Genomic DNA, 288358 nt, shown 5'->3' with positions numbered 1-288358 from the left:
CCAGCAGTCTGGTTCTAACCTGGTTAAGGTGGAGCCCAACCCTTTGGAAGAGACTTCCCCTTCCCCAAAAGGTTTCTCCAGTTTCTTACAAAACTGAATCCCTCTTCCTTGCACCATTGTCTCATCCACGCATTGAGACTCCAGAGCTCTGCCTGTCCAAGGGGAACTGCGCGTGGAACATGGAGCGTTTCGCAGAATGCTACCCCGGAGGTTCTGGATTTAAGCTTTCTATCTAAGAGCCTAAATTTGGCTTCCAGAACTTCCCTCCCACATTTTCCTATGTTGTTGGTGCCTACATGTACCATGACAGCCGGCTCCTCCCCAGCACTGTCTAAAATCCTATCTAGGTGATGCGTGAGGTCCGCCACCTTCGCATCAGGTGGGCATGTTACCGGATGATCCTCACGCCCACCAGCCACCCAGCTGTCTAGATTCCTAATAATCAAATCTCCAACTATAATGGCCGACCTAACCCTTCCCTCCTGGGCAGTAGGCCTTGGAGACACAAACAGTCTAACTTCAGTTAGTCAGCCAGAGTGACTCACTGCTCTCTTGATTAACAAATGTTGGTACCTAATCAAACCAAATCACACTACCTTAACACCTTTCTGAGGTGAGTGCTGAGGATAAGCGGCACTCTGGGGCTGAGCGTAGTCTGTATGTCCGGCATCCGGTCCATCCGCTCCTCGTGGGCCGCCGCCAAGGACGCCTCCGGAGTTGTAGTATCTGCGACCGGGAGCAGGAACCCCTAGATAGTAGGTTGCAATGAATCTGGAGCAAGGGTTGATAGCCTTGATTCTCGGATCTTTGCTTTCCTCTTAGTGTGTGGCATTGCAGCAAACCTTTCTGCAGGTAATGAGGATCTCTGTCATCCTGTGCCTCTCAGCTAGCAGCCATCTTGAATTTCACGCTATGATTTTATTGCAGAGGTGTTTAATTCCTTTTGGGAAATGGGCCAAGTCCGGATGTGTCAACAGGTGGGCTCCGTTCACCTCGCCTCTGAAACAGGAGAGAGCTGCCACTTGGCCTTCAAGGAGATGAGGGACATTCCTTTGTTCAGGCATCCTGTAAGAATTTCAGAATCATGGAGATCTTGGTCATCCGAGGGGGGCACCCCGTGTTCCTCACACCAGGCCTCAAATATTCACCAGATCTGCACGTATGCCAGGGATGTCAAGAACTTCTGCGCGTGGAGCAAGGTGGTGATTACAGCCACTGAATATCCACGCTTCATCAGGCGAGCCCTTTCAAGGGCCAGACTAAGACAAAACCGAGTTGGGTCCTTGTGAAGGATCAGACCTTGTTGGAGAAGGTCCCTTTGTGGGTGGAGGCATAGGGTGCTCTCCACAAAAGCCTCGGCATGTCTGCATACCATGGACATCTGGGCCAATCTGGGGCCACCCGAAGGACTAATCCTCTGTGGCATTTGATTTTGCGAATGACCTTGCCCAGCAGAGGCCACAGAGGGAAGGCATACAGTAAGTCCTCCTCTGGCCAGGTCTGAACAAGGGTGTCGACCCCTTGGGAGCGCTGATCTCTTCTGTGACTGACGAATCCGGGGATCTTCACATTGTGAGATGTAGCCAGTAGGTCGATGGATGGGAGGCCCCAGTGATCTACTAGGGGCTAAAAGGCTCTGGTCAACAATGCCCATTCCCCTGGATCCAGACTCTTTGATGTTGTCTTTTCCCTTGATGTAGGAGGCCAAGATCCCTTGTAGATTTAACTCTGTCCATTCCATAAGGGGGTCTATCTCCAGAAACACTTGGTGGCTTTTGGTTCCTCCCTGGTGATTGATGAAGGCTACCATTGTTGCGTTGTCTGACATCACACAGAATGCTTGTCCCTGGAGCCTGTGGCTGAATTGCAGACATGCTAATCTGACAGCTTGCGCTTCCAGGTGATTTTGTTCCAGTGCGCCTCTTCCTTGGTCCATCGCCCTTGGGTTGTTAATTCCTGACAGTGGGCTCCCCATCCTCGGAGTCTCGCATCCGTCATGAGGACTAGCCACTTTGGTGGGGATAGGCTTACACCCTTGCTTAGATGCACTTCCTGTAGCCACCACTGGAGCTGAGAGCTTACGTCCATCGGTAGATAGAGGTGAATCGAGTAGTTTTGAGACAGTGGGCTCCCACGTGACAGCAGTGAGCACTGGAATGGCCACATGTGTTCCCTTGCCCATGGAACTACCTCCAGGGTTGATGCTATCAGGCCAAGGACCTGGAGATAGCTCCACACTCTGGAGCGCATTGTGTTCATCATCCTATGCACTTGGTGCATCAGATTCCTTATCTTCGAGGGAGGGAGGAAGACCTTGACCTGCTTAGTGTCGAACCAGACTCCCAGGTACTTTAAGGACTGGGAGGGCTTGAGACTGCTCTTGTCCATGTTTCTGACCCAACCGAGTTCCTAAAGCAGGAACCTGACCCTGCTGGTCACCTGAAGGCTCTCTTCCAATGACTTCACCTGGATCAGCCAGTTGTCTAAGTAAGGGTGCACCAGGATCCCTTCTTTCCTCAGTGCCACCGCTATGACCACCATAATTTTGGAGAATGTTCTGAGGGTGGTTGCCAGGCTGAAGGGCAACACTCTGTACCACAAAGCGTAGAAAACACTGGTGGTCTTGACAGATTGGAATATGAAGATAGGCCTCTGAGAGGTCCAGGGATGTTACGAACTCTCTGGGCTGTTCGGTCATTAAGACGGAGCAAAGAGTTTCCATGCGGAAGTGAATTACCTGCAGATAACGATTGACGCTCTTAAGAACCAGGACAGGGCAAAATGAACCCTCCTTCTTAGGAATGATGAAATAGATGGAATAACACCCCTTATTTTCTTGGGGTGTAGATACTGGGTTATAACCCTCAAACTGAGGATCCTTATCAATATGGATTCCACTGCCAGTTTTTTTTTGTGCTGGGAGTGGCAAGGTGATATCACGAACATATCTCGAGGGATGCTGCGAAATTCTAGAGCATATCCTTCCAGAATGCCCTTCCGGAGGAAGTGGTGAAGACCAGAACTGTGAAGGACTTCAAAGGGGTGTGGGATAAACACTGTGGATCCATAAAGTCTAGAGGATATGAATGAAGAGTGGGTGGCTCGTGGGAATGAAGGCTACTACCTGGAGATAATACCCTTATTCAATAAACATACACATGATTAATGTGACTCCAACATTGCTCTATGCTTCAACGGCAAGAGGAAATGTGGAAAAAAGGATTTGCATTAAAAAAAAAAAAAAGCAGGGAGTAGCTTGCTTGTTATGGCGATTACTACCCCAAGCCAAATAAGCCTGATACTTCACTTTCAATGCATATCAAGCATAGCTCTCTGCTTCAACGGCAGGGTAGAAAGTCTGATACTTCACGCATATCCAGCATAGCTCTGCTTCAACGGCAGGGGAGAAAGACTGATACTTCACTTTCAATGCATATCCAGCATAGCTCTATGCTTCAATGGCAGGGGGAATGAAGAAAAGTGGATCTATATATAGACAACAACCAACAAAGACTGAATTACATAGTCTGGGTAAACAAAGAAGCATGGGTGTAGCTTGCTTATTGCGGCGGTTACTACCCGTAACTAATTAAGCTAGATATTTCACTTAGATGCAGTTCCAACACTGCTCTCTACATTAATGGCGGGGGTGGAAGGGAAATAGAACCAAAAGGTTACTAAAGGCCAAGAGTAACAGATAAGTATGAGAAAAAAGAAAATGGAAAAAAAAGTGTGAAAGCTTGCTGGACAGACTGGATGGGCCATTCGGTCTTCTTCTGCCGTCATTTCTATGTTTCTATGTTTCTTGTATGATGACCAGTATGTTGCGGTCCCGGTCATGACCGGGACCTTACCTCCTTCCTCCCGCTCCCGCCGGCGCACAGGCTGGCCTGTTCGTCGGTGAACTCGCAGGGGCAACACCATCGGAGGCTCTCCGGGGGATGCCCAGGCCCTAGGCGCGCGCGCGCGCAAGAAGGGCTCAGATATAGTCCTGTTCCCGCCACGAGACACTCCGCCTCCTCCGCTGATGTCAGACGCCGGGGGGTATATAACCCCGGCGCCTGCTCTCAGTCGGGGCCTTGCAACAGGGTTCCCTAGTGCTCCCACATTGCACCGGGCCCCCGACGCGTCTCGTCAGCCCCTGTGCTTGCTCCGTCTCCTGTCCGATTCCTGCTTGTCTTCCTTGGCCTCCCAGCCTGGTTCCTGCTTGACTCCGGCTATCTTCAGCTTCAGCACCAGTCTGGTTCCAGTACTCATTATCAGCTTCGGCTCCAGCCTGGTTCCAGTACTCGTCTTCAGCTTCAGCACCAGCCTGGTTCCAGTACTCGTCTTCAGTTTCAGCTCCAGCCTGGTTCCAGTACTCGTCTCTAGCTTCAGCTCCAGTTTGGCTCCAGTACCTGTCTTGCTTCAGTTCACTCTTGCTTGCAGTAACCTGTCTTGTTTCAGTTCCAGCTCGTTTCCAGTCCTGCTTCAGTCCCTGCTTGCTTCAGTCCCAGCCTGCTTCAGTCCCTGCCTGACTCCTGATCCCTGCCTGCTCCAGCTCCAGCTTCCGTGATCTTCTAAGTCCCAGCGGCCGGGCTCCTACGGGCTCCTACCGGGGGAGTACCGGCTTCCAGGGTGAATCACCTAAGTCCCAGCGGCTGGGCTCCTACAGGCTCCTCCCGGGGGAGTACCGGCTTCCAGGGTGAAGCTCACGTCCAGCTCCTGCCTGGTATCCGCCTCCCGACCTGTCAATCACTAGAGACTATAGTACACCTCTCCCCAGTCTCTCACAGGTTGGCCCAAGAGTCCACTAAACAGTTCACTCGCAACACAGTACCCATTTGTCCAACGCGATCTCGACCCACCTCTGATAGAAGAGGGATAGTCGACCCTCTATCTCCTTGTCCCGTGGATGGGTTGGCCAAACTTCAATGGGAAATTTGGGTCAAACCTCAGCCCGAACCAGTTCCTCTTTTTAGTTGTCGTGGCTAACTCATCCTGGGCTTCCTCACAGTGCTGATGCAGGAAGGATTCTAGGTCAGACTGTGCAACCCTAATATGGCAGGCAGCATAAAGGGAGTGTCACTTGTGCTTCTTTGTTGCCAGAGCCACAGTTAACTGTAGCTTGTGCATTCAGCCGGTTAGCACCTGAGCTCGAGCGTGCACCAATTTGCCCTGACGTGCGTAAGAATAAACGTCTGGTTTGCACGAATGTATGGGTGTACTTATGTGTGCAGGTATGCGCACTTATGCGTGCATTAGGTGAACAACAGGGCCTGCCCGCACCGCATATACCGACATTCAATGGGGGAAAATAGTGCAGCATCAAACCGCGCATAAGATGGTGCTGCTGCGGCCTGCCATGTGGAGTGCCCACTGAGTCTGAAGGGGGGCCTAGCCCATCAGGGGGCTGCTCAACACGCTCGGAATCCCTCTTCCCTTGCCCTAATGGGTTCGGGAATGTCGTTGGTATGGCACGCCGAGCAAGGAGACCAGAGGAAAGACTTACAGAAGCCCTTCCACGTCTCTGAATCAGAGGAGTTCTTCTTTACTTACCTGGACTCAGCGCTTACAGGCTGAGTACAGAGACGGTCTTTGGCTACGGAGGGAGAGGGCTTAGGTTCGGCTTCCTGCACCCGCTGCCTTTCAGCTGCTTCAGCAGCAAAGTCCACGCTGGGAGTCAGCTCCCAGATCAAGGCTTCCCTCTGAGGGATTTTGGAAATTGCTTCATGAATTCTCAACTGGGGGAAGGACCATTAGGTATCACCACAGGAGATCGGGGCTCGATCTTTCTCCAATTTAAAGGCAAAATTTAAAGGCAAAATTTCCTCTTCTAACGAGTACTGTGTCTCGATAGGGAAGGCACAATCCACATCTGCTAGGAGACAGAGAGATACTGAATGGATGAGGTCACTGCAGGTTATATCTAGGGTGATGTCAGTTTTGAAACCTGACTCCATCTCCATCTGTTAGTAGGGGAGCACATAACCCAGTGGTCCTGAGTCCACCTGGCTACACGCTAGGAAAAAGAAGCTTCCTCTGATCTTAAGAAATTCACATTGGTTGAAGTTTTTTTGGTCCAAAATGCATTATTTTACATTGCTGCATGAGATATTCTTTCTATTTTCTCTTTCTTTTTGCCTTCTTCCCTTCCTTCTCTTTTCTCTCAATTCCACTCTGATTCAGATTTGAGAACTTCATACTCCCTCACTATTTCTCTTTCACCCTTTTTATCCACCCTCCCTCTACCAGCATTTTGGAAGCTCTCCAATTCTGCTGCTCCCTGATAGGAGTGGTTGGGTCTCCACCTACACCTGCTTTATATCTGCTGTCCTCATACTGACAACCCCTGCAGAGTTCTTTCTTCACCCCACTGGTTTTCCCAGGCAAGGGACTGGATAACCACTTCTTGTGACAACACTGTAGACTTTTTGCACAGGACAACCTGCTTCTGAGGACCTCCAGAAGGTAACTTAATTTCATAATGGAGAATTCCTCCATTGTAGTTGCTCAATAATTGATACAGCCTTAGACATTTGGACAGGGAAGGACAGAGAGGGAGGAAGTACACAATGAGTTCCATATTCAAAAGCCATTTAGACGGATAACATAATAGTTATAGGCAGCTAACCTAACTGGGCAGTAGGGCTGTCCTAAAATTAGCCGGTTAAACATAACTGGTTAACTTTAAGATAGCTGGGCATATTCAGTGGCGCGACTGCCCCACTGAATACACCCTGCTAGTTAGACAGATATATTTATCCAGCTAAATAGCTGAGCCGCACAGCAGCTGAAAACGGACCCCAATGTTTTTCTTCAGTGAATAACTGCTGTTAACCTTAATTTTACTTCCTAAAGCAAGAGGGAAGTTGTTATTAACTGGCATGGAAAAATGAAAGGTCTTATTGTAAGTATTCATATGTAAAGATTCCTCAGAATGACCTAGTTATCTGAATGAATGGAATTATTTTTAATTTTCTGCTAATAGTTTTTATATCTTTATGAAATTTTTACCGATAAATCACAAATAACATACTTGCATGAATTAAAGAAAAACATGCAGAAAATATAATATCCAAGGAAAACTGTTGAAAGAATTACCAAAGAAGAAAACTGGTAAATAGCTTTTAACTAGTCTGTTGGTAATGAATTTCTGAGTAGAGCCAGGCTGATATGTGTCTGGTGACTTTACCTTCTTTGAAACAGAGGTTAACTTGTTAATAAGCTAAATGTGCCTTGTGTATATCTGGTTTGCAACTGGCCCTCTGCTGTCATTACTTGCACATGACATGTGAAAGCCACTTTCCCACTGAGTAAAAAGCAAATTTTCCTAGTTGAAGCGTAGAGGAATGGGTTTGAAGAGGAGAAATCAATTATCTATTAGAGTGAATGAAATGTGTCACACCTGCTGTAATTATTTTTCACACTCTCAGCCCTTCCCCTTCAGTTCTCTGCACCACTCTCTGACATTTTGTTGCTTTTCTATGTCTCATTGTGAATGCGTGGAAATAAAGGCCAACAAGTATAAGGTGTAGGGATGTGCATTTGTTAAAGAAAAATGCACAAAATGCAACAAATGAGGCCATTTTTGATTTGTCCCCAATGTATGGCTGTACAACATAATTGGCGCTGGCCGGAGATAGGCTGATGTCAATTTGGTGCCGTGCTCCAGGCAGCTGGCACCATGATTTTAAATGTAGTTGCTGGGGCCGAAGTGGGTGGGCTTTGCTCTGGCTCCTACGATTGTTTTTTTTTTTTTTTTAATTTTTTGTTTCTCAAATTTTCACATATAATACATGAAATACAACATAATAAGATTACGGTACAATATCTGGAAACAAGGTTAAGACACCTTTCCTTATTTAGAACTAATTAACAGAAAATTTTTATTTATTTATTTATTTATTTAACACTTTTCTATACCGACCTTCATGGTAGAGACCATATCAGGTCGGTTCACATCGAATAGGGGAACTGAACCAAGAACAGTAACCAAAACAAAAGGTTGAACGTGAAAAAGCAAAGTTACATTTAACAGGGAAATTAAACTTGGAGGCATAGACTGCTGGAAGGAAGGAAAGGCTAGAGATAGCGGAGAAATTATTAGTATAAACAGAGCAGTCAGGAGGCTCTTATTCTGGGCTTAGGGGTAATATAGAAATCCATTGCTCCTAAAGGAAGTTCTGTCGACTATTGTGTGTCATGGGTATCTGAGAAGGCTTGGCGGAAAAGCCAGGTCTTAAGTTTTTTCTTGAATGTTGGTAGGCAGGGTTCCATTCTGAGGTCAGCTGGGATGTTGTTCCAGATAGTTGGGCCTGCTGTTGAAAAGGATCGGTCTTTAGTTGAGATGAGGCGTGTGGCTTTTGTAGGTGGGGTCTGTAGGGTTCCTTTATATATTTCTCTAGTCGGTCTGTTGGTGAGGTGGAGATTGAGGGGGAATTCGAGGTCCAGATGCAAGTGATTGTAGATGACTTTGTGGATTAAGGTGAGTGATTTGTGGAGGATTCTGTACTTCACTGGGAGCCAGTGTAGGTTATGTAGGATGGGAGATATGTGTTCTCCCCGGTTGGTGTTAGTCAAGATTCTTGCAGCAGCGTTCTGTATCAACTGTAGCGGCTTGGTGGTAGAGCTGGGGAGTCCCAAGAGGAGTGCACTGCAGTAGTCGATTTTAGCAAATATCAAGGCTTGCAGGACTGGCTTGCAGGACAAGGCTTGCAGGACTTACACATATTTTATACCTTAATATAGGAAACTTGGGGGCAAGTGAAACAAAAGGAGCGAATAACTTACAATTTACTAAGGAAATAGATAGGAGAGTACCCTATTCTTTATTGTCGATTACGCTTCTGGAGTAATATTAGGATATCCCACCAAGAAATCTCACAGTTGTTTGGGGTCAAAGAAGACATAATTATTACTTTGATATCTAACACATCCTTTACAGGGAAACTTTAATACAAATCGGGCCCCCATACTTGTAACCCTTTCTCTTAAGGCAAGAAATTCCTTCCTGCGAAGCTGTGTTGATCTAGTAAGATCAGGATATAACCAAATCTTTGCCCCGTAAAACAATGCTTGCCTATTTCTCAATATGTAATTACGTTCAGATAAGAATGCAAAAGATATTAGCATTGATTTCCTTTCCCTTATTTCAGTTTCTATCGAGAGTTCTAAAACTTGAGATATATCCAGCTAAGGTAAATCTTCTTTCTCTGCCTGAGGTGTTGCTTCTGGGAGGTAGTAGGCTTTTGTACAAACTGGGAGAGCCGCCTCTGGAATCTTAAGTATTTCTTTCATATATATTTTGAATAATTCTATAGGTGATATCATTCTAACCACCGGGAAGTTTAAAACACGGAGGTTTTACCCATACAGGGTAACCCGGATTTTCCACCTGGCTCGTCCACGGCGGTTTTTCGGAAATGGGCAGCCCTTGGTATAACCTTATTGGGTCATGTTTTGGATGATGCGGGGCGCCAGCTAAGTTATCAACAAATGTCGACCCTATATGGGGGACGACAACTGTCCGTATTTGCCGATTACCCATTATATACAATCCTTACCGCCTGAGAGCCGGGAACCTGGGGAGTGTCGGTTACTTATAGATTACTTTTTGCTGGAAGGGACTCAGGTGCCCTCTCTTTCATATTACTACAATAAGTTGCGGGGCTTGGTCTCCCCGGTCCCCCAAATAGTTATAGCAGACCGCTGGAATGCGGAGGGAGTGTTTAACGTTACCTCTGTCCAAGTGGGTACTAGTTTTCGCCGCATTGCAAAAATTTCTTTTAATTCCTACTATCGAGAAATGCAATTTAAATTTCTTTGGCGGGCTTATGTGTCTACACAATTGGCATTACGTTCCAACTTAACGCCAGATGATAGATGTGGGAAATGCCACAAGGACAGAGGTACTTTGTCTCATCTATTTTGGGGATGTCCTATAGTTCAGAAATTTTGGAGGCAAATTGTAACCTATTTGGCTGGGCTGTTGGAGACCCCTATCTCGGCCTCTCCTTTAATGATACTATTTGAATGCATCCCCCCACTGCGTATTCATTCAGCTGGGAATCGCATGTTATTCATGAAGGCATGTTTTGTTGGGAAGAAGTTGCTTCTTGTGCAGTGGAAGGAGGCGGTGGCGCCCTCTTTCTGGGCCTGGAGGAATCATTGGCACCGTCTGATGCAAATGGAGTGGCTGACAGCTCGAACTTCCTCCTGTCATCGGCGCAGATTCCTACAGATCTGGGAGCCCTACATCCAGGCCCTGCCACACAGGACGAGGAGTTTGATCCTAAATGACTAACTGTTTGGTACTTTACACTGTTTGGTACTTTACACTGTTGAATATGGACTTCAGGTCGTGAAGAGACTGGCCATGCCTGGCGGGATACTCAGCCCACACGGGTAGGGAAGGGGCGGGGGGAGAGGGGTAGGGGGGGGGGGGAAGGGGGGGAAGGGGGATAGTTACTGTTGTCTTTCTATATTGAAATACCAGTGGATAGCATTTTTTTTTTTGCTTGTAACATGTTGGACACTGAAGAGTACCTGTGTTTAACATGTGAAATGTGTCTAGTTGTTGTGTGCTAAATGCAAATAAAAATTGTTAAACATAAAAAAGAATATTTGGCACAAATGAAGTAACAAAAGTTGCAACAAATGAACTTTGTAAAGTTACATTAAAAATGATTGATATTGATATTGAAAAAAAAAAAAAAAAAAACACGGAGGTTTAATAATTTTAAATTGTTCTCAGGTTTTTCTATTTTCCTTTCCATGGCTATTTCAGATGTTATAAAATTTTTCTGTAAAGTCTCCATTTTCTGCAAACGTTCCTCGTGGCTCTGCAGTTTCACTTCAAAACCTTTAACAGTTTCTTTATTTTCCTTAATCTGATTTTTAACTTCAAACGTAGATTGTGCAATAGACTTCAATGCTGAATCAATAGCTTTTAAAGCGTACCATACCTTCCCAAGTGTTATATCCTCAGGCTGTCCCAGATTAACATTAACCTCTGTGGCTTCTTGTCGTGGTTCTTCCTGCTCTCCAGAAGCTGCCGTTTGTTGTTTTCCTGGACTCCTTTTAAGGATTGAATCTTGCTCTCCAGGTTTCCTTTCCAGCACACTGCAGGGTCCTACATCTCTCGGGACAGCAGACTCCGCTTCTACAGTCCCGGCACATGCCTGTATCTCCCCCGAAGTCTCAAGTTGCAAACCGCTTCGGGTTGAGTCAGAGAAAGAGAGGGCACTCTGCGCTGGGGGTATCGGCCGCATCGGCTCGCCAGGGCTCAGCGTGACGTCCAGGGTCAGGGGTGAATGCATTCGCTCATCCAGCATTCCCCCAGCGACCAGCCCACATGGCGTCGTTGATACTCCCGTCAAGAAGCCCTCAATCCGCGGCTGGGTAGGACTTAGCATCGGGGAACTAGTAAGTGCTCCCCGAACTTTTCCTTTTCTTTTAGTATGCGGCATTTCAATAGGTATTTTTTAAAAAGGTAAATCGCCGTGGAGGAGCTCGCTTCCTGCACGTCCTATCAGGCAGCCATCTTGCCCCCTTGGCTCCTACGATTGCTTTACCAGCAACCATGGGAAAGTGGGGGTCACAGAGGATGTCCCTGGTCATTGGCAAATGTTTACAAGGGGGGGGGGGAGGGGGCAGGAGATGGCCGGGAGGCTCTGGCTCAGGGCTAGATTCACTTCAGGCATGGGAATGGGGGGTTGAAGAGGCCCAGAGAGGTCCATCTGGTCAGCACCTAAAAAATGATGCGCTAGTGGGATTCCCACCAGCAAAAAGAAGACTTGCAGGCCACTCCAGATGGTAACCTGGCAGGAGGAAGAAAACGAAGGCCTGGGTTGGGGGTGAGTTAAAAGGAAAGGAAAGGCAGGGTCTGTGAGTGAGAAGTCTTAGATGTTTCTACAATAAAAATTGCTAGACTTGATATAAAAGGAAGAGGACGGGTTCTGTTGAGGGCCCCCACTTTCTGGAATGCCTTGCTCAATACCTTAAATAACTGCACAGATTTAAAGGACTTCAAACATAATTTTAAAATGCATCTGTTTAAGAAGGCATTCGATACTGAAGTAATATAGAACAAGGCCCTATAACTCAGGTTAGAATAGCAACTAAGAACAACATCCTACTATTATCAGATTGTATAGATGGAAGAATCAGTTCTATACCGTATTAATATTTATTTTAATGTAATGTTTTAATCTGTTATTTCATATTGTGTATGTAAGTGTAAATCGCTACGAACAGTCCTCTGGAGATAGGAGTATATAAAACGTTTAAATAAATAAATAATAAGTAAGGGAAAGGGGATGTGAGTGAATGAGAAGGTGGGAGGGAAGGGAGGTGAATGAGAGGAGAGGGTAGAGGTGAGAGAGAGTGTGTGTAAGCATGTTTGAGAGAGTGTGTGTGTGTTTGTGTGATTGAGCACAGGTTAGAAAGAAAGATAGTATGCTTGTGTGTGATTAAGCATGTGAGAGACAGAGAGCGCGAAGGTATGTGTGTGTCACACAGAGAGTGTGTGTAGATGAGAGAAAGGAAAGTTTATGCATCCCCTCCTCCCTCCACTATTCCATAAAAATCTCAGGGTGACTGGAAATAAATAATTCACAGGTATGGAGAGTGGGAATTTTTTTTTATCCCTATTAGTTTCATTATTGGGTGTTACTTGATGTGTCTGCTGTTTTGATGTATTTTACTGTTTGTTGGGAAATTTCTAAACATTTTTATTTTATTTATTTATTTAACATTTTTCTATACCGAACTTCATGACAAGATTCATATCAGACCGGTTTACATGGAACTTAGGGACTAACTAAACATAACCAAATAACAGGAAGGCCGAGGCGCAGTTACATATAACAGGGAGATAGAACTTGGGGGCTAGAGTAGCCAGGGAATAAAAGGATAGCAAAAAATAGAGGCTGAGAACTAATGTCTAAACTGTGGCTGGAGCGGGAGTCTTGCCACTTGAGAAGCGTCTGGTTGAGTTAAGTTGAAATGTTCGAGCTTAGAGGAAGGCTTGGAGGAAAAGCCAGGTTTTGATTTTTTTTCGGAAGGTTAGCAGGCAGGGTGGATTACAAACTGGTTAAAAGACAGGAAACAGAGAGTGGGACTAAATGGTCAATTTTCTCAGTGGAGAAGGGTGAACAGTGGAGTGCCTCAGGGATCTGTACTTGGACCGGTGCTTTTCAATATATATATCAATGATCTGGAAAGGAATACGATGAGTGACGTTATCAAATTTGCAGATGATACAAAATTATTCAGAGTAGTTAAATCACAAGCAGACTGTGATACATTACAGGAGGACCTTGCAAGACTGGAAGATTGGGCATCCAAATGGCAGATGAAATTTAATGTGGACAAGTGCAAGGTGTTGCATATAGGGAAAAATAACCCTAGCTGTAGTTACACGATGTTAGGTTCCATATTAGGAGCTACCACCCAAGAAAGAGATCTAGGCGTCATAGTAGATAATACATTGAAATCGTCAGCTCAGTGTGCTGCAGCAGTCAAAAAAGCAAATAAAATGTTAGGAATTATTAGGAAGGGAATGGTTAATAAAACGGAAAATGTCATAATGCCTCTATATCGCTCCATGGTGAGACCACACCTTGAATACTGTGTACAATTCTGGTTGCCGTATCTCAAAAAAGATATAGTTACAATGGAGAAGGTACAGAGAAGGGCAACCAAAATGATAAAGGGGATGGAACAGCTCCCCTATGAGGAAAGGCTGAAGAGGTTAGGGCTGTTCAGCTTGGAGAAGAGACGGCTGAGGGGGGATATCATAGAGGTCTTTAAGATCATGAGAGGTCTTGAATGAGTAGATGTGACTCGGTTATTTACACTTTCGAATAATAGAAGGACTAGGGGGCATTCCATGAAGTTAGCAAGTAGCACATTTAAGACTAATCGGAGAAAATTCTTTTTCACTCAACGCACAATAAATCTCTGGAATTTGTTGCCAGAGGATGTGGTTAGTGCAGTTAGTGTAGCTGGGTTCAAAAAAGGTTTGGATAAGTTCTTGGAAGAGAAGTCCATTAACTGCTATTAATCAAGTTTACTTAGGGCCAGATTTTCAAAAGCATTTACTCAAGCAAAACTGGTTTTTGCTCGAGTAAATACACTTTACTCAAGTATGTGGGCTTTTCAAAATTGCTACAATATATGCCATTGAATTGTCCATAGGATTTACTCAAGTAAGTGCACTTTACTCGAGTAAATAGCTTTTGAAAATTGCTACGATAGTATGTCACATTTACATGCGTAACTCCTTTGAAAATGACCCCCTTAGGGAATAGTCACTGCTATTAATTGCATCAGTAGCATGGGATCTTCTAGGTGTTTGGGTAATTGCCAGGTTCTTGTGGCCTGGTTTGGCCTCTGTTGGAAACAGGATGCTGGGCTTGATGGACCCTTGGTCTGACCCAGCATGGCAATTTCTTATGTTCTTATGTTCTTAGGGTTCCAATCTTAGGTCTGTTGGCAGGTTGTTCCAGATGATGGGGCCCGCTGTGGAGAATGCCCGTTCTTTGGTGGAGGTTAGGCGTGTGGATTTAGTTGGGGGGACTTGAAGGGTTCCTTTATATGCTTCTCTAGTTGGTCTTGCAGATGAGTATAGTTTTAACGGGAACTGAAGGTCTAGTGGTAGTTGGTTGTGGATGGGTTTGTGGATTATGGTGAGTGCTTTGTGTAGGATTCTGTATTTTATTGGTAGCCAGTGCAGGTTTTTAAGTATAGGGGTGATATAAGCTCCCCGATTGGCTGGCTGCTGCTGAGTTCTGGAGCATCTGTAGTGGTTTGGTGGCGGAGATCGGGAGTCCTAAAAGGAGAGTGTTACAATAGTCAGTTTTAGAGAACAGTGTTGACTGGAGGACAGTTCTGAAATCCTGGAAATGAGAGAAGGGGTTTAAGTCTTTTAAGAACTTGAAGCTTGTAAAAACAATCCTTAGTGATATTGTTGATTGATTTCTTTTAGTTCAGATGGTTATCTAGCTTGAGTGGTTTGTGGGTTAGAGACTGTCTGTTCTGAGCTGTCTGAACGGTCGGGGGAGATAAGAAGGATTTCTGTTTTGGCTGCATTGACGACCAGGTTTAGGCTGGAGAGTAAGTTGTTGATGGACTTAAGGCAGTTCTCCCAGTATGAAAGCGTTTTTGGAAGGGATTTTTTTATAGGGATCAAGATCTGAACGTCATCTGCGTATAGGTAGTGAATTAGGTTTAGATTTGTGAGTAGCTGGCAAAGGGGTAGAAGGTAGATATTGAAGAGGGTGGGGGATAGAGAAGAGCCTTGGGGAACCCCAAGAGTAGATTTGAAATTAGGGGATTCTTTATTATTAATTGTGACCTTAAAGCTTCTGTTATTGAGGAAGGAGTTGAACCATCTGAGGGCATATCCAGATAATTCGATGTCTGAGAGGCGTTTTAGGAGGATGTTATGGTTCACGGTGTCGAAAGCCGCGGAGATGTCTAAGAGGACAAATAGAAATGAATGTCCTTTATCTAGTCCCAAGAGGATGTGGTCTGATAGGGAGAGGAGGAGGGTTTCTGTACTGGATGATTTATGGAAGCCATACTGGGAAGGGTATAGGATTTTGTGTTCCTCAAGGAAGTCCGAGAACTGTGTGTTCACCACTTTCTCTGTGAGTTTCACAAGAAAAGGGAGATTGGATATGGGTCGGAAGTTGGAAAGCTCTTTTGTGTCCAAGTTGGGTTTACTATATTGTAAACTTGGTATGTGAGGTTTACTATATTGTAAACCTCACATACCAAGGACTAAGCACAAAATAAGAGAGATGCTTACAAAATATAAACATATAACATAATAATGTAGAATATGTTTTATTACAAAAACAGTTTAAATGGTACATAAACATACATAATTCAAAAGATATCATACGATTATATCACATTATCTATATAACAAATCACAATTATATAATATATATCATACACTCACAACCGACCCAAATTGACAAAGTGTCTTGAATTAAAAAAAATAAAATATATCAATGTTCCAAAGATGTATTCACGTTGGATCTATTATTATATAATTTACTTGCTTGTACTACTCAAGACATCTTCTTGATCTTCATTTCCGAAATGGAAATATTCTCAATCATCAAACAGATCAACACATCCGAACACAAATATCTGTTGCCAACACAGCTATCTAAAAGCGCCAAACACATGAGAATATCCATCACACAACCCAACAAGGGGCCCTTGTTTCGCCTGAACCGGGCTTCTTCAGGGAAAAGAAAATTGTGAAAAAACATAAATGGCATGTCACAAACTAATAAAGCACTATTGAAGACCAAATGAAACTCATTCTCTTATATCTCTATTACCTATGTAATCATTGTTTATGTAGCCAACAAGTACCGATATCAATGAAACATGTTCACAGGCATCGACTGAGACAATGGTTTAAATGTACCAATATATAAAGTCAGAAACCGTCAACCATGCACCTAAAAAATACAATTCAAAGCAGTCAAACAAACATGTAAATCCCAAAATACACAAATAAAACAAAAATCAAATATCTGACCCAAGCTTACCGGTGAGAAAAACTTCCTAAATACACTCCTGACAAGGAAAATAAATGGTGCCGACGTGAAAGACACCCTTACCCAAGGATTTTAAAGACACCTCGGACCAATAAGAAAGCTAATTAATGGATGACGATTATTTAAAGCAACAACTAACCCATCCAGATACCATCTATTCTGCTACATAAAAGCTGACCATTCAATGTCATCTTGAAGATCATATGGTATCATGGTTCGCCAAGTGAAAAATCGTTCACATCGGCGGAGTTTACGTGAAACATTGCCCCCTCTTGAAAACTGCAGTTGTTTAATGACAAAGTTTTATGTCATCAATTGTATGCGAAGTAGATATCCAATGAGATACTAGGGGAGGGGGGTTCTTGTAAATTGTGAACACTGCTTTTGTGTTCGATTATGCGATGTTTAACTGGATGTTTTGTTTGTCCAATATAAATGTAAGAACAGGGACATACAATCGCATAAACATTATTAGAAGCACAAGTAAACAATTCTGGAATGTCATGAGGTAAGGCAGGCAATGTCATGTTCACATACTGAACAAGCTAAGCCCCATACCTGGGAACATTGAAATAGCAGCAGCAGTCCACTTCTTCCTCACAGCCAACAGGACTGAGGTAAGGCAGGCAATGTCATGTTCACATACTGAACAAGCTAAGCCCCATACCTGGGAACATTGAAATAGCACTGTTTTTGTGTTCGATTATGCGATGTTTAACTGGATGTTTTGTTTGTCCAATATAAATGTAAGAACAGGGACATACAATCGCATAAACATTATTAGAAGCACAAGTAAACAATTCTGGAATGTCATGAGGTAAGGCAGGCAATGTCATGTTCACATACTGAACAAGCTAAGCCCCATACCTGGGAACATTGAAATAGCAGCAGCAGTCCACTTCTTCCTCACAGCCAACAGGACTTCTTTTTGGGGTTGACCCAGCTCTGTCCTAGAGCTCTAGGTTGCACCAATTCTCCTCCTCCTAAGGCCCTGCTGGCAATTCCGGCACGGCTGTGGCATTGCTCCTACCCGTCAGGCCCTGCCGGTGATTCTGGTAGGGCCGCAGCATTACTCCTCCACCCTGAGATTGCTGTTGATTAGCTAGGTGGAGGGGGGGGGGGGAGGAATAATGCATATCAGCTTTCACCCCTCCACCCAACTAATTCACACTTTCTCTTTCTTCCCACTAACGTCTACCACTCCCCCCTGCATTATTCCCCTTCCTTTCTCCCTGATCCAGCACTCTCTTTACTTCCACCCCTTATAAGTCACTGCTGCTTGACTTGTGCACCGTCACAATAGACCACCCTTTTTTTTAAATGCGTATATGAGTGTGTGTGAAAGTGAAAATACAGGCATATTTTGGACTTTTATAAAATATGGAATATGTGAGAAGAGGCTATTTATGCGCATATAAAATACTTTTTAATGCATAATCTTTTTCAAATTCACTTTTCAGGTTATATATCTCACTAAAATTATGTGCATACATATGTAAGGAACCACAAGGATTCCTTACTAAAAAGAGTGAACCAATTTCCTGGTGAGGTGCAGAGAGATTAGTTAACTAGTGGTTTGGGTTTTGCTCCCCCCATGTGGGAGAAGTAGGTGAGTGATATGCTCTGACTGTATATAAACCCTTGCCACCATCTCACAGGGTGGATTTTTGAGGTGGATTTCCTGAGTTAACCTTCCAAAGGGCAGCATGTCCTATACTGTTCTAAGTTTATTTATTTTTCCTGGGTTAGGATGCTAGAGTCTCTCTAAATAGAGGCTGGGACAAGTAATAAGACACAGTGCCTTATTCCTGCCTTTTGTCCATGGTTTGTTGCAAACCTTGTGGTTAAGTGTGGAGGAAGTTTTCATTTCACCTTCCTGCCTCTAGTTTGGTTTTCCCTTTGAGTGAACATTTTGCATTTTTGTTTCCAAGAACCCAAGGCCCTGGGGACTCAGAGCTGGGGAGTCCGAGGAAGGAAATGCCTTTTTATCTAAAAGGATATGGGAAAAATAGGTGTCATTTAAAAATGGATTCCTGAGTATGGTTGGGGGTCACATGATGCCGTGCACCGAGTGAGACGACTCTGGCTCGGCTCTAAGGTTGCCTCGGCTGCATCCTTTAAATATCTTGCTTCTACAATTTTTTATTTTTTATTACCTTGCTTGTACCATCTGCTATACCATCTGAGTGCTTTAAAGCGGCATGTCGACCTGGCTGACACGGAAAGACCGTGAGAAAGATCAGCCTAAGCCCAGGAGAAGCCCAGTCAAGATGGCGGACGCAACGGACGGGGCGCCCTCCTCAACCACAGCAACCCCGATGGTTGAAGAATTAAAATTAGTGGTAGTGGTAGTGGCAGCCCTGGAGCCCGAATTTCGCAGAATCTGTGATAAATTAGAGGAAGTAACAACGCATATGGCACAGCAGGAGGTCTGTATGAGTGAACTTGAGTCGAGAGTCTCCGCAAACCAGGACTCTCTGACAGCAGTGGAAATGGAGGTGGGTGACCTTAAAACTTCTCTGACATGCCAGGAGGAACGGTTAGAGGAATTAGAAAACCAGTCATGGCGCAACAATCTCTGGTTTGTGAGTTTGCCTGAAACCCTCCCTGATGCAGCCATGCCTTCATTTTTGGAGTCCTGGCTGGTAAAGGAACTGGAGCTCGATCAGACGAGAGGCCTGTTTCGGATATTCAATAAAGATTAAATTAAAATAAAGTCGCAAACTCTGTAAACATTAAATCAGCATCAAAATCCACAGCTTCCAATATATTAACATACAGAGTATACCTGCTTAAATAAGTCTTTAACTGCTTCCAGAACTGATTAATTGTAACTGCTCTGGGAGTGAATTCCAGAAGATGGGTCCAGCAATAGAAAAGGCCCAATCCCGGATCTCCCCCAAATGCGCCACACAATGATGGTACTGCTCTACGTTTTAGATACTGGATGAATGTAAAATTCAGACGCTCCTTATGTATATTGTTGGCTTTTATTTACCAATAAACAAATTATACATAAAAATGGATTCCTATCCATTTTCAGAGCAGAGAAACTGGAGAAGTATGATTTGAGATCTTGTGCTACACATGCAGGTGACAGTCATCCGTGAAGAGTGGGAATTCTGGTACCCCATTGTTACCGCAGAGTGAGACGTGAAGAATAGTGAAGACTACAGGAAAGTTATGAGAATTGGGATTTTTCAGACCTGGAAGTAAATTGGGATGACATTTTCTTCCCATTCCCATGGGGAGGACCTAGACATTAAATTGCAAAGTGAGGCAAAGTGAGAAGCCAAAACACTCAAGGAATTGGCTGGAATAATTGAGGACATTTGTTGGAAGAGAACATAAGAACATCAGAAATTGCCATGCTGGGTCAGACCAAGGGTCCATCAAGCCCAGCATCCTGTTTCCAACAGAGGCCAAGCCAGGCCACAAGAACCTGCCAATTACCCAAACACCAAGAAGATCCCATGCTACTGATGCCAGTAATAGCAGTGGCTATTCCCTAAGTAAACTTGAGGGTCACAAATATATTAAACTTCATTTTGTAACAATCAATTGGATATTTTTTCAATTTGACCTGTAAAGAATCATCAGTTCCCCTTTAAAACTATCAGACAATTTGAATTAGAACCCAGACTGTTTCCAGCATGATTATTGCTGCGGTTGTGGTTGGAAGATATTCAGTGCTGTTTACAGAGGACTAAAAGGGTGTTTTGTGTTAAACAACGTAAAAGAACCTTGTAGCTGAGCTTCCCCCCACAGGGGATTCTGAACTCTCAGAGTAGTGTATTAAGGGTGTGAGAACCACAGCCGTAGCATGCCTATGGCCAATATAGCCTCAGCTATAGGCCCCGCTATCTGAAGGGCGCCACAGTGCTGTCAGTGATGTCGCCCTGAGGAGGAGCAATACCATGGCCCTGCCAGAATCACTGGTGGGGCCTGGAAAGGGGGAGCAACACTGCAGCCCTGCCAGAATCACTGGCAGGACCTGAGGAGAAGGAGGAACAATGTCGCGGCCCTTCTGGGATCGCCGGCAGGGTCTAGGGAGGAGGAGTAATTCTGCGGCCCTACCAGAATCACCGGCAGGGCCTGACGGGTAGGAGCAATGCCACAGCCCTGCCGGAATTGCCAGCAGGGCCTTAGGAGGAGGAGAATTGGTGCAACCTAGAGCTCTAGGACAGAGCTGGGTCAACCCCAAAAAGAAGTCCTGTTGGCTGTGAGGAAGAAGTGGACTGCTGCTGCTATTTCAATGGGGGGGGGAAGGAGAGTCAGAGTATGTATGTATGTGTGTGTGTGTGAGAGAGAGAGAGAGCATGTATGTATAACTGAGAATGGGCATGAGAGAGAGCATGTATATATGTGTGAGAGTGCATGTGTGAGAGAATGAGAGAGCACGTTTGTGCATGCGTGCGTATGTGTGACAGTGTGGGCCTGTGTGAGAGAGGGAGAGAGAGCATGTGTGTGTGAGAGTGAGAGAGAGCATACGTGCATGTGCCTGCGTTTCTGAGAGCATGTGTGAGAGAGTGAGGAAGAGGAATATGTGTGTGTGAGAATGAGAGAAAGCATATGCATTTGTGTGCACATGTGTGTATGAGAGAGAGAAAGCATATGTGTATGAGAAGCAGAATATTTGTGTGCAGTCAACCTCCATCCTCTCTTCCTGCTAATCCATGACAATCTCAGGGCATCTGGAAATCAAAGCAGGGGATTTATAAAAATCCTTATGTGTTTTAATTATTGGGTGTTATTTGATATGTCTGTTTTGAAACATTTTATTGATGTCAGTTCAGAAAATATTTATATGAGTTTTTAATTATTGGTTGTTATTTTATTTGTTAGCTGTTTTGAATTATACTCTTTATTCATGTGCCTTTACTACTATTGATGAACTTTATATTTTTTGATCTTATTGTTTTATGAGGCATGGTAATTTTTATTTCTTTTTTCCATTGTTGCACTACGTACAGAATCCTACTTCTTGAGAGTTCCAGTTCAGTTTTGTCTGTACTTTTCCATTTTTATTTTATGGTCTTTTTATTCTGTATTTGGTGAGAGTATGTCTGGGTCTTTCATGTGTGACAGAGGTGAGGTATTCTGATAGTGTATAGTTTCTGTGTAGAGATCTATTGCAGCTTGGCTTGTTATGTTTTCCTAATAGGAGGTGTATTGGTGTTTTAGGGCCTGTTATAATGTTTGCACTGTTACCTTTTCATAGGTAGGGTTGTTGCTGCTTGAATGCTGGCAGTTAGTGTTATTGTATTGTAATTCTGTTTATTGTATTGTAATTCTCTTTTCTTGTGACTTTCAGAGGGCCAAGCCAATGCTCATGGTGTGTTACAGTAGGCCTAATATTATATGAGTTCCAAGTATCTGTTTTGCTTTTTTGCAGTATTTTATGGTTGACATCACAGCATTGCATGTAAATATAACATACATATTATAAGTGATATAAATCAGAAGACTATACTTTAAATATCCTTTTTCATGTAAAATCTATTCTTATAAATGTATAATTTCAAATTGTGTGTAGGGAGGATAGGATGGAGGTGCCAGGCTGTAAGGTTTGCCTAGGATGCCTAACACCCTTGTACCGACTTTGGGCATTGTTGTACAAACATTTGAGAGTCTCCTAACTCATAGCGTCATGTTTTGTGTAATGTGTGAGGGAGCAGCTTTGCACCTATTTATTTATTTAAATACCTGTATACCGCAAATCAAAATTCCTAAGCGGTTTACAAAAAACATTCAGAAAAAAATATATAGTAAAACATAAACAAGACACATTAAAAAAAACTGCATACGCCAAACTAACTGCCTTCAAAGTCATAATTGATCCATATTCAGTGCTGGCCTTTGGTTCTGCACATGAGTCCTCATCATAAAAAAATCCACTCATTACTGGCTAAACGTTAAGCGGAAAAGCCTGAGGAAACAGATAAAGCTTTAGAAGTTTCCTAAATTTTAACAGAGAGGATTCTTCTTTTAACTTTTGCGGGAGAGAATTCCACAAAACGGGGCCCTGAACATAGAAAAGTCTCTCCCGAGACTCATTGAGGCAAACGATCCTAGATGAAGGAACATTCAGAAGCATTTGGCTAGAGGAGCTTAAGGTTCGTGATGGACGATTCAGTTTTAGAACCGCATTAATACTAGGAGGAACAGCACCATTTAAACCTTTAAAAACTAACATCAATATCTTAAAAGAAATCCTCCATTTGATAGGGAGCCAGTGTAATCTCTTTAAGACAGGTGAAATGTGCTCACGTATTGGCGTCCCGGTAATTATCCTGGCAGTTGAATTTTGAGCAACCGGTAATGCCTTCAAGGATTTTTGCGGGAGACAGAGGTACAAGGCATTACAATAATCTAAAGAGGAAAGAGCAAGGGAATGAGTAACAGTTCTTAGATCTGAATCGCTTAAAAAGGTTGTAATCTGCGAAGCATATGAAGTTTAAAAAAACACTCCTTTTACGACTCTAAATTTGAGGCTTTAGTGACAAGGTAGAATCCATAATGAAACCAAGATTCCTTGCCTCGCCCACTATTGGGATTTCAATCCCATCCAGGGCCAAAGATTACAGGACCCTCATGTCAGGGTATCTTCTTGCCAAATATAACATTTCAGTTCTAGACATGTTTAAAAGGAGTTTATTTTTTGACAACCAGTCCCTTAAGAGAATTTAAACAATAAGAAATCTTTTTGAGAGAATAGTCAATTGATTCAGAAATGGACACGAAAAACTGGATGTCATGAGCAAAAAGACAATAACCAACATCAAGTTGTGATAAAACTTAACAAATTAGAGCTATGTATACATTAAACAATACTGCTGCAAGGGTGACTCTTGGGGAATCCCAGTGTCCAAATCAAATGCATCAGACTAATGACCGGAGACATATACTGATTGAGAAGGATCGCTCAGAAAAGAAGAGAACCATTTTAACAGAGGGTTTCCTTTCTCTATGCTTGATAGACTGTTAATAAGAACAGAATGATCAATAGTATGAAACACTGCAGTCAGATCTAAGAGAACAAGAAAGAACCCTGTCCCACAGTCAAATTCACTTCTAAAAATGTCAAAAAGGGACAACAAGAGTGTTTCAGTATTGAGATTGGGTCGAAAGCCATACTGGTGATGATCTAGCACATGATGAACATCCAAAAATTCCTGAAATTGACTCAACACCATTTTCTCTATCAATTTAGCAAGGAAAAACAGATTACTTATTGGGTGATAACTATTATTGTTTGGGTCAGAAGCAAGCTTTTTTAATATAGGTTTAACCACTGCTGATTTTAGAATTTTTGGCAAAGTTCCTTCCTGTAGCAAACAGTTGATCATGTCTCAAGAAACAGGATAATTCTTTACTGAGGCACTTAAACGAAACATTAGAACACTTAGACAAAGGGCAAAAGTTTGGTTTTAATCTACTTATTATCTCAGAAACTTCAACTGATCCTACAGTAGAGGAGGCATCCCAGAGAGTATCTGATGTCTAAAATAGTAGTTTCGGGAAAGGAGGACGTTATTTTCTCAATCTTTTCACTAACAAAATGACTAAATTCTGGTGCACCTAAATCAATCTGGTTATCAGAGAAAGGAGACCTGATGTTAAGGTTTTAACAATGTGAAAACGTTCACATGGTTGGTTTGGGGCAGATTAGATTTGCATTGAAAAAAATTGGTATTTCAACTGATTAGACTTCATTAATCATCTAATTTGGCCAGATAAGCTAATAGATCAGTATCAGACTTAGATTTTCTCCAGCAGTGTTCTATAGTTCTAAGCTGCCTTTTATTAGTAATCATTTCTTTTCTGAACCATGGGGCTCTATAGGACCTCTGGGAAGCAAATTTTGTCAATGGGGCAACCTGTTCTAAGGCATCATTAAGCTAGTTGACCCATAAAGATGTCGCCTCATCGATATTATCAAACGGTTTCTCCATCAGCTTAGGCATCCAGATCTCCTTTAAAGTATCTACTTGAAATCTCTTTCTTTTACAAATGCCTTGATTCAACCTTTTCTTGGCTGTAGACCATTTAGTAATTCTAGCCTGGCTACGGCTCTGGTGAGAGCTGTGCAATTAGGGTCTAAAACTGAGATGTGAGCCTTTGGGTCTTTTATCAGGGGTTTTTTTCCACCCAGGGTTTACATATATATTGGGCTGAGAGAAAGGCTGAGAATGCAGGACAGAAAGCTAGCTGGCAAATGGAAACAGAGGTAAAAGGAAGGTGTGTGAGAGGAACTGAAAGAAGGAATTCTGGCTAGGGGAGGAGGAGAGAAACTGAGGGGAAGGTACACTGAAGGTGAAGGGGTGTGAGAGGAGTAGACAGACTGTGTTCATGAGATGGATTGGGAAAGCGGACATGGGCTGCGGGAACGGAAACATCCGTAGAAACAGAGGGAGGATGTGGCCTGCGACAAGATAAGGAGCTGGCTTAGGTGTGAGTATATGATGTGTCACCCAGTATTTGCTTCAATTGAGTGGGGGATTGTGGGGTACCATGCCCCCTTGTGGAGGAGTAGCCTACTGGTTAGAGCAGTGGGCTATAAACCAAGAGACCAGGGACTGAGTCACACTGTCGCTCCTTGTGACCCTAGGCAAGTCACTTTACCCTCCATTGCCTCAGGTACAAACTTAGATTGTAAGCCCTCTGGGGATAGGGAATTTCCTATAGTACCTGAATGTAATCCACTTTGAAGTGCTTAAAAAAGTGCAAAAAGCAGAATATAAATCTAAATAAATAAATAAATATTTCTCTTTAGTAATGGAATGGAGTTTGGAGAGCGAGGACTATGCAGTGACTGGTTTTTGTGCCTTCTCCAACAGGGACAGACAAACCGCTCCAATGTGCCTCTGGCTGCTGGCCCTCCTGGGGCTCTACTTTCTGTACCGCTGGTATCGGGACAGACAGATACTCCCCAACCTCCCAGATAAATATGTGCTCATCACTGGCTGTGATTCGGGCTTCGGAAACCTGCTGGCCCAGCAGCTGGACAAGCGGGGCCTGCGAGTGCTGGCAGCTTGTCTGACACAACAAGGAGCGGAACAGCTGAAGGAAGCCACCTCCCAGAGACTGCAAACGATAATCCTGGATGTTGCCGACAGCCAAAGTGTCGCTGCTGCTGCCGATTGGGTAAAACAACAAGTAGGGGAGAAAGGTACTGGACACTACTCCGATAGTGGTAGAGATATCGTTTGATAGTTAGGGTCTGAATTTCAAAGCCATTTACGTGCATAAAAATCCAGCTGTATGTGCACTGCATACATGGTGTTATATAATCGCTTGGGGCTCAGAATTCCTGAAGTATGCGAGAGAGCCGATTTCACACGTACCTTTACATGCACTGGGGTTGGGCTTTCTGTGGAGTGGAACTGGGGCAGTGCTGGCACATTCGCGCACCCTTTTGTATTTAAAAAAAAGGTATGTACATACATTCACCCAAGCAAGTTACATCCTTGATAGAGCAAGTATAACTTTGTGTGTTCGAGTTTATGCGCATTCCAGGCCACCTATGCGCAAATGTTCAAAGCAAACTCCTGCACGTAAGTTTGCTTTCAAAATGCGGGGTAAATGCTACACAAAAAGGGTACATGCAGACTTTACCACAGCATGCACAGTTCCAAAATTACCCTCAAATGGACTTTTACCATATGCATAAAACTGTGGTTTTTTTTTCAATTTTTTTCAATTACCTTCTCAATATGAGGGTAACTTTATGTACCTATGTACTCTGGACTGATTGGAGGCATTCCTGGGGATGGTGTTGGGGGAGGGGCTTGCACTTAGGTGCATACTTTTTAAAATGCAACCATATGCGTGTACATTTTCAGGGAAATTTTGCATACACCAAATAGCAGGTGTAACTTGTGCAGGGTGGCTGCAGTGGGATAATTTTCAAAGCCGACTGAATGTGCATAAATTCGCTTTGTAAACTGGTGTAAGTTATTTGCAGCATAAATTATGCAAGGTGTTGGAAAATGACCCTCCCTGGGGAAAATTATTACTAAGGCTCTCACTGCAAAGTTGCTTGTGTACTTGAAAGAAGACAGAGCAAGGAGTATTTTCAAGTATAAGGTATCCACCTAGGTTGAATTTGAAAGCCAGATTGTTATGCTGGTAAATGTACGTACATGCATTGAGGAGAAGTAGAACAGAAACATAAAATCTGTGGAAAATGCAGAGGAAAAGACCTTGATAAATGCTTGTTTGTTCTTCTCAAATATGTTTACCTTTTCAATTTGACTATTTTTCCTAACTACACTCATTTAGGGTGTGCCATGTGCTATCCTATAACTGAAAAATACTTAAGACACCGCTACATAAAAGCCCTGCTAGGTGAAAAGTGATACCAAGTATGTGCAATGGATTCATTCATGTGACATGGACTGAAGAATAGCACCAGAGGAAATTAAACACTCACAGCTGTCTCCTCTCTCCTCAGGTCTTTGGGGCCTGGTGAACAATGCCGGGATTATACACCCAGTTTCCCCCAACGAGTGGCTGACCAAGGATGATTTCGTAAAGGTGCTAAATGTGAACCTGGTGGGGGTGATTGATGTGACACTCAGCCTGCTTCCCCTCATCCGAAAAGCCAAGGGCCGGATCGTCAATGTCTCCAGCATAGCTGGCAGGATAGTCCTCTGTGGAGGGGGCTACTGCATCTCCAAATATGGGGTGGAAGCTTTTTCCGACAGCCTCAGGTACATTACAGAGAAACAGATGCTGGGGAGGAAATGGACAAAGCAAATTAAGGAGAAAATAGGGGATGGAGGAAGACTATACAACAGGATAGAGGAGAAGAGCAGGAAATGAAATCTGGTCATTAGATATTATTGCATGATGACTACGACTCCTTCCCTTTCAGGGGCTGTGAATGCTGCCTCTGCAGCATCCCCAGCCCGGTCAACCTGGGGAGTTAAAAACCAGGCCCAGGAATTGAACCTAGGTCCTTCTACATGGCATCATACAGTTCTCAGGTAAGAAGAAAAGGAGAAGTGAGATCCTGCAGGCAGTCTAGCTTGTACAGTTGACAGCTGGGTGATCTCCTCAGCACGGCCCATGTAAGGAATTTTGCCACCGTAAGTGATATCAAATTTTGGAATTTATCTCTTCCATTGAACCTTCAGTCTACAAAGGTGAATAATGTGAGGAAGCGTTATTTAAGAAGGTGATACTATTGAAGACTATGGAGGCAAGCGAAACAGGGAAGAGATAATTAATGAGTCTGATGTTACGGCAGTCCATAATATTGAGTGACATGAGGAAGAGATTTGTAAGATAACATTGAAAGCTATAGAGGTGAATGACTTGGAAAAGGGATATTTAGGTGTATGGAGGTGAAAGATGTGAGGGTGATGCAATTGAATTCTTTGAAGGTGATTTATGTAGGGAAGTAAGTTATATTTTATATTTTAAAGGGAAATTTACGGGGTCACGTGATGCGGTGACGCCGAGCAGACGCTTCTGCCCTGAGCTCTGTGCCTCGCCCTCCCTGTATCCTTCAAAATCTCCGCCTTCACGCTAATGATCGCTCTCTTCACTAGAAGATACATACGAACTAATGTCTATTGACCACTTTATGCTGAAAGGGACGTCCACCATGCCTCTGAAAGGGGGGAAGAAGGATAAACCTAATCTCGTGGGTTCCAAGATGGCGGACGGGCCCACCCGGCCGGCAACGCCGGGCTCCCTGGCGTCTACCACCCCGGTAAATGACCTCACTACCACGGTTACCAATGCGGTGGTCGCAGCCTTGGACGGTAGATTTAATGAACTGCCACGCAATTTAAAGAATTAAAAGATTCTTTTTCCGAAGTCATACCGCGGATTATAGCGGTGGAAGAGAGGGTCTCCGCAGCGGAGGATGACCAGCTCATCGCTCAGAACAAACTAAAAGAACTGGAACAAGTCGTCCTCAGCCAAGCTGATAAAATTGACGACCTTGAGAATAGGGCTCGCCGCAACAACATACGTCTGGCGGGTTTCCCGGAAGAGGCAGGGGAACAGAACCTGGAGGGGACGCTCGAAAGCTGGCTGCCCGAGGCCTTGGGACTAACGGACTTAGGGCCCTCCTTCCACATTGAAAGGGCGCACAGACTGGGGCGACGGAGAGACGGAGATCAGCGTCCTCGGCTCATTATTGCTAAAATACTTAACTAGGCTCAAAAACAAAAAATCTTGCAGGCCTACAGAAACCAATCAGTCCTGAAATATAAAGGAGTGGAGATACGTCTCTTCTCGGCGGCTCTGGCTCAGAAAAGGAAGTTGTTCAGCCCCATATGTACCGATTTATATAATAAGAATATTCGGGTTCAGCTTGTTTACCCGGCGACTCTACGTTTCAAACATGGCGGCCAGGACCACGTTTTCACAGAAGTGGCTCAAGCTAAGACCTATGTTGCTACCATCGGCCCCTGAGGTTCCGGGACCTCACTAAGTTTGTTTCTCTACTGGTCCACTGATAGCCGCCCTATAACTGTGCCCCTGGACTTAAAAGGCTGCCTGTTACCAACCGTTTTAAGGGACCACGTCATCCAGCCATTCCCCAGAGACCGGCTTTCCGGATACGATTTGAAGCACGAGGTGGGCAAGCGTCCTCTTTGTTTGGTGGGACCACCGACAGACAGCTCCGGGGACGACTCTTATCGGGGATTTTCCCTTGTTGCCTTTCTGTGCGCACCGCTTTTGGACCGGACTGGCTGTCCCTTACCTACGGACATTCTCGCGCAGGAAGGACTTCAGAGCTAGCCTACAGGTTTGCTGGTTCGTGGACTTGCGCATTTAATGCGGTGGTGGCCTAAGTGGAACTGATTGAGAACTAACGTTCAATTTTACAGTTTGTTTCATTGTTTATTAGTGGCGGTTTAAACTTTTAAATTTTCTGAGTATAGCTCTTATGGCTCTATGGGGAGGGCGGGGCGCGTCGCATCCTTAGCGTACCCCCCCACACATTTACGGCCCGGGTGAGCCCGGGGGGTGAATGTGGCGTTTTGGTAAGCGAAGGGATGGGAAAAGGGAGGGATGGGGGGGTTATGGGGACTGAGTTCATTTTCACAGCATAGTAATTTTTTCTGTATATGGAGTCATTGTGCACAACACCCCATTTCCATGGCAGGGGGAGGTCTCTGAGGACGACTATGGATCCCACTTGGTTTTCTGCTTCCGATGGAGGGCTCAGGCTGGGGAGCCCTTCATTCCTCTCTGGATATTCACATTACATATTTTCTCTTGTAAATACCAATGGCTAGACCAGGGGTAAAGCTAGCGAGTCTTAATGTTAATGGGCTAGGTCACCCCATCAAACGTACCAAAGTTATACAATACCTTAAGAAGTCGAAGGTCCATATTGCCTGTTTACAAGAAACGCATTTAACTGCCATTGAGAGTGTGAAACTGAAGAGAGATTGGATAGGCCAATGCTTCTATTCACCCGCTGTTGGGAAAAAAGCCGGTGTGGCCATCCTTTTACACAAGAACCTTTCCTTTCAATTAAAACATGAAATTGTAGACCCTGAAGGCAGATTCATTGTTATAATAGGCAAGCTAAGTGGGAAAGACATAACGATAGCTAATATTTATGGCCCGAACTCCCCCTCCACCTTATTTTTCACTAATATAATCAACCTTCTCACTACTCATCGGGAGGGAGAGTTACTTTTAGTGGGAGACTTTAATACCGTCCACGACCCCTCTCGGGATCGCTCTAGTCCTAAGCTTACATCACGCTGTGCCTTTTCAAAGACTAGTATCTCTCGGGTGTGCAACTCTTAAGCTTGTTGGATTATTGGAGGGTACTTCACCTTGAGGAAAGGGACTACACCCATGTGTCTAAAGCCCACCGTACACTGTCCCGAATTGACTACATACTGGGTCCTGAGCGTCTGTTTCCCTTTATTGTCTCTGCCGAGATAGGCACCCCGGGAGTGTCAGACCATGCCTTAATTTGGGTAGATATTAACTGGGATACCACGGTTCCTACGTCCACGTGGTGGAAATTCCCCTCCTACATGAAAGATGATAAATCTTTTCAGGAATATCTCAAGGTTAAATGGGCGCAATTCCAGGAGTTTAATTCACAACACAGGGACAATCCAGCATTATTCTGGCAAACAGGCAAGACTGTTATGAGAGGGGAAATTATCTCCTTTCTTCGTCACAGGAATAAGGTTTTGAATGCAGACATATTACTCTTAGATAAACAACTCAAACGAGAAAAAATACTTCTATCCCGCACTCCTACTCAAGCACAATGGGTACAATATCATGATACTCTGGGAAAGTTGCAAGCTCTGATTCACCAAAGAGCTGTTAAGTTTCTGCATTATAAAGAACACTCCTTTTTCCGCTTTGGAAATAAGGCAGGGAAGACACTGGCAAACCTGGTCCGAGTTAGGCAATCCAAAACTTTCATTGAAAAATTGAAATCACCAGAAGATGCTTGGGTACAGGGTGGTGAAAAGATAGTGGATGTATTGCAGCAGTTTTACAAACACCTTTACACTGAGGATCGAATGGGTGGCCCTGAGGAGGAAATGGTTTTTTTCGATCTCTCCACCTCCCCACGCTCACCGACCCTCAACGTGAGCGGTTAAATGCCCCTATTACTCCCTCGGAAATTTTATCTGTCATAACAAAAAGTAAGTCCGGAAAGGCACCTGGCCCGGACGGATTTGCATATGATTTTTTCAAAATGCTGGGACCGGAGATAGTTGCTGCCTTGCAATCCTTTTATTGCAATGCCTTATCTCTTGATTCCTTCCCTGCTGATTTCAATAAAGCCTATATTACGGTGCTCCCCAAACCAGGAAAAGACCCAGGTTTTCCAGCATCTTATAGTCCCATCTCTCTCCTGAATTGTGACCTCAAGTTGCTGGCCAACTTATTGGCGTGCAGGCTGAGTAGGGTTATGCCGGACCTTATTTCTTTACCTCAGGTTGGTTTTGTTAAGGGCCGCTCCTCCAGCACCCATATTGCTAAACTGCTCACAGCTATCCAATATTGTCAGATGCACTCCATCCCTGCAATGGCTGTGAGTTTCGACTCAGAAAAGGCTTTTGACAGGGTCTCTTGGGAATATTTATTTTCGGTTTTACACAGATATGGCTTTACAGGACCTATACTATCTTATATTTCACTCCTATATAAACAACCTACCTCGCACATTCTAGCGAATGGGCATATCTCCCAAGCGTTTACACCACAAAGGGGGGTACGGCAAGGCTGCCCTCTCTCGCCTCTTCTGTATCTACTAGCGATTGACCCCCTGTTGAGAAAGATTAATGCAGACCCGCTGATTCCCGGTCTCGAGTGCAGAGGCAATGTCTTCAAAACTGCTGCTTTTGCTGACGATATCCTGATCTTTCTCACGAAGCCCCAGCAAGGTCTGCCAAGGGTGCTGTCCCACCAACTCTCCTATGGTAGCTTCTCAGGCCTTAAAATTAACAAAGATAAGTCCGAAGCCTTGGCCGTTTACGGAAATCTTCAGCAGTCTTGGGGCCCACTTTTTCCGCTTAAATGGGCCTCGGGTCCCATCAAATACCTGGGGGTCCTGATCTCTCACAGGTTGGATCTCATATATAGCTTAAATGTACTACCCATGCTTAAAAAGTCTAAGCAACGATTACAACAGTGGCAAGGTCTCCCCCTCTCACTAACAGGCCGGGTCCAACTGCTGAAGATGATGGAACTCCCGAAATGGGTATACTTACTCCAAATGCTGCCCATTTGGCTCACACGTCATGATTTATCACAAATACACAGGGCGATTCAATTGTTCTTATGGAAAGGCAAAAGATCCAGACTAGCACTCACTCATCTGACTTCTCCTCTTGGAGAGGGAGGTCTGGCGTGCCCGGATTTCCGTAGGTATAATTTAGTCTGTATGTTACGCCATATCAGGGACTGGTTACTGGGCACGGAATATTTCTCACCGACAGCTTTTTTGCAAGCTTGCCTACCAAGCGTTTCACTGGCTGCGATGTTACAGATTGACGCGAATATCCTCTCCATGGAGTATAAAAAATATCTCCTGGTACAATCTGGCAGGAAAGCATGGGTGCACTTTTGTAAGCTGCTGGGGTTGCCACAATCGGATACTTTGCTGGTACCCATTAGCGATTACCCTCATTTCCCCCCAGGGCAAGGCCACTCTGTCTTCATAAATTGGGCGGCTCGGGGTCTTCGACTGTTCTCTCAGGTAATGATGCCTGAATCTGATCAACTCTATAGTTTTTCAGACCTACAAGATATTTATCATATACCGAGACACGATTTCTATGCCTACTTACAGTTACGGCACTATATTGGCTCCCTGGGCACAAAAAGGGTATCAGCGGTACACAGGCATAGGGCCGGGACGCTGTTGGGCATTGCGTATTCTGGCAGGGTTTCCAGTTCTACTTTTTCCAGGTTGCTAAGAGGTCATTTGCCCCCCAACACTAGACAGGCTATTAGTGACCGTTGGAAAACTGACCGAAGTATGCACATAACCCCAGAAACCGTTAAAACCTATTTGCTTCACATTAAGACTTTATCTGAGAATGTGACACTCAGAGAAATGCAACTCAAATTTATTTGGAAACTGTATTGCACGACTGAGCAGGCCTTTCGTATAGGGATCAGTCCGTCCCCACTGTGTCTCAAATGTGGTCTGGAAAATGGAACCTACTTTCACAGTTTTTGGTCCTGTGCACAGATACAAACTTTCTGGTCTACTATTCAAACCCACTGTTCTAAGTTACTACAGGTTGACTTACCATTGCAGCCCACACTGTGGCTTCTAGGAAGCGAATTGTTTGCACCCATTACTCTCTCACCCACTTCTGCTCAAATGGTTGATAAAGCAGGCTTGCTAGCTAAGCAGGTTATTCTGGCGGCTTGGACGTCGACTACCCCTCCACATTACAACCATTGGGTGCAAAAAATGATTAAACTAGCTACCTTTGAGCAGATGACGGCTTCCCAACACAGTGAGAGTCGAAAAAGGTCTGCCTGGGCTTTCTGGCAACCTTTCCTGACCTATCACGCTCAAGGGTCCTTCATGACTACCGGTATACTGCCATAGAATTTCCTTTGCTTAGATGATTAATACCTGCTTTCTCTTTTGTGAAACGGAGTGCCGGTCCCTTGGTGCGGGTCCTTCCCTATGCGTGGGTTCTGGGTCCCTACTGCCTAGCTTATTTCTGATGCTATGCTTTGTCCTCTTGGAGATTTCCCTAGCACACTGCCATTACCTTAATCTTAACTCCACGTTTTTATATTATTTCAACACTTGCTGTGAATTTGAGGGGGGATGGGAGGGGGGATTAGGGTGGGTTTCTGTTATGATTGTTATGTTTACAGATACCTGATGTGTTACTTACCACTTTGTTCGATAAACTGGTACCTTGTGGGCCCCTCTGGTTGGGGTGCGATCTGTTAATCAAGCCGTGCTGGACGATAATTTTCCCATTTTCAGTTGTGGGTCTGTTTTTGTTTACTGTCAATTAGCCAAATGGCATCTGTGGATACCATTTCACACTTCGCAATCTAATGTCGTATTTCTTTGCGTGTTCATGTGTGTTTCTGAAGCATGTTCCTTAGAACTAAGGTGCTTTGGCTACCCCCCTCAATGTTCTTATGTACCGTTTAGGCCACAGGGTTCCAAGTTGTTTCTGTATCATTTTACTGTTTTATGGTGGTACTATGTAATTGTATGAAACTCAATAAAAAGATATAACATAAAGGGAAATTTACTGATTGTTTTTATATACCACCACATCAAACTTGTGCTATGTGCAGTGTACAACATAAATCAATACGAATGACAGCGGTACAGATGATATCATCAATACGTTTAAGCACAGCATAATTCAATACAGATAATATCGCTACCTATGTTATGGTTATCAGCTAAGTTATTTAGGTTTGGGGCAGGCAGAGGATTTATTTATTATTTATTTAAAGTTTCTTTTATACCGATAACCGTTTACACATCGCATCGGTTTACAGTTAAACAGGAACAATTGGGCAGAACCCTTACATATAACATTGAAAAACAGGTTAACTTTTGGGCAGTGCCCTTACATGTAACTGAGAACAAGGAGGCTAAAACAGGGATGGGGTATAGGGCTGACTATGCCGGGCAACGTCCGTGAAATCAATAAATAGATACAGCAAAATCAAAACTATATACACTATCTAAGGACATAAGTAGCCGAGTCAAAGTACAAAATCGGTGGGCATAAGACATATTCCGAGAAAAAGATTCCTAGTCATGTATCAAATTCGTTATTTAATCAATTCTTAGTTAATCAGTGAGGGTTTATGTAATGGAGGGTGATATGTAGTAAGCTTGCTGGAAGAGCCATGTTTTCAGTTTTTTTTTGAAAGTGGGTGTGTATGTTTCCAGGCGTATATCGGGAGGCAGGGAGTTCCATATGGAGGGGCCAGCAAGAGAGAAAGCTCTGCTTATGGTAGAAGATAATTTGAAAGATTTGATGGGTTGGGCACGTAGGGTGCCTTGAAGGGCTGTACGTGTGGGTCTATTCGAGGTACGGGGGAGGAGTGGGGGGTTAATCCAATTGAGGTTAGAGTTCAACAGACTTTTGTGGATGATGGAAAGGGCTTTATAAAGAATTCGAGAGTGTATAGGGAGCCAATGAAGTTTGATAAGAGTGGGGGTGATGTGATCTCTTTTTTTTGAATTTGATAGTATCCTTGCGGCAGCGTTTTGTAGTAGTTGTAAGGGTTTGGTATGGGTGGCAGGAATGCCTAGAAAGAGTGCATTACAATAGTCTATCTTAGATAAAATGATAGACTGGAGTACAGTGCGGAAATCAGAAAAGTGTAGCAGTGGTCTGAGTTTTTTTATGGTTTGGAGCTTAAAATAGCATTCCTTGATGATAGATTTAATGAAGGGTTTGAAAGTAAGATGGTTATCAATAAGAACACCAAGGTTGCGAACGTGTGATGGGAAAGATGTGGAAGAGTATGCAGGTGGGATGTCTGGGAGCGGTGGCCTATTAGATATGATTAAGAGTTCAGTCTTGCTGGGATTTAGAGCTAGTTGCATGTCATTTAGTAATTTGTTGATAGAGGAAAGACAGGCTTCCCATTTAAGAAGAGCAGTATGTAGAGAGTCAGAGAATGGGAAAATGAGTTGCACATTGTCGGCATAAATGAAATGCTTGATGTGGAGGTTAGTGAGGAGGGTAGTGAGGGGAAGCATGTATATATTAAAGAGGGTGGAGGAGAGGGAGGAACCTTGGGGAACACCTTGGGGAAGATTGATGGGGTCAGATTCATTGTTATCTGCTAATACAGTGAAAAGGCGATCCTGGAGATACGATCGTATCCAGGATAGGGCATTGCCAGTGATCCCGATATTACTGAGGATGTTGAGGAGGACATCGTGATTGACTGTGTCAAATGCCGCTGAGATGTCGAGCATGGCAATAAGATAAGAGGTACCTGAGTCGGTTCCTCTAATGAGGGTATCGTGTAGGGAGAGCAGCAGGGTTTCAGTACTTAAGTGCTTTCTGAAACCGTGTTGTGTAGATGGGAGAATGTTGTTTTGTTCCAGGTGATCGGAGAGAGACGTGAAGTTGACAATTTTTTCAAGAACTTTAGCTAGGAGGGGAAGGTTAGAGACAGGTCTGTAATTAGATAAAGTGTCGGGGTCAAGATTGGGTTTTTTGAGTAGCGGTTTTACTACTGCTTGTTTGAGAACATTAGGGACTGTGCCATGCTCTAGGGAACAGTTAAGGATATTTGAGAGAGGTTTGGCAATCACCTCGGGGATAGCTAGCAGGAGTTTAGTGGGGATGGTTTCGGAGGGATGGGATGAAGGTTTTAATTTTTTAAGGATGTTTTGTACTTCAAGAGAGGATGAAGAGTCAAAAGATGAGAGGGAGACTGGAGAGTTGATGGTGGGCAGACAGATATTGATGTTATTATGTGAAAATTGTGCAGTGATGGATGAGACCTTGTTTTTGAAAAATTGTGCTAATTCATTGCAGCGATTTTTAGAGGGATTAGCAGGTCGTTGTGTGAGGGCAGGAGAAGTGAGGTCCGCAACAATGGTGAATAGGGCCTTAGGGTTATATTGCATACCATGTATTTTTTTAGCATAGTAATTACGTTTAGTCTGGAGGATGGAATTTCTATATTCATGCATTCGTTGGTAGTATAATGTTTTAGTTGCGGGGGATTGGTATTTGCGCCATGACCTCTCAGCTGTTCTGAGTTGGATTTTAAGATTCCTAAGTTCAGGCGTATACCAGGGTTTTTTGTTTCTACGGTTTGGGTTGATAGTTTTCGTTGTAAGAGGGCAGTGTTTGTCAGCAATGCTGAGGATGAGGTTGAGCCAGGTAGAGATGGCATTGTCTGGGGATGAGACGTCAATTTGGCTGTCTATGTCAGCGCATGCTTGTGAGATGGTATCTATAGCGCATGGTTTACGAAATTTAAAAGAAATGGGCTGATGGGGCGTGTTGGGGGACATTTGCGGGAGTGAGAGTTTGGTCTGAATCAGGGAGTGGTCAGACCAGGGTACTGTAATGCATGAAGGGGGATTGCTTATGTTGATGGGGGAATTGACAAAGATGAAGGGGTACTTGGAAGTGTAGAATTAGTGTGGGTGGGGGCACTTTTAAATGTTTTCCGTTTAAAAGTTTCACTTTTTGTAAATTAAAAAAAAAATAGTTTCAGAGTGTAGTAGTTAAAATCTGTTCGGGAACAGTTCTAGACAGGGGGGTCAGTGTAGTGTTGAAGGCTCGCTGTTTTTTGAGACAATATCTGAACAGGCAGATGCAAAGAGCCATGCCTTGCAGTGTTTCCAGAAACCTAAGTGATTCTTGATGGCTCTAATTTCCTTTGAGATGGCACTCCACAGTTTGGAGTAAGGGCAGGATAAAGCTCATTTATTAGTTTCGATTTGGCCTGAGTCGTGGGTGTGACGTGCAGGCGGATCTCTTGTGCAGAGTAATTTGTTTGAAGTGTTTAAGTTCAGCCGGTCTCTAAAATACATTGGGTTCGTATTGTTAAGTGCCTTGAAGACCAGGGAGAGAACTATGAACTCAACTTTATTGACAACCGGCAGCCAATGTGGACTGTGTAGTCTAGGGTTGATGGGATCGGAGAGTTTCAGACTCAGCAGTAGGCATGCTGCTATGCTTAGGATAAGCTGAAGGCGATGAACTTTTGTTTCTTGCAGGTCTGAATATAGTGAGTTACAATAGCCAAGTCTTGTGAAGATATGAGCGAACATCACTGTTGCCAGATCTTCCCTTGGTAGATACTGTCTGAGATTTCAGATGTTACGTAGCTGTAGGAAGGATGATTTGACCTCTGTGGATTTTTCTGTTTGCATGGTCAGAGAGAATCTACAGTTACACCTAGGCTTTTAGCCTTTTTGTGGATAGGTAGAGATTTGCCTTTAACAGTGAGTTCAGGGGGGCGGGGGGCGGGGGGGGGGGGAGGTTTGATGGTTAGTTGGGTAATCCAAAGCAGTTCTGTTTTGGCTGGGTTGAGACAGAGCATGTTCTTTGTCATCCAGCTATGGCCGTCCTGTAGGCAGGTATTCAGTTTGTACAGGGCCTTCTGTATGAGATTGACCTAGTCTACGGTGGATATGTTATGTATGTCTTCCACATAGAAATGGCATGCAAGACCTGTCTGATGTGGTTTAAGGGTTGGATGTAGATGTTGAATAGTGGGAGTGAAAGAACAAAGCCCCGTGGTGCTTCATATTTTAGTTCCATGGAAAACAAAAGGACATCACCCGCCTTTGCTTTCAGTGATTTGCCTTTCAGAAAAGACTGGAACCATCCATGTACCTATAGACTGTATATAATGCGCTTGGCTTCACTGAATGTTGTCTGTCACAGGGGAGCGGAGGGATGCGCGTGTGTGTGTGTGCTAATGCATATGAGCACCTCTGCAGTCCCAGCTATGGCAGAAGGTGTTTGGAAGGAGAAGAAAGCAGATGGCTGGTGGCGTGCACCTGACTGGCCCCCGACAGCGCCAGCTAAAGGGGAAGCTGGAGGGCACAATAGAGTGGGTGGCTGGTGGAGGAACCATGTGTGTGCCAGCGCACATGGCACACTCCACCAGTTCCTGAGGCCCAGAGACAGTGGGACATAAGGGGCAGTAGAAGGCATATATGTATGCCCCACTCCAGCTGCTCGAGCCCCCCTAAAAATATTGCATGCAACAGAGTGGGGTCTGTCAAGTTGCAATGCTGACAATACTGTGGCGCACACCACCTGCACTTCCAAATGAAACAGGTGCACTGCAAGCAACAATGGGTGACATAAGAGGAGTCAGTCTGAAAAACTGGCTAGCTGCAGTATGCCATTAGATCACAGTGTGATCTCCCTTCCTACAAACATGTACACTCTCCCCACAGGTCCTCCAGCTATCCAGCCATCCAAACCCCACCTCACTTACTCATGCATATCCACTTAAACACCCACAGCCACTCACACATGCTCGCACGTACACACGCTCACACGCACATATCCTCCGTGCCCCCCTCACCCCCCCACATTTACACTCCCCATGCATACATACACCCTCCACACTCCTACCCCAGCTCTCTACCCATATCCAACACCCCCCTTTCCATACACTGATATAACTAGAGATGTGCAGACCAAAAGTTTATGTTCATAAGTCCATAAGTCGAAAGGGGGGGGGGTCAATTTCGGTCACTATGGACATATGGAGAATTCCATAAGTTGAGTCTATGTCCATACGTGCAAATAAAAATTTAAACCCCTCACCCCTCCTTAATCCCCCCCCCAAGACTTACCAAAACTCCCTGGTGGTACAGCAGGGAGTCAGGACGCCATTTCTGAACTCCTTTGCGAGGAGCACGTGACGTCGGTGTCACGTCGGAGTGACGCGGCGTCACGTGATTCCCCGCGCGTTCGCTCCGGGACCCTCATTGCACCCAAAAGGAACTTTTGGCCAGCTTGGGGGGGTCAGGAGGCCCCCCCAAGCTGGCCAAAGGAGTTCAGAAATGGCGTCCTGACTCCCTGCTGTACCACCAGGGAGTTTTGGTAAGTCTTGGGGGGGGGGGGGATTAAGGAGGGTGAGGGGTTTAAATTTTTATTTAGGATCAACAATCGCGATTTCCAATGTATTCAACATAGCTATGTTGAATAAGTTGGAAATCCGATCGTTTTCGCCTCATCACTTTTTTAAGTTAAAAAAAAAAAAAGTTGCGTTTTACATTTAAGTTCAAAACGAATGCACACCCCTAGATATAACCTCCATACAGCGCCACTCATCCACATCAAGGAGGACAGTAAGTAAATCCATGGCTCTAGCACTAAACTTTCAAAAGGGAAACTTTGATAAAATGAGAAAAATAGTTAAAAAAAAATTGAAAGGTGCAGCTACAAAGGTAAAATGTGTGCATCAGGCATGGACACTGTTAAAAAATACCACCCAAGAAGCATAGTCCAAATGTATTCCACGCATTAAGAAAAGTGGAAGGAAGGTCAAACGATTGCCAGCACGGCTAAAAGGGGAGGTGAAAGAGGCTATTTTAGCCAAAAGATCTTCATTCAAAAATTGGAAGAAGGATCCATCAGAAGAAAATAGGATAAAGCTTAAGCATTGGCACGTTAACGTAAGACATTGATAAGACAGGCTAAGAGAGATTTTGAAAGAAGTTGGCCGTTAGAGGCAAAAACTCACAATAAAAACTAACATAAGACATTGATAAGGACCGGGCTAAGAGAGATTTTGAAAAGAAGTTGGCCGTTAGAGGCAAAAACTCACAATAAAAACTAACGTAAGACATTGATAAGACAGGGCTAAGAGAGATTTTGAAAAGAAGTGGCCGTAGAGGCAAAAACTCACCAATAAAACTTTAAACAATATATCTGAAGCAGAAAGCCTGCAAGGGAGTTGAGGAGTTTAAAGAAGCACTTAGGGAAGATAAGCCCATTGCAGAAAGATTAAATGGCTTCAGTGTCTACTGAAGAGCATGTTGGGGAGATACCCATTCAAGGGTGATGATTCAGATGAACTGAATCAAATCATGAACCTGGAAGATGTGGTAAGCCAGATTGACAAACTGAAGAGTAGTAAATCACCTGGACTGGAAGGTATAGTGTCCAGATTTCTGAAAGAACTAAAAAATTAAATTTCAGACCTATTTTCAATTAATTTATAAACTTATCATTAAAATCATCCATTATACCTGAAGACTGGAAGATGGTCAATGTAACCCCAATATTTATAAAAGGCTCCAGGGGTGATCCGGGAAACTATAGACCTGTAAGCCTGACTTCAGTGCTGGGAAGAATCGTGGAAACTGTTATAAAGAATAAAGTCACAAAACATTTAGATAGACATGGTTTAATGGGACACAGCCAGCATGGATTTACTCAAGTTAAGTCTTGCCTCACAAATCTCCTACATTTTTTTGAAGGGGTGAATAAACATGTGGACAAAGGTGAACTGGTAGATGTGTGGTGTGTTTGGATTTTCAGAAGGCATTCAACAAAGTCCCGCATGAGAGGCTTCTAAGAAAACCAAAATGTCATGGGATAGAAGGAGATGTCCTTTTGTGGATTGCAAGCTGGTTAAAAGACAGGAAACAGAGAATAGGATTAAAGGTCTGTTTTCACATTGGAAAAGGTAAACAGTGGAGTGCCTCAGGGATCTTTACTCTGGACTGGTGATTTTTAATACATTTATAAATGATCTGGAAAGGAGTACGGCGAGTGAGGTTATCAAATTTGTGGATGATGCAACATTTTCACAGAATAAGTAAATCTCAGCGGATTGTGATGAATTGCAGGAGGACCTTGCAAGACTGGAAAATTGGGCTTCCAATGGCAGATTGAAAATTTAAACATCGACAACTGCAAAGTGATGCATTCAGGGGAAAAATAACCCCTTGCTTGTAGTTACACAATGTTAGGTTCTATCTTAGGAGTTACCACCCGGAAAAAGATCTAGGCATCATAGTGGATAATACATTGAAATTGTTGGTTCAGTGTGCTTGGCGATCAAAAAGGCAAAACAGAATGTTAGGAATTATTTAGAAGGGAATGGCAAATAAAACGATGGATGTCGTAATGCCTCTGTATCACTCCATGGTGAGGACCGCATCTTGAATACTCTGTGCAATTCTGGTCACCGCACCTCAAAAAAAATATAGCTGCACTGGAGAAAGTGCAGCGCAGGGCAACCAAAATGATAAGTTGCATGGAACTGCTTGCCCTATGAGGAAAGGCTAAGGAAGTTAGGGCTGTTTCAGTTTGGAAAAGAGACGACTAAGGAAGTCTACAAAAATCATGAAAGGACTGAACAAGTTAATGTAAATTGGGGTTATTTACTCTTTCAGATAATAGAATGGCTAGGAGGCACACCCATGAAGTTAGGCAAGTAGCTCATTTAAAACAAATCAAAGACAAGTTCTTTTTCTCGCAGCACATAGTTAAGTTCTGGAATTCATTGCCAGAGGATATGGTTACAGTAGTTAGTGTATCTCTGTTTAAAAAAGATTTGGATAAGTTCCTAGAGGAAAAATCCATAAACTGTTATTAATTAATAAGCAATAGTAGTTTGAGATTTATTTAATGTTTGGGTACTTGCCAGGTATTTTTCACTTGGATTGGCCACTGTTGGAAAGAGGATGCTGGGCTTGATGGACCCTTGGTCTGACCCAGTATGGCATATCTTATATTCTTATGAGAAGGGAATGAAGTGCTAGGGTAGGCCTGAATAGTGCTGGGGACAGACTGGGGAGGAGGACAATAAATCAGGGCCTCCGGGGAATTTTAGCAGGTTTCAGCTAGGTTTTAACATAGCTATTAGCTAGCCGGGAGATTAGGTTGTCATTATTAATAGAATGAAGCTACTGAAGACTGTAAAACTGAATGGCATTGAAGTTTATGGAAGTGAACAATGTAGGGATGAATTATTTAGGAGCAATGCATGTCTGCAGGGCTGAGACATTTAAGAAAGTGAGACCACTGAAATTCATGCAGGTGTAACCCCCCTCCCCCTCCCCATTTCTTATTTGCAATATCCCACGGGGAGAGACCCCTGAACCAGCAAATAAGCAGCATTGAAGCAGGTCAGCACCAGCAAGGGAAGCACCTGGAGCAGTCTGCGCCTTTGCTTCGGCCCTTCAGGATAGGGAAGCTCTATAGCACGAGCCGGAAAAAACTAGCAGAGCCTGCGTGCTGCGGTGACATGGGACGCTGCACGGCTTTGTTGTTTTTAAATGTGTGGCACGTGCACTCACCTAATTGGTTCACCAGAGGCAGACGCTGCAGGGGAATTGGGGGGGGGGGGGGCCATTTTTTTTGCCGCCTCAAATTTCTGCCACATGAGCGGCCGCCTCACCCTGCCTCATTATAGAATCGCCTCTGAGAATAAGGCCGATCAAAACCAGAAAGTCAGCAGGTGTCCTGTCCATGTTGCACTCCTTTCTCCTCCTATGTGGTACTTCTGGATCAGTGTCCGTAATTCCCTCTCCTCTGAGGGTCTGAAAATTCTAGTAGGGACCCCCTTCTCAAAAAAACAGACCCACTTTGATCTTTATTGTCTTTTGCCAAAATTCACAAAAACAGGCCCAAACCCTCCCCACTTCAAATGTTCGTGGGGCAGACCAGCACCTGGATCCAGTCCTGTCAGCAAGGGAGATTCTTACCCTCCTTCCTGGTTTCTGGTCCAAAACTAATCTCAGAAACTGCTAATCCCTCCAAAACTGCTTGTCTGCCACTGTGAAGCAAGAAACACTCCCACACTTCCTGGTCTGTCTACTGTGGATCAGGCAAGCCTTTGTGTTCATGCTCAGAGGGACAATATATATATCCACTGAACTAGCCCATCCCCAGAGAGGGATGGGTAAAGCTAGGGGGAGGACCCCAATCTGTGAAAATCCCTCATATGCTGGGAACTAGGTAAATTTGTAGCAGGCGCTACACAGGCAAATGGCCACGTTGTGACTTATTTACTGGTTCTTACTGAAAAAAAGGTTCCATATAAATTAATTTATACAACATGAAATTTAAAAAAAAAAAAAATCTCACCTGAAGAAAGGACCCATGTTGTTTGGAAAGGACTGAGTGCATCATTTTAGATAGGTCTTATATATCTCCAGTTTCATTCAGAGGACCAGAGTTCAATTTCCCAGGTCAGGTCTTTACTCCTGGATAGCCAGGGTTTTTGCTGCAGAGGAAGTGTTCACAACCCCCCCCCCCCCCCCCATTGCTTAAGGGTTGACACTTAGGGGCAGGATTCAGGGTCCATGATTGCAGGATTCCAGAAGGAGCCTTGGTACATAGTCCTCAGCCCAGGACCGTTGCTACAATGAACAGAATAGGGACATTTTTTTTTTGGGGGGGGGGGGGGGTGGAGAGTCTGAAGGAGTTGTATATTAGGGAAAAAATCCCTGGGTAGTTGCAAATGAAGACTCATTGCAGGATCCTAGCTCTGCTTCTGATCTGACCTGGAAGCAGGGCTGGCGCAACCATTAGGTAGGACTAGGCGGTCGCCTAGGGCGGCATCACCAGGGTATGCAAGGGGTTCCATTTTCAAAATGTGAAGGTTGGCAGGAGAAAGAGAGAGGAAGCACTGTAAGAGAGTGATCATAACTCTATATTTCCCACTGTCAGAGGGGGGGCAGTGTTATATTGGTTTGCCTAGGGCACAACAGACCCTTGCACCGGCCCTTGCTGGAAGGAGCAAGAGGAAACTGCCAGATCAAAAATAGTAATAAAAAAAGATTCACACTGAATGGTTCGTAGTTATTCAAGCCAGGCTTGTTTTGTCTCCTGTCCAGGCATGATCTTCATTCCTTTGGCGTGAAAGTCTCCATCATTGAGCCGGGATTCTTCAAGACCCCCATTCTCAGCATCCAGGTCTTTTGGGATAAGTGCCAGCAGGTGTGGAACCGGGTGGGTGCCGACGGAGATCAGGGAAAACTACGGCCAAGGATTTTTTGAAAACCCCGTGAGAACTCTGTTTGTTCTAGAATTTATATTTATGAAAGGACCCTTGACAGACTTGTCAGCTTCTGCTTTGCAGGGTACCCATTTATTAACTACCATATTATAAATAAGTCAGCGATGCCACTCGGTGTTCTTTTCACTGGGTCGGTAAATTATTTCCAGCTTACTAGCTCCTCTTGGTAGTGCAGAAACATAGAAGGTATTGGCAGAAGGAAAGCCTGCAAGGCAAATCTGCTCAGTTCTGAGGCAAGAATGCAGAGCCATCTTCCTGTCAAAGAATCCATGAGGTCAATATTCAAAAGCACATTCAGACAGATAACCTAACAGTTATCATCTGAATGGCATAGCTGGGCTATATTCAGCCCTTATCCAGCTAAATTCTAGCCAGGAGCAAGGGGCCTCAGGGTCCTGGCAAACAAAAAATAAGGGTACTGGGGGGGGGGGGGGTTGGGGGTATCTATGACTATTGTTAGTGCGAGGATGAGATGGAAGGGAAGGGGCAGGCGGCACATAAAAACTGAAAACAAAAACCGGCACAGGGAGCCTGTGCCTCCCAAAAGCGTTTCTGGGGGTGTCAAGAGAATGGCCCGCGGGACTTCTTAAGTTATTGTGGGGCAGAGAGGGAGAAGATTGCCCTATATTTGAAACTTTTCCCTTTTTCCTTGTTATGACAGTGGCTGCTTGTTATTATTTGTGATAGTTGTGGGTGGATCCTTGGGCCGTGTGGCAGATGACCACGCCCCGGAGGGAAGATCCCGAGAGGGGACCACCGGTCAGGCTCAGAGTTGGGAGACAGACACACACTAGTTCTTTTATTAGACAGTTCTTGAGAACCACCAGAGGTGGCAGTAGTGAGCTGGAATGCCCGGCTGGGCTGTAGTCCCTCAGGCACTGGAACAGCGATCATGGATAACTGAGCTGTAGAGAAACTGAGATAGTGAGTAGGCAGAGTACGCAGAGTTCAGGAAAAGAACCTGATGGTACACTCACACTGTTAGTCTCTTAGAACAGCCCAGGAGCTGGAATGAAGTAGGCCCTCGAGGAGCGAGTACCTGGTTCCAGGGAAAGCTCTGAGAGAGAGAGATGGTAAACTCACTGGTTGTTGTAGGCAGCGGGTGACTTCCTGGCAGAAGTGGTATTCAGGAGCAGGTCCGGGAACGTGGGCCAGGGCCGCCATCAGGGCAGTATTCTTGGGCCTGCAGTATGGGGCCCCAGGATCTACTGCCACTATGGGGCCCGCCGCAGCCGCCAGGTCGGCAGGTGCGCTTGGGGATGTATTAGTTCATGGCAAAGAGGCCCACTGAGGCTCTCTCCGACAGTCTGTCGCCCAGGGCCTACTGAAACCTGGAGCCGGCCCTGGGTGCGGGCCCCAGAGAAGGGAGAGAATCAATTGATATGGCGTGTCTTTTAGACAACACATCGCATTGATTTACAGAGCAACGCAGACAGAGACTCGTCCGCAGCGCCTCTGTCCTGCCAGCAGTTCCTGTCTGACGCGGCTGTGACGTCACCGCCTCCAGCGTCATGACAGTATGCGGCCGGCAAAGCGCGAGCTGTTGCCGGTCTGCTGTCTGCTTGCTGTATGGGGCCCTAAAAATTCCTGATAGGCGAGCCCTTGACGTGGGCCCTGCGGGAGCGAGTAACCGGTTCCAGACTGTGACCTGAAAAGGCAAGAGAGAGAGCGAGGCCCCCGAGGCAGCGGTGTACCACTTGGTAAAGTCCCGAGAGTGCAGAGTAGCAAGGTATGCGGAGAGCTTGCGTGCCATCGGAATCTGTTCCTGTCCTGCTCGCTGCCATTTTTGTGGAGAGGTACACAGCCCCGGTGAAAGGCGGTGCCTAGTGTGGCCCTCTATCCACCAATGCTGCACGATGCACAGGAGTTGCTGTTCGGTGGTATCTGCCTGAAACTATTGTTGGTCTTGCCAGGAACGTCACTGAGCTTCCTCAAATAAGGGGGGTGAAATGTGCCAAAATTTGCTCTGACTGGTATTTTCTAAGAGATTGGCGATGGCTGGTGGCTTGCTTTGGGTGTGTCTGCCCACGGATTGCACCAACGATGATGCATGAGTGCTTGGATGCACTTATCCATGCAGGAGCCTGGGGGAGAGTCACCATAACAGAATTCATGCATTTCACCCAAACTCAGTCTCAGTGACCAATCAGAAGACAGCAGGGGGCCTGAGCAGCTGTTCTTTTGAGCATGGTTACCATACAAAATACACTTGCTTGCTTTCATAATAGATTATCTGAGATCTGGAAGTGGGAGTGGATAAGGTGCTTCCAAGAGCCCATTGTCAAATTATTTTAAAGAGGGAAAGCAGACCTTTTGCCGAGGGAAGCAGAGCTGGTAAGAACCCCCTTGATAAGAAATTGATTGCGCATCAAAAATGGCAGGAGTCAGGTGGCACCTTATAGACTAACCAATTTATTGAAGCAAGAGCTTTCCAGGACAGTGTCCACTTCATCAGATGCATGAAGTGATTGTTATGGGAGTCTCTGTTTAGTGGACCCTTGGGCCGACCTGCTGGAGACTGGGAAAGGTGGTCAATGTCTCTATTGAATAGCAGGCCAGGAGGCAGTATGTTCAGCAGGATGTGTAGATGCTCTTTCCCTGGAAGCTGGACTCCCCCGGCGGAGCCCGTAGGAGCCCAAACCGCTGGGACTTAGGTGGCTTCACCCTTGGAAGCCAAAGCCCCCCCGAGAGGAGCCCGTAGGGGCCCGGGCCGCTGGACTTCAGGCGGGTTGTTGATCAGGACGGGGAACTGGAACCAGACTAGGACAGTAGATACGTACTTGTAACGGGGCTCGGGTTCTGACCCAGGCAGAAAGTGTAGCAGGGCTCGGGCTACTGGAACCAGGCAGGAACTGTAGCAGGACTCGGGTACTGGAACCAGGCAGGAACTGTAGCAGGCAGGCAGGAACCAGGCAGGAACTGTAGCAAGCAAGCAGGAACCAAGCAGGTACTGTAGCAGGCAGGCAGGGAACCAGGCAGGTATTGTAGCAGGAAGGGAGCGACGAAGCAAAGTGAGTCATCCGGGGCACAGCGCAACAGGAAATTGGGAGGGCTAACCCGTTGCAAGGCAAGGACTGGATGGCCGCGGCCGGCTTATCAAGGCCGCGGCGTCTGACGTTCAGGAGTGGGCGGAGTCACCACTGGTGGGAAACGGCCTAGAAAGCACCCAAGTAGCGCGCGCGCGCCTAAGAGCCGGGCATCCATGGGAGACCTCGCAGCGGCGCAGCCCCAGTGGGGACGCCGCCAAACAGGCCGCAAACCAGGCCTCTGGAAGCGGGAGCAGGTCCAGGAGCCCGGAGGTAAGGGCCTGGCCGCGGTGTGCTCGCGGCCAGAACCGCAACAGTGATGTTCAGGAGATGGGTAAAATATATTCAGAACAGAGAGAAGGTGTTGGATTAGGCAGGTCATGGTATGGAGAGAGCGTTAATAGCATTATAGTACAGCATACTGACAACTGAGATAAGTGTGAAAAGACAGAATGATCTGAAGGTGCATCACTGGCTTCATTTCTCACATCATTTCCCCCCTTCCTTGGATTTTTGCAGACTGCAATAATTTAGTTGAGCTCATAAAGGGGAGCAACTCAAAGACCTCCCTGGTGACGGACTGCATGGAGCACGCTCTGACTGCGGTGCACCCCCGCACCCGCTACTCCCCCGGCTGGGACGCCAAACTCTTCTACATCCCCCTCTCCTACCTGCCAACGGCGGTGACAGACTTCCTGATAAACCTGTCAGCACCAGTAGCAGAACGCCGCTCCTAACGCTGTGGCCGAACAGGATGAATGAACAGAATGCACGTCGACGCATTTCTTTGGCATGTGGGACTCTTGCGACTCTCTCTGGGAGCTGTTCATGGAATACGTTTCTATCATACTTAGGTTTTTTGCTCATTCCTTCCGTGTGCTGATGTCTTTTCATTGCGCCGATAACTGTGCAGGAAACTTGATTCATATGTACACCCCGCCCCCAACTCCTCTTCAGTCACGGGGGTTCACATGGGAGGTCATGGGCCATTTGCAGCTCCCATGCTCCCGGTTTCTTCCCATACATGGGGAAAGGATTAAGTTTTTTCAAGGCCCCTAAGGGTTTGCTGGAGATCTTCTGTAACAATCTAGTTGAAAAAAGACACACACACCATCACTGTAATTATATTATATTATAATCACTGTAATTATTGTTGAAAATAAAATCCTTTACTGGTAAAACTTGATTACAGGTAGAGCTCATGGAAGACTACACTGTGGTTTAGTGAACAGTCAGTACAGAAAATAAAATTGCAAGAAATCACAGTCTCGGTTAATAGCAATTCTGCATACCCTGGTATGGAAAACAGTCTCCGGGCACTTCTCCTGGTAGTACCTGCAAATCTGGATGAAGATCCTGGGAGGTCAATTTATTAAAAAAATAATAATAATAATATTTAGTAGGATAAATGTCCTGCTGAAGATCTTCTAATTACCTTCCCAGATAACATGGATAAGTTTGAATATTGCCGGTTAGGTTTCCAAGTTATCTGGGGATGGTTATAAATATGTAATCCCTGTACCAAGGGGGTCCACCTTCCCAGCCTTGGGGAGCTTTAGTCTGGCTCTCCCAGGGTGAGGTATACTCAGTCTTACAGGTTTCCCTGTAAGGCCAAACTGGCTGAAGACACTCCCAAACGCAGTCCATAAACTCCAATGTTCACACGTCAACCTTCTGCTCCAAAAAATACATTATTTATTGTAACACTTCAAAGGTAAATGTAGAAAAACAGTTTCTTGAAATCACAGTCCAGCTCCTTATTCACTTCAGTCGTCATCTTGGTAAGATCATCGAAATCACATTTCCCACTTCTTTCACTTGTAATCCAGAACCTCTTTGGCTCCAGCTCATCCTCCAGCACTGCACTTCTGGGCAGCCTCTCTCACTTGTCACAGCACGTAGCCTCTCTCAAACAGTCTCTTCTTTATAGGACATTAAAGGGATCCTGATGGTATTTCTCCTCTGTTATAGAAGTCACCATTCTACGCAGGCTTCAGAAGCAGCTCACATCCAGGCATCACACTTTAGGAACGGCATCAGGGCCTGTACATCCCCCGGTCCTTTGGGGCACAGTGTCAGTCCCCAGCCCTTGTGCTGAAATAACCAGTTGTAAACTACCCCCGCCCCGTCCCTAGGTCCAGCCAGCACCCCCCCCCCTCCCCCAACACAGTATAAGTCCAAATCCATACTTCTTCCCTTTCTTCTCAAGCATTCAGGTCTCACTTTTCAGAGTCAGTTCACAATCCAGTCTCTACACACAGAGGCAGCTCCTGGGCCTGTCCCCCTCCGGTCTGTTGGGCACAGTGTCGTTTTGAGCCCTGCACTGAAATAACCAGCTGCAAACTTCCTTTCAGATCCAGCCAGCCCCCCCCCCCCCCCCCAGCACAGTCTCTGCATCCAAATTCCAAACTTTGTGTTAGTCAGCAAGAACTTGCAATCCACCCTCTTGCACTTCTGTCCACCTCTAGGCCACTGGAAACCCCCTGGCACTCCTCTGGTCACTTTCTTGTTCCCCATACTGGTCTCCCTTTCAAATACCATCCACTACTGAGGTCCTTGATAGCACTTCTGGGTGAAGTACTAGGCTGTTTATTCTCTACTTCCCTTGGCATGGTCCCTGCAGAATCTCCATTCTGACTCCTTCCTCAGACGGACAGCCTCTGACACATGTGCACCTGCTCGTTTTATACCGCTCACAACTTTCACAGCCATTCGACAACAGTCAGACTTGCCACTCACCAGACAAGCACATTCCTACCAGTGCCCTCCTTGAATCATACTCCAGTCCAGAATTTCCCCCATTATGAGAAATAGAATAAACTTTTAATCCTTTAGGAAAATAACCACACAATACCTAACCCTTATACGAAGGGCTCCCCACATGCAGTATCTACTCCTACTAGCCATCCTAATAACCTTAGGACAGGGGCGTAGGGTGACTGCTGAAGCTGGCAGTGCACCAGAAACTTTGCTGCTGTCAGGTGCCCTAGAACACAGTGCACCCTCCTACATTACCCTGTGAGCACTACCTTCTTTGATGCAAAAAAGACCTGTCAAATTTATTCTCACAGCAACCCAAACCTTAGAGGGAAAATTAGCTAGTCCCTTAAAATAAACACCTTATCTACAAATAGCAGTTACAATAAAATACGTGAATGAAAAATAATTTCTGCAAGAACAATCAAAACCGCTTTCTGTATGCAAGTGAAATTAATAAAGAGCAAACTTCTGTTCAAAATAGAAATGAGGAAGAGATAACCATAATGCTGTAAAAGCCAGTGATATTAAGTGCCATAATTTTCACAGCAAGAATTAAAGTTACACAAGAACTGGACCTTTAAAACACAAACAGATCCGCACCTAATAAAGAATAGAAATGTTCCAACAAAAAACTGAATTGGAAACCACAAGCCCAACTGTGTTATGCAGTGCAACAATGGAAAACCTGAAACATCATCATTCCTCTCAAAACATCAAGCAATAAAAGTGGAGATATAAAACATCATTCATATTAAAACCATGCTAATAAAAAGATAAATGCCAAAACAGCTGATGAACATCTAATTAAAAAAATACTTGCATACATTCGTTCTAATATTTCCCAAACACCAATAAAATATTTCAAAACCTCTGAGGAATAAAAATTCAATAATTAAAAAATGTTATAAATTTCCCAAAACACCAAAAAAATTTCAAAACATCTGATGAGTAAAACATCCAATAATTAAATAATGTTCTAAAATTTTTTTTTTAATGTAAAAACAATAGAAACATCAGATTACACCCAATAATTAAAACTAATGAGGATTTTAAAATTCTCCTGCTTTCCATACCTGGGATCTTTTGATTTTCGATCATCCTGAGATTATTGTGCATTAGGGGAGGTAGTGCCGCACAAACTTTTCTCTCTCCCTCACACACACATACTAACACATTCATTCTTTCAGACACTCCCGTTCTCAGATACAAGACAATGCTACCACTACCCTTCATCTCCTAGGTTCAGTGGTAGTTGAGCTCACAGCTTTGGAGTTTGCATGTTTTGGTTCCTCCTCATCTCTAGGATAATGTCTTCTCCTCCTCTTCCAGGGCTGCACGCCATTTTTCAGCTCAAGGGAAATCAGAGTTGGAATGTAGAGTCTAGCAGAGATGTGCTTCGGATAAAAATTTCATGTCAGGCTTCGTTTTGGCCCCCCCCCCCCCCCCCCCGCGGGAATTTCGTTTTTCCCGTGGTTCGGGGTTTTTTTTTCAGGGGCTCCAATAGTACGCACTAACCTGGCAGAGTTAGCGCACACTATCGGGAGTTAGTGCGCACTAACTCAAAAATGAATTTTTTCTGAAATTTCTGAAAAAATCAATTTTTTTTCGGTTCTCCTGAACCATTCCAAATTAGGCAATTTCGTTGACATTGCCTAATTTGGGAAAAATGATTGCACATCCTTAGTCTAGTGGCTGTAGTAATCTGGGCCCAGCTGTCATTTTGTGGTCCAGTTTCAACTTCCCCTTTGCTTGTATTTTCAATCATTTATGCCTCAATAAACATTTCATCAATGTAGTCCTATCTCACACAGACACACACGCATGAACACAGGGTCTCACAGACATATAAACATACCCACAAGCTGTCACACAGACTTACACACACAAACACACATTGCCTCCTCTTCGGGCCACGCCCCACCAGCCTCCATTCATGACTCCACCAGTCTCTTCTTCACTTCAAGTAGTGGAAGGATGGGATCCACTATGGCCTCAGCAGCCTCCTCTTCACTTTGGAACATGGCAGGATGGGGTCCGTCATGGCCCCGGATGGCGTGACGTCACTCGAGGGGGAGGCCCCCGGGGTTCCCACCATGAGATGGATAAAGACGTGGGTGGCTGCGCGCGCGCACCCTAGGAGGCCCTCAGGAGAAACATGGCGGATAGCCTTGCCATTGCCGTTCCGGGGACGCCGGAGAGAGCGGCATGCAGATGCGGCGGTAGCCATCTTTCCAGGGCAGGGTTCGGGGACCTGCACCTTTATTTTTCTTTGTTCTTGTTTCTTGGAATGGGGTGGGTATGGATAGGTGGGGCTGGGAGTCAATCTTTTACTTGTGGAGGGGTGAAGTGTGGGGGGTGGTAGCCGACATTTTATTTTTTGGGGCTGCCAGGAGCAGCAACTTTATTTAATAGACTGGGGGGGGGGATGGGTCATCACCATGCATTTACAGTTTAATCTTTTTTTTCACTTTGGGAATGGCTGCCTTGACTGGCAGCCCTGCATTGAGACGATGTTTAGTACTGAGCCCTGCTCAACCTCCCCTCTTTCCCACGACTCTTTTTAAAAAATTTTTTACTGGCTTTTTAAATGTGAGGCAGGATCCTTGGGACCCACGATAGGATCCCAGGGCTTCCGTCTCACATTTACTGCTTTTTAAAAGGTGTAGGCATTTTATTGTGACTGACCACCTTCTCAGTTTGCCGCGATAAAATATTTGATTATGATTGCCTATGTATGACATTTTTGCATGCATTTGCATTATTCATGCATGCAAATTGCATGCAAAGAAAGTTATTGTAATAGGAGAGGACACCTGGGTGGGGAAATGCAAAATATTGCGTATATCGCCCAATATTATTGGGCCGGATTTTAAAAGGGTTACGCGCATAAGTTATGCACGTAACCCTTAAAAAAGCCCCTTGCGCGCGCCGAGCCTATTTTGCATAGGCTTGGCAACACGAGCAAGCCCTGGGACACGCGTAAGTCCCGGGGCTTTGCAAAGGGGGCGTGTCGGATGGGCGGTGCAAATTTCGGGGAGGGAGGCGTGTCGGGGGCGTGGTCGAGGCTTCCGGACAAGCCCCCGGGTCAGGTGATGGTGCGCCAGCAGCCCGCTGGCGCGCTCAGATTTACGCCTGCCTCTGGCAGGCGTAAATCTGCCAACAAAGGCGGGGGGAGGTTTAGATAGGGCCGGGGGGGTGGGTTTAGTAGGGGAAGGGAGGGGAAGGTGAGGGGAGGTGGAAGGAAAGTTCCCTCTGAGGCCGCTTGATTTTGGAGCGGCCTCAGAGGGAACAGGCAGCGCGCGCCGGGCTCAGCACGCGCAGGTTCCACAAATGTGCACCCCCTTGCACGCACCGACCTCGGATTTTATAAGATACGTGCGGCTACGCGCATATCTTGTAAAATCCAGCATACTTTTGTTCGCGCGTGGTGCGCGAAGAAAAGTACGTGCGCGCGCTGTTTTTGAAAATGTACCCCATTGTGTATATAGTGCATGTTATAACCCTACCATGGCTTGATGCATCTCCCTGTGAGTACCTGAGGGAGACAATTTGCAGACATCTTTCCAACTGAAATAGCTCCTCCCTGTGGATCAGGACATCTGTCTGCACAGCAGTAGCAGTAGTAACAGTGATGACAGCTTTGGTAATACCATATGTCCTGCTAACCTACAGCAGTTGGGAGCTTCTGGTACCAGTTGAAAGAGAATGAGAAAGACTCAACAAAGTTCATACCTATTTCTCAATTGTTATGCAAATAAAAATTATCTAGCCTGTGGAATCTTACTTTCATCTCCATAATCAGAATCCCTGTGTAATGTTTGGCCAGCCATGGGATGTTTCACGACTGGCTGTACTCATCCCAAATGCCACCAACACAGGCGCTACTCCATCATTTTCCCCCCTTGGTCCTTTTCTAGGCACATGCGTGCATGATGTGCTGATTCCTGGCTCTGGTATTTAAACCCTGGCCACGCTCCATACCTTGCCTCAGCAACAGGTCCTCCTGTCATGGCGCTTCTCTTTGTACCTTGTCTCGCTGTCCCCGTGCCTTGTCTTGCTGTCCTTGACCCTGCCTCATAATCCTGTTGTCTTGCCTTGCCTTATCCATGCCCTTGCCCTGCCTCTGTTGCCTTGCCCTGTCTGCTTTACCTTGTCTATCTTGCCCTGTCTTGTCCCTCAGTGTCTAGTCTCTGTCTGTTTTGGCCTGATTCTCCGGTTCTGATCTCTGCCTTGGATTCTGACTTTATCTGCACACTGCCTGCCCTGACCTTTGGCCTTGATCCGGATATCGTCTGCTCGCTGCCTGCCCTGACCGCTGCCTGTACCTGGACTCTTTCTGACCACTCCTTAAGGGACACTAGCCTAAGCCTTGCCGGCCCCTGGAACCCAAAGGCTCAACCTGCAGGGAACAAGACTGGTACAGGTGAAGCTCCAGCTCCAGTCCCAGTAGGGGCATGTCTGCCACCTGTTGATGTGGGCCAAATAGGTTCACTTACTAGGCTGCAACAACCACACTACTGCCCAAGGGCTCACAAGTGTGACACCCTGCTTGTATTCCTGTTTGCTTGCTTACTTGCTGCTTGGAAGTATGAGGTATCTTATCTTATTCTTTCAAAGTACGATATGTATTTTTAAATCTATGAGGTGTGTAGTTTAGTATAGCCCCCTTTGTAGACTTTTGTTGCTTATGGTATAAAAGTAAACCAAAGCAAAAGAAATAAATTACCACAAAGATCTAATTTAGTAATATATGTAACCCTTAGTGGGGGTGTTATTCACAAGGAAACACAAACACATTTTTCTTCGGGTTACTCCGGCTAGCAAAATTACTCCATGCCTGACTCTTAATCCTGGGGGGATTCTTTTTATGGGCGTAAGATCTCGCTTGTGGCCTGGAGCATGATGTCTTGCTACAAAGAGAGGTAGATCTTTAAAAAGTACGCGCGCGTGTACTTTTGTTCGCGCAACCGGCGCAAACAAAAGTACCACTCGGCTACGCGTGTATCTTGTAAAATCCGGGGTTGGCGCACGCAAGGCTGTGCAAAATCGGCAGCCTGCACGCGCTGAGCCGCACAGCCTGCCTCCGTTCCCTCCGAGGCCGCTCCGAAATCGGAGCGGCCTCGGAGGGAACTTTCCTTCCGCGTCCTTCCACCTTCCCCTCCCTTCCCCTATCTAACCCACCCCCCAGCTCTACCTAAATCCCCCCCTACCTTTGTTGTGCAAGTTATGCCTGCTTGAGGCAGGCGTAACTTGTGCGTGCCGCCTCGGCATCCCCTGGCACAGGCCGCAGTGCCGGGGGACTCGGGACCGCCCTCCCGGCCTGCCTCCGAACTGTCACCATGCCCCCGGACCCACCCCGGACTGCCCCTGACCCCGGACATGCCCCCGGACATGCCCCCTCCTGCCCCTTTTACGAAGCCCTGTGTCTTATGCTCGTCCCGGGGCTTTGCGCACGCCGGCAGCCTATGCAAAATAGGTGCACCAGTGAGGGCTTTTAAGATCTACCCCAGAGTGTTTAATTTAGATACTTCCCATGAGCTGAGAGGCTGAGATAAATCAGACAGGACTAGGATCTGGGTGTTAAAATAAATGTTTACTGATTGGTAATCATAAATTAAAGTCCATTGATCAATAATATTGAAGTTACATCTGACTGTAATATGAGTGATTTTCCTCTGTAGGTAGGTATCCTTTTATTCAGGCATCTGGGTAGAGCTCACATGGTGATATATACTATGCAAAGTTCACCGAGCAGCTAACGAAGAATCCTATTGGAGGGTTCACCAACTACCTTAGGTCATCTTCTTCCTGCATACCCAGCCCCTCCTGGTTCCATAGAACGGAGATCCAATTGGGGTCTCCCGCTCTTATTCTTTCATCCTTAGGTGATATTTCTGGGGGACATCTTTTGGTGAAAAGTCAAGTTCTTTTTCACTCAACGCACAATTAAACTCTGGAATTTGTTGCCAGAGGATGTGGTTAGTGCAGTTAGTATAGCTGTGTTTAAAAAAGGATTGGATAAGTTCTTGGAGAAAAAGTCCATTACCCACTATTAATTGAGTTGACTTAGAAAATAGCCACTGCTATTACTAACAACAGTAACATGGAATAGACTTAGTTTTTGGGTACTTGCTAGGTTCTTATGGCCTGGATTGGCCACTGTTGGAAACAGGATGCTGGGCTTGATGGACCCTTGGTCTGACCCATTATGGCATGTTCTTATGTTCTTAAGTGGGATCAAGCTACCTCAGCACTGCAATCCCAGTGGGGAGGGGGGATCCAAAAATTTCCTCACACTGTTCACGTCCAAACACTTCTAAAGTTTAAACTGGATACAACTTCTTCCTTCACTGTCTCTCGCAGCAGGATCCATCACTGGTGCTTGCCCACCTAGGTTTTAGAGTTGGCTCACAAGTATTTGGTCCTCTGATGAGAGCCCTTTTGCCTCAAAAGAGTATCAAGCATAAAAATCTATCAATTCTGTAAATTAGTAGGCTGAGGCCTGCTTAGTAGCCTGGTATTAGGCTTAAGCAAGATAAGCTCCAGTGCTGGCTCATCCCGATTAAGAAAGAGGAAATGTAGGGAGCTATCCCATGTTTTACCAGTGAAAGCACAAATATGAATCATAATAGCCAAGAAATATGCAGACCAAATACTGACAGGCCAAGATTCTGCCTCAGTGGAAAAAGAAGAGATCTTCCCAGATGAGAATTTACACTGAAGTATACTTTATCTAGATCTACCTGTTTGAAAGTGCTTGTGTAAATAAAAACCAATGCAGAGAGACAATGCAGCAACTTAAGCTCCTAAACAGAAGTCATGAACCAGCCAAGAAAGTCCAGGGGTCTGAAGGATTCCCCCACCCTTGTAGGAAAGGGGGGGGGGGGAGTCTGAAACAGAGAAAAACACACTCTGGCATACGGGTTGGCATACAGACATGTTAAGTACCCCCTCACCCCAAAGAAATGTGGAGGGGGAAAGAGACCTGCAATGTGGCAGGACCCCCCCCCCCCCCCAAAGTAATGAAGAGGGGGAAAAAACCTGCAATGCTGCAAGGACCCTCCACGCACCATGTGATTATGCATGAGCTATGCATATTTATCAGCTGGAAAGTATAAGACAAGGGGGAAAATAAGAAGAAAGGGAGAGCAAACCCTGAGAGCGAAACCAGAAAAGCAACTTTGAAAGAGACCCTAAAAGAAAAGGAACCAGAGGAGTGAAAGGGGAGCCCTAAGCAGACCAGCACCCCCTGATATCGAGGAAGGAGAAGACTAGGGGTGGCCAAGAGACCGGAGAGAGGAAAAACCCTGCTCAGGTGCAGAGAGTGACACGGAGTCTGAGATGGAAAGGGGCGACAGCAAGCGTAGACAACCCGGGAAGTACCAGAGCCAGAAGCAAGTCTCCTTCCCAGATCACCGCCAGCTCTGCCAGTTCCAAATCCAGGAAGCAAATCCTTCCCAGCCCACATTCTCCAGTCCTCCAGCCAGCATCTGCTTCAGAGGTGAACAGAGGGATATCGCCTGAAGTTGGGACCAGTAAGTAAGTAATTTAGCCATAAGTATTAATATATTAAGCTGGCTAAGGTTTATGGCATGTTGGTAACCACCCATGGTTTAAAACTTTCCTCCCCAACCCCTAAACCCACCCTAACTACCCTAGATTTTTGGGTTTATTACTTATGTGCTCTAAAGAGCAGATGTAAGTTGTGCATACTGACCCCCTTCCCCACCTCTGGCCCATCCAGACCCCGCCCCCGACCTGCCCCTTTTTCATGGCCCGACCCTTCTGCGCATACCAGGAGATATGCACGTGGCCGAGCTGTTTTTAAAATGTGCTCGGCGTGCGTGCGTGGCCTTTTGAAAAGCGCACTTTCACCACGCCAGACCTGGGCACATAACTGATATGTGTGCGATTGCGTGCACAGGCCACACACCCAAAAAAACTGGGCGCACAATATGGATGCACAGCCAGATGCACTTCTGCGCACCGACAATCCTATAGAGAGCAAATGAACGCGTAGAAAACAGCACACCAAAATGCCGTCTCGGCCTACCACGTAGTGCACCAAAAGAAGTCTAACAGTGGGGCCTAGTCCATCCGGGCTGCTCAACCCTCCAGGCTGCCCAGTTCCCCTAACCCCCATGGGAGCGGGAGCTAACGTCAACGTGGTGCGCCGAGCACGGAGACCAGAGGAAGTCCTCCACTAACTCCTCCACTCTGTCTCTGACTGATTCTCTCTCTCTTTTTTTTTTTTTTAAGTTACTGGAGCTCAGTCTTCCTGGCTGAGTACAGAGACGGTCAACTGCTGTGAGAGGAGAGAGCATATACTATCACCTCTGTGCTCAGCTTCCTGCACCCACTGCCTTTCAGCTGCTTAAGTCAGCTAATTCCACCTCAGTCTAATAACCAGCCACTGGACCAAGGCACTTATCTGACGGACCACGGAAATCACCTCAGGAATTCTCAACTGGGGGAGGGACCATTTGTTATCACCACAGGAAAGCGGGGCAATGTTATTTTCCTTATTTCTTTTTTTCAAAATAAAGCACTCCCCAGTAGGGAAATGCATGTCCACCATCTGCTGGAGATGGAGAATACTGGCAGGCTATCACTGCAGGAGTATATATATACTGTGACATCAGTTTGCTCCATCTCCATCTTCTGGTAGAGGTGCATAACCCACTCATCCTGAATCCATCTATCCACATTCTTTTTTTTTATAACTCTTTATTTTTCAAATTTTTGAAAATATACTCAAGACATCAAACTTGTACAGAAAAGAAGTTGTTGTCATTACAAGTAATATAATTCAAGAAAAATAGAAACAAGAATTGAATACATAATGACCAACAACAAAATTATAAGAATTTTAGAGGGGACGGAGGAAAGTAATAAAGAGCATCGTATAAGCAAATTCTGTGTTACAAATCAGGTCGCTACACACTAGTACACAACCTTTATTCTATATGGCTGAAGCAGTAGTAGGATTATCCGGGGATAATGACCGTATAAAGGTTCTGAGCTGGTCTGGTTCTAGATATACATATTGTACATTCCTATATCTTATACAACATTTTGCTGGATATTTTAACACAAAGCTCGCTCCAAGTTGTAATACCTCTGATCTCATTTGTAAGAATTCCTTACGTCTCACCTGAGTTACTTTTATAACATCCGGGTAAATCCAAATAGGACGACCAAAAAAGGATACCTGCCTATTTCTTAGAAATAATTTTAAAGAGCTTTCCAAGATGGCGCCGTGAGCGGACGCAGCGGTAGGAGCTCCTGAGAATTTCTGTTGGAACATTGCAAGCATGCCGCATACCAAACGTAAAGCCCGGGTAAAGACCGGAGAAAATACCTCTACACCGCTGGAGCCATCACAGCCGACTATCGGGAGTTTCTTTGCTGCAGCTCCTCCGTTAACGCCGGGTGTGAAGGTCGCTGGGGAAAGTGCTCAGGAGCGTGAGCCAACGTCCCCGACCGAAATATCTCTCAGCCCCGGTTCACCGGAGAGACCAGCGCATCCAGGCCACGAGGAAGAAAACGGCCAGCGGAGTGAAGGGAGCCCAATGGAGGTGATCCGAGGAGAGGCTGCACTACCTCGGCAGGCTGGGGAAAGAAAAGGTCTTAATATGCAGGAGCACGGAGACAAGGTAAAACCCGGAGGAGGGGAGGAAGGCACGGGTCTTGGTCTCGAAGCCAGGTTAAGAACAGTGGAGCCTGGTAATGGCGTTGGCCTAGCAGCCTGCGGGGGTGAAGTTGGGGCTCAGGATAATGTATTACAAATAAATACAACAGCAGAACCTGAGATATCATTAAACATTATGTGGAAAGCTCTCCAATCTCTGGAAAACTCTCCAATCTCTGGAAAAAGCAATTTTGGGACTTACTAAAGAAGTAATTGAGACCAAACAGCAAGTTAAGGACAATGCAATAGAAATAAAAACGCAGAAAGATAAAATTGTAAAGTTGGAAGAAAAAATTGTGTCAGTGGAGCAAGTGAATTCAGTGATAATTCAAAAGGAACTGGAATTTGATAAAAGAATAGAAAAAGTTGAGAACGTTTTGAGAGCTCATAACTTAAGATTTCTAAATTTCCCTGTTTTGAAAAATATTTCTCCAATAGATCTTTTTAAGCTCTATGTCTCTCAAATATTGAAAATCCCAGATGAACTGAAGCCTATGATATCTAAAGCTTACTATCTTTATTCAAATAAAAAAGAAGAAAATGAACAACAAGACATACCAGAATTGTCAAATCTTTTGAATTCATCCCAAGAAATGATTGTTTCGTGTAGAAGACCATTATTAGTCACGTTTACTTTTCTAATGGACAAAAATAATGTCTTTAAAAATTACTTTAGAAACAGCCAGACGTTATTTTTTGGCCAAAAAGTTTGGTGTTACCAAGATCTGGTAAAACAAACCCAAATGAGGAGGAAAACTTTCCTCGAGAGGAGAGGAGAGGCTCTACAGAAGGGAATATCTTTCAGACTCCAATTCCCATGTAAATGTTGTTTGGTTTTTCAGGGAAAGCGATATGTATTTCAAGATCCTATACATTTGAGGACTTTTCTTGATTCTCATCCTAACCCGACTTAGACAGGTTGTTTTGGTGTATGTATAAAATATAACGGAGAAACCTCTCACGTCACCCTCTTTAATTATATATAATTATGTTTCTGGTTAAATAACGCTCAATTGTTAAGCTCTCCCGTTTTACTTTTATTATCCTACAGATACAATATATTTAATTTCTCTTGATTATATTTTTGTGAGATATTTACCTATATACTGTATGTAGGACATTCTTGTACAAGTGGATTCTTGTAATAATTATATAAATCAATAAATAAAGAATTAAAAAAAAAAAGAAATAATTTTAAAACATAATTTCTTTCAGACAGGAAAGCAAATGAAATAAGGAGAGGCTTCCTTATTTTGATCTCAGAGTCCAATGAAGTTTCCAAAAAGTTTGTTAAGTCCAGATTTTCCATTAAAGGCCCAACTACGGCTTGCTCTGTAGTTTCCCTTTGCTGTAGGTAGTAAGCCTTGATGATAACAGGAGTTGCTGCATCTGGAATCTTTAATATACGGTTCATATAGATCTTGAACATATCTAGAGGGGATGTTAAATGTTGAACAGGAAAGTTAAGAACTCTCAAATTGTGAGCTCTTAAGGAATTCTCTATTCCCTCTAATCTTTTATTAGCAATTTTCTCAGAAGTTATCAACTTCTGTTGGATTTTCTCTATGGAATCCACTCTCTTTTCCACACCGTCCATTTTTTCATTAAATGATCTTATCAATTTATTATTAGTTATCGTTTGCTCTCTTGTATCCAAGGTTATTTGGGAGAGAGATTTAATAGATGTTTCTATAGATTTCAAAGCAGCCCATATCCCTTCCTGTGTAATATTTGTTGATGTAGATATCCCAAAACCAGCAGTCATTGCCCTTAAACGGTTTTCTCCCTCCTCCATATTACCTTGCTCGCTCCTGGCAGATCCTTGCAGTAAGGAGATTTGTTCTCCCAGATGTTGACCTTCCATCGGGTGGGGAGCGGCCGCCTCTGTAGTTTTTCCTGGGCTGGCCTTCTCCTCTCTCGCTCCGATGTTCTCACCGCCTCGAGTTGCCTTATTCGCTCCACCCAGATTCACCGCCTGGGGAGGCTCTGTTGCGACCGGACTGCTTGGTTCTGCACCGTTGTTAGTTGAAGGTGCAAGCCGCTTCGGCTCGCCGGGATTCAACGAGATGTCCAGGGTCAAGGGTGAGTCCGCTCGCTCCAGCGTCTCCGTTCCAGCGACCAATCTCACCGGCATTCATCTATCCACATTCTAGTAAATCGTATGTTTAGAAGAGGAATGATCTTGCAGAGACATTGTGCTGGTGTTATCAGGTTGAGGAGGAAGTCACTGATTGGATGTTGGTCTCCACGTGACTTGGCCTATTTCTCCTCAGAGGTCTTGCTGGAGAACCTGCCAACTGCTTGGAAAGAGCAGTAACTCATGAGTCTGCTGACAAACGCAGCACAGTGGCTGCCATCTACTCTCCACATAGTATGAAAACAAGAAATAGAGGCAGCATCACACAGAAAGAGAGCAAGTGCTGGATTTCATCGATTGCTTTATTTAAAGATGCCATAGAGAGAGAAAAAGGAAAATGTAAATTCTTCAACTTATCCAGACTTGGACAATGAAATGTGCCAGTTAATATGTTCCTAGTGCCAGTCATACCCCCATCTCAGGGAGTAAAGGGGCAGACTCCCCAGCCCTACCCAGGATGTCATTCAAATCAGAAATGCACTCCTTGCTTGTGTCGTCATATAAAACAAAACGATATCTCTAAGAATCTGTTCTGCAGTACCATTCCTGGGAGCTCTCAGGATATCACCTGGAAACTTGGGGAATTTGCATCAATTACTAGGTACTGGGGAGAGGGAGGTACACTAGAAAGCTCTCTATTTACAGCTCCAGCCCTCCCCTTCTCCAGCAAACTTGCAGGGAACAGGAGAGAAGGGGCGAGTCTAGAGCAGACACTGCAGGCAGCATGATGAGAAGGGCTGCCACACAACTCAGTCTGAAGCCTTAATTCCAGGATGTGGGGCTCACCCAGCTGAGGGTAGAGAGAGGGTGAACAGGTCAGGGAGCTGTGACTTATAGGGGATGTGAGCAAAGAATGAAGAGGGAGAGAGGAAGGGAAAGAATGTTGGGATCAACTCTGAAGTGGTGGTGGTGATGATGAGGGAGGGAGAGGAGAATAAATATGGATTAATGAGGGATGGTGGTGAGAGAGAAAGCTTAGGCACTTTATTCCTCCCCCCCCCCCCCCCTCCTGCATCAATAGCAATCTCAGGGCGATCACAAGTCAAAGGTTCCCAGGTATGTGTAGCACAGAAGCAAGTGGTGAACAGTGACACTTCCCACAGCTGGACATCATTTTAGTGGGTGTTGGACAGAGACCAACAGCTCATTTCACCATGGGTACAGATGACAAGATGTGAACTTGCAGAGAGGAAGGCACAGAAGAAGAAATACTTCTTTACTGAAAAGAGTGAAAGATACCTGGAATATTCTAACAGCAGATATACCAAGACAGAATTTAAATCTGCTTAGAAAGGGCAGTTCAAAGCACTGAGTTGAGAGGATAAGTTTAGATTTGGGGAGGTAGAAGAAGTTGGTTCTGGGTATAGTATGGGAACTTGTATGCTTATCTACCTAGAATGGTAGAGAACCAAAGAGGAAACAATAAGAAAAGTGATTTGGATAAAGCCTGCAGGCAGTCAGACTTGTATGGTGACAGCTAAGAGATATCATTACCTGCAGCAGTGTAGAGGTTTGGGCAGATTAGGTGGGCCAATTGGTCCTTATCTGCTGTTGTCTACAGTTTTCACAGCACTAGACCCAGAATGTATCAGTAGGATTTTGGCTACATTAAATCTTACACACAATATTCAATGGGTCTTTTTGAAAAAGGATTTCCCCATTTGGTGTTTTCAGTAAAAATCTTTTATGAAATAAGGCCCAATATCTTCTCTTTGGCTGATGATCAAACTGACAATGATGATAAGGTCCTTTCTGCTAACAATGAAAACCTCTAGTATTATATTCCCAGCAGAGTCTTGGAGGCATTTCTTTTGTGTGCACATCGCTAGTTCATTGCATCAGCCTCATCAGGAAGTCTGCCAGGGCCGTTGGTAAGTAGGAAAGCGGGAGGTAGAAGAGTTTCGCGTCCCAGCCAGCAGAGTAACGTGTGTGGGGGTGCACCGCTGTCAGAGCATGCTCCATGCAGTCCGTCACCAGGGTCAGCTTGGAATTACAGACCAGGTCCAAATCTTGCACCCTCTTGGAATCTGTATAAGCAGGCCAAAGCAGGATAACATCAACAGCTGCAAGCAAACCTTCCAACCAAAAATAGTTTTACAGACTCATCAAATTCATGGGACTATAATTAGAAAGTTTCACAGTTCTTCTTTGGTCCAACAGCCCCACAAATGAGATTCTGTTCTCTGATATATCATGCTCAAACCTTCCTCTATCCTGTATAAAGAGAGAGCAGAAGACTTACTCTTGTTGTAGAAGTCTTGTCCGTAGCTTTCCTTGATCTCAGCCGGCAGGCAGTTCCAGATCTGTTGGATGTTCTTCTTTATGTATTGAGAGTCTGAGACGAACGTTTTGAAAAAACCAGGCTCGATGATGCAGACTTTCACACCGAAGGAACACAGCTCTCGTCTGTAATACAAGAATTCAGTTTCCTTTCCACTTCTGGTTTTTGGACTCATCTTAATCTATTCTATCATGCCTCCAGCTTCTACCACAGCCCCCTTCAATTTCATTGTCTTGTAGACTGTACAAAGACTGGCATAACACCTAACACATATTTACAATGTCATTACATGGAGACATGAGCACTCTATACACTGTAGAAGCAGCCACAACACTCTCTTACAGGCTCATACCATGTTGATGGAACATTTTCAACTTCCAAGCTAATGATTCCTCTAGGAGAGAGAAGCTCTCTGCTTCTGGGATGCATGGACATACTGCACTGGGCTCAGATATTGGAAGTGATGTCTCCTTCTCAGTGCACTGGGCTCTGATACAGCCTGTTGGAGTTTATTAAATATAGGGATGTGCACTGATTTTTTTTTTTTGTGTCATGGTTATCTGCTTAATTTAGTTTTTTAAATGGTTTTGGGGCGGGTATTTCGTGTTTTCCTAATTTCGGACTTAATGTACACTAACTGGATATTAGCACGCACTGCCTATAGATAGTGCATGCTAACATTCACTCAGTGCGCACTAAGTCCCATTAGTGCACACTAACGTCTTTTTGTTTAGTGGCACTCCCAAAACAAAACGAAATAGACAATTTCGTTGCCTTTGAGTATTTCATCTAAAATGAATGCACATCCCTATTAAATAGACCAAACACATACAGTGGAGCCATTATAATCAGTCATATACTAGACAAAGCGGGCCTGATATTGAGCTATGCTGCTGAATATCTGCATAAGTCTCACTACTTAGCCAGATAAGTTATATCCTATTAATTTAACCATATAAGACCGGTGACTTAGGGCCTCATTTTCAAAGCACTTTACCGTGTGCGATAAATTCGCAAATCATGTTAACAGCTGTTAACGTGATTCATGAATGCAAATTAGTCATTTGGTATTCAGGGGTGGAGCATATGTAAAGTGGGAACCTGTGTGGCAAAACAACAGCAGTGTTAGGGAGAGGAGAGAGAGAGAGAGAGAGAGAGAGAGAGAGAGAGAGAGAGAGAGAGAGAGAGAGAGAGAGAGAGAGAGAGAGAGAGAGAGAGAGAGAGAGAGAGAGAGAGAGAGAGACTTACTATAGTGCCTATGCCCTACATAGGTATTTGAATCCCTATGGGAGGGCTACCTACTAACTCAGGGTGGGGATTAGGTATGAGCATCGGGGGTTGGGGGCCACTTTTGCATTCCACATGAGACCTACGGACAGAACAGTGGTCTCTAGTGCAGATTTGCTGGCTGTCGGAGTGAGGACGCTCACACCAAGAAGTGGTTTGGGCAACGTTCTCTCTACCTAGCTTGATGGACACTCTACCTGGGCAACAACATGCTAGGTGGAGAGAACGTTGACCAAATCTCCGCTTGGAGTGAGCGTCCTCACTCCGACGGCCAGCAAATCTGCACTAGAGACCACTGTTCTGTCCGTAGGTCTCATGTGGAATGCAAAAGTGGCCCCCAACCCCCGACGCTCATACCTAATCCCCACCCCGAGTTAGTAGGTAGCCCTCCCATAGGGATTCAAATACCTATGTAGGGCATAGGCACGCCGCACACGATCTTTCCCCACTGCACGAAAGATTAAGGGCGGCTATCTTGCAGTGGACAATTAGATAGCCAGATATTGAGCGCTGAACATGCTTTCAATATTGGAAACAGTGAGGAAAACAAACGCTTATACAGGCTGTCACTAACACATTTAGGTTAATAATAGTGCTTAGCACAGAATTTAATCAGGTACCCCTTTTATTAATGATACCTTCTACTAGTTATAATGTTTATCCTCCTCACTTTGTCTTCACTCTGCAGCTCCTCAGTCATTACTTCTCCTCTCTCATTTCTCCCTACACTCCTGCTCCTGAACTCCATTCCTCAGGTAAGTTGCTATTATCTGTGCTCCTTTCTTCCATCGCCAAATCTAAGCTTTGTAACTTCCATCTTAATCACCAAATGCCTGGAACAACCTTCCTGGTGTGTCCTGCTCCCTCCCTGGCCACATTCAAATCCTATCTAAAAAACAAAAACACAACCTTCAATTCCTGACCTCCCTGGGATCTGTGGTGAGCTGGAGAATGCCTCCTGTGTGTGCCTGTGCTATGGTGATATTTAGCTACAGTAATAGTAATAGTGGCTGCAGACATTGCCCTCCCTGATTGCAGCTGTTTTGCTCTATTTTCCCCAATAAAAAGTTCCTTTTACAGACTCTGCTCCAGTGTCCTTTACAGTGACCAAGCCACCTGTTAATGGGTGTAAGGGAAAAAGAAGAGAGGAAATATTGGCCTAACATCCAGACTAGACAGCAGGAGTCATGTTTACATGCAACTCACCTCCCCTAGCAGAAGCAAATGGTCCTACCTTTATTCCCTCCCCCCCCCCCCCCCCCTCACCCCTCTGACTGTGCACTCCCTGAGACTTTAAAAAGCAAAGATCCCTGACCCACAAAATTGACCCTGTGCTCAGTGTCCAATGTAAGCTTCGCAGAGCTGGGACTCTCTATGTCAGAGCTTCTCAACCACTGTGCCGCAGTAAGATCCCTACTGTGCCACGGTGGTCTCTCCCCCTTCCTTCTCAATCCATCAGCCAAAGTTTTTTTTTGCCAATGCAGCAGCCTGTCTTTCAATAGCTGGCATGTGCAACCCAGCCTGATTGGTGACAAATGCTGTTTCGCTGCTCCACTGCACTGCCACTACTTTCTCTGTGACTACTTGCCTGCCCAGTGCCTCCTCAGTAAGTTTAAATATTCTTGGTGGTATCACATCTTGTCTCTCTCAATACAGAAAAGCCAGTGCGGCCATGGTGGAGCCCACCGCGGCCTGAAGAGAAAAAGAGATTAGTGGGCAAGGTGGGGGCCTCGGTGGACCACATTTCACTGAAGCCTGCAGAGTGAAGCTGGCTGGTGGGGGCCACAATGGAGTCCATCTCACCACAGCAGACCAGTCAAAATAGCCGACAGGGGCTGTAGTGGAGTCCATCTCACCGCAGCCTGAAGAGAAGAGGGGGCCATGTGTGTGCATATGCATGTGTGTGAGTCTATATGTGTATGTGTTGGTGTGTGAGCTTCCAGTTTCTTGCCTCTAATCAGTTATTAGAGAATTTATGGCATAAGCGAGACCAATGTCCGCTGTCTTAAAGTGAACACCTTCCTGAGTAGACTGGATGGAGCATTTTGGTCTTTATCTGCTGTCATTTACTATGTTGCTATGATCCTGTGTGCATGTGTATGTATACGTGTGTCTGAGAACCTGTGTGAGTATGTGCCTGCCTGTATTACTGGTGTACATGAGAATCTGTGTGCATGTGTATTTATATGTGTGTGAGCCTGTATGCATGTGTATGTGCCTGTGAGAGCTTATGTATCATACATAGGCTCTCACAGGCACACACGTACATAATATATATGTGAGAGAAAGGGAGTGTGCGTGAGAGCATGGGCATGCATATGAGAGCGGTAGTATGTGAGAGAATTAATGTATTGAAGCATAGAGAAGATAATTTGTGTGGCCTTAACTCCCCAATCCATGACAGTCTCAGGTGACTGGAAATCAAAAGATCCCAGGTATGGAGAGCAGGGTTTGTTTGTTTTTTAAATCTTTATATTTTGAATTATTTGGTAGTATTTGATGATTCTGCTGTTTTGAAATATTGTATTTGTGTTTGGGAAATAGAACAAATTTATGTAAGTTTTAAAAAAATTAATGGATGTTTATCAGCTGTTTTGACATTTATTCTTTTTATTAGTATGGTTTTAATATTATGAATGTTTTAAGTCTTTTGATTTTATTGCTTAATGTTTTGTGAGGTATGATGATGTTTCTGTTTTTCCATTCATAATACAACTGGACTTTTGGTTTCCAGTTCTGTTTTTGTTGGAACGTACCTATTTATACTTTATGGTCTTTCTAGTTTGTTTCAGTGAGAGTCTGTCTTGTGTAACTTTAATTCTTGCTGTGAAAAATGATGGTACTTATCATTGGCTTTTATGGCATTATAGTCTTCCCTTCTTCATTTCTTTTTTAACAAAAGTTTGCTCTTTATTCATTTCATTTGCATGCAGAAAGCGGTTTTGAATGTTATTGCTGAAGACATGTTTTCATACAAATATTTTCACTGCTGTTAGCAGATATTAGGCAATTATTTTATGCAAGGGATGGACTTAACACATGTTCCCTTTAAGGGAAGCGCTGACTGGTCTCAAAAGTAGGGGAATGGCCAAAATTGCAAAACCTACCATCAGATGGAAAAGAGAAAATGTTGGTAAGGGACGAAGTCTCCACTATACCTGAAAGTTTGGACCTTCAGTTTCTCAATTTGAGTTCTTACATAAGGGACATAAGATATGCCAGCATAGTTGGTCAGACCAAAGATCCATCAAACCCATCATCCTGACTCAGACAGTGGCCAATTCAGCTCACTAGTACTGGCTGGATCGCAAAAAAGAGATCCAGTTCTTCTTGATCATTACCAGGGATAAGCAATGGCTTTCCCAAGTTTGCATGGCTAATAATGGTTTATGGACTTTTCCTCCAGGAGCTTGATTAACCCCTTTTATAAACTCAGCTACGCTAACTGCTTTCACCATATCCTCTGTAAACAAATGTTACAGTGAGAGTTGTGTGTTGAGTGAAAAATGTTTTCTCCAATTTGATTTAAAAGTGCTTCCTGTTAGCTTCATGGATTGTCTGCGATTGTTAGTACTGTTTGAAAGGGGAAATAACCATTTTCTATTTCCCTTTCTCCCCACTTAAGATTTTAAGAACATGCCATACTGCATCAGACCAAGGGTCCATCAAGCCCAGCATCCTGTTTCCAACAGTGGCCAATCCAGGCCATAAGAACCTGGCAAGTACCCAAAAACTAAGTCTATTCCATGTTACTGTTGCTAGTAATAGCAGTGGCTATTCTCTAAGTCAACTTAATTAATAGCAGGTAATGGACTTCTCCTACAAGAACTTATCCAATCCTTTTTTAAACACAGCTACACTAACTGCACTAACCACATCCTCTGGCAACAAATTCCAGAGTTTAATTGTGTGTTGAGTGAAAAAGAACTTTCTCCGATTAGTTTTAAATGTACCACATGCTAACTTCATGGAGTGCCCCCTAGTTTTTCTATTATCTGAAATAGTAAATAACCGATTCACATCTACCCGTTCTAGACCTCTCATGATCCCCCCCTCAGCCGTCTCTTCTCCAAGCTGAAAAGTCCTAACCTCTTTAGTCTTTCCTCATAGGGGAGCTGTCCATTCCCCTTATTTTGGTAGCTCTTCTCTGTACCTTCTCCATCGCAATTATATCTTTGAGATGCGGCGACCAGAATTGTACACAGTATTCAAGGTGCGGTCTCACCATGAAGCGATACAGAGGCATTATGACATTTTCCGTTTTATTCACCACTCCCTTTCTAATCATTTCTAACATTCTGTTTGCTTTTTTGACTGCCGCAGCACACTGAGCTCACGATTTCAATGTGTTATTCACTATGATGCCTAGATCTCTTTCTTGGGTAGTAGCACCTAATATGGAACCTAACATTGTGTAACTATGGCATGGGTTATTTTTCCCTATATGCATCACCTTGCACTTATCCACATTAAATTTCATCCGCCATTTGGAGGCCCAATTTTCCAGTCTCACAAGGTCTTCCTGCAATTTATCACAATCTGCTTGTGATTTAACTACTCTGAACAATTTTGTATCAACTGCAAATTTGATTACCTCACTCGTCATATTTCTTTCCAAATCATTTATAAATATATTGAAAAGTAAGTGTCCCAATACAGATCCCTGAGGCACTCCACTGCCCACGCCCTTCCACTGAGAAAATTGTCTTTTTGCCAGTTTGTAATCCACGAAAGGACATTGCCACCTATCCCATGATTTTTTAATTTTCCTAGAAGCCTCTCATGAGGAACTTTGTCAAACGCCTTCTGAAAATCCAAGTACACTACATCTACTTGTATCATCTCTCAGCATTCCCTGCTCTGAGAACAGTTTTAAATAAATTATTTGATTGCCCTGTGATGTTTGACACATGACATTTGTTTTGGAAAAAAGATTTATAATCTCCTTTACAAATCAGATGTAATGAGTGTTATGTTTTCATAATAAAACTTAAAATATCGGCATTTGTTTGAAATATTTGTTAAACCAGTTTAAATGGGTAAATGATTTTAAAAGCACTACATATAAATTAATTATACTTTTTTTATGCATATGAGAAAATGTGGATTTTAGTTTTTCATTCATTAGAAAGTCAGCGAATGGACAACCAAAGGGGTTGAATTAGCACAAATTTGAAGCTTGTGTGCAGTAGCTCCAGTCATCAGGGCTACAACTCTGGCTACCGTCCATTCACACATGTTTCATAAATACTCATAATTCAGTTACCTTTCATACTTAACTGGAACTAAATCTTACATTCATTCTCCTCACTCATTATGGGCCGGATTTTAAGACCTATGCGTGGGCGTAGATTTGTGCGTGCAATCCGGTGTGCAGAAATCTACACCCGATTTTTTAACATGCGCGTGCAGCCGCGTGCATGTTATAAAATCTGGGGTCGGCGCGCGCAAGGGGTGCACACTTGTGCACCTTGCGCGCGCCGAGCCCTAGGGGAGCCCCGATGGCTTTCCCTGTTCCCTACCTAACCCGCCCCCCAGCCCTACCTAAACCCCCCCTAACCTTTAAGTTGCGCCTGCCTCCGGGCAGGTGTAGGTTGCGCACGCCAGCCGAGTGCCGGCACGTGATCCCCCGGCCTAGCGGGCCTTCGAAGGCCTCTGGCCATGCCCCCGCTCCGTGCCCGCACCGCCCCCACCCCGCCCCTTTTTCCAAGCCCCGGGACATATGCGCGTCCCGAGACTTGCGCACGTTGCCTGGCCTGTGCAAAATAGGCTCGGCATGCGTAACCCCCCTGTGCGCGTAAATCCAGCTGGATTTATGTGCACAGGGCTTTTAAAATCTGCCCCTATGTTTGGATCAAAAATACTGGGTGTACTGGCTTGGAATTTCTAAAGACTGCTATTAAGAAATTCAAACATCAATGGAGAATGGAAGCCTGCAGGGGAATGTGGAAGCACATTTTACTAAATTTAAAAAATGCGAAGCTGGCTTTGGGAAAAAAGTTAAAATCACAGAAATATTGTAAGGGTCATACATCGCCACTGATTCTGCTGTGAACCCCATCCTATATTTTGAAACTTGTCTAATTATATTTTAGGTTTCTTAGACTGTTCATTTTAGTTAAAAGTACATTTCCTGGCACTTTCAGAGTCACATGACCAGTGGCCAGCGGGTATAAATATATGTGACATTGTAAAATTTGGTTTGAGGCACCACGAGGATGCAGCAAACTTGAAAGTGTGTCCTGATATAAAAAAGGTTGAGAAGCGCTGCTCTATGTGTCTGCACAGCACTCGGTACACTGTGTAGCACTATATAAATGTTTCGTGGTGTGTAAGTGATGGCTCCACTCCATGTGTTTGGTTGATTTAGTGAGGTCTCTTTTCTTTAGCTTCGTTTTATTGATACAAGTTTATTAAACAGAACCAGTAGTGGTACTAAAGGAACAAGAAAGTATCACTTCGACCTGCTCCTCTCAATATCCATGTAAAAATAAAGCCACTTCCTGTTTTGTTCACCTGAGACTGTCCGAGAAAGCCTCCACTCCGAATTTGGAGATGCAGTAGCCACCTCCTATAAAACTTATCCTGCCTGCAACACTGGCAACGTTGACGATCCTCCCCTTGGCTTTTCTGATCAAGGGGAGCAGGCTGAGCGTCACATCGATCACCCCCACCAGGTTCACATTCAGTATCTTCAGGAAGTCGTCTTTCGTCAGCCACTCGTTGGGGGCTGAAGGGACAGATATCCCAGCATTGTTCACGAGACCCCAGAGCCCTGAAAAGAGAAGCCAGCGAATGTTACATATACACCCACAGAAGCCAGGCCTCATGAACAAAGCAGCTCTCTACAGCTGCTAGCAGCCAGCCAACCGGAACCTTTGCCTGATGCTCCAGATCTGTCCAGGCCTGGATTTACACACAGACCTATTAGGCCTATGCCTGTCGGCGGCAGAAGGGGAAGGGAGGGAGAAATAGCCAATTATCTTCCTCACCACCTATCAATCCTGCCCCAGACCTCCAAAACCTACCCTCTGTCCTGCCAAACACCCCCTACCCCCTACCCCCTACCCCCACCCAACTCCACTCAAATGGCACAATCCCCATAGGTTAATGTAATAAGGTGCATTCAGCTTTGCATACATGTTCATGCACAGTTGTGCACACATTTTTGTGTATACTTTACTTCAATTTAACAAGGACTTCAGTCACAAAGGACTTCCATGCAAATCCCAGCTTAGACAAGGTATTAATGCAGAAGATGCACAATCTTACCCAGTATTTTCCTAATGCTGCAAATGTAACTCCTGGTCAGAGGTGGAGTAATCTTTCTGGTGCTAGTGTAGTCGATGGGGCTGAAGCTGCTGTTTGTGGTGCGGGGGTTCTGTTCTTGAGGATTTATGAGCATAAAACATGTTTTATGCATACCAAACATGCCTTTCTGCTCACATTTTGGGTTAGCGTGTATCTAGGAATTTTTGAGCTGTCATCACCTGAGATTGCTGTTAATTACCAGGGAGGGGAAGGAATAAATATGTATCTTTCTCTGTTCTACCCCTCCCTGCTAACCCATTCTTGCTCTCTGCCACCACTACCATATTTCCCCTCTCTAGGAATGATCCCAGCATTTTTCTCCTCCTTCCCTCCCTGTCTCCAGCACGCTACTCCCAGCCCCCTATAAGTTCTGACCCAAGCAATTATAGGCCCATTTTATTTTTACCATTTCTCTCCAAAGTTCTTGAATCTGCCGTGTTATCACAATTATTGGAATACCTAGAAAAACATGAATTTCTTGAGCCACATCAGTTTTAAGATAGATTTTCAAACTTGCGCAAGCGTGTCCACGTGCACGCGATTCCTGGCACGCGCACATGGACGTGCTGATTTATAACAAGTGTGTGCTAGCGAGCACATGTTATAAAATATGATATCCACGCACACATGTGCGCCGTATTTTAACATTCATGCACTGCCTGTGCGGGCGGGCCATGACTTGCACGCGCGAGGGGGGGGGTTTATAAAGCCCACATGGTGACACGATTGGGCCTTTGCCCAGTTCCCTCCCAGGCCACTCCAATCATGGTGCAAACTGGGAGGGAACTTTCCTATACCCCTCCCTACCCTGCCTCCCTTTTCCTCTCTCCTTCCTGACCCCTAAACTAACCCTAACTATCCGCTATTTTTGTGTTTTGATACTTACTGCTCCTCCAGAGCAAAAGTAACTTCTGCGTGCCACCTGGCTGCCGGTGCGCGTTTCCTGGGGACAGGACCTAATGGCCGCGCTCCCAGCTGGTCCCCGCCCCTCCAAGACCACGCTCCCTGGCCCGCCCCTTTTTGCGGGCCCAGCACTTCTGCGCCTATTGGGGGTTACTTGCATGGCTGGGCCTGTTCTAAAATGCGCGCAGCGTGTGCAAGGCCCAGCCATGCGCGTAACTTCTGGTATTTGCGCGCACACTCGCGTTTTAAAATTTGGGCCTTTGATTTTAGGCGTGCCATGAACACAGAACTATCTTTACTCTCATTAACTGATATGTTAAGAAGAGGGATTGATAATGGTCATCGGTATATTCTTATTTCTCTTGATATTTCCTCGTAGTTCGACACAGTTGATCATGAAATCCTCATTTTTTGCTTACATTTATTTATTTATTTTATTTAAGAGCTTTTATATACCGGTATTTGTGGGAACATTATATCAGTTTACAAGGAACATTAACGCAATACATGGAACATTGGGTGTGGGAACTTGGAGGAAGTCAACAAAACATGATAACAGGTAATATACATTATAATACAATTAGACAAGAGTGATAATGGGGAAGATATGATGTAGAATAATTGTTAAATAAGATATGAAGGAAGATATAATATAGAAAGACTAGGGTAATTAACATGAGGCAGAAAAATATGTATTATACAAAACAAGGATCAAAAATGTTAATGCAGGTATTGAAAAGAAAGTTGAGGTGGGGTCTAGGGAGGTTTTGATACCGGGGTAGATTTTAAATAGCGGGGAGCCGGGGTTGGTTCTAGGTAGGGGGAAGAAGGGGAAAGTTATAAGAAAGGTTAGGAGGAGTTGGAAAGGGGTGTAAAGAAGGAATAGAGCACTATTCAGGGAATGCCTGTTTAAAGAGCCAGGTCTTTAGTTTTTTCATGAATTTCTGGGTGCATAGCTCTAGACGGAGGTCAGGAGGCATGGAGTTCCAGAGGGCGGGTCCTGCGATCGATAGGGCTCGATCTTTCATGGAGTTGAGATGGGTGGTTTTAGGGAAGGGTGTGGGTAGGGTTCCTTTGTAAGCTGATCTGGTGGGTCGGTTGGAGGCAGAAGGAATTGTCAAGCCAGTGTATGTTACAGTTGTGTAGGGTTTTGTGTATGATTGAGAGATTTTTGTAGAGAATTCAGAAAGATATTGGAAACCAGTGGAGTTCTTTAAGTACGGGGGTAATATGGTCTGTTTTGTGGGTGTTAGAATTCTGGCAGAGGCATTTTGCAGCATTTGGAGAGTTTGATGGTTGAGGTGGGAAGGCCTAGGAGAAGAGAAATACAATAGTCAATTTTAGAGAAGACTGAAGGACTGTGTGGAAGTCGTTGAAATGGAGGAGAGGTTTCAGTTTTTTGAGGACATGGAGTTTGAAGTAACATTCTTTTATGGTTGAGTTGAATATTTTTAGGTTCAGTTGGTTGTCAATGGTGACGCCAAGAACTCGTACATTTGGGGGGAAGGAGATAGAGGAAGGGAGGTGGTTATTGTCGGGGGAGGGTACTATGTTGTGGGGGGCAGAAATGGTGAGGAGTTCGGTTTTTGATGTGTTTAGGGCAAGGTGTAGGTTTGTGAGGAGGAGGTTTATTTTGGTGAGGCAATTTTCCCAGGTCTGAAGGGATTTGGATAGTGATTCTTGAATGGGGCCTGGTGTAATGTTTGCCTTGCTGCCTTTTCATAGATTATGTTGCTGCTGTTTGAGTCCTGAGAGTTACTGCTTGTATGGTATGGCAATGCTTATAGATGTTTTTTTATTTTATTTTTGTAGAGGTTTATGTTACTTCACAAAGTATTTGGTAGTGGAGGGAGTTTGTTTTGTTATTACTGAAGTGACACAAGATTTTTTTTTTTTTTGCATGTTGGATTGTAGTATGAACTGTCCTAGTTGCAAATCTTAAGTTCATATGATTACTATGATTATTGCTGTTTTATAGTAGTTATGATATAATCTGTGTTTTGGAAAGAGGATTCATAAAAGAATATATTGATATTTGTTTAATTACGTGATTGGATCTGATGTTTCTGTAAGTGTCTAAGCACATGTGTAAGCGCATTATTGAAAATATATAGACCGCAGAGGGCTTTAAGAGCTGCAGGATGTAACATCACTTCTGCAAGTACAGATAGATGAAACTTTTTATGTGGCAGGAGAGAGTTTATTAAACAACTTTCCCGATGAAATTAGGGCAAGAAACTGTTATGCTACATTTAAGGATAGATTTTAAAAGCTCAGAGCACACATCAATTGGGGGTGCACACACAAGTCAGGCTTATGTGTTCCAACCAAATTTGAAAGCCGCCCAGATACATGCATATCTCCCGCTGTGCGCATATCTCAAAATTTTTTTTAAAAGGGGTGGAGACGAGAGTGGATGGGGAATGGGCATTTTGGGGCAAGGCCAAGAGATGTGCATGTAAATACTCTCGGGCCGGGGCACACACCCAGATCCACTGCCACGTAAGTTTACTTTGCTAGGGATGAGGTGTATGTTTAAAAAAATAAAAAAATAGCCATACCTGAGGGGTTTTAAGGGTCTGGGGAGCTGGGGCCACCAGACCCTGGCAAAGCAATTTCCCAAGGAGGTCAAGTAGAAAACATACATGATTTCTGCTCAAAGTTCCTGGACCTGGTTCTCCAACCTCAGGATGTCCTGTTCCAGAAAATTCAATTGGCCAAAGGTTGTATTGAATCGAATGACGTGATACACCAGGTTCCGTGAGAGTTGCAGATTGTTCTTGGCAAGGTTGACCACCTTCCTAACTCCTGCAATACCTGAACCACTCTCCAGATGATTACCTGGCTCTCTTAGAAGGACTTTGTGCGAATCAGCCAATCATTCAGATATGGGTGTACCAGGATAACCTCTCTTCGCACAGTCAACGCCATTACAAAAATCACCTTGCAAAACAGCTCTTGGAGTTATGGCCAGCCCTAATGGCAGTGCCTGAAACTGAAAATGGCACCCCCAGCACCATGAAATGAAGGAACGTCTGGTGCTCCCTTCAAATCTGAGTGTAAATATACAACTCCGTGATTACTGACCGCATGGTCTCCATCCTTAAGTAAGTAACCTTCAAAAAGTTGTTTACCCACTGCAAAGCCAGGATAGGGTGAAAGCAACTCTTCTTCTTTGGCACAACAAACTTGTATTATTTCCAAAGCAATGATGTGAGATATAGTTTTGTAGCTTATTTGTTAGTTTTTACTATTATGAATGTTTTTTATTGTATGCCGCCTCGAGCAAAATTGTAGAGTGGGGGTTATACATTTTTTAAAATAATAAAAAATATAAAAATAAATGAAGGAATGACCTTGGCAAGCTGCATTTAACATGAGAAGCCGATCAGAGTGGACTGTACTGCCACTTGCTGTTTGTGGAATGATAAGGAGAAACCATATAAGCATCTGAAACCAGATGTTGAAATTCTAGGGCATAGCTATAATGCATTATCTCCCATAGCTATTTCTCAATTGCATGGACCTAGAGGAATTGGCTCCCGAAGGACCACTCTTCCCAAACTTCTTGGACTGAAAGGATTGATAGCAGAGAAAGGATCAAGGTCTCTGGTTTGTAGATCCTGCCCTGATAAAAATCTTCTAGTTCCCAGAGGCAGCCCTTTGAAGAAAAGTACCACTTGGCCATCTTTTAACTCATCTCCCCACAAGAGCCACCTCTTAAAACTAAAATAAGTGAAGACTAACATTCTGTCAGGGGAAGAGAGGAATGAATCTGAAGCTATGCATGATTAAGGCCAGCGGATCTTGCAATGGAGTCACGGGGACTCTGAAACTTCGTCAAATTAAACTTTGACAGGCCGTTTCAATATCACTGGATCATCTGCTGGTCTGCTTCTTCGCGTCTGGATGCCACCTCCACATGCTGAACACATTCGCAGACAGGCCTGTCCTCAGCCGTCACCAGGCCTAACTCAGAATGTGTGTGTGGCTGAGAGCTTGTGTGTAAGTGAGAGAGAGAAAACACATGTATGTGATTGAGAGAGAGACTGGTCAGAGAGGTGACTGGTGTGCAAATGAGAGAGAGTCTGGCCAGGGAGGTATGTGTGTGTGAGTGTGAGAGTGGTTAGGGAGGAGACGGATGTGTAAGAGACAGAGAGGCTAGTCAGGGAGGTGAATGTTGGGTGTGTGAGAGTGAGAGACTGGTCATGGAGGTGACTGTGTTTGAGAGAGACTGGTCAGGGAGGTGACTGTGTTTGAGAGTGAGAGACTGGTTAGGGAGGTGACTGGTATGTGTGTGTGAGACAGAGACTGGTTAGGGAGACGTGTGTGTGTGTGTGTGCAAGAGTGAGAGACTGGTTGGGGAAATGCATGGTATGTGAGAGACAGAAACTGGTGCAATGAAGCTGCTGAGAGAACTCCCAGGATCTACCCTCTCACAGATACTGCAAACTCTAAGGACATTAGGATGGTGCAGATTACATTAGCATACTATTAGCTGTAACACCCCTCATCTCGCATCTGAAGTGCATCACACTGCATCCAAAGAACATGGCTGATTTCCTTAGCCCTGGAATTTCTTTACAGGTCCTCCAGCTGGGACTTTCTGTAGTGCTGGCTGATGACATCACATCCAGCATGAATATATAAGGAAGTTCCTTGCAACTAACTAATGCCTCTGCAACAGGTCCTCCTGCTCTGCAGTGCATGCTACACCATTGTTTCTGATCTTCTGTGTGATTCCTGTGTTCCTGCTTCTTTTTGTATCTCCTGCTCCTGCCCTTGCCTTGATCTTGCCTGCCTCTTCTCCTTGCTTTGACCCTTGACCCTCCTTGGACTGATCTCTCATTCTTTGACCCTATCCTGCACCTTGACCATGCCTGTCTACCGCCTGCCCAGATCCACACTGCTGTTTGCCACCTGCCTTGATGGCGGGCCTTCTCCTTGGCTTCAATTTGTTCTCTTTGGGACTTTGGCCTAAGTCCTGCCTGCCCCCGAACCCAAGACATCAACTTACAGGGAAAGGGCTGGTATAGGTGAAGTCCAGACCTCTTCCCAGTTTGAATGTGTCCACCTACTGTTTGCTTGGGCCTAGCAGGTTCGCCTTCCAGGTTGTAACAACTACACCACAGCCAAGGGCTCACACTTCATGACATTAGCTTTTTGTGTAAGATATTAAATCTTTTTTTTTTTTAGGTTGTGAGTAAAGAAAATATGCACTGAAGTTCAGTGCACATTTTGTACTTACAGAATATAGAGGGGGTGGAGTCTATGAGTGCAGTGCTCACCGCATTCTGTGAATCACCTGCTGGAGTGGAGGTCCCAGGGTGGGAGGGCAGTGGAGGTGGTGATAGCAATGGCATGGACAGTACCTTGGGTGATGTCAGCCAGAATCTGTCACTGGATTTGTTCAAAGGTGAAGGCTTCCCAGGGGATATGCACTGTGCTCTAAGAACTCAGCAAGAGATAAGGTGGCTAAGAATTCAAGCAATGCTTTCACCTTTCTACCAAGCAGAAAGCAGAATGAACCAACTTTACCACTTTCTGCAAAGATATCAATGCATTCAAATAAAACCCTTTTACATTTTTATAATGCACATAAAACACTACTTATCTGTGCTAATAAATGCTCAATAATGTCATCCAAGAAGTCTTTATTAGCACAGATAAGTTGTTTTATGTGCATTATAAAAATTAAGAGAAAACCAGACAGTGGAAAAGCAAGTGACGGATGATTATTCATAACGCATGGAAGGAAGGAAGTCATGCAGGTAGTGCCTAGTATGACGGGTCACTACAGTACCTATTAGAGGTTTATACTTTGTATTTGATACATTTATTTCCTTCTTATACTGTCTCAAGTGTTTTATTTGGAATATTCAGCTTTTTATTTAAAATGTTATTCAAGAAGGAATGTGTAGTTAAAATATAGCACTGGAGTGACTGTGTAGAAGGAGTGAGTGATCTTACTTTGAAATAATAAGGATTTTGTAGAAGGACTGAGTGGTCTATTACAATTGATGTTATATCACAAACTTTGATATTTACTGAACATATTAAACTAAAAATATAAATTTAGTGAAGACAGTACCTCTTTCTCCCACTTGCTGTTTTACCCAATCGGCAGCAGCAGCGACACTTTGGCTATTGGCGACATCCAGGATTAGCGTTTGCAGTCTCTGGGAGGTGGCTTCCTTCAGCTGCTCCGCCCCTCGCTGTGTCAGACAAGCCGCCAGCACCCGCATGCCCTTCCGGTCCAGCTGCCGGGCCAGCAGGTTTCCAAAGCCTGAGTCACAGCCAGTGATGAGCACATATTTATCTGGGAGATTCATGAGTATCTGTCTGTCCCGATACCAGCGGTACAGAAGGTAGAGCCCCAGGAGGGCCAGCAGCCAGAGCCACATTGGAACGTTCTTCTCACTGCCGGGATCTAAGGGACAAAGGATAATTGGATGGAGTAAATTTCTCTCACCAGGTCTTGCTGAGTACTTTCACATGGTGATCCCCCTGCATAACATCTGGACTCAGCCAGGTGACTACTACTACTGAAGTATGAAAGAAAGTTAAAAGGAAAATGCATACTGGCCACATGTCTCCCTGTATATTCAGGTGAAGATAAGAACCCTGGTGCAGCTTTAGGCCAGGATGAATCTGTTTATGGCCCCAGCAATAAACACTGACAAACTAATGTAATAGAAGGAGGTCTAAACTGTTTCCAGTGAGCAGTCAGTCACATCCTAGCTGCAGTGATAGTTTGTTTAATTAAGATTTGGTGGGTGATGGGCATGTTAGGTACTTGAATACAGAGAAAACAATATTTAGGATCCTTTCGGATCAAAATCCCTGCTTTTTCCTGAACCAAATGGATGATTGGGTAAGATCAAAAGAGACTTTGTAACATTTTCTGGGGGAACAGCAAAAAAAACAGTGGGAGAAGGAGCAAAGTACTAATCCTCGAAGAGACTTATAGGGGTAGATACTCAAAGATGAACATTTAAGTAAGTTAGCCAGATAAGAATTATCTGGTTAATTTACAAGGGATATTCAGTGGCATAGCTATGCTATTGAATATCCCCAGTGAAATCGCTAGTTAGCTGGATAAGTCTTTGCTATTGGGCTGGTCTAACTTATCTGGCTAACATGACCAGGTAAGTTTGAATATTGCTACTTATCCAGCTATATTAGCCAAATAAATACAGGGCTGGATCTAGGGTAAATGCAGGGCCAGTGTAAGGGGATTAGGTGCCCTCAGCACCTTCTGCTCCACATTGCTCGTGAGCGGTGGCAGAGGCAGAGGAGTGACGATTCAAATCTCCACACCTCTTTGCTGCCACCACTCACACCCCCTAATGGTCGGCGCCCTAAGCCCAGGCCTAGCTTGTGTACTGCTTCCGCTGGCTCTGGGCAAATGGCACCCTGGGTGAAAGTGCTTTGCCACACATCACTTGATGGCACACTGTCAGTATCAGCCTCTGCCGCCAGGCCTCACACACAAAAAAGGCATTCTATTGTAGTCTAATGGCCCCTTCTCATCCCCTGGACCTCCCCCTTCCCTAAAAGAAGACTCCTTGGTAGTCTAGTGGTGGCCCAGAGATCCCCCTAGCTTTGGGTTGGTCGACACCATTTTCCACAATCATTATCAGTTCCTCAATGGAAAATGTTTGAGATATTGTGCCTTGCTTTTAAAGTTATTATGGGGACTATCCCATTGTTTCTCAAACTTGATTTTACCTTATGTTCCCTCTCGTGGACTGCGCTCTTTTGCAAGGTAGTTGCTCTGTTCCTTCAGTTAAGCAGGCTCATTTAAAGAAGACTCCTAATCCAGCTGCAGTAGGACCTGTATGTTGTGAGCGCAGCCTTCAAAGGCCGATGGAGCGGGCTTGGCACTTGTCACTTAGCTCATAGGAGAGCGGAGCCCTTGAGCCATAGGGCGGCTCAGGTAGGGACATGAATTGCACCCATGGTGAGGTGTGTGTGCAGGATGGGCAACACTGGAGCAGAGCTGGACAGAGCTTGGAACATGGGGCTACAACGTAAGTCGCTGGTTAAGACTAGGAGCTTGGAATATAGGAGAGTTCAAGGAAATCTTAGAGCACAAAGAGTCAGAGAAGAGCTTGGAGCTTGGGACTCAGGAGTCATCGTGGAACTCGGGACTCTTGAGGAGGCTGATGTGGAGCTTAGGACTCGTGACGTAGACTTGGAGACGTAAAGACTTGGATGTAGACTTGGAGACTTGGACGTAGACTTGGAGACATGGAGACTTGTACGTAGACTTGGAGACGTGGAGACTTGGATGAGGAAGGCAAGTCCCTCAGGTGCCTTACACAGCACGTGGGGCTGGTCGCAGACCACACTGTAGACTCAGATGAACAACATAAAACAAGGACACAGGCGGGAATGAGCAACACCCTCAGGCACCCTACACAGCACGTGGGGCTGGTCGCGGACTACACTGTCCCCTACGTGCCCTACACAGCCCAGAGGCTGGTCGTGGACCACGAGGGGAATGGGGCGAGTTTGGGAAGTCTCTTAGCACAGGAGCGAAGCCACCCCTCGGGGCCTCTGGAGTCGGAACTTGAGGACCAGAACCTCGGACTTAGAAAGAAGGACTCTCCGGAAAAATGGGTACTTCAGGACCTGGAGCATTAGGACCGGGTCAACATCAGGAAGGAACATCACTGGACTTGAACTCACAGACATCTTGGAACTAGGAATGTCTTGGAACTAGGAGCATCTTGGGCCCAGAGGCAGACGACGTCGGCGGCGTCCATGCTGCTGAGGAGTAGGCCCCCAGGCCTGCCGAAGATGGTGTGGGCGATGGCCACACCATCTTCGGATGGTGTGGCCATAGAGGATTGCTCTATTGGGCCTTTGGCATTTCCCAGTGAGCCGGACAGGCCAGTCTCATGGTTGGTGTTAGACACAGCGGCCCCAGGCCTGAGGAGCCTCTGCGACCAACACCGGACCCCACAGCAGCTCTTATTCTACAGCAGGAGCCTCACCTGAAGCTCTCTGCTCACTCTTGCCTGCTTATTTTCACTGTGGCAGGGGCTCCCTGGGCCTTTGCCCCTCAAAACCTCACCATCAACATCACTGCAGCAGCAGGAAAAACTCCTGCCACCTCTGCTCACACCTGCCCTGCCTCTCCTGGCAGGAGGCAAACAGCAGACCTCCTGCCACTGCCTCAACGCCCCCTGCTGCTCTCTGCAAACAGTCCCCTTACTTTTGTTGCCCTGTGCAAACAGTCACTGTGCTCCACCCACCCCCCATTCGTTTTTTTTTAAAGACAGAATTTTTGTTGTTTTACAAATAATCAACATACAACAGAAACTACTGGTCTCGTGCTCTGTCCTGGACCCTCTTTCCCCACCCAAAAAAGTCCTGTGATCCAAATGTTCAAAACTGACACAGACCCAGAACATTTCTTACCTCATATGCAAGTCCAAAATCCCTACATTTTGCAGGTGTGATCCCCAGATGCTTTTGCCCTACCTGCTGGCACGTAAAATTGGTACCAGCAGGGCACTGTAGCTGGTACCATTTTGTTATACAGAAAAGCATGCACTGCTGTGGTGCCACCCAGAAACCGCGCAAAAAAAGACACTTGGAACCTTTATTGTTTTAGGTCTATTGTAATGCACGTTAGATGTGGGTTTGGCCCTTCGTCAGCGTTGAGTAAACTGAATGACAACAATTTAGTAAACTTCCCATACTTTTTTGACTGCCGCAGCACACTGAGCCGATGATTTTAAAGTATTATCCACTATGATGCCTAGATTTTTTTCCTGGGTGGTAGCTCCTAATATGGAACCTAACATTGTGAAACTACAGCAAGGGTTATTTTTCCCTATATGCATCACCTTGCACTTGTCCACATTAAATGTCATCTGCCATTTGGATGCCCAATTTTCCAGTCTCACAAGGTCTTCCTGCAAATTGCAATTTATTACAATTTGCTTGTGATTTAAGTACTCTGAATAATTTTGTATGATCTGCAAATATGATTACCTCACTCATCGTATTCCTTTCCAGATAATTTATAAATATATATTGAAAAGCATGGGTCCTGGTACAGATCCTTGAGGCACTCCACTGTTTACCCTTTTCCATTGAGAAAATTGTCCATTTAATCCTACTCTCTGTTTCCTGTATTTAACCAGTTTGTAATCCATGAAAAGACATTGTCATCTATTCCATGACTTTTTATTTTTCTTAGAAGCCTCTCTTGAGGGACTTTGTCAAATGCCCTCTAAAAATCCAAATACACTACATCTACCGGTTCTCCTTTATCTACATGTTTATTAACCCCTTAAAAAAGTGAAGCAGATTTGTGAGGCAAGACTTGCCTTGGGTAAAGCCATGCTGACTTTCTGCCATTAAACCATATCTTTATATATATTCTGTGATTTTGATCTTTAGAGCACTTTCCACTATTTTTCCTACCACTGAAGTCAAGCTAACGGGTCTGTAGTATCCTGGATCGCCCCTGGAGCTCTTTTTAAATATTGGGGGTTACATTAGCCACCCTCCAGTCTTCAGGTACAATGGATGATTTTAATGATAAGTTAAACATTTTAATTAATAGATCTGAAATTTCATTTTTTAGATACTTCAGAACCCTGTGGTGTATACCATCCAGTCCAGGTGATTTACTACTCTTCACGTTGTCAATCAGGCCTATCATATATTCTAGGTTCACCGTGATTTGGTTCAGTTCATCTGAATCATTACCCATGAAAACCTTCTCTGGAAGGAGTATCTCCCCAACATCCTCTTCAGTAAACACTGAAGCAAAAACATCATTTAATCTTTCCATGATGGCCTTATCTTATAAAAACATAAGAAATTGCCATGCTGGGTCAGACCAAGGGTTCATCAAGCCCAGCATCCTGTTTCCAACAGAGGCCAAACTAGGCCACAAGAACCTGACAATTACCCAAACACCAAAAAGAGCCCATGCTACTGTTGCAATTAATAGCAGTGGCTATTCCCTTAGTAAACTTGATTAATAGCAGTTAATGGACTTCTCCAAGAAATTATCCAAACCTTTTTTGAACCTAGCTACACTAACTGAACTAACCACATTCTCTGGCAACAAATTTCAGAGCTTAATTGTGCGTTGAGTGAAAAAGAATTTTCTCCGATTAGTCTTAAATGTGCTACTTGCTAACTTCATGGAATGCCCCCTAGTCCTTCTATTATCTGAAAGTGTAAATAACCGATTCACATCTACTTGTTCAAGACCTCTCATGATCTTAAAGACCTCTATCATATGCCCTCTCAGCCGTCTCTTCTCCAAGCTGAACAGCCCTAACCTCTTCAGCCTTTCCGCATAGGGGAGCTGTTTCATCCCCTTTATCATTTTGGTTGCCCTTCTCTGTACCTTCTCTATTGCAACTATATCTTTTTTGAGATGCGGCGAACAGAATTGTAAACAGTATTCAAGGTGCGGTCTCACCATGGAGCAATACAGAGGCATTATGACATTTTCCGTTTTATTAATCATTCCCTTCCTAATAATTCCTAACATTCTGTTTGCTTTTCGACTGCTTCATCACACTCAGCCGACGATTTTAAAGTATTATCCACTTTGATGCCTAGATCTTTCTCCTGGGTGGTAGTTCCTAATGTGGAATCTAACATCGTGTAACTACAGCAAGGGTTATTTTTCCCTATGTGCAACACCTTGCACTTGTCCACATTAACTTTCATCTGCCATTTAGATGCCCAATCTTCCAGTCTTGCAAGGTCCTCCTGTAATGTATCACAATCTAAGTGTCCCTTTAAGCCCTTGATCATTTAACGGTCCAACTGACTCCCATGCAGGCTTTCTGCTTCGGATATATTTTAAAAAGTTTTTACTGAGAGTTTTTGCCTCTATGGCCAACTTCTTTTCAAATTCTCTCTTAGCCTGTCTTATAAATGTCTTAAACTTGCCCACGCTTATGCTTTATTCTATTCTGTTGGATCCTTCTTCCAATTTTTGAAAGAAGATCTTTTGGCTAAAATAGCCTCTTGCATCTCACCTTTTAACCCTGCTGGTAATCATTTTGCCTTCCTTCCACCTTTCTTAATGTGTGCAAGACATCTAGACTGTGTTTCTAGGATGGTATTTTTTAAATTTTTTTTATTTATGCAATTTTAGATATATTACATCATATATCAACAAGGCAATAAGGATCCAAGGCATTAACAACAAAACAAATCATTTTTCGTAAAATTTCCAGTGGATCTCAAATTACTCAGGCAATATGGGACCAGGATAGGAATTTTATAGAGCTCTTGTTAATCATATTATACTAAGGAAGAATTAAACCAATCAGCATAGGACGATCCCTAATTATTACTGTACTCAAGCCTTTCCATCTAAGAAGTCCCTTAGTTGCTCTGGTTCAAGAAATATATATTTAGCCTCCTGATATTTCAGGAGACATTTACAGGGGTACCTTAATGTCATACTAGCTCCTCTATAATCACTTCGTCTCTCATTAGAATAAATTTTTTCCTTCTCTCTTGAGTACTACGAACCATGTCCGGATATATCCAGACATTTTGTCCATAGTATTGAACAGATCTATTTCGAAAGAAAAATTTTAAAACCATATTTCTATCCTGTTCAAAAGCGAAGGATACCAGCAAAGTTCCTCTAGATTTGATTTCAGAGTTTATAGATAATTCAAGCATTTCAGACAAGTCCATAGAAGGTTGCTCAGGTATTTCCGTTGGTTCAGGTTGCAATACTTTTCTTGAAACAAAGAACGCTTTGGTAATTACTGGGGTAATTTCCTTAGGAATTTTTAAACATGCCTCCATATATTCTTTAAACATGTCCAAGGGCAACATTTTCTTCAGAATAGGAAAATTGACTATCCGAAGATTTAAAAATCGTAAAGAATTCTCAATATTTTCAAATCTCTTTTCTGAAATGTTGTCCATTTTTACCAAATTACTCTGGACCTTTTCCATAGTTATAATTTTTTCCTCCAGTTTTCCTATTTTCTCCTGGTTTTCATTTGCAACTTTTTCTACCTGCAACCCTCTTTTATTTAAGTCCAGGAATGCTTGAGTTAAAGTTGTAACTGCAGATTCAATAGAAGACATAGCATTCCATAATGAGTCCAGGGTAACTAAGGGTGGTTTCTGCAGGGAAAATGCCATTTTGGGTTGTAACTTTACCAGGTCTTGAAGTACAGTGGTTCCTTCGATGTTCTTTGCCAGACTGGCCTTTTGGGGGTTCGGTGTGGAGGTAGCCGCGATTCCCGCTGCTGCTCCTCCAACTTCTCCGGGCGACAACACCTCGTCCTGTCCGTCCGCTTCAGCATGCAGAGACTCTCTCCTCTCCATTGAGTCTCGCGATGTTTCGCTCTGCTCCTCCTCCGGACGGGCTTTCGGTTGCGTCGGCGTCTCGGGAGCCCCTGGACTCAGCGAGATCTCATCGGCCATGGACAGAGTGCCGAGCTCCTGCACCACCGTCCCCGCGGCCCTCGCCTCAGGCGTCTTCGGGGTAAGATCGAGGAATCTGTCGATCTTTGGTTGTAGCATTCCTTCTTCCTTGACAGATATATTTTCTTTAAGTCGAGCCTTACGCTTCGTATGAGGCATGCTAAACAAGGTTTTAAGGATTAGGTAATAAGTAAAAGGTATATATCTGAACCAGAGAGCGGAGCAACCCCTCGACACGTCCTATGCGTCGGCCATCTTGGTCCCCCAAGGTATTTTTTAAGAATATCCATGTTTCTTGCACACTTTTTACCTTTGTAGCTGCTCTTTTCAGATTTTTTCTAACTATTTTTCTCATTTTCTCAAAGTTTCCCTTTTGAAATTTTAGCACTCGAGCCATGGATTTACTTACTGTCCCCCTTCCAGTCATCAATTCAAATGTGATCATATTATGATCATTATTGCAAGCGGCCCTATCACCGTTACCTCTCTCAACAAATCCTGTGCCCCACTGAGAATTAGATCTAAAATTGCTCCCTCTCTCGTTGGTTCATGAACCAATTGCTCCATAAAACTGTCATTTATTCCATTCAGGAACTTTATCTCTCTAGCATGTCCTGATGTTACATTTACCCAGTCAATATTGGGGCAATTGAAATCTCCCATTATTACTGTACCGCCAATTTGGTTAGCTTCCTTATTTTCTCTTAGCATTTCACTGTCCGACTCACCATCTTGGCCAGATGGATGGTATAATACTCCTATCCTTATACTATTCCCCAACACACAAGGGATTTCTACCCATAAAGATTCGATTGTGCATTAGTCTCATGAATGATCTTTATCCTGGTCGACTCTATACCATCCTGGACATAAAGTGTCACCCACCTCCCAGAGGCTCCTTTCTGTCATTGGATATAATTTGTACCCCGATATAGCACTATCCCATTGGTTAACCTCCTTCCAACATGTCTCTGAGATGCCAATTAAGTCTATGTCATCATTCACTGCTATACATTCTAATTCTCCCATCTTACTTCTTAGACTTCTGGCATTAGCATACAAACATTTCAAAGTGACTTTTTGTTTATATTTTCAATCAACTTTTTAATTGATAGGGATAAATTGGAATCTTTTAGCTCAGGTGAGTTTTTAATTACAGGCACTTGGACTATTGTCTTATTATTGGAACCTCACTGTTGGGATACCCTAATTTTAATGTGCCATTATTATCCTTTGAAGATACCTCCCTCCGAAGCATGCGCTGCTAAGCGACTGTCGGCTTTCCCCTTTGTTCTAGCTTAAAAGCTGCTCTATCTCCTTTTTAAAGGTTAGCACAGGCAGCCTGGTTCCACCCTGTTTAAGGTGGAGCCCATCACTTCAGAAAAGACTCCCCCTTCCCCAAAAGGTTCCCCAATTCCTTACAAAACTGAATCCCTCTTCCTTGCACTATCGTCTCATCCACACATTGAGATTCCGGAGCTCTGCCTGAATGTGGAACAGGGAGCATTTCAGAGAACAGTTCTCTGAAGGGTCTGGATTTCAGCTTTCTACCTAAGAGCCTACATTTGGCTTTCAGAACCTCTCTCCCACATTTTCCTATGACTTTGGTGCCCACATGTACCACGACTGTTGGCTCCAACTCAGCACTGTCTAAAATCCTATCTAGGTGACGCGTGAGGTCCGCCACCTTCACACCAGGTAGGCATGTTACCAGGTGATCCTCACGCCCACCAGCCATCCAGCTGTCTACATTCCTAATAATCAAATCACCAACTATGGTGGTCAACCTAACCCTTCCCTCCTGGGCAGTAGTCCTGGGAGAAACATCCTCAGTGCAAGAGGACAATTCACCATCTGGAGAGCAGGTCCTTGCTACAGGATCCTTTCCTGCTGCACCAGGTTGATGTTCTCCGATCATGAGACCTTCTTCCTCCAAGGAAGTACCAGGGCTGCCAGTCAGAAGTTGGGACTTGCTACTATGTCCCTGAAGGTCTCATATATATGTCTCTCTGTCTGCCTCAGCTCCTCCAGGTCTGCCATTCTAGCCTCCAGAGATTGGACTCGTTCTCTGAGACAGGAGCTCTTTGCATCGGATGCATACGTACAACTACCCACCGTGGGTAAAAAATCATACATGTGACACTTGATGGAAAAGACTGGGAGACCCCCCTCTTTCTGCTAGAGTGCTGCCTTCATCTCAAATTTGTTCAGTTCCTAGTTAGGGTTTAGGTTGCTATGGGAGTAGGAATGTCTAATTAGGGTCCTTTAAATGTATTGGTGTATTCACTATGGGACAGATTTTCAAAGCCTACGCATGCCAAGCCTATTTTGCATAGGCCAGGCGACACGCACAAGCCCCGGGATGCATGTAAGTCCCGGGGCTTAAAAATGGATGGGGCGGTCCGGGGGCGTGGCCAGAGGCATCTCCACTGATGCTGGGCCCAGGGATTGTGCGCTGGCACTTGGCCGGCACGCGCAACCTACGTATTGCGTCCGTCAGTCGCAGACGGCTGCGACCGCTCTGCCTTACCTCTTTTCTTCCCTTTTCCTCCTCCTTGGGCAAGATGGCTGCTTCCGGTGCTGAGTGCCGAGGGCCTCGGCGTCTCTAGCTCAGCATGGGCGTCCCAGTCCACCATGCTCATGCCCGTGGCCTCCTAGAGTGCGCGCACATCTCCTACGCTCAGATACACGTCATGGCGTGAACCTCGGGGGACTTCCCCACCGCATGACGTCAATACCTCTGGGTATTTAAAGCCTTCGCTACGCTTCCACCTTTGAGTTAGCAAAGACTCCGGTTTAGCTACTCTGCTGCTCTACATTCCAGGGCCTCACTCCATTAAGAAGCTCTAGGCACCCGCTCCTTGGGGGTCTCTTGCTTCCATCCATCTTTTGGGGCCTCTACTAATTAGACAACCACTCCTCGGGGGTCTCTCTCTCTTTATTCATTTCAGGATCGCCAGACTATGAGGTACTTGCTCCTCGAGGGCCTACCAGTCTATGTATCCTGCACCACGGACCTTTGGTCCCACCATTTTCATTGCCAGGAAGACGCACTACACTCCAGTGAGTACCTCTATGATCCGGTTCTCCAACTCCACCCACCAAGCTCGGCTTATCCCACACTGCGGGTTCCTATCTGCCTTGAACATCTGTGTGAGACTTCTACATCTGAGACTGTCAGAACATATTGGCACCTTCCCGGACTCCAGTGCCTTTCCTTCCTGCCTCATACCATCTATCTACAGCAGTACAATACAGCTCTCCACCTATAAGTGTCCGCTCCCTGCGTTTAGCCTATTGCTGTGGTTCCCCACTGGGCCCCTCCCCATGGGAGGAGTCATCTCCACTGTGACTAAGGGTCAACACAATGCCACAAACACAACAGATTGCGAACTCCATGGACTCGGCTCAGCTCGCGGCCTTGAAGGCCATTCCTGGCCTAGCCCAGCAGATCACGGAACAACAAAGGTCTTTGGAGAGCCTAGCTACTGCCTTCAGTCAATTGCATGCTCAACTGAATTCTTCAGCAACTACTGTGAAAGAATTGCTGTCTCCAGTGGTGACCCTCAAGACCACTGTACCCTTATCCACACTTACCCGCTTTACGGGCGAAGCCAAGATGTGTAGAGGTTTTGTTAATCAATGCAGCATGCATTTTGCATTACAGCCTACCCTCTTTCCCACAGAAGCTTCCAAGACCACCTACATCTTATCTTTTCTAGAGGGATGAGCCTTGGCTTGGGCTTCACCATTATGGGAACGTGAAGATCCTATCCTGAATGAGCTAACAGGATTTCTAAAACTTTTCAAGTCTGTCTTTGATGACCCGGCTCGCCAGACTGTTGCTGGATTTGCTTTGCTCAATCTGCAGCAAGGTTACAAGCCGCTCACAGACTTTGCGATCGAATTCAAGACTTTAGTATCCGAACTCCTTTGGGACACTGGATGTCTACGTGCCATATTCATGGGGGGCCTCAACTCTCGCTTAAAGGACGAATTAGTGGCTTGTGATTTGCCTGATACCCTTGAGTCCCTGATGGAACTGACTGGGAGAATTGACCACCATATCCGAGACCGAACACAGGAGGCTAAGAGTCCACGAAAGTCCACTGTGGGGGCTAACCGTCCTAAACCTGTGCCTATTGCCTCCAGCCTGCCATCTGCTCCCTTAGAAGAGGAAGAGCCTATGCAACTAGGCTGAAGCCATTTAACTTCCAAGGAGAGACGTTTTTGCAAACGCATGGGGTTATGCCTGTACTGTGACCAATCAGGCCATGCCGTCCAAACCTGTCCCATCTGTCTGGGAAACTGATGGGCCTAGGATCTGCAGGAGGACTTCTCCTGGGCCTCACATCTCCTACTTCTCCATTATCCTTACCAGTACCTCTGCTCTGTGGAGGACTTGAATTTCAGACTCTCCCTCTCATTGACTCCGGAGCTGGAGGTAATTTTATCTTGAAGTGCTGAGTTGAACATCTACGGATTCCTACCACACCAATAGCTAAGCCATTGCTATTGCCCTCTATCCATGGAGAACCACATCCTGGAGAAATTTCATTGACTACCCAGGCCATTGGCCTGCGCACCGGAGCTTTACACTCAAGTCTAGAGGGCGTGAATAAAGTGGAGACATTCAAACACTGCACGGAGCGGCAGTAGCCACAGCAGCATTCAAACACTGCACGGAGCGGCAGTAGCCACAGAGGCGTTCACGGAGCGGGATGCCAGTGGCCAGTAGTTGGTGTTCCACCTTCACGGAGCGGAAGGATGGAGGGCTGCTATTTCCAAAAAAAAAACAAAACAAAAAAATAAAAACAGGGGTGGGTAAGAGTATGGGGCAAGGGGGTGGCCTGCTTGTTGCAGCGGTTGCTACCCCCAATTGAGCTGGATGTCACTTGGATGCAGATTCAAAGCTGCTCTCTAAATTGGGTGGAGGGGAATTAGGGCTGGAGGGTACTGGAAGCCAATAGTAACAGGTGGGAGAGAGAAAAAGGGAAAAAAAATGGATAAGTGCGTAGCTTGCTGGGCAGACTTGATGGGCCATTTGGTCTTCTTCTGCCGTCATTTCTATGTTTCTATGTTTCTATGTTAAATCCTTCTCATTTCTCGTATTGGAAAAGGCCATGCATCCGGTGGTACTTGGACTGCCTTGGCTTCAAGATCATATGCCATAATTTAATTGGGCCATTTTGGAACTGTCCCGGTGGGGACCTGACTGTCATGGCCGGTGCCTCGCGGAAGTTTCACCGCTCATTTGCATGCCCACTATACCATCGTTACCTGGTTTACCTCCACAATACGCCTCCTTCCAGGATGTTTTCTCAAAACAAGCAGCAGATGTACTTCCACCACACAGAGTATTCGACTGCGCCATAAATCTGAAGCCTAATTCAGAACCTCCCAGAGGAAGAGTTTTCCCTCTTTCAGTTGCTGAGACTCAAGCCATGTCCACCTACATACAAGAGAACTTGCAGAAGGGATTCATTAGACCTCCGAATCTCCTGCTGGTGCAGACTTCTTTTTCGTATGGAAGAAAGATGGCACCTTATGCCCCCGCATCGATTTCAGGGGTCTGAATGAGATTACCATCAAGGACAGGTACCCCCTGCCCTTAATTTCTGAACTGTTCGACAGGCTCCAAGGAGCCAAGATATTCTCCAAATTAGATCTTAAAGGAGCTTACAACTTGGTGAGTATTCGTGAAGGAGATGAATGGAAGATTGCTTTTAACACCCGCAATGGACACTTCAAATATCTCGTCATGCCCTTCGGTTTGAGTAACGCACCCGCAGTCTTTCAAAATATGATGAACAACATCTTACGGGACTTACTTTATCAATGCATAGTAGTATATCTCGATGATATATTGATCTTCTCCCAAGATCTGCAAACTCATCAGGAGGATGTCAAGAAAGTTTTAAGATGCCTGCGTGAGTACCACCTATACGCAAAGCTTGAAAAGTGTGTCTGTACCCTTCCTGGGATACATTGTTTCTAAGAACGGGTTTCAGATGGACCCCAAGAAATTAGAAAGTATCCGGGACTGGCCCCAACCTACAGCCCTGAAAGCACTGTGCCGCTTCTTGGGCTTCACCAATTACTATCGTTCCTTTATTAAAAACTACTCTTCATTGACCGTCCCTCTAACTGCTATGACCAAGAAGGGGGCCAACCCTGCCAATTGGTCTCCTGAAGCCATATCAGCCTTTCTGACGCTCAAAGAGGCTTTTCAAAAGAAGCCGTGCCTCTGCCATCCTGACCCACATCGTCCGTTCATCGAGGTCGATATATCAGATGTTGGTGTGGGAGTGGTTTTAAGCCAGTATAGCGAATCTAATGTGCTCCATCCTTGCTCCTTCTTCTCAAGGCGGTTTTCGTCTGCCGAAAGAAATTATGGAATCGGAGACAAAGAGTTACTAGCAATCAAGCTGGCTTTTGAAGAATGGCATCCTTGGCTGGAAGGCGCACACCAAATAGTAGTGTACACCGATCACAAAAATTTGGAGTACCTCAGACATGCTCAGCAACTCAATCACTGTCAAGCAAGATGGTCCCTGTTCTTTACAGATTTGACTTCCTTCTGAAGTATCGTCTGGGAGAGAAGAACACTCGGGCGGATGCCTTGTTACGATCCTTCTCCCCGCAGGATGTGCCAGACGAATCTAGTCACATCATTGACCCCGGAAGAGTGGTTCTTGCAGCCACTCATGCGGTACCCGCCGGGAAGACGGTGGTGGTCAGAAATCTAAGGAAGAAGCTGTTGAAGTGGGCGCATGATTCCCATCTGGCCGGCCATCTGGGTCAGAGTCGCACCCTAGCTATGTTACAGTGGTACTACTGGTGGTCAACCATGAAAAAGGACGTACACGCTTATGTGGGTTCCTGCGCTGTCTGTGCCAAGCAAAAACCACCAGCCGAATGTCCTTGGGGTCTGTTACAGCCTCTACCATTGCCGAATGAACCATGGACACATATAGCAACCGATTTTGTGGTAGACCTGCCATCATCCAACGGAAATAACACCATTTGGGTTACTGTTGCTGCTTCGCCAAAATGGCACATTTTGTAGCGTTACCAGGATTACCCTATGCTAAAGAGTTAGCAAAACTCTTTATTAAACACATCTTCCGCCTTCATGGGATGCCTAAGCATGTCCTATCCGACAGGGGAGTGCAATTTACTGCAAAGATTTGGAGAGCAATATCTCAAAAATTTAACATTGCCTTGGACTTAACCTCTGCCTACCATCCTCAGTCTAACGGTCAGACTGAGAGGATGAATAGAACGCTGAAACAATTTCTGCGATCCTATGTCAATTCCAGACAGAACAACTGGGCTGAATTACTGCCTTGGGCAGAATTTGCCATCAACTCGCACCCTGCTACCTCAACAAGGTCTTCTCCTTTCCAGCTCTTCTACAGAAAACAACCGCTGCCTCCTCTGCCAATTCCATTGTCAGTGGCCTCTCCTGCTGCCCAGTCCACCGCAGCAGAATTATTTCAACTGTGGAAACAAACATAGGAGCTTCTCCTCAAAGCAGGACAAAAGGCAAAAAAACACCTATGATGCTCATCATCAAAAGGCACCACAGTTTCAGCCTGGCGACAAAGTCTGGTTAAGTACCAAGTACCTTTGACTTAAACTTCCTTCAGCAAGATTTTCACCTTGCTATGTGGGACCCTTTGCCATCCTTCGGCGATTAGGGAATCTGACGTACAGTCTAAAACTGCCTCCATCTATGAAGATATACAACGCATTTTATGTATCTCTATTAAAGCCAGTGATACTCTCCGAATTCTCCAGAAAAACCCCCAGAATCTACTAGTCTGGATACTGAAGATGACATCGAATATTCCGTGGACGACATCCTTGATGTGTGTATAAGAGGCAAGACATGGGAATATCTCATCTCATGAGAGAACTATGGCCCCTAAGAGAACTCCTGGGAACCACTGGCCAACATTACAGATAAGGAGATGGTACGTCAATTCCACCTGGCATACCCACGAAAACCCAGACCACCTGGAAGAAGTCTTGGAGGGGGCCCTTTGAAAGGGGGTACTGTTGCGTCCATCAGTCGCAGACGGCTGTGACCACTCTGCCTTACCCCTTTTCTTCCCTTTTCCTTCTCCTTGGGCAAGGTGACTGCTTCCAGTGCCGAGTGCTGAGAGCCTCGACGTCTCCAGCTCAGCATGGGCGTCCCAGTCCGCCATGCTCATTCCCATGGCCTCCTAGAGTGCATGCACGCACATCTCCTATGCTCAAATACATGTCATGGCGGGCACCTTGGGAGCGTCCCCACCGCATGACGTCAATACCTCCGAGTATTTAAAGCTTCCCCTACGCTTCCACCTTTGAGTTAGCAAAGACTCCGGTTTAGCTACTCTGACCGCTCTAAGCTGCACGGTTACATGCTGCTCTACATTCCAGGGCCTCGCTCCATTAAGAAGCTCTAGGCACCCGCTCCTTGGGGTTATCTCGCTTCCATCCACCCTTCGGGGCCTCTACTAATTAGACAACCGCTCCTTGGGGGTCTCTCTCTCTTTATTCATTTCAGGATCTCCGGACTATCGGGTACTTGCTCCTCGAGGACCTACCAGTCTATGTATCCTGCACCACGGACCTTTGGTCCCATCATCTTCATTGCCAGGAAGACGCTTGAACTATGCTCCAGTGAGTACCTCTATGATCCGGTTCTCCAACTCCACCCACCAGGCTTGGCATATCCCACACCGCAGGGTCCTATCTACCTTGAATATCTGGGTGAGATTTCTACATCTGAGACTGTCAGAACATATTGGCACCTTCCCGGACTCCAGTGCCTTTCCTTCCTGCCTCATACCATCTATCTACAGCAGTTCAATAAAGCTTTCCACCAAGTGTCCGCTCTCTGCATTTAGCTTATTGCTGTGGTTCCCCATGAGGCCCCTCTCCGTGGGAGGAGCCATCTCCACTGCGACTAAGGGTCCACACAATGCCACAAACAGAACACTATGCCTGGCCGATTTTGGAGCAGCCTCGGGGGGAACGGGGAAAGCCATCGGGGCTCCCCTAGGGCTCGGCGCTTGCAAGGTGCACAAGTGTGCACCCCCTTGCATGTGCCAACCCTGGATTTTATAACATGCGCGCGCCTGCATGCCCATGTTATAAAATCGGGCATAGATATTAAAATCCAGCCCTATATATCTGGTAGTGGCCTACAAGGGAATGATCAAACTTTCAATAAGGTGTGGGGAATTCGTGAAGTGAAGTTAAAAGGCTGTTTTGGGTTTTTTTTTTTAGTGTGAAAGTGGCACCTGCCTATAAATTAAAGGATGAGCTAGGGGTGGGTGGGAGGGTTGGGAAATACAAAAACACTAACTTCTGTTTATTAGCTGCCTTACTGACTATTTAACACACAAACACACTAAATAATATACCCCAATAGTTTACTTCTCCCCAGTACTTTTAAAAATTTCCAAAGCAGAACTTACTGATTCCTTTCAGCCACCAGCAAGGCGATCGTCTCCTTTCAGTGCTCCCAAGAAAGATTGCTTAATGTTTTCTTAGTTAATGCTTAACTAACCTGGATGTGTCAACTGTTCAGAAAATTAAGTTATTTGCCTACACTGCAAAACTGAAAACTGGTTACTGGGACCTGATAAAAAGAAACGTTTAACAACTACGTTGAAAAGGCTTGTCAAAAATGACTAAAAAAGCACTTCTGGCCAAGACTTCATGGTCTACAGATACTCACTGTCCCACACTCCCTCACTGTCTCTCACACAGGCTCACTGTCTCTGGACACTCACCCTCTGTCTCTAATTCAGATTCGCTAACCCTGGACACTCACTCTCCCATACTTCCTCATTGTCTCTTACATGGACTCACTCACTCTCCCATAGTCCCTCTCTGTATCTCATGCAGTTTAACTGTCGCACATACTCTCTCTCGCACCCCTGTCTTTTTTGCGACATCAGTGGCACTGTGGAAGGTGTCACAGTCTTTCTCAGTACATCTTGTCACTTTTGAGAGTGCTCTCAGCCTTTAGTGCATGTTAGATTATATCAGTGGCTGCTATTGCCTGATAATGCACGCTCCTTGCTACCCCAACCCATGTGAAACATGTATATCAGCAAAAATTTTAAACATGAACATCTCACGGAGATCTATTTTCCCCTGCTTCTATTGTTGGTGCCAAATCGTGAGAGCACTGGAAGGGCTCCAACTCCATCCAAAGGTGAACCCCCCTCAAGGTCATGGCAAAGAGGTGCATTCCAGCCTGACAGTGACCAACACACAAGCGTTAGGTAATTAATCCATAGTGGGGTCCATTTTCTGATGCAGGGACTGTAAAATTGGGGAACACGTTGTATATTTTGCTTTTATTCAGTGCTTATAAGTATATTGTGAATGTGAAGAGAAGAATCAGAATAACAATAATAAGGATATCAACATGCTAATGTACAGGGAGATGTTGCCAGGGGAACTGCAAAGGCCAAACTAATTTAATTGGTTGGAATATATTGACACATCCATGACATCAATGTATTAATGCATGTCATGTGCAGAATCAACTTTCTCTGACCAATTCCTAGCTTAGTTGATTATTTATATTTAATTTATTGGCTGCTCATATGTATTCCATCGATCTTGGAACATTGCACATAAATATATATATAAGCTATAAATAAATAAAAATAAATAAATAAAAGCAATAAAAGGCCCAGCCACAGAATTCTGGAGAGTGGCCTGCAGGACTGAACTGAGGAGGGTGCGAGGCCCAGAATAAATCAGTCACAATGAGGCTCTGAAACACCCATGATTGGCTCCACCTCTAAAATGACAGTAAATTATACTGACACAATGAAGCTACTTTGTTGTTGCAAGGTCACTTAAAATGTGAGTCCTGGGGCTGTCACCCCTATTAATCCCCCATCCCCCGAAGGTAGTTCTGGCAGTCTGGGAGTGTGATTTAGAAAGGCAAGCAGCTTTCTGCATGGGCCAAGTCTGTGTACTGGAAGTAGCTGAGAGGCTGAGCAAGAGATGGCTCTTGCATTTAAATGACTGAGAGGGTGATTGTGAGAAGAAAACCTCCATCAGTATATAATGCAGATGCACAGTGAAAGAAAATTTGACTTTTTAAAAAAATCAGTTTTCCAGGCAATGAAGGAGGGCTGCCTGAGGTGTTAATCACCCTAAAATTGTATTTATACAAAGAAAAGTTATTAAAAAACACTTTCTTACTGAAATGTTATTTTGAAAGTAACACATTTACTCAGACCTGATTTTAACCTTAAAATAGTTAATCAAAGTAACAAAGTGACCAGCCCAGAGAAGCAGAGAAAACGTACTTTTATTTTGTTTTGCAGATAGGGAAACAGTTTTAGGTTGGGTAATCACGGAAGATAGGGCAGACTTGCGCAAGCATAACCGGAAGACATTACGTGGTCACAGACAGTATTTTTTAAATGTAGTTTGCATTAGGGAGGCAGATTTTCTCTGAGAGTCAAGAGGGAACTGCATCAGTGTCTGCCATCGTCTCGCCTGCCAGAAGCTTTGCAAGTTACATCTTGTCCTCAGTCAAGAAGGATTTCGAGCTCACGAAAAAGGGGCAGTCACAGTTCTGGCCAGAAACAATTTGTACAAATGAAGTTGTTTATAAAGGGTACTGAAAGTACTTACTGCATAGATTCCACATTTTATGAGGTTGCTTAAGATATAACATAATTGATCGTAATAAAATATCACATGATAGAAAATATGAATGCATAAGCCTTAGGAGTTTTTCTTGTATGTCTCTGAGAAAAACCTGTAAAAAAAAAAAAAAGGACAGCTGTTTACAATGTCTCAAAGCTATGTAGGTGAGGTTAGTGAATTGGGTTTATTAAGACAATCTTGCTTGTTTCTATTCCTACATTGTTCTACTATGTGTTTGTTGTAATGTTCTCCTCTGAAATCACAATAAATAGTCATTTTAAAAGAGGAGCTGTTAAGCTGGTAGTGTTAAGTACATTAAAAGAATTATAGTTTGCAAACCTGTGCACTAGACTCTTGTGAATTACCTGTAATACAACTAAAGAAACTGTTACAAAGGAAAGCGGAGTTCTTAAAGTGTAAAAGCCTTGTTATAATTGAACGTCCTTACCTTTGTTAACAACTGCTCGCATTCTTCCAGCCGGATCCCAGGGGTGTAGGGTGACTGCCTAAACCGGTGGTGCAGCAGGATATGTGCTGCTGCCATGTGACTCAAGAACACGTAACGTTCCTCTCAGGGGACGAGTACTTCCTGCCAAGGGAGAGAAAGCTGCACAAGAACCACCCCCACTTGCACCGCTAAGCTGGAACCCCAGCCCTTGCACCCCTGGACTGGAACAACCAACAGTGTGCATCCGGCAACTTAACACCTCGTGTCCCTCACACCCAAGGACAACCTCCCCTCCTTCCAATAAACACCGAGACACCTTAACCAAAACCAAGGTTTATTCTTTCAAGCACAACAAGACATCCAGAGGTATAAAGTATAAAGTAACCAATAATCTTACACGGAAGCAGCTCTCACCACCGAGGAGACTTTTCTTTCCTGCTAAGCATTTCCTTTTCCATCATTATTCACTCGTTATTTATCCAGTCTTGCCCCTCATCAAGCCATACTGTGCAAGATGTTCGGGGCTGGGACAGCCGTAGGGTGCAGCTCCCACCATTTGATATTTACTATTCCACCAGTCCCCAGGCCAGCCGGACCTCGGCCTGCCCCGGATCCCAGCCTTGGGGTTATTTATTCTTACCTTGTATAGAGCTTTCCTACTTGGGGGCTATTCACAATGTACTAAACGTTAATGCCCACCACCATCCCAGATGCCCCCCTCTATTGGCACCTGGGTGCCCCTTGTAGTCTTCCTTTTGGCAGGTGAGCTGGCACCCACCAGAGGAGGGAGCAGTAATCCCTTACTAGGGCCCCTCAACCCCTTTTTAGGATTCTATTTGGGCCTCTATTGCTGTTTGAATGTTTAAATTAAAAATGTTCCCTATTCCCGATAGCTGGACCCCATCCTTTCTGAATAGACCTTTACATTGAACTGTCAACTCCGCATTTTCAATTCCACATCCTTCTAGTTCCTTTACATATAAACCCAGCTATCTATTCATATTCTTTCTATTCTTTTCTATTCCTCGTCTGGTCCTGGCTCCTTTCCATACCAATCTAGGGATGATCTGAGAGAAGCCGATTATCACGCTCTGCCACTTTGCTCTAATTAATGTCAAATCTCTTCTTATTACTATAATCTGATTAACCCCTTTTTGTGCCATCAAATCACTATCCCTCAGGTGTATAATGAATATATCATGCTTAGGGTGTGTCCTGGCCTCCTGCCATAGCCTGGGAAACAGCTGATCCCATTTCATACCTCTTTAACCCAACCATCTAATGATTGCCTTTTCTCTGGGAATGTCCAATGTACTTTCATCTGCCTCTTTGCTGCTCTCTTTCTTGCCCAATGTACAAATGAGTGCCCTACAATCTACATAATCTTTGGCCAATATTCATTTGCCACCCTTTTTCCTTGATGGTAGTGAGGGCCAGGGTGTGACAGTTTAATGGGGGGTTCCTCCCCTCTGTGACTCATGGGGATGAGATAACTATTAGCTGAGGACGCTGCCATTATAATGAAGGAAAATTGCTGACATGAGAACTCTTGATTGCTAAAAACCAATTTCAAGCTGGTCGCCATATTTAATGTGTCGGGTACAAACAATATGGCTGCCGGAAATGGCCGCAGGCAGACTTCTCAAAATGGCCACCGGAGGTCATCTCAGAACTGCCCACTGATCCCGGCGGTGAAAGCACAAGGTTCCTGCTCAAGATGGCCGCCAGCAATGAGGATTGGGGGGGCGGGGGGCAGATGCATCTCGAGTTGGGTGGGGTGTCGAATAGGTGGCTTGTGCTGGGAATGTATCCATTGGGGTTCAATCAGCGAGAGGTTCTCATGCACCAGGAGGCCCACAGTGTACTCAGGTAGGGGAATCCAGAGGCAAAGTAATTTACTCTAAGTCTTTTTGCTGACTATCCAGGAATTTACTAACCAAGCTATTTTCTTCCCCCGACATTTGAACCAATGTCCACTACTCAGTGGGCACGCAGAAGTGATGCTACAATTGTGTAAAGAGCATGCCAGATTATGGGGCTGGTGGTTTGCCGCCGTTTAAATACCTTTTCCTACTGCTTCACTACCATCCCACAATTTCTTGACCTGTTTGCACAGCATCTGACTGCTGCGTTCTTGGTGCTCAATCACCACCGGCGCCGACTGTGTAACTTTGTCTCTGGGAACTTTGGGCTTCCATCCCTCCCAGCCTTTCCCGCCGCCGTTACTGATATTTCTGCACCCCCCCCCCCCCCCACACACACACACCCCCACCTTTATAGCTTTCTGGACTCACCCGCCCCCCATCATTATCTTCCCAACCAGATCTGCCCAGGCCAGCCCCCCTCCTCGAGTTTGCTCCGGTGGAAAAGGACACTGAGCCCGCGTTTGGCCGTGCGTTTTCGACGCACTATTTTTATCCCTTATACAATAAAGGGTAATAGCCTGTCAAAAATGTGTGGCCAACCCCCCCCCCCCCCCCCCCCCCGAAACTAATAGCGCCATCAACATGCAAATGCATGTTGATGTTGATGCGTTGACGTTGATGGCCATCAACATGCAAATGCATGTTGATGGCCCTATTAGGTATTCCCGCGCGATACAGAAAGTAAAATGTGCAGCCAAGCCGCACATTTTAATTTCTGCCGACACTGGGAAAGTGCACAGAAAAGCAGAAAAAACTGCTTTTCTGTACACCCTCTGACTTAATATCATAGCAATATTAAATTGGAGGCCCCAAAAATAAAAAAAAATTTAAAAATGTGCCCAAGGCCCGCGGGTCGGAAGACGGACGGTCAATTATGCCGGCGTCCATTTTCCGAGCCCGTGGCTGTCAGCGGGCTCGAGAACCGATGCCGGAAAAATTGAGTGTCGGCTGTCAAACCCGCTGACAGCCGCCACTCCTGTCAAAAAGGAGGCACTAGGGACACGCTAGTCTCCCTAGCGCCTCTTTTTACCACGGGCCCTCATTTAAATACTTGATCGCGCGCCCAGGAGAGTGGCCTGGAGGTGCGTTGGGAGAGCAGGCGCTCGCCTCAGAGCGCCGGCTCTCCCACAGGATTTACTGTATCGGCCCGATTTTTCTTCCACCCCAAGGGTCCCAACAGCTAGCAGTTGAGACCCCTATGCCTAATACGCATTAGGGCACGAAGACCGAGAAGCAGCAGCTGCATTATGCACCACTGGACACTAAGGGGCAACCGTGGTTAGTTGGTGCGACAGTCTAAACACTTATTATGGCTGTATAGCTACTATACATACTGCAGGGGCACAGAAGGCAAGAAAATATTGCTTTGCAGAATGCTTTTTCCCCCCAGTGTTACTTATCTCCGTGCTGTGGAAGGAGGGCACAGATATCCAGCTTCTGTGTCAAGAACTCCTGGCACCCCTTTTCCTTATCACCTGGGCTCCTCGTTTCTGTGAGGGGCAGGAGACAGGAGGGGGGAAGACCTCCCAGGAGCCTGTAACTGGCTCCAAGCACAATTCTCTGCTACTCTCTCTGCCGCTGCTATTCAAACAAATGCTGTTCTTCCTCTTCTGCTTATCTTTCTGTTTCCAGGCAATCATGATGCAGCCCTATTCCTCTTCTCAGCCCTCTCCTTCTCTCAGTAAAAAGAACACAATCAGGGCTTCCCAAACCTGTCCTGGGGACCACACAGCCAGTCCGGTTTTCAGGATATCCACAATGAATACGCATGAGACACATTTGCATATACCGAGCCTCCGTGGTATGCAAATGTATCTCATGCATATTCATTGTGGATATCCTGAAAACCTGACTGGCTGTGTGGTCCCCAGGACAGATTTGGGAAGCCCTGAATCGCTAGCAGCCCCTGTTTTCAGGCAATCCAGCCCTATTGGTCCAGTGTGCTACCTGTATCAGTTCTGTCCTGTTAACATCAGGGAAAGTAGGAGAAGGCTGTTCCCTTCAGTCTCCTTTACTGCCAGCCAGTTGTGAATGCCTCACTTTCAGACTGATGCAATAAAATGGGCACAAAACAACACGGGCGCTCATAATGAGCGTCCTTTCCCCAATGCGCACGCATCCACATCCCCCTGTGCTCCCAATGCAATAGTCTAATGAGAAGAGAAACTGAAGCAGCAGCAAAAAGGGCCCACTAGGGAGAAATGTGCATTTCTGGCACTCAAACGTTTTATTGCATCTGGTCCACGGACATCCAACTTGTACATTCCTTGCAAAAGTGCATCGCTTACATGAAGTTACGGAAATCTGCAATACCTGTTTACCAAAAGTGAAGGAACCATCCATGGTTTTTTAAGGTCCTTTGGCTAATCATCATGCTCTGTGCCACTAATCTATTTCCCCAAATAACTAAATCTTATGCTAATTTCTCTGAACAACCCTATCCCTCAAGGGGTACATTTATCGCAACACAGAGGACCACAATTTTTATGTTTCTCATAAGCCCTTGAGCGCGAGCAAACTTCAATTCCAGAGCTGGAGTTAGTTTTCCAGCATAAAAAATTGTGCAATGGGTGCCCAGCCTTTGGGCACACTTTTCTGCATCGGGCGCTATCTGATATGTTTTGGTTAGGACACACATTTTAGATATGCTAATCGCCTTGATGCACCAGAAGCTATTATTGCATATCTGAAATGTGCACCACAACCACGAAGAAACCTGTGAGTTAGGCCTGGTGCACCTTTTTCCTTATTGCATCGGCCTGTTTATTAGGTGACTTGGAGATAGTATATGTTTTGCAGCTCGCAAGCCGCAGCACTCACCTGATGCCACCAGTCTACTGCCCTTGCCCTCGTGGTGGGCCACCGCCAAATTCTCTGCCGGCATCTTGGGATGTTGCCATCACCACTGCCCCTCAGGGCTGTTCTAGACGCACGTGCACCGGACCGTGTGCTTCTTAAGGGGCTTGTGGAGGGAAATTGCCCAAGACGCCCATCAATGATATCACCACCTCAGCCCTATAAAGGGCTTCCCAGGGCTTCCTCTCTTCAGCAATGGGTCGCCCTCAATCCCGTGTAGTTTGAGTTGCTGCTTCTTACTGTGCTCCTGTGTTCAGCCTGCCTTGTCTTTCCAGCCTGGTCTTATCTAGCCACTGCCTTTCTTCCTGCTCTGCTGTGTCAGACCTTCTCCTTGTTTCCTACTCCAGCCCATGGACCGACTTCTGGATTCAACCCTAGCCTGGACACTGACCATTCTTGCCTGCCGTCCTGGCACTGACCCTAGCTTAACTCCTACGATTTCCTAAGACACTCTAGACCTGCCAGCCCTCAGAATCTGAGGGCTCAAGCCTAGGGGAATGGGGTTGGTATAGGTGAAGCTCCAGACTCATCTCTTCCCTGTATAACTCTACCAGCAGTCAGTAAGGACCTATGGGGACATCCCCGTAGTTTGAGCCAACCTCACCACAGCAACAAGATTCCACGAATATTACACAATACAGCAGTTCAGTATCATTCATTGTCCTTGCACTGATCAAGCCTCAGGCAAATACCTGCTCATGGGGACAGGGGCCTGTATTATAGTACCCCACCACAAACAAATTAAGTGCCTACTCTATTATTCAAATAAGAGCGAGAATGAGCTTCTCCACTCCAGGCTAAAATATCAAAAAAAAATTTTTAAAGCATTTGCTAAATACTGTAGGACACAGAGAGGGTAATATTCCAGATAAAATTAGCCCGATAACTTGTCTCATATATTCAGCAGGATAAACATCCTCTGAATATATTAGCTTAACATTATCCAGTTACATATAGCTGGATTACTAAAAACCTAACCATCTATGTTTGAATATAACCATTTTGGTTTTTAAGTTATCCGGCCTCGTGTGACTCGGTAATTTGCTACTTATCCATATATCTTCAAAAGATATCTGGGTAAGCAGCACTGTGAAATTAAAATAAAAGAAGTATTAAAAGGGCCTACAGCCTGATTTTCAGCCTTCCCTACAAACTTTCCATAATGCCATGTTGAGCCATGCACCCAATAGCTCCAATTCCCTTTTAAATTTTATAAAACAAAAATGTGTTGTGGTCTGCGGATGCTCCCCCAGCCCCTTCCCCAGATCTAGTACAATTGTAAAATTCTGCTGCTGCTGGTCCCGCCCCCTGCCCCTGTGATGCATCTCCCTCCCGCCCTTTGAACCTTCCCACATCCCCTCAAATCCATATAAATCCCTGCTGACTATGCATTTATCGGCTCTTGGCATGATCCAGTGTAGCTTCTGTCATGGTTGCAATAGAAGCGTAAACTACCTTCCACTCCATTTGCATGCATGGTGTTGTCTTAGGACATTCAAAGGGAAAAGTCATAACTACAACTCTAAAATGCTACATATGTCCAATAGCACTATAAAAATGATAATTATAAAAACAGTGAGTCTCACCTCCAGTGTAACACACAGTTTTTAAAAAGGGTTCCAGGGTGATCCAGGAAACTACAGACTGGTTAGCATGCGTCAGTTCCAGAAAAAAATGGTTGAAACTATTATAAAGAACAAAATTACTGAACCTATAGATATTCATAGCTTAATGGGACAAAGCCAACATGAATTTAGCCAAGAGAAGTCTTGCCTCACAAATCTTTTTTATTTTTGAAGGTGTAAATAAGCATGTGGGTAAAGGTGAGCCAGTTGATATAGGGTATCTGGATTTTCAGAAATTATTTGACAAAGTCCCTTACGAGACACTCTTGGGATAGGAGGCAATGTTCTATTGTGGACTGAGAACTGGTTAGAAGATAGGAAACAGAGTAGCTCTAAATGGACAATTTTCTCAGTGGAGAAAGGTGAATGGTGGTGTGCCCCAGCTTTCTGCTGCTTTTAAACATATTTATAAGAGATGGGAAAAATGAGTGAGGTGATCAAATTTGCTGATGCTACAAAATGATTCAATGTTGTTAAATCCACAAGGGGAATTGTGAGAAATTGCAAGAGGAACTTGCGAGTCTGGGAGACTGGGCATCTAAATTCAGAAGACATCTAATGGTGACAAGTGCAAAGGGATGTGTGCAGGGAACAGCAACCCAAATTACAGCTATACAATGTAAGGTTCCCCTTTGGGAGTCACCACCCAGGAAAAGGATCTAGGTATCATCATGGATAAATACATTAAAATCTTCTGCTCTCAGTGTGCGGCAGTACTCAAGAAAGCAAATAGAATGTTATGAATTATAAGGAAAGGAATAAAAAATAAAAGAGAAAATATCATAATGCCTTTGTATCCCCTCCATGGTGAGACCACACCTTGAGTATTGTGTGCAATTCTGGTCACCGCATCTCAAAATGGAGATAGAAGAATTGGAAAAGGTATAGAGAAGGGTGATCAAAATGATAAGATGGTATGAGTCCCCTAAATGAAAGGGCTAAAGAGATGAGGGCTCTTCTGCTTGGAGAAGAGACGACTGAGGGGAGACAGGATAGAGATCTATAAAATAATGAGTGGCATGAAACGGGCAAATGCAAATTGGTTGCTTACTCTTTCAAAACTAAGACTAGGGGACACACAATGAAGTTACTGGGTAATACATTTAAGCATGGAATCTATCAGTCTTTTGGGAGCCTGCCATGTACTTGTGACCTGGATTGGCCGCAGTTGGAAACAGGATACTGGGCTTGTTGGACCTTTGATCTGACCCAGTATGGCAAATCTTGTTTCCTTCCCCTCTGCCCATCATCTTAGGTTGTACGCTCTTTAGGACAAGGACTTTCTCCCTTCCCTCCCTAGTCCTCCTCCCAGCGGTGGTTGGCAGAGTTCTCCCTTACTCCCTCCTTTGACAGCACAGATAAGTGCATCAGCAGAGGTATCAGTAGCCAAGTCCAGAGCTTGCAGTTCCTGCAGACACCAGTAACCCTTACTTCCCCCTCATTCCCCACACACATCTATGCACCAGGACCCAGGAAGGAACATACCTGGGAACTTTTCAGTGTAGTCATTCTTAGATTGGATGTGGAAGCTTGTCGGCCCACACTCGCGCAGTTTCTCTCTATATATTGATTTATCTTTCCCATTCCCTGCCATGCATGACCCCAGCACTATCCCCCTTCCCTGACCTCACAGCTTTCCCACTCGCTAGGTAGCTCACTCAGGAGACAGCAACCTTCTGATTCCTGCTCCAGGCCCTCCCAGCTCCAGAGACAACACAGGCTTGGTTCAATATATTTATTGACACAAATTTCAGCCCATAAAGGTAATACACTACATAAATTTCAGAAAATATGGCAGGCGTATCTAGACTGGAAAACAAGGACTTATGCTCCAGATGCTTGAATAATGAGGCCTACACAACGATTTACATGGTTATATACAATATCTACTAATGGTATTACAGAGAGCAGATAAACCTGGCTAGGGGATTCGCACGCCACTTTCTACTCCATTCATAATAGCTGAGGGGGCGGGGAGGGGTGGTAGGGATGGGTTAGTGGGGTGAATGCTGTGTGTTTTTTGTTGATGTCACACCATCCGTTTCCAGTACAGTTGCCTTTTTGTAGTTCTTTACTGTTCACTTTGCTTCTGTGATCGATATATACATACATGTCTGTGATATTATAAAAATTCACATGTATACTTAATGCAGCACACAATAAAAATTTTGAATTACAAAAAAAAAAAAGGAAACAGGAGAGGACGGAATGAAACTGAGGGAGGAGAAAACAGATAACTTTAGCATAACAAATTTTACATGCGTTTGGAAAGTGATGCATAAAGCAAAAAGTGAAAAAAAAAATCATCAAAACAGTGATAACAGTTTATTGAGATGCCCAATTCTGATCCTACTAGTAATGGTGACCCCTTAGTGGTAGGTAGGTATCTATTTATTTAATTGCTTACTTATTTATTTACTTAAAATCACTTGTATCTCAAACCATAAACACGAAAACATCCACAAAAATTCATGATTAAAATTAATATGTACATAGTTAAACAAGTAAGACTTATTAGAGATAATATGTCCTTTTTCAATAAGTGTTTAACTGATTAACTGTAGGAATGCGTTGATATTAAATCTTTGAATGCTTGGTTAAAAACTGAGTTTTTAGGGCTTTCCTGAATTCCTTTGAGTTACTGATATTGCAGAGTTGAAGGGATAAGGAGTTCCACAATGTTGGACCAGCAATTGAAAAGGCCTGTTTTCTAGTGCAATCAATACGGGCGTGACATGGTGAAGGAATATCGAGTAACTGTTGTTGTGATGAACGTAGTGTTCTGCTGGGGGTATATAACTTGAGTGTTGCTTGTGTCCAGGGGAATGTGATGTGATCATTAGATGATGGATAATGGTAGCCAGTTTATATTGAATTCTCCACTGCACTGGGAGCCAGTGGAATGAGAACAAAACTGGTGTGATATGATCACATATATTGGAACCGGTCAATAGTTGTGCTGCTGCACGTTTAATCTATAAAGCGCAAAGAATATTTTGTGGTAGACCAATGAAGAATGAGTTACAGTAATCTATTGATGAAAAAATGAAAGATTGGAGAACAGTTCTGAAATCATTCTTATCTAGGTGTCATAGTGGATAACACATTGAAATCGTCGGTGCAGTGTGCTGCGGCAGTCAAAAAAGCAAACAGAATGTTGGGAATTATTAGAAAGGGAATGGTGAATAAAACGGAAAATGTCATAATGCCTCTGTATCGCTCCATGGTGAGACCGCACCTTGAATACTGTGTACAATTCTGGTCGCCGCATCTCAAAAAAGATATAATTGCAATGGAGAAGGTACAGAGAAGGGCTACCAAAATGATAAGGGGAATGGAACAACTCCCCTATGAGGAAAGACTAAAGAGGTTAGGACTTTTCAGCTTGGAGAAGAGATGACTGAGGGGGGATATGATAGAGGTGTTTAAAATCATGAGAGGTCTAGAACGGGTAGATGTGAATCGGTTATTTACTCTTCCGGATAATAGAAAGATTAGGGGGCACTCCATGAAGTTAGCATGGGGCACATTTAAAACTAATCGGAGAAAGTTCTTTTTTACCCAACTCACAATTAGACTCTGGAATTTGTTGCCGGAGGATGTGGTTAGTGCAGTTAATATAGCTGTGTTTAAAAAAGGATTGGATAAGTTCTTGGAGGAGAAGTCCATTACCTGCTATTAAGTTCACTTAGAGAATAGCCACTGCCATTAGCAATGGTTACATGGAATAGACTTAGTTTTTGGGTACTTGCCAGGTTCTTATGGCCTGGATTGGCCACTGTTGGAAACAGGATGCTGGGCTTGATGGACCCTTGGTCTGACCCAGTATGGCATTTTCTTATGTTCTTATGTTCTAATGTGTTGTGGCATTTTTAGTTTCAGAAACGAGGTTTTTGTAATGCCTGAAATACGTGGTTTTCTGGGATTTAAAAAACAACAACATTTTCCCTCTATGCTGGACTCCAAATAGAAATAGACAAGTCATTAAAGCAGTATAAGCATCTGTTTTTATTTTTATGTAATATTACATGAGAAGTACACTCAGGGTACTTCTGAAAAACTAATGCATACAACCTGGTTAAAAAAAATATGCTGGTTAGCATGATCTTGGTCCTAAATACAATCATGTACAAGTACAGCACATCTTTTTATTACCATAAGCAAGGATGATTCATCACTATATCTATTTTCTACCAGACATAATTCATTCTTCAACTGTGTCACAGTGGCATCTGCATACCCAAGGATCATTCAAATTTCAGTGTTTTATCTAGTACAGGGATCAGGTTTTACAACAACTAATATATATTTTTTATTAAAATCTAGAAATAGTGTTCCTAGAAAGAATAAGTAAAGAACTGTTTGATTTGAATTGATCAGAGAGACACAATAAAACCCCTTGACTTCGACAGTTTCATGGTTAGAGATGAATCGAATATGACCCCTAAGTTATGTACCTTCTTAGAAATATGGACAATTTGATTATTATAACAGAAAGTCTGGGATCTCATATTTAATGCAGGGACCTAGAATGAGAACTTCAGATTTTTTTAATATTTACTGCTAGCCGGTCATGAGATAACCAACTTTTAATGCTTGAAAGTCAAAGGAGCCAATGTAATAATAAGACCCATAGCAAATAGGCACTAGTTCTGAGCATGGGTTTTGATTACCACGTGTGGCTAAAGCTGGTGCATCCACGGGATGTAAAAAAAAAATAAATTATGCAAATTATTTGCACGTAGAAATCCATGTACTCATGAAGAAATGCGTGTACATAAGCGTGGTAAGGTCCTATGTAATAAGCGGCCGCATCCATGCCGAAATGTTGTGCCGATAATCCACATATAATAGCGAGCGAGTGGACGGGTCTCCCTGTTCAGTGAAAGCATGACCTTGGAATGAATGTTTAATATTTCAAATACTTGTTTGCTGCAGTTTTGCTTCTCCTAGTTAAATGTAACTTTGCCTCCTGTGAATGACCTATTGTTAATTAGTTGTTAAACAATGTTAACCCCCAGGTTCCATGTAAACCGATCTGATATGTCACATGTCATGAAGGTCGGTATATAAAAGAATTAATTAAATAAATAAATAAATAAATAAATATTTTCATGGGTGATAACTCACATCGCATGGCAGCGAGATAGGTGCTCAGCTGGGCTTAAATCAGGACGCTCGAGCACCCAGAAAGGCGCCTAGCTAATCACACATCTGGCCATGTGGCAAAATTCAACAGTAGCGGTCCATGAAGTTTTCAAGAGGAAAAAGATCTAGCTGACGTGGACACAGATTTCTGTAAATAAGGCCAAGAGTTGAAAGGAGAGAACAAAGAGGAGCTATGTAAATGTTAAGAGCAGCAGTAATATGGGTAGCCAGGACTGACGCTTCTGCCCACACCCGTCCCTTTACAACCAATAAATACACATAACACAAATTGGGATCAACAGGCCGCCGCTTTTATTAACAAATATCCCGGAGCCCGGGCCAGCTCTCTGTAACAATCAATTACCCCTCCCCCTCCCGCCGCCCATCAGCCACAGACCAGCAAGACGGGCAATCAGAGGCTATCCCAGCCTGTATGCAGTCACATCACAAACATGCCCCCCACAACTCCCGCCGAGCAAGGGACCGACCACGTCGACCCCCGCCACCGCCCAAGCAAGGAGTCGCACCAACAACACCTGCACCCAGTTATTCAGTTAGGAACCACTGACCTGACACTTGTCAAGTCCGACACTTTTAACAATTGCATACTCCCCCAATTGGCTCGAGCTACCCGCTCACTCCCCCAGCTGCAACAAAGCCAAACCCCCAAACCATAACAGCAAACAAAACTTAGGGCTGGGCGAGCGGGTATCGGCGTCCAGGCGCACGGCAGGGAAGCAGCAAATGCCTGCCGGATCACAGAATCCGCCCACAACTCCTCCCACTCCCGACTGCCCCGGCTACAGGGGAACCAATAGGTTCCCTAGGAATCCCAAGGTTTGAAAATAAACCTCCTCCTATCCCCCTCCCCCCGCCTACTCCTGCAGCACGGGCCCGGATACTGGCAGCCGCAGCTTCTCCCGACTGTAAAATCCCTGGCTTGCCAGGGAAATGCCTGAAACCATATTACGTTGGCCAGTCGGGTACAAGGCCCGCCTGACCTTGCAAAAGAGCAGAGCCTTGTGGTACACCCATAGAGATGGGATGCCAAGAAGAGGAAGAGGAAGCTATGTGCACTTGGTAAAACCGTTCAGAAAGAAGAGAGTAAAACCAAGATATTCTAGCATCAGTGAAATGGGTTAGGAGGATGATATGATTTATTGTATTGAATGCTGAACTTATGGCTAGTAGAATTAACATGTAGCAAGTACCAGTGTTGAATCCTCTGAGCATGGTATCAGTACTGGATAAAAGAAGGATTTCAGTATCATGATAACGGCAGAAACCAAATTGATATTGGGTACTTGCCAGGTTCTTATGGCCTGGATCGGCCACTGTTGGAAACAGGTTGCTGGGCTTGATGGACCCTTGGTCTGACCCAGTATGGCATTTTCTTATGTTCTTAATGACTGGGTAAAGGGCAACCAATGGCTTTTTAAAAATGTGGCGGCAAGTAATCTGAATATAGAGAATGGTTAATGAAAGGTATGGCAGCAGTGGCCTCAACAGGTCAGCTTGCCAGCAGTGTGTGTCAGAGGTCTCCATCCAGACCCTGCCATATTTAAGATCAGTGTAGTGAGGTGTGCTAGTGTAGTGTAGTGTTGTGGAATGAGCTACCCATGGAGTTGACATATCTTTTCTGATTACAAATCTTTCAGAAAAACAGGTGAAAGCGCATTTCTTTCGTTTGGCCTTTTCTTGATACTTTCCTCTTCAATTAAACATGCGTCTTATAATTTTATTTTGCTTACTGTATTGATATGTTTGTAATATGATATTGTATTGTTCATTTGTTTTATTATTCACCACTTAGCACAGTTTTTCTGCTATAGGAGGTATAAAAAAAATCTGTAAATAATAAATAAACAGTGTGTACCACTCCCCATTGGGAGGGATTGTAAGTATAACACCCCCTACACTCGTGTGATGCAGTCAGAGGGTCCAGGCACAGGGCTGAAGAAGCGGGTGTCTCTCTAGCAGAGGACACTTGTTGGGCCTTATCCCTCTGCAGGGGAGGGTCTGGAGAGAAGAGAAGCAGGAGAATTTCAGGAGTCCAGGAGGGGAATTTGTGGGAGTCCGGAGTGTTGCAAGAAGAGTTCCTGAGAAAGGAGCAGGTTCTGAGGAGATCCAGGAGAGAAGGGGATTCTGCAGAATCCTGGATGAGGGTGCGGGGAGCCCTGAGGGAGAACGGGGCTGCCAGGGAAAACCCACAGAGTGATCAAGCAAATCAGCCAGAAACTCACCCAAGAGGAGAGAGAGAAAGGAAACAAAAGGATCGGCATCACCCCGAAGGTACTGGGAGGGTTCAGGGAGGAAGGGTGCCTGTACAGTCTACTTTTGTGGGAAGATTACTGGAGTTTGTATGAAGAGACAGAGTTTATGCTATTGGACTTTGGGTTGCTGGAGTGCACTATCCACTGATCTACTGCTTTGGAATTTACTTTTTTCTGCCATCAGTTTTAGTAAAGACTTATTTTGAACAGAACTGGAGTGAAAAAGTGATTTTTGGTGTGACTGACTGGTGTGCAGAAGAGCCCCAGAGTGAAGGAAAAACCCTAAGGACCTTGAAAAGACTGCATATTCTCCCATGTGGGAACCCTGGGAGGTCATGGGGTCTTTGTGGTCAGTGACCGTTTCCATGCCCAAGAGATGACTGGGAAAAGAGGGTACAACAGTAAGATAAAACTGTAGGGAGGACAAGGACAATTCCCAGGTTCTGATGCTGGTCGGCATTTCCCCTGGTCAGATCTGATTTCTGGCCAGATGGCAGGATACAGCGTATTTTTCACTGTAGTTACAGAGCTCTTGCTTTCATGGGCCTTCTCCTGCACTCCCATCCAGGCAGCCCAGACTCCTGTAGAAACCCCACTGAGCCTGGTTTGAAAAACTACCCAAGAAATCGGGTTTGTGGAGCAGGCTTACCGCCTCAAGCAGTTCCTCAGCTCTCCTGCGAAGCTTCTGGTTTTGAGGGAGGAAAGAAGGAAGGCAGGGTCAGCTCCTGGCAGCATAAGCGCCTGACAGCTTTAAGATCTGCTGCGCCGCCTGAGGCCCCCACCCCTGCCTCCCTTCCCGTGCTCTGACGGGAAGCTGCAAGGAGAGGAGGCGGGCACAGCACAGCTCGCCCACAGCCTCCCTCCTCCTGCAGATCTCCAGTAGCAAGGGCTGTCTTGATCCTGCCCAGGCTATATAACCGTTTTTGCAGTGCCGGGGAGCTGCTGAAGTGAGGCACACATAGAGGGAGGGATGGAGGAAAGAAGGAAGACAAGGAGAGAGAGAGGAGAAGATGGCAGTGACAGAGGAGGAGACACTATAGGGAGAAGAGATGAGAAGGATCGGGGAAGAGGGGATAGATGCAGAGGGAGTGTCATGAAAGGGAGGGAGAAGAGATAGAAAGGAGGGACACAGGAGATGGAAAGGTAGAGGGAAAATGGTTTGTATGTGTGTGATTGTAGTTAAAATGTCTTACATTTTATTTTAAAAAGTGTTTGTGGGGCAGGATGATGAGGGAGGAGCATGTGCTCAAAATCTGTTGCTTAAACATTGCCGCCACCCCTTGGCAGCTCTGTAGCTACTGCTCCTCTGAGCAGAGTCATTGTGGGAGAAAAAATTATGATCTTCCAGAAAAGGCCAAACACATTTATAACACAAATTCCAACTCTTCCTAAATAGATAGGATGTTGAGTGGATGTCCCATATGGCTTTAAACTGCTGTCCAGCAGCTCATCTCACATGCACAGGCAGCAGCCCAGTCCAGGTTTTTATTAGCTGGAATCTGCTCAAAAGTCCAAACAAACTTTCTAATAAGTAACATCACCTTCATTTTGCAGAAAAACACAGCAAGTGATAATATAGTGGATTTTTTTTAAACATATAAAGTAAAGCACACAAAGGTAAACAAACTGTAGTACATTTCTCTTGCTAATCAAGCCACAGAAATGCAACCACACAGTCAAAGTTACTTTCCCATCTAGCCAGAAGTAAATACAAGCCAGATTTGGGCAAATTGGAGAAAAACTCCATTTCTAGCGGTCTTTATACTAAAAAAACACAGAGAAGTTAATTAGCACATCTTACCTGCTCAGTAGTTAGAACAAAGGTCACTTAATGACCTCTGACACTGGCAGCTTGAGGATGGGAGAGAGCAAGAGGAGGGAAGCACATGGGGGAATAATTCACTCTCATGCTCAAAACTGACTTAAAACATAGAAATAACAGAGTGCTTCCATTATTACATCTTTGATATTAACAAATAGAACTGTAAAAAACGGAGTAAGGATTTTTGGTTCCTTATGGAAATAACCGGTCACAATAGAGAAGCTCCCCTGCAGGTTGCATATTAGAAGAATCCAGAACAGCTCACAAGTGTACCCAAAGAAAAGTGCATTAGATAGAGGCAATGAATATTTCCAGCTCAATCTTGTCAATAGGAGAAATATTTCTCATTGTTTAATGTCTGCTTCATATGCCCTAGACTATACAGACCTTGGCTTGAGTCCAAGTGCATCTGGGAGCTTTAAATTGCTCATAAAGTCACTAAATGAAAAGTTCTTAAGAGCATTATATGTGAAAAAACCTCTAGATACAACCCTCAAGTAAAACTAAACTACTGCTAAAATTATTTGGTATCATCATTCAACGAATCCTCATATATGGGAGTGATACCTGGGGTCTATCATTAACCCTAAACCAGAATCAAACAGAACCCTGATAGCAGTCCTACACCTCCAGTTATGCAAATAGATACTCGGTATCCACAGAAGCACTCCTAATAATGGGTGCAGAGCAGAATGGAGAAATTACTTATCTGATAATTTCCTTTTCCTTAGTGTAGACAGATGGACTCAGGACAAGTGGGTTTATGCTCCCCTGCCAACAGATAGAGACAGCGTATGCTGATGTCAGCATTCTCTTCAAAAGCAACTGTGGACAGACTAGCAAAAAAATTGATTAAAAACATGATTAAAATAAATAACCAGAACTGTACTCAACCAACCATAAACACTGAACTCCAAGCCAGGGGCTGGATGAAGACTTACCAGTTGTCCCTTGGGACTCAGAGCCTCACAGGAGGACTGTTGACACAAGCATCCGGCAGCCATGGGCAGGAATCTGAGTCCATCTGTCTACACTAAGGAAAACAAAATTATCAGGTAAGTAATTTCTCCATTTCCTAGCGTGTAGACAGATGGACTCAGGACCAGTGGGATGTACCAAAGCTACTCCACAACAGGGTGGGAGGCTGTCCACAGTCCAGTCAACACCGCACGTGCAAAGGCTGCATCTTCCAGGGCCATCTTCCAGACAATAAAACCTGGAAAAAGTGTTTAAAGGAGAACCATGTCTCAGCTCAGCAGATATTGAAGGGAGACAACAGACTAACCTCTGCCCATGACACTGCCTGAGCTCTAGTGGAATGAGCCCTAACCTGAGTAGGCATCGGCTTTCCAGCATCTACATATGCAGCTTTGACCACCTCCTTAATCCAACAAGCTATGATAGACCGTGAAGTCGGGGCACCCTGCTTACTCCTGCAATAGAGAACAAACAGGCAATCCGTTTTTCGAAAACACTCAGAGACTTCCAGAGATGGCACAAGATGCTTAATATCCAAGGAGCACAAAAGGCGAAACTCCTCTGCATCCCTGACCTTATCCAGGGATGGCAAGGAGATGGACTGATTCAAATGAAAGTCCAAGACTACCTTGAGCAAGAAGGATGGAACAGTACGCAGCTGTAATACCCTCAGAGTCACTCAAAGGAACGGCTCCCGGCAAGACAAAGCCTGCAATTGAGAAATCCAACACTCAGAACATATAGCCACCAGGAACACAGTCTTCAAAGTCAACAACTGTAAAGAAAGGCTACGCAGTGGTCAGAACATAGGGCCAGACAAAAGGTCCAGCACCAAATTAAGACTCTACAATGGAACCAGTAACCTCAAGGAAGGCCTAAGGTGCTTCACTCCCTTCAAAAAATGTGCCTTATCAGGTTGAGACGACCAGGAAACACCATTCACCAGGCCTCTGAAACAGGCAAGAGCCACAACCTGAACCTTCAAGGAATTAAGAGCCAAGCCTTTTTTCAATCCATCCTGTAAAAATCTAGAATGAAAGGAATCTTAAATGAATGAGGAAGAATACCCCATTCCTCACACCAGGCCTCAAAAACTCTCCAAACGTGCACATAAGCTAAGGAAGTAGAGAACTTGCAAGTGTGAAGTAAAATGGCAATAACCGCAGAGGAATAACAATGCTTTAATAGGCGAGACCTCTCAAGGGCCAAACGATAAGACAGAATAGAGTCAGAACCTTGTGAAGAACCGATCCCTGTTGAAGCAGATCCATGTGCGGCGGAAGACGAAGGGGGGCCTCCACCAGGAGTTGGCGCAAATGTGCATACCATGGATGCCTGGGCCAGTCCAGCACCACCAGGAGTACTAGCCCCCTGTGGCCTTTGATTTTGCAAATTATCCTGCTCAGCAAGGGCCAAGGAGGAAAAGCTTAAAGTAATTTGTCTTCCGGCTAGACCTGTATGACAGCATCTATTCACAGGGACCACTGATCTCTCCTGCGACTATAGAAGCGAGGAACCTTCACATTTCGAGAAGTCGCTGGCAGGACTAGGAGCTGAAGGCCCCAGCAATCCACAATCAGCTGAAATGCCTTGGCTGCCAAAACCTACTCTCCTGGGTCCAGACTCTCCTGCTGAGAAAATTCACTCTTACATTGTCTTTTCCTGCAATGAGAGAGGCTGAGATCATCTACAGATGACCTTCCGCCCATTCCATCAGCTGGTCTAGTTCCAGCAGCACTTGCTGGCTCTTGGTTCCTCCCAGGCAATTGATATAGGCCATCTTCGTCGTGTTGTCAGACATCACGCGAACGGCTTCTTTCCACATCCTGTGGCTGAACTGCAAGCATGCCAGCCATACTGCCCAAGCCTCCAGGCAATTGATGTTCCAGCGGGACTCTTCGGCATTCCAGCACCCCTGGGCCATTAACTCCAGACAGTGAGCCCTCCAACTGTGGAGACTCGCATCTGGCCAGAGAGGACAAGGGAACTCCCTTTCTCAGATGATCCTCCTGCAACCACAACTGGGGGTAGGAACAGATTTCCATCGCGAAATGGAGCCAAACTGAATAATCTTGAGACTGTGGGTTCCAACGAGATAGCAGAGTGTGCTGAAGAGGACACATATGTGCCCTTGCCCATGGTACCACTGCCAGGGTAGATGCCATCAAGCTGAGTACTTATAGGTAAGACCACATTGTTGGGAGTATGGTGTTCATCAACTGAGACACTTGAGACATCAATCTCTGAATCCGAAATTCCGGTAGGAAAACTCTGTCCTGTCCCGTCCCATGTTGAACTGGATCCCTAAACACAACAATGACTGGGATGACTGAAGATTGCTCTTGGTCAGGTTCACCACCCAACTAAGCACCTGCAATAAGGAGCTCACCTTGTATATCACCAGGCGGCTTTCTTCCTAAGACTTGGCTCGAATCAGCCAGTTGTCCAAATATGGGTGCACCAGGATTCCTTCTTTTCACAAGGCTGCTGCTACTACCACCATAATCTTGGAAAAAGAACTGGGAGTAGTGGCTAGACCAAACGGCAGTGCCCAAAACTGATAATGGCGCCACAACACCGCAAAGTGTAGAAAGCATTGGTATTCCAATCGGATGGGAATATGAAGGTAAGCTTCTGACAGATCCAAGGAAGTTAGAAATTCCCCTGACTGCACCACCATTATTACAGAGTGTAAGGTTTCCATTTGAAAAAGTCATCTTCAAGTGACAGTTGACCCTCTTGAGATCCAAGATGGGATGAAAGGAGCCCTCCTTCTTTGGCACAACAAAATAAATGGAATATCATCCCATACTTTCTTGAGACGTGGGCACTGGAACCATAGCCCTCAGTCTAAGGAGCCTTTGAAGCGTGAACTCCACTGCCTGCTTCTTCTGCGGGGAGCGGCATGGGGACACCATGAACATGTCCCGAGGAATACTGTGAAATTCCAGTGCATACCATTCGCATATCACCTCCAGGACCCACTAGTCTGATGTGATCTTGACCCATTTCCGATAAAAGAGAGAGAGAGACGTCCCCCTATTTCCTGTTACAGAAGGTGGGTCAGCAAACCTTCATTGGGAAGCTCAGAAGGTCCACCACCTGAGTCCGTTCCTCTCTTGGGCTGCCGGGGATGAAAGGACTGAGACATTCCGAAAGGCCAAGTCCACTGAAAGGTCACCCCTCTGTAGGGATGAAAATGCCTGGAACCCAGGAAACAACCCCTCATACCAAAGGGGTGCTGTAACTGTTTCTTATCCTCTGGCAAATGAGGCACCGGAGACTCGCCCCACTTACTGGCCAGTTTCTCCAACTCACTCCCAAACAAGAGCGAGCCTTTAAAGGGCATCTTGGTAACAGTGGCTTTGGAAGCTGTGTCAGCTTTCCAATTTTGCAACCAGAGTTGACGCCTGAACGCTATCACTGAAGCTACTCCTCTAGCTGAGGTTCGGACAAAATCACAGCCTGCGTCAGCTAAAAAGGCAGCAGCAGGTTCCATAAACGCCCTGGAATTCCCTCCAGACTCATCAACCTCCTGAGAGAGAAGCAGACAAGATCTCACCACTAGGGCACAACAGGAGGCAAGCTGTAAACTCATTGCCACTGCCTCAAAGGCTTGCCTAAGAATAGTCTTAATCCTTCTATCATGTACATCCTTCAAGGCCACTCCTCCCTCTACAGGGATAGTCATCCGCTTAGACATGGGCACATACCAGAGCAGCCATTTTGGAAAAACGCAAACACTTTCTCACACCCGGATCCAGGGGTTACAGGCCTTCCAATGTCCAACCCCCTTTAAAATTTGCCTCTGAGACATCCCATTCCAGATTAATCAATTCCTGGATGGCATCCATCACCGGGAATAAACAAGAGGCTTTACATAAGAAAACCAAAATTGGATATTTCCTTGGCTCTGACATAGCATCCAAACCAGGAACACCCAGCTGTTTCAATGTCTGGGAAATCTGGGCCGGCAGTTCATCTCTATGAAAGAATCACACCATGGTTCGATACGGTTCCAGCCCTGGAGGAATTTCCCCATCTTCCAGGGAATTAGGATCAATGTCTTCACCGGTGCTATCTGGATTCCTGTCTGGAACACCCACAGGGAGCCGAGGCGAGCCCCAGTGCTTACACATAGGACTGGAAGAGGGAGGAGCCACCGGCTGATGGTCTGACTGGACAGAAATGGAGGAAGCGGAGGACTGCGCCTGAAGAAAGGTGTGTAAATCCTTGAAAGGATTCCACCCAAGAAAAATCAGCTGCGCCCAGACCAAGCCCAGAAGGAACTGGAGCTGGTCCCGCAGAACTGCCCTCGCCAGCAGAGGAGCCAGTCAAGGGAGAACCAAGATCTGGCATCCCTCCAGTCAAGAGCCAGGCTTAGCAAAATCCGAGGAAGACAACTCTCCCTGAGCATCTGAACAGCGCTGACACAGGTTAGAAGCAAGGTCAGGCGCCCAATAACTGAGTGCACAACACGTGCGCAGAGATAACACACTACACACACCGACGGCCTATAGAGGTGAGCAGAACATGCACAAGAGCGCGTGAAAATGGCCACAGCGGTCTACCACATGGCATGCAAGAAAAAAGCCTAAGTGTGCGGCCTAGCCCACTGAAGGCCACTCAACCCGCCAAGCTGCCCAGTTCCCTAACTCCAGTGGGAGCGGGAACGAACATCAACACAGTGCGCCAACAACGGAGACTGGAGGAAGTCCTGAAACCCCTCTGTCTCTGATTCAGGTAAAACTTTCTCCTTTTTTTTTTTTTTTAAACCTTACCTGAGCTCAGCGCTTACCTGCTAAGTACAGAGATAGTCTCCGGCTGCGGGGGAGGAGGGCTTCTGCCTTCACCGCCACACTTGGCCTCCTGCACCCTCTGCCTTTCAGCTGAACTAGCAGCTAAGTCCACGACAGGAAACCCAGCTTCCGGACCAAGGCACAACTCTGAGGGACCACGGAAATCACCTCAGGAATTCTCAACTGGGGGAGGGACCTTTAGGTATCACTGCAGAGAGTGGAGCTTTTGTTTCCTGAATTTAGAATTTCAAATTTCTCCTTTCAAAAACCTCAAAGCAATCCCCATATGGAGATGCACATCCACCATCTGCTGGAAACGGAGAATACTGGTGTCACTGCAGGGTTATATATATTGTGATGTCATCTTGCTCAGTCTCCATCTTCTGGCAGGGGAACATAAACCCACTGGTCCTCAGTCCATCTGCCTACACGCTAGGAAACTGGTATTCTTCCCATTGCTACTCATCATGCAAAAAAGAATATTCAAAATTGTAGTGTAACCTCAACAGCAGCACAAACTCCTTTCATTGCCAGGCTCTCTATCAAGCAACACAAAACCCTGGAAAAAATGCACTCAGCACCTACAAAGCAAACTTGCCATAGCAATCCAGCATGAACACCCAGAACTCAAAAAAGTACAAACCAGCCTATGAAAAGGCAGCAAGCAAACATTACAACATGGCCAAGAACACCAATACACCTCTTACTGAGAGACACAACTTGGAAAACAGAACAAAATGAATTGCCATAGATCAGGAGTGGCCAACTCTAGTCCTTGAGAGCCACAAACCAGCCAGATTTTCAGGATATCCCAAATTAATATGCATGCATTTCCTCCATTGTATGCACATCCATCTCATGCATATTCATTGTGGATATCCTGAAAACCTGGCCTGTTTGTGACTCTCGAGGTCTGGAGTGGCAACCCCTGCCATAGATGTTTACACAGAAAATGCATGCTAACAGAGTACTTCACCTCAGTTACAAATGCAAAAAACAGGCAGACCCTCCCCAAATACATTCGTGATCACAAACTAGAAACAGAAAATTGCAGACAATAACTTGAACTTGTAACCCCAAGAAACTAGACCCTGCCTGCAATACAACACTGGAAAAGCAGAAACAGAAAATGTGTTTCTTCCTATACTGTGTAAAATACATAGATATCAGAGATGAACATTTCCCAAAACTAACAGAAAAAAATCAAAGACTTCCCATAAAAGAATGAGTAGGAAAAACTGTATAAGCTTGGGGGGGAGAGGAGAAACTGCAGCTTTAGCAGCAAAATATGTGGTATCCTGCCAGCAGGGCAGATAAGAAACCTTTCCGGGGACAATACAGACCAGAACCAAATCCTGAGACATGTCCCCCCATGCTGTAGTTTCTGTTCATATGTACCTGCATTTGACTTATTTTGTAATCTTGTCTTGCCCCTTAGCTTTAATCATTCCGTGTATTACCTTGGCAACACCTGTAAAATTGTCCTGCCAAGAAGGTTCTCTGAAACTGCCCCCTAATCCAGCCCCACCCCTCCAATCATTTCTCCCCCCAACCAGGCAGCCTGGAGAGAACAGAAGGGGAGGGTACAGCACCCTGAGATTTCCCAGCTGTCTCCAGAGATTCACACCCCCCCTCCCCCTATCCAGGAAGCAGGGTCACAGGTCAGCAGGGGAGGGGGAGTTTGCTGCTCCCGGGCTCTGCTGCATTGGCTGTGGGAAAGTGGCAGCAGCAGACTGATTTTACTTGACAGCTGTTGTTTTGTAATTTGTTCCTCTTTTCTTACCATTTTCTTTTAATCGTTCTATATATTACTTGGGCATTGCATGTTAAATTGTCCTGCCGATTAGGTTATTGGTATGTGAGAGCTTGCAAACTCGCCCCCCTGCTCCCTTTCTTCAGTCCTAAACCTCAAAGCGTTTGATTGGGTGGTGCATGGCACATAATTGTTTTGAAGTTGGTGGTGGATATGAATCAATGAGACTACACACCCATGCTGGATTCATAAATGTTCCTGGAAAATAAAAATCAGACGTTTTGTTTTAATTTGCATTGTTTGTTATGGTCAGGGAGGAGGATAACTTGCAAACAAGTCCGTGCAGCCCCATATACACGTTTAACCCCATCTTTCCTTCATCAGGGATCACTTTCAGCAGCTGCAGGGGTAGTGAGCGACCCTTCTGCGACCCTGGAACAGACAAAAACTAAAATTTAACCAAGCTGGGTACCAGCAAAAGCTGGGAGGCCTAAGGGGAGGTTTGTATTTACTCAGGGAAAAATTACAGGTCTCTTTGTTCCAAAACAAAGACAGACGTTTTATTTAAAGTCCAACAGATCAAAATTCAGATAGGGCAGAATAACAGCAGGGAAAAAAAACTTCTGGGGCAGAAATCCAAACAAAATGCAAGCAGCTTCTCGCTTCCAAATCTCCAACTCCATCACAGAGATTACTTGGCTTCTCTTTACTTGAAGAATTATTTCAAGCTGTGGGCTTCTCTCTAGGCCAGGCAGAGACCATTCCCACACCTCAAAGAAATGCTCTTCTTCCATGGAGCCCTTCCTTGGGCTTCCTCAACTCGCTCAGGCTTCAAATTCGCAGAAATCCTCAGAACCGTTCTAATTACCTCACCAGACTGCAAGCCCTCAGCCCTGCTTCACTTTCCACTCCAGGCCCCTGGCGGGTGGGAGTCTCGGACCCAGCTCCGCCTCTCCTCAGTAAATCTAAAACATCAGCTCCTCCCAAGTGCTTGTGGACACAGCTTCCAAGACTTCCTCTCAATCCATCCCCTTCTGGAGGAAGGAACTCCTTGTCACTCTGTGCTCAGCTCTAGAGCCTCCCTGCTCAGGAAAGTTCCACACTTTAACCAATACACCATAAACTTTATAGTAAGGCCTGAGCTTCTGGGTGCACAAAGATCTCTATAGTTATTTTATTTTCTGCGTGTATCTGGATCTATGCAGGTTATAAAATATGCATATGTCCACCCCCCCCCTCACCCCCCACGCATATATCTTTCATTACATGCGAATATCTATGTCTAACACTCTGGAATGCATTACCTGTGGAAATGCGCAATGATGCTGACTCTACCTGAGTTTTAGAAAGAAAGTAAACATATGGCTGTTTTTAGAAGCTTTTAAGTAATGTTGTTCATCTGTTCATGTATAAAGAAATTAATATTTAATATGTGGCTGTGATACTGTTATTTTATATTAAGTTTTCATTTCTTTATGTGTGTATTCTGAAATCTGCTTTGATTAATTGGAAGGTGGAATATAAAAGAATAAATATAAATAAATAAATAAATGTATTGAAAGTGCATGCTTTTTCTACTGAGTCTATAAACGTACATACGTATATTTTACGCATGTAGAGACTATAGAGTCTCCACTAGGTGTCCCTAGTTCCCATTCTATAGCTGGATAGCTGTAAAGGGGCATACCATTCATTACAGCACCTGCTCTAGAGGTTGTCTGGAATCAGGAATCCCTTAGTCACAAGGGGGGGTGGGGGCTGGTCTAAGTGAAGGTAGGGTAGATGTGTTTTGATTTCAGATGGGATGGATGTGTATCATGAGGGCTCTGAAATAGGTAAAGAGAGGCACATGCCTTGCCAGTTTAATAGGGCTGGAAGGAAGAGGGCTAGTGAGAAGAAGATTTTACAGCTTTCCTGGTTTCGGCATTTTGTACTTGGTCCATTTCTGGCAGGCTGCATCAGGAGGGATTGTATATTTTTTTTCAACCAGCAAAAGAGGAGGTTGCAGCAGCCAGTTGTAAGAGATCCTGACTGAAGTTTTTGCAAGTTTTGTATTGATCCACCTTTTGTGGAAAGGGAGAATTTCTTCTGCCTCCTTTCTCTTACCTTGTACTGGAGACTTTTGACAACTGTTTCCAGTATAGGCTTTTCCTCCTGTGAATCTGCCGAAGAGGAGTCATTAAGAGAGAAACATATTTTATCTTTATTAGTATTTCTATATCGCTCTCTGGCGTAGCTGGAGACAGCCAACAGAATTTCCAGCCTGGGACCCAGGACATTGCCAGGTGAAGCATGGGATTTGACATGGACCTCAGATACTACAAAAGGGGCCCCGGTCAGTGTCAGGACAATGCCCAGCCCATTTGGGGCCACTATCATCCCACACCATGGAGGATAAGTCAGTTCAATGCTCCTGCCTGGAAGGAGACATCCACAGAGCTAGAGAGCATTCAGATCCCGGCTCCTGTAAATCTGGGAACACTGGATGTACTTGGATACTTTATTTTTTGCATCTATTGATTCTTTTAAGAGAAATCACAGTAAATTTTAATTTGAACACCCATTCAGTGAGCCCTGCCTGGTTTGCAAGTGCACCTGTCCCAAAGAGCTATGGTAACAGACACACAGGGAATATCATTACTGCCTGGGCCAAGAATGTTAGCCTTCCCCCAACAGTAAAGAATCCACCTTTTGGGGTTATAAGAAAGGGGAATGAGAAGTGTGACGACAGCCCCATTTATAAATTCTTTTGAGGGCCCTCGGAAACTGACAAGCCAGAGCAAAGGGTTACATCTGAAAAAAACCAAAAAGAGAACTTCTTCGCCTAAAGCCTTGATATATGCACGGAAGCAATTGAAATCAGTTTGCCGATACCTCCACCAGTTCACCTAATCCATCTCCAGTTCACAGGAGACCCTCCTAGTACTTCACCCCAAACTGCCCCCCCCCCCCCCAGTTTATCCAGATCTCCCACCGGCAAACAGCAGACGACAGAGTCTGATATCATTTGCTCGAGATAATTAACAGATGAAAACTTGCATTCATAAGTTGCCTAATGTATTTGCATAAATCTCATAAAATAACTTGCACGTATTCCTCTTGGTCCCTCCCCAGAATGCCCCTTGCCCCTTGTTTGTGTGCGTGAAACCAAAAATACACACATAACTTTTGATGTTTACAAAATAATGTGTAACGCAAGCTACTTCTGTGTGTATATGCTAATTTTTATGCTAATTACCTCACTAAAGGGTGATTTTATTTTTGTTTTGCACCCAGCAGTCTCCTGCTGCCTTTGACTTGCAGCTTATTCAGAACCAGGGCTGCGATGCGGCACCAGGAGCCTTCGTTCACAACTCCCTGAGGATTTTTATTCCTATTTTATATCCCCTCTCAACTTTCTTTAGTTTAGTTACTGCAGTGCGCCAGCAGCGATGCTCTTTCTGGAACCCTGCAATCCAATCATGGGCCCTGAACCTAGGTGTCACCGCCTAAGCAATGACCCTGCCTCCACAGTATCCCCAGCCCCGGCTGCCCTGGGGAAGGAAAACATGGCTCCTGGACCTTGTGCACGACAATGCACAGCAGTTGCCACCTGAGCCATGGGCTGGCTTTCTTAAAGGCTAATTCTGAAAGCTGTTTCCGCAGGTAGAAACTGCTTCACCCATGGAAATGGCTTGTTATAAAATCGCCTGCGCAATATCTGAGTGAACTTGTGCTCTTGGGTCCTGTATGCACGTAGGTTTACCCAGATTGAGTGGAGGTGTTCCGGGGGAAGGGTGGGGGGGAGCAGAGTAGAACTGGCTGGGTCTGCGTTAATGGAAACAGCCACTGGATGGGGAGGCCAGGACCCACCAGCGGAAGATCAAGAAGATGCAAGGTGGCTGGGGGAGTGAGAAAAGGGGAGGGGCACTGCGAGTGAAAAAATGTGCACAGGCCAGAAAATGTGCACACAACAGAACAGAAAAATAAACCATGTTTTCCGCACATAAAATGTGAGTTATGCACACAAAGAATGTTTTCAGCGCAGAAAGCATTTTTTTGTGCACATAACACTGGTCTACATTTGAAAAAACGTTTTCTACTGACCTAATTATTTTTGCTGATTTTACCCAAATGAAAGGCGCTGATTCCAAATATGAAGTCAAAAAATATGCAATACGTCACATTTTTTCACAAATGAGAAATGTATGATTAAAGATTATAAAGTCGAATATCAAGGGTAATAAGAAGTTCTGAAGAAGCGATAGCACATAATATATTTGTTTCATGCAAAAAATGAATCTATCGTCTAACCAAGAGTACAATAGTTATGTAAATTGTAATTGTTAGGGAGAAATTTTCTCTTTTTGGATGCTCTGGAATAGTTATGATGAGGGTTGTCACATTGTTTGTGTCTTATAGCTGAGGGGAGATTTGGGTACTGGGAGATTTGGGTGTTGTAAAACAACCACAAACGTAACAGAATATATCAGGATCATTCCGGCATCATCCATGAACTATTCGAGTGTTGGATGACATATTCAACAAAAACAGATTTAACAGAGTTAAATTTGCTGCGACTTCTAAGCCTCTTGAATGACTGAATGCTGCCATCGGTTTTCACGCTGCTTATATAATCATAAAATGCCGACATCAGCAGTTTTAAACTGTTTAATAAGCAGTCTTTCTATTGGTTATACTGACTGCATATTGAGCATGTCTTTATGCACATTAATTATCTTTTTGCATATTCAGCATAAGTAAATAATAATGTTACATTATTGCTATAAGAGTTTATGAGTAGACAGCATTTTGCTGAAAAACCGGACGTGACTGGAGGAAACAGATGAGATTTTTGGATTCAGCACACTAAAATACATAAAGATCACATATTATCTTGTAGTCAGCAAAATTGATGTAGACCTGTGTTCATATTTTATGTTTGAAAAATGTGTTTTTATGCGCAAATCATGTTTTCTTAGCATAAAATACCAACTACAGGTCCCAGCACTGGAACTCCAGCTTCAGCCCATAGACTAACATTAGCCCTGGAACTCTATTCCACTGCTGACTAGAAGTTAAATTTCCGATACTAAGGGGCCAATGTAATAAAACCTGCACTAAAACAGGGGTTACATTTTAGCACAGGTTTTGGTTAATGCACACAGTAGAAACCAGCAGTACCGTGGGATGCAGTAAACTAATAGGACACAAATCAAGGAGTAAAAAAGAATGCTCTAAATAGAAAAAAAAAAAAACCTTACCTGAAAATCCACTTTAATGCAGAAAAGTACTTTAAAAACAGGTGCTTGAAGTTGGAAAGAATGTGACCAAAATATGAGTTTGGCATTGGGCATCCAAGATGGACAAAATCTCGCATGCATGCATGGCCTTTTGGGTAAGGCATACCAAGTGAAATCAAAAGGTAAGCTTTCTGAGGAGGCTACCTACAGCCAAACAGTAAACACAGGGCTACGCATCCCGACTAGGGCACAAAAGAGTGTGAATAGCTGTAGGTAGGTGCCTTCCCTAGGGAGTTTACCTTTCATTTCACTTGGTGTGCCTTACCCAACTGCTTTGCATGTGAGACTGTACCCAAGTCAGGATGCAATCTTGCATGCAAGACCATTGAGCCACAGTGCCGTTACACTGTTCAGCTATATCCACCCCAGAGAGGTCACGCTTCAATTTTACTTGCCATGCCTTGAAATACTAGGGTGGGCACCTACAGCGGAACAGTATACACTGGCATTGTGCACAATGGCACTGTATGTGAGATTGGCACTGTGCATCAGGGGAAGACGCGTGTGTGTGCGTGTGCACTCGCTCTCTTCCCTTTGCTCTGTCTACATTGTAGCCTTCTTCCCCATGTGTGTGCTTGTAGGGGTTAGTATAGGAGGTGGGATGAGTTAGAGTTTGAGAGAGTGGTATGTATGTTGGGGGGGGGGGGGATATCGGAGTGTATGTGTATGGCTGGGAGCAACTGAAATTGCTTCAGCTGGCACAATGCTGGTAATTTAACTCCTGGGTCTGAGGTGGGGTAAAAGTTAATTCACATTTCTGGTGGCCAATGTTATTCCATAACACATTATTAGCCAGCTAAAGAAAGTTGCCGCCGCTATCTCTGGGAGTGAGTAACAGGAATTAGAGCAACTACATAGGATCTGCCATGTACTTGCAACCCGGACTGGCCAATTTCATAGATGGAAAGCTGGGCTCAGTGTTCTTATGTTATGATCCCGAACAGCTGAATGTTACGTGCACAGCGCAAAAGTGTGTGTGTAGTGTGTCGGTGCCTGCCCCAGAGATGGTGAGGATGTGAGGTTATGGGAAGAGCAGGTAGAGAAAATCAAAAACCAGACAAGAACGGAGAGGGCTGGAAGGTGTTTCTGCAGAGGGCGCAAGGTAGGGCATTATGCCCAGTTATGGCAGTGGAAGAATATGTAAAAATGAGATCAGGGGAGGGGCCTTTCCTCAAGCAAAAAGATGGCTGTACGTTTTTGCATTTCCAATTCAAACGAGTAATGTCAAAGTGTCTTGAGGCTACGGTTGAGAATCCCAAGTTATTCGGAACACACTTGTTTAGGATTGGGGCCGCATCACTGGCTGGGGAATTAGGTATGAAGGATGAACAGATACAGCAAACTGGGCATTGGACATCAAACAGGTTTAAGGGATAATTTGAGGAGGGGAGAGAATTGGCAATGAATATCCATCATCATCTGTTTTTCTGTTTTCATGGCAGGAAAAAGGGCGTCAATTGAACATCGGCCAAAGATGGTGTGGATTGTAGGGCACTCATTTGTACATTGGGCAAGAAAGAGAGTGGCAAAGAGGCAGATGAAGGCACATTGGTTGGGGCAAAGAGGTATGAAATGGGATCAGCTGATTCCCAGGCTATGGCAGGAGGCTAGGGCACACCCTAAGCATTCATTATACACCTGAGGGATAGTGATTTGATGACACAAAAAGGGGTTAATCAGATTATAGTAATAAGAAGAGATTTGACATTAATTAGAGCAAAGTGGCAGAGCGTGATAATCGTCTCCTCTCAGATCATCCCTAGATTGGTATGGAAAGGAGCGAGGACCAGACGAGGAATAGAAAAGAATAGAAAGAATATGAATAATAGGTGGGTTTATAGGTGAAGGAACTAGGAGGATGTGGAATTCAAAATGCGGAGTTGACAGCTCAATGTAAAGGTCTATTCAGAAAGGATGGGGTCCACCTATCGGGAATAGGGAACATTTTTAATTTAAACATTCAAACAGCAATAGAGGCCCAACTAGAATCCTAAAAAGGGGTTGAGGGGCCCTAGTAAGGGATTACTGCTCCCTCCTCTGGTGGGTGCCAGCTCACCTGCCAAAAGGAAGACTACAAGGGGCACCCAGGTGCCAATAGAGGGGGGCATCTGGGATGGTGGTGGGCATTAACGTTTAGTACATTGTGAATAGCCCCCAAGTAGGAAAGCTCTATACAAGGTAAGAATAAATAACCCCAAGGCTGGGATCCGGGGCAGGCCGAGGTCCGGCTGGCCTGGGGACTGGTGGAATAGTAAATATCAAATGGTGGGAGCTGCACCCTACGGCTGTCCCAGCCCCGAACATCTTGCACAGTATGGCTTGATGAGGGGCAAGACTGGATAAATAACGAGTGAATAATGATGGAAAAGGAAATGCTTAGCAGGAAAGAAAAGTCTCCTCGGTGGTGAGAGCTGCTTCCGTGTAAGATTATTGGTTACTTTATACTTTATACCTCTGGATGTCTTGTTGTGCTTGAAAGAATAAACCTTGGTTTTGGTTAAGGTGTCTCGGTGTTTATTGGAAGGAGGGGAGGTTGTCCTTGGGTGTGAGGGACACGAGGTGTTAAGTTGCCGGATGCACACTGTTGGTTGTTCCAGTCCAGGGGTGCAAGGGCTGGGGTTCCAGCTTAGCGGTGCAAGTGGGGGTGGTTCTTGTGCAGCTTTCTCTCCCTTGGCAGGAAGTACTCGTCCCCTGAGAGGAACGTTACGTGTTCTTGAGTCACATGGCAGCAGCACATATCCTGCTGCACCACCGGTTTAGGCAGTCACCCTACACCCCTGGGATCCGGCTGGAAGAATGCGAGCAGTTGTTAACAAAGGTAAGGACTTTCAATTATAACAAGGCTTTTACACTTTAAAAACTCCGCTTTCCTTTGTAACAGTTTCTTTAGTTGTATTACAGGTAATTCACAAGAGTCTAGTGCACAGGTTTGCAAAATATAATTCTTTTAATGTACTTAACACTACCAGCTTAACAGCTCCTCTTTTAAAATGACTATTTATTGTGATTTCAGAGGAGAACATTACAACAAACACATACTAGAACAATGTAGGAATAGAAACAAGCAAGATTGTCTTAATAAACCCAATTCACTAACCTCGCCTACATAGCTTTTTTTTTTTTTTACAGGTTTTTCTCAGAGACATACAGAAAAAACTCCTAAGGCTTATGCATTCATATTTTCTATCATGTGATATTTTATTACGATCAATTATATCTCTTAAGAAACCACATAAAATGTGGAACCTATGCACAGTGACCCTTTATAAACAACTTAGAAACAATTCTGGTCAGAACTGTGAATGCCCCTTTTTCATGAGCTTACAATTTTTCCTGACTGATGACAAGATGAACCTCGTAAAGATTCTGGCAGGCGAGACGACGGCAGACACGGAGGCAGCTGCCCTTGGTCCTCTTGACTCTCAGAGAAAACCTGCCTCCCTAATGCAAATGTGAGTGTGCATATATGTGAACCTGAAAGAGAATCCAGTCAGGGAGCATGTATGTGAGCCTGAGAGACAGCATATATGTGTGTGTGTGTGCATGTGCATACATGTGAACCTGAAAGAGAATCCAGAGTCAGGGAGCATGTATGTGAGCCTGAGAGACAGCATATATGTGTGTGTGTGTGTGTGTGTGGACATGTGCATATATGTGAACCTGAAAGAGAATCCAGAGTCAGGGAGCATGTATGTGAGCCTGAGAGACAGCATATATGTGTGTGTGTGTGTGTGCATGTGCATATATGTGAACCTGAAAGAGAATCCAGAGTCAGGGAGCATGTATGTGAGCCTGAGAGACAGCATATATGTGTGTGTGTGTGTGTGTGTGGACATGTGCATATATGTGAACCTGAAAGAGAATCCAGAGTCAGGGAGCATGTAGGTGAGCCTGAGAGACAGCATATATGTGTGTGTGTGTGTGTGTGGACATGTGCATATATGTGAACCTGAAAGAGAATCCTGAGTCAGGGAGCATGTATGTGAGCCTGAGAGAGAGCATATATGTGTGTGTGTGTGTGTGGACATGTGCATATATGTGAACCTGAAAGAGAATCCAGAGTCAGGGAGCATGTATGTGAGCCTGAGAGAGTTCCCAGGTATGGACAGCAGGGGAATTTACTAATCCTTATTAGTTTTAATTGTTGGGTGTCATTTGGCGTGAGCTGTTTGAAATATTATATTGGTGCTTGGGAAAATTTTAAAAATGTGTATGAGTTTTAAATTATTGGATGCTTTATTTGTCAGCAGTTTTGAAATTTGTATTCTTCTTATTAGTATTAGAATTTAAAAAAGAAGTAATGCTATTCTGTTTGGAGCTGAAGGATATATGCTAAATTACAATAATTCTTTTGTGATAACACCAGGTGGAGTTTCAGAATAGTCTGCAGGATATCATCATGGGTCTTGAGATGATTGCCTTTATAATACAACTGTGTCTGGTCAACGTTAAATTCAGTTGTGGGGTATCTTTTCTTGAGACACCTTTAAATATAACTGAATTGTTTCCATAAGTGTGTTTATGGTTTAGTGTTGGGAAGTCTTTGAAATAATTGAGTCGTGCATCACTCATGATGTACGACTGATGGTGAAAGCTATTTAGGCATCCACTGTCGGGTACTTGCTTAGGCATTATTTAATGATAAGAGTACAACAAGTAGGGTTCAGACTTGTATGGCTACTGCCCACCCATGTTAACCTTGGGCCCCTCCAAAAAACCAATTCTGGCTACGCCACTGACATGACCACGAATGTCTTGCAGTTATGCTTGCACAAGTCTGTCCTAAGTCTTCTGTGTGTACCCAACCTCAAAGTGTTTCCCTATCTGCAAATCAAGATAAAGGTATGTTTTCTCTATTTCTTTGATCTGGTAGTTGCTTTGTTACTTTGTTAACTATTTTAAGGTTAAAATCAGGTCTGCGAACATTTGTTACTTTCAAAATAACATTTCAGTAAGAAAGCAATTTTTAGTAACTTTTCTTTCCATAAACACAACTTCAGAGTGAATAACAGCTCAGGCAGCCTCCTTCATCTCCTGGAAAACTGATTTTTTTTTAAAAAAAGACAAATTTTCTTTCACCGTGCGTTTATATTATATACAGAGTACAATTACTTCAGTTTAACAGCTAATCCACTCTCTTTGTGTCAGATGGAGTCTGATGGATGGTTTCTTCTCACAACCACCCTCTCAGTCATTTAAATGCAAGAGCAGTCTCTTGCTCAGCCTCTCAGCTACTTCCAGTACACAGACTTGGCCCTTGCAGAAAGCTGCTTGCCTTTCTAAATCACACTCCCAGACTGCCAGAACTACCTTCGGGGGGGGGGGGGGGGGGTTAATAGGGGCGACAGCCCCAGGACTCACATTTTAAGTGACCCCGCACCAGCAAAGTAGCTTCACTGTGTCAGTATAATTTACTGTCATTTTAGAGGTGGAGCCAATCATGGGTGTTTCAGGGCCTCGTTGCGACTGATTTATTCCGGGCCTTGCACCCTCCTCAGTTCAGTCCTGCAGGCCACTCTCCAGAATTCTGTGGCTGGGCCTTTTATTGCTTTTATTTATGTGCAATGTTCCAAGATCGATGGAATATATATGAGCAGCCAATAAATTAAATATAAATAAGTGAGACAACTAAGCTAGGAATTGGTCAGACAAAGTTGATTCTGCACATGACACGCATTAATACATTGATGTCATGGATGTGTCAATATATTCCAACCAATTAAATTAGTTCGGCCTTTGCAGCTCCCCTGGCAACATCTCCCTGTACATTAGCATGTCGATATCCTTATTGTTTTTATTCTGATTCTTCTCTTCACATTCACAATATACTTATAAGCACTGAGCTAAAGTAAAATATACAACTTGTTCCCCAATTTTCTAGTCCATGCATCAGAAAATGGACCCCACTATACATGAATTACCTAACACTTGTGTGTTGGTCACTGTCAGGCTGGAATTCACCTCTTTGCCATGACCTTGAGGGGGGTACACCTTTGGATGGAGTTGGAGCCCTTCCAGTGCTCTCACGATTTGGCACCAACAATAGAAACAGGGGAAAAAAGATCTCCATGAGATGTTCACATTTAAATATTTTGCTAATATATACATTTTACATGGGTTGGGGTGCTAAGGAGCGCACATTAACAGGCAATAGCAGGCATTGATATAATCTAACACGCACTAAAGGCTGGGAGCACTCTCAAAAGTGACAAGATGTTCTGAGAATGACTGTGCTACTTCCTTCCTTAGCACTACTGATGTCAGAATAAGACAGGAGTGCGAGAGAAACTGTGTGGGACAATTAGACTGTGTGAGATACAGTGAGGAAGTGTGGGAGAGTAAGTGTCAGAGGTCATTGAATCTGTGTGAGTCACAGTGACGGAGTGTGGGAGAATGAGTGTCTGGGGTCAGTGAGTCTATGTGAGAGACAGTGATCGAGTCAATGAGCTTTTGTGAGATGCAGGGAGGGAGTGTGAGAGAGTGAGTGTCAACCAATGTAAGTAAGGGATTCATACACTGGACATTCTAAATAGGGGAGTCAGTAAATGCTCAACATCCCCTTTCTATCCCCCAGCATAATTACATTCCATTTCCCTCTCCCACCCCCAGGAATAATCATCACCCTACCTCTTCCTGGCATAATCGCCTACCTCTGCATGCCCTCTCACCTACCCTCCATCCAGGGCTGGTGCAAGGGTATTAGGCACCCTGGGCAAACCTTCTGCCTTGTGTCCGCCCCCCTCTCCCTCCCCCGCTCCAGGCCCTGGCCCCAATCTCATTCACTCAGATATGCCCCCTCTTTCACATGCTTAGGTTCTTTGACTTATTCACACACGCACCCTTACACAGGTTCCCTCCCTCTTTCTTACTAACACCATTACTCTCTCATACACCCACAATCCCTCTCGCTCACACACACACACACACACACACACACACAGGCGTTGCTCACGGGCCTCCGAGTCTCTACTCCTCTCAGCTGTGAGTGGGATGGGATCTCCCACATGGCTGCTCTTTGTCGCCCCCTAATGGCTGGCGCCCTAGGTGACCGTCTAGTTTGCCTATTGGGACACGCCGGCCCTGCCTCCAACCCAAACAGTAAGATTTAATGTTCCAAAAAGTGAGACTGAAGGCCAGAGAGTAAGATATTTCTGGTGGTGTGTTTGTGGTATAAATCTAGAAAGAAATGGCTTTTGTATAGTTTTGCAAATGAAAAAAGATCAGCACAAAATAATATATATTTTTTAATTTTTAATTTTCAAAATTTCACACAATTTACATGAAATATTTTCAAAAGAACACAGTACATATATCCATATATCAAACCAATGAATAAATCAAAACCAGTTAAGTAATATATTTTGCTATAGGTTATATATACCTAAATATAAGAAAAAGTGGGGGCCTAAGAAATGAAGCAGTATATCAATACTTTTTAAATAAGAATCAATAGGGAAGCAGCCTTACTTATTCATGTCGATTCTTCTCTGGGTGTACTATGTGAGTGACCGATCAGAAAATCCCTGAGCTGTTCTGGTTCAAAAAAGATATAATTATTGTTTAAGTATTTAACACAACATTTACTGGGGTACTTCAAAACATAACAGGCCCCTAAACTTAGGACCCTCTCTCTCATACTGAGAAATTCTTTCCTTCGAAGTTGTGTTAACTTTACAATATCAGGGTAAATCCAAATTTGTGCTCCGTAGAACAAAGCAAGCCTGTTTCTCAAAAACATTTTTAACACATGATTTCTGTCTGAAAAAAAAGCAAAAGTAACCAGCATAGACTTTCGTTCTTTAATTTCTGAGTCCACAGATAACTCCAAAAGTTCTGAAATATCCAGAGTATTCCTTCTCTCTTCTTCTCAGCCACTTTCCCTTTGAGGCACGTAATATACTTTAGTGCAAACTGGTAGAATGGATTCTGGTATTTTCAAAATCTCTTTCCTGAGAATTCTAAACTTAAGGGTGATTAATTTTCTGGTCATTAGCAGGATTTCGCCAGCTGAACTGTTTAAATCCTACATGAAAGTACACATTAATATTTAACTTTCTTTACTTTCATTTCTATTGTTCTTTCATTTGGGGTCAGTTAGACTGCGTGAGATACATAGAGGGAGTGTAGGAGAGTGAGTGTCCAGGGTTAGTGAATCTGAATGAGAGACAGAGGGTGAGTGTCCAGAGACAGTGAGGGAGTGTGGGACAGTTAAACTGCATGAGATACAGAGAGGGACTATGGGAGAGTGACTGAGTCTGTGTAAGAGACAGTGAGGAAGTATGGGAGAGTGAGTGTCCAGGGTTAGTGAATCTGAATTAGAGACAGAGGGTGAGTGTCTGTCCAGAGACAGTGAGCCTGTGTGAGAGACAGTGAGGGAGTGTGGGACAGTGAGTATCTATAGACCGTGAAGTCTTGGCCAGAAGTGCTTTTTTAGTCATTTTTGACAAGCCTTTTCAACTAATTGTTAAATTTTTCTTTTTATCAGGTCCCAATAACCAGTTTTAGCCAGTTATTGCTGTATATGCAATTTTCTGAACAGTTGGCACATACCAGATTAGTTAAGCATTAACTAAGAAAACATTAAGCAATATTTTTTTCAGATTACGTGGCAGTTTTCCCATTCTCATAGCAATACATGAAAGCCTGTGAACTGCTTCAAATCATTTTAATGCAAAACATCCCGTGATTTAAAGTAACATAAGAATCTCTTCCTCAAAGTGTCACCTATTAATCAGAGTCCTCCGAGTGCTGAACCCCATATAATAATGAAGGTCTGTGAGAGAATCTGTTATAGCTGATGGAAGTTTATGGTACAATAGTCCCAAAACATATGGCTGCAGGTGTCTTATTGTGTTGTGGGAGTAACAGTGGACCCTTGAGCCGGCCTGACTGAGAAAGAGAGGATGATGGTAGAAGGAGTCTCCGTGGACAGGACACAGGCCGGGAGGCGGATGTTAATGGAGCAAGAGGGAAGTTCTTCACCCTGGAAGCCGGAATCCCCCCGGGAGGAGCCCTTGAGGATCCGAGCCGCTGGGACTTAGGTGGCTGAGGAAGATGACTTTACCCTGGAAGCCTGAGGCTCCCCTGGGAGGAGCCTGTGGGAACCCGGACTGCTGGGACTTAAGCAAACAGCAAGCTGGAAGAGACGGTCTGAGGTCGAGGCAGGCAGCTGGCAAGCAGAGTCGGAGGCAGGCAGAGGTCCGTCCCGGAGAAACAAAGACAGAACAGGCGAGGAAGATCCGGAACCGGAACAGAGGCGGAGCAGGAACTGGGGAATGATGAACCAGGACTGGAACCGGAGCGGAACTGGAGCTGGAGAGGAAGAACTGGAACTGAAGACAGGATCCGAACCTGGAACTGGAATTGAAGACAGAAGCAGGATTCCAAGAAGTACAGACGAGCATCCGGAGCACACAGCAACAGGGAAGGCGGGCAACCTTGTTGCAAGGCACTGACTGAGGGTAGACGCCGGTCTTAAGTATCTGTCGGTGTCTGACATCACAAAAGGGGCGACCCATGGTCCAGCGGGAAAAAGCCTTTAAATTGCCCTCCTTCGCGCGCGCGTGTGCCTAGGCAGGGAGGGGCCATGTTTGGAGACCCGGTGGCGTTCCCCACGTGGAGACGCTGCCGAACAGGCCGCGCAGGCCCGCCCGGACGCGGCGGCCACTGCCCGAACTCGGACCCGCAGAGTGGCGGATCCCAGACCCGGAACCCCAAAACGAGAGGTAAGGTCCCGGTTGCCAGCGCTGCGATCGGGACCGCAACATATTGTTTTTTTTGGGTTTTTTTTGCAGAGTTGGTACCACAGTGGTGCAAGTAAATAATACATATTTTATAAGTGAAATATTTACCTTAGAACACTGAATATTCTTTTTCATCTAAAATCTGTTACTATAATGCATATTTTAAAATTATTTGTGGGAAGGGTGGGGCTAGGAGTGTGTGCAAGGCTGTAATATTCACCTATGATACCTAACCCCTAGCACCAGCCCTGGCTGCATCGGCTCCACAAAAGAAAGCAGTAGGGATGTGAATCGGGCTTTGGACGATTGAAAATATCGTACAATATTTTCAAAATCGTCAGAAATCGGGGGCTCCCCCAAAACGATAGGAAAACCCCACGATATTGATCGTGGGGGTTCTCTTATCGTTTTGGGGGAGGGCGGGAAAAACGGCACACAAAAATAACCCCTAAACCCACCCCGACCCTTTAAAACTAATCCTTTAACTTCCCCTACCCACCTGACCCCCCAAAAACTTTTTACAGGTACCTGGTGGTCCAGTGGGGGTCCCGGGAGCGATTTCCCGCTCCCAGGCCGTCGGCTGCCACTAATCAAAATGGCGCCGATGGCCCTTTGCCCTTACCATGTGACAGGGTATCCGTGCCATTGGCCGGCCCCTGTCACATGGTAGGAGCACTGGATAGCCCCCGCCATTTTTAAAGATGGCGCCGGCCATCCAGTGCTCCCTCCATGTGACAGGGGCCGGCCAATGGCACGGATACCCTGTCACATGGTAATGGCAAAGGCCATCGGCGACATTTTTATTAGTGGCAGCCGACGGCCCGCGAGCAGGAGATCGCTCCCAGGACCCCCACTGGACCACCAGGTACCTGTAAAATGTTTTTTGGGGGGTCGGGAGGGTGGGGGAAGCTAAGGGATTAGTTTTAAAGGATCGGGGTGGGTTTTTTGTTTACCGGCTCGGGCGCAGCCGATAAACAAAACTGCGATCGAGCCGGACGAAAAAAAACAAAACACGATGTGAATTGGAACCAGAATCTGAACCGATTCTGGTTCCAATTCACATGTCTAGAAAGCAGGATTCCATCTGGAGCTGTGCTATTTTGGGTTAGTGGCTCAGACTGCAAGGGCTTAATTTTTTCTTTTTATAAGCCCAGGGAATAATATGGATCACTTCTGGTCCCCCCCTCCCCTGGAGTCAATAGGCGGAGGCGGAGCACAGCCTGGGAACTATAAAAGCAGCAAACTGTGCAGCCTGCAGTCAATGAGAGGGCTGCAGAAAAGTGGAGGTAAGCTACAGGCACAGGAAGGAAGGGGATAAGCCAGGAGGAAATGCCTGTACAGTGTTGGGGAGACTTCTGTGTGAGGTGACTGAACTGAGCTCTGAAAGAAGCAGCTGGCTGTGGAACCAGTGAGTCTCCTAGAGAATGGTATTGGGAAAGGGAGGAGGCTGCTGCAGAATGGGGAAGGGCTGGCAGCAAGCAAGAACTTTACAGCATGATGCAGCAGTGCTGGACTGGGGGCGCTCACTGGGGTAGATTTTCAAAGGGTTACGCGCGTAACCCCTGAAAACCTACCCCTGCGCGCGCAAGCCCCGGGTCGTGCGTATGTCACGGGGCTTTAAAAAATGGGCAGTCTGGGGGCGGGGCCGGGGGCGGGCCATTGGTCCTGGGGTGGTCCCGAGTCCTCCAGCATAGCGGCCGTGCCGGAGGTTCGCGCGCCGGCAGCTGGCCGGCGTGTGCAAGTTATGCCTGCCAGAGGCAGGCGTAACTCGGCGAAACAAGGTAGGGGGGGATTTAAGTAGGGCTGGGGGTGTGTTAGATAGGGGAAGGGAGGGAAAGGTGGGGGGAGCTAAAAAAAAGTTCCCTCCCTTGGAGGGAACGGGGAAAGCCATCGCGACTCCCCTTGGGCTCGGAGCGTGCAAGGTGCACAAGTGTGCACCCCCTTGTGCGCGCTGACCCTGGATTTTATAACATGTGCGTGGCAGCGCGCGCATGTTATAAAATCAGGTGTACAGTTGTGCGCGCTGGGTAGCACGCACAAATGTACCCCGCGCGTGTAACATTTAAAATCTGGCCCACTGTGTGAACACATAAACAGCAGTAGAACAGTAGCATGTCAGAGAACGAGAGTATATGTGTCAGAGAAAGTGAGTGAGAGACACACACCCATACACACTTTGTCTATGAGAGTGTTTATGTGGGTATCTTTCTCTCTGACACACACACACACTCTCTCAGTGAGTGGGTATGTCTATGTGTATGAGAAAGAGTATGTGTTGTTGTGGGTGTTAGTGTGTATGTGCCAATAAAGTTTCTGCAATCTAAAAATCTGTGACTGCGCGTGTATGTGTCTGACACTGGCTGGCAGTGTCATTACTTGTAACGGGTTCAAGAACCAGATCGGGAATCCAGGATATATCTCTGTAAGAAATATAAGCAGATATGTAGGGGGCCCAACCAATTTGCATGGATGGAACAGGGGCTGCTCTGCTCACCCCTGGTCTAGAATGTGCTCAACTTCTTAGTTGTTTTGGAAAGACCAAGTTTATGTTGGAGATATTTTGGCTCAATTCTGCCAGATTCCAGGGTTGACTTGGCATGCTTTTGGGAGCTGTTGACACAAGTGCTGCAGGGAAAGTACTTGAGGGCATCAGATACTAGAGATGTGAATCGTGTCCTCGATCGTCTTAACGATCGATTTCGGCTGGGAGGAGGAGGGAATCGTATTGTTGCCGTTTGGGTGTGTAAACTATCGTGAAAAATCGTTAAAATCGTGAGCCGGCACACTAAACCCCCCTAAAACCCACCCGACCCTTTAAATTAAATCCCCCACCCTCCCGAACCCCCCCCCAAATGCTTTAAATTACCTGGGGATCCGGCGGTGGTCCAGAACGGCGGCGGTCCGGAACGGTCCCCTCAATAGAATCGTGTTGTCTTCAGCCGGCGCCATTTTTCAAAATGGCCGCCGCAAAATGGCGGCGGCCATAGACAAAAAGGATTCGACGGAGGAGGTCGTTCCGGACACCCGCTGGACTTTTGGCAAGTCTTGTGGGGGTCAGGAGGCCCCCCCAAGCTGGCCAAAAGTTTCCTGGGAGTCCAGCGGGGTTCCGAGAGCGATTTCTTGCCGCGAATCATTTCCGTACGGAAAATGGCGCCGGCAGGAGATCGACTGCAGGAGGTCGTTCAGCGGGGGTTCCGGACCGCCGCTGAACGACCTCCTGCACTCGATCTCCTGCCGGCGCCATTTTCCGTACGAAAACGATTCGCGGCAAGAAATCGCTCCCGGAACCCCGCTGGACTCCCAGGAAACTTTTGGCCAGCTTGGGGGGGCCTCCTGACCCCCACAAGACTTGCCAAAAGTCCAGCGGGGGTCCGGAACGACCTCCTCCGTCGAATCGTTTTTGTCTATGGCCGCCGCCATTGTGCGGCGGCCATTTTGAAAAATGGCGCCGGCTGAAGACAACACGATTCTATTGAGGGGGCCGTTCCGGACCGCCGCCGTTCTGGACCACCGCCGGATCCCCAGGTAATTTAAAGCATGGGGGGGGTTCGGGAGGGTGGGGGATTTAATTTAAAGGGTCGGGGGTGGGTTTTAGGGGGTTTTAGTGTGCCGGTTTTCCTGCCCTCCCCCTTCCCCCGATTTACGATTTTTTAACGATAAATCGGGGGAATTGGTATTGTATCGTGGCCCTAACGATTTTTTGACGATTTAAAATATATCGGACGATATTTTAAATCGTCAAAAAACGATTCACATCCCTATCAGATACCCCATGGGCCAGTTTTGAAAAAATCTCCCAGGCCAATATTTTCCTGCAATCTGCCCCAGGGGCTGAAACAATTAGTTGAGATACAAGGAAATAAGCCATCTCCCTCCTCTGCTAAGATACTCTCTGTGCAAAGTTTAGATTACTTAACTCAGTCTCTTAGGAGGGTGATCCAGCCATGTGCTCCTGGGCCTGGATATCTCTGGAAAGGAAGTCTTGCAGTCTCTCAGCCCCTGGTTCCTCTGTCCCTTGTTGGGATTTTACATGTAGCTTGGTTATGAAGCAAGAATAGCTGCCTGTCTCTCTAATTCCTCAGAGTGCAGACTTCTGTCCCTCCCTTTTGATAATTAGCTCTTTAGGAGAAGAACTGATTGCAGAGCTGAAAGATGCATTCCTGTCTTCCTGGCTTCAACTCCTGGCCATCCCTGCCCCGCACACACAGACAAAGCCAGCCAAATTGCACCTTTACTACCTTAAATGGTCTCCCAGCATTCCTTGTCTTCCTCCTCTGCTGGCTATGTAGTGTTATTCTCTGGGCTGTTAACACTGGGCTGTTAACACTGTGAGTGCTGGATGCTGGTTCTTGCAGAACATTTGTCATTCTCAGGAGAGCACATGGGTTTTTGACAGATATTTATATTCTTTCACTTTGGCTGCGGCAACTTGCAGTCTCTGCAAGGTTGAAAATGACTTTTTGAAGGTCCAAAACACATCACTCAGATCCAGACGCAACTTGGTCCACATTGTAAGCGGTCAACAAACCTACCCGGGCTAGAGGCACGGCAGCGTGGTTAAGAAAATTTAAAGTAAAGGCGGTTAACCACAAACAAAAGATAAGTGCCCTGCCATTTCTCTAATTATCGGGATTGTTGTTAAAACAGATTTGGAATGGTGTGAAATTACTAGAGATGTGAATTGGAACCGGAATCGGTTCGGTTCCGGTTCCGATTCAAATCGTGCATTTTTTTTCGTCCGGCCCGATTGTTTTTTTTTTTTATCGGCTGCACCCGATCCGATAAATAAAAAACCCACCCCAACCCTTTAAAACCGCTCCTTTAGCCTCCACCACCCTCCCGACCTCCCCAAAACATTTTAAAATTACCTGGTGGTCCAGTGGATGTCCCGGGAGCGTTCTCTCGCGCTCGGGCTGTCGGCCGATAAACAAAAAACCCACCCCGATCCTTTAAAACCGTTCCCTTAGCCTCCACCACCCTTCCGACCCCCCCAAAAACATTTTAAAATTACCTGGTGGTCCAGTGGGCCCCAGGAGCGATCTCCCGCTCTCGGGTCGTTGGTGTTATGACTGTCCAAATCCAGAAGTGGATCCTTAGGCCGACCGACTCGGAGAAACGGCCGGGAGGCAGAATCACACTGGGCGGATGGGCTTCACCTGGAATCCTGCGACCCCTCCAGAGGAGCTGTGGGAGCCCGGATCACCAGGACTTAGGAGTCTTCACCCTGGAAGCCCGAGGTCCCCCCAGGAGGAGCCCGTAGGGACCCGGGCCGCTGGGACTTAGGCAAAAAAAAACAAGAACCCAGTCAGGAATACGAACCGGAGTCAGGACAGGAGGCAAGCAGCTGAAGATGGAGTCACGGACCGGAGTGGGAACAGATAGCAATCAGACAGATGAAGAATCAAAATGACTAGCAGGAACTCAAGACCCAGATATCAGGCAGTAATCAGAACCAAGCAGGCAGGCAGGCAGAAATCTGATGACAGACAGCAAAGGTCAGAAACCAGACGACAAACGGCAACAAGCTATTCAGTCAAAGATTCTGGTTGCAAGGCAACGTACAGTTCCTGGAACTTGTTTTAAAACTCCTACCAGCCTCTGATGTCATCAGGGGGCGTGTCCTTCCTACCAGCCTCTGATGTCATCAGGGGGCGTGTCCTTGCATCGATCCTGCCGGCTAAAACAACGTTGATTCTTGCGGGTTTGAGAGGCCCGGGACCCGAGGGACTGCTGCGCTTTAGGAGCAGGTAAAAGCCCGGTCACTGAGGCAGTGACCGGGATCGCAACAGTACCCCCCCTTTTACGCCCCCTCCGTAGAGGACCGGGTTTTCCAGGATTATCCAGATGGTATTGGACTAGCAGAGACTTGTCTAGGATATTCCGTGCCGGTTCCCAGGAGTCTTCTTCAGGACCACAACCCTCCCAGGCTAGTAAGTATTCCCATCGGCGATTACTGAAGCGCACATCCTTTATCTCTTGTACTTGATAAATAGGTTCTTCAGATGATGTGGCTGAAATTGCATCTTGAGTAAGTCGATGAAAACGAGAGTACATTACAGGTTTCAAGAGAGATACGTGAAACACATTATGGATGCGTAGGGTTGAAGGTAGACGAAGCCTGTAAGAAACCAGTCCTATCCGTTCGACCACAGGAAACGGACCACAAAACCTGGGAGCCAACTTGCGAGAACGACCTGGGAAGTGAAGGTTCTTGGTGCTTAACCATACCTTGGATCCCGGCAACAATACAGGAGCTGGGCGACGATGACGATTTGTGGTTTTCTGTGCTCTCTGAGCGGTGAAAGAAAGTCGTTTTTGTAGTACTTCCCATAGTTGATGTAACCGCATAGCCACGGTCTGAGCCGCAGGAGACTGAATCTCTACAGGAACTGGAACTGGAGGTCTGAGATGACGTCCAAAGACAGATTGGAACGGAGACTGTCCTGTAATCGAATGTGTGTGATTATTGTAAGCGAATTCGGCCCAAGGCAACAGAGAAACCCAGTTATCTTTTCGCTCAGAAATGAAACTACGAAGAAATGTCTTGAGAGAGCGATTCATCCGTTCAGTCTGTCCATTGCTCTGTGGGTGGAATGCAGTGGATAAATTCAATTGTACTCCAAATTTCTTACAGAGAGCGCGCCAGTAGCGAGCTGTAAATTGTGGACCACGATCAGAGACAATACTCTGCGGGAGACCATGAGCCCGAAAAATATGCTGAATGAAGAGCCCCGCCATCTCAGGAGCCGAAGGAAGCTTGGGCAGAGGAACCAAATGGACCATTTTCGAGAACCGGTCCACGGTGACCCAAATTACCGTGTTACCTTCAGACGGGGGTAAATCCACCACGAAATCCGTGGCTATGTGAGTCCAAGGTTCGGTGGGTATCGGCAAAGGACATAGCAATCCCCAGGGACGTCCAGGATGAGGCTTCTGTCTGGCACAAGTTGGACATGCATCAACGTATTCCTGTACATCTCGCCGTACTCGTGGCCACCAGTAATACCGGTTCAATAGAATTAAAGTTCTTTCCCGACCGGCGTGACCTCCCGTGAGGGAATCATGGGCCCACTCTAACACCTTCCTGCGGTCACGCCGGGACACCACCACTCGACCTTGCGGGGAAACAGTAGTGCTGGCGAGTAGAATCCGAGCTGGATCGATGATGCACTGAGGAGGATCATCTTTTTCCTCGAAAATGGAGTTCCGGGATAAGGCATCAGCCCAAACATTCCTTGAGGCAGGCCGATATTTCAGAACAAAATCAAACCGACTAAAGAAAAGTGACCATTGAGCCTGCCTGGGATTAAGGCGTTGAGCATGTGACAGAAACTCGAGATTCTTATGATCAGTAAAAACAGTGACCTGATGTTGGGCCCCCTCCAACCATTGTCGCCACTCCTCGAAAGCCAACTTGATGGCTAATAGTTCCTTATCGCCTATACCGTAGTTGCTTTCGGCAGGCGTGAATTTTTTAGAAAAATAGGAGCACGGTAGCAATTTTCTGGAACTAGAATACTGAGACAATACCGCTCCCACAGCCACACTTGAAGCGTCGACTTCCACTACAAACGGTCGCAGTGGATCCGGATGACGTAAGCAGGTTTCCAACAGAAACGCCTTCTTTAAGTTTTGGAATGCTTCACATGCTTCAGAATTCCAATGTCGAGTATCTGCCCCTTTTTTAGTTAGAGCAGTCAGTGGTGCTACTAAGCGCGAATATCCAGGAATGAAATGTCTGTAAAAATTTGCAAACCCTAGGAAGCGTTGTAACGCCTTTAGCCCCAAAGGTTGTGGCCACTTCTGGATAGCGGACACCTTTTCGGGATCCATGTTGAACCCCGTAGCAGAAATAACATATCCCAAGAAAGGCACAGAGTCCTGTTCAAATAAACACTTTTCTAGTTTCGCATAAAGATGATGATCCCGGAGGATCTGGAGTACTTGTCGTACCTGGCGTCGATGAGACTCTAAGTCCTGTGAAAATATTAGAACATCGTCAAGATATACAATGACACAAGAGTACAATAATTCTCTGAGTATCTCATTCATGAGATGTTGGAAAACGGCTGGAGCGTTGCATAAGCCAAATGGCATGACTAGGTACTCATAATGCCCATCCCGGGTATTAAATGCGGTCTTCCATTCATCTTCAGGACGGATACGGACCAAGTTGTAAGCGCCCCTTAAGTCCAGTTTAGTGAATACTCGTGCCTCTTGGAGTTTGTCTAATAGTTCTGGGATTAAGGGCAATGGGTATCGATTCTTCTTTGTAATGGTATTCAAACCCCTGTAATCAATGCATGGCCTCAGGGATCCATCTTTTTTAGACACAAAAAAGAATCCTGCCCCCGCAGGAGACTTAGACTGACGTATGAACCCTTTGGCAAGGTTCTCCTTGATATACTCCGACATAGCTCTAGTTTCTGGTAGAGAGAGCGGATACACTCTACCCCGTGGAGGAGTTGTCCCAGGAAGCAAGTCTATGGCACAGTCAAAAGGACGATGTTGAGGTAGAATCTCCGCCTTTTCTTTGGAAAAAACGTCAGCAAAGTCTGCGTAGGGTGCTGGAAGTAAAACCCCAACGTGAGCCAAGGGAATAGGAGGAATCACAGTGGTAGTAATGCATGACTGAAAACAGTGAGAACTCCACTGGGTAATTTGAAGATCTTCCCAGCTAATCACCGGTGAATGTAGTCGCAACCAAGGCAAGCCAAGGACTACCGGGTACACTGACCTCTCCAAGACCAGGAACGAGATTGTTTCCTGATGTAACAGCCCGGTTTGAAGTATAAGCGGCGTGGTGGAAACAGAAATACTCCCAGGCAAGAGAGTACCTTGGATGGAAGTAACCCGTAGTGGTGGCTCACGGGGTCGCGTGGCTAATTGAAATTGTTGAACAAGTGTCTGAGTGATGAAGTTCCCTCCGGCTCCGGAGTCAATAAGAGCCCGTGTTTTGAAGGAACCCCCGGGAAACTTTAAAGTTATAGGAACTGTCAATTGAGGAGTTGCATTTAGACAATCCAGGAGACACTCCTCCAAATCCCCTAGGCGTGAGCGTTTCCCGCCCGTTCCTTACATTGTGACAGGAAGTGACCCTTCCCACCACAATACAAGCAGAGTCCCAGAGACCGGCGACGTCGTTTCTCCTCTTCTGACAAAGCGGTTCTTCCTATCTGCATAGGCTCCTCGGAGGAAGATTCAGCAGACGTCCCCGGAGATCGAGAACTCGGCATAAGCGGTCTCGAAAAGGCAGGCGCCAGAGGGTTCAAGCGTCGTGGAGGACGTACCTCCTTGGCCCTCTGTTGCAGACGTTGATCAATGCGTCCGGCGAGTTCAATGAGAGCGTTAAGTTCCTCGGGAATATCTCTGGCAGCTAGGACGTCCTTGATCCGACCCGCCAGACCTTCTAGGAAAATTCCCCGGAGGGCATCATCCCGCCAACCCACTTCCAGAGCCAGCGTGCGGAATTCCAAAGCATATTCGGCCAAGGTACGCGCTCCTTGCCTGAGTTGCAGTAACTCTGAAGTTGCCGAAGTCTGACGAGCTGGTTCATCAAAGACTGCTCTGAAGTTCGTCACAAACAGATCCAAGTTAGCAAGGGTATCATCATTTTTCTCCCACATTGGTGACGCCCAGTTCAGAGCCTTACCATCCAGTAAGGAGAAAATGTAAGCTACTTTGACAGAGTCATTAGGAAATTGATTCGGGAGTAAGGCAAACCGCACAAAACATTGGTTTAGAAAACCACGACACGCCTTAGAATCCCCTGCATATCGAGAAGGAGCAGGAAGCTGGGTAGTCGTCTGAAGAGTGACGACCTGTGCGGTCACAGGAACGGGAGCCAAAGCTGGGGGCTCGGCATCCATGCGTGTTGCCATGCGTTCTACAGTAGCGACCAAAGAGTCCAGTACCTGCTGCTGTTGCACCAGTCGTTGGGCAAGCCCCGGAATGGCCTGGAGACCAGCGAGATCTGCCGGATCCATGGCCTTGCAAAACTGTTATGACTGTCCAAATCCAGAAGTGGATCCTTAGGCCGACCGACTCGGAGAAACGGCCGGGAGGCAGAATCACACTGGGCGGATGGGCTTCACCTGGAATCCTGCGACCCCTCCAGAGGAGCTGTGGGAGCCCGGATCGCCAGGACTTAGGAGTCTTCACCCTGGAAGCCCGAGGTCCCCCCCAGGAGGAGCCCGTAGGGACCCGGGCCGCTGGGACTTAGGCAAAAAAAAACAAGAACCCAGTCAGGAATACGAACCGGAGTCAGGACAGGAGGCAAGCAGGCTGAAGATGGAGTCACGGACCGGAGTGGGAACAGATAGCAATCAGACAGATGAAGAATCAAAATGACTAGCAGGAACTCAAGACCCAGATATCAGGCAGTAATCAGAACCAAGCAGGTAGGCAGGCAGAAATCTGATGACAGACAGCAAAGGTCAGAAACCAGACGACAAACGGCAACAAGCTATTCAGTCAAAGATTCTGGTTGCAAGGCAACGTACAGTTCCTGGAACTTGTTTTAAAACTCCTACCAGCCTCTGATGTCATCAGGGGGCGTGTCCTTCCTACCAGCCTCTGATGTCATCAGGGGGCGTGTCCTTGCATCGATCCTGCCGGCTAAAACGTTGATTCTTGCGGGTTTGAGAGGCCCGGGACCCGAGGGACTGCTGCGCTTTAGGAGCAGGTAAAAGCCCAGTCACTGAGGCAGTGACCGGGATCGCAACAGTTGGCTGCCATTAATAAAAATGGCGCCGATGGCCCTTTGCCCTTACCATGTGACAGGGTAACCGTGCCATTGGCCGGCCCCTGTCACATGGTAGGAGCACTGGACAGCCGGCGCCATCTCCAAACATGGCCCCTCTTGCCAATACTGAGGTCTTCTCTCTAGCACAAAAAATTCTTGTTGTTAGAAATACATAAAAGTTTAAAGATTAATAAAGACAATTTATTTTAACAGCAAAATTCTTTTACAATTTACAATAATTTTTGGCAGCATACACCACACTACATAACTAGTTATTGTTTGTAATTGGTATGAGAAGTTTACTATATTGTTGTTATTCAGTTTACTCAAGTATGTCCAAGGGCAAAACCCATACCTAACATGCATTACAATAGGTCTAATACCATATGTGTTCCAGGTGTCTTTTTTTGCAAAGTTTTTTGGTTGGCATCACAGCAGTGCATGTTTTTCTGAATAATAAAATGGTACCAGCTACAGTGCTCAGCTGGTGCCCTTTTTACATGCCGGTAGATAGGACAAAGGCACCTGGGGATCACTCCTGCACAATTTAGGAATTTTTGACTTGCAGATGTGGTAAGAAATGTTAAGGGGCTGGGTCAGTTTTGAATGTTTGGATCGTTGGATGGAGCAGGACTAGTTTAGACAGGGAAAGGGGGTCTGGGACAGAGCATGAAAACGATAGTTTCTATTAAGTGTGTTGTTTATTTGTAAAACAAAAATTCTGTGATAAAAAAAACACAACTAGGGGTGGGGGGGAAGGGGGCAGCTCACTGACTGTATGCATAGGACAGCAAAAATGTTAGCACTGGCCCTGAGGCCGAGATAAGGGGACTGTTTGCAGAGAGCAGCAGGGGGTTTTGAGGCAGCAGCAGGAGGTCTGCTGTTTGCCTCCTGCCAGGAGAGGCAGGGCAGGTGTGAGCAGAGGTGGCAGGAGTTTTTCCTGCTGCTGCAGTGATGTTGATGGTGGGGTTTTGAGGGGAGTAGGCCCAGGGAGCCCCTGCCACAGTGAAAATAAGCAGGCAAGAGTGAGCAGAGAGCTTCAGGTGAGGCTCCTGCTGTAGAATAAGAGCTGCTGTGGTGTCCGGTGTTGGTCGCAGAGGCTCCTCAGGCCTGGGGCCACTGTGTCTAGCACCAACCATGAGACTGGCCTGTCCGGCTCACTGGGAAATGCCCAAAGGCCGGATAGAGCAATCATCCTCTGCTTGGCCCCTGCTGAAACAAAAACAGAAGTCATTTAGGGCAGGGGATTTAGTGAATCCAGCCTGGCAGGGGATGCACAGAAAGAAATATTCTCCCTAAAAAAAACCCTAAATGATCTGGAAAGAAATACGACGAGTGAGGTAATCAAATTTGCAGATGATACAAAATTGTTCAGAGTAGTTAAATCAGAAGCAGATTGTGATAAATTGCAGGAAGACCTTGTGAGACTGGAAAATTGGGCATCAAAATGGCAGATGAAATTTAATATGGATAAGTGCGAGGTGATGCATATAGGGAAAACTAACCCATGCTATAGTTACACAATGTTAGGTTCTATATTAGGTGCTACAACCCAAGAAAGAGATCTAGGCATCATAGTGGATAACACATTGAAATCGTCAGTTCAGTGTGCTGCGACAGTCAAAAAAGCAAACAGAATGTTGGGAATTATTAGAAAGGGAATGGTGAATAAAACGGAAAATGTCATAATGCCTCTGTATCGCTCCATGGTGAGACCACACCTTGAATACTGTGTACAATTCTGGTCGCCGCATCTCAAAAAAGATATAATTGCGATGGAGAAGGTACAGAGAAGGGCTACCAAATGATAAGGGGAATGGAACAGCTCCCCTATGAGGAAAGACTAAAGAGGTTAGGACTTTTCAGCTTGGAGAAGAGACGACTGAGGGGAGATATGATAGAGGTGTTTAAAATCATGAGAGGTCTAGAATGGGTAGATGTGAATCGGGTTATTTACTTTTTTGGATAATAGAAAGACTAGGGAACACTCCATGAAGTTAGCATGGGGCACATTTAAAACTAATTGGAGAAAGTTCTTTTTTACTCAACGCACAATTAAACTCTGGAATTTGTTGCCAGAGGATGTGATTAGTGCAGTTTAGTATAGGTGTGTTTAAAAAAGGATTGGATAAGTTCTTGGAGGAGAAGTCCATTACCTGCTATTAATTAAGTTGACTTAGAAAATAGCCACTGCTATTACTAGCAATGGTAACATGGAATAGACTTAGTTTTTGGGTACTTACCAGGTTCTTATGGCCTGGATTGGCCACTGTTGGAAACAGGATGCTGGGCTTGATGGACCCTTGGTCTGACCCAGTATTGCATATTCTTATGTTCTTATGTTCTTAAGGTACTAAGTGAGGGAGTAGGCCCTACTATAAAGAAACTCCAGAGCTCCTCTCTCTACAAAAATCCAACTCGAATGCCGCACTTCCTCTTATCTCAATCTCTACTTATAAGAAGTTCCACCCTCTCAGGTAGCCTCTGGAGGAGGAGCTAAAGTGTGGGATCCCTTCTAGCTGACTGATGGGATGCTAGGGACATCTAGTGGCTAACCCATAGGGGGCTGCAAGTGCTAGACAGATTATAATACCTATACAATAATAAAACAAACAGCAGACAATTAACAGCCAATTTAAAAATATCCTGCACTTTCAAACGTTGTCATCTCCTGCAAGACAAGATGATAAAAATTAACCATCTGAAAAGTCCTCAGAACAAAAAAGTGTTTTCAAGTTCTTATGAAACTGTGCATAATCTGTTGTCAGCTGAAGTTCATTGTGCAATGCATTCCACATTACAGGTCCTACTGCAGCTTGATTAGGAGTCTTCTGTAAATGAGCCTGCTTAACTGAAGGAACAGAACAACTACCTTGCAAAAGCGCAATCCACAAGAGGAAACATAAGGTAAAATCAAGTTTGAGAAATAATATGGAGAGTCCCCACTAATAACTTTAAAAGCAAGGCACAATATCGCAAATGTTATCTGTTGAGAAACTGATAACGATTGTGGAAAATGGTGTCGACCAACCCAAAGCTAGGGGGAGCTCTGGGCCACCACTAGACTACCAAGGAGTCTTTTTTAGGTAACGGGGAGGTCCGGGGTGGGGGTAGTGAGAAGGGGCCATTAGACTAACATGGAATGTTTTTTTGTGTGTTTGTGGGGTCTGGGGGCAGAGGCTGATACTGACAGCGTGCCATCAGGTATGTGTGTGGCAGGGCACTTTCACCCAGGGTGCCATTTGCCCAGGGCTGGCAGAAGCACTAGGTGAGCTGGGCCTAGGTTGCCGAACATTCGGGGGCACGAGTGGTGGCAGGAAAGAGGCATGGGGAATTGAATCTTCACTCCTCTTTGCCTCCGCTGCTGCTTGTGAGGCATGTGGGGCAGAAGGTGCCGAGGGCACCTAATCCCCTTACACTGGTCCTGCATTTGCCCTAGATCTTTAAAGCTTCTTCACTGGTCTTCAGCATGCCAAGAAACCTGCCTTAAAGGAACTACTCCCGCTGACAGTTAAATCTGTACTACTCTTATTGAGGGTTTGCCGTCGCAGTATGGTCAGTTTGCTGATGTTTTCTCCAAAACAGCCGCTGATATCTTGCCGCCACATTGGGAGTTTGATTGTGCCATTAATCTGGTTCCGGGAGCGACTCCACCTCGGGGTAGAGTCTACCCATTATCCGCCTCAGAGACCCATGCCATGACCAAATACATTCAAGAGAATCTACAGAAGGGGTTCATTCGATGATCTACGTCTCCAGCCGGAGCCGGTTTCTTCTTCGTGGGGAAAAAAGATGGGACTCTGTGTCCTTGTATCGATTTCCATGGACTCAATGCCATCACCATAAAAGACCGCTACCCATTACCTCTAATTGCTGAACTCTTTGATCATTTTCAAGGAGCCCGGGTATTTTCCAAATTAGATCTCCGAGGAGCATATAACCTGATCAGGATTCGTGAAGGTGATGAATGGAAAACGGCTTTTAATACTAGAGATTGCCATTATGAATATCTAGTTATGCCATTCGGATTGACCAATGCTCCTGCAGTATTTCAACACCTCGTTAATGAAATATTTCGAGATCTACTTTATGTCTGTGTAGTGGTCTATTTAGATGACATTCTAATGTTTTCTCCCAATCTATAGTCACACCGGCAACATGTCGTTCAGGTTTTGCAATGCCTAAGAGAAAACCGGCTGTATGCTAAGATTGAAAAATGCATTTTTGAATGAGAATCACTACCCTTCCTCGGGTATATTATCTCTAAACAGGGTTTTCAGATGGACCCCTCCAAGTTGAAATGCATCCAATAATGGCTGCAGCCTAATGGATTACGTGCACTTCAACACTTTCTTGGATTTGCGAACTACTATCGTAGTTTTATTCAGAACTTTTCTAAACTAGCTGCACATCTCACTGCTCTGACTCGTAAGGAGGCAAACATCAAGGCTTGGCCCATAGAGGCTGAAGAAGCCTTCCAGGCACTCAAGAACTTCTTCCTGCAACAACCATGTCTTCGACATCCTGATCCCAGACTTCCATTTATTGTAGAAGTGGATGCATCAGCAGAGGAAGTTGGAGCCGTCTTAAGTCAGACTAACACATTGGGAACATCTTATCCTTGCTCATATTTCTCCAAGAAATTTTCTCCAGCAGAATGCAATTACTCCATCGGGGATAAGGAGCTTCTCGCCATTAAACTGGCATTTGAGGAGTGGTGGCAGTGGTTGGAGGGTGCACACCGCATAACAGTCTTCACGGATCATAAAAACTTGATATATCTTCAGCAAGCTCAACATTTGAACCCCCGTCAGGCTTGCTGGGCCCTCTTTTTCACACGTTTTAATTTTGAACTACGCTACCGACCAGCCGATAAGAACATTAAGGCTGACACCTTATCCTGATTCTTCTCTACCGACGATATTGAAGATCCCGTATAACATATTATTGACCCGGCTCGCATTATTCTCTCTGCAACATTCACGGTTCCACCGGATAAAACAGTGGTGCCTAAAAGACTCCGTAATAAAGTATTGGCTTGGGGTCATGATTCCCAGTTAGCCGGACATCCCAGACGAGTTCGAACTCAAACACTCCTCCAACAATACTATTGGTGGCCTGAGATGCGTAAGGATATATGAGCTTATGTAGAATCATGCCCAACTTCCGCTTAACATAAAATTCCTACAGGAAAAACTTGGGGCCTTTTACAACCGTTGCCAGTTCCCACGAAACCATGGACACATATCTCCACAGACTTCATTGTGGAACTTCCACCATCTGAAGGCAACACTGTGATATGGGTAGTGGTAGATCGGTTTTCTAAAATAGCCCACTTTATCCCGCTGCCCTCCCTCCTGTCTGCTCCTTGGCTGGCTCAATTATTCATGCTTCACATTTTCCGTCTTCACGGACTGCCTCAGCACATCACCTCAGACTGTGGTCCTCAGTTCACGGCTCGATACTGGCTCAACCTCTGCAAGAAGTTTCGTATTTCTCTGGACTTTACCACAGCATTCCATCCTCAGGCTAATGGTCAGGCAGAACATACGAATCGAACGTTAAAACAATTTCTATGGCTCTATGTCAACTCTCGACAAGATGATTGGGCATCACTCCTTTCCTGGGCTGAATTCTCCCACAATTCGCCTGCCAGCACCTTGACGGGGGCATCCCCTTTTCAGATTATCTTTGGTCGTCAGCCCAGGCCACCCTTGCCTGTACCGCTGCCTGTTCCTTTGCCTCCGGCTCAGCTAACTGCTGCACAGCTGAAACAGCTTTGGGTTCATACTCAACAGATATTACGTAACGCAGCTCACTCCGCAAAGAGATTTGCCGACCAACATCGATGACGAGCTCCTCAGTTTCGTCCAGGGGAAAAGTTGTGGCTCAGCACCCGGCACATCCATTTGAGAGTTCCTTCTATGCGATTGGGCCCTCGCTATATTGGACCCTTTCCGGTGCTGCAACAATTAGGTCCTGTAACCTACCAACTTCGACTGCCCACCACGTTGAGAATCCACAACTCCTTCCATGTGTCCCTTCTGAAGCCGTTGGTCCTCACTTGGCCTACCCAGAAAACTCCCGAAATGGTGCAACATAGAGCAGTAGATGAAACCATATATCAAGTACGTGACATTCTGGATGTCCGGAGACGGGGCAACACCTGGGAATACCTCCTAGCGTGGGAAGGATTCGGATCTGAGGAGAATTCCTGGAAGCCTGCTAAGAATATACTGGACAAGTCTCTTCTCAAGGACTTTCACTCCAAACACCCTGGTAAACCCAAGACTTCCAGGGGGAGACCTAAAGGAGGGGGTACTGTTAGCACCGCCGGCCGCGGCAGCCCGTGACCGGGGCCGGGTGTCATGGCCGCCAACCGTGGTGGGCAGCAACCAGGGCTGGGCGGGTGGTCACAGCGAAAGTAACATACCCCAGGTGTCGTCGTCGAGGGCTCCTGCAGTTGCAGGCAGCCCTCGTTGCTTTTCTCCTGCGGCCAGTGCCGCGGCCAGACTCGGCCACATGGTTCCTCGGCCGGGCCGGCTCCTCCCCCTCTGCTTCTACTAGAGCCACACGTGCGGCTGATGTGAATTCTTAAAGGAGCCATGACAGGAAATAGTCATGGCTCATCCTGAGACTCCTCCCCTGATATCCTGTACTTAAGGCAAGGTCTGATCCTCAGACCTTGCCTTGGTATCAAGGTTCCTGGCTGGGTGTAGTCCTGAGCTTCTTGTTCCTGGTTCTTCATCCCGCTCTGCTTCCCTGCTCTGTTGGATTGACTCTTGGCTTCTGACCCCTGGATTAGCGTTCGTGCTTCCATGGCTTGATCCTGGTATGGCTTGCAACTCTTCTCCTCCTTTCTCCTGGACTGGCTTTGGACCCTTCTCCTGATTTGATCCTGGACTGGCTTACGATCTTTCTTGTGTGCCGGCTCTGGATTACTCTGTGATTCCTTCTTCAAGACTTCCACGACCTGCTGGAGGCACCAGCCGTCTGGAACCCACGACCCACAGGAGGCACCTGCATCCAGACCTTTCTTCAGTCTTCAGGGGAGTCTCCTAAGTTCCAGCAGCCGGGTCCCTACGGGTTCCTCCTGGGGGGATCACGAGCTTCCAGGGTGAAGTCTTTGTTCAACAGCTACAGCATTCGGCCTCGCCCTTCGACAGTAGAGACCTAAGGGGATTGTTTCTTTTAGGTAGTGCTGACTCTACCTCGGAACAGGGGTCCACCTTCTGATTCATAACAAGAAGAAGTAGGGGGCATTCCATGAAGTTAGCAAGTAGCAAATTTAAGACTAATTGGAGAAAATTATTTTTCACTCAACGCACAATAAAGCTCTGGAATTTGTTGCCAGAGGATGTGGTTAATGCAGTTAGTGTACCTGGGTTCAAAAAAGGTTTGGATAAGTTCTTGGAGGACAAGTCCATTAGCTGCTATTAATCAAGTTTACTTAGGGAATAGCCACTGCTATTAATTGCATCAGTCTCCAACATTCACCAATTCAAGGGAATCCTTGTTCTGTGGTATTTCTTTTGTACGGTGGCTCTGTTCAGGGATAACCAATTTGTGGCTATCCTTTTCATTCGCCCCGGGTATTACTCTTTATTGTCTGTACTCTCATATTTGAATTTTTATTTTTTATATATTTTTTGTGCTTCATAAAATCCCACCTCCCTGTTCGCTAATCCGACCCGCTTGTGTGTTCTTATAGTTAAATACTTATCAAGGCTGCCGCCTCTATCTCTTCTCACGGGGTCGGATCCGCCTGCCCGACATTGGCCATGTTTCGGCACAAGGTGCCTGCTTCAGGGGCTACGGGAGAGAAGTCTACTGTGTCCAGGCTGGGTTCACAGTATCGATATATCTTCAACTGTATAAAGTCAAAAATAGTTTATTCCAACCTAATTTCAATTTAAACTTACTATCTATTATTTACCACCCTCAAGTCAATAACACTTACTTTTGCTGTTCTGTGTCTGCGCGTGGGCAACGCCTTGCCTCCATGTCTGGGGCGTTTATGTCTATTCTACCCGTTTTTGTACTCACCGCGGGTTCACACCCCCTTTTTTTTCCAACCAAGGCTGTCTCCGGTGCACTTAATTAGTATAATTATCACACTTTCCCGTCGTGCTGTTTTAATGTGTGTATGTGTACAATCATGTCCGTGGGGCACTTATTTTTTGTTATTATTATTACTATGTTCATCTACCGCGTCAATATTAACACTGCCTTTAATCTTTAAACTGAGTTCCTTTAAACTCTGTGATAGGGTCTGGGCGTGACTTATTAATTAATGGCTGCTTTTCTATTCTCTTGTAATGTGGACCTGATGGGAGACTGAACACTCCCACGTCCGCTCACAGCCTTTAGATTAGTGTGTCAATCTCCGGTGTCTGCGGACCTGACAGAGACCTGTGTATCCGTGCACCTTTTAATGTTCTGTTTCAGTGTGGACCTAAATGGGACCCTTATCTCTGCTCTTCTGTTATTATTGAAGTTTAATAGAATTCTAAATGCCCACGTTGTACTAGCCATATATCTTTTTTTATGTTTTATTCTCAGTCTGCTAGGACATGCCACTCACGATTGTAATTGCCGATTCTACTCATTTGATATTGAATTTTGCTGATGCGCGGTTCCTCACTCTGGTACTTCACCCTCCTCCAATTTACCTCAAGATTATCCTTTGCACTTACGTCCTCCTCGTGTGTGGTGCCTAACTGCATTACTCTGCCCTTGTGTCTATGGTATGCTGGTAGTATGCAGGTCTTCTCGTTATTGTGCATTGCTCATCTACTATTTTTTCTTTAGCGGTGTGGATTTAGCACTCGCATCTCTTCCTATTCTGTGTGTCTCATTTCTGATTCACAAATTTACTTATTGCTTATTGATATACAGGTGACTAAAGACTACTCTACCTAAAGTATGTTGCTATAAAAATCTTTTCTTAATAGCATTATCTGTTTCTACATTCCCACCATTCCCCTTCACTTCCCCTCACTCCATGGGTCATTTTCCTTGTCCAGACACCAAAATTTATAGAAACACTGTCCAATCAATATCTCGATTTAACCCATTCGGGGCTATAGTGTTCCAAGTGTAGATGAATCTCTGTTCCATTTGTGTCAGCTTCAAATTCAAATCCCCTCCTCGCGGGTGTTCTTGTAACTGGAAGATGACCACCGCTTTAAAGTCTTCCGGTGAGTGGCCCATTTCTCGCCAGTGGTCAGTCAAAGGTGCCCCTTCTACTTGATGTCTCAAGCGACACACATGTTCCTGAATTCTGTTTTTAAACTTCCTCATGGTCTTGCCTATGTATAATTTATAGCAGGGACACCATAATGCATATACTACCTTGGTTGAATCACATGTGTATTCTTCCTTGAAATAGAACACCCTTCTTCCTAGGATGTTCAATACTGTGCCTTCATAGAGATAGTGGCATGCACTGCACTTCCCACACTTTTTTTGGTTTCCTTGTGGACTATTCAGTCTTTCTTTAGGGGGTAGCAAATTAGAATGGACCACTAGATCCTTCAAATTTTTAGCCTTTGTTAAAGCAAACATTGGTTTCTCTCGAAAACCGGGGTGGATCTGTAGAATCGACCAATGTTTTAAAATGCTCTTTTTCAGCATCTGTGTTTGCGGGGTGTACGGGAGAACACAGACCATCCTCTCATTTTTTTGACCGGTTTTAGGTTTTAAGAGTAGATCTCTATTGGCCCATCTTGCCCTTTTGTATGCTTTTCTCACTACAGGGGCTGGGTATCCTCTCTGTAGGAACCTGTTGGTCATGTCCTCTGACTGGATCTTAAATTCTGCCGTGGATGAACATAATCTTCTCAATCGCAGGAATTGACCCACTGGTAAATTATCTCTTAGATGATTAGGATGGAACGAGGAATAATGCAATAATGTGTTATGGTCTGTGGGTTTGCGAAAAATCGTGAAATGAAATCCCTCGTGCGTTAATGAGATCTGAATGTCCAAGAATTCAATGCTATGAGGATCATGTTGACTAGTAAACCGCAAATGTGGGTTACATCCGTTCAACCATCGGATGAATTCATTAAGTTCTTCTTCTCCACCCCGCCAAATGAAAAATATATCGTCGATGAACCTCTTCCACACCTCGATGTGGGTGTAATATGGACTTTGATATACCCAGTTCTCTTCGAATGCTGACATGTATAAATTTGCCAGATCGGGGGCCATGGTGGCCCCCATTGCTGTCCCCTTAATTTGTTTATAGTAGTTCCCTAGGAACATGAAATAATTTTCTTGCAGGGCTATGCTAGCCAGTTCTTTAATGAAGGCATTCGGAATCCTTTGATGTGTCTGTGCCGTTGTTAAAATGTTCGTGATGACCTCTATGGCTTCATTTTGTGGAATTGAGGTGTACAATGCTGTGACATCAATAGTAACCAGAAATGTTGAGTCTGGGTTTGGATGGTGTTCTTGTAGAATTGTCATAAGGTGTGCTGAGTCGCGTATGAAGGATGCTATTTGTGGTATGAATTTACGCAGTGAGCGATCCACAAACTGTGATAAAGGTTCTAGGAGTGATCCTTTTGAAGACACGATGGGTCGTCCGGGTGGCTGCTGTAGTGATTTGTGGATCTTTGGTACTGTATAAAAGACTGGACAGATTGGATGTTTCACTGAACAGAGCCACCGTACAAAAGAAATACCACAGAACAAGGATTCCCTTGAATTGGTGAATGTTGGAGAATTATTATTGGAAGGGAAGAGGTTGGTTGTTGCATAATTAATTGCATCAGTAGCATGGGATCTTCTTAATGTTTGGGTATTTGCCAGGTTCTTGTGGCCTGGTTTGGCCTCTGTTGGAAACAGGATGCTGGGTTTGATGGACCTTTGGTCTGACCCAGCATGGCAATTTCTTATGTTCTTAAAAAGTTACAAAGTCTCTCTTGATCTTACCAAATCATCCATCTGATTCAGAAAATAGCAGGGATTTTGATCCCAAAGGATTCTAAACATTTTTTCTCTGTATTCAAGTACCTAACATGCCCATCACCCACCAAATCTTAATTAAACAAACTATCATTTCAGCTAGGATGTCAGTGGCTGCTCTCTGGAAACAGGGTAGACCTCCTTCTATTACATTAGTTTGTCAGTGTTTATTGCTGGGGCCATAAATAGATTCACCCTGGCCTAAAGCTGCACCAGGGTTCTTATCTTCACCTGAATATACAGGGAGACATGTGGCCAGTATGCATTTTCCTTTTAACTTACTTCATTAATAGTAGTCACCTGGCTGAGTCCAGATGTTATGCAGGGGGATCACCATGTGAAAGTACTCAGCAAGACCTGGTGAGAGAAATTTACTCCATCCATTTATTCTCTGCCCCTTAGATCCCGGCAGTGAGAAGAACGTTCCAATGTGGCTCTGGCTGCTGACCCTCCTGGGGCTCTACTTTCTGTACCGCTGGTACCGGGACAGACAGATACTCCTGAATCTCCCAGATAAATATGTGCTCATCACTGGCTGTGACTCAGGCTTTGGAAACCTGCTGGCCAAACAGCTGGACCGGAAGGGCATGCGGGTGCTGGCGGCTTGTCTGACACAGCGAGGGGCGGAGCAACTGAAGGAAGCCACCTCCCAGAGACTGCAAACGCTAATCCTGGATGTTACTGACAGCCAAAGTGTCGCTGCTGCTGCCGATTGGGTGAAAGAGCAAGTGGGAGACAGAGGTACTGTCTTCACTAAATCTATATTTTTAGTTTATTATGCTCAGTAAAGATCAAAGTTTGTGATAGCTGTGGTGAGGATGACAAATATAACATCAATTGTAGTAGACCACTCAGTCCTTCTACAAAATCCTTATTATTTCAAAGTAAGATCACTCACTCCTACACAGTCACTCCAGTGCTATATTTTAACTACACATTCCTTCTTTAATAAAATTTTAAATAAAAAGCTGAATACTCCAAATAAAACACTTGAGACAGAATAAGAAGGAAATAAATGTATCAAATACAAAGTATAAACCTCTAATAGGTAGAGGTGTGAATCGTGTGATCGATCGTCTTAATGATCGATTTTGGCTGGGGGGGAGGGAAATCGGATCGTCGTGTTTTGTTTTGCTTTGAAATCGTTAAAAATTGTAAATCGGGGGAGGGAGGGAAAACCGGCACACCAAAAAAACCCTAAAACCCACCCCGAACCTTTAAAACAAACCCCCACCCTACCGAACCACCCCAAAATGTTTTAAATGACCTGGGGTCCAGTGGGAGGGTCCCGGAGCGATCCCGGCGCGATGTCCCGCTCTCTGCCCACGGCTGCTGTGAAGAGAAATGGCGCCGGTGGCCCTTTGCCCTTATCATGTGACAGGGCAACGGTAGCGCCGGCGCCATTTTGATTCCTAGCTCCCGACGTCATGCGTCCAGGAGATCCCTCCCGGACCCCCGCTGGACCCCCAGGGACTTTTGGCCAGCTTGGGGGGGCCTCCTGACCCCCACAAGACTTGCCAAAAGTCCAGCGGGGGTCCGGGAGCGACCTCCTGCACACGGGCCATATTGCCAATCTTCAAAATGGCGCCGGCGCTACCTTTGCCCTCACTATGTCATATGGGTGTCGTGAGGGCAAAGGTAGCGCCGGCGCCATTTTGAAGATTGGCAATACGGCCCGCGTGCAGGAGGTCGATCCCGGACCCCCGCTGGACTTTTGGCAAGTCTTGTGGGGGTCGTGAGGGCAAAGGTAGCGCCGGCGCCATTTTGAAGATTGGCAATACGGCCCGCGTGCAGGAGGTCGATCCCGGACCCCCGCTGGACTTTTGGCAAGTCTTGTGGGGGTCAGGAGGCCCCCCAAGCTGGCCAAAAGTCCCTGGGGGTCCAGCGGGGGTCCGGGAGCGATCAAATGCCCCTGACGATAAATCGTGGGCATTCGTATTGTATCGTGCACTCTAACGATTTTGGACGATTTTAAAATTATCTAACGATAATTTTAATTGTTCAAAACCGATTCACATCCCTACTAATAGGTACTGTAGTGACCCATCATACTAGGCACTACCTGCATGACTTCCTTCCTTCCGAGCCTTATGAATAATCATCTGTCACTTGCTTTTCCACTGTCTGTTTTTCTCTTAATTTTTATAATGCACATAAAACAACTTATCTGCGCTAATAAAGACTTCTTGGGTGACATTATTGAGAATTTATAAGCGCAGATAAGTAGAGTTTTATGTGCATTATAAAAATGTAAAATGGTTTTCTTTAAATGCATTGATACCTTTGCAGAAAGTCATAAAGTTGGTGCATGTGCAGTTTGAATCTTCAGTCTGCTTTCTGCTTGGCAGAAATGTAAAAGCATTGCTCGAGAATTATTAACTACCTTATCTCTTGCTGAGTTAATAGAGCCAGTACATGTCCTCTGGGCAGCTTTCATCTCTGAACAAATCCGGTGACAGATTCTGGTCGACACCACCTAAGGTACTGTCCATGCCATTGCTATCACCACCTCCACTGCCCTCCCACCCTGGGACCTCCACTCCAGCAGGTGATTCCCAGAATGCAGTGAGCACTGCACTCATAGGCTCCACCCCCTCTATATTCTGTATATTGAGATGTAAGTACAAAATGTGCACTGAACTTACAGTGCATTTTCTTTACTCACAACTTAAAGAAAAAAGATGTAATATCTGATACAAAAAGCTAATGTCATGAAGTGTGAGCCCTTGGCTGTGGTGTAGTTGTTACAACCTGGAAGGCGAACCTGCTAGGCCCAAGCAGACAGTAGGTGGACACATTCAAACTGGGAAGAGGTCTGGACTTCACCTATACCAGCCCTTTCCCTGCAAGTTGATGTCTTGGGTTCTGGGGCAGGCAGGACTTAGGCCAAAGTCCCAAAGAGAACAAATTGAAGCCAAGGAGAAGGCCTGCCGTCAAGGCAGGTGGCAAACAGCAGTGTGGATCCGGGCAAGTGGTAGACAGGCACGGTCAAGGTCCAGGCTAGGTTCAAAGAATGAGAGTTCAGTCCAAGGACAGTCAAGAGTCAAAGCAAGGAGAAGAGGCAGGCAAGATCAAGGCAAGAGTAGAAGCAGGAGATACAGAAAAAAGCAGGAACACAGGAGGCACACACACGATCAGAAACAATGGTGTAACAACACACATTGCAGAGCAGGAGGACCTGTTACTGAGGCACTGGCTAGTTGCAAGGAACTTCCTTATATTCTCATGCAGGATGTGATGTCATCAGCCAGCACTACAGGAAGTCCCAGCTGGAGGACCTATAAGGAAAGTCCAGGGCTACAAGAAATCAGCCATGTTCTTTGGATGCAGCGTGATGCCAAAGGCATTTCAGATGCGAGTTGAGGGGTGTTAGCTAATAGTATGCTAATGTAATCTGCACCATCCTAACGTCCTTAGAGCTTGCAGTATCTGTGAGGGGGAACCTGAAAGTTCTCTCAGTAGCTTCATTGCACCCCATGCTCTTATGCGTTTCAGTTGAAACTTAGCACACTCAAGCCAAGTCCAACCATTTTTCTTATCACACATAACACAACACACAATACTCACCAGCAAGAAGGAGTTGTTAAAAAAACAACCCAGTTCTGAACTGGAACCTCACCGTGAAGTGGTAAAATGAATTCTGATGCACTTCACTACCCAACTCATATTCCCTGCTTTCAATAACTGAGTTCAGCTTCGCAGGTCTAATGTAAAACCATGGGACTCGCTGCAGAAATGGCTTAATGTAGATTCCCACTTAAGGAGAGTTGCAGCTGAATTTGTTGACATAATGTCCCTGGAGCTTACAGATGCTTTACAACAGCAATTCTCAACCAGTGTGTCGTGACATACCAGTGTGTCCCCAATCACCGGCTGATATGTTGTGCATTCCTGCTGGCCCGCTTGCTCTTCTCTCACTCTCATTTCACCCCATAGAGAGAGGCAGACATCCTTCTATTGCTGCCGTTGCCATCTGGGCTGTCAGCAAGCTCAGGCCCGGATGGGAACGGCACCAGTGTCAGTAGCAGCTGGCAACTGCATCATGGCCTTTTCTTTTTCCTGCCTCCGTGGCCCAGAAGAGAAAGTGATGTGTAGTGTGGGCTTGGGAAGAAGAAAGGACCATGCTGCATTCAAAAGTAGCGGCAGCATCAGCCAGAGGAGCAGCGCAGGCCCGGAGAAAAACAGAACATCAGCTGATGATCTGCAATGGGAGAGAGCAGCTTTAGTCCCCACAGCTGATGGGATTCTTTTTTGGACCAGGGGGGCTGGAGTAGGAGGCTGCTGCAGATCCCATTTGTACTCTGGGAGTGGGGGTGGGGTGGGGTGAAGTGAAATTTACAGCAAGTCAGCATGTGTGTAAGTGAGAAATTGAGAGAATGTGTGTGACAAAGAGCTTGCGTGTGAGAGATCATGTGTGTGTGACAGAGATAGAGCATGGGGTGATTGAGAGTGCGAGAGAGAGAGCATGTGTGTGACTGAGAGCATGTGTGTAAGTGAGGAAGAGAACACATGTATGTGACTGAGAAAGACTGGTCAGGGAGGTGACTGGTGTGCATGTGAGAGAGAGAGACTGGTCAGGGAGGAGACTGATATGTGAGAGAGACTGGTCAGGGAGGAGAGTGATATGTGAGAGACAGAGAGACTGGTCAGGGAGGTGACTGTGGGTGAGAGAGACTGGTCAGGGAGGAGACTGATATGTGAGAGACAGAGAGACTGGTCAGGGAGGTGACTGTGTGTGAGAGTATGAGAAACTGGTCAGGGAGATGAACTAATATGTGAGAGTGAGAGACTGGCCAGGGAGGAGACTGGTGTGTGTGTGTGTGTGTGTGTGCAGGAGTGAGAGACTGGTTAGGGAGATGACTGATATATGAGAGACAGAAACTGGTGTGTGTGTGTGTGTGTGTGTGTGTATGTGTGTATGTAAGAGATAGAGAAACTGGTCATGGGCCCTAAGGAAGAGGACCATGAGAACAGAGCTTCAGCAGCCACTACTGCTTCTGATGTGTGTTACTGGCCTGCAAATATTGGAGAGAAGTAAACTATTGAGGTATATTATTTAGTGAGTTTGTCTGTTTGTGCTTTTCATAGTCAGTAAGGCATCCAATAAGCAGAAGCTAATGTGTTTGTATTTCCAAATCCTCCCACCCCTCACCCACACACCCTTAGCTCATCTTTTAATTTTTAGGCAGGTGCCACTTTCACACACCCAAAAAATAAATCAGTCTTTTAACTTCACTTCACGAATTCCCCACACCTTATCAAGAGTTTGATCATTCCCTTGTAGGTCACTCCCAGATATATTATGAATACACTAATACATTTAAATGACCCTAATTGTATGCAATCCTACACCCATAGCAACCTAAAACCTGACTAGGAACTGAAGAAATTTATGATGAAGGCAGCAGTCCAACAGCAAGATGGGGGCTTCCCAGTCTTCCATCGAGTGTCACATGTATGATTTTTTTTACCCACCAGGGAGAAATTGCATGAGTGCGTGCGTTGCAAAGAGCTCCTGTCTCTCAGAGAACCAGAGAACGAGTCTGATCTGTGGAGCCTAGAATGGCAGACCTGGAGGAGCTGAGGCAGACAGAGAGGTAAATTGATGAGACCTTCAGGGACATAGTAGCCAAGTCCCAATTCCAGTTTGGCATCCCTGGTGCTACCTTGGAGGAGGAAGGTCTCATGATTGGAAAGCACCAACCTGGTGCAGCAGGAAATGATCCTGTAGCACGGACTTGTCCTTTCACACCAGGGATATCTCCCCAAGGCCTACTGCCCAGGAGGGTAGGATTAGGTCGGCTGTCAAAACTGATGATTTGATCATTAAGAATGTAGACAGCTGGGTGGCTGGTGGGCATGAGGATCACCTGGTAACATGCCTACCTGGTGAGAAAGTGTCAGACCTCATGTGTCACCTAGATAGGATTTTAGACAGTGCTGGGGAGGAGCCAGTTGTTTTGGTATATGTGGGCACCAATGACCTTGGAAAATGTGAGAGGGAGGTTCTGGAAGTCAAACTTAGGCTCTTAGGAAGAAAGCTGAAATCCAGAACCTCCAGGGTAGTATTCTCTGAATTGCTCCCTGTTCCACTCGCAGGTCCCCAGAGGCAGGCAGAGCTCCAGAGTCTCAATATGTGGATGAGATGATGGTGCAAGGAAGAGGGATTCAGTTTTGTAAGGAACAGGGTTAACCTTTTAGGGAAGGGGGAGTCTTTTCCGAAGGGATGGACTCCACCTTAACCAGGGTGGAACCAAGCTGCTGGTGCTAACCTTTAAAAAGGAGATAGAGCAGCTTTTAAACTAGAACAAAGGGGAAAGCCAACAATTGCTCAGCAGTGCATGATTTGGAGGGACGTATCTTCAATAGATACTAATGAAGCATTAGAGTTAGGGCATCCCGACAGAGAGGTTCCAATAATAAGAAAAGTAGTCCAAATGTGTTTAGTGCCTTATTGATAAATAATAACTTAGAGTGCACCTGACAATGGATTTCTAAGTAGTTTGTACCAGCCATCATGCATCATTTTAATTTAATTTAATTTTTTCAAGCACTTACCAATATTAAAATGACTTATTGATCTGTATTAATTTATAATTAATTTATATTTATTGCAGTTTATAAATATACAATATCATATAAAAAGTAAATAAAGAACTTTGTATTTATTTAATTAACATGATTTTTATCCTACACAATCTAATGTACTTGGCAGGTTACAATAAAAAACATATGCATTCATTATATTCAAATAAATTATGACATATATGACAAACAATCCATAATAAAAACAACATAAAAGATCATGAAGCCTGTTGCTCATATTTTTAACATGAAAGCCCTGTAAACATCATCTAATATTTGCAAATGCCTGCTTGAAATTAAAGGCTTTAACTTGCTTTCAAGGATGGCAACTTTCAAACCAGCAGGCAGGCACTCTTTGATGCTTGTGTGTCAGCGCGCGCCTAGATATGCACGCATGTTATAAAATAGCTCAACTGCACACACATGTGAGCCCAATTTTAAGTGAGCGTGCATTTATGCACATAAACCCCACTTCCTATGCATTGTCAGGGAATTTTAAAAGGGGCACGTGTCCAAGTCAATTCCAGGTTCACAAGTTCATCCAGCCAACAGCTATGCCCTCCAAACCCTACTGAATGAATAGCCTCCACTCCCCCCAGTTACCCCAGATCCTTAAAACCCCTCAGGTATGGCTACTTTTTCATTTTTTAAACTTAAACTTGTCCAGAGCAGAAGTAATCGTACCCTGCAGGGGATCTAGGCTCGCTTACAGGCTTACCAAGTATTTGAGGGATCGATTTACAAAGAAGCGCGCGTGCGTCCATGTGCACGCGGTTCCTAGCACGCGCATGTTATAAAATCGGATGGCTGCATATACATGCGCGCCGGAGTTTAAAATCTGCATGCGCATGTGCGGGCTGCACTCACTGGGGGGCCAAATTTTCCAATGATATGTGCGGCAGCGCAATGAGGCCTTCCCTCCCAGTCCATTTTAAGTAAGGAGCGGACTGGGAGGAAACTTCCATACCCCCCTGCCTAACATTCCTTCCCTTTCCCCTTTTCCCCTTTCCCCTTCCCCCTCACCCCCCCAACCCCTCAATCTAGCCTAACTAACCCTTTTTTTTTGTTTTGTAACTTACCTGCTCTGTTGAGCGTTTCCCGGGACAGCATACAATAGCGCTTTCCCCTGTTTTCCTAGTTCTTTTTTCAGGTTCTCTTTTACTCTCCCCTCCTGCCTTCTCTCAATCCTCCCTCGTACACACACACACAAGCTCTCTCTCACACACAGACTTTTTCTCACAGAGGCTCCCACGCTCGTATGCTCTCTTCCATACACATACACAGGGTCTCATATACTCTTTCTTACCCAGGCTCTCTCACTTGCTGTTTCTCACATGTAGGTTCCCACTCACACACACATACAAACAGACTCGCATTCTTACATGCTCTTTCTCACATGCAGATTCCCATTCCCATACACACTGGCTCCAACTGCCACATGCCCTCTCACTCTCTTGTACCCACATACTCTTCTCATTCACATCCACACAGAGACTCACACCGACATGCTCTCTCTCTCTCTCACACACATATACTCACACAGGTTCTCCATTCCACATGCTCTCTCCCTCGCTCTCAAACATACATACAGGCTCTTCATTCCCATGTGCTCTCTCTCTCTCTCTCTCACACATACATAGGCTTTTTACTACCATGCTCCCTCTCACACATACATACAGGTTTCTCACTCCATGCTCTCATTCACACATATACATGCACATACAGACTTTTGACTCCTATGCTCTCTCTCACACATACACACACACACACACACACACACACACAATCTATGCTCTCTCACACATACACAGACACAGCTTCTCATTCCCATGCTCTCTCTCATACACGGACACACAAAAACATATACTCTAACATACTCTATTAGGGTCTCTTCCTCTTTCCAGGACTCCTTGCTGCTATGGGCCTCTTCTTCCTGGGCCACACAGGATGAGCTCTGTGGCAGCCCTGCAATGGGTTTCTTCTTCTCGTGCCATGCAGGATGAGCTATGCAACAGCCCTGTGACCGAGCCTCTTTTCTCAAGCACTAGACAACACTGATTGGGTGGGCTTGACTGCAAATTCCACCCAGGCCCACCTGTGGCTGTGCCACAGGTTCCAAATATCTTCTTTATAGACATTTTTGGTTGGTAACACAGTAGTGCATGTAAGTATAATATACATATTGTTGTAAGTGATTTTTTACCTCAGAATGTCTTTTTTAATGTAAAATCTGTTATCATAAATGCATAATATTTAGTTGTGTGTAGGACTCTTACACAGAACCCTAATACCCTTACACAGGCCCTGAGAAAGAGAGGGAGGGGAATCCAAGGATTGGACCCTGGCCAGGAAGGATTAGATAGAATGGAACATAAAGGGAATGAGAGATATAAATTTAAGAGAGATCAGAGATGAAGTACCTGAACAAAAGGGTAAATCTAGAAAAATAGAATAAGGAAGATGGAGAAGAATCTGTGAGGGATGTCGGGGTGAAAATCTGAAAGAAACATAAGGGAGGGTGAGAGTGAGTGACAAAAAGAGCAGAAGGGAAGATGAGTTTGAGGAGAAGGAGGATTACTGAGATGATGATGCATCACAAGGCCCAGCAATACCAGGTGTGCAAACTGTGCAATTGTATAAAATGACACACTTTGGGGGTGGGGGGGAGGTTGGTGGCAGCAGCAAAGAGAGGGAGAGGACATCCCACATGCAGCCAAAGAAAGAACAGAGAGAGAGAGAGAGGCCTGGGACCACTGGTGGAGCCCATTCCACAAGCAGCCAAAGAAACAAAGGTGAGAGAGGCCCCAGTGAGGTCTTTGGAAGAGCTCTTCCCATCGGCATCCAAAGAAAGAAGAGAGCGCGAGAGGCCTTGATGGGGGCCACCAGTGGAGCCCATCCCACTTGTGGCTGAAGATACAAATGCGAGAGAAAGGCCCCAGGACGAGTGAGTGTCTGGGAGTATAAGAGAGGGTGTGTGTAAGTGAGTGAGACAGAGTGTGTGTATGTGTGTGTGTGTGTGTGTGTGTGTGTGTTAGAGAGTTTGTGTATATGAGAGAGAGAAGGGAAAGTCTGTGTGCACCCGTTCCCTCTTTACCCCCAACTAACCCATGACCATTAGGGTGAATGGAAATCAAACCTTCCCAGTTATGCAGCTGAGGGTTGAGGGAGGGAGAACAAGTCAGGGAGCAGTGACTTACAGGGGGTGGGAGTAACGTGCTGGAGTCAGCAAGGGAGGAAGCAGAAAACTGCTGGGGTCATCCCTAGAGAGGGGAAAAAATGGTAGTGGTGGCAGAGAGAGAGAGAGAGAGAGAGAGAGAGTGAGAGGGAGAATGGATTAGCAGGGAAGGGGTAGAACAGAGAAAGCAAATACGCATTTATTCCTTCCCCCTGCTAATTAACAGCAGTCTCAGGTGATCACAACTCAAAAATTCCCAGATATATCGGAGTTTTAATAAATCACGGTAACAAAATAATGTGAGCAGAAGGACTTGTTTAATATGCATAAAACATCTTACATGCGCATAAATCCCCACAGCAGGAACGCCAAGTTCAGCCCCATAGACTAAACAATAGCACCAGAAACATAACTCCACCTCTGACCAGGAATTACATTTCCAGCATTAGGAAAATATTGGGTAAGCCTGTGCATCTCTCTGCATTAATGCCTTGACTAAGCTGGGATTTGCATGGAAGCACGCTAAGGTATGCACACGTTTTGTGCACTGAAGTCCTTGTTAAATTGGAGTAAAGTTGTAAACAAAAATGTATTCACAACTGTGCATTTACATATGTGCAAAGCTGAATGTGTTACGAGCGCGCGCGGGCGCGGTCGTCGTAAGCGGGTGGTGAGCCCTTGGGCCACGGCAGGACTCAAGGAGGAGCCCCAAGCCCCACCGTGGGAGGTGAGCTGAGCAGGCATGGTGAGCCAGGCAGGCAGGAACAGAAGCAAGGAGTCCGACCCTCAGCCGGACCTGCATGCCCATGGTAGCCAACACGGGGAAGTTGACTAATGAACGGTCCTCCGACTGTTCCCGGCCCTTTCGGACCCGCCGCAGGGAACGGCAATGGGCAGCAGGCCGGACAGAGGCGAGGGCAGACAGAGTCCTTAAACGGAAGACATCAGACGGGGCAGAAGCAGACATCCAAGAGAGGCTGAAGCAAGACGGAGACATCAGGGCAAGGGCTGAAGCGAGACACAGGAAAGATCCAGGCGAGCAGGAACTCCGATGCTGGGATACTCACATCCGAAGCCCCCTCGGCTGGCAGAAGCTCAAGAGCCCATGGGACGAATCTCTCCTGTTGGCCACTCCAGGGCCTAACAGGACAGAAGGCTCAGGAACCAGACGAGGACGTAGGTCAAGGCAGAGACAGGAAGACATCCGGGCAAGGGCTGAAGCAGACACTGTAGACAAGGCTGGACGGAAACATGGCACTGTCCATCAGGGCGCTCTACTCAGCCCACCCGTGGGACTGAGTCGCGGACCACCCTGTCCCAGACGCGCCCTACACAGCCCAGGAAGGCTGGTCACGGACCACGCTGAGAAGGAGGGTGCGGGGAAGACCCAGGCGAACAGGAACTCCGATGCTGGGATACTCACATCCGAAGTCCTTACGGCTGGCAGGAACAGGAGCATACATCTAGGCTCATACATCCTCAAACTAATTTACAAACAACAAAAGTAAGAGATTTGGGCGCAATCATCGATAATAGACTTAATTTAAAAGCTTTCATAAACCAAACTACTAAAGACTGCTTTCATAAACTGCATATTCTAAAAAGAATTAGACCACTGTTCCACAACCATGACTACAGGACTATCCTACAAGCAATAATCTTCTCCAAGTTAGACTATTGCAATTCTTTATTATTAGGTACCCCATCAGCACACACCAAACCACTACAAATGGTTCAAAATACTGCAGCCAGAATCCTAACTAATACAAAGAGAAGAGAGCACATTTCCCCAATCCTTAAAGAATTACACTGGCTACCAATTCATTTCAGAATTCTTTATAAGTCAATCACCATAATCTACAAATCCATCCAACAAATCGCCCCTCTCAACCTACAAATCCCTTTCATAAAACATACTTCCTCCAGACCCATAAGAGAGTACTACAAAGAGTCACTACAAGTACCGCCTTCCAAAACTTCCCTCCACATAACTTACAGAGATAGGGCTTTCTCCACAGCAGGACCCACGCTTTGGAACTCCATACCAACGGAACTTAGACAGGAACCCTGCTTACTGACTTTCAGAAAAAGACTTAAAACATGGCTTTTCAAACAAGCCTTCCCAGACGCAGATTAAAAACTATTCTATCCGATTTTCAACCTCCAATCAACATATTTTATTATTATAACCATCCTGGTATCCTACCCCTAAGCATTATTATCATCCAGAATCTTCATTACTTATGATTTCGCCTTTATTGTTAAACTACATACTTGTACGGAACAATTCATTGCAATTCTCAAACATCCATTTTTGGAAATTCCTCCATTCTACAGGTTTATACACTTTGTTAAAGTTTCTATCTTGTCTTCTTCTTGCTCCTAGTTGTACGTCTCCCTGTTTATTGTAACTGCATCTATATTATTTATAGTTCATATTATTTCGTTCTCTGTTCCAGTTATCACCCATTGTTTATTGTAAACCGGCTTGATGTGATATTTTCACGAATGCCGGTATAGAAAAAATTAAAATAAATAAATAAATAAATAGGCAGAGACACTGGACAGGGATCCATCAAGCAAATGAGATCACGGAAGACCTGGATCAGCACGGTTACAGACGACTGTAATGCACAATCTGCAGGCCCTTTGCAAGAGAACAGAAAGTCCTTAAGTACTGGAGGTAGAAGGCAACTCCCTGGGAGGAGCTTGCCAGGACCGCCCACAGCTGGTCCTATAACTGGGGAAGAGAGCTGCGGGCCAGCCCCTAGGGAAGGGCGTCGCCAGACAGGAAGTCCAAACGCAGAGGCATGCAAGCCACAGGCACAGCTAGGCCTCTCAGGCCCTGGAGCAAGTCCCGGATGGAACGTAGGCGAGGCCCTGGCTTCAGAGCGGCCTCTGGAGGAAGGTAAGAGACCTCCTGTAGCGCAGCAGCAGGGGGGATCGCAACAGAATGCATCTTATTACATCAACCTATGGGGATTGTGCCATTTGAGTGGAGTGGGGGGGAGGGGGCGTTTGGCAGGAAGGAAGGTTTTGGAGGTTTGGGACATAAAACTGATAGGTCATGGGGAAGGTAATTTGCTACTTTTCCCTTCCTGCCCCACCTTCCCACAACAGGCATAGGCCTAATAGGTCTGTGTGTAAATCTGGGCCTGGACAGATCTGGAGCATCAGGCAATGGTTCGGGTTGGCTGGCTGCTAGCAGCTGTAGAGAGCTGCTTTGTTCATGAGGCCTGGCTTCTGTGGGTGTATATGTAACATTTGCTGGCTTCTCTTTTCAGGACTCTGGGGTCTCGTGAACAATGCTGGGATAGCTGTCCCTTTGGCCCCCAACGAGTGGCTGACGAAAGATGACTTCCTGAAGATACTGAATGTGAACCTGGTGGGGGTGATCGATGTGACGCTCAGCCTGCTCCCCCTGATCAGAAAAGCCAAGGGGAGGGTCGTCAACGTTGCCAGTTTTGCAGGCAGGATAAGTTTTGTAGGAGGTGGCTACTGCATCTCTAAATACGGAGTGGAGGCTTTCTCGGACAGTCTCAGGTGAACAAAGCAGGAAGTGGCTTTATTTTTACATGGATATTGAGAAGAGCAGGTCAAAGTGATACTTTCTTGTTCCTTTAGTACCACTACTGGTTCTGTTTAATAAACTTGTATTAATAAGCTAAAAAAGAGACTTCACTAAATCAACCAAACACATGGAGTGGAGCCATCACATACACACCACGAAACATTTATATAGTGCTACACGGTGTACCCAGTGCTGTGCAGACACCAGTGGCGTAGCCACGGGTGGGCCTGGGTGGGCAGGTGCCCACCCAACTTAGACCCAGGCCCACCCAACTGGCACCGGAACTGCAAGGCTGTCGCGGGATCCCATCCCCGCAACAGCGAACAAGAGAACCCACGCCTCGCGCGCCATCACGGCACACATGGGGAAGCGCTGCTGCGGCCGTATGGCCAACCGGTCTTCCTGTTCGGGGGGGGAGCGGAAGCGCCGCGCGCAGGAGAGGCAGCTGATCTTCCTGCTCTGGGGGAGAAAGAGGAAGCTGTGCACGTGCTTGAATGTGTATGTGTGGATGAGAATGGGAGTGTGTGGGTGAAAACTGGAGCCTGGGTGGGTATGTGGGTGAGAATGGAAGCTTGAATATGTGGGTGAATGGGAGCTCGAATGTGTGTATGTGTGGTTGAGAATGGGAGCCTGGGTTTGTGGGTGAGTGAGAATGGGAGCTTGAATGTGTGTATATATGGGTGAGAATGAGAGCCTGGGTTTGTGTGGGTGGGTGAGAATGGAAGCTTGAATATGTGGATAAGAATGGGTGCTTGAATGTGTGTATGTGTGGGTGAGAATAGGATCTTAAATGTGTATATGTATGGATGAGAATGGGAGCTTGAATATGTGTGGGTGAGACTGGGAGCATGGGTTTGTGGGTGAGAATGGGAGTCTGGGTTTATGTGTGTGGGTGAGAATGGGTGCCTGGATGTGCGTCTGTGTGTGCATAAGAATATAAGCCTGGGGAGGGGTGAGAAAGTGAGAACTTGTATGTGTGTCTGCAGAGAATGTGAGCTTGGGGGGAGAGCAAGTGAGAGTGACAGCTTGAGTGTGTGAGAGGGAGTCTGTGAGAGAAAGCGTGTATGTGTGTGTGTGTGTGTGTGTGTGTGTGTGGAAGGAAAGAAGACAGTAATAGAAGAAAGACACTGAAAAGGAATTAGGTAATGAGCTATAAGGGAAAAAATGGGAAAAAGAGACCAGGACCAACTGATTAGAAAAATACAAAGATCAGACAACAAAGGTAAAAATATATATCTATATTTTGAGATGTTAGCAATTTAAATATAAGCAACACAACCGCTCTCTCAAAATTTATGGACAGGTAGGAGCCGTGTATAAAATCGTAATAATAAGAAGGCTAAAGTACCACAAATCACCGTGAATTATGTTTGTATCATTAAGTAAACCTCATACTTAGGCGTAGATGTGAATGCTATGCTGCATAATTTGGCATTATTTATCAGTAAAAAAACAACTAGTAGACCTGCATGCCTACAGCCCACCCATGTTAACCTTGTGCCCACCCAAAAAATCAATTCTGGCTACGCCACTGGCAGACACATAGAGAGTCCCAGCTCTGCAGAGCTTACATTGGACACTGAGCACAGGGTCAATTTTGTGGGTCAGGGATCTTTGCTTTTTAAAGTCTCAGGGAGTGCACAGTCAGAGGGGTGAGGGGGGGGGGAAATAAAGGTAGGACCATTTGCTTCTGCTAGGGGAGGTGAGTTACATGTAAACATGACTCCTGCTGTCTAGTCTGGATGTTAGGCCAATATTTCCTCTCTCTTCTTTTTCCCTTACACCCATTAACAGGTGGCTTGGTCACTGTAAAGGACACTGGAGCAGAGTCTGTAAAAGGAACTTTTTATTGGGGAAAATAGAGCAAAACAGTTGCAATCAGGGAGGGCAATGTCTGCAGCCACTATTACTATTACTGTAGCTAAACATCACCACAGCACAGGCACACACAGGAGGCATTCTCCATAGTAACATAGTAATGACGGCAGAAAAAGACCAAAATGGTCCATCTAGTCTACCCAGCAAGCTTCCCAAGGTAATAACTGCTGCTCCGTGCAGGTTACCCTCATGTTTCTGTTAAGAGTAGTAACTACCACTTCATGCCAGTTAAACTTTTTATTTATTCCCATCCTCTAGCCTTTAGGGATCCACAGTGTTTATCCCATGCCACTTTGAAATCCTTCACTGTTTTAGTCTTCACCACTTCCTCCGGAAGGGCACTCCATGCATCCACCACCCTCTCAGTGAAGAAATATTTCCTGACATTGGTTCTAAGCCTTCCTCCCTGGAGTTTCAAATCATGACCCTTAATTCTACTAAATTGTTTCCAATTGAAAAGGTTTGTGACGATCGTGGATCATTAAAACCTTTCAAGTATCTGAAGGTCTGTATTATATCACCCCTGCTACTCCTCTCCTCCAGGGTATACATATTCAGTTTCTTCAACCTCTCCTCATAAGTCATTTGATGGACACCACCCACCATTTTGGTCACCCTTCTCTGGAACGCCTCCATCCTGTCTCTGTCTCCTTTGAGATACGGACTCCAGAACTGAACACAGTACTCCAGGTGAGGCCTCACCAAGGACCTGTACAAGGGGATTATCACTTCCCTTTTCTTACTAGATATTCCTCTCTCTATGCAGCCTAGCATTCTTCTGGCTTTGGCTATCACCATGTCACACTGCTTCGTCGACTTCAGGTTGTTAGACACTATCACCCCAAGATCTCTCTCCCCTGCTTCGTGCACATCAACCCTTCAGCCCCCATTGCATATAGTTCTTTCGGATTACCACACCCCAGATACATAACTCTTTATTTCTTGGCATTGAATCCCAGCTGCCATATCTTCGACCACTCTTCCAGCTTCCTTAAATCCTGTCTCATTCACTGTACTCCTTCCGGCATGTCCACTCTGTTGCAGATCTTAGTATCATCTGCAAATAGACAAAATTTTCCTTCTATTCCTTCCACAATGTCGCTCATGAAGATGTTGAACAGAACCGGTCCCAACTCCGATCTCTGTGGCACTCCATTAACACCATTATCTCTTCAGTGTAGGTTTCATTTACCATCATCCGTTGTCTTCTATCCGTCAACCAGTTTGTAATCCACGCCAACACCTTGGAGCTGACTTCCAAGCTTCTCATTTTGTTGATGAGTCTTCTATGTGAGACGTTATCAAAAGCTTTACTAAAATCCAACTAAATTACATCGAGCGCTCTTCCCTGATCCAGTTTTCTAGTCACCCAATCAAAGAAATCAATTAGATTTGTCTGACAAGACTTTCCCCTGGTGAATCCATGCTGCTTCTGATCAAGCAACCCACTGGATTGTAGATAGTTCAGTATCCTTTCCTTCAGGAGAGTCTCTATTAATTTTCCCACCACGAGGTGATGCTAACCGGCCTGTAGTTTCCTGCCTCTTCTCTGCTCCCACTCTTGTGAAGTGGGACCACCACCGTTCTTCTCCAGTCACTAGGCACCACACCCTTTTCCAGGGATCTATTGAACAGGTCACGCAGCGGACCTGCCAACACATCTCTGAGTTCCCTCAGTATTCTGGGATGAACTTCATCAGACCCCATGGCTTTGTTCACTTTCTGTTTTCTTTGCTCTTCCCATGCATTCTTTTCTGTAAACAGAGTTTCATCTACTCCACTCCCTTCTACAGTCTTGATAACAAGTGACGGTCCTTCTCCAGGGTCTTCTTTAGTGAACACTGAACTGAAGTATTTGTTTAATATTTCTGCTAATTCATCATCTCTCTCCACCCATTGATCCTTATCCCCTTTCAATTTCACTATACCACTATATACCTTTCTCCCACCATCGGCCTTGACACACAAGACTGTGACAGCCAAAAGAATGATGGGCACAGGCAGGTTAGGAATTGAAGGCTATGTCAAAAATATATTTAGTTTTTAGGAGGGATTTTAATGTGGCCAGGGAGGAAGCAGGATGCACCAAGAAGGTTGTTCCAGGCATTTGGTGATTAAGATGGAAGTTACAAAGCTTAGATTTGGCAATGGAGGAAAGGAGTACAGATATCAACTTACCTGAGGAATGGAGTTCAGGAGCAGAAGTGTGGGGAGAAATGAGAGAGGAGAGGTAATGACTGAGGAGCTGCAGATGGAAAAGTGAGGAGGATAAACATTATAACTAGTAGAAGGTATCATTAATAAAAGGGGAATCATGATTAAATTCTGTACTAAGCACTATTATTAATCTAAGTGTGTTGGTGACACCCTAAATAAGGGTTTCTTTTCCTCACTTTGTCTGGTATATGACTGTATATGATGGCTCCTCTGTGCGTGTTTGGTCTATTTAATAAACTCCAACAGGCTGTATCGGAGGCCAGTGCATTGCATCTGTGCTCCTCAGAGATGGGGAGCTTCTGTCTCATAGAGACCACTCCCAGAGACATCAGTCCCAGTATCTGAGCCCAGAGCAGTCTGTCAGTGCATATCAGAGTCAGAGAGCATCTCTCTCCCAGAAGGATCATTAACTTGGAAGTTCAAAATGTTCCAGCAACATGAGTGAGCCTGTAAGAGAGTGTTGTGGACACGTCTGTAGCATGCAGAGTGCATTTGTCTCCATGAATTGTAAATATGTATTAGGTGTTTTGCCAGTGTTTTTAGAGTCACTGAGGCCGTGATGTGAGTGAAGGGGGCTGTGATGAAAGCTGAGGGCATGGTAGGATAGAAAGATGAGTCCAAAAACCAGAAGTGGAAAGGAAACTGAGTTCTTGCATTACAGACAAGAGCTGTGTTCCTTCGGTGTGAAAGTCTGCATCATCGAACCCGGTATTTTCAAAACGTTCGCCACAGACACCCAGGGAACAAAAAAGAGCCTTCAACAGATCTGGAACCGCCTGCCAGTCGAGATCAAGGAAAGCTACGGACAGGACTCCTACAACAAGAGTAAGTCTTCTGTTCTCTCTTTATACAGGATAGACATTTTGAACACTGATATATCAGGGGATGGAATCTCTTATGGTAGAAGAATGTCATTTGTGGGGCTGTTGGTACCTGAGGAACTGTGAAACTTTCTAGTTATAGTCCCATGAATTTGGTGATTTTTTAAAGCCATATCTGGTTGGAAGGTTTGCTTGCAGCAGTTGATGTTATTCTGCTTTGGCCTGCTTATACAGTTTCCAAGAAGGTGCACTATTTGGACCTGGTCTGTAATTCCAAGCTGACCCTGGTGACGGACTGCATGGAGCATGCTCTGACAGCGGTGCACCCCCACACACGTTACTCTGCTGGCAGGGATACTAAACTCATCTACCTCCCGTTTTCCTACTTACCAACCTCCCTGGCAGACTTCCTGATAAGCCTGATGTAATGAACTAATGGCACTCAAATGCCTCCAAGACTCTGCTGGAATATAATACCAGAGGTTTTCATTGTTAGCAGAAAGAAGTTTATCATCATTGTTAGTTTGATCATCAGCCAAAGAGAAGATATTGGGCCTTATTCCATAAATATTTTTACTGAAAGCACCAAATGGGGTAATCATTTTTGAAAAAAGCCCATTGAATATTTTATGTATGATTTATTGTAGCCCAAATCCTACTGATACATTTTGGGTCTAGTCCTGTGAAAACTGTAGATGACAGCAGATAACAACCAATTGGCCTACCTAATCTGCCCAAGCTTCTGTAGGTAAGGATATCTCCTGGCTGTCACCATAAAAGTTTGACTGCCTGCAGGGTATCGCACTTTATCCAAGTCAGGATTCATATTGTCTCCTATTTGGTTTTCCATTATTGTGGGTAGCTAAGCATGCAAGTTCCCATACTAAACCCAGCACCAATGCCCATCCTTCTTTCCCCTCACTGAATCTTTATTCACCCTCTCAATCCAGTGCTTCAAACTGCCCTTTCTAAACAGATTTCAATTCTGTCTTGGTATCTCAGTTTCTTCCACTTCTGCTGTTAGATTATTCCAGGCATCCATCACAGTTATGTTATTTTTATTTCTATGCCGGCTCACAAAAAATCATAATTATGCACACACGATTAAAATCAAGCATGTAGAGACAGCTAATAAAAGCAAACAAGGAATAAATACAATTAAAAGAGCACCTAATTAAAACATAAAATTTAAAATTCTCATATATTCAATAAACAATTGAGCCAGAAAGGTTAAAATAGCATTCAAATGAAATTAATGGAAAAAGAGACTATAGCTATTTAGGAAAAAGCTGGATAAAATGAAAAGTTTTTATTTTCTAAACAACTTAGAACATTGAATTAAGTATAGTCCCTTGGGCAAGTGATTCCAATAATGTGATGTGGCAACAGAGAAGCCATGTTTACGGAATTCAGTTAGTCATACTTGATGCACCAATGGAACCTCCAATAAGAGCTTTTGAGAGGATCTTAATTTTCTTGCAGGGCAATAAGGCTTTAGCATTGCAGATATCCAAGGAATAGCAAAGCGGTTGTGAAAATCATGCACCAGGATAGTTATTTTATAATTGATCCTTGAATGGGCAAGGAGCCAATGAAGATCTGCCAGAACAGGGGATTATATGGACACGCATTGTAAGACCAGAGACCAGATGAGCTGCTGCATTCTGTAGAATTTGGATCGGCTTAATGACAGACAGGGTATGGCCTAAGTACAACTTATTGCAGTAGTCAAGAATGGGTATGATCACATTAACTGCACTACAATACGAAAAGTCACATGAATGTAGGAGAGGTTTGAGTAGCATAGTAACTGAAACTTATAAAAGCCCAATTTTACCACAGTCTTAATTTGAGGAACAAAAGATAGTGTTAAATCAATGACAATAGCAAGGTTTCATGCTTGAGAACTCAATTTCATTGTAACCCCTTGAATTGAAATGGACATTGGTCTTGGGATGGCATCATGGTGTTGTAAAAGTACAAATTCAGTTTTAGATAGAGTTAAATGATAATCTATTTTCACCAAGTCAGGATTTAATGGATGTCATACAAGAGGAAACCCTTTTTAATATCTCAGGCCATGAATCTTCAATAGGTAACAAAAATTGTATGTTGTCTGCATAAATTAGAAAGTTCTCACAGAGGCCAGCCAAAAGATCGCAGATGGAGCTAAATAGATGTTAAAGAGCAAGGCAGATAAGGCTGACCCTTGTGGAACTCCTGAAATTATGGGATACCAACTCAACGTTTTCTCATTACACCAGAACTGTTGTTTCTATTCTGAATATAAATTTGAAACCATCTTAGAACTAGGCCTGAAATACCAAGTTCATTCATACTGTTGTGATGTCCAGCATTACCAAAATATAACTATGGCCTTTATCAAAACCACGTCTCATGATGTCCATGAGAGAGATCAAAAGCATCTCAGTATTAAAAGCCTTTCTAAACCCATACTGAAAATGGTAGAGACCAGTATTATCAATGATGAAGGTCTCTAATTGATTTAAAACGAATGATTCTAAAATTATGATAACAATGGTAACAAAGAGATGGGTCTAAAATTTAAGAAGTCAGTTTGATCAAGACCCTGTTTTTTCAATAAAGATCGAACAGTGGTCAGTTTGAGTGAGTCTGGATCAAAACCCTCTGATAGAGAAAGTGTTGGAGTCATTTTTTGTTACTTTTTGCTGAGGATGTAGAGGATAGGCTGTATGGATTCAGAGTTTTCACCCAGGCACAAACTAGTTTGAAGGCCATAGGCCAACCTCTGAGTGAACTCCTGTTTACTGTCTTGCAATGTGAAATGTTTACGAACAAGCGACAGTCTGTTCAGTTAGTTATTCCATTCAATCTATGATGAGAAAGCAAGCTATTAACTTATATTAAATCCTGAGAGAGAGAATGAAGGACGCACAGCTGTTTCTGAAAACCGATAAGAACTCAGAGGGAGGGAACCCTGTTGCATTTCAAAAGTATTTCTAGTGTATAAGGGGAGACAGTGAGAAAGAGAGAGAGAGAGAGAGCCCTGGACGTGATGGTATGGCTGAACCTTTGGAAATGTAAGCTTTTGATATCTATGTAGCAATTGTTATTATCTACCATTATTTCTTCTATTTGATCTGATTTTATTTGTTCTATCCTCCTATTGCTCAAATAAACGTGACATACTGAATCAAAGTGTGTGGCTCTTTGTGTTGGGGATAAGTTCCTGGGTTCAAGCCCCCAGATATAATCTCAGTAACTGTGTGTGTCCATTTGTGTAGGGGATAAGCCCCTGGGTTCAAGCCCTCAGATATAATCCTAATAATTGTGTATTTATATGAGATTAGCCTCCGAGGTCAGAGCCTCTGGGCAGGATACCAGTGTGCATGGTCTGAACCCATAACAGAAAGTTCAGTTACTCACCTTGGAAAGGTGTTAAGGTAGTGTGATTTGGTTTGATTAGGTACCAACATTTGTTAATCAAGAGAGCAGTGAGTCACTCTGGTTGACTAACTGAAGGTTGTGTGATTGATTTGATTAGGTACCATCATTTGTTAATCAGAACAGCAGTGAGTCACTCAGGACAACTAACTAGTGTAAATCTTAAATGCTTATTAAGTCTGATAAATGCTTATTAAGTAAATGCCTATTAAGTGCTTTTAAATGTGGTTCGTGCAGTTAGTATAGCTGTGTTTAAAAAAGGATTGGATAAGTTCTTGGAGGAGAAGTCCATTACCTGCTATTAAGTTCACTTAGAGAATAGCCACTGCCATTAGCAATGGTTACATGGAATAGACTTAGTTTTTGGGTACTTGCCAGGTTCTTATGGCCTGGATTGGCCACTGTTGGAAACAGGATGCTGGGCTTGATGGACCCTTGGTCTGACCCAGTATGGCATTTTCTTATGTTCTTCTTATGTTCTTATGTTCTTAAATGCTTATTAAATGCTTATTAAGTCTGATGTAAACCTAACTTTTTGTTGACTGTTATTTGTAATTATTATTTGCAATTATGGGTATTTATTTATAATGATTTATAATAATTTAATTCTTGTTCTCTGCTTTATCTATAAGTTCTAAGTTCTTACGAAGTTAGCCCTATTATTTGTACCCACTTGTTTGATGTAATTTCCAACTTTGGTTCTATGTAAACCGGTATGTACTAGTACATGAACATCGGTATATAAAAGCCTTTAAATAAATAAATAATAAATAACAAATCTCCAAAGGGACTGTTTTGCACTAATTTACCTTAGAAACACAATATATATTGCAAGGGAAGAGCTCAGTAACCCGCAATCCAGTGGAAGCACCTTGCTGGTGGCTGAAAGGAATCAGTAAGTTTTGCTTGAGAAATTTTCTTTTTTAAAAGTATTGGGGTGATGTTAACTATTGGGGAATATTATTTAGTGTGTTTGTGTGTTTTGTGCTTTTAATAGTCACTAAGGCAGCGAATAAACAGACGTTATCTTAATGGAGCTAAAATCACTGAAAGCATGAGACTAGTGGAGGTGTAAACCCAAGCAGGAAAAACCCTCCTACCAAGGGAGAAAAACTGAAGGACAGCAGCAGATTGGGAGGTGACCCTGGGTCTCCCTTGAATAAGGGGACCCCAACGGCAGATTGAGAGGTCCCCTAGGAATGTCTGGACATCAGTGGCAGATTGAATGGTTCCCCAGGAAGGTGTGGACCCCAACAAAAGATCAAGAGGTCCCCTAGGAGGAAGGGGGCTCCAGTGGCAGATTGGGAGGTGACCCTGGGTCCTCCTTGAGCAAGAAGACCCCAGCAGCAGATTGAGCAGTCCCCCAGGAGGGTGTGAACCCCAGCAGTAGATCAAATGGTCCCCAGGAGTGCATGGACCCCAGCATCAGATTGAACAGTTCCCCAGAAGAGCATGGACCCCAGCAACAGACCAAGAGATGGAATCAGATCCTAGGAGGGCACAGACTCCAGTATTGGCACGGACCTTTCAGCAGAGTGGAAGCAGCACCTAGGAAATGGCATTGATTTAGATACAATGGACCCCCCCAGGCCAACACATCCCACCAGCCCAGTTGAATCTTTTCACATGGGTGAGACTTGGGAAAAAATGGGGAGGATAATAAAACTTGATTAACCGGGAACCCAAGAGGTCTTTTCTCTTCTACGTGGTGGTATATTGTTTATTTATTTTATTTATTTATTATTTTTATATACCGACATGTGATCTCAATTGAGATATCACACCGGTTTTACATTCAGGTACTGTAGGTATTTCTCTATCCCCAGAGGGCTTACAATCTAAGTTTTTGTACCTGAGGCAATGGAGGGTAAAGTGACTTGCCCAAGGTCACAAGGAGCGACAGCAGGACTTGAACACTGGTCTCTTGGTTCACAGTCCACTGCTCTAACCACTAGGCTAAATATTGTTGGGGCCAACCACTCCAAGCTGCCAAATACTAAATATTCCTGCTAACTTGAAGAAATGTATATGGTTGTTTGGCCTGAGACTTTTAACCACAAATAGATAAGTGTGCAGTTTGACATCCTATTAGTGATTTATTTAGTATTGTAGAAATGTATATACTTATATAGCCTAGAACCTGTATATATCTGTACATACTGTCAGTCTTGCTCACAGTCCCATTTGTTTTCTTGGGGTGAAGGGAGGGAAATCCCACTCACTAACTAGGGATGTGCAGAGGGACGCCATACATTGCATTCAGGATTCAGATTCGTCAGGGAGCAGATACGTTGCATTCGGCAGTATGGTGCCCCGATGCGTTAATACGGCAATTTCTATTCGTGTCCCAGATAAAATTAAAATTAACTACAACCCTCCACCCTCCTGACCCCCCCCCCCCCCAGACTTACCAAAGCTCCCTGGTGGTCCAGCAGGGGGTCCGGGAGCCATCCCCTACACTCTCACACCCTCGGTACTGGTTTCATCATGGCGCTGATAGCCTTTGACCTACTATGTCACAGGGGCTACCGGTGCCATTGGGGCTATCATACCATCGATGCCATCTTGTGCTCCTACCATGTCCCCCAGGGACTTTTGGCCAGCTTGGGGGGCCTCCTGACCCACACAAGACTTGCCAAAAATCCAGCGAGGGTCCGGGAGCGACCTCCTGCACTCCGGCCGTCGGATGCCAGTACTCAAAATGGCGCCGATTGCCTTTGCCCTCACTATGTCACAGGGACCGACTGTCGGCCAAATGTCCCTGGGGTTCCAACAGGGGTCCCAGAGCAATCTCCTGCCCTCGGGCCATCGGTGCCAGTAATCAAAATGGCACCGATAGCCTTTTCCCATACTATGTCACAGGGGCTACCGGTGCCATTGGACAGCCCCTGTCACATGGTAGGAGCACAAGATGGTGCCGATGGCCATGTGACAGGGGCTGACCAATGGCACCGGTAGCCCATGTGACATAGTAGGTCAAAGGCTATCAGCACCATGATGAAACCAGCACCGAGGATGTGAGAGTGCAGGGGATGGCTCCCGGACCCCCCACTGGACCACCAGGGAGTTTTGATAAGTCTTGGGCAGGGGGTCAGGAGGGTGGAGGGGGGTTGTTTAAATTGATTTATTTAGGCGGCCGAATAATTCGGCGAAGATTCATGAATTCATGGGGAATCGCGATACATTTCACTTCCCCACGAATACAACGAAAATGGCAACATCCGTTGCGGATTGCCAATACATAGGGACTGAATGCACACCCCTATCACTAACATTTTCTTCCCCAGGTAGAGGCACCAGGCACCAAGAATGTGAGGACCAATGGTGTCTATCCTAGGGAGGGTCCCCTGCCAGCACAGTCCCGGACCCAGGAATACTCTGTGAGGGAAGGGGTGCACACAGACATTCTCCTCTCTCTCATCTATACGCAATCTCTAACACACACATATGTGTACACTCCCTCTCTCTCTCTCTTACACACACACATACTCACTCAAGTTGAGCCTTTCTCATCTTTGTTTCTGTGACCACCACTGGGATGCGCTCCTTCAGCAGGCCTCTCTATCTCTGTTCTTTCTTTGGCTGCTGAAGAGATGGCCTCTCCTTCTCTTTGCTGCTGCTGATGCCCCCCAGGTGTACCATTCTGTGCAATTGCACAGTTTGCACACCCAGTATTGCTAGGCCTCGTGATGCATCATCATCCCCCTACTGCTTCCCCTCCTTACTCCCATCTTCCCTTCTACTCTTGTTGATACTATCTCTCACCCTCCTTTATGTTTCCTTCAGGTTCCCTACTTATCCTCACAGGCTCCTGTCCATCTTCCTTATTCCATTTCTCTGAATAGCCCCCTTTACTTCAGGTACTTCTTCATAATCTCCCTTAAAATTATCTTTATCTTCCCTTTTATGTTCTTTTCTATTTAATCCGCCTGACCAGGATCCTATTTTTGGATTCCCCTCCTTCTGTAGCTCAGAGCCTTTGTAAGGTTATTAGGCTCCTTACACTTCTCCCCACACATTAAATATTATGCATTTATCATTTTTTACATGAAAAGGTCATTCTGAGCTAAAAATATCACTTACAACAACATGTATATTACATTTACATGCACTACTGTGGTGCCAACGAGAAATCCCTGCGAAAAAATAGTTGGAATACAAATGGTATTAGATCTATTGTAACATGTTAGTTGTGGGCTTGGCCCTCAGAAAGCCTTAAATACACTGAATTACAGTTACAATACAGTAAACCACTTAGCAACATTGATAAGCAGTCAAGACATTTTTTAAATTAATAAACATCCCATACCAAAGCAGCAATAACTGCCAGCATTCAAACAGTAATGACCCTGCCTATGTAAAGGCAACACTTCAAATATTACACCAGGCTCTAAAACACCAATACACCTCCAATTAGAAAACAGAACAAGCCAAGCTGTTATAAATCTCTGCACAGAAACTACAAGCTAGCAGAATGCTTCACCTCAATCACACAAGCAGAACACAGTCAAACCCTCTCCAAATACAGAATAAAAAGATCATAAAGTATACATAGAAACATGCAGACAAAAACTAAACTGGAAATCACAAGAAACCAAACTCTGAATGCAGTGCAATAATGGAAAAACCGAATCACCGTCATTCCTCAGAAAACAGAAAATAAAACCAAGAAATATAAAACCTCAATCACAATAGTAAAAATACATTAATAAAAGGAATACATATTTCAAAACAGCTGCCAAACAGCATAACATCCAATAATTTTAAACGAATATGCAATGTTTTAAAATGTTCCCAAATACCAATAAAATATTTGAAAACAGCAGGCACATCAAATATCGCCCAATAATTAAAACTATATATTTATTTATTTAAAACTTATTTCTAGCCCACACCCTCCAAAGTGCAGAGTGGGGAACAATATAGGGACTTGCATTAAAACAGAAAAACAACAGTAGTTAACTTGGAACCATTAGGATACAGACAAACATTAGGTCCAAACTGCTCTGTTAATGTATTCTGTCTGTGAAGGATTGGGGCTTACATTTATATATATAGGACAGTCAGGGAGAAGGTCTTTAGAGGCAACCTGGAAAAGACAATTTTTAAATTGTTTTCTAAAATCTTTGGGGCCCTTTATAATGTGCAAGTGAGAGGGTAAGGAGTTCCATATGGTTGGACTGGTGATGGAAAAAGCCCTCCCTGGTTGAATCGAGCCGGGCATGAAGTGGAGCTGGAATTGTTATAAATTGTTGGCTTGCAGAATGGAGAGGATGAGAAGGAGTATATAACTTAGGAGTAGCATTGATCCAAGGTGAGGTAATGTTATGAAGCATATTATGGATAATGAAAGCTATCTTGTATTTTATCTGCCATTGAATTGGAAGCCAATTGCATAAATATTGGAGTGATGGGTTCATGTAACTTTGTCCCTGTAAGTAAATGTGCGGCTGAGTTCTGGATGATCTGAAGTATCCTCAAAGTACAGCAGCCCAATGAATAAAGAATTGCAATAGTCAAGAGAAGAAAAAAATCAGAGACCGAAGAAGTGTCCAGAAGTCAACTAGATTTAAAATCAGTTTAATGTGACAGAGTAATTTCAATTTTGTGAAGGGACATGGTGCTATGGTGGATATCTAAAACTAATAAGCATATAAAATATTGCCCATTCTCCAATCTCCTTGCCTAAAAACTTTGATTTGTAATCTCCCTAAGATTGTCATGGATTCGGGAGGCAAGGGGTGTATGCACAAACTTTCTCCTCTCTCTTTCTCACATACAAACACTTTTCAAACATTTTTTCTTACTTACACACACATATATTCTCTCTCTGACACACACACACACACACACACACACACATGCTCTCTCTCACATACACACACTCACTCATTTACATACACTCATTCTCTCACATTCTCACACACATACATATGCTCTCTCTCTCTCTCTCTCAAATACACACACATGCTCACTTACTCACACGTGGCCCTTATGTTACAGATGTACAGAATGGTATGATTATGGGATGGTTAATGTTACAATGGAGAGTTTCCCCTTATGGGAAATCTGCCTTGTGCAATAATAGCTGCTAAGGTTGCATAGGATGTGTAGAGTGCATAAGATTAACTTGGACGTGTATTGAAAATGTTCCAATGTGCTAGGGTTACCCTTTGGTCAGAGGGTATTACATGCCTTCTTGATGAGAGGTGGGTTTTAGTCCCTAAGGGCTCAGTCTTTGGAGAGGTAATAAAAACCCTAACTCTACTGATTCTGGGGCTGCTCCAGAGTTGAAGGTATTGAAAAGAATGTGATCCTCTCTCAAGGATATAGAAGGGAGCAGCAGGAATGGGGCACAGATTTTCATCCAGAGTTTCAGGAAGCCTGAAGTGAAGGGAACTAAAGTGGATGTAATTCTGGTTGAATATCTGAAGAAACCACTTGGGTGGACCAGGAAACAAACTGTGCCATCAAGACAGAGCTTAATTTGTTGGGGAACATCTTGGAATGCAGTTCCACAATTTAAGAACATAAGAACATAAGAAGTTGCCATACTAGGTGAGACCAAGGGTCTATGAAGCCCAGAATCCTGTTTCCAAGAGTGGCCAATCCAGGTTACAAATATCTGGCAAGTACCCAAACATTAAATAGATCCCATGGTACTAATGTCAGTAATAGTAGTGGGTATTCTTTAAGTCAACTTGATTTATAGCAGTTTATGGACTTCTCCTCCAAGAATATATCCAAACCTTTTTTAAAACAGGATGCCCTAACTACATCCTTTGGCAACAAATTCCAGAGCTGTATTGTGTGTCAAGTGAAAAACAATTTTCTCCGATTTGTTTTAAATGTGCTACTTGCTAACTTCATAGAGTGCCCCCTAGTCCTTTTATTATCCGAAAGAGTAAATAACCAATTCCACATTTACCCATTTTAGACCTTTCTTGATTTTATAGACCTCTATCATATCCCCCCTTAGCTGTCTCTTCTCCAAGCTGAACAGCCCTAACCTCTTTAGCCTTTCCTCATAGGGGAGCTGTTCCATCACCTTTATCATTTTGGTCGCCCTTCTTTGTACCTTCTCCATCGCAATTATATCTTTTTTGAGATGCGGCGACCAGAATTCTCCACAATATTCAAGGTGTGGTCTCACCATGGAGCGATACAGAGGCATTATGACATTTTCCATTTTATTCTTCATTCCCTTCCTAATATTTCCTAACATTATGTTTTCTTTTTTGACTGCTGCAGCACACTTTACCCCTTAAGACTTTTCAGACTTAAGAGGAAAAGCAGCAAGGATGTTCTGCTCAGCTCCTTCCCCTCAGGCAGCCTGCAGGGAAGAAGCAGGAAGAGGGTGAGATTGAAGCAGACAGAGAACAGCCTCTCTACTCCCTAATCCAGCCCTTTCCCTCTTGTCCCTCCCTCCCTTCCTCTTATAATAAGGAATAGGAGGAGAAGGGGTGATAGTGAAGTAGATGCTGCAGAGCAAATATCACAGACAGAAAAAAGGCTGAATTAGCGCAAGTTTGAATCTTATGTACCCCAGTGCCAGTCGTCAAGGGTTTAGTGCTGGCCCTGAAAAGCACTACAGCTCACGGATTTCAAACTTGGGCTAATTCAACCAATGTTTGTTCTGTTACCCAGGGCTGTTCATTTCAGTTGGAGGAACCCAGAACGGCATTCTGCCACCTTTTATCCAAGACACAAGAAGACAGCGTAGAGCTGGCAGTATAAATCAGTTCAGCTCTGGCTCCCCCAAGGAAACGGAGCAGAGCTGGTGGTGGCAGGATAATTTGTGGTCCCCCCCAGCCCCAGAGAAAATATAGGAATTGCATACCACGAGACAGGAGCAGCCTCATGGCCTTGATTTTTGTGCAGTTTCCTGGCACAGCTGAAAGGGATGGGAACGGATGACGAGACAGGAGGTGAAGGCCGGCAGGATGTGTTCACATCTATATAAATAAAAAAAGTTAAATAGTTTGGACAAAATCGCTCATCTCAGAAACCACTGAACCGATTGCTTTCAAATTTGGACACAACCTTCATTTCGCGTACAGGAAGGTTCTTCTGTACTTACATTACAGATGTGTCACACCTGTGACAGGTAAAATAGGTTTAAATACCTATTTTACCTGAAAATAGGTAGTTTAAATACCTATTTTTACCTGAAAATGGCGCCGAGGTATTTTAAATACCTCGGCGCCATTTTCAGGACTGGCAGCTGGTGGCCATTTTTCCTTACCATGTCAGAGGACCTACCGCTGCCATTGCTCCACCCCACTGACATAGTAAGGGCAAAGGGCCATCGGAACCCGTGGGGTGGTTAGTTTAAGAGAACTTTTTTCATAGGGTTGTTTTTTGGGGGAGGTTCACACACAAATACATACACTAAACTTGCACGATCTCGGGAAAGCATCAAAATAGCCCTCCCCAGACCACAAAACAAATTTGGAAGTGCAAATTTGGTTAGACACTCCCCTATTTGGCTACATAATGCACACAGACGCCCAGGGACAGACCACATGTAGCACCAACAATTTTAATTTCCCAGGTCTTGGGAGCGGGCAGGAGGGTGGGGGGTTATTATTTGATTTAAAGGGTTGGGATTGGGGGGGTTTTTGGGGGTGGGGGGTTCCCACAGAAATAGAAAGACAAAGGTTTTTTGATCTGAAGGGTAGGCAGTAGGCGGGGGGAGGTGACAGTGAGGGGAGGGAGAATGAGGGGGGAGGTGAGTGTGAGGGGAGAGATTTGGAGTGGGGACAGGGGAGGGAAGAGGGGGTGAGTGACCAAGGGGAGGACGATGAGTGACTGAGGTAAATGAGCAAGGGGAAGGGGGAGGGAGGGTAAAGAACCTGACTCTGCCACTGCAACGTGTGGCCGGGCACCGCTAGTATATATATATATATATATATATATATGTGTGTGTGTGTGTGTGTGTGTAGCAGGGAGTTCACACCCACCCCTCCCCCCTCACACAGATCACAGCCACCTCTGGCCCTGCCTCCTACAATTTCACCTTCCCATCCCCTACCCGCTACACAATTCCACCTCCTTTTTGTCTACAAATTAAGCCCTGCATCAAGGACTTGTTACAGGGCTCGGTGCATTCCTATCTGCTCCACCAGAGGGAGCCCCTCCTTGAGCTGAAGAAGACATTGTAATTATTTTGTGTTATGATGGAGAGAAAGAAAGGGTAGGTTAGGCCTGGGAAGGACTGGGTAAAGAAGAGAAACAAAGTATAAAGAGATACAATGTCAATAATAGAAGTAACTGTTACCAAAGAAAGAGAAGTGTGGATTGAGAGGAATTTAGTAAATCTCTGGGCTGATTTGTTCACTACTATTACTGGAGAGGTCAATATGTTTTACTCTACAGATTCTACAGTAAAATATTTTTATTTTTATGTTGGAGCACAACTTTGGATTGGACATCGTTTTTGTTGTGTGGAGTGTCCTTGGCCCAGTACTGGCCCTGCAGTTTATCTGCCCCCAGTCCACAACCCAACGGAGAATGATCCCTCACCTTTGGATAGTGATCCTAATGCTCCCCAAGGCTGGGAAGGTGACCCCAGCTGGATAGGGAGTTTTACACACACACACACACACACATACATTTTCTCTCTCTTTCACAAACATACACATAGATGCTCTCTTTCACATACACACTCACTCACTTTCTCTCTCACACACACACATACATACATATATGCATTCTCTTTTCCACAGGTACAGTCTCTCACACACGCTTTCTCTCCCTACATGCTGTCACATAAACTCACATACTCTCTCCCACATATTCTCTCATATACAAACACATGCATTGTGGGGACCAGCTTTTTCTGCGCTCGGAGCAGATATTCAGAATTATTACCCCCCCTCCCCCGCCCTTGACTTACCAGTGGCTGCTCTGGCACCGTGTCCTTTGTTGGCAAATGAACAGCTATTCCTCTGGTGGCAGCAATTCTAGCAAAGCACACACCTCTCTTACCCAGCATCTTACTCTCTTTCTACCCCACCCCTTGTCCAGCACCCCCTTTCTCTTCCTCCTCATTCCTTTCCCTGCATCCTTCCAAATGAATATGCATGAGATAAATGTGCACATACCAAGTCTCCATGGTACGCAAATTTATCTCATGCATATTCATTGTGAATATCCTGAAAACCCGATTGGCTTGGGGTCCTCCAGGACAGGTTTGGGAACCACTGACTCAGAAAAAACTGGGAAAGAGTCATCATTTAACCTCAAAATACCTTTCAAATATTTTTTAATAAGCTCAATTGGACCAAGCAATGCTGAACGTGGAACATTCGAAGATTAAGATGCTGGAATCTCAGGATATACTTTCTCGAGAGTTTCAAGCATCTGTTGTTAAGAATAATATCATTATTAACAGGAAACTGGAAATTTTTTAAGTCATCCTCCCACGTCTGTCTCCTTCATTAGCCAGCGCCCTGTGAAGCACCACCGCTGGCATACCTAAGCTGTGCCCCTTAGCGCCAGGTTCTCCTTAGTTTGTTTTGGCCAGGAGTTTTCCTACCTGCTAGAAATTTCGTGGCTCTGATACTTTGTTTATTTTGTTCTTATGGTTGAAAGGAAAGGCCGGGCGAGTCTGGCTGTACAGCTCCTATTCTATCAACCGGAGTACTATTCTGCAAATGTTTGCAGCCCTGGAGTCTACATTGTCAGAAGATACCCCTCATCGCTGCTGGCAATGCTAGAGGGACAGTATCGTATCAGTCTGAGGATGAAACATCTCTTAGTCCTGACTGCCGTTTACCACCCTCAGCCTCGGAGTCCAGTCATGCTGATCCAAAAAATGCAGCGGTGTGCACAGATGTTCATTAATGGAATTGTATTTATAATTGGAGTCTCTGTACTATCATTAATAATAGAGGTAATTTGTTATAGGACCCGACTGCTGGCTTGGCTATCCTGTTGACTAGGAGCCACAGCCTTTACTCGCAGATCACATAGCAGCACCCCCACTCCACACAGTCCCTCATGTTGAGCATGATGTCAATGAACGTGTCACCGCTTTTACTTTATGGTTTGTACACCGCTTGTGCTGTGGTGATGTCAGACGCATACTTTGCATGTGCACTTCTTCTCTGGCATGCCCCTCTCCCTGCCAATCCTCGAATGCGAGAGTGAGCGCCATTTTGCTGTAAACATTGCAGTTCATTTCTAAGCTTCTTTCTACTTTGCATGAATGCTGAACTTCATATTTAACTTAAAATTGCACTGTACACTTTTTTCTACCAACCTCAAACCCTTACATTGGGCACCATTTATGTAACTCCTTTTTTAGGAAGTGGTATCTCGCTTCAGGGCACATAACTAATTTAGATCTTCTGGGGCTGTCTGGCTAGCATGTCACATCTCCCTCTGACTCTCAATCCCTGCAGGAGAATTCTTTTTACAGGGAGAAGCTCTCACTTGTGGCCTAGACAGTGGAAAACGTAACCAGTGTATATCTTTGAAGTGTAAGTGCTTCCCATAAGGGGAGTTGCAGTAATAATTAGAAAGAAGCAGGACTGGGTGTAAAATAATAGTTTACTGATTCATAAAGTTAAATAAAGTCCATTTGGCCAACTTATGAGTGTACATCTGACTGTTGTTACAGGATTTCCTTATAGGTAGGTAAGTAGGTATCTTACTACAGACATCTGGGTAGAGCCCATGGTGATTTTAAATGCTCATACTCTCCCAGCAGCTGTTCCCTTGGAGTCCTAGTGATAGGGTCCCCTCTGCATTGCACCTTCTTCCTTCCTCGGACACCCAGCCTGACCTGGTCCCTTGATGGGTGAAATCTGGATGGGATCTCCTGATTCAAGTTTTTCCTTCATTTAGTTCACTTGTTCATTTGTCCTAGATTATTTCTCTTTCCTGGGGATTTCTCTTACAGAAAAATCATTGAGATCAGGCTTTACCACCATACTGCAATCCCAGTGGGGACGGGGGATCCGAAACCTCCCCAATTAACTCAAAGTCCAAAAAATACTTTAAACCATTATTTATGCTGTATAGGTGCTTGCCACATTCAAGTTGTGAATGGGCTCACTGGTCTTCAACCCCTGTCCTTTGAGTACTGTCAGTGAGGATGACTTTCCCCTAGGAAACAGAGTGAACCTCAGTTCCTTCCAAAAATATACCGTAACTCTTCCGGCCTTCACAGCCACTCACAGCAGGATCTGTCTCTGGTGCTTGCCTACCTAGGGTTTAGAGTAGGCTCACAGGTCTTCAGTCACATAGTGTCACAGACGGTGAGCCTTTGCCCTCACTATGTCACAGGGGCTGACCGTCACCCCTGTGACATAGTGAGGGCAAAGGCTATCTGCGCCATTTTGAATACTGGCAAAGGCTATCGATAGTCATTTTGAATACTGGCAAAGGCTATGGAGTGCAGGAGGTTGCTCCCGGACTCCCGCTGGACTTTTGGCAAGTTTTGTGGGGGTCAGGAGGGTCCCCCAAGACTTGCCAAAAGTCCCTGGTGGTCCAGCAGGGGTCCAGGAGCGATCTCCTGCACTCGGGCCGTCAGCTGCTAGTAATCAAAATGGCGCCGATAGCCTTTGCCCTTACTATGTCACAGGGGCTACCGGTGCCATTGGTCAGTCCCTGTCACATGGTAGGAGCACAAGATGGTGCCGATGGCCATGTGACAGCAGCTGACCAATGGCACCGGTAGCCCCTGTGACACAGTAGGTCAAAGGCTATCGGCACCATTTTGAAACTGGCACCGAGAGTGTGAGTGCAGAGAATGGCTCCAGGACCCCCTGCTGGACCACCAGGGAGTTTTGGTAAGTCTTGGGGGGTCAGGAGGGTGGGGGGGGGGTTGTAGTTAATTTAATTTTAGCGGGGAAACGAATAGGAATCAACGTATCAACATACCGGGGCGCCATATAGCCGAATGCAACATATCTGCCCCCCCGACTAATTCGAATCCCGAATGCAACTTATGGCGTCCCTCTGCTGGCAGTTACAGTATGGAAGGTTTACTCTATTGTAATTGTAATTCAATTTATTCATGGCTTTCTGTGGGCCACATCCAGTGTAGTTTATGATAGGCCTAATACCATATGGGATCCAAGAGTCATTTTTGCAATGCATGTAAATTTAATATACATGTTGTAAGTGATATTTTTACTTCAAAATATTGTTTTATGAATGTCCCTTTTCCATACAAAATGTCCTATTTAAGACTGGGGAAGCAGTTAATAAGAGATTTTTTAAATGGAAAAAAATGCATAATTTGTAATTGTGTGGGAAGGGAAGGGCTGTAAGATTCGCCTAGAATGTCCCTTGCACTGGCCCTAAGAGAGTACCACACACACATTTCCAGAAGGACAGATGCTGGGGAAGGGCAGGAGGCTGGTGATGGGGTTCCTAGGAATGTGGCAGGGTTGCCAGCTTCCTAGAAATATTATCACTGACACTGTATCTGCCACTCTCTAGGATCCCTGCCCCCCTCCTACCCTTCCACAGCATTACAAATCACCAAATCCCCACCCAAGCCAGTTAAATAAAATAGTTGAAATCTGATTTTATTTGCATTATTCTTGCTCGGGCACATTTGGCTCAAAACATACAAATTTTAGCTCAGCTTATAAAAAGTTGCACGAAAGAAAATTGTTTGTACACAGAGCCTGTCAAAAATTAGAGGGAACAGTGGATACAACATATTTTGCTGCTAAAGCTGCCGTTTCTCCTCTTTCCCAAAGATTATGCAGAGTTTTTCCTGTTCATTCTTTTGTGGGAAGTCTTTGATTTTCACTATCAGCTTTGGGAAATGTACATCTCTGATATCTTTCAATATTGCACAGTGTAGGAGGAAATGCATTTTCTGTTTCTGTTTTTCCATTGTTGCATTACATATAGAGTTTGGCTTCAGGGAGTTTCCAGTTTAGTTTTTGCCTGCAATCTTCTATTTCTAGTTTATGTTCATCTCCATATTTAGTAAGGGTCTGTCTATTTTTTGCATTTGTGACTGAGGAATTCTGCTAGCAATCTGCAAATCTATCTCCAGTATATTCATTACAGATATCCCAAAAACCTGACAAGCTAGGTGTGCCTCCAGGAGAGGGTTGGGAAACATAACTAGCAGAAAAAGAATAGGAGCATTCCACACCTTAATTTAAGTGCCTTCTACATTGAGTGACTTTAGGTGTGTGCATCTAAAAAAGATTGTAACTGTGACGGTTCAAAAAAGACACAATTTGCATTTTGAAACTTCACTAAGCATTTACATGCATAACGTAGTAGAAATTGAGCACCACATGTCACAGCTTCTATTCTCATAGAAAGAAATTTTCTTCTATGCTCCTGTGTGACCCTAGTAACATCTAGATAAATCCAGAGTTTCTGACCATGAAATAAAGAACTCCTGTTCCTGAAGAAAAATCTAAGAACAACATTTCGATCATGCTCAAATGCGAAAGAGACTAACATAGTCCCCCTCTGTAGTATCTCAGTTCTTGGGTCAATTCCAGTATAGCTGTAATAGTCATAGAACTCTGATCTTGAATTTCTGTTCCAGGTGATTCTACCATTTTCTGAGGCATATAATAGGCCTTCATGATTAAGAGCATAGCTTCTGATGGAATCTTAAGGTTATTTGCAAATAACTCTTAAAGAAATCCACTAAAGGTTTCTTCTGAAGAATAGGAAAATTAAGAACCATTAAATTCAAAGAACTTAAGGAGGTCTTGATATTTTCTAATTTTTTAGCTGCAACAATCTCAGATTGCACTAGATTTGTTGTATTTTCTCCATAGAAGCAGCTCTCTTTTCTATAGCTTCTAATCTTGCTTCATGTTGGGTAACCATTTTCTCTGTATTTATTCCACGATTATTAGATTCAAGGAAAACTTGAGTCAAGGAAGCAATTGCAGATTTTATGGATACTAAAGCATTCCAAACTGTGTCAAGTGTCACTGTTACATGTTTAGTTAATGTAAAGACTGCACCTGATATTACTGAAGTAGCACCACCTTCACTTGATGAAATGTTAGAGTCCCATGCAAAATCTGTCTCCGTAGCCAGGGTGGTCTTCAAGGAAGGATTAGAGGTAGAAGCCTCCATAGGAAATCTTGTAGAGGTATCCCCGGCCATTACTATGGCATCAGAGGCAAGTCCTGGGTCCTTCACTTCCTGTCCCGGTAATATCGAATCTTCCCTATTTTTCACTGGGGAGGCTGAAGCTGGTGTAAAGCTCACTGGGATCAGTCCACGGGGTGGGGACAGTGTCTCAGGCGTGCTGGGACTAAGCGAGATTTCATCTGCTAACAGGGGTGACATTTGTTCCTCGTCTACTCCTGAAGCGGCCCTCACTCCCAGAAGTGTCGGTGTGGAGGAGAAGAAGTTGTCTATCTTCCATTGGTTTAGGTCCATAATCCCCCAAATAGGTACATTTTCATGAAGTTTGGCTTTTTGCTTGGTATGGGGCATTATTTGGAAAAATAATGAGGAAAATCAATAGAAGGAGCAATCAGGAAGAAAGAGAAGCTTGGTCCCGCTCCTTATGCATTGACCATTTTGGATTTCCACTGTTTCTAGTTCTACTATATCTTTTTAAAGGTGCAGCAACCAAAACTGTACATTAATACTCAAGGTGCAGCCACTCCATGGATCGATACAGAGGGATTCCCAGAATGGCAGAGACTGGAAATTTCTTTTAGGTTATAGTGTTTATTAGCAAGATTATACAATATAATGTGATAAACTCTATATAATTTATTGGAAGGTGGATTGGTGACAGCAGCATGGTGCTTCCATAGTTATAAACCAGATTCACCTCTCCTTGTGAACAGTGGCTGAGAAGTATTACCTTTGCCAGCCATGGCCACTGATTCCCATTGACAGTCTTCACCAGTGGCTGGCATTGGCCTATCTGACAGTGATGACTATTTAATAACTACAGCTAGCTAACAATCAGCTGGCCCAAGTATTACCAAACTCATGTCAAGCATTCCCAGTCAGCAACCGAACACAATGATTTATATAACTGTCAATCATGTGGTGCCAGAGAAGGATCCTGAAGATTAACTGGAAGGAGTTTGTATCCAGTGAAAAGATGAAAAAGATGATGGAAGGTGGAAGATCATAGAAACATGACAGCAGAAAAGGACTGTATGGCCAGTCTGCCCATCCACCCGACTAATTTAACTTTATATTTCCCAATTACCTCCTTAGAGATCCCCCTGTATTTATCCCATACTTTCTTGAATTCAGATACTGTATTTGTCTTCACCACCTACACTGGAAGGCCATTCCATGCATCCACCACCTCTGTAAAGAAATATTTCCTAAGATTAATCCTGAGTATACTCCCTTTCATCCTCTTCCCATTACCTCTCATACTAGCGCCTTCTTTCCGTTGAAAGAGGTTCGCCTCCTGTGCATAGAAACCTTTGAGATATTTGAATGTTGCTTCCTTATCTTGCCTTTCCTCTAGGATGTACATGTTTAAATCTTTAAGATTATCACCCTATGCTTTAGAACAATGACCACTGACCATTTTAGTAGTCACCCTCTAGATCAACTTAGTCTTCAACTGGTTTCCAGAATTGCACACAGTATCCCAAATTAAGTCTCACTAGGGAACTGTACAGGGGCAATATCATCTCCCTTTTTCTACTGATCATTCCTCTCCCTCTGCAGCCAAGCATTTTTCTGGCTTTATCCACCTGTTTAGCCACCTTAAGATCATCAGATCTTGCTTTTCCTTCATGCTTATAAGAATTTTACCACCAATACTTCTCCCTTGGGCTTTTTGCATCCTAAATGCATTACTCTGCAGAAAATCCAGTCAAAAGGAAAGTGAGATTTGCTGGTCAAATACTTGGAGGTTTTGGTGGTAAACTATTTAATTTATAGTGAAGGGCATGATGACAGAGGGCAAAAGAGACTTAGGGATGCAGAGAGCAGTCTAGGGTAATGACATTAAAAAACTGGTGAAATTCTGGAAACAAGAAAAACAAAATGGAAAGCTGAGCCCAGCAAGCACTAGTTCACTTTAGTTACCAACCTTTGTATCAAAGTCAGCACCTGATGCTGATGCTGTCAATCCTTCCCAACCATGGTTCTGAAACTGCAATCACAATATTGCCAAGCTGTGGTCCACGGGAAGGGGGAGGGGGCATGTATAGCACTATACACAGCTTCCAGTTTCCTGCAGCAGCTCAGAGATAGATTCTGTGGCAATAGAAAATTCTGCAGTGGGCCGGGGTGGTGATTTGGTAGCAGTGCTGTGCACTGCCATGTGGAGAGGCCTGGGTTCAATTTACAGCTATGGTCCTCCACTCCATGTGTGAGCTGGGGTGGGGTGGGAAATTCTGGAGAGGCGGTGCTCACAGCCCCTTGAGTGGAAGGAATTATGGTCATTGCTGAATGGCAACATCTTGTGGCAGGATTTAGGGCCCAGGATTGCAGGGTTCTGAAAGGAGACCTGGTGCATGGCCCTTGGCTCACGACTGTCACTACAATGTCTGGGCTGCATGAGTTAGAAGAGGATATAAAATAGGGGAAAAATATAAATGAAGACTTTATGGCACCAGATCCCTGCCCTGGAAGTTCAAAGGAGTAGGAGGAAACAGTTGGCCAAAAACAAGAAAAAAAAAGAGGAAATTCTCTGGCAAATTTGCAGAATAAATAATATAATGTATTTTACTTTTTTAAAATAAAACTATTTAGTTGCGGAAAAGGCAAGATGGCGGAGTGAAGCAGGGGAACTTGCTGCTCTACGCTTTTCCCCCACTTCTCCTATTGATTATGCCGTCCAAGTGGAAAAAGGAAAGTTTGGGTATTCCCCCCGATACCCCTCTGTTACCTGGGCAGCAGCTCATTTCATCGTGTACGCCCTCTTTAGCAACACGAGTTGGGACTGGAGGATCCGTTGCGATGCAGGGTGAAGGAGTGCTCTCTTCGCCAGGAGAGGTTATACTTGGCCCCGGAGATGGCCGGTTGCCACCGGCAGAGAAAGTCGCCACCTCACTGCAACGAGGCGCTGAGCAATGACGTATTGTCGGCGCCTGCATGGGAGGGGGCTGTTGGAGGTTTGGCATTTGGCTGCACATTTTTATGCAGAACTCCGAATCTCAGTTTCGTGAAAGATGTTTTTTCATCATGAAAACGGCGGGCGGACAGCTTGAGCTGCTTCTGAATACGAAGGCTATATTTGCACTGTGGAACATTTCATTTGGAAAGGGATTTGTATCTTGACATTTGAAGAGACAATTTTTAAGCTGCTAAATCACTGAATAAACATTACTGCACATTGCTTGCAGAGAGTGAGCATCCTGTTCAGAAGGCACATAAGGTGCTTTTCAGAAGGAGGAAGCTGCTTTCCTTGAAACAAGGGCTTTGTCGGGGAATTTACATCAGACCCAAAAAATACATCACACCGGTCCACAATCAGTTGTACAGATTTTTAGCTTTCTGGGGATCAATCAAAGCTATGATATATTTCCAACAGCGCAGAGTTCATATATTTCAAGTAGATTAATTTGCTACCCTTCCAATGCAATATACCTTTGACAATGTATTTGTGAGTTGTCCCAAATTTGTCCTACATGTAGGATGATGTAATATTGAATAAATGTCGGTGTGTATAACCATTGTATACACTCTTTGCATTTTTTAAGAAGTATAGAAAGATAATGTTAATTTATTTGAAATTATTATTTAGTATACATTAGTTGTGTTTTTTATGCAGTATTGCACAGTGCTAGTTAGATACATTTAATTTATAAGGGCTCTTATTTTATGAAATTTGTTAATAAAGATATACATTTTTAATTATTGAATATATAACATCAATGCTCTTTTTCCCCTTTTTTGGATGTTTTTCTTTTATGAGTTGAGCACTTTAAATAATACCTACATTACCTAATATCTAGTGGTATATTATATATATGTGTGTGTGTGTGTGTGCGTGTGCATGCATGGTTATGTAGGTATGTTCTTTAGTATTATCTGATTTTATTTATTCTCTGCTCTGACCTCTTACTGGTTAAATAAACCTATCAGAAATACCTGGAACCATGACATACTGAGTCAGAGTATATGTCTGTGAGTATTTGTGTGGTGAATAAGCTCCTGGGTTCAAGCCCCCAGGTATAATCCCAGTAATTGTGGGTGTGTACTTACATTAGGTAAGCTTCCAAAGTATAGTCCTGCTATCGTGCAGGCAGAAGCCCCTTGGGTAAAACTCATAGGATGGTAACTTTAAAACGAGCGCATGGGCACCCATGCATGCACATATGGGCACACGAGTGGACATTCGCTGGAATTGTAAATCATACGCGTAGTTGCACACATATGATTTAAATTTTGCCTACTATGCATATTGTATGTGTGCTCCTAATCTTCCTTAGGACTTTGTCGGCTTTAAAGCAGGCAGGAAAGTGCATTTTAAAACATGCTCACATGAAAGATATTGCCAGTTTTACCAATCTGGCAAGTACCCAAACATTAAATAGATCCCAAGCTACTAATGCTGATAAAAAGCAGTGACTGTTCCCTAAGTTAACTTGACTAATATTAGTTTATTGACTCCTTCAGGCACTTGTCCGAACCTTTTATAAACCCAGCTAAGTGAACTGCTTTAACCACATCCTCTGGCAATGAATTTTAGAGCTTAATTGTGCAATGAGTGAAAAATCATTTTCTCCAATATGTTTTAAATGTTCTACTTGCCAACTTCATGGACTGCCCCCAGTCCTTCTATTATTTGAAAGAGTAAACAACTGGTTCATATTAACCCATACTAGTCGTTGCATGATTTTGTAGACCTCCATCATATCCCCCCCCCCCCCCCCAATCATCTCTTTGCCAAGCTGAACAGCCCTAACCTCTAGCCTTTCCTCATAAGTGAGCCATTCTATCCTTTTCATCATTTTGGTTGTCCATCTCTGCACTTTCTCCAGTTCATCTATATCTTTTTTGATATGAGGTGACAGAACTGCACACAATATTTAAGGTGCGGACTCATCATGGAGCGATACTGAGACATTATGACATTCTCTATTTTCTTCACCATTACTTTCCTAATAATTCTTAACACTCTGTTTTGCTTTTTTGATCACCGCAGCACACTGAGCCATCTTAAAAGCCACAGTGCACTGTGGCCGCTGGATTTAAAATATGGATTTATGTGCATAACAGTTAGACCCATCCAGGAACGCCCAGATATGCCTAGCTCTGTCCCTTTTTTTATTCACACCTGAGCTTATTTATACATGCAGAGGGGCAGATTTTAAAAGCCCTACTCGCGTAAATCCAGCCCGATGGCGCGCATAAAGGCCATTTGCCGCTGTGCCTGGGATTGCGCGCTGGCACTTAGCCGGCGCGCGCAACTTGCACCTGCCAAAGGCAGGTATAACTTACAAAATAAAGGTGGAGGAGGATTTAGGTAGGGCTGGGGGTTAGGTTAAATAGGGGAAGGGAGGGGAAGGTGATGGGGGGCCGAAGGAAAGTTCCCTCCAAAGGCCGCTCTGATTTTGGAGCGGCCTCAGAGGGAATGGGGAAAGCCATTGGGGCTCCCCTAGGGCTCGGCACGCGCAAGGTGGACTAGTGTACACCCCCTTGCGGGCACCAACACCGGATTTTATAACATGCGCGCGCCTGGTAGCGCACAGAAATGTAGGCTGCGTGCGTAGGTTTTAAAACCTGCCCCATAATTTTCAGCTTTTAAAATATTCGTTGCTCACATGCAGCCCAGATACTCGCATATATGGCCTTTTAGCATGAGCAACACTTTTAAAATTCGCCCCATAGTGTTTACAATCAGAACTTAGAGCAGACAGTTCCACTCAGAAGTATACTCACAGCAAGAGAATCCATTACCATACAAGTCACACCCAGGAAGGGGCTACACAAGCAATTCTATAATAGTATATATGGTTGCTAGCTAGAAGAGATATGGAGAAAGGACTTGCCTGATGACTCCCTCCCTGATGACAGATAAATGGGTGGAATAAAAAGTGAGGCTCTATATGAGGACCTACCAATGAAAGTTGGATGGGATGGAATAGTGAATGTCTATGCATGATAATGTCCTGCAGGGAGCCTAAAGAAATACATTTAGGAGAAAGAGCTTGCAGGGCAGAGGAATACAATAGCAATGTATAGTAATAAACCCATGTGATGTGCAGAAAGAACTCGCATTCCATAGCTGAGAAGATCTCTGTTGCAGAAGATCAAAGGGCAGGGAGCCCTGATGGCAATGTCATCCCCCTGATACTGCACAGCTGTCACACCCTGGTGAGCTTGGGCAGCGGTGAAGTCAGCAGGTAGTCTGCCAGCACCGTTGGCAGGTAAGAGAGGGGGATAAAGAAGAATTTGGCATCCCAACCGGCGGAGTAGCGGGTGCGGGGGTGCACTGCAGTCAGAGCGTGCTCCATGCAATCCGTCACCAGTGACAGGTTTGGGTTGGCTCCAGATACCATGTCCTGTATGCTTTTGCAATCTGTGTGTATAAATATAAAATAAAAAAAAACCAAATAAGAATGACACTAAAGGCCACTTGGAGACACAGTTAACTTAGTGCAAATTTTAAAGTCTGCAAATATTAAAGTCACAGCTTTATGAGTACCTTAATGTAAGTCCAGACAATTTAATGAATATTCTGAAGGTGTTTTTATCTCTGTGGATTAGAGTTAGCTGCCACCATGGTCCTAAGAAGCAGTCGCTCTCTGTATACAATTATTCTAGTCATTGGGGTGCATGAGTCCCTGTTCATTCCTTAACTTTTACTCAGCATAAAGTTTCCCTTCTTTCTTATCCAGTATTAAAGCATGCCTCTGCTCAAATGAATCTCTTTGCAGATGTGGGACCCTGGTGGTGTGTACATGCTCCCTCTGTGTTTGCCAGTCTGAGTCCTTGCAGATTCAACCTTACTGTGATATTATGAACTGCAACAATATGATGTATAATTCTGTATCTAGTAATATATAAACATCATAGTATTGAAAGCTGATGTTACTCTGTTGCTCTTCAGTTTGTCTAGAAAAGCTTGGGAAACCTCATAGCGGTTTTTTTAATCTCACTTTAAAAACAGCCGTTACACGGCCTTTTTGCCGCATTAATTGCTTAACACTGCTTTTTGTTATGTGTGTTGGCTTTATTTTTAAGCGTATATTACAGCCCGTAAATTGGCATGGAGCTGTATAATTTTAATCATTGGTTTCCAAGCTGTGACTTGGAAATTCAGATTCAACCTTACTGACAGAATTATGAGCTTTGTCCTGTCTATAATCCCACATTAATGGAGGAAGGAGAACAAGATTCTGATTCCAGAATGTTGACTGCTGGGTCTTGTTGGGGGGAAACACAACCAGAGTCCAGCACTGGCTGTGGGGAGAGGATGGTGTTGATGGGGGGTGGAGAAGGGGTCACCAGGTAATGTTGGGAGAGTGGGAAGAAAAAGCTACCACCTACATTTTTCGTGGGCATCCAGGGCATTTCTCCCATGCCAACTTTCTCCCCATGTCTCTAACAATCCATTCACACTCCCATTCTTTCTTTTCCTTTCCTCCTTTCCTCCTTTCCTCCATCCTCCCTTACTCCTTTCCCATGCCCTTTTTTCCTTTCTCTTTTATTTATTGATTTATAACTTAAGCTTATAAACCAACTGTGAGGGAGTATACAGAAAATTTCCTCAGACTACTATAAAGGACTGCGCACAGCTGTCTTATCCATTCCTCCTTAAAATCCAAACCCACAGGGAATCCTGGGGCACCAGAGTTTAAGAACTCAGGGCCTGGAAAGTTTAAACAGGCCTTGGGGAGCAGACAGGAAGCCACGCATGAGAAAACATGCTATGTTTAAGGACTGTGTGTTATTTGAAGTTAAGGTGTGCTGCACGATTTGTTTGTCTTGCTTTGCTTTTCATTTTTTCACTGTAAATAAATTGTACAAAGGAAAACAGCTAGAGTCTGTTTCCTTATTCTTTCTGATTGTTTCCAAGCTGCTATCACCCAAGTTATCACATATGGTGGGAGCAGTGGGATCTCATGCCTAAGCGGGAAGCACAGGCAAGAGCCCACAACTGCAGCAGAAGAAGAAACAAGAAAATAAAAAAAAACCCTGCAAAGTTTTTTTTCTTTTTCCTGGGGCCTCCCAATTCCATTCACCCTCCCTTCGTACAACAGGCCAAGGGGGCTAGCCCTGCCTGTGTAGTCAAGGGTCAAGAAGTAAGTAAGGGCTGGCAGGCCAGCAGGTTTTTTTTTGTGTTTTGGTCTCGTCTATCCCCAGGCAGATGTACAGTATGGAAGTAGGGAAGATGGAGCAAGTGATGCAGGTCCTTGCTACAGGGCAGCAAAAATTATAGAACGCCCTGCAAATGCAAATCGGTCAGTAGTAGGCTTTGCGAGAGCAGGTGATGCAGCAGATTGCGATTCTAACCCAGATAGCACAAGCTGCGCAAACCATGGTAACCAGTCCAGCTCCTGTGCCACTGACATTACTTAAGATGACACCAAGAGAAGACCCAGATAGTTTCTTAAAATACCTTGAGTGCACAGCCAGACTGGCAGGCTGGCCAGAGAACAGGTAGGCTACCTATCTGGGGAATCTACTCACCGGGAGTTGTCAAGATGCCTTCCAAACTGCCAGTCTGGAAGGGAAGGCTACATACCAGGAAGGCAAAGCCGCCATTCTAAAGTGAGTGGGACTCACCCTAAAAGCCTACTGACAGTGATTTAAGCAGGGAGTTCTGTAGGGTCAAGAAAATCCACAGAACTTATTCCACAGACTTAAAGATGTTGCTTGGAAGTGGCTGCACCCGGAAGACTGGGGTGGATCTAGCCAAAGTGGTTCTGCTGGAACAGTTCCTAGACCAGGGCTTCCTAAACCTGTCCTGGGGACCCCACAGCCAGTCAGGTTTTCAGGATATCCACAATGAATATGCATGAGATAAATTTGCATACACCAAGACTCCATGGTATGCAAATGTGACTCATGCATATTCATTTTGGATATCCTGAAAACCCAACTGGCTGTGGGGTTTGGGAAGCCCTATCCTAGACAGTCTAGAATGACCTATATGGCAGTAGGTCTGCCATCATCCAAACCTTACAGTGGAAAAGGCACTGGAAGTAGTGGAGGCCTTTCAATGGGCTCAGACTATACCCGAGTCACCACAAGTCCCAGAGAAGCCACTTGACCCAGTAGAGGATGCTGGAATCCTAACAGCCAGAAGCCCTGACAACCAGTAGCACAGCTCCAGCCGGACTTTTTACCTCAACCACAACCCTCAGCCAGACAGCTATGTTTCAGCTGTGGTGAAAGGAGTCATTTTGCCAGAGACTGTTCTAGTATGAAAGATAACCCATGGATGTTAATGCCATGGCTCCACACTTTTGTAATTTCATGGATGTCCCCAATCTCTACTTTTGTGATTGCAGTTGAGCTAGATGGTGTTCCAACCCAAGCATTGGTGGATTATGGAAACATTCATTCGAAGAGACTTAGTGAAGCAAATCCAGATTGATTATGACAGAGTGGTGACCTGGTATGCATCCACGGGGACCAATGGCAGTATCCAACAAGCCGGGTACAACTAAAGACCCCGGTCAGACAACCCCAAATTGAGGTGGGACTTCTTCCTAGGCTACCCTACCCCATGGTGATTAGATGGGACTGTCCGAACTTCAAGAGCCATTTGAACCACCTCACATTCAGCTTGTCCAAGCTCAACAATGAACAATTGGAGTTTCCTGAACTCTTTTCTTTGGAGGATCCTGATCTGTATCATAAAGACTCTAAGACTCCTAAGTCTCAGAGACAATACTGACAGGTCAAATACAGTGTTACAGATGCAGCAAAAGAGCCCTGGGAAGGGTGTAGAGGTGCCAGTGCTTTCTCCTGGTAAAGTGTGAGCCCTGGGCTCGAGGTAGCTCAGGGAGGAGCCCCGAGACACACACCAAGTTAGGTAAGCAAGTGTTATGTTCAGTGTGTCTTGAGGTGTAGTGGGCCCCTGGGTTGAGGCAGTGTAGGCTCCATCCACAGGGAGGAGCCCTGTGGGCACTTGCCTCAACAGGCAAGGTCTCAGCAGTAACAAGAACAAGAGAGAGTATACTTTATTATACTGCAACAAATGATCCGTGGAGCGGATCATAGAGTAGTCCAGAGGAGGAGATACGAATGCTGGTCAGCCATGGAGAAGTCCGAGATGTAGAGGTGAATGGTGTCTACCTTATCTAGGCTTAGCTTGTGCAGGTGACTCCGGTAGTGGTCCGCAGAGCGGGGTAAGCTGGAGGCAATGGTATACAGGCACAAGACTGAATGGTCCCAGTAGTGGCCTGCAAGCGGGGTTCGCCAAGGATCCTTGCCACAAAGGTAGAGGAGCAAAGGTACTCACACTGAGAGCAGTAGAAGATGGTGGTCAGGCTCAGGAGGGATCCCAGAACTGGCACAGCTGGTAGGTTCGAGGTAGCAACTGGAACTTCTCTGGAACAAGAGAGGAGAGAAGAGAATGGCTCTCCGAGGAGCGGATAGCCTTGAGTGCGGAAGGCCGCTGAGGAGTGGGTACCCAGATCACTCAGCAGGAACAGATAACGAAGTCCCAGGAGGTCAGAATAGCTGGACCCGAATCCTTGCTAACTCATATTCGATGAAGTCAGCTGGGTTTAAATATGGTAAGCATGTGACATCATGCGGTGGGGATGCCTCCGAGGTTCCCGCCATGACGCGTTCAAGAAGGGGGCAGGCACGTGTGCATGTGCCTTAGGTAACCCTGGATGTAAGATGGCTGCTGGGAGCACCCACGCCATCCCGGACATGCCATGAGGGTTGGAGAGTGGATGCGGAGGCCGCCATCCTCTCGAGACTCGGAGCGGAACTGCAAAGAGAGGTGAGCAGCAAAGGTCGCAGCTGCCTGCGAGTGGCGGGCACAACAGCAAGTACAAGCAAGAACTCAGGAGGAGGACGGAGTGGTCAACCCTCTGTTGAACCAACATGTACTAGTGAAGACAGAAAGCTGGGAACTCAGGGGTCAGGTACCAGAATAGAAGATTCTGGGACCAAGAGAGTACACAGTCAAGTAGGTAAGAACTCCTGGAACTTGGACGAGAAGAGATTCCTAGACTGGACAAGATGAGATAAAACTCTCCAAGACAGGGAGACTTGGACATGATGAAACTCTTGGAGACTTGGACAAGATGAAACTCTTGGAGACTCGAATCAAAGGAATACACTTGAAGACTCGAACCAAGGGAATGCACTTGAAGACTCGAACAAGGGAATGCACTTGAAGAATTGAACAAGGGAATGCATTTGAAGACTCGGACAAGATGATACTCTAGGAGACTTGGACAAGGGAATACTCTTGAAGACGAAGAAGGAATGAGACTCTTGAACAGGAAGAAGAGTGCTGTCCCTCAGGGTGCCCTACACAGCCCGACGTGGACTGGTCACGGATCACCCTGTCCATTTCATGCCCTACACAACCTGGAAGACTGGTCGCGGACCAAGCTAAGAGCAGAAAGTGCACTGAGAGCAGAAGAGAGTCTGGACTGCACTTGAGAGATATCCAACCGAAGATGGAACCAGACATCTGAAGACTTATCACTGGGGATGCCAGACGCTTCTGAAAGGACGACTGGAGACGAAGTCTGGAGGACAGCAAGGCTGCTTACGGATTCTTCAGGAACGAGAAGAAGGAAGAAGATATGCAAGAGGGGAAACCTCGAGCATAGGTCATCTGGATATCTGGACACATGGACGTCTGAATCTCAGAATGAGAAGACAACTGGACATCAGGGTCTCTGGACATCTAGGATGATGGACATAGGGAGAGAAGACCAGTAGACGAGTAGATATCGGAGGGTTGTAGAGAAGAGAACAACAGACATCAGGACAAAGGATGCCTGGACACTGGACATCTGGATCACAGGAACCAGAGGACATCTGGATGATTGGGACATCAGAGACATCAGGGTATGGACAAGGAGCCCCAAGGCTATGGAAGGGAAGCCAAGGGCTGGAACATAATACAAGGAAGGTCCGATGAGGAATGGAACTTGGAGCTTCGGACGAAGACATCAAGGAAAGGAAGACATGGAACATGAAGTCTTCCAGACAGGAGCAGCAAGATGGAACCACGATGAAGACAGTGGAACTCTGAAGATGGAACCTGGAGAAGATGGAACTCCATGGAAGGGGTTTAACTCCAAAGATGAAAACTGGAGAGCTGTAACTCCATCCGAAAGCACTGCTGGAATGAAGCAGGGCCTTTTTACAGGGCAGGACCAGGAAAAGCCCTGAAGACGTCATCTGGGAGGAGGCTGGAGGACTTCCTGCTTCCGAAGAGGAGCTGCAGCGGGGCTTCCTTCAGCCCCGAAGATGAGAGAGGCTGTGGCGGCTTCCTGCTGCTGAAGGAGGACTCCAGAGGCTATGTTCGGGCCGTGGAGGAGGATTCCCCTGAAGGAGGTGTCGGCGACGCGCTGAAGACAAGCGACAGCAGGCCATGGAGGTGCAGTAGAGGTGTGGCTTGGCGGCGGTCCGGACAGCGAAAGAAGTAGCAGCATAAGCCCGACCCCAGGCAAAGGTGAGAAACTGCCCACGAGGTACCAGCTAGGGCAGGAACATAACATGTAGTTATGCTGTTAATATAGAGACAGCCAAGGAAACAGGTTCGGAATCAGGGAAAGAACAGCAGCCCACCCAGAATGTCTTATCTGGGCCCTTTCAGTGGGAAAAGAAGTGTGACCCAGGGTACCTCAGGCGGGCCCAGAGGGAGGATGAGAACTTTAAGTGGGCCCATGAGTATTTACAGAGGGTGGATGGAAAGCTAGTTCCTGGGATGCAGGCCCTATTCCTCCCTATTCCTCCTTATTTCATGATGAAAGGGGACCTACTTTACTGAATCACAAAGGGAAGTGTGGAGGGGGAATTAATAGACTAGCTACTAGTTCTCAAACTATATCGCCAGAAGGTCATGCAACTAGCTCATAGTCACCTTCAAGGGGATCACCTGGGCGTAAAAGACACAGGAGAAAATATTGGCACAGTTCTCTTGGCTGGGCCTACGTAAACAGGTCCAGTTGTATTGCTGGGCCTGCCCTACCTGACAACTCACAAACTCTCATCCCCATGCTCATAATTGAAAAAGCTTTTGAAAGAGTGGGCATGGACCTTGTAGGGCCACTAGAGAGATCTACTTGAAGAAATAAATACATCCTGGTCATTCTGGACTATGCCAAAAAATATCCAGAGGCAGTGCCACTATGGAATATGAATACCCCCAACTGTGGCAACTGCCCTAATGAAGGTTTTTTCATGACTTAGCCTACCCAAGGAAATCCTGACAGATCAGGGAACCCTATTTGTATCCAAGATAATGAAACAGCTTTGCACTTTGCTCAAGGTAAAGACACTGCGTACCTCAATGTATCACCCACAGACGATGACCTCAATGAGCACTTCAATCAGACACTCAAACAAATGTTGAGGAGATTTGTGGATGAAGACAGCAAAAATTGGGACACACTGCTACCCTATGTGCTGTTCACAATCCACAAGGTGCCATAGAGCTTAGTGGGGGTTTTCCCCAAGGTTTTCCTTGTCTTCCTCCCATCTTCAGAAAGCAAGTTGTTAGCCCATTGGCAAGGACCCTGTGAAGATTTAAACGGGGCCCGTGGATTACAAAATAGCCCAGCCAGGTAAATGAAAGAAAACGCAAATCTATCATGTCAACTTCCTGAAGAAGTAGGTTGTGCAGGAGTAAGGACTGGTATAAGAAGAATGGTTTGCCCCAGAGGTTGGACTTGAAGTGGCGTGAGCCCAAGATCCTTTTGGAGACAGCTGACTTAAAGCAGTTGGTAGAGCGAAGCAAAGAGATTTTCTCAAACCTGTGCAGTCATACCCACCTGGTGCAGCATAATATCATTATGCAACTGGAGTTGTGGTTCAGCAATGGCCCTATCAGATTCCCAAGGCCAGATACCACATCATTGAGACCGAAGTAAAGGAGATGCACCAGCTCGGGATTATAGAGGAGTTTAACAATGATTGGTCCTCACCCATAGTGATGGTGCCGAAGCCAGATGGGAGCATAAGGTTCTGCATTGACTTTAAAAAGGTCAATCAGGTCTCAAAACTCTACATTTACCCAATGCCATTGAGTGTCTGGGATCAGCCCAGTTCATCTCCACCCTGGACTTTACATGCAAACAACAAAGGACAAGATTGCATTCTCAACACCAGGTGGACTTTTCCAGTCCACTAACCTCCCTTTTGGACTCCACAGTGTCCCTGCAATGTTTTAATGCTTGGTTGACTGCCTGCTCTGCTCACATCATGGGTACACAGCCACCTACATGGATGACATCATGCTGTACAGCTCAAATGGGAAGACACATATGAGCCAACTCCAGGCCATGCTAACCAATCTGAGGAAAGCAGGACTAATGGCTAACCCCAAGAAGTGCTTGCTAGAAGAGCAAGAAGTCCAGTACCTTGATTATATCCTGGGGAAGGTCAAGGTCTATCTACAGACCCAGAAGATCAAGGCAATAACATGGGAGCCAGTCCCGCAAACAAAAGCATAATGGGGGCATTCCTAGGCCTTACAGGATACTACAGAAGGTTTATCTTCAATTACTTGGAGAAGGTGGAGCATCTCTCAAGGATGTTGCTGAAGAAAGCACCAGACAGGGCACAGTGATCAGCTGAAGCAGAGAAAGCCTTCAGGGCTCTGAAAGAGGGGATATGTTCTGAACAGTCCTGATAAGTCCGAACCTCACTGAACCCTTCATGGTGCAGACCAATGCCTCAGAAGTAGGCTTGGGAGCCATCCAAGATGAGGATTGTCAAGAACATCCTGTGACATACATTAGCTGGAAGTTGATGCCAAGAGAAAGACATTTCTTAACAGCTGAGAAAGAGGCCTTAGCAGTCAAGTGGGCCTTAGAGGCCTTGCGCTACTAGCTGCTGGGACAGCAGTTCACAATCATAACAGTCAACCATTTTTAAAGATGGTGCTGGCCATCCAGTGCTCCTACCATGTGACGGGGGCCGGCCAATGGCACGGATACCCTGTCACATGGTAAGGGCAAAGGGCCATCGGCACCATTTTTATTAGCGCAGCCGTTTACAATTTAAAGTGTGCAAAACTCTCTCGCCCTGGTGAGAGTGTGGTCTTGGAAAGAAAGTAGGCAAGACTATGGATTGATTGAGGTGAAAATCCGTTACCACATTTGGTAGGAATTTGGGCTGAGTGCGAAGGACTACCTGGTTATGTAAGGACTACTACTTGTTTAGGATGAGTATGTGACAAGAGCTTGTAACTCACTAACCCTCCTTGCAGATGTAATGGCTACTAGGAAAATTACTTTCCGTGTAAGAAATGTTTCATCACAGGAGTGCAGAGGCTCAAACGGGGATCACATGAGCCTCGATAGCACTAAATTTAGGTCCCATTCAGTAACCGGTGGTTGATTGGGAGGCTTAAGGTGGAGTAAGCCTCTCATAAATCGACTCACTAGGGGTTGCGCTATTATTGGTGCATCTCCTATTCCCTTGTGGTATGCTGCTATAGCACTTAGGTGTACTTTTACAGAAGATGTCTGTAGATCAGAATCCGAAAGGTGGCACAGGTAATCCAATAAAGAAGGAGTGGGGCAAGAAAAGGGGTCAAAACCATTTTGCGTGCACCACTTGGTACATCTTGTCCACTTTGAGTGGTAAGATTTACGTGTGGAAGGCTTTTGTGAAGCTACAATAACTTCCGAGATTTGACTTGAAAGATTAAGTGGTTGCAGAATTAAGCTATCAACATCCAAGCTGTCAGGGCAAGAGTTGGCAAGTTGGGGTGGCGCAACTTGCCCTGATTCTGAGTTATGAGAGTGGGCGCTGTGCCCAGGCGAATTGGCTCTCTGATCGAGAGGTCGAGAAGTATGGGAAACCATACTTGTCGAGGCCAGTATGGGGCTATGAGGATCATGGTCCCTCTGTCCTGTTGTAGCTTCACGAGAGTTTTGGATATGAGCGGGATCGGAGGATACGCATATAGAAGACCTGTGTTCCAGGGGCGAGCAAAGGCGTCCGTGGGGAACGTTGGTCGACGTCCGTGGAGGGAGCAGAATCTTTCCACTTTGTGATTCAGTTTGGACGCAAAGAGGTCTATGGCTGGGTGACCCCAGTGGTGAAAGATTCTGCTCGCTACATCTGGATCCATTTGTGAGGATGGAAACGTCGACTGAGATCGTTTGCTAGAATGTTCTGTATGCCTGCAAAATGGCGGCGCAAAATGGCGGCCTGCAAAATGGCGCCGGCTGAAGACAACATGATTCGATTTCAGGAGGCCATTCCGGACCCCCGCTGGACCCCCAGGTAATTTAAGGCATTTTGGGGGGGTTCGGGAGGGTGGGGGATTTAATTTAAAGGGTCGGGGGTGGGTTTTAGGGTGTTTTAGTGTGCCGGCTCACGATTTTAACGATTTTCACGATACTTTAAACACCCAAACGGCAACAATACGATTCCCTCCCCCTCCCAGCCGAAATCGATCGTTAAGACGATCGAGGACACGATTCACATCTCTAGTATTTAGTGCCAACTGCTGTTGTTGAGGGAGGTTATCAGCAATATCTTGAATTTGTTTCCACAAGTTTCTTTGATATTTCGTCATATAAAGCTGGTATGTCGCAATCCTAGATACTAGCATGGATCCTTGGAAAACCTTTTTTCCTAAGCCATCTAAGAACTTCTGTTCTTTTCCTGGTGGGGCAGAAGAGTGTGGTTTCTGTTTCCTGGTTTTTTTCTGAGCTGATTCAATGACCACTGAGTGGTGTGGCAACTGCGGTTTTTGGAAACCTGGGGTATGTTGTACCAGGTATGTTGCATCTGTTCTTCTGTTTACAGCCGGTACAGAGCAAGGATGTTCCCATAATTGATGCTGAAGTTCCAGAAGCACTTCATGAATGGGTATTGCCATCACCTCCTTTGGTGCTTCAACAAATTGCAACACTTCAAGAGACTTGTGTCTTGTATTCTCTTCAGTAAGCAATTCAAAGGGGATTGTATCTGCCATTTCCTTTATGAAATTTGCAAAGGACAGGTCCTCAGGAGGGGACTTCCTTCTCTCTTCTGGTGGGGAAGGCTCTGACTGTAAGTCTTCTGTATCAGTGTCAGTGTCTACATCCTCCCAAGGACTGTAGTGAAGTTGATAAGGTGACCCAGAAGGATCTAGTTTGTATTTTGGAAGAGGATGCTTTGTTTTAGAAGCAGACTTCGATGGTTCAGTTGGAATCTGCTTTGGTATCGAAGGAGGCAGGAAAGGCATTGATGGGGAATCGAAAGGCATCAATGGCAATCGATGGCTTTCATCGCCTGGTGGACCAGGTCGTGATGGCATCGATGGATCCAGAAGTGGCTTCAAAGGTAATTTTGGTGCCCAGAGGTCTTGAAGGCCCGATGGCCCCGGTAAGGAGTTCGAGTCCCTGCCTTACAATCCCTTTCATGGTTCGTTGTCTGCTTTCTGAAATCATTAGTTCCTTCTGCTCCTTCTTACATCCATGACGCTGGCCATTTCATCTCTTTGCTAAATCAGATTTCCCTCCCACATGACACGGTTTTTCTTGCTATCTTAGATATCGAATCCCTATACTCAAACATTCCTCAGTCCGAAGCAAATAATGTGGTTGAAGAAGCACTACAAACCTGTCAAGACCATATGCGAGTACCCACACACTTTCTTGTTGAACTCACATGCCTGGCCCTCATGAAGAATTTCTTCTCTTTCAATGGCTGCATATACCAACAGATTAAAGGAACAGCTATGGGTGCAATCATGGCCTCTGACATAGCCTGACTTTATGTCTCCAAGTTTAGAATGTTTTATTTTTTTTTATCAGTCTCCATTCTAGTCCTCTATTCTCTCTCAATACCATTTTATATATGATGGTTTTTTTAATTTGGACATGGACCAACATACAGTTTTTCCTTTTTCTTGGTTGGTTAAACTCATGTAACCCCAATTTAAGATTTACGGCCCGCATCGACTCCCAGAGTGTTTCTTTTCTAGACATCTAAATTTCAGTTTCAGATGGTTTCTTCCAAACTACCATTTTTTTAAAAAACCTACAATCAATAATCCTCTCCCTTGGAAGCAGCTACCCACAGTCTTTATGCAATAATATCCCAGTGAGCCAATCTTTTCGACTCTATTGGATATGTTCCACTTGTGATTAATTTTTTTCTCAGGCAGGCTCGTTTAATGATTTTTTTGTGCCGGTTTTATCCCCATCAGACCATTAAATGCACTCTATATACTAACTGGGACTTACTATTTTCAAAGTCCTCATTTGACGAGTCTAATATATTTACTTGTATGTTACCTTTTTCCCCAGCCTGTTGGCATATCTGTAACATTATACAGCACCATCGGACCTGTCTGAGCCCTATACTGGTTTTCCAACGTGATCTCTGTTTTTTTCTTTCAGTTTTTTCTTTCTTTCTCCAGGATATCTGAATACCGAGGACCCCATCTACCTTAAATACTGGCCATGCTCTCCCTGTGGGAGATGCAGAGCATGTGCTTTTTTCCCTTACTATTTCTTTGTTCACAAATCCCTCTTTACATAAACCTTTGCAGTTAAATTTTTCTCATATTGCTCTACATAAGGAGTCATATACGTTGTTCACTGTCCTATTCCTTGCTCTATATTGGCAAAACCATGCAGATGATACGAACTCAGATATATGAACACTGCTCCTGCCTTCTCCACACTCATGAGAATGCACCTTCAGTTCAGCACTGGATTGCCGCACAACATACCTCTGATGACCTTCGCTTTTTTATCATTGAAAAAGTCTCCCCCTTCCCCCATAGAGGCGACTCTGCCCACTACCTTCTTCACCGAAAGCAAAAGTGGATCTGTACCCTCAATACTGTATCTCCCCATGAACTCAGTCAAGATATGGACTGGACAATCTTTTTCTAATTTCTTTCTTTTAATTTCTGTTATCCACCCAAATCTCTATGCTTAAACCACGCCCCTCCTTTAATATCTCTCTTACACCTCTTTGAATGACAACTTAGGTCATGTGACAAGTTTTTGGCATGATTTTTTATCTGCTATCTAACTCTCTTTTCCAGAAGTATTTGTTGTTATGCTGTTAATTCTAATTTTGTAATAATTGTAGCCAAGGTAAGATGCCCTTGATGTAATTATGTTATGCTGATATATCATTTCCTTCTTTAAACATTTACAATTTATTGAAAGTTTTTTATTTATTTTTAATTATTCTAATGTACCTATTTGTCACTTTTGCCTTTCACTACTCCAGATATTGATTACTTTATTTGTGTTCCATTCCTGGATTTGGACCCTCCCAACACACCAATGGTTCCTTTCCATGTCAGGGAACCATTAGTTTTGCTCATATGAATTGAATTGTCTCATGCACCATTTATTCATTTGAACAGCAAAATTGTTGGACTATTAAAGATTCTTCCCAAACTATTTCGGGTCTTAAACAATACACCATCACATCTTATAGCAAAACCTGAGCTACCTTACACTATAACACGTAGAAGTAAATATGGAGTCGCTACTGCATGTACGTTTATGTGTACAACCCTATCCCCCAGCAATTTTCAAAAGTCCTTTTGTGTGCATAAAACCGTGTTTTATTCATATAAACCCTTTTGAAAATCAGGCCCAAAGTGTGCCGTGCAGTGTCTGAAGACAAGCATGGTTTTCTGTAGTCAGAGAGCAACCCTGCAATAGCTGAGATGTGCAAAAAAAAAATGGAAAAAAAATCCCCCAAAAACTTTGGTGTGCTGATGCTGAATACATGACAGAAGTGTAATCAGACCGGTGTGATTCTGCAACTACCCCAATGCATGCTTAAATGTATAAGTTTATAAGTAAATTTATAAGTAAATATAAGTAAGTTTATAAGTAAGTAAGTTTATAAGTAAAGTAAGTTTATAAGTAAATTTATAAATTTATAAGTAAATATTTCAAATGCTTTCAACCTTTTCTTTTTTCCTTCCGCTCCCAGTTTAAGCATCCATGTTTTTTGTAACTGCTTTCTTCCGCACTACAGTTCATGTTTATTTTTTCTTTTTATGCACCACTGTTTTATTGTAAACCAGCATGATGTGAATTTTATCATGAATGCCGGTATATAAAAACCTTAAATAAATAAATAAATAAATAAATAAATAAATAAATAAATACGTGTTAGCGGATGACTCACAGACGTTGAAGAACTTCTCTCCATAGGTGTCCTTGATCTCCACAGGGAGGTTGCTCCAAAGGCATTGCATATACTTCTGAATGGAGTGGAACTCTGTAATGGGTGTCCTGAAGAAGCCGGGCTCCACTATGCTGACCTTCACTCCAAAACTGCCAGGGTCACGCCTGGAAGGGAACCAAGGACATTAAACAGCATCATTGCCTGCCATGCTTCTGAACAGGTGCACTGCAAGTGATCAGAGATGTGGAAGGGACTAGTGTGTGTTTGTGGGATGGAGAGGGGTTATTTATTTTGTTTTCACCTTTTCATATTGACTCCTTCACTGGTAAAGACAGACTTGGGTTTTGATGACATCTAGCCACTCACTGACCAGTGAAACATGATGCAGATGAAGCTATTGTGCCAGGGGACATTGACCTTAAGGGCATGAATTACAAGGAGGTTTTATTAATGTCACAAGAGCACTTGTCAGGCCTGGTATCAATCTATTGCATCATCTTTGGCTAATTTTGGTGTTAGTTCAGTAAAAAGGTACCAAATAACCAATAAGTCAGGCCAAGAAACCACAAGTGTATAAAAACAAAACAAAAATGGTATGATAATAGTAGGCAGAACAACTATAATTAAAATATATTAAAAAAATAATAAATTAAAAAATGTGCAGATAAATACACATAATGATAAAAATAACAATAAAAATCCTTTACACACACAAAAATCTATACCATTCGAACATGTATTTAACCTCAGCATGGGGACTGTGAGCCAGTACACCCTCACAAGCCCTGCAGTAGCCCTGCCCACTCTTCAGGACTTGTTACCATGGCAACCCATGCGAGGATCAGGGCACTACAGGGCCTGTGAGCATGAGCTAGCTCACAATTATCATGCTGAAGTTAAGTTGTAGGAGTTTGGAAGAGGAGAGCTGTGTGGCAGCAGGCCTATTTGATGGCATGGCAGCAGCAGTGGCATTCCACTACCTATGAAAATTTGGTATCAGAAGCAGTTTCTTATGCCTAAAGCTGGGTCTGTCACAGAATTCTGAGTCTGCATTGGCTGGAAAGCTCATAGTACAGGAGTAGTAAGTGCCACATGCCACAACTCGCCTGACAATATAGGAGTATGGAGGGAATAAAGCTACCATCAACTGATGGAATTGTGTTGTTGGTGCAATTCTCCATACCTGAGGCCATCTGAAAATGCCTCCACACCGTATTTAGACATATTATATGCTCCTCCAATGTATGATACTCTGCCCATAATGCTGGCAACATTGACGATCCTGCCCTTGGCTCTCCGCAGCAGAGGAAGGAGGCTGAGGGTCACTTCGACTAGTCCCATCAGGTTGACTTCCATAACCTTCTGGTAGTCAGCTTTGGTCAGCCACTCGTAGGGGGCCACTGGGATTAAAATCCCAGCATTGTTCACCAGGCCCCAGAGCCCTGTAACAAGAAGGCAGTAAATACAATCTCTTGCTCATCTGGTCACATTCCAAAGCAAAATATCCTTGATTTTGTTTTGTTCCCATGTTTTAGCATGCAGAAACTTTATTTAAATGGTTTTAGTGCATGCTAAAACAAGGAAACAAAACTGGAAAAAATAATCAAAAAAACAAAATGACAGTTTTCTGGCTACATCCCTAGATTACGATTGCCAACAAGCTCCAAGTACCAGGAACCAGTCCTGGTTGCACCTGTTGCAGTGGGAGCTGCTGTGTAGAAGCCAAGGCTCAAATGAACCACCAAAAAGGGAGTATATGTATGTGTCGTAGACATTGCATAGGCCAAGTGGTCTCCCTCTTTCCTGCCATGGTGCAGTAGGAAGAATTACTCACTGATGGCCTTTTGGGGACTGAACTCTATCAGGTCATATGAAAAAGAATGGACAAACAGCATGCAAGGAGTAGCTTAATGGTTAGAACAGATTAAGAGCTAGAAAAGTAAGGATTCAAATCCCACTGATGGTCCTTGTGAATGGACAAGTCACTTCACTCTTAATTTCCTCAAGTATAAACTCAGTGCCTCATTTGCAAAACATTTTTCCCATAGACCCAGCATGGGAGAAAAGCTTTAGTAAATCAGGCCTTTAGATTGTCAGCTTTCTGGGGACAGGGAAATGCCTACAGTACCTGAATGTAACTTGTCTTGAGCTACTGATGAAAAGCATGAGGTAAATCTAAATTAGTTTCTGAACAAAAATTCTTTGGAGAGCATGATTCAAGCACTCCAAAAATACACCAGCCGAGGAGATGCCTGGGGAACACAGGAAAAGAAAGAGGAACCATTGCAGCTATTCTGGGCCCAGCCTGCTGTCACTTCTTAGCCTATATGGAATCTGAGTTCTGCTTCCGGAAGCAAGAGACTGAGCCAGTCCTGTGCCTCTGCTATTGTTGAAGGGAGGAAGGTATTATCAGAAGCCAGCAGGAGGCAGCAGAGAGGAACCACCACCAGAACACATCTGAAAATACTGACTGCCCTGAGAGGAGGCTGAGACCTGCTCAGAAGAGAGGAATGAGAGTAGCCATGCAGGCCTTAGCTGAAGAGAGGATGTATTGGGGAGGCTGCAAGAAGCAGAGTGAACTTGAGAGCTAGTAAGTATCTGAAACTAGGCCACAGAGAGGAGGGAAGCAGGATCAAGGAAAATGTTGAGGGGGGCTATGGAGGAAGAGCAAGATCGAAGGACCAAGGCCACAGAGGAGAGAAGATGCCATGTGGAGGGGCCCAGCCTAAGAGGATACAATAAGGTAAAAGAAATGAAAGAAAGGGGACTGGGGTGAAGCGGGAGAGCAGTAGAAGGAGCCATGTAGCCATGGAGGAAACAATGTCACACTGCAGACGTTCACCCACTGGCTGCTGCATTTTTCTCTACAAGTCTATAGATGCAGTGAGGGTAACACCAGGACCATATTTGTTCTGGATTGGTCAGAAGAGTTCTGTGAAAGGTCATGTTAACAGGAAGGACACCTTACTGGCACTTGATGAAGCATTGTCACGGTCACCTGACTCAGGACAACTCAGGCTGGTTATGCCAGTTCTGGATTTGCCTCACTTCATCTATGGCCTTAAAGTCCTGCTTTCTTGCAGAAACAACAACCTGATAAATCAGGTGATTTTGGTAGACAAGTGAAATATGAAAACCTACCCCCACTCCCTACACGCATGGATCTTTCTGCCTTTACCTCTGTCTCCCACTTGCTGTTTTACCCAATCGGCAGCAGCAGCGACACTCTGACTGTCAGTGACATCCAGGATTAGCGTTTGCAGTCTCTGGGAGGTGGCTTCCTTCAGCTGCTCCGCCCCTCGCTGCGTCAGACAAGCTGCCAGCACCCGCAGGCCCTTCCTGTCCAGCTGCCGGGCCAGCAGGTTTCCAAAGCCCGAGTCACAGCCAGTGATGAGCACATATTTATCTGAGAGGTTCTGGAGTATCTGTCTGTCCCGATACCAGCGGTACAGGAGGTAGAGTCCCAGGAGGGCCAGCAGCCAGAGCCACATTGGAACGTTCTCCCTGCCAGAGAAGGAACAAATAACAGCGAGTGTAGGATCTGAACTCCAGACTATAATCTCCATATAACAGAGGTATAATCATAGCACCCAATTTCCTGTGATTTATTTTTATTTATTTATTTATCGAGCTTTATATACGTCATTCGGTTTCGCCATCACAACGGTTTACAAGTTTCAATGAGTAAGATGTTAAGCGGTTAGGATGGGGATTAACATCGTATTCATATTGGTTAACACGTTTTCTATGGATAAAGTGTTAGAAGGTTAGTAGATGCATTGACGTACATAGAGCATTCATTTATACATACAGGGCTGGATTTTAAATGCCCTGCACGTGTAAATCTGGCCGGATTTACGCGCGCAGGGCCCTCGCGCACCGGCGCGCCTATTTTGCATAGGCCGCCAGCGCGCGCACTGCCCCGGGATGCGCGTAAGTCCCGGGGCTTCGTAAAAGGGGCAGGGGAGGGGGCATGTCCGGGGCGTGTCCGGGGTCAGGGGGCGGTTCGGGGTGGGACCGGGGGCGTGGCACTGGCCCGGGGGCATGGTCGAGGCCTCCGGACCAGCCCCCGGGTCGGGTGATGGTGCACCAGCAGCCCACTGGCGCGCGCAGATTTACACCTGCTTTCGGCAGGTGTAAATCTGCCAACAAAGGTAAGGGGGGGGTTTAGATAGTGCCGGGGGGGTGGGTTAGGTAGGGGAAGGGAGGGGAAGGTGCGGGAGGGTGGAAAGAAAGTTCCCTCCGAGGCCGCTCCGATTTCGGAGCGGCCTCGGAGGGAACAGGCAGCGCGCTGCCTTGCGCGTGCCGACCCCGGATTTTATAAGATACGTGCGGCTACGCGCGTATCTTGTAAAATCCAGCGTACCTTTGTTCGTGCCTGGTGCGCGAACAAAAGTACGCGCTCGCGTAATTTTATAAAATCTACCCGACAGCATTCATTTAAAGCATTATTAAGATTGAGGGGGATATTTTTAACGTAGCAAGGGGAACATGGTGGGGTTCTGAATGAAGGTTAATAGGACGGGGGTGAGGAGGTTTCAGTCCAGATTTGTGTTATATTTTGGGGAGGGTGTGTATGAGTCATTGGGTGTTTTGGTAGGCTTTGGTGAACATCCAGATTTTAAGTTCTTTTTTGAAGGTTTTTAGGTTTGGTTGAGTTCTTAGTTCCGTTGGGAGGATGTTCCAGAGTTTGGGGCTGCCGAGGGATATGGCTGTTTCACGGGTTGAGGTTAGTTGTTTGGAGTGCGTAGTTGGGATTTTCAGAAAGCCTTTGTTGGTTGAGCGGAGGTTTCGTTGAGGTGTGTGTATTTTTATTGTTTTACTTAACCAGTTAGATTGTTCTTCGTATATTGTTTTGTGCAGTAGTGTCAGTATTTTGTAATCTATTCGATGTTTTATTGGGAGCCAATGTAGAGCTATGAGAATTGGCGTAATATGTTTGTGCTTTTTTGTTCCTGTGAGGATTCTGGCAGCAGTATTTTGCAAGATTTGTAGTGGGCGGCTCGTGGAGAGTGGTAATCCAAATAATAGGGAGTTGCAATAATCCAGGTTGGAAAAGATGATAGCACAGAGGTTTGATTCTACAGCAAGAGTAAAACAATTCTTTGGACATATGTGTAAATATGTGTCATCTTCTGTATATTAAATCATGTAAACCTTATTTTACATTACAAAAATAGTTTTTCAACCATGCTTGTGCATCTGAATAATTTCTTTTCTTTATGAATGAAAATACTAAAACCAATCACAGTGTCACTGATACAATTAACAAATTGCATAGTACAAAAAAACAGAAGCACGATTATTCTCAATAAGTACATCATGAGGATTTTTATTTAATTTTTCTTTTTGCTCCCACACATACATCCATCAGTCATTCACTCATTTGTACATCATACAATTACATAAGAACATAAGAAATTGCCATGCTGGGTCAGACTAAGGGTCCATCAAGCCCAGCATCCTGTTTCCAACAGAGGCCAAACCAGGTCACAAGAACTTGGCAAGTACCCAGCTCCACACCTCACATATCCTTCTTTCAGCCTAGACCAAAGGTTAATATATTCTGTTTTCTGTGGAAATTGTCTAATTGAAGAGTCAGCTTTCCAACCTTTTCATATGCTACACAGTTTTTCATCATCCATTTCTAAGAGGTAAATATTGAAAGATAGTCTAGTACTCAACAAGTCAAAATATATTTTGGCACCAAGAGGACTACATACAATTTTTTTTTCACTTACTGTGAAATAGCCTGAGCCATGCACAATACTCAATAATAAAATACTAGCATTTACCTAATATAATTCTAATCTTATCTCATTGGTCTTATCTCATTGGTCTTGAAGGAAAATATCAGCTTAGGGTACTTTTTCAAAACCGGGCCATGTTGTATCTACCTTCCTTGTATGCTTTTCCTATAGTATGTGCTTCAACAGCTCCAAAAGCACATCAAGCTAACCCTCAAAGTATATCATGTGACCTGGAGCCTGGCAGATTTGAGCCATAAAATCTTCAAAATAAAAGTTCACATTTTTCCAAAGTAATAGCACACCCTACACCAGGGATGAGGAAACTGAACTATAGTCCCTCTTCCAACTATGCAATTGGTTGGGTTCCCCACAAATTTGGTTACATCTCTCATATATATATACATATCCTAAATTCCTGGTCTAGTGTTAAAATCTCTTGCCAAACAATCAGCTCTTGAACCAGTTGCAAGTAATGAAACAACACTGCCAGCTAGTGTGAGGCACACACACAGATTTTCAGACTGAGGAAATGTTATTGGCACACACACAAAGAGAGACACACACACTCTCTCTGGCACAGACACAGACACACTGAGCATGAGTGTGTGTGTTTCAGAGAAAAAGACATTCCCCCTCCCCCATACACACACACTCTCTCTCAGACACAAACACATTCTGCTGTTGTGCTGCTGCTCATGTGCTCACACATGTGCCCCCTTTAATCCCAGCACTGCCACATCACAGTATAAAGTTCTTGCTTGCTGCCAATCCTTCCCTATCTTGCAAAAGCCCCCTCCCTTTACTTTTCTCAACCCTTCTCAGCAGCCCCAGTCTCTAAGAGGCTCACTGATTCTACAGCCAGCTGTCCTTCTCAGAGTTCAGCCCAGTCACATCAGCCTCACCAACGCTTCATAGGCACATCCTCCTAACTCACCCCCTTCCTTTCTGTGGCTGTAGTTTACCTCCACTTTTCTGCCAACGCCACCATTCCAGTGCATTCCCCATTGACTGGGTGCACTACACAGTCTGCTGCTTTTATGGTTCCCAGGCTCTGCTCTACCTACCTACTTACTCCGGCGGAGAGGGTGGAAATGTGGAACCAAAACTGATCCATGCTGTTTCTTGGGCTTAAAAAAAAAAGATATGTAAACCCTGGTCAAGACTGTTGAGAGCCAATGACCCCAAGAAGCACTGCTCCCGATGGACAGATGGACTCTTGCTTTCCCATGTGGAGCCAATACAGCCAAGTTTGGCGCAAAGCTTTTAGGCGCCATAGGCAAACCTTACAGTCTTGCAGACCTGGGTCCCACCCTCCCCACACACAATTAAAGAAATTAAGGGAAAATCCCCCCCTTTGTAGGGTGTAATGAATAAAGGGACATGACACAGTTCCCCAGGCTGCTCCTCAAAATGTTAGACCTCATTTACTCTCAAATGTGTATCACAAAAGCCTCTGGGGACACCCGGGGTTCATCCAGTGCGAGGGAATGTGTAATACAGTCCTTAACTTGCACCTCAACTGCCTCAAATTGGTCGGTATACTCACAGTAGAGGATGTTTTCTAGTTAGAAAGATACAGTGGAATAAAGCACAGCATCCAGTGGTGGTATTCAATGGAAAAAAGACTGTTCCAGGATAAGGTAGAAAAAATCATAAATAACCACAAAAGTTGTGACTTCTTTATAGTGCCACATCTACTCTCCTTCTCTCTCTTGGACCTGAACAAGTGTCTACCTCAAAAATACCTTCCCCATGGAGGGAAGGGTTGTCTTCTGAAACAATCAGCAGTAACCAAGTACTGGGTGATAGTGAAAGATCCTTTTGTAGAAAAAACACAGATAACTCCAAAATGTTTTTCAAGAAACATCAATAATATCCAGGTCTTCACCTCTGCTATTTTCTGGACGCAAAGACAAGGAAAACCCTAATATACAGCTCTTCAAGAGTGGGGGGAACAACCCCTCTTTCAGTAACTGATACAAAGTCCAAAAATATCCAAAAACTCTGCAGGCCTTAAAATGCCTGACTCTTCGATTCTCTAAAAACTCCTGGGTCGGTTTACTGTAAAGCAGCAAAGTTCCTCTGCTGAGTCCTTTTAGCAAGAGGCAAAGACCCTCCAACTTGGTCAGTCAACTAAGGAGTGGAAAGATCCCTCGATCAATCCTATGGGCTAGAGGAAAGACCCTTTGCACATGCTCAAGAGGAAATATACTGTTGTGATCATAAGTTTACATACCCCTGGCAGAATTTATAAGATGTATAGCATTTTAAGCAAACATAAGTGATCCGACAAAACACAACTGTTATTTTGAATGTGTTTGAAATTAAACTATTATGCATTACAGAACAGCACAATCATTAAATAAACTATAGCAATAAAAGAAATAATAAAATGGTCCTGTTCAAGTTTGCATACCCTTAGGGGCGGATTTTAAAACCCCTGCGCATGTAGGGCCCTCACAAAATGGCGCCGGCCATATGGCCGGCGCCATTTTGCAATACGGCAATACGATTTGAGTGCAGGAGGTCGCTCCGGGACCCCCGCTGGACTTTTGGCAAGTCTTGTGGGGGTCAGGAGGCCCCCCCAAGCTGGCCAAAAGTCCCTGGGGGTCCAGCGGGGGTACGGGAGCAATCTCCTGCGCTCGTGACATTGGGGGACAGGAACCAAAATGGCGCCGGCGCTACCTTTGTCCTGTCATATGACAGGGCAAAGGTAGCGCCGGCGCCATTTCTATTAATGCACCTGTGGCCCGAGAGTGGAAGATCACACCGGGACCCCCCCACTGGACCCCAGGTAATTTAAGACATTTTGGGGGGGTTCGGGAGGGTGGGAGATTTATTTTAAAGGGTCGGGGTGGGTTTTAGGGTTGTTTTAGTGTGCCAGTTTTCCCGCCATCCCCCAATTTACGATTTACACGATTTTAAAAAAAACAAAACCACGACGATCCGATTCCCTCCCCCCCAGCCAAAATCGATCGTTAAGACGATCGATCACACGATTCACATCTCTAGAGATTACTAGAGTTTTTATTAAAGGAGTAGAGGGGCACTGCCGGCGGAGTGGGGCGTGCAGGAGAATGTCACACAGGCACGGGGGTGCCACAGAGTCTTTGAAGTGGGGGAATACCCAAGGAGGATACCTCAGTAGAGATGATAAGACAATGGTCCACAGAGTGGGGTCCACCGATAAGGCATCCTCAGTAGAGATGATATGGTAGTGGTCCGCGGAGCTGGGTACACCGACGAGGGTTCCTCAGTAGAGATGATACAGCAGGGATGAGGTTCCTCACTAGAGATGATATGGTAGTGGTCCGCAGATCGGGATACATCGATGAGGGTTCCTCACTAGAGATGATATGGTAGTGGTCCGCGGAGCTGGGTACACCGACGAGGGTTCCTCAGTAGAGATGATACAGCAGGGATGAGGTTCCTCACTAGAGATGATATGGTAGTGGTCCGCAGATCGGGATACATCGATGAGGGTTCCTCACTAGAGATGATATGGTAGTGGTCCTTAGAGCATTATGTCTGTCCCGTTATGTGACGGGACAGACTTCAAAAAATACACCGCTGCAATATTGTACCCCTGAAGAAGTCCACGATACACGGATCGTGTCGGGTCTATGCCAGTGTTTTTGGGAAAAGCTGTCACCTCTTCACGCTACTCATAATGAAGAATAAGTGATCTGTCTTAATACACACTTAATATAAAATTTAAATAAAAAGGAAAAAAAATCGCAAAGCATAAACTTTGAATGTTGATACCAATGATTATAAAAAAGGTCTCTTTGTGTTAAACCAATTTTCAGAATCATGGTTAACGTTGTGCATATCTGACACCTTTGAAGTGAGTACCCTCTGATAAATATAGAGAGGCTCAAATATCATATGAGGTATCACATTCCTATAAAACAGCTACTACTTATGATGTTTGAATGAATCTATTATTTGTTTAATACATCATAATTGCACAGTTCTTTGTTTGCAGTTTGGGTATACTTAGGCAGTTGAGGATCTTATCCTATTAGATCAGGTTTTCTATCATTGGAGAAGAGCTGACTGTACTATTAGGGATGTTTCATTGCTTTCTGTACCTTGATCAGACCACTGGTCAAATTTGGGTTAGGATCTTCCATATTTTCTGGGCTAGGCATGCTATCAGACTAGGTTCATTTTTTTCCATTGTTTTCCTTCTGTGCCTGTATCAGAACATAAGACCATAAGATATGCCACACTGGGTAAGAGCAAGGGTCCATCTACCATTGCTTATTAATTACCGTCATAGCACTTTATGGATTTATCCTTTAGGAACTTATCCAAACCTTTTTTAAACCCAGTTACACTAACTTCTGTAACCATATCCTCTGGCAATGAATTCCAGAGCTTAACTATGTGCTAAGTGAAAAATAATTTTCTTTAATTTGTTTTAAATGAGCTACTTGCTAACTTCATGTAGTGCCCCTGGTCCTTCTATTATCTGAGAGAGTAAATAACCGATTTACATTAACTTGTTCAAGTCCTTTCATGATTTTGTAGACTTCTATCATATCCCCCCCTTAGTTGTCTCTTCTCCAGACTGAACATCCCTAACTTCTTTAGCCTTTCCTAATAGGGCAGCCGTTCCAAGCCCCTTTTCATTTTGGTTGCCCTTCTCTATACTTTCTCCAGTGCAACGATATCCTTTTTGAGATGCAGTGACCAGAACTGCACACAGTATTCAAGGTGCAGTCTCACCATGCAGCAAAACAGAGGCATTATGACATCCTCTGTTTTATTTTCCATTCCCTTCTTAATAATTCCTAAAGTTCTGTTTGCTCTTTTGATCACCAAAGCACACTGGACCAACGATTTCATTGTATTATCTACTATGACGCCTAGATCTCTTTCTTGGATGGTAACTCCTAAGACAGAACCTAACATTGTGTAATTACTCTGCATAATTTTGTGTCATCAGCAAATTTGTTCACATCATTCATTGTACCCCTTTCCAGATCATTTATAAATATATTAAAAAGCACTGGCCGAAGTACAGATCCCTGAGGCCCTACACTGTTTACCTTTCTCCACTGTGAAAACTGACCATTTAATCCTACTCCTACGAGGAGAGATTGAAGAATCTAAATATGTACACCCTGGAGGAAAGGAGGAGCAGAGGTGATATGATACAGACTTTCAGATACTTGAAAGGTGTTAATGATCAAAAGACAACGACAAACCTTTTCCGTAGGAAAAAATCAGCAGAACCAGGGGTCACGATTTGAAGCTCCAGGGAGGAAGATTCAGAACCAATGTCAGGAAGTATTTCTTCACGGAGAGGGTGGTGGATGCCTGGAATGCCCTTCCGGAGGATGTGGTGAAGACCAGAACTGTGAAGGACTTCAAAGGGGCGTGGGATAAACACTGTGGATCATAAAGTCAAGAGGCCGCCAATGAAGAGTGGGTGACTCGCCAGAATGATGGCTACTGCCTGGAGTCAATACCCTTATTAAATAAACATACACATGTTTACTGTGACTCCAACATCGCTCTAAGCTTCAACAGCAAGAGGAAATGTGGAAAAAAGGATTCACACTCACAAAGAGGGGAGTAGCTGGCTTGTTACGGCGGTTACTACCCCAAATCAAATAAGCCTGATACTTCACTTTCAATGCATATACAGCATAGTTCTCTGATTCAACGGCAGGGGAGAAGAAAAACTGATACTTCACACATCCAGCAGAGCTCTCTGCTTCAACGGCAGGGGAGAAGAAAAGAGGGTTCACACTCACAAAGCAGGGAGTAGCTGGCTTGTTACGGCGGTTACTACCCCAAACCAAATGTGCCTGATACTTCACTTTCGATGCACATCCAGCATGGCTCTCTGCTTCAACAGCATGGGAGAAGACTGATACTTCACGCATATCCAGCATAGCTCCCTGCTTCAACGGCAGGGGAGAAGAAAAACAACCAATAAGGGCTGTATAACATAGTCTGGGTAAAACAAATAAGCATGGGTGTAGCTTGCTTATTGCGGCGGCTACTACCCCTAACTAATCAAGCTAGATATTTCACTTGGATGCAGCTCCATCACTGCTCTCTACATTAAAGGTGGGGGTGGAAGGGAAATAGAACCAAGAGCTAAGAGAAACAGATAAGTATGAGAGAAAAAATGTGTGAAGCTTGCTGGGCAGACTGGATGGGCCATTTGGTCTTCTTCTGCCGTCATTTCTATGTTTCTATGTTTCTATGTTACTCTGTTTCCTGTCTTTTAACCAACTTGCAATCCGCAAAAGAACATCGCCTCCTATCCCAAGACTTTTTAGTTTTCTTAGAAGACTCTCATGCGGGACTTTGTCGAACACCTTCTGAAAATCCAAATATACCACATCTACCGGTTTACCTTTGTCCACATGTTTATTCACCCCTTCAAAAAAATTAGATTTGTGAGGCAAGACTTCCCTTCCATGCTGTCTGTGTCCCATCAAACCATGTCTATCTAAATGTTTTGTGATTTTATTCTTCATAACCGTTTCCATGATTCTTCCCAGCACTGAAGTCAGGCTCACTGATCTATAGCTTCCCGGATCACCCCTGGATCCCTTGACCATCTTTCAATCTTCAGGTACATCAGATGATTTTAATGATAGGTTACACATTTTTACTAATAGGTCTGAAATTTCATTTTCTAGTTCTTTCAGAACCCTGGAGTATATACTTCCAGTCCAGGTGATTTATGACTCTTCAGTTTGTCAATCAGGCCTACCACATCTTCCAGGTTCACTGTGATTTGGTTCAGTTGATCTGAATCATAACCCATGAAACCTTCTCCGGAACAGGTACCTCTCCAACATCCTCTTCAGTAAACACTGAGCAAAGAAATCATTTAATCTTTCCATGATGGCCTTATCTTCTCTAAGTGCCCCTTTAACCCCTTGATCATCCAAGGGTCCAACTGACTCCCTTGCAGGCTTTCTGCTTTGGACATATTTTAAGAAGTTTTTATTGTGAGTTTTTGCCTCTATGGCCAACTTCTTTTCAAATTTTCTCTTAACCTGTCTTATCAATGTCTTACATTTAACTTGCCACTGCTTATGCTTTATCCAATTTTCTTCTGATGGATCCTTCTTCCAATTTTTTAATTAAGATCTTTTGGCTAAAATAGCCTCTTTCACCTCCTCTTTTAACCATGACGGTAATCGTTCTGCCTTCCTTCCACCTTTCTTAATGCATGGAATACATCTGGACTGTGCTTCTAGGATGGTATTTTTTAACAATGCCCTCACCTGTTGCACACTTTTTATCTTTGTAGCTGCACCTTTCAGTTTTTTTCTAACTATTTTTCTCATTTTGTCAAAGTTTCCCTTTTGAAAATTTAGCACTAGAGCCGTGGATTTATATACTGTCCCCCTTCCAGTCATTAGTTCAAATTTGATCATATTATGATCACTATTACCTCTCTCACCAAATCCTGTGCTCCACTGAGAATTAGATCTAAAATTGCTCCCTCTCTCATTGGCTCCTGAACCAATTGTTCCATAAAAACTGTCTTTTATTCCATCCAGGTACTTTATGTCTCTAGCATGCCCTAATGTTTCACTTACCCAGTCAATATTGGGGTAATTGAACTCTCCCATTATTACAGCACTAACAGTTGTTACCACTCATGGCCCGACTGCCGAATGCTGCCATCCTGCAGCAGAGACATGCTGCCACGGGTCCCCCTAGGCACGCTCACGTGCAGCAGCCCATTTCTTCAATGGCCCGCGGTGGGAAACCTCAGCGGCGCAGGTGATGGACGTCATCAAGCTGCCCCTATTTAAAGGGCAGCTTGCCTTGCCTTCGGGGCTTCAGCTACAGGTCCCCTGTCTGAAGCGTTTACCTGTGGTTTGCCTGTTATCTCGTCGGACTGTGCCTGGATTGCTTGCTGCCTGCCCTGACTCAGACTGTGCCTCAGACTTCTCTTGCCTGCCGCCTGCCCCGGATTGGATTATGCTCTGGATACCTATTGCTGGCCATTGGCCACTCAGAGGACAACTTCAGGCCCCATGCCTAGACCCAGCCTTCGTTGGAGTGTCCGCCTACTACGGCAGATAGTCAGAGACTTCTTTGTGGGGACTTCTACTCTGTCACAGCCCAAGAGCCCACGTAAGTAACAGATAGCTGAGGCCATGGACTCGGCGGACCTATCCGGACTGCAAGCCATTCCTTGCAGTCCGGATAGGTCCTTGTGTCCCACAAGGACCTATCCGGACAAGGACCTAGTCCTTGTGGGACTCCTATGGTAGTCCCTACCATAGGAGTCCCACAAGGTTCATCATTATCTCCGACTCTATTCAATATTTACCTTCTTCCTCTCTGCCAACTTCTCACCGACCTTAATCTAAAATATTTCCTTTACGCAGATGATATTCAAATCATCATTCCCATCAAAGACACATACTCTAACACTCTTGACTACTGGGAATCTTGCCACCAGAAAATCAAACAACTACTCAACAGCCTACACCTCATCTTAAACTCCTCCAAGACAGAAATCCTACTCATATCTCCCGAGAACAATATCTCTAGCACTACTCTTCCTACCAACCTAACTACCACACAAGTTAGAGACTTAGGAGTGATAATAGACAACCGGCTAAACTTTAAGGCACATATCAATAAAACAACCAAAGACTGCTTCTATAAACTCCAGGTTCTGAAAAGGATAAGACCTCTTTTCCATGCTCATGACTTCAGAACGATCATCCAAGCAGTAATTTTTTAAAATTAGACTATTGCAACTCCCTATTGCAAGGTCTGCCTTCATCCTATTCCAAACCACTACAGATGGTTCAAAATTCAGCAGCACGTCTACTAACAGGCGCAAGAAAAAGAGACCACATATCTCCCATCCTGAAAGAGCTACATTGGCTACCCATATACTTCCGTATCATGTACAAAGCCCTATGTGTCATCTTCAAAACTATACATCAACGCATCTCCCTGGATCTACAAATCCCTCTCCAAGTATACAACTCGACAAGACCTACCAGAGATGTTTACATAGGCGCCCTCCAAGTTCCCCCTGCGAAAACAACCAGACACAATACCCTAAGAGATCGTGCAACCTCCACAGCTGGCCCTCCTCTGTGGAACTCCATTCCTACAGATCTCAGAGTGGAACCCTGCCTCCTAACCTTTAGGAAAAGACTTAAGACTTGGTTATTCAAGCAAGCTTTCCCAGACACAATCCAATGACACAATCCACGGACACAATCCAAGGACTCCTCATAATATTCAGCCACTAATCATGCCATTTGTACATAGCATTTAATTTAAGTCCATTTGTATATTGTTTAACCATTTATTCTTTCCTATCTCTTCCTTCTCTTCCAAGTTCTGCTACCCTTGTTAATTGTAACTGTACTTTCGGTCACCACAGTTCTAGTTTGTTGTATTTAACGCACTCCCGTTTCATGTAAACCAGCAAGATATGTTCTCATGATTGCCGGTATATAAAAACCTTAAATAAATAAATAAAAATAAATTCCAGGGTTAGCACAGAGAATCCAACAGCAGCAACACTGCCTAGAACTTCTGGCCAATTCTTTGGATAGCCTCAGCACTCGACTCGATGCCCCCGCTACTCAGGCACCTACTCCTCCACCTGAGACATCCAATATGGCTGCTGCCGCATCCGCATCCGCCATCCATTTGCCAGTACTGACACATTATACCTGAGATCCTGCGCTGTGTCAAGGATTCCTCAATCAGTGCTTTATGCACTTTGCTCTTCAGCCAGGACATTTTTCTACAGACTCTGTAAAGACCACCTTCATCCTATCCCTCCTTGAGGGGAGGGCCCTGGCTTGGGCCTCCCCCCTATGGGAGCATGAAGATCTCCTCCTTCAAAACCTGCAGGAATTTATAAAGACTTTCAAGCAGGTCTTCAATGAGCCAGGATGACTCACTATCGCAGGTTCAGATCTAGGGATGTGAATCGTTTTTCTGACGGATGAAAATATCGTACGATATTTTCTCATCCGTCAAGTATCGGGGGGTCCCTGAAAGCGATAGGAAAACCCCACAAAATTTTCGTGTGGTTTTCTTATCATTTTGGGGGGGGGGGGTGAAGAATGGGCACACAGAAAAAAACCCCCAAACCCACCCTGACCCTTTAAATCTAATTATTTAGAATCCCCCACCCTCCCAACCCCCCAAAACTTTCTTAAAGTACCTGGTGGTCCAGTGGCGGTCCTGGGAGCGATCTCTCGCTCTCGGACCATCGGCTGCCACTAATCAAAATGGCGTCGATGTCCCTTTGCTCTTACCATGTGACAGGGGCTATCGGTGCCATTGGCTGGTCCCTATCACATGGTAGGAGCAATGGATGGTCCGCGCCATTTTTTAAGATACCTATTCAGATCTGCTTCATCTCCACCAGGATGCTCGCCCACTTATGGATTACGCCACAGAATTCAGAACTTTGGCTACTGAACTTAACTGGAGAGAGGACAGCCTCCATTGTATCTTCTTGGAAGGATTGTCTTCCAGGATAAAAGATGAATTGGCGGCTCACAATTTACCTAATTCCCTGGAGGAACTTATCAATCTTGCTGGACGGATTGACCACAGTCTTCAACAACGGTCTCAGGAATTGAGAGTCTGCCGACCGGTACTTCTCACCCTGACCTTTTCTCATCCTCGAATGGAACCTCATGCAGTACCTCTCAGTCCTTCAAGCACCACTGGAGTCGAGGAACCCATGCAATTGGGCAGAACACAACACTTGACAGAGGAGAAACTCCCACGGCGGACCCTAGGGTTGTGCTTTTATTGTGGTGGGACCGGCCACATCCTAGCACGATGCCCACAGAAAACCGGGAAACGGGAGGATCTAGGAGCTGTCGGGGAGTTGCTCCTGGGTCTCACCACTCCCGCTCCCCAACTCATCTTGCACATCACATTTGAATTGGAGGGGCAAGCTCACTCCATGCAAGCTCTCATTGACTCCGGCTCCAGGGGAAATTTTATCACTGAGACAGTGGTCCACCTCTTGGGGATACCGGTGGTTCCCTGGAATAGTCCCGTAATCATTTCCTCTATCCATGGAGAGCTGCTACCGGGCAGAATAACTTCCACCACAATTTCTATCTGACTTTGGAGTGGAGCTATGCATAAGGAGGATCTCCCGTTTCTCATGATGAAGAAAGCCATTCATCCTGTGGTCCTAGGACTGCCATGGCTAAGACATCATTCTCCACAGTTTGACTGGGAAACATTGGAACTAGTCAAATGGGGGCCATGGGGGCCATGGTGCCAGGGCTCATGCTTGGACAAGGTGAAACCTCTGTCTACATAATAGGAGATTCCACCACCTTATGCAGACTATGCTGATGTATTCTCTAAGGCCAAAGTAGAGGAGCTCCCCCCTCATTGACCATAAGATTGTGCCATCAAGTTGCTACCAGGTACTACACCACCCCGTGGCCGGGTGTATCCTTTGTCTGCTCCTGAGACAGAGGCCATGAACTTGTGTATCAAGGAGAACTTGGATCGAGAGTTTATCAGACCCTCTTTCTCCCCCACGGGGGCAGGGTTCTTTTTCATCTCCAAGAAAGACGGTTCTCTTAGGCCCTGCATAGATTATCTCGGGCTAAACGCCATAACTAAAAGAGACCGCTATCCTCTACCCCTTATCATGGAGCTGTTCGACCGACTCCAAGGAGCCTGAAATTTTACCAAGCTGGATCTCCGTGGGGCTTACAATCTAATATGAATACGACATAGAGACGAATTGAAGACTGCTTTTAACACTCGTAATGCCTATTGGCAAAATTTATGTTTAGTTTCAATGTAAACCGATGTGATTTGTATTTCATACAGGAACACCGGTATATAAAAATCTAAAAATAAATAAATAAATATCCCCCCTCAGCCGTCTCATCTCCAAGTTGAACAGCCCTAACCTCTTCAGCCTTTCCTCATAGGTTGCCCTTCTCTGTACCTTCTCCATCGCAACTATATATTTTTTGAGATGCGGCGACCAGAATTGTACACAGTATTCAAGGTGCGGTCTCACCATGGAGCAATACAGAGGCATTATGATATTTTCTGTTTTATTAACCATTCCCTTTCTAATAATTCCTAACATTCTGTTTGCTTTTTTGACTGCTGCAGCACACTGAGCAGACAATTTTAAAGTATTATTCACTACGATGCCTAGATCTTTTTCTTGGGTGGTAGCTCCTAATATGGAACCTAACATCATGTAACTACAGCAAGGGTTATTTTTCCCTATATGTAACACCTTGCACTTGCCCACATTAAATTTCATCTGCCATTTGGATGCCCAATCTTCCAGTCTTGCAAGGTCCTCCTGTAATGTATCACAGTCCGCTTGTGATTTAACTACTCTGAATAATTTTGTATCATCTGCAAATTTGATAACCTCACTCGTCGTATTCCTTTCCAGATCATTTATATATATATTGAAAAGCACCGGTCCAAGTACAGATCCCTGAGGCACTCCACTGTTTACCCTTTTCCACTGAGAAAATTGACCATTTAATCCTACTCTCTGTTTCCTGTCTTTTAACCAGTTTGTAATCCACGAAAAGATATCGCCTTCTATCCCATGACTTTTTTTGTTTTCTTAGAAGCCTTTCATGAGGGACTTTGTGAAACTCCTTCTGAAAATCCAAATACACTACATCTACTGGTTCACCTTTATCACATGTTTATTAACCCCTTCAAAAAAATGAAGCAGATTTGTTAGGCAAGACTTCCCTTGGGTAAATCCATGAGGACTGTGATCCATTAAACCATATCTTTGTATATGCTCTATGATTTTAATCTTGAGAATAGTTTCCACTATTTTTCCTGGCACTGAAGTCAGGCTCACGGGTCTATAGTTATTGTAACTCTTTATTCCTAGGGCTGCCTAAATACATAGGGGCAGAAGCTAAAGACTTGGCTATTCACTCAAGCTTTCCCTGAGAGCTAAAATCTGGTGAAGCGACAGACGATATACCTACCTCTGTACATATGTCCCTGATTTATGGTTCCTGATTTATGGTTCACAGTTACATTTAATTGAGTTTATGAAAGTTCTCTTTTAATAGTTTTCCTGTATACTTGTGTTAATGTATTCTGCCTTGAGGCGACTGTTTTAGTGTATTTCCGCCCTGGAGGCGACTGTTCAGTTCCTTGTAAACCGGTGCGATATGTATTCTTTACAGGAACATCGGTATATAAAAATTAAAAATAAATAAATAAATAAATAAATAAATCCAGCTGGATTTATGCGCATAGGGGGTTACGTGTGCCGAGCCTATTTTGCATAGGCCCGTGATGCGCGCAAGCCCCGGGATGTGCATATGTCCTGGGGCTTTGTGTAAGGGGCGGGGCGGGAGTGGGACTGAGGCCTCCGGCACCGCGGCTCTGACAGGGGATCACGTGCCCATGGCCGGCGCACACAACCTATGCCTGCCCAGAGTCAGGTGCAACTTATGGAACAAAGGTTAGGGGGTGTTTAGGTAGGGCTGGGGTGCGACCTATGTAGGGGAAGGTGGGGGGGGGGGGGGGATGGAAGGAATGTTCCCTCCGAGTTTTTTTCTCCTACCATATATTTGGAGTTTATTGGAGTAAGGGTAAATACTATGATTTTCTTATGCTCCTCTCTAGAGATTCTCCCATGGTCAGTCACAAATCTCCTGCCTTTCATAGCCCAGGTATTTTCTATTGCGGCAGGGTGTTATGGGATTGCAATTCTAGACTGAACTGCATCATCCTAGGTATTACGTAGTGTATCGCCCTTTTCTCTTGCTCAGATAACAGCAGCAGTCTCTCTCAGCCTGTTCTCTCTCGCTCAGAGGTAACCAGCAGCAGTCTCTCTCAGCCTGTTCTCTCTCACTTCGAGGTAACCAGCAGCAGTCTCTCTCAGCCTGTTCTCTCTCGCTCAGAGGTAACCAGCAGCAGTCTCTCTCAGCCTGTTCTCTTTTGCTTTGAGGTAACCAGCAGCAGTCTCTCTCAGTTGCTCTCTCTCGCTCAGAGGTAACCAGCAGCAGTCTCTCTCAGCCTGTTCTCTCTCGCTCAGAGGTAACCAGCAGCAGTCTCTCTCAGCCTGTTCTCTCTCGCTCAGAAGTAACCAGCAGCAGTCTCTCTCAGCCTGTTCTCTCTCTCGCTCAGAGGTAACCAGCAGCAGTCTCTCTCAGCCTGTTCTCTCTCTCGCTCAGAGGTAACCAGCAGCAGTTTCTCTCAGCCTGTTCTCTCTCTCGCTCAGAGGTAACCAGCAGCAGTCTCTCTCAGCCAGTTCTCTCTCTCTCGCTCAGAGGTAACCAGCAGCAACAGCAGTCTCTCTCAGTCTGTTCTATCTCGCTCAGAGGTAACCAGCAGCAGTCTCTCTCAGCCTGCTCTCTCTCGCTCAGAGGTAACCAGCAGCAGTCCCTCTCAGCTTGTTCTCTCTTGCTCAGAGGTAAACAGCAGCAGTCTCTCTCAGCTTGTTCTCTCTTGTTCAGAGGTAACCAGCAGCATTCTCTCTCAGCCTATTCTCATTCACTCAGAGGTAACCAGCAGCGGTCTCTCTCAGCCTATTCTCATTCACTCAGAGGTAACAGCAGCAGTCTCTCTCAGGCTGTTCTTTCTCGCTTCGAGGTAACCAGCAGCAGTCTCTCTCAGCCTGCTCTCTCTCGCTCAGAGGTAACCAGCAGCAGTCTCTCTCAGCTTGTTCTCTCTCGCTTAGAGGTAACCAGCAGCAGTCTCTCTCAGCCTATTCTCATTCACTCAGAGGTAACCAGCAGCAGTCTCTCTCAGCCTGTTCCCTCTCGCTTCGAGGTAACCAGCAGCAGTCTCTCTCAGCCCGTTCTCTCACTCAGCGGTAACTATGTCTATTTTTATTCCATAATTTTGTTATATTTAAGTGGTCGAGTAATTTGTTAAATTTATAATGTCTGTATATATATATAGCTATAGCTATATCTATCTATCTATTTATCTATATTTTAAATTTTATTTTTGTATAATTAAATACCTATGAGCCAGTATGGATAAAAATTCCCCGTGCTGATTTTTTCCCACAGTCTGCCCCGTGTGTGGGGACTATGTGGTTGAGAAATGAAATGAGTGTTTTTGTATATGTGTGTCCGTGTATGTATATATATATTTAGAGAGAGAGAGAGAGAGAGAGGCAGTGTGAGTTTGAGACATGGAGTGAGTGTGTGTTTGTATGTGTGTGTGTGTGTGTGTGTTTGTGTGAAGAGATAGTGAGTGATTGAGAAATGGAGCATATGAGGGTGTGTAAGAAGACATTGTGTGAGAGATGTAAGTGTGTTTGAGAATTGCAGTGTATGTGTCTGTGTATTTGTGTGGAGAGAGTGAGTAAGAAAAGGAAAGTGTGTATGAGAAATGGAATATACATGTGTGTGAGGAGACAGTGTGTGTTTGAGAAATGGAATATGTATGTGTAAGGAAACAATATATGTAACATGTAATATATGTGTATGTTGAGAAAATGCACTGTTTGTTGTGAGTAAAACATGTGTTAGAAATTGAGATGTGAGGAGACTGTGTGTCTGAGAACTGTTGTGCATGAGGTGGTAGTGTGTTTTTGAGAACCAAAGTATGAGGGCAATATTCAATCACAAACAGGATTGTAAAGTTAGCCTGATAAATTTGCCTAGCTAAGGGGGTTAGTGTCGGGGTGGACTCCGCGATGACTTTGCTCACGGAGAAAAGGTAGGACACCTTATTGCTGCCAGTAGCGCGCCCAATAGCTCCCCCTTTTACGGTGGCACTATTGGGTGCGAAAGCTGGCAGCATAACACCGCGGTGGTGCGATTGCTGCCGGCTTTCGCAGGCACGCCCCCCATTACCGCGGGATTCACAAATCCCTGCGGTGTTAGAAAACCGCAGGATTCACAAATCCCTGCGGTGTTAGAAAACCCAGCAGCACTATTGAATATAGCTGGCTAATTTAAAATAGCCAGATACTGTAAGTCTATTTATTTATTTATTTATATTTATATTCCACTTTTCACAGCGCTTCGTTCAGGTACTGTTAATTTTACTAACTTTAGGCCTGCTGGATGGCATGGCCAGAGTTAGCAAGATTTGTTATCCAGCTAATTCTGAATATCAGGAGCTAGTCAGATAACTTATCCAGCTAATCTGACTTTGCTCAGAAATACACTTGTTTTACCCAGTTAAATTTTTTACAGATAATGAGAATTGTCCAAAATATTCAAAAGTCACAAAACTCACAAACTATGTGGCTAAATGATGCTGAATATGGACCCCTATGTGTTTGTTTGTCTTTGCAGATTTCTGTAAATAATTTTTATTTTTACATGCATAACGTTCACACTTAGACACATAAATTAAGACAGGACCTGGATAGAAATCAGTGGGGACATTACATAGTATTTACTGTAAATAAAGCTTGAAAAGGCTTATTTTTTACTTCATTTTCACTTTTTTCATCATTCTAAAAAGTTCTTTCATGAAAGAAAAGTATTTTTTCACCTGTTTAAGGGGATACCAATTGGTCTGTCTGCTCATAACAATGCTAAACCTGCCTGAAGTAATTTTTAAGAATGCAAAATTGGTGCTTTCAGTAAAACAAAAAAAGCAGTTTCTATTTCATTTATTTTTCATTTAACTCTTGAGATACAATGTAGATTTTAGTTTGCAATATCAAAACACTGAAGAGCAGATTTTTCTGGCAAACTGCATACTAAACTCTATTTATACCCCTTAAAAATTCCAAAGTCTTACCCCAGGAACCAGGAGCCTGTCAGTCAAACCTTTCCAGCTTTCAATATCCGCACATGAGTGGGGCAGAGGGCTGCAAACTATCCTCTTCACCCACTGTCAGAAGATATCAGGTGTTAACAGGAGCACTCCAAGATATACCTTAAATTATTATAAAATACAATACCCTCAGCTTCTTGGTATTCAACGGATGCAATACCCAAGGGTTCTAAACTTCTCTTGATGAAACCAAAGTCTGTGGGAGAAAGTTTCCACTCAAAGATCCGTTGGTGCAAAAGGAGCTGAGATTCTAAGGACAAGTCCAGCTCCCTTCATCCTGCAGAAGAGACTAAAATGGAGAGGAATTCTGTAGGAGGGAGCAGCAGCACCATTAGGTAACTGTTAATCCCCAAGTACGTGTTTCAAGGAGGAGCCACAGGGAGGAAGGGAAAACAGAGAAAGAACCGCATTTATGAAGTGAAAACTGTTTGATTGCAAAACTTTGATTATTTGTTGCTGAAACACAAAGTACAAGACCTCTGGGATTATAAGCAGCAGGCTTACAAGCAGAGGAGCAGTTTGCACAAAAGAAAGTTTCTATAATTTTTTTTTAATCTCGCAGTGTATTCCTCAAATTACTGTCCTAATGACCCCACAGCCAGTCTGGTTTCAGGACATCTTCGTGAAGGCCCTGAAAACCTGACTGGCTGTGGCTCTGTTCTTATCAGCTTTATTTATGTCAGTTTTCAGAGAATACATTTCCAAAAATTGTTTGACAATAGCGAAGATAGCATCAACCTTAAAAATTGGACAGATAGTATTAGACAGAACACTTCTACAAAGGTTGAATACTGTTATGCTCAGGCTTGTTAACCCTTGGCCGATGGGAGGATGGTATACCTTTCGGAGGATCCGTAGGTTCTCTCGTCGGGTGGCGAGGCAGGGCAGAAGATGGGACCAGCTGACCCTTGGCACTGGAGACTAAGACGACTGCGAAGGTGGATGAAGAGACGAGAAGAGATGCTGTGTCTTCACCACTGGAAGTCTGTGGTCCCCCCAGGAGGAGCCCGTAGGGACCCAGACCGCTGGGACTTAGGCAGACCTTTGAGAGGTCAGGGTGTCAGTGCAAGAGCTGACTGGAGCTTCACCCTGGAAGCCCGCGGTTCCCCCGGGAGGAACCCGTAGGGACCCGGGCCGCTGGGACTTAGGTGGGCCCTTGGAGACGGTAGTCAAGAAGAAGTCCTAGGTCGAGTGCCAGAGGGTCGTCGCTCACCAGTCCGAGGTCACACACCGAAGGATCACCACTTGCCAATCCGACGTCACACACCCGAGAATCACCGCTTGCCAATCCGAAGTCGTACACCAGAGAATCACCGTAAGCCAATCAGAAGTCAGGAGCCGGGAACACCAAGACGAAACAGGAACAGGATCCAAAGCTCAAGGAACTCACAGAAGCAAGCAGACCAGACAGAGCTGGAGGACGTTGCCAAGTCACCTTTTATACTTCCCCTGCCTAGGCTGATCAGAAACAGGTGAAGCCAGTTAAAGGGATTAGGTCCCTTTAAATCTGAAGAGGAAAAATTTTTTAAGTGAAAGGTAGTGGTTTCATCCAGCTTATCCTGTCATTGTTTTGCTGTTTAATATCTAAAGTCTCTCAATTTTTTTACGAACAATATTATTGTTTGTGGCACGATTGGGATAACACAATAGGCGGGGGTTGGTGTGTTTATGATTATACAAAACAATGATGGGATAACCTGGAAAGTTCCCGCTTAAATATTATATAAAACCACCACCTTTCACTTAAATTTTTTTTTTCCTTAAACAGTTGTTATATAATCAATACGGAAACATTATATGTGACCATGGCAGTGAATTTTGAAAAATGATGTATTGGGTTTATAACAAAGATGATTGATAATTTTCCTCATCGGCATGGGAGTTGAATTGGTGGGGCTAAGGCAGAGAGGAAGCAGTAGTTTGGTAAACCAGGGAGAAGGCCCCTTGCATTGTGCTTGACTCTCCTTGATTCTGCAAGAATATGAGAATTTCGCAGGAAGGGTTGGATTTTGCAGCTATGGCTGGAGATTCCAGCTATGGAATCACAGGTGATCAGGGGCCCTCTCTATAGCTTAAGCAAGGGCCAGAAACCACCGTTTCCTCCAGGGCCAGGTGCGCACGCACCCCGAGTCTAGCCTGCCAGTGTCACTGCTGCATGCTGGCAGGGATTTCCTCCCAGAGTTTGTGATCACTACCTATGCAGCAGGCCCTTCTCCCAGCTGTGCTCAGGAATTAAATGCCACAGAGCCATTGCAGTCAGCCAACTGAGCAGAATATACTTCATGTTCAAAAGAGGAATGACCTTGCAGAGTCATTGTGCTGGGGTTATCAGGTTGAGGAGGACGTCACTGACTGGGTGTTGGCCTCCACATGACTTGGCCCATTTCTCCTCAGGGGCCTTGCCAAGAACCTGCCGACTGTTTGGAAAGAGGATTAGCTCGTGGGTCTGCTGGCAAACGCAGCACAGTGGCTGCCATCTACTCTCCGCATGGTATGAAAACAAGAAAAGGCAAGACCACACAGAAAAGGAGCAAGTGCTATATTTCTTTGATTGCTTTATTTAAAGTTCACATAGAGAAAGAGAAAGGAAAATGTAAATTCTTCAACCTTGCCCAGACTTGAGCAGTGAAATGTGCCAGTTAGTATGTTCCTAGTGCCAGTCATACCCCCATCTCAGGGAGTAAAGGGGCAGACTCTCCAGCCCTACCCAGGATGTCATTCAAATCAGAAATGCACTCCCTGCTTGTGCCGTCATATAAAACAAAACAATATCTCTAAGAATCTGTTCTGCAGCACCATTCCTGGGAGCTCTCAGGATATCACCTGGAAACTTGGGGAATTTGCATCAATTACCAGGTACTGGGGAGAGGGAGGTACACAAGAAAGCTCTCTATTTACAGCTCCAGCCCTCCCCTTCCTCAGAAAACCTGCAGGGAACAGGAGAGAAGGGGCGAGTCTACAGCAGACACTACAGGCAGCATGCAACACACACAATTCAGTATGAAACTGTAATTCCAGGACATGGGACATACTCAGCTGAGGATAGAGAGAGGGTGAACAGGTCAGGGAGCTGTGACCAGGCCTGGCACAACCAGGTGTGCATATCATGCATTTGCACGAGGCAGCACACCCAGGGGATGTGGCGAGCCAGCGGAGCAGGAGAGACTGTGGGGCTTTTGGCAGCCGAAGAAGCAGAGAGGCTGCAAGCCACCACCAGCCGTCGGAGAGGCCCATTTTCCGGTTGCGTGTGCGCGTGTGCCCAGCTTCCATTCCTCCCTCCCCCAACAGAAAGGCTCACGAGGCCAGCCTGAAGACATCAGGAGGCCCGAGGCCATGGTGATGCTCTCAGTCACACACATACACCATGGCCTGAAGACAACAGGTGTATGTGTGTGAGAGCATGTGTGAGCCAGAGCCTGTGTGTTTGTGCACGTGTGTGTGTCTGTGTAAGAGCCTATGTGCCTGTGAATGTGTCTATGTGAGAGCCTGCGTGTATGTTTGTATGCCTGTGAGAGCCCATATATGTGCCTGTGAGAGCACATATAGGCACACGCGCACACACACACACACACACACACACACACTCACTCATAATGTATCTGTGAGGGAGAGGGAGCCTGTATATGTTAAAGAGAGGGAGTGTGTGAAAGAATGAATGTGTTATTGTGCGTGTGTGTGAGAGAGAAGATAACATTTGGTCTCCTACCTCCTCCAATCCACAACAATCTCAGGGTGTCTAGAAATCAGATCACATGAATGGAGAGCAGGAGATTTTTTTAATTGGTATTAGTTTTAATTATTGGGTGTAATTTGATAATTCTGCTCTTTCGAAATATTTAATTTTGGGGGGGGAGGGGGGGAATAGAACATTTTTTAATTATTGGATTTTTTTATTCATCAGATATTTTGAAATATTTTCTTGGTGTTTGGGAAATGTTGTATATTCTATTCATTAAGGGGCAGATTTACAAAAACGGCGCGTTCGTGTACTTTTGTTGGCGCTCCAGGCGCAAACAAAAGTACGCGGGATTTTAGTAGATACGCGCGTAGCCGCGCGTATCCGCTAAAATCCGGGATCGGCGCGCGCAAGGCTATCGATTCCGTATAGCCGGCGCGCGCCGAGCCGCGCAGCCTACCTCCGTTCCCTCCGAGGCCGCTCCGAAATCGGAGCGGCCTCGGAGGGAACTTCCTTTTGCCCTCCCCTCACCTTCCCCTCCCTTCCCCTACCTAACCCACCCACCCGGCCCTGTCTAAGCCCCCCCCTTACCTTTGTCGGGGGATTTACGCCTCCCAGAGGGAGGCGTAAATCCCCGCGCGCCAGCAGGCCTCCTGCGCGCGCCAGCAGGCCTCCTGACCCCCCCAAGCTGGCCAAAAGTTCTTTTTGGGCCGAACGAGCCGTCCGGCGCGAACGAGCCGGGAATCACGTGACGCCGGCGTCACTCGACGTGCCGCCGACGTCACATGCTTCTCGCCAAGGATTGCAGAAATGGCGTCCTCACTCCTCGCTCCATCACCAGGGAGTTGTGGTAAGTCGGGGGGGGATTAAGGAGGGTGAGGGGGTTTATATTTTTATTTTGGCTCAACAATCGCGATTTCCCACATATCGAACATATCTATGTTCGATATGTGGGAAATCCGATCGTTTATGTCGAATCAATTTTTTAAGTAAAAAAAAAATATGAGTTGCGTTTTACTAATGCGGTCAATCCGAATGCACACCCCTACAATAACAATTGTTATCAGTAAAAGAAAGAGCAGTACCTAGGTTCTATCTAGATTCTTATAGTCCTTCCTCTCAGATATCATCTCCAAAACAGAAAAAAGAAAAACCACACAAACCCGAATCTTCCAATCCTCTCTCAGCATTCTTTTTCATAATAAAAGTTTTCAGATGTAAAGGATCAGTAAACACAAACTTATTAGAATGCAAAGTTACAAAACATCTGCAGGGAAACTTGAGAAAAAAGGATCCTCCCAGGGCAAGAACCTTATTTTTTTAAAGAGAGGAAATATCTCCTGCATGCTTCCAAAGGAACGGAGACATCAGGAAATATTAATATCTTTGCCCACAGAAGGAAATATCCTTATTTTTTAAGTATTTATAAAACAACAAATCTTTGTCCTGCTCTGCACAGAAAAAAAACAAGGTGGCTCTATTACTTATTAAATCTGATTCCTCAAGAAATGTTGAAAGTCCAGGACTTTCTGGCAAAGGAGGCTGATTGACCTGAACTAACCCTTTCTTCCTAGGTAAATAAAATATTTTAGAGATATCAGGTATCTCAGCCTCTGAGTATGATAAAACCTCCTTCAGGTATTTTTTAAACATTTTGGTTGCAGATAACAGCTTGGTATATGGGAAATTAATAAAACGTAAATTTTTAACTCTGGCAAGAATTTCTAAAGCCTCAAGCTCATTATGTAATAATAAACTATCCTTAATATGTGCTGATTCTGCATTTAACAACAGAGGAATTCGTAAATTCAAAAAAGATGTTATTTTATTCCAACTCTTGTAGTTTCATCTCCTGAGCAGGAATAGAGGATTTGGTCTCAGTCATAAAGGAATTAAACTGAGAAATGGAATGGGTCACATCATTATCCAATTTGGTAATCAATTTCCATAAATCGACAAGTTTAACATTGGATGGGACTTTATCCTTATCCAGGGATGTTGCCATAAATGTAACCTTAGGATTTTCAATACCAGGTTTATCAGGACTCTCAATAACAGCACATGTAGCAGAGTTGAGTGTCTGTTGATCAAAGTTTGGAACATCACCCGCAATTGTTCTTACAATTTAGGAAATCTCCATCCTCTCATCTTGTGATGGAGGAAGTGATAGTTGAGGAGTGAGTCTATTGACAACAGGACTCAAGGAAGCTCCCGTTGAGGAGCTTCTACCGCACTCACTGGTGGACAACTCACCTATCTGACGAAGATGATTGTCCATTGGGCCTCGAATTACTGCTGGAGCTGGAGAAGCTGTAAAAATCTTGGATTTTCTTTTCCTTCCAATCAAGACAAGTCGCGCGCCAACGGCTCGCGCCATAGGCATTAGGTTCTTATCTGGTCGAAGGGCCCTTTCCAGTGATGTCGGTGCTGGTGTCAGCAAGGGGGTGGAGCGTCTTCGCAGTTGACATGGGCAGTCAAGGGAAGCTTACAGCGGCCCAAATCTCACAATCAGGCGTCTCCTTGAAGATACCCCTGAATGTTCTTTTTCACGTAAAATTTATTATAAATGCATAATTTAATTGTGCGTCTGTAAAAGATGTGGGGGTGTGTGGGGTGGCATGTGTGCAAAGCTATAAGGTTTGCCTATGTAACCTAATACCCTTCCCTATCCATGGGTTCTGGGGTGGGGTGTCAGTTTTAAAAAATATAGATTGCAGGATGGAGCTGGGCTTTATTTGATGGGCCCGGGATAGACACTGAATGAATTGAGGGGTGGGGGGGTGGGGGGAAGCACAGTCATTTTTCGCACAGGGTAGCAAAAAGGTTAGCACCAGCCCTGGCTGTGACTTATAGGGAGTGGAAGCAAAGAATGAAGAGGGAGAGAGGAAGGGAAAGAATGTTGGGATCAACATTGGTGGTGGTGGTGGTGGTGGTGGTGGTGGGAAAGGGAGAAGGGAAAGAATATGGATGAGTGAGGGGTGGTGATGAAAGAGAAAGCTTAAACACATTGGGGCAGATTTTTAAAAAGTATGCATGCAGGCTGCGCAAAATTGGCAGCCTGCGTGCACCGAGCCACGCAGTCTGCCTCCATTCCCTCCGAGGCTGCTTCGAAATCGGAGCAGCCTCGGAGGGAACTTTCTTTCCGGCACCCCCCATCTTCCCTTTCCTTCCCCTAACTAACCCGCTCCCTGGCCCTAATTACCCCCCTCCCCCCCCCACCTTTATTTCAAAAGTTACGCCTGCCTCGGGCAGGCGTAACTTGCAAGTGCCGGCGCGCCATGTTCCAGTCCGGGGGCTGGTCTGGAGGCCACGTCCACGCCCCGGAACGCCCCTGGGCCGGAACCACGCCTGCGGCCCAGCTCCTGGAATGCCCTCGATGACACGCCGGCCCTGACATGCCCCTGACACGCCCCCCCCCCAGGAAAGCCCCGGGACTTATGCATGTCCCGGGGCTTGCGTGCACCGCTGAGCCTACGCAACATAGGCTCAGTGCACGCAGGGGGTGGAAGGGGCAGCTTTTCGTGGGTTACGCACGTATCTTACGCGCGTACCCCTTTGAAAATCTGCCCCATTATACCTCCACTCCCCCTCCCCCCCACCGAATCAACAGCAATCTCAGGGCGATCACAAGTCAAAAGTTCCCAGGTATGTTTGGCACAGAAGCAAGGGGTGAACAGTGACACTTCCCACAGCTGGACATCATTTTAGTGGGGATTGGATGGAGACCAACAGCTCATTTCACCATGGGTACAGATGACAAGATGTGAACTTGCAGAGAGGAAGGCACAGAAGAAGAAATACTTCTTTACTGAAAAGAGTTCAACATTGTTCAACATTGTTAATAAGCAATTAACATCAGTTTCTTCTGATAGTCATTCTAATTATTCCTGTAATATTGATAATGCAAGATTTATGCTGCTTTCCAGCATGTGAGTAAACAAGCTCTCACTGTCCGTCGATGCAATATTGTGCATTAGATGTGCATTTTGAATGTGCTAGACATATGCCTGATGCAATACTGGGATTAGCATGTCCAAAACATGCATGCAAATCAGTGCATAGCAAATAGCACCAATCACACTTAAATTCCATGTAAATGACTCAATTAGCTATCACCCCTGATGCAGTAAAACGCGCCCAAAACCTCTGCGTCCATAACGAGTTTTTTTATGTCTGAAATTTAGTACCATTCCTATCCCTGGCGTAATTGTGGTGGCACTATCGGTAGCTGACGGTTCATGAAAGTTTTCTGTGAGATTTCTACCATTTCAGCAATGGATTATATTCACTTTTTGGTCCTGCTGACTTTTCTCTTGTGTGTGCAAACAAGAATAAGGAATGTCAGGCAAATGAAGGAGATTGTCCAGACAAACAATCAGGAGAACATTGGAAGACAAGAAGACCAGGTGCTAGCATAGGCACAGGTATGCAAGTAGCTCATTTAAAACTTGGTATTCTGGTTATTAGAGATGTGAATCGGAATCGGTTCGGATTCCGGTTCTGAATCACATGTGGGGGGGTTTTCGTCGGGCCCAATCGCGGTTTTGTTTATCAGCTGCGCCCAAGCCGATAAACAAAAAACCCACCCCGACCCTTTAAAACTAATCTCTTTGGGCCGGATTTTAAATGCCCTGCGTGCGTAAATCCGGCTGGATTTACGCGCGCAGGGCCTTCGCATGCCAGCGTGCCTATTTTGCATAGGCCGCCAGCGCGCGCACAGCCCTGGGACGCGCGTAAGTCCCGGGGCTTCGTAAAAGGGGCGGGGAGGGGGCGTGTCCGGGGTCAGGGGACGGTTCAGGGCGGGACCGGGGGCGTGGTGCCGGCCCGGGGGCGTGGTCTGGCGCGCGCAGATTTTGCATAAATCTGCCAACAAAGGTAAGGGGGGGGGTTTAGATAGGGCCGGGGGGTAGGTTAGGTAGGGGAAGGGAGGGAAAGGTGCGGGGGGGGTGGAAAGAAAGTTCCCTCCGAGGCCGCTCCGATTTCGTCATCTTTAAAAATGGCACGGGCCATCCAGAATCAAGGATCAGCGTTATCCGCCACCCTTTTCAACATATACCTTCTCCCCATCTGCCAACTACTAAAAGAACACAGAATCACACACTTCCTATACGCTGATGACATTCAACTTCTAATTCCTGCCTGTTCCCTCCGAGGCCGCTCCGATTTCGGAGCGGCCTCGGAGGGAACAGGCAGCGCGCGCCGGGCTCTGCACGCGCAAGTTACACAAATGTGCACCCCCTTGCGCGCGCTGACCCCGGATTTTATAAGATACGCGCGGCTACGCGCGTATCTTATAAAATCCAGCATACTTTTGTTCGCGCCTGGTGCGCGAACAAAAGTACGAGCTCGCGTAATTTTATAAAATCTACCCGTTTGCTTCCCCCACCCACCCGACCCCCCCAAAAACATTTTACAGGTACCTGGTTGTCCAGTGGGGGTCCCGGAACGATCTCCCGCTCTCGGGCCATCGGCTGCCACTAATCAAAATGGCACCGATGGCCTTTGCCCTTACCATGTGACAGGGTATCCGTGCCATTGGCCGGCCACTGTCACATGGAGAGAGCACTGGATGGCCGGCGTCATCTTTAAAAATGGCACGGGCCATCCAGAATCAAGGATCAGCGTTATCCGCCACCCTTTTCAACATATACCTTCTCCCCATCTGCCATCTACTAAAAGAACACAGAATCACACACTTCCTATACGCTGATGACATTCAACTTCTAATTCCCATACAAAATTCAATTGAAGACACCTACAGGAAAACCTCAGATCTATTGATTTCAATCAAACATCTCCTAAATTCTCTGAAACTCATAATCAATTTTGACAAAACTGAAATAATTCTCATGGACAAAAAACATAATCCAGCTCCACCACCCCTGACAATTCCAGACAAACATATGATATATATAACCCCTACCACCCACACCAGGAACCTCGGAATTATCATTGATAAAGATCTTTCTTTTAAGAACCACATATCAAATAAAACCAAAGAAGGATACCACAGACTCCTAACCCTAAGACATCTGAAACCATTTCTCAACCCTGACGATTTCAGAACTGTCCTACAACTACTTATTTTCTCCACCTTCGACTATTGCAACTCCTTACTAATGGGAATACCCTTTTCAACCCTCAAACCACTCCAAATACTGCAGAACTCAGCTGCCAGAGTCCTAACAGGAACAAAAGGAAGTGACCATATAACTTTCATATTGACCCCCTTCACTGGCGCCCTATTACTGCACGTATTGCCTACAAATCAATGACCATCATTCACAAAATTCTAAACAATGATCATCAAGGTCTAAACACCCTAACATAACTCCTCAAAACCCCTCAAGAAACTTACGCTCCCAATAACTCAAGTTACTTAAACATCCCCACCATCAAAGATGCACATCTGGCAACAACAAGAGAGAGAGCCTTCTCCATCGCCTCCCCCAAACTTTGGAACACACTACCTGAAGACCTGAGAACCCAGCACAACATAAAAACATTCAAAAAAGACCTAAAAACACTATTGTTTTACAAATTCTACACTGACCCTCATTCATCTGACCATACCAACTCTCAAATGAACTCTCAGCTATAATCTCCAACTAAACATGCTTACCCTCCTCATCCAACCTAATAATACTTATTGGACTTGATATGTTTATTTCTGTAAATGCTCACTTAAATGTTTCAAAACTGCTAAGAAAAATGTTCACTTTGTAAACTTTTATGATGGCTCAACCAAATATAAAACTCATCAAATAAAATAAATCAACTCATCAAATAAATAAATAAATACGGTTGCAAAAGAGAATGAGGCATAACCATTATCCAATATCCATATATGTGAGGGGATGCTCAGTTGGTCATAACCCACAAAGAATAGAAGGAAGTGTGGGGAATGGTCCCTTGGAGCAAATATGAAAGTGTGTGAGTGTGAATGAGAGAATGGATGGGATGGTTTGGGTGGAAAGAGGTAGAGTGCGAAAAGGTGGAGATAAAAGGTGGGGGTTGCCATCTCCTGTTGTTCATGTACTTTATGTGGCACTAATGGATTTAATCTTCAGTGCCCGGTGGCCCAGGCTGCGAGGTCTCTGGGGTAGGTCTGATAATATTACACACTCCAAGGAGTATGATAGTCATTCATTGCTGAAGGAGAGACATAGAGAAGGTTAAAATAATCATTTTAAATGTGGATGGGATTCATTTGCCTATGAAGTGCAGAAGGTTACTATGTTTCAGCAGATATAATTGCAGATTGTATTTTATGTTTAAATATATTTATTAATTTCAACAGATATGGTTCATATCACAATCAATAAACAGTATCACGGAAACAAGAACGGGTTCACTGGTTGGTACTTTCCAGTGCCCATATGGTAGAACATGTACCATAACATCTCTGCAATCAAGTTCAATCCCCAGATTTTTGCACCCTTCTCACTGACCTGTTCCCCCCCCCCCCCCCCCCCCAATACAACATCTTATTGTCCAATCTTAACACGTTAACACCAAACATAGATGAAGTCATTAGTTATTCTGAATTAGGCTTCTGGCCTGATGTGACAACTGTAAATAAGCACCCCAGATGAGTAAGAAAGATTTACGTTTCCTGGTTAAATCAACTTTTTCAACATATTTTTCATTCATTCACTCACACATGATATATTTGATTTTTCCATTGTGTCAGATTTGGGGAATCAATTCCCACCCAATGTTGTAAAATAGATTTTTTAGCCAGTAGCAGGACATTTCGAATCCAAAGTTGTAAGAATCTCTTACCTAAGGCTACCCCCCGCATGTCATCAAACAACAATACATCTGCATCCAGTGGCAACTGTATTCCTGTGGTCTGAAAAATATAGTGAACTACAGATTTCCAGAAAGAAATCATCTTAGGGCATCCCCAAAACTGATGTCCCGGACTTCCTGGCACTTAATTACATTTTTCACAAATGTCAGATAGGGCAATATGCATGTGAAAGGCCCTTTTTAGAGAACAATAATATCTCATAAGAAACTTGTAGTGTACTTCTCTTAAATCTACATTACAAATAATAGATTTTATTCTCTTAAAACAAAGAGCATAGAGAAATTTTGTAAGGTCTAATGCAATCTCTGTTTTCCAATTAGACAATATTTGTCCAAAGTTAATATGTTGCTTCAGATCTAAAAGATGTCGATAGAAGTCGAGTAGGGTCTTCTATATCAAATATTTCTGATAGCAACGCTCTATTCTCCCCATCCCAATCCTGTACTTTTAAGGTTCTAATATAACTTGTGGCTTGCAGGTAAGCAAAATAGTGTTTATTATCCAGCTCAAATTCCTCAACCAAGGTTGCAAAACTTTTCATACTCTTTCCTCATTCAATAACTGCTATCATGTGCAGCCCCTTAATCGCCCATATTGTAAAGATTGCATGATGCACACCTGGTAGAAATGCCTCATTGCCAATCAGAAGTAGAAATTGAGAGATGTTGCTCTTTAATTTTAAGGAGGAACAGAAATAGCACCATGATAAAATCAAAGGGGTAACCAAGCCCTCCCTCAAATACTTCGGAATTGTCATCAATGAGGAGTGCAACAGATACCCCAGATTCTTCTGAGAAAAAAGTTCTTTTTCTATCTCGGTGGAAGTATAAAAGCTTGTCCAAAACAACCAATCTGCCACATGGTGTTCGCAGATTGTATTTTTACAGATCACTCATTTGTCAGCTCAGAACATGCTAAATTGAGGTGTGACTGGGTTGGCCAATGTTTCTTCTCTTCTTTTTCCAGCCGATGAAGGGGGTAGCTATACTAAGTCATCAACAATTACCATTTTGGGTCAACTGCCAGTTTCAAGATGATGAGGGGAGGTATATACTTGTGCTGGGTTCTCTAAAATCAAAATCATTACTCTTTGCAATTTGTATGCCCGAAACATGTATTCCCATGAAATTTTTGTAATAACGTTGAGTAAATTATTGGCTTTTCCAGATTACGCCCTGCTGGTACAGGGAACCTAAATATAGTGGCAGATAAAAGCATTGATTGTAATCTCAGAAAGGAGGTTAAGAAAGGAAATGAAGGGAAAGGCATGAACATTTTATGCAAGGAATTGAGACTATTTGACCTCTGGAGGACTTTGCACCCTGGAGAATAAGACTACTCCTTTTTCTCAAATCCATATCTGTCTTATTCTAGACTTGACTATTTTTTTAAATTCTTTTTTTATACATTTTCAAATAAATTTCAAGAATTACACTCTTGAGAAAGAAAAGGAGAGAAGTAAAGAAATATTATAACAATGCAAAGAAAAAAGAAAGAAATAGGTAAATTATATTATCACTCTCTCAAGTAAGTCCACAATACGGGATCCAATATAGAAACAGTTGTCATTAGAAAAAAATAGAGCTTGTGTTACTACTGCGGGTTATAATATACATAAATCAGGGTACTCAACCTTCTAAGGGAGAAATAGGAGGAGCAGACTCAATACCTCCAGATTGGAGCAGTAATTTATCACATAAAAAAGTAGAAAGTTGAGAGGGAACAAAAAATATATAAACAGATCCTTTATATTTAACTAGACATTTACAAGGAAATTTCAAAGCAAATATTGTTCCAATCTGCAATACCCTTGGTCGCATTAAAAGAAACTGACAACGTTCCTTTTGTGTCTGCCGAACAACATCTGGGAATGCTCTAACCATCAAGTGAAGAAAAGGCTCAAGGCGATGTTTGAAAAAAAGACACAAAAATCCAGTCTCGATCAAACTCGAAAGCAAAAGTGACCACCATAGTGGCTGGCTGAGCTAAGGCAGTGTCTGATGTTTCCAACAATGCTGAAATATTCAAATTAGGGGTTGAAATATCCAATCTTTGGTCTTCATCCTGTTCCTACTTTTTAAATGGAGGCAGATAAAAAACATCTTAGAAATGGGAGGAACCACAGCCTCAGGAACTTTAAGATGATCAACTAAATATTTTTTAAACATATCTTTAGCTGTTACATGAGAAAATCTAGGAAAATTAATAAACCTACAATGAATCACATTCTCAAGAATTTCAATTTTAAATTGCAAAAATGAATTTTCCTTGATCAAATGATCTTGGGATGAATTCAGCCTTTGAGAACACTTTTTTATATCAGCGCTATCTTCCCAAGTGGAGGAGTAGCCTAATGGTTAGAGCAGTGGGCTATGACCCAGGAGACCAGCGTTCGAGTCCTGCTGTTGCTCCTTGTGGCCTTGGGCAAGTCACTTTACTCTCCATTGCTTCAGGTACAAACTTAGGGGGTCATTTATCAAAATGTGGTAAGGTGTTTTCGCATGCGAAAAGCCCCCTTAATGCATGTGATAGGCCCTTACTGCATGCGAAAACATGCTTAATGCATGTGATAGCACCATATCGTATGGTGTGATGCAAATTCAGAAAATAGGAGGAGTTAGGGGTGGAGAGTGGGCTGGGTTAGCCTGTCTGTGAAGAGCTATTGCACAGCTGTAATGCCACCTCTTTGAATTGTGTTAGGCTGTGCGATAAGGTTTCATTGCCCTTTTGCAATGTCTCCCGTAAGGCCTATTTCAGGAGAGAGAGTGAGAGAGAGAGAGAGCGCCTGACCATAATGTTATTCCCATAGGTAGGTATTTGTATCCCTATGGTAGGCCCACCTAGTAACTCGAGGTGGGGATTAGGAAAGAGTGTAGGGGGTTAGGGGCCACTTTGACATTCTACGTGACACCTACAAACAGAACAATGGTCTCATGAAGATTTGATGACCTTTGGAGTGAGGAAACTCACTCCAAGATGAGATTTGGGCAAGGTTCTCTCAACCTAGCTTGATGGACTCTCTACCTGGGTAACATCAAGCTAGCTAACTTCACTAACTAGTAACCTTCATGACCAGGTGAGCCTCACCACCTAGCCAGCTTTCCTACTTTTCTGACTTCACTAACTGGCTGACTTCACTGCCACTCCCACCCCTGGCCACACCCTCTAGATCCAACCCTGGCCCTGCCAATGCTCCTTCCCTCAATAGAAGTGAATGGGGTAGCCCCTCCCATGCCATCCCAAACCAATCCCCCTGTGATGTCACTGGTGGCCCCTTCCATTCCCCATCCCAAGCCAAACTTCCCTATGATATCACAGGTATGACATCACCAAAAATCCAATCCCCTTACCACAACTCCCAAAAACATGCCCCCTAGAACATCATCAGAAAGAGCCCTGTCACTTTTTAATGATGTCAGAATTAATGGATTCTGGTTGTTTTTGATGATCTCACTGGAAGTGCAATATAAAACCCAACCCAGCCCCCAAAAATGCATCCCCTAGAACATCATCAGAAAATATATTTAAAGGCGGCCATGTTCCCAATAAAATACAAACAGACATGGGTAAAGAGTTTTTAAATAGCTGTAGGTAGTTTTGCTGGCATAAATCCTCTTTTTCAGGCTGCTAAAACATGTGACAGTGACCAAAAAACAAGTGACTGATTGGCTTACAGATCAAGATGCTTATTCGCTATACACTCCTGCTAAGATACATTTTAAAAGAAACAAAAGGCAATGAGCTGAATGCAATGATATTTGCATGGACTCGCCCAAACTTGCACGACCGGATGTAGAAGTAAGCGCGTGTTAGAGGTCACAAGAGAACATAATCTCCAGACAGAAGATCTATAGCTGTTCGTGAAAAGCTTTAGCTTTGTGATCCTGAAAATAAAATAATGGATGTCTTTGAGACGCCTAAATGGCTGAAAATGGAAAGCGAGCAGCAGCCAAAACTAAATAGGTGCCATAAGTGAAGAGGCAGATGAAATGTTGGGGATACACCAGTGCACAAATCGAAAATTTGCAGGAAGAGGAGTGCAGATGGAATGACAGAGCCAGAATTTGATGAACTTCCGTTGGAACAAATCTTTTTGATTCACAGGATCCAGCCTTTATCAATGAAAATGCTATTGACTCTGCAGATATAGAACTGCACCAAGCCGCATTAGATGCTGAAACAGATTATTTGCTGGAAAAGCTCGAGTATGAGGTAAGAAAATCTCTTTCATTGTAATTAAGCATTTTAGGGGGTTGGGAGCTATCTATAATAGATACCTTGTTCAGAAGAGGTTTTTAATTTAATGTTTATATTACGTTTTATAGAAAAATGAAAGAATCTTCATAAATAGAAGAATATGGGGACACACCAAATATCAACATGACTTGTTTGTGCTGTTTTTGCCTAAACATCAAAGAACAACCAGACTCAGAAGGTAATAAAAAAAAAAATCAAACCTGAATTGCTCACGATTTCAACTGGTGAGGATGTAAAGGATTTCCAAAACCCCTACCGGTACATGGCCTTTTTTGAAAAACAACATTTAGATCAATCATAAGGGTGGCCGTGTACAGCATTCTTACAAAGTGTTTGGCTGGCATTCGCCATGATGACTGCAATGGCTGACTCGTTGATGAGTCAGGTGGGCCATAGTTGCGTTTATTGAACTGCCTCTGACACCCAGGAAAAATTAAGGACTATTTGTACCATGTTGTGCCTATAACGTGTTTTGAATCTTATTGTATTAGCAAGATAGGAGCCCCAGCCGCGAGAGAATGCGGCTGGCCCCTCCTACCTCCTTTCCCAGTGTTGGGAGTTTGGGCAGTCTCTACACTGCCGCAGGGAGCTTCCCTCGAGGACGGCACCTAGCCCTGTCAGGTGCCATGACTGCTGCCGCCGGTCCTGCACCATCTTCCGTGGCAGGGGGCCAACACCAGACTGCCTGTTTGTGGCACTAGGCCGCAGGATGACGCTGCCAGCAGTCCTCTCCGGGCAGGTTCCTCCTTAGGCACGTGGCCATGCCTCCTGCACTCCTTTAAAGGGCCAGAAAGTTAGTCCAGCCCTCTAGATGACATCTGAGGCTTGGGACTACTTAAGGGAACTTCCTCCTCTGGTTCCTTGACTTGGCAATGAGTCTGCTTCACTCCGTGGAGTCTTCTGAACTGCGTGGTGTCCTGTTTCCTGTTCTTGCCTTCCGAGTCCTATTCCTGCCTTCCGAGTCCTGTTCCTGGTCCTGCTCCTTCCCTTGGTTCCACGGACGGATCTTCTGGCTTCTGACTTGAATTGGATTTTGGTGACTCTCAGGCTTTGGACTTGGATTGGATATCGGTGATTCTCTGGCTTCTGACTTGGACTGGCTATTGGCGACTCTTTGGCTTCCAATCTCGGACTAAACCTCGACTATTCCATCATCTTCACAAGGGCCCACCTAAGACCAGCCGGCCCCACACACCCAAAGGCTCAACCCACGGGGAACGAGGTTGGTATTGGTGAAGCTCCAGCCGGCCCTTGCTTCAGTTCAGCCTCGCCTCTCGATGGTGGGGACCTGTGGGTGTTCGCCCTCACAGGTAGCCCCAACTCCCCCTCGGGCAAGGGGTCCACGCTCTCTGCTGGTTACAGTACAGCAACATATAAAAGATGTGTATTAAATCTAAACAATGACTATTTGAGTCTGATAATTTACCTTATACATAGTGTAAAAAGTGGTCTAAATCCTGTAGAAAAACTAAACAGTATGCTTAGATCTACAGATAAGATTTTAATGATGAAATATATAAATGCTATCATCTCTGGGAGAAAGCACTAGTCCTTTTTAAAAAAATGCATAATAAAACAACTGATATTTGCTAGTAATGTTTTTGTCTGTATTTTCACATGTGTGTATTGAACGTGAAATACTTTGTGATATTTAATAAATTTTGCCATGTGTATAAATTAGTTAATAAAAAAAACAATTAATAAACAAATATCTGAATTAACAAAATATGTCAATTGTGATTTAAGGATCTATGGAAGGTTTTTGGGGGTTACAAAGCAGGGTACCCCCACTCCCCCCACAAACAAACACACAAAACATGTATAGCAAGTGTTGCTTATGATTTTATTAAGTCTCATTGATAACAATGCACAGACTGTAAAAGGGTTGATACAGCAACCATTTCATTAACTAAGGAATGAACATTGCAATGACCTAAGTGTGGGGGAAGTTGTCTGGACTCAAGATCTGTAAATGGTTAATCTAATCAGGTTGAGACAATGTATAATGTGTAATCTTTGGAGGAAAAAACAAGAGGCCTGGATGACAAGTCATTCAAGAGAGAAAGGCCTTCGCCATCAGGGGTGGTGGGGCTGCTGTAGACAATACAGTTGTTCAACATGTGACAGTTTGGGCAGTCAGTTTTATGTTACAATACACAATATTTTTTAGGATTGCTGTATGGGGGGATAAAGGAATACATAGAGGAGTGACCATTAAAGCACTGAAAAACTTATCAGTCTACAGTTTGTAAAGTGCCCCCAAGCCCTAAAGAGACAATGATAACACACTACCTTTCATGAACAAAAGGAGGTGGACATTGTAATTACATAGGTGCAAGAAGATGTCTGGACTCAAGCTCTGTGAATGGTTAATCTAATCAGGGAGAAAGAATGGCTGGAAACCATTAAATCACAGAAGTTTCAACAGACTTTAGTTTAGTGAAATGGCTTCAGATCTAAAGAGATATTGATAATACACACAAAAGGCCTGTAAATGATAATCCAATCAAGAGAACTATCTTATACTATAACGGGGTGTCTGGGATTACTGCTTAGTTCGATGTAAACCGAGTTGATTTGATTTGTATCAAGAAAGTCGGTATATAATAGGGATGTGAATCGTTTTTCAACGATTAAAATTATCGTCCGATAATGTTTATATCGTCTTAAATCGTTATAGAACACGATACAATAGAAATTCTAACGATTTATCGTTAAAAATCGTTAAATCGTGTTAGTGCGCACTAACTCGAGTTAGTGCACACTAACTCCCCGTTAGTGCGCACTAACTCGATTTAGTGCGCACTAACTGAAAATGATACAAATAAACACTTTCCAGGTCACTGAAGGTCAGTTAGGAATGAATATGTGTTCCTATTGGCTGGCTGCCCTCTTATCTATTGATGTTACCAAGGTTACCACTGAGGTGATGGTTGGGGGGATGGGAAATGGAACTGGAAACTAACGAACACCAACAGAAAATGAAACAAAGTGTTCACACTTCCCAGGTCAGTAAAGGTCACTTAGGAATGAATATGTATGTATGTATTCCTATTGGCTGGCTGTGCTCTTATCTATTGATGTTACCAATATGGTTGGGGGGATGTGAAATGGAAACAGTTGGAAGCTTGACAAAAAAAGTAATGTAATGATCAGCACTCACGTGACTAGAACTTGTTTGTTTATTATTTTTGTTAGCAGGCATGTGAAATGCTAGTGCATGTTGAATTTGCCAATCACTGTGCATTTTAGAAAGGTGGTCCTGGCTGGAACTGTACACAGTTCAAATATATGTAATTGATTGTTGGTAAGTGTATTTTTTAAGTAGCCACACTGGCACCAGTATGTTTACTTTTCCTCCTACTTAACTCACTAGCTCAGCTTTGTAAGAAGGGCTTCTCTGCTTGTGTGTTGTTTTTGTTTGGTGTGAGGAGAGCAGAAACATCAGATCTTTATTCAATCTACTACAGTCATCTCTTACAGTGCCCTATCCCTATTAATACCAGGAGTGTTGTGATCTTCCTGCACACAGTGCCCTAACCCTGATACCAGTCTGAGACAGCTCCCTCCCTGCATTACTAGTGAGAGGCTGGCTTCACAGACAGGGGGGAGCTGCCTGACCCTCACTCCTGACTTCCCCATGTCCCAGCTAGTGAATGGTATGTGGGTGAGGGGGGGGGGGGGGAGGATGGTGAAGTCTGAGACAGCTCCCTCCCTGCATTACTAGTGAGAGGCTGGCTTCACAGACAGGGGGGAGCTGCCTGACCCTCACTCCTGACTTCCCCCATGTCCCAGCTAGTGAATGGTGTGTGGGTGAGGGGGGGGGGAGGATGGTGAAGTCTGAGACAGCTCCCTCCCTGCATTACTAGTGAGAGGCTGGCTTCGCAGACAGGGGGGAGCTGCCTGACCCTCACTCCTGACTTCCCCCATGTCCCAGCTAGTGAATGTGGGTGAGGGGGGGGGGGGGAGGATGGTGAAGTCTGAGACAGCTCCCTCCCTGCATTACTAGTGAGAGGCTGGCTTCACAGACAGGGGGGAGCTGCCTGACCCTCACTCCTGACTTCCCCCATGTCCCAGCTAGTGAATGGTGTGTGGGTGAGGGGGGGGGGGGGAGGATGGTGAAGTCTGAGACAGCTCCCTCCCTGCATTACTAGTGAGAGGCTGGCTTCACAGACAGGGGGGAGCTGCCTGTCCCTCACTCCTGACTTCCCCCATGTCCCAGCTAGTGAATGGTGTGTGGGTGAGGGGGGGGGGGGGTGGATGGTGAAGTCTGAGACAGCTCCCTCCCTGCATTACTAGTGAGAGGCTGGCTTCACAGACAGGGGGGAGCTGCCTGACCCTCACTCCTGACTTCCCCCATGTCCCAGCTAGTGAATGGTGTGTGGGTAAGGGGGGGGGGGAGGATGGTGAAGTCTGAGACAGCTCCCTCCCTGCATTACTAGTGAGAGGCTGGCTTCACAGACAGGGGGGAGCTGCCTGACCCTCACTCCTCCGGGGTATTGTGATCTTCCTGCACACAGTGCCCTATCCCTGATACCAGGGGTGTTGTGATCTTCCTGCATGCAGTGCCCTATCCCTATTAATACCAGGAGTGTTGTGATCTTCCTGCATGCAGTGCCCTATCCCTATTAATACCAGGAGTGTTGTGATCTTCCTGCATGCAGTGCCCTATCCCTGATATCGGGATGTGTGCAAGAAGATCACAACACCCCCGGTATCAGGAATAGGGCACTGCGTGCAGGAAGATCACAACACCCCCAGTATCAGGAATAGGGCACTGTGTGCAGGAAGATCACAACACCCCTGGTATTAGGGATAGGGCACTGTGTGCAGGAAGATCACAACACTCCTGGTATTAATAGGGATAGGGCACTGTGTGCAGGAAGATCACAATACCCCTGGTATCAGGGTTAGGGCACAAGTTCTAGTCACATTGACTGATCACATTACTTGTTTTGTCAAGCTACCAACTGTTTCCATTTCCCATCCCCCATATACTGTCAGTAGGAAACTTGGTAACATGAATAAATAAGAGGGCAGCCAATAGGAATACATATTCATTCCTAAACTGACCTTAACTGACCTGAAAAGTGTCAAATTGTATCATTTTCAGTTAGTGCGCACTAACTCCCAGTTAGTGCGCACTAACTCGAGTTAGTGCGCACTAATCGGAAAAAACGATTTTTAACGATTTTTTAACTAAAAAATCGTGCCTAAGACGATTTTCTTGCCCTGCCACACGATTTCTATCGTTAAGACGATATGGAAAACGATTCACATCCCTAGTATATAAAAGCCTTTAATAATAAATAAATAATAGATGTCCATCACATGACAGAGAGGGGCCAGGTAGCTTTTGTGTTACAATATACAAGTTTTGAAGATTATTGGTGGTTATGCCCTTCTTATGGAAATAAAAGGTATAACTAGTGACCAGAAAGGTTCACCAGTCTGCAGCTTATAAGGCCTGAAGAGTTTTAAACAGAAATGGATTCTTCAAACAAAGAAAGGCAAAAGTCTGGTTTTATTAATAAATTGTCACTCACTAAACAGAGGCAACAAAGAAAACTGAAGGTGGGTTAATTGTTTTATTGTATCTTTTGTTTTTAGTTATGATTTTAAAATTGTGGCAAAAAAAAAGTGTGTGTCTGTTTTCTTTTTATTATTAGAACAAGAAAATATTACAAGAACAGATACAGTGTTGAGCACAGACCAGCAGCCTGATTGCAGTGAGGCCTCAGAGCAAAAAACAAAAGCCCATGACATTTCTGACAATAATACAAATGAAGGTAAGAAACATTTTTTTTCCTTAATGTCTTTGCCCAAATGCCTCTTTTCCTCCACAACCTCCATCAAAGCAGACAACTATGTTGCAAAGACATCGAAAGCATGGGTGACCCCAGGTTTTTTTATATTTTTAATTTTTAGAACATGAAAATGATGCAAAAGAACCTATTTCTAAAAGAAAAATAAAAAACAGCAACATCTTAACAGAGGGGGAACCAATTGAAGGTAAGGAAGCATTGTTTTATGTCTATACAAGCAAACCTCCATTAGTTCTCAGCTGTTTAAATGAAAAGATATCACCATGTGCTTTTACATAACAGACCAAGAGCAGCATATGCTAAATAAATCTGACAAAAGACCATACAAAAAACCAAGAGATAAATAAAATAGTAAGATTTATACTGTTATAGTTTTACAAGCTTCTTCTTAAAATATTGTAAAATAAATAAAAAGTATGACCCGCATGTTAATTTTTTATTATTTTTAATTTTTAGACTGTAGTATTTTTATTTGTAGTATTTTTAGAAAATACTACAAAGGGACCTATTTCCGAAAGAAAAGTCAGTGAGAACCTCAGAGACAGAGGACCAACGCACAGTGACACAGTAGAGAAAGAATGTGAAAGCATGGCCTTAGATAATTGTACTGATGATGATGTTTCAGAGGGCTTGGTAAATAATTGTATATCAGGCCCCTCTGAAAATGCATCTGCAGAAAATGAACTGGTTAATTTTGTGCAATTTGTGAAAAGGTGTAGCTGTGATTTAGAAAAATGTAATGGTGTACTTTATTCAGAGGAATTTTGTTTTATTAATATAAAGAGAATAACCTCATTCAGAGATGCACAAGACATTGTGAGGCAAGGCATACAGCATGTTCTAAATGAAATAAGCAACAGAGTTTCATCCAGTGATTATGTGCAGGTACATTTACATTCTACAGGTTTTCATAATTCTTTGTGTTCAGGAAAGCTAAACTCTCAGGATCTGAATGCTGATGATTTCTTAGATCAAGTTAGTAATCTCATGCAGAGTTATAGAGAGATACAGATTGGTGAGACATTCCGTATTGTTGTTCTTGTTATATGGAACACAGAGGGAGGGGCACGAAGGGTTTTAAGGCCTATTCGATACAGCCAAATTGTACATAAAAAGAGAAGACATTTAATATATTTGAATAATATACGTAACACTCTATGCTTTTCAGGGATCCTTGTAGCCCCCATGTCACCAATAAAGCTCACAGATGCAGAGCTGTTAAACCGTGCTAAAAAAAAAAACTGCACACAGAGCTAGGGTGGTCAGAGCATAAAAAGTTCATGCTGCTTGATGTCTCAACATGTGAAGAACATTTAGGTCTAAACATAAGGGTTTGTACTTTATACAAAAGAATGGGGTTGCTTTAAGACAAATGACAGACCTGAATTCCATAAAACTGTTTTCATGTTTATTTTTATGGAATCTTAGATGTAAAAAAGTTCTATGGTGAGCAAAATTTCTGTAAATTTTGCCAGAAGCTGTACAGTCACAATCATAATTGTGCATTATGGTGCTGTCTCTGCTTAACAGCAACATGTATAGACAATGTTGGTGCACAACAGAGATGTCCTAAATGCATACAGTTCTGGTTTTAAAAAAAGAAGTTGAGTGCTTGATTAAAATACTGTGTGAGAAATGTGAAACGTATATGGACAAGAAGCATAAATACAGGGGCAGACAATGTAAGCTGCTGTGCTCTGAACCTTTGAACACTGGCGACAAGCATTTGTGTTTTATGCCTCCTACTGATCAAGCACAAATATCTGAAAAATATATATTTTATGATTGTGAATGTGTGCAGAAAACTGGTTTTCATGTTCCCAATTATATATATGCAACAGATTTAAACAACACAAGGAACTGGGAGTTCAAAGGTCTTGAGAGTATTTCTGAGTTTGTTAAGATTTTTTGTGACAAAAAGTTCAAAGGAAATACCTTCATAGCACATAATTCTAAAAACTATGATGGGTTTTTTGTAGTTAGAGAGCTGGTAAAGGAAAAGATGGATGTATGCTTGTTAGCTCAGGATACTAGGCTCTTACAAATCACGATCGAACCCCTGGGTATACGGTTTAAAGACTCTTTAAATTTCCTGCCCATGAAGCTTAGCAAGCTTCCACAAGCCATGGGGTTTCAAGACTGTAAAGGCTATTTCCCACATTTTTTTAATACCAGGGCTAATCAAAATTATGTGGGACCTATGCCTGGTGTTGAGTACTATGGTGATATGAATATGATGCCTGGAGAAAGAGAGGAATTTTTTAAGTGGTACAGGGACAATCAATATAACACCTTTGATTTACAAAGGAACTTGCCTATTATTGCCAGCAGGATGTGAACATTCTGAGGTAGGCATGTATTTTATACAGATCTGAAATCACGGCAATGACAGAGAGAGAGGCAGTTGTAGAGCGGGGCAGCAGATCTAAAACTGTGGAAAGATGTATAGATCTCGTCCAGTATATAACACTGGCATCTGTGTGCATGGCTATGTACAGGTTTATGTTCTTAGAACCCAAGACTGTGGCACTCATCCCTCCAGACAACTCTCACAGGCACACACCTCTATCCAGTGGCTGATGTATACAGAGTAGGGGTGTGCATTCGTTTTGAACTTATATGTAAAACGCTACTTTTTTTTTTTTTTTTAACTTAAAAAAGTGATGAGGCGAAAACGATCGGATTTCCAACGTATTCAACATAGCTATGTTGAATACGTTGGAAATCGCGATCGTTGATCCTAAATAAAAATTTAAACCCCTCACCCTCCTTAATCCCCCCCAAGACTGGTGGTCCAGCGGGGAGTCAGGGAGTCAGGAAGCCATTCCTCTATTCCTTTGCGAGGACCACATGACGGCCGTGTCACTCCGACGTGACGCGGCCGTCACGTGGTCCATCGCAGTTCCGCTCCTGGACCCCTCGTTGGACACAAACGGAACTTTTGGCCAGCTTGGGGAGGTCAGGAGGCCCCCCCCTCTGAGGCCGCTCCGATTTCGGAGCGGCCTCGGAGGGAACTTTCCTTCGCCCACCCCCCACCTTCCCCTCCCTTCCCCTACCTAACCCACCCCCCCGGCCCTATCTAAACCCCCCCTTACCTTTGTTGGCAGATTTACGCCTGCTAAAAGCAGACGTAAATCTGCATGCGCCAGCGGGCTGCTGGCGTGCCGTCACCCAACCCGGGGGCCATGCCCCCGGGCCGGCGCCACGCCCCCGGGCCCGCCCCCGAAACACCGCGGCACGCCCCCGAAACGCTGCATCGTTTCGGGAACGCCCCCGACACGCCCCCTCCCCCGCCCCTTTGACAAAGCCCCGGGACTTATGTGTATCCCGGGGCTCTGCGCGCGCCAGTGGCCTATGCAAAATAGGTGCGCCGGCGCGCAAGGGCCCTGCGCGCCTTGCGCGCGTAAATCCAGAAGGATTTACGCGTGCAAGGGCCCTGTGCGCGTAAATCCAGAAGGATTTACGCGCACAGGGCTTTTAAAATCTGCCCCTAAATGTAGAAAATTGAAGAAAGATCAATTTCACTAATTTGAAAGATCTCGTCTTTGACTCTAAAACTGAGGCTGTGGACAAGAGTCCTAAAAAGATACAGGTACAACAATCCGGGATCATAAGAAACAAAAAGACCTGGTCGATAGAGACTGGCCTAAAGAAAACACAAAGGGTTGTATAAGATAAAAGGGTGATAAAAGAGGGATTTAACACACTGCCCTATGTATATTGATTTTGTGCATGTGCACTGAAGGCACCCCTTTTTTGTATTTTAGCTGGACCATCAAATAACAGCAAAAGATTCTTTGTTAAAAGTTATTAGATCACGCGGGGCATGTGTTGACTGACATGCCTAACAATATTGTATGGTGTTATAGTTGCTGGCAAACTTTGTATAAAGAAATGTTGTGTAAATATCTTTTTATTACCTTTATGGATTCTTTGCCTGATACTTTTAATGATGATCAATTGTTTCAACCAATAAAATAAACATGGTTATTGTAGATGATTTGATGGCATCTGCTTATAAAAGTGATGAAATCGAGAAAGCCATCACACAATACGTGCATCACAGAAATCTGAGTATTATATATATTGTACAAACTTTTTTCTGTCAAGGCAAAATAAGCAGAACTTTAATTTTAAATACCAAATATATGGTACTCTTTAAGAATCCTAGAGACAAGTTGCAAATCGCAGTTTTAGTCAGACAGATATACCCTGGTAAGTCACGCTTCTTTTTAGAAGCCTTTGAGGATGCCGCCAGAAAGCCATATGGATATCTCATCATGGATTTAAATGCTACGATCCCAAATGTTACAGACTGAGGATAAACATCTTTCCACCAGACTGGACCATGGTATATTGTGAAAAAACACAGCCCCCCCCCCCTAAAAAGAAGTGAATATATATTCTCCCCCCACATATTTGTTTTGTGTGTCCTAGAGACCATGTCTGCTCACTTAAAGCGGAACCAAGGCCTTTTAAAACTTTTAGTTCAAGCCTCTCCACAGTAGAGGAAAGCTATCCTAAATACAGCTTCTAATGATTTAGTGGGGGCCATAGCGGAGATTGCACTAAACACTCTGAAATGTAATATTCCTTTATCACAACAGCAGACAAACATCTTGAAAAAGAAATGTCAAGCCATAAGGACTCTGGGTGATAAAAGGGTGACACTTAAAAAGAAAAAAAGCTGGTGAAGCAGTCGGGTGGGGGGGGGGAGGGGTTATCGGGCCTCTGCTAGGTTTTGAATGGCCACTCATCACAGGTCTTTTGAGCTAAGCACTAATGCAGTACACAGAAAAAATGTATTTAGTGCCTAGTCAACAACTTGATCGTTTGAGAAGTCCTTCGGTTCTAGAGGAAAATATTAGAACCACCATGGCTCAAAGATTCGATAAAGAAATGAAAGGTACACTTCAAAGTTCTGGTATGTCTGAATATGAGAAAGGCAAACATTATTCAGAAGTGCTACAGCACTATCTGGTGCTTAATAGACATGGAGAAATGGAAAAAGAAAGAATAAATCTGTATCTACCCTGCAGGATGATACAGCAACCTCTGCATTTCTAGAGCACAATAGCCCTCCAGACCCCATCCTGCAGGAAGTGTTAAATGGCATCAGCATGCACTTTAGAAAAAATGCAGAAGTACTGCTCAATAAACTGTCAAAGAATAAGGACATTGCATCCCGGGAGAGTAATGGGACTTTTGTATACAAAGGAAAGCCTGTAAGTGGCTCTAACCTATTAGACCTGGTTCATGGAGCTACACAGACCCGTGCTCTTTCACAGTGGAGGATACCCAAAGGCTGGGGAGAGTTCATGCAAACCCTGGCAGAACTAAAGATGCCCTCCATGGTCATGGGTAACCAGGGACGGATTGGCCTATCGGGGGATCGGGCATCCCCCGGTGGGCCGGTCGCGCTAGTCACGTGGTCTGCCGAGCGCGGCCGTGACAGAGCCGTACGCGGCAGACCTCGTGGTATCTCCTGGGCCGGCCTGGGTGGCAAATCCCTGGGCAGGTCTTCATCGGGAATCCGCCGCTGTGGGTAACCCTGCCAACAGGGATCTGTTGGTGCGACGCAAGGAAAATCCTTCTGCGACAACTTCTGAAATGTCCACAGACTGTAAAGTGCAAAGACCCCCTTCCCCGTAAAAGGCATAAAGTGCTTGACACAAACAAATGGTTGAATGTGTAATTATATCTTTTCAATAAAAAATATTTTTTAAAAAAGACTGTGGACATTTGGTTCATTTTTCAAAAAAACGCTCAAGAGAGAGGGGTGCTTTTATTTAGGATTAGTACAACATTCTTGGTTTGGTACACACATCTGGGGGTTATGAAACAGACAGCGAAAAGATCTAGACATACAATATGTTCTCTGTTGTCTTTTACAAATTGTAAAACCATTTTGTCATTTTGCAATGGTTCTTCAGAATACAATTTTAAAATATTTTCAAAAGACAGCCCTTTACAGCACTAATGTAGGAAAAAACACACGATGGTAACTGCAGGTTGTAGATGACGGGTGTTGTAATTGTCTGCTGCTGTATAAAATATCCTCACGATGTTTATTGAAAAAGTTCATAATACTGTTTTTGCATCGGAGGTGGACCCTTGGGCCGAGGTGGGGTTGACGCAACCCGTAGGTAGGGACCTACGGATTCCCACCGTCGGCAGATGGAGTGAGCTGAAGTTAGAGGCCGCTGGAGCTTCACCTATTCTAGCCCTCATTCCCCTCGTTCCCCACATTCCCCTCGGGTTGAGCCTTTGGGTGCCGGGGCCGGCAGGACTTAGATGGGCCTCAAAGTTAGTTAGTAAAGAGAACTAGTTCAGCCCAGAGACAGCAGCCAATAGGTGGCGTAGTCCTACCCTGGACTGGGTTCGGTACAGGAACTCAGGCGCCAAAGGAACGGAAGGTAACTGGAGGCGCTCAAGCAAAGAAAGGCCAGAGCCTTGTAAATCCACGTCCAGGGGATAGGCGCTCAGGCGTCACTGACAGGCTAGGATCAGAGTGAAGGTCATGGCAAGCAATGTAGAATTCTGGACACGGAGAAATCTGTAGCATAGTCAATCAAGACAATGGTCAAGGTACGGAGAAGGCAGGCAGAGTCGGGCAAAGCTGTGGTCAGGGTACGGAGAAGGCAGGCGTAGTCAAGTGTGGCTGAAGTCCGGGATTGGAGATAGGCTGGAGAGTAGTCAGGCATAGCAGAGGTCCGGGGCTGGAGAGAGGCTGAAGAGTTGTCAGGCATAGCAGAGGTCTGGGGCTGGAGAGAGGCTGAAGAGTGGTCAGGCATAGCAGAGGTCCGGGGCTGGAGAGAGGCTGAAGAGTGGTCAGGCATAGCAGAGGTCAGGGGCTGGAGAGAGGCTGAAGAGTGGTCAGGCATAGCAGAGGTCTGGGGCTAGAGATAGGCTGAAGAGTAGTCAAACAAAGCAGAGTCGAAATCCAAAGGGTCAGTCCAATGCATAAACAAGGCAGGAACGAGGAAGACAGGAACCGGGACCCACAGGAATCAGGAACACGAATTAGAGAGGATTCTCTATCAGCAAAGAGTACTCGGAGTACGAAGAGACCTGTTGCAAAGGCAACGCTATGGAGCGAGGCTTGAGCTTATATACACTGAAGAATCTGACATTAGCATCCGGGGCCGTGGCCAGGTTCCCGCCGCGGGCCCTTTAAAAGAACTAGCGATGCGCGCGTGCCTAGGGAGGGGAGAGGCCCAACGAACAAGGACATCTTGGCTGGCAACACTGGGGACCATGGCAGAGCCGGAGGCATCAGAGCGACCCAAGGTTGGAGCTGGTGGCCCACCGCTGCCAGTGAAGAGGAACCAGGAGCTGGAGTCGCGGGCGGCACGCGTAACAACTGTTAGGAAAGAATAAGCTATCAGGCTGTTGCCCATAGGAATCAAAAAATTCTCCTATGCCATTTTCAGTCATGTAAATTGCTAAACAGTGTTCTCCAAGAAGGTCGTGGGGGTGGCTATTTACTACCAAGCTTGTGGGTTTCTTTTCTATTTGTACATCAGACATCCAGTTACTGGGCAGGACATCTACAAAAGATTTTGTAACATACGGATCCTTCTTTAAAATAGAGAAGATCTGTACGGTGTTCATCATCATAGATAATCAAAAAGGACATTCCTTCTGTGTTTAATTTCTATCACGTTGTCAAAGACACCATACACAATCATATTCACCGTGTGTGGCAAAGCTTTGGCAAAACGGATTTCAGCCCGCAGATTACTAGTTTTAATCAAAGATTAGTGGTCTGTGCACTCCTGATCGGGTGATAGGTCAAAGGCCAGTAAGGAATAACCTTGGTAAAAATTGTGACGATCAGTCAACAGAGCACTGTCTTTCAAATGTTTACCCGCCGCTTTAACCAACTGCATGTATTCTCTGACACAGCATACATTCTCAAAATCCGGTTGGAGAGGTTTCCTGGGGACTTGCTCAATATCCATAAGAACATAAGAAATTGCCATGCTGGGTCAGACCAAGGGTCCATCAAGCCCAGCATCCTGTTTCCAACAGAGGCCAAACCAGGCCACAAGAACCTGGCAATTACCCAAACACTAAGAAGATCCCATGCCACTGATGCAATTAATAGCAGTGGCTATTCCCTAAGTAAATTTGATTAATAGCCGTTAATGGACTTTTCCTCCAAGAACTTATCCAAACCTTTTTGGAACCCAGCTACACTAACTTCACTAACCACATCCTCTGGCAACAAATTCCAGAGCTTTATTGTGCGTTGAATGAAAAATAATTTTCGCCAATTAGTCTTAAATGTGCTGCTTGCTAACTTCATGAAATGCCCCCTAGTCCTTCTATTATTCAAAAGTATAAATAACCGATTCACATCTACTTGTTCAAGACCTCTCATGATCTTAAAGACCTCTATCATATCCCCCCTCAGCCATCTCTTCTCCAAACTGAACAGCCCTAACCTCTTCAGCCTTTCCTCATAGGGGAGCTGTTCCATCCCCTTTATCATTTTGGTTGCCCTTCCCTGTACCTTCTCCATCGCAACTATATCTTTTTTGAGATGCGGCGACCAGAATTGTACACAGTATTCCAGGTGCGGTCTCACCATGGAGCGATATAGAAGCATTATGACATTTTCCGTTTTATTAACCATTCCCTTCCTAATAATTCCTAACATTCCGTTTGCTTTTTTGACTGCTGCAGCACACTGAACCGACGATTTTAAAGTATTATCCACTATGATGCCTAGATCTTTTTCTCGGGTGGTAGCTCCTAATATGGAACCTAACAACAATTTGAACTTGTCCACATTAAATTTCATCTGCCATTTGGATGCCCAATCTTCCAGTCTTGCAAGGTCCTCCTGTAATGTATCACAATCCGCTTGTGATTTAACTACTCTGAATAATTTTGTATCATTCGCAAATTTGATAACCTCACTGATCATATTCCTTTCCAGATCATTTATATATATATTGAAAAGCACCGGTCCAAGTACAGATCCCTGAGGCACTCCACTGTTTGCCCTTTTCCACTGAGAAAATTGACCATTTAATCCTACTCTCCTTTTCCAGTCTTTTAACCATTTTGTAATCCACGAAAGGACATCGACTCCTATCCCATGACGTTTTAGTTTTCTTAGAAGCCTCTCATGAGGGACTTTGTAAAACGCCTTCTGAAAATCCAAATATACTACATCCACCGGTTCACCTTTATCCACATGTTTATTAACCCCTTCAAAAAAATGAAGCAGATTTGATCCTTAGAATAGTTTCCACTATTTTTCCCGGCACTGAAGTCAGGCTCACTGGTCTATAGTTTCCCGCATCGCCCCTGGAGCCCATTTTAAATATAGGCGTTACATTAATCACCCTCCAGTCGTCAGGTATAATAAATGATTTTAATGATAGATTACAAATTTTAACTAATAGTTCTGAAATTTCATATTTTAGTTCCTTCAGAACCTTAGGATGCATACCATCTGCTACTCTTTAGTTTGTCAATCTGGCCTACTATATCTTCCAGGTTCACAGTGTTCTGGTTCAGTTCGTCTGACTCATCACCCTTGAAAACCATTTCCGTAACTGATATCTCCCCCAAAATCCTCATTAGTAAACACAGGAGCAAAGAATTAATTTAGGCTTTCTGCAATGACCTTATCTTCTCTAAGAGCCCCTTTAACCCCTTGGTCATCTAACAGTCCAACCGACTCCCTCACAAGTTTCCTGCTTTGGATATATTTTTTAAAGTTCTTATTATGAGTTTTTGCCTCTACTGCCAACTTCATTTCAAATTCTCTGTTCATCTGTTTTATCAATGTTTTACACTTAACTTGACAATGCTTATGCTTTTTCCTGTTTTCTTCAGATGAATCCTTCTTCCAATTTTTGAAGGATTTTTTTTGGCTATAATAGCCTCTATCAGCTCACCTTATATCCATGCCAGAAATCATTTTGCCTTCTTTCTACCTTTCTTAATGCATGGAATACATCTGGACTGTGTGTCTAGGATTGTATTTTTAAACAATATCCATGCCTGTTGAATACTTTTAACCTTTGCAACTGTACCTTTCAGTTTTTTCTATTTTCCTCATTTTATCAAAGTTTCCCTTTTGAAAATTTAGTGTTACAGATGTGGATTTACTTATTGTCCCCCTTCCAATTATTAGTTTAAATATGATCATGTTATGATCATTATTGCCAAGTGGCCCCACCAGCATTACTTCTTTCACTGAATCCTTTGTTCCACTAAAAATTAAAGGCCAGATTTTAAAAGGCCTACGCGCGCTGGGCCTATTTTCAAAGGCCTGGCCACCCGTGTTAAGCCCCGGGGCTTTGGGGAGGGGGCAGGGTGGGACAGTCTGGTGGTGGGACGGGGCTACAGGCTCCCGGCACAGCGGCCATTTGCTGCTGTGCCGGGGGATCGCATGCTGGCAGGGTGCCAGTGTGCGCAACCTGCACCTGCTCTGAGGCAGAAGCAAAAGGTAGGATAGTCATTTTGGGGGGTTTAGGATAGGGCTAGGGGCGGGAAGGTTAGGGGAAGGGGTAGGAAGGTTAGATTAGGGGGTTGGGAAGTTCCCTCCCAGGCCGCTCCTAAATTGAGGGTACTGGGAGGGAACTGCAGAAGGCTGCAGGCATCGGCACATGTAGGTTGCACAAATGGGCACCCCCTTGCACGCGCCGACCCCCGATAAACATATGCACCTGCACGCTCATGTTATATAATCGGGCATCCATGTGTGCACACCGGGTAGCGCGCACACATGGACGCGTGTGCACATTCTTTTAAAATCTACCCCTATATCTAAAATAGCTCCCTCTCTCGTTGGTTCCTGAACCAATTGCTCCATGAAGCAGTCGTTTATTACATCCAGAATCTTTGTCTCTAGCATGTCCTGATGTTACACTTACCCAGTCAAACAAGGAGGGAACTTAATGAAAACATAACCAAAAACAAAAAAGCCTAAATGAAGGTCTCAGCAAGACAGACGTTGTGTATGCAAATCAGAACCAACCAGTATTCTCAATCATTCACTTTCATTAAAAACATAATGTTCAAAAAAAAAAAGCAAAAAAAGATTGTTTTTCTTTATTTTATAATTGTCCTTCTTAATTTTTATTCTTTCTTTATTTGAAATCTCCCATTATTACTGCACTGCCAAATTGGTTAGCTTCCCTGATTTCTCTTAGCTTTTCATCATCTGTCTGACCATTTTGTCCAGGTGGATGGTAGTATACTCCTATCACTATACTCTTACCCAACACACATGGGATTTCTACCCATATAGATTATACTGAGCATTTAGTCTCTTGTATGATCTTTAGCCTGTTGGACTCTATACCCTCCCGGACTTAAAGTGCCACTCCCCTACCAAGTTGATTCTCTCTATCATTGCAATATAATTTGTACCCTGATATAGCACTGCCCATTGGTTATCCTTCCACCAGGTCTCTGTGATGCCAAATATGGCAATCTCATTGTTGTTCACTGCTATACACTCAAACTCTCCCATCTTACTTCTTAGACTTCTAGCATTGGCATACAGATATTTGAAAGTGTGTTTTTTTTGTTTGTATTAACAACCCTGCTTTTCTGATGATAGGGATAATTTGGAAATCTGCAGCTCAGGTGATTTTTTACATATAGGCATATGGACTATGTTTGCTTTTATTGGAACCTCTCTTTTGGAATGCCCTAACTCTCCTGTTTCATTAGTATCCTTCAAGGATACATTCTTCCAAACCATGCACTGCCAAGTGACTGTCTGCTTTCCCCCTTGTTCTAGTTTAAAAGCTGCTCTATCTCCTTTTTAAAAGTTAGTGCCAGCAGCTTGGTTCCACTCTGGTTAAGGTGGAGCCCATCCTTTCAGAAAAGTCTCCCCCTTCCCCAAAGGTTTCCCCAGGTCCTTACAAAACTGAATCCCTCTTCCCTGCACCATCGTCTCATCCACGCCTTGAAATTCCAGAGCTCTGCCTGCCTCTGGGGACCTGCACGTGGAACAGGAAGCATTTCAGAGAATGCCACCCTGGAAGTTCTGGATTTCAACTTTCTACCTAATATCCTAAATTTGGCTTCCAGAAACTCTCTCCCACATTTTCCTATGTCGTTGGTGCCACCTTCACACCAGGCAGGCAAGTTACCAGGCAGTCCTCATGTCCACCAGCCACCCTGCTATCTACATTTCTAATAACTGAATCACCAACTATGATGGCCGGCCTAATCCTTCCCTCCTGGGCAGTAGCCCTGGGAGACTTGTCCTCAGTGCAAGAGGACAATACATCATCTGGAGAGCAGGTCCTTGCTACAAGATCACTTCCAGCTACTCCAGGGAGATGTTCTCCAACTGGGAGAACTTTCTGATCCAAGGCAGCAGTGGGGCTGCCAGTCTCGATTTGGGACTTGGTTACTATGTCCGTGTAGGTCTCATCAATATACCTCTCTGTCTACCTCAGCTCCTCCAAGTCTGCCACTCTAGCCTCCAGAGATCGGACTCATTGCCTGAGAGCCAGAAGCTCTTTGCACCGAGGACACATACAATCTCTCACAAGTGGGTAAAAAATCATACATGTGACAATCTGTTAGAAACGCCAGCTGCGGCACCCCGCGGCCGGGTGTCATGGCCACCGGCTGCGGCGAGCCGCAACCAGGGCTGGGCCGGCGGCCATGGTGTTTGTAATACTCAAGTGCATCGGAGGCTCCTGCGGCTGCAGGCAGCCTTTCTTTCAACTTCTTCGCGGCCACTGCCGCTGCCCTACTTGGCCACATGCTGCTCGGCATTCTGGCTCCTCCCCCTCAGCCTCCTAGGAGCCGCACGCGCGGCTGAAGAGAAGATTTAAAGTAGCCATGACAGGAAATTGTCATGGCTCCCCCGGGGATTCCTCCCTCCAGTTCCTGTATTTAAGGCAAGGTCTGATACTCAGACCTTGCCTTGGTATCGTGCTCTGTGCTTGGTTCTTAAGAACATAAGAACATCAGAAATTGCCATGCTGGGTCAGACCAAGGGTCCATCAAGCCCAGCATCCTGTTTCCAACAGAGGCCAAACCAGGCCACAAGAACCTGGCAAATACCCAAACACTAAGAAGATCCCATGCTACTGATGCAATTAATAGCAGTGGCTATTCCCTAAGTAAAATTGATTAATAGCCATTAATGGACTTCTCCTCCAAGAACTTATCCAAACCTTTTTTGAACCCAGCTATACTAACTGCACTAACCACATCCTCTGGCAACAAATTCCAGAGCTTTATTGTGCGCTGAGTGAAAAATAATTTTCTCTGATTAGTCCTAAATGTGCTACTTGCTAACTTCATGGAATGCCCCCTAGTCCTTCTATTATTCGAAAGTGAAAATAACCGAGTCACATCTACTCGTTCAAGACCTCTCATGATCTTAAAGACCTCTATCATATCCCCCCTCAGCCGTCTCTTCTCCAATCTGAACAGCCCTAACCTCTTCAGCCTTTCCTCATAGGGAAACTGTTCCATCCCCTCTATCATTCTGGTTGCCCTTCTCTGTACCTTCTCCATCGCAACTATATCTTTTGAGATGCAGCGACCAGAATTGTACACAGTATTCAAGGTGTGGTCTCACCATGGAGCAATACAGAGGCATTATGACATTTTCCGTTCTATTAACCATTCCCTTCCTAATAATTCCTAACATTCTATTTGCTTGTTTGACTGCTGCAGCACACTGAGCTGATGATTTTAAAGTATTATCCACTATGATGCCTAGATCTTTTTCCTGGGTGATAGCTCCTAATATGGAACCTAACATCGTGTAACTACTGTTGTGGTCTCCACCGCTTCCCCCCACTTAGGGCTCAACTCTGCCTACCTCCGCTTCAGGAATCGCCGCATTCCGCCCGCTCTGGACCCCGGGGACTTCTCTCACTCCACGTGGTGGCCGCCATTACGTGCCTGATTCTCCTCCGTCTCGCGCGCTCAACTCCCGGAAGCCTGGCCCCGCCCGTGCTGCTGACGTCACGCCCAAGTCCCGATATAACCGGCGCTCAAACTCTCTCTCATTGCCTTGCAACGAGGTTCACAACTGCATAATTGTTCTTAGTTGCGTTCCTGGTGATCTCCACGTTTCCTGCTTCTGACTCCGGTTTGCTTTCGACTCCGCTTCAGCCTGCTGCCTGCCTCTGACCCCGGTTTGCTCCGACTCCGCTTCAGCCTGCAGCCAGCCTCTGACCACGGACTGCTTCCGCTTCAGCCTACAGCCTGCTTCAGCTCCGGTTGCTACAGACTCCGCTTCATCCTACAGCCTGCTTCAGCTCCGGTTTGCTACAGACTCCGCTTCAGCCCACAGCCTGCTTCAGCTCCAGTTTGCTACAGACTCCGCTTCAGCTTACAGCCTGCTCCAGCCTCCGGTTTTGCTACAGATTCTGCTGCCGCCCACTGCCCTGTTATCAGCTGGCCCTCGGCCCTGTACAGCCGGTTCCCTGCTTCCCGGGTACCTTGGACTTCCTATCCTTCCTGTTTACTCTGGTCCCGGCCTAGTCCATCTCTGCCTCTGGACTCTCTGCCTCTACTCCAAGTCCCGAGGTCCCAGGGGGGTTCCTGGTTCCCTGGTGAACACCTCCTGCCTGTGGCTCCGCCTCCCGGCCTACCCCGTCACCCTAGGTAGGCCGGCCCAAGGGTCCACCACCTCGCCAGCAGTGTCCGACTGCAACAACTACAGCAACGGTTATTTTTCCCTATATGCAACACCTTGCACTTGTCCACATTAAATTTCATCTGCCATTTGGATGCCCAATCAAGTCTTGCAAGGTCCTCCTGCAATGTATCACAGTCTGCTTGTGATTTAACTACTCTGAATATTTTGTATCATCCGCAAATTTGATAACCTCACTTGTCGTATTCCTTTCCAGATCATTTATATATATATATTGAAAAGCACCAGTCCAAGTACAGATCCCTGAGGCACTCCACTGTTTACCCTTTTCCACTGAGAAAATTAACCATTTAATCCTACTCTCTGTTTCCTGTCTTTTAACCAGCTTGTAATCCACGAAAGGACATTGCCTCCTATCCCATGACTTTTTAGTTTTCGTAGAAGCCTCTCATGAGCTCTGTGTTCGTAGAAGCCTCTCATGAGCTCTGTGTTCCTGGATCCGCTCTTCATCCCACTTCTTCTCCTCGTTGGACTGTCTCTTTGGCTCCTGACCTTCGGACCGGTGGTGGTGATCTTCTGTTGCTGTCTTGGACTTGCTCTGGACCCTTCGGTTGTTTGCTCCTGGATTGGCTTCGGACCATTCTCCCATCTGCTCCTGGACCGGCTCTCGTCCTCTCGTTGGACTTCGACCCTTGGACCACCTTTGGACTATTCTTCAACGTAGATTCCCGGACTTCATACGACCCGCTGGAGGCACCGGCCATCTGGAACCAACGACCTGCAGGAGGCGCCTGCATCCAGACCATCTTCACTTTTCAGGGAGTCTCCTAAGTCCCAGTGGCCGTATCCCTACGGGCCCCTCCTGGGGGGATTATGAGCTTCCAGGGTGAAGTCTTTGTCCAATACTTCATCTTCAGCAGGTCTTGCCATCCGACGGTAGAGACCGAAGAGGGTTACCTTCTCTTTGGTAGAGCTGACTCTACCTCGGAACAAGGGTCCACGCTCCAATTCATAACACAATCAATGCAAAAGATTGGAAAGCCCCCCTCTTGCTGCTGAACTGCTGCCTTCATCTTAATTTTGTTGAGTTCCTAGTTAAGATTAGTATACTAAGGGTGTTGGAATTAGAGTAGTTTAAATTTACAGGTGTATTTACTAATTAATCAGCTAGTGTCCTTCAAAGGGATAATTAAACTTTCAATAAGGGCTGGTGCAATAGTATGATTTAGATAAGAGCCTGATTGATTTTTTATGAGAAAGTGTCTCCTGCCTAAAAATCAAGGGTTGAGTGGGTGGGAAAGACAGACACTAGAATTAACTACCTCTGGCTTGCTTATTATCTCAGACACACACAAACTAAAAAATATATCCCACTATTTCACCTTTCTCAAAACGTTTTAAGTCCAAAGATTTCCCAAAGCTATACTTACTGCTGTGCTCATTGGTCGCAGATGGCTGCGCCCTCTATCGCTCACCTTTTTTCTGCTTGACTCAGCTCATTATAGAAAGATGGCTTCCTCTGCTTCTCCACGCGGACCCCTTCAGCGTTCTCAGTCTGGCATGGGCGATTGCATTCGCCATCTTTCTCCTGGGATCACCTAGGGCATGCGTGCGCAGTCCCATCTTTTATGTGCAAAATGGCGGGAACCTCGGGGGCGTCCTCATCACATGACATCACAGGCTCAGGATACTTAAACACATTTCACAACTCCAGCTATGAGATAGCAAGGATTCCTCCATGCTATTCTCTCCTTGTCACCAGACGCTTCCGATCTGGGTATTATTGTGCCAGGATGACTTAGGTACCCGCTCCTCGGGGGCCTTGCCTCGATCCTCTACACCCTCTGGGGTTACCTACTACCAACAAGGATGCTTAAGGTACCCGCTCCTCGGGGGCCTTGCCTCGCTCCTGTCTACCCTTCAGGGTTGCTTTCCACCTTCAAGGACGCCTAAAGGTACCCGCTCCTCAGGGGCCTTGTTTGTCCCTGACCTCCGCTCCTCAGGGGTTCTCTTTGCTTACTACCTCCAGTATCAGAGTGAGTACCACCGCTCCAGTTCTGTCTTGTCTCATCTCTCTTCTCAGATCCTCGACTTACCCCGCAATGCGGACCACTACCGGATCTACTCTCACAGGCCTATCCATCTGGGCCTGGGTTCTTGGCTTACCCCGCTTTGCGGACCACTACCCGACCCATCTCCCTCTTGGGACCTGTGAGACTGTGGATTGCCTTTTCCACCTTGCAACCTTCAGAACAGAACATTGTCATCAAACATCTCCTCTCCTGACTGGTATCTTACCCGTTCCTCGGGTTACCATCTACATTGCAGTATAATAAAAGACTATACTCTCTTTGTCCATCTCTACTCAGAGCTAGCCTATTGCTGCAAGTCCCCGCAGGGCTCCGCCCTGTGGGAGGTACCAGCTCTTGCAGCTACCAAGTGCCCATGCTTCAATGTCCAAAACACAACAGATTACTAGCTCCATGGACCCAGCTCAGTCGCAGCCTTACAGGCCATTCCTGGCCTGGCCCAGCAGATCACAGAGCAACAGAAATCTCTGGAGACCATAGCCACCGCTTTCAACCAGTTAAATGCCAGACTGAATACGCCGACTGTCCCAGAGAAAGATTCGTCTCCTCAAGGGGTGGCAGTTCGCACCACTGTACCGCTTCCAGCTCATACACGCTTTTCTGTTGATGCCCAGATGTGCAGGGGTTTTATTAATCAGTGCTGTATGCACTTCTCATTGCAACCGAACTACTTTCCCACTTCTGTTTCCAAGACTACCTATATCCTATCGCTAATCGATGGAAGAGCCCTGGCCTAGGTTTCATCTCTGTGGGAACGCAGCAACCCTGTTTTGAATGATCTGACTGAATTCTTGAACCTGTTCAAATCAGTATTTGATGATCCAGCACATCAGACCATCGCAGGGTCTAATCTTCTTCACCTTCAACAAGGAAGTAAGCCTTTACCTGACTGTCAGACCTATACAGTAAGGACGCGTTAGAAAGAGTGCGGCAGTGCCGGGCGCACCCTCGTTTGCCACACGCACAGTTCGGATCACATACCGCTCGATACAGTATTTAAATTAGACGCAAATGCAAGCCACGTCCAAAGCGCATCCATGAAGCGGTAGACCTGAGCAATCCATTTTACTGTATAGAGCGCTATACAGCGCCTATACAGTATCCTGGGTGCGCTGGTACCTGTCATTTCAAATGTCATTTCAAATGACAGGTACCAGGAAGTGGATGGTTCTCCTACCTCAGGCATCGGGGATTGCCAGTCCTCTCTCCCCCCCCTCCCGAAGCAAGGCGCATGGCGAAAATCGACTCGACATGTTATTAAAGCAAATGTGAATAAAGTGCAACAAAAGTAAACTTACTGCATGTGAATGACAAACAGTCCTCTCTCCCCCCCCTCCCGAAGCAAGGCGCACGGCGAAAATCGACTCGACATGTTATTAAAGCAAATGTGAATAAAGTGCAACAAAAGTAAACTTACTGCATGTGAATGACAAACAGTCCTCTCTCCCCTCCTCCCGAGGCGCGCACCGCGACTCCCCTGCCTCCCGGGGGCAGCCGGCAGCGAAAGCGGCTTCCAGCAGCCCCCGCCGGCGAAGGTGGATGAACGCACGCCTGTACGTGCAATTTGGGTGCTCTGCCGGGGCTTACCTGATGCTCCACACTAACGCAGGGGTAAGGGTAGGTGGTAAATTAGCAGGTTAAACACGCGGCAAAACTACAGGTTAAAAAGGCGAGAATCGGGGCGCACGTTACTGTATGGGAGGGAATAGCTAATCCGATCGTTTACATATCATATACATGCCGCGGGCGGAAAGGGTTACCCGTTGATTTCAAGAAGCGGTAAGGATGGATTAAAAGGGTTAGTGAATCGCGGGTTGGGCTTACGCGGCCAAATTGTGGGTACAAAGCGGGTTAGAAGCAGGGTAACCGTGGCCGCGCTTTACTGTATCGGCCTGTATGTTATTGAATTCAAGACACTAGTCTCTGAACTCCATTGGGACTTGGGATGTCTACGTGCTATATTTTTAGAGGGCCTCAATACCCATTTAAAAGACGAACTAGCGGCTCATGATCTGCCAGACACCTTGGAATCTCTCATTGATTTAGCTGGGAGAGTTGACCGCAGGATATGCGATCTGACCCAGGAAGCAAAAGGTCACAAGAAGTACTTTACGGGAGGTAAACGCCCTCGAGCCATGCACATGACTTCAGCCCAATTTTCTGCACCCAATGAAGAGGAAGAAGAGCTTATGCAGTTAGGATGCAGTCACCTGACCTCTAAAGAGAGACGTTTGAGCAGAAGTTCTCTGTATGTACTGCGGCCAATCCGGCCATGCTGTCCAGACCTGCCCTATTTGTCCAGGAAAAGGCCAGACCTAGGATCTGCCGGAGGACTCCTCCTAGGTCTAACTGCTCCTTCTCCTCCATTATCTCTCTCTGTCTCATCTCCGGAGGCCTTGAATTTTCAACACTCACACTTGTGGACTCAGGGGTGGGAGAAAATTTTATGCTAAAGAGAATTGCAGACCACCTGCGAATTCCCACTACACCTATAGCTACCCCTCTACTACAGTCTTCTATACATGGAGAACCACTTCCAGGAGAGGTCTCGCTTACCACGCAGCCCATATACCTGTGCACTGGGGCCCTACACATTGAGAATATCTCCTTTCAACTCCTGGAGAAGGCCATTCACCCCCGTGGTACTCGGCCTACCGTGGCTACAGGAACACGGTGTATACCGATCATAAAAATTTGGAATACCTTCGATATGCCCAGCGCCTTAATCACCGCCAAGCAAGGTGGTCATTGTTCTTTAACCGCTTTGATTTCCTGCTTAAATACTGTCCTGCAGAAAAGAATGTGAGAGCAGATGCCCTGTCATGCTCCTTCTCTACAGTGGACGTACCTGACGAACCTCAACACATCATCAGTCCGGAGAAGGTGGTGTTAATGACCACTCACGCCGTTCCCGCTGGGAGAACCGTGGTGTCACTAGGAATGAGAAAGAAATTGTTAAGATGGGCACATGATTCCAGTCTGGCCGGTCACCCCGGGCAAGGCCGTACATTTGCCATGCTCCAATCTTTCTATTGGTGGCCCACACTGAAGACTGATGTCCAGGCTTTTGTGGCCTCCTGCGTGAGACAAAAACCTCCTGCCGGATGTCCCTGGGGTCTCCTCCAACCTCTGCCTTACCAGGGGAACCTTGGACGCACATCGCGACCGACTTCATGGTGGGTTTACCTCCTTCTGACAGAAATAATACGATCTGGGTGACCGTTGATCAATTCTCGAAAATGGCACATTTCGTGGCTCTGCCAGGATTACCATCTGCTGCTGAATTGGCTAAAATATTCGTGAAGCACATTTTTCGTCTTCACGGAATGCCCAAACATATCTTATCTGATAGAGGCATCCAGTTTACTGCAAACTTCTGGAGAGCTCTGTGTCGGAAATTCGACATCGTTTTGGACCTGACCTCGGCCTATCACCCTGCAGTTCAATGGCCAAACAGAGTGAATGAATAGGATTCTCAAGCAATTTCTACGCTCATATGTGAATACTAGACAAAGTGATTGGGTTTGGGTTTTTTGGTTTTTTTTAATAAATGAAATTTTGCCAAAAAAAATTGCGATCTGAGGGTGGACCAAAATGACCCACCCCCAATCTGAAAATGAAATGGGCACGAAAAAAAAGAAAGATGCACACCTCTACTATTCAGTATGGGGTACATTTTCAAAAAGAGCGCGCGCGCGTACTTTTGTTCACGCACGACGCGCGCAAGGCAGTGCACATTTGCGCAACCTGCGCGCGCCGAGCCCGGCGCGCGCTGCCTGTTCCCTCTGAGGCCGCTCCGAAATCGGAGCGGCCTCGGAGGGAACTTTCCTTCCGCCTCCCCTCACCTTCCCCTCCCTTCCCCTACCTAACCCACCCCCCCGGCCCTATCTAAACCCCCCCTACCTTTGTTGGTAGATTTACACCTGCCAGAGGCAGGCGTAAATCTGCACGCGCCAGTGGGCTGCTGGTGCGCCATCACCTGACCCGGGGGCTGGTCCGGAGGCCTCGACATGCCCCCGGGCCGGTGTCACGCCCCCCGACACGCCTCCCGCCCAACCCCAAAATTTGCGAGGCCCACCTGACACGCCCCCGACACGCCCCCTTTGCAAAGCCCCAGGACTTACGCGCGTCCCGGGGCTTGCGCGCGCCGCCGAGCCTATGCAAAATAGGCTCGGCGCTCGCAGGGGTTTTTTTTTAAGGGTTACGCGCTTAACTAAAGCGTGTAACCCTGTTAAAATCCGGCCCCATCTATATGGTTCCAGTCTGCAGATTGTTGGCTGGGCTTTCTTTAGGATACCGGGTGTATGCTGACGATATACAATTCTACATCCAGATGGGTTCATCATGGGAGGAAACCTCTGCACTAATCTCATGCTGTGTTTCTGCAATTCGTTAATGGTTGAATCTTAACAAACTAGCTTTAAATATCGCCAAAACAAATATTTTAGTCTTACAACATAATACAATGATTCAACTGCAGCAATCCATTTGCATTGAGAATTTTACTGTATCGGTTTCTTCCATCATTAAAAGTCTGGTTGTTCTTAGTAATTCTAGCCTTTCTTTTAAAAATTAAATTTCATCTATTGTCTGTTCTGGCTTTTTTAAGCTTTGGGGTTTTTGCATCATTAAGCACCTACTTTTCTCAGCAGATTTTAGGACCATAGCTCATGAGCTAATAATGTCTTCGTTAGATTACCGTAACGCAGTGTACATTGGGTTACCAGCATCCTCTCTTAATGTAACAAAATCCTACTGCAAGATCAATTTTGGACCTTTCATTATGAGTCCATATATCCCTGGTGCTTCAGGAGTTACACTGGCCCCCAGTACAATCACATGCGAGGTACAAAGTTCTACTGTTGGTACACAATCTCCTGGCCTTCGATTCTTTCCCCTGGCTTAATGCCCTCTTATGGGTTTATAACTCTTTGATCTTCTGAAAGAGAGATATTGAATGTGCCTACAGTTCAACAGGCTAGACTTGCTGAGACTCAGGAGTGGGCCTTTTCGGTTGCTGCCCCCGACCTTTGGAACTCTCTCCCCATGATTCTGCGACTCACAAACTGCACCAAGACATTTAAGGGAATGCTCAAAACATATCTTTGTGAACATGCTTTTAATTAAAACTATACCGTTGGGTGATTTTATCCAGAATATTATTGTTTTAAAATCAGTTGCAATGCATGTAAGGAATCTGGATATTACCAGTTTTATTATTGTATTCTCATGTCGTTTTATCTGTTTTACCAATCTGTTTTACCAATCTTATTAGTTTACCTTCATTTTGTTTTATTTGTCTTGTAATATATGCTTGTGTATGTTTTCTTTTATAGAGCGCCTTGGGCCTTGGCACTTGATGGTATATAAATGCATTAATAAGGATAAAGATAAAGGAGTGGTGGTTAACCAGAGAAAGCTGAAACACGACTCCTCTTCTCCCCTCCCCCCCCCCCCCCCGGGGGGGGGGGGGGGGAGGGGAGAAGAGTGACCACAAGGCTACAGTTCCTAAGTATGTGCAGCACTGAAGCAAGGAGTGAGCAGTGACACTTCCCACAGCTGGACATCATTTAGGTGGGTGCTGGGCTGCATACCTGGGAACCTTTGACTTCCAGTCACCCTAAGATTACCATGGATTAGCTGGATGGGGAGGGATGGACGGGGTGTGGGGGAGAGAGCAACTGCACAGTGGGACCAGATGCTCACAAATTTGCTCTCATAAACACTCTTTATTTATTTATGGATTTTATATACCGGGAGTTCCTGTATACAATACATATCACTCCGGTTCACAGTTAAACGGTAATAACTACTGCCGTGTAGCAGTTTACATGGAACAGTTTACATGGAACTCTTACATGTTCACACTTACTTTCACTGCTCATTCTCTCACATTCTCACATGTCCATTTACACCTATACTTCTGCCATTCTCCCATCAACACACATTCACTCACTCACTCACTCACGTCTCTCCCTCTTCCATACACACATGCCCACTCACTTTCACACCCATGCTCACTTGCACTCAGCTCTCTCCTACTCACCTACATATACTCTCAGATCTCTTCTTCCTACTCAAATACACACTCACTCACTCTCACATTCATTCTCCTTCCCACACCTTTCAAATCACACTAGCAACAGCAGACTCTAACTTGGGCTCCTGGAGCAGCAGCAGCAGCCTCTTCCTTCTCCTCCTGTGCTGCAGAAGTGGACGCTGCCTGTTTCTTTCTCCTCGTTTGATGCACGGGCAGGAAATCGCAATGTCGATTGCCCAAGGCAAACAGGATGGGGAGGGCAAGTGGCTGGAGACAGGAAACAGGCTGTGCAGGAGCAGGTGGTGTCATGAGGAAGCGAAGTTAAGAGTTAAAAAGTTCCAGAGATGGGAGAAATCACTGTTGAGTTCCTCCTTTTTCAGCCGTGCAAGACCAATGACATTTCTTCTTTCCGGGTCCAAGCAGATTGGTTTTGCTGCAGCACCCAGAGATTTCCGGTATTGGCCCGGAGATCCGGTAATTCTTTTAGAATTACGGATTCTCCAGGCCAAATCCGGAGAGTTCCCAGGTATGCTGGGCTGAGACCATCAGCTCATTTCACCATGGCTACAGATGCCATGATGTGAAATTGCAGAGGAAGGCACAGAAGAAGAAATACTGAAAAGAGTGACAGATTCCTGAAATGATTTACCAGGAGAAGTGGGAGAAACTAATACTGAAATGCCGAGACACAATTTAAATCTGTTTAGAAAGGGAAGAGGAAAGCACTGGATTGAGAGGGTGAGTAAAGACTTGCGGAGGGAGAGGAAAGGTAGGCCTTGGTTCTGGGTTTAGTATGGGAATGTGCATGCTTATATACCTACAATGGTAGAGAATCAAAGAGGAGACGATAAGAGAACTGACTTGGATAAAGCGCGATACCCTGCAGGCAGTCAAACATTTATGATGACAGCCAGGAGATATCCTTACCTACAGAAGTGTAGAAGCTATGAGTGGGCCCGCAACCCGTGCCCGGAGCCCACCTACAACTGGGTACCGCAGCCGCCTACCGCTGTGGAGCAGCGTCCCTGGGTGCAGGAAGGACAGGGAGGTTCTCTGCAGTGGCGCGCCCGCCGCTGTTCTTCCCGCCACCCTTCTCCCTCCCCCACCCTCCTTCCTTCCTGGTGTCACATCGGCGGAAGCCTGCTGGGGATGGATGTTCCCACAATGACATTGGCAGCAGGGTGGCGGAAGGAAAGGCAGCACGAGCTGATGACATCACAGGCGCTTTAAAAGGCGGCAGGAGGTAGCAGTTGCCCCCTTTTTTGATTGCTCCAGCCTTTCCCACCCTCCCTCCTTGGAAAGCATCCATAAGGGGCAGGTTAAGAATGGTTATGGCCCAAGAATACACATATTGATGTGTTCAAGATAGTTTTCTTGGATAGGGCCTTGGGGTATGCATGAGCTGGGAGTTACATGTCATGAGGCAGTTTGACATGTTAGTTAGTCTCTTTGGTACTGTTAAATGTTATATTTATGTACAGACAGCAGCACATGTTATTCAGTTCAGGAGATGTGTTGGATGCATTGATTATATTGTTGCAGCTTGGGAGTTGAGTGCCCGAATCAGTTGGAAGTTTTCTGGCATCCTGCAGGGGTGCATCACAGTAAGGACATCGCCAGGCTGCCGCGTTACGGATGATGGCAGGGCATTGGTATGCCTCGGGGGGGGGGGGGGGGGGGGCGGCTTGATTAGGAATACTGTGGGTGGCCTGGCAGCAGTTGTCTTGCTTGGTACACGGCGAGCAGCAGAGACAGTGAGCAACCCAGTTTGTGACGACCATCAGCTCGGGTACACGTCATGTTACGTTTGATATGTGGGTTAATAAAGCTGTGGTTTTTTCATTCCAATTCAATGTGTATGTTTGAATTGTGTCACGCTTGCATATTATATGCTGTTTTAGATATAGGGGAGGGACACAGTGGGACGGCGAAGTGTAGCAGCTGATAGGCAGATTAGGTGGGCCAATTGATCGTTACCTGCTGTCATCTACAGTTTTCACAACACTAGACCAAGAATGTCTCGGTAGGATTTTGATTACAATTCAATGGGTCTTTTTCAAAAAGGATTTTCCCATTTGGTGCTTTCAGTAAAAAGCTTTATGGAATAAGGCCCATTATCTTTTCTTTAGCTGATGGTCAAACTGACAATGATGATAAATTACTTTCTGCTATCAGTAACGTGGATCCCAGTTCATTGGCATTTCTTTTGCATGCACACCACTAGCACATTGCATCAGCCTCATCAGGAAGTCTGCCAGGGCCGTTGGTAAGTAGGAAAGTGGGAGGTAGATGAGTTTCGTGTCCCAGCCAGCAGAGTAACGTGTGTGGGGGTGCACCGCTGTCAGAGCATGCTCCATGCAGTCCGTCACCAGGGTCAGCTTGGAATTACAGACCAGGTCCAAATAGTGCACCCTCTTGGAAACTGTATAAGCAGGCCAAAACAAGATAACATCAACAGCTGCAAGCAAACCAATCAAAAATAATTTTACAAACTCACCAAATTCATGAGACCATAACTAAAAAGTTTCACAGTTCCTCTGGGTCCAACAGCCCCAAAAATGAGATTCCCTCCCCTGATATATCATGCTCAAACCTTCCTCTGTCTGTGTAAAGAGAGAGCAGAAGACTTACTCTTGTTGTAGGAGTCCTGTCCGTAGCTTTCCTTGATCTCTGCCGGCAGGCGGTTCCAGATCTGTTGGATGTTCTTCATTATGTATTGGGAGTCTGAGATAAACGTTTTGAAAATACCGGGTTCGATGATGCAGACTTTCACACCGAAGGAACACAGCTCTCGTCTGCAATGCAAGAATTCAATTTCTTTTCCACCTCTGGTTTTGGATTAATCTTAATCTATACCACCATTACTCCTGGGGGAATTCTGTTCAAAAAACTGAAAATTCTGCACCCAAAACTTTAAAATTCTGTGCACACATTTTCTAAATTCTGCAAAATTCTGCACATTTGTCAAAATAACATACTGTTTTTTGCAAATTATCAGTCATATGCTTTCTCTCACATACCATCTGTCACACACATGTTCTGACTCTCCACATACAACTCTCTCTCTCACGCACACATATACACACTCTCTCTCTCCCCCCCCCCCCCCCCACATACACACACATACATACACAGACTCTCATACATCTACCCACCCACACCGGCTTACAACAAACACACGGGCTCACACATACACTCTCAGGGCCTGGGCCTAGGCCTCTTTTTCAGCCGCCAGTGGGATGAGGTCTGCTGGCAGCCCCTGGGTCCTTTCTCTCACCACGGTGTGGGGGTTGCGAGAGAGGAGGTAAACAGGAACAGAAGCAGAGGTCAAAGGAGGATTCACATCTTCATCTGCTGTAGGCCAGGGGCAGCAACCCATGGCATGGTACAGCATGGCATGGCACTGGACAGCTGAGAAGACAATGACCTCTGCTGCTACTGAATCAGGAAGCTAGCTCCAAGCCCAACATGCAGCAGCTGAAGTTGCATTTAACCAAATATGTCCAGCTGCTGTTGGGCCAATCTTGTGCAGCAGGAGATGATGTTTGGTTAAACACAACCTCTGCAGGCGAAGTCAGAATCCACTCAGTTGTCCAGTGCCAGAGCACACATGTAAAAGGCTGCAGACCTCTGTCTCAGAACAAATGGAAATGTGAATCCCTGCTTGACCTCTGCCCCATCCCCATTCACCTGTTTTCCCCTCATACCTCAAGCCCCCACTAGAAACACTCTCCCCCTCTCACTCCCTCTCCCCCCCCTCCCCTCTCTCCCCCCTTTCCCTCTCTCTCTCTCTCCCCTCTCCCTCCTCGCTCACGAATTGTATGGTCCTGGCCTTCGCACAGTGGAGCTTGGTATCCTTGCCTGTGCCACGCTGCTTCTGATCCCCACGCAAACCTCGCCCATGCCGCAATGCCTCCGCGTGCTTCTGGCGATGCTTCCTCTTCCGGCACGTGAGCATGCTAGCATAGCAGTCTCGGCGGCAGTGTAGCCAAGACTGCTACGTTAGGCGAGGGAGGAAATTTGCGATCCTGCATGGTGAGGGACGAAATGTGCGGGAAGGGAGAATTCTGCGCAAATTCTGCATTCCGCAGTAGCGCAGAATTCCCCCAGGACTAAACCATGCCCCCAGCTTCCACCACAGCCCCCTTCACTCATATCACTGTCTCAGCTACTCTACAAACACTGGCAAAACACTTAATACATATTTACAATTCATGGAGACACAAGCACTCTGCATGCTACAGAAGTGTCCACAACACTCTCTTACAGGCTCACCCATGATCCTGGAACATTTTGAACTTCCAAGTTAATGATCCTTCTAGGAGGGAGAAGCTCTCTGCCTCTGATGTGTACGGACAGACTGCTCTGGGCTCAGATACTGGGCCTGATGGCTCTGGGAGTGAAGTCTCTATGAGACAGAAGCTCCCCGTCTCTGAGGAGCACAGATGCAATGCCCTGGCCTCTGATACAACCTGTTGGAGTTTAATTAAATAGACCAAACACGCACAGAGGAGCCATCATATACAGTCATATACTAGACAAAGCGAGGAAAAGAAAAACTTAGATTAATAATAGTGCTTGGTACAGAATTTAATCATGAACCTCTTTTGTTAATGATACCCTCTACTAGTTATAATGTTTATCCTCCTCACTTTGTCTTCACTCTGCAGCTCCTTATTACTCTCCTCTCTCATCTCATCCTACACACCTGCTCTTGAACTTCATCGCCAAATCTAAGCTTCGAACCTTACATCTTATATCACCAAATGCCTGGAACAACCTTCCTGGTGTGTCCTGCTCCCTCCCTGGCCACATTCAAATCCTATCTAAAAAACAAAAACACAACCTTCAATTCCTGACCTGCCTGGGATCTGTGGTGAGCTGGAGAATGCCTCCTGTGTGTGCCTGAGTGCTGTGGTGATGTTTAGCTACAGTAATAGCAATAGTGGCTGCAGACATTGCCCTCCCTGATTGCAGCTGTTTTGCTCTATTTTCCCCAATAAAAAGTTCCTTTTACAGAATCTGCTCCAGTGTCCTTTACAGTGACCAAGTCATCTGTTAATGGATGTAAGGGAAAAAGAAGAGAGAGGAAATATTGGCCTAACATCCAGACTACACAGCAGGAGTCATGTTTACATGTAACTCACCTTCCCTAGCAGAAGCAAATGGTCCTACCTTTATTCCCCCCAACCCTCTAAGACTTTAAAA

General features: G+C 45.1%; 4 protein-coding genes and 1 pseudogene across 9 annotated transcripts in view; 2 read left to right on the top strand and 3 right to left on the bottom strand.

The window, feature by feature from the left end:
* The first annotated feature begins 6340 nt into the window (after positions 1-6340).
* On the top strand, positions 6341-48877 carry LOC115087529 (annotated as a pseudogene).
* A 13576-nt stretch (positions 48878-62453) lies between these two features.
* LOC115087527 (retinol dehydrogenase 16-like) lies at positions 62454-114129 on the bottom strand. Of its 2 annotated transcripts, none has more exons than XM_029594858.1 (5): positions 113998-114129; positions 80043-80381; positions 72254-72512; positions 64412-64575; positions 62454-64196 (listed from the first exon to the last, which is right to left on the bottom strand). In XM_029594858.1, exons 2-5 carry the CDS (start codon positions 80353-80355, stop codon positions 64000-64002), a joined length of 933 nt encoding a protein of 310 aa, XP_029450718.1. In that variant the 5' UTR covers positions 80356-80381; positions 113998-114129; the 3' UTR covers positions 62454-63999. The 2 variants fall into 2 exon arrangements, with proteins under 2 accessions (XP_029450718.1, XP_029450719.1); XM_029594859.1 differs by lacking the exon at positions 113998-114129 and adding an exon at positions 96868-96966.
* Positions 113027-192886, top strand: LOC115087528 (retinol dehydrogenase 7-like). Of its 4 annotated transcripts, none has more exons than XM_029594862.1 (6): positions 113027-113367; positions 151273-151376; positions 159846-160184; positions 172488-172746; positions 177531-177694; positions 177925-181136. In XM_029594862.1, the coding sequence occupies exons 3-6, from the start codon at positions 159872-159874 to the stop codon at positions 178116-178118; spliced, it is 930 nt and encodes a 309-aa protein (XP_029450722.1). In that variant the 5' UTR covers positions 113027-113367; positions 151273-151376; positions 159846-159871; the 3' UTR covers positions 178119-181136. The 4 variants fall into 4 exon arrangements, with proteins under 4 accessions (XP_029450722.1, XP_029450723.1, XP_029450720.1 ...); XM_029594863.1 differs by lacking the exons at positions 113027-113367; positions 177925-181136 and adding exons at positions 130029-130800; positions 191713-192886; XM_029594860.1 differs by lacking the exon at positions 113027-113367 and adding an exon at positions 130036-130800.
* A 9029-nt stretch (positions 192887-201915) lies between these two features.
* LOC115087526 (17-beta-hydroxysteroid dehydrogenase type 6-like) lies at positions 201916-239144 on the bottom strand. Of its 2 annotated transcripts, none has more exons than XM_029594855.1 (5): positions 238803-239144; positions 219500-219825; positions 217505-217763; positions 216322-216485; positions 201916-202582 (listed from the first exon to the last, which is right to left on the bottom strand). In XM_029594855.1, the coding sequence occupies exons 2-5, from the start codon at positions 219810-219812 to the stop codon at positions 202368-202370; spliced, it is 951 nt and encodes a 316-aa protein (XP_029450715.1). In that variant the 5' UTR covers positions 219813-219825; positions 238803-239144; the 3' UTR covers positions 201916-202367. The 2 variants fall into 2 exon arrangements, with proteins under 2 accessions (XP_029450715.1, XP_029450717.1); XM_029594857.1 differs by having other exon boundaries at positions 238966-239144.
* A 46130-nt stretch (positions 239145-285274) lies between these two features.
* LOC115088746 (retinol dehydrogenase 16-like) overlaps positions 285275-288358 on the bottom strand; it is a 3745-nt gene continuing 661 nt past the window's right edge. Inside the window, exons 2-3 of the mRNA XM_029596983.1 lie at positions 285782-285945; positions 285275-285572 (exon numbers count right to left, since the gene is read on the bottom strand). Coding sequence (XP_029452843.1) covers positions 285322-285572; positions 285782-285945 — 415 coding nt within the window. The 3' untranslated portion in view covers positions 285275-285321. The remainder of the gene's footprint in view (positions 285573-285781; positions 285946-288358) is intronic.

This window comes from Rhinatrema bivittatum, chromosome 3 (assembly GCF_901001135.1).
Source record: "Rhinatrema bivittatum chromosome 3, aRhiBiv1.1, whole genome shotgun sequence".
Taxonomy (NCBI): Eukaryota; Metazoa; Chordata; class Amphibia; order Gymnophiona; family Rhinatrematidae; genus Rhinatrema; species Rhinatrema bivittatum.
Note: the sequence above shows the minus strand (reverse complement) of the source record. Positions and strands in the feature narration are given on the sequence as shown.

Coding starts and splice junctions, on each gene's coding strand:
- LOC115087527 (XM_029594858.1), bottom strand. CDS start 80,355: ATGTGGCTCTGGCTGCTGGCCCTCCTGGGGCTCTACCTTCTGTACCGC. Junction 72,513..80,042: donor ACAGCAAGTGGGAGAAAGAG/GTACTGTCTTCA, acceptor TTCTCTTTTCAG/GGCTCTGGGGTCTCGTGAAC. Junction 64,197..64,411: donor ACAAGACTTCTACAACAAGA/GTAAGTCTTCTG, acceptor CTGCTTATACAG/ATTCCAAGAGGGTGCAAGAT.
- LOC115087528 (XM_029594862.1), top strand. CDS start 159,872: ATGTGGCTCTGGCTGCTGACCCTCCTGGGGCTCTACTTTCTGTACCGC. Junction 172,747..177,530: donor GCTTTCTCGGACAGTCTCAG/GTGAACAAAGCA, acceptor CTTGCATTACAG/ACAAGAGCTGTGTTCCTTCG. Junction 177,695..177,924: donor ACAGGACTCCTACAACAAGA/GTAAGTCTTCTG, acceptor CTGCTTATACAG/TTTCCAAGAAGGTGCACTAT.
- LOC115087526 (XM_029594855.1), bottom strand. CDS start 219,812: ATGTGGCTCTGGCTGCTGGCCCTCCTGGGACTCTACCTCCTGTACCGC. Junction 216,486..217,504: donor GCATTTTCAGATGGCCTCAG/GTATGGAGAATT, acceptor GTTCCCTTCCAG/GCGTGACCCTGGCAGTTTTG. Junction 202,583..216,321: donor AGAGAAGTTCTTCAACGTCT/GTGAGTCATCCG, acceptor TTATACACACAG/ATTGCAAAAGCATACAGGAC.